Raw genomic sequence first — 288,358 nt, 5'->3', positions numbered from 1 at the left:
GGCCGACTTGTGTGAAGTGTTGGGACTTGTCGCCCTCTAGTGTTACCAACATCGGCTGCTGGCTTTCAAACCACTTTTTTTTTTTTTTTCCTCTTAAAGCCTTGCAGAGGTCATGGCTTTTAATCTAGTCAGGTCACTGAATGCCTCGGGCTTCTATGTTTTTTGCTAAGTGTGTTTGGGTTTCATTCTAAAGTTCAAAAACTTTTATTATGAGATTAGTCAACTTCAAGAAGTTGACCCAGAAGCACAAACCTTCTGGAGCATTAGTTTGCAAGCTTCACTTAGTCAGGAGTCAACACAGATCCAAACTTCAATGGTGCAATCTATACAGAAATTAGGGTTAATGCTACAAAGAAACTCCTGCAGCTTCTAAGTCTTTCATGGTCTTAAGATATAACTGGAGGAAACACTTTTATGATTGTATCAGCCTGTGGTTCCTCAAAATCCAAAATTTCCATTGCTTTGTTGTTCTTTTAGAGCGAGAATCGAGAGAGGAAGATCCAACAACTTCAGACACCGAAGACCATTTCCACCAGAAGCCGAGCTCCCGTAAGGTATTACCTGTGGTCTCCGAGCAGAAGGTCCGGGCTCTGAACATATTTCAGCAGAAGAAGAAAACTGTCTCCAAGATTGTACCAGTAGAGAACAAGGCCCAGACGCTCTCCTCTCCGGAGTACAGCATCGAGTCTGAGCTGGTGAGTGCTGGACGGTGGTTGAGACGTGTACCCGTCCACAGATCCCAAGTGTGGTGAACGCCGCCGTGTCACTGTGCCCACCACATGGATGACGAGCAACCGTAATAACCAAGTCCAATCCATTCACTCCACTCTCTAATTGGTCACTTTAATTTTTAGGGTCCCTGCCGCAGACAAATGGAAACTGTCATGCAAGACATGAAAATGTCACATCGTGTGCACCCTAGAGCATTTTATATTCCCAACTGCGATAGAAAAGGATTCTTCAAAAGAAAACAAGTAAGAAATAAAAACCAAAATAATAAAAGCAATCCTGTATTATAGTAGTTACATTCTTATACATAGGGGCAGTATTATAGTAGTTATATTGTGTATGGGGGCAGTATTATAGTAGTTATATTCTTGTACATAGGAGCAGTATTATTGTAGTTATATTCTTGTACATAGGAGCAGTATTATAGTAGCTATATTCCTGTACATAGGAGCAGTATTATAGTAGTTATATTCTTGTATATAGGAGCAGTATTATAGTAGTTATATTCTTGTACATAGGGAGCAGTATTATAGTAGTTATATTCCTGTATATAGGAGCAGTATTATAGTAGTTATATTCCTGTATATAGGAGCAGTATTATAGTAGTTATATTCTTGTATATAGGAGCAGTATTATAGTAGTTATATTCTTGTACATAGGAGCAGTATTATTGTAGTTATATTCTTGTACATAGGAGCAGTATTATAGTAGTTATATTCTTGTATATAGGAGCAGTATTATATGTAGTTATATTCTTGTATATAGGAGCAGTATTATAGTAGTTATATTCTTGTACATAGGAGCAGTATTATTGTAGTTATATTCTTGTACATAGGAGCAGTATTGTAGTTCTATTCTTGTACATAGGGGCAGTATTATAGTAGTTATATTGTGTATGGGGGCAGTATTATAGTAGTCATATTCTTGTGTATATAGGAGCAGTATTATAGTAGTTATATTGTATATAAGGGGCAGTATTATAGTAGTCATATTCTTGTACATAGGAGCAGTATTATAGTAGTTCTATTCTTGTACATAGGGACAGTATTATAGTAGTTATATTCTTGTACATAGGGGCAGTATTATTGCAGTTATATTCTTGTACATAGGGGCAGTATTATTGCAGTTATATTCTTGTACATAGGGGCAGTATTATAGTAGTTATATTTTTGTACATAGGGGCAGTATTATAGTAGTTATATTCTTGCACATAGGGGGCAGTATTTTAGTAGTTATATTCAGAAGTGTTGGGAGCCTATATTTACATGGACAGTATCTATTTTGCTCTGTGCATGGGCTTTTTATATCATAATTACAGGGAATCTATCATATCCACAAACTCTATTAATCTTAAGATATTGGGTTAATGTGCAGGTTAATAATCTTCTAAAGCCACCTGCCATCAAACTGACAGAGGCTTCAATCTCTGCTCCATACACTGTGAGTGGTGGCTATAACTCTCCCTGGCAATGATTGACAGCTGGCTCAGGAGGGAATCGGTACAGAGTGGCTGTCAGGGGCAGGATTACAGCTGCACAGCTGCTACTCACTATGTACTGAGCGGTGGCTGTAGCAGCTGTGACTCCTGCTTCCTCCCGGTAGTCAGCGCAGCGGCCGCAAAGCTTTAGAATTCTATTAACCGGTAGAATAACCCTATATTTGCAGGTAAGGCTACTTTCACACTTCCGTCTTTTAGAATCAGTCACAATCCGTCAAAGTGTTGAAAAGACGGATCCTGTGCAGAATGTAAAAAACTGATGCACTGGATCCTGTTTTTTGACGGATCCGTCGATGCAGCAGCTGCAGGAAAAATGGTTAAATTAGAGGAATAGAAATCCTTCCAGGCATGCTCAGTGTTAAAAAAAACAAACAAAAAACAAACAAAAAAAAAAACGAAATCTGTTGCTGGATTCCGTCATTTGACGGACAGCATCGGATCCTGCGCCCATAGGCTTCCATTCTAGCCAACGACGGATGCCGTAGGATCCGTCACTGTACATGTTTTCGACACAGACAAAAAAATGTTACATTGAACGTTTTTTCCAGACGACGGTCCGCCAAAACACAACGGATCCGTTGCACGACGGATGCGACGTGTGGCCATCCGTCGCGATCCATCGCTAATACAAGTCTGTGGGAAAAAAATGGATCCTGCGGGCACATTTGCAGGATCCGTGTTTTTTTTTTTTTTTTTTTTTTTCCCCCCAAAACGACGCATTGCAACGGATCTGAAAAGACGGAAGTGTGAAAGTAGCCATAAAGGCATTTGAGGACAGGTTCCCTTTAATGAAGGCAGGAGGAATGTGATAGAACGATGGTGGAAAGTGATGGGTCCTCTATAGACTTGCTGAGTAATCAGACTCCCGACTTTATAAACCCGTTTGTGTTCATACAATGGAATCTTCTGACAATGTTGTTACTTTCCTTCCGACAGTGTAAACCTTCCAGGGGCCGTAAACGTGGAATCTGCTGGTGTGTAGACAAGTACGGGCTGAAGCTTCCAGGCAGCGACTACGCTCCCGGGGACCTGCAGTGCCACAGCTTCGACAGCAGCATCATTGAGTGATTCCCCGCTCGCTGACCGCAATGGCTGGACGGACGTGATCACTTGTGTCCTTTTTTTTTGTTACTTTGTCTTGGGATGTCCACAAGGATCTCTAAACTTTTTTTTTTTTTTTTTAATTTTTTTTTTTTCTCCTCATCTCATCAGCAAAGAAAAAAAATCTTGAAAGCTTCAGAAGATATATTAAAAAGACAATGACGAAGAAGCCGAGGAAAGGAGAACTTCTGTATGAAAAAAACAATGTAAAGCTTGAGGAAACAAAGAAGTGAAAGTCTTTAGAGTAGAGGGAGGAGGTCTGGGCCGCCCACGGGACGCGCTCTGTTGCTTAGAATTTTTGTTATTTTTGCCTTATTTTTTTTTGACCATGGGGGAAGGTCCCGTAAGCTCATGTTGACTCCACGTTGTCCCTGGTCTCATGTTGTTGAAGTCCAAGCACATGTGGAATATTTTATGAAATCTGTAGGTTAACAAATGTATCTTTTTTTTTTTTTTTGTTTGTTTGTTTTATTTCCATACGGTTCTTGTACTTGGTTACCAATATTATTTACAAGAGATGACCAATTAGTCATCATCTCCAGACAGCCGGCGGCATCTCGCGCCTCGTCCACGGCTCCGGCCGCTCTCCATTATGATGGAGACCTTGGCGACAAATAATTGAGGACGTGATGTTCTCGCCGGCTTTTCACTGACCGAAGCTCTAGAAATCGCTGACCTGTCACTTTAGTTTTTTTTTTTTTTTTTTTGTGGGCACAGGACACTTGTTAAATTGCACTCCATATGTAGAGAATGATTTGCGATCTGTTCCTATAAATATTTACTCCTCACTGACTCCGTGTCACGAGTGGGCATGGTATAAATGACTGTGTCACTAGTGGGCATGGTAAAGGTGACTCCTGGTGCCAGTTTATTCAACGCCCTGTATAACTTGTGCCATTAAAATCTAAAAATAAAATGTACAGGGTCACTTACATCTTTCATCACAGCTGGGTCTGTTGAGAATCCTTTCAGGTTCCTTAACGCTTTTTTTTTTTTTTTTTTCCCTTCAGTCATGAATCCCATGCCCTATTTGCAGAAAAGCTGTGACTTTTTTTTTTTATTAACATAGAATTGTGTATATATATATTTTAGGATTTTGTTTTTGCTTCTATTGTTATAATAGAAGCTCCCGTCCTTTTCTGCCAAAGCATCTTGCCAACTACTTGCCCCTTTTTTTTTTTTTTTTTTTTTTTTTTTTTTTTTTTTTGGAATTGCCCATTTTATCAGCTTTGTGGTTTTGTTTTTTTTTGTTGAAGGCTTCACCCGCTGGTCCAGGTTCCTTTTAACTAATTGAAGGGCAGTCGGGCACTAAAAGTAGATATCGGTGCTGTTTTGTTTTTTTTTTTGTTTTTTATTCTTGACGTTTCAATAGATTGTTGAAAAGCATAAGCTATAAGCTGCAAGCTGCAACATTTGTGTTTTGTTGAGTCGATCTCTTTGAGTTGCTCCGTGAGTCAAGGACGGTTGGTCACCTGTTGACTCGTGAGTCCTGAGAAGGTCAAACGACTCGAGCTTTAAATAAATGAAGGCTTTAGATACCACTTTTCTAAGTCTTACAAAAGCCATAGGGAAGTTTTTTGAGAAGCGTTGTGCCGAATTATTGACACTTTTCCAAGGTGACACTGATGGAGAACTGTCCATAAAGCAGGGAGGGTTATGAAGATTATATATCCGGACTGACTTGGTGACGCGTCTCATGGAATCTGCCAATTTATTGGGACTAATGGGACAAAAACGTAAAAGGATGCAACCTGCTGGACGAGCCATTGGTGCGGGCTGAAGAGCAGAAAGTATTTAACCCTCGGAGATGGAAACGAATGCGTTCAGGGTTATCAAGTTGAGACAGAGTTGAACCCAAACATCTTCTTTGGGGAGGTCCCTGCAGGTGACTCCTCTGCGCACACAACTGAGTGACTGGCACATGTATCATTAAGAAGAATTGCTGATGGTTACGCTTGGCATTCCTTAATTTGCTGCCTTCCAATCTCTATATGGAAAATGCAAGACAATGAGTTGTTACGTGGACTTTGCAAAAAAAAAAAAGACTGACGCAGCTGAACGCCCCCCATCGGGTGTTCTGTAAGACTGTATAGACAATTGGTCATATTTCCTTGGGAGATACAATTTCTGAATGTTCTCTGATCTGTTACGTCCTTTCTTGAAAGCTTTGTATTACTCCTGGCAAAAAAAAAAAAGAGTTTGATCTGTGTTGTGTTAACACCGCATTTAGAAAATACCATTGCTTCTGCTCTTACCTTGTCGTGGATGGGAAGGGTGATGAGCGCTAACTCTTGGGTCTCATGCACACGGCCGTCCCAAAAAAAGTAGTTTGTCTACTGGAAAATGTCTCCGTATCCAGTGGAGCACGCCTTTATGGTTTATTGTAGGGATTTATAGATCCACTATGAGCCCACAAACAAATGTATATCTGTGCCATAATGCGGCTTCTACACCTAAACTCTGGTGCTAGGGCACTGCCTGGGGTGCACAATATTATCCTTGCACATAACCTGACAGGCTTCCTAATAATGAGACTAAAATAAGTTGTTTTTTTTTCTACGGTAGTTGTTGCGAAACGCTTTGAAGATTTTGATGCTTTTCTTCCTTTTTTGCCTTTTTAGATTTAAATTGTCATTTATCTGCACATCCCCCAGTTACGGTATATTGGAAAGTTGGCTCTTCAATTTTTATTATGTGTACTGGGGTTTGTTTTTATTTTTCCTGCACCGCTAATTTTACATCAGCGGTGGCCGATAAGTCCGGCTCAGGATGGCTCATGCATGTTTCCACAGTAGAAAGCGCAAAGTCTCTGTAGGAGAGTCACGATGGTTCTGAAGCGGAGAATTATTGGGGCTTCTTTTAATGTCACAAAAAAACGCCAAATTCTAGAAATTTTTATATCTAGGAAATGGCTGCTAAGTTTTAGACAAAAAGTCCGTATTGGTGGTCGTACTGCAGAAGTAAGTTAACAAAAAAATAAATAAATTGGGGCAGCAAAAGTTTGGGCATTAGTAAGTGAATACCAAAACAGCTTGGTCTGTGGGGATTTTTAGTTTCAATATTTTTTTTTTTTTCTTCTTAGTTTGCAATTAATCTTTTTCAGTTATCTCCTTAGTTTGAGAATATTAGAAAGGCAACTTAAAAAAAAGAAAATAATTATATATATATATATATATATATATATATATATATATATATATATATATATATATATATATAATTATTTTTATTTTTTTTTTTTTTTCCCCACTTGAGACTCTCAACTCATCCAAAATCTTAATGAAGTAAATCCTTTGAGTATTTACTTTCTAAAAAAAATTTTTTAAGGCGTAAATAAATATAATTCGGAATATATCATAATTTCACAATATATCTTGAACCTGTCCTGTAACTAACCTTGCTTGTCCGGTCTGCTTTCTACCATGTGCCCTTTGTACAAACTTGTACGTTTTTAAAATTACAAATTTTCAGCAGTTGCAAATCCATTGTCAGCGCAACATCACCCTTCCTTGATCGGAGTTGTGACAGGGAGGAAAGGGCATCAAACCACAAGACAGAATTCAAACTTAGATGAAAAAAAAAAAATAGATATATTGTAAATATTTTCAGATGTTCTGACGCCAGTTGTAGAATGTTTCCAGGTGGAGTAACAAAAAAAAATTGTGAAAGTGATATCATTTAATGCGGCACTATAGCCTTGTTTTCGTGTAATTTGTGACTTTTAATTTTTTTTTTTTTTTTTTTTAACCACTATTTCAGGAGTATTTTTGCACTATTTTTAAACAAACAAAAAAAATCATTCACATTTCTCCAGCCAGTGGACTTCACATCAAGACTTTTTTTTTTTTAATATATAAATATTCACTTTTGTGGAAACACAATTGCTTCATTGTTGGATGCTACAGTAACTCGTCCAATTTTTCTGCCTTTTCAATAACCAGACTCCTTTTGTTTGTTTTTTTTTTCTTGTACTGCAATATTCACTACGGATTGTTTTTTACAGGTTGTTGTATTAATTTTGTGTTTTCCTGTTCTTTTTTCCTTCCATCATTACAATGCAGTTATTCATAGATTTAACAGGTGTACAGACTGAGGGTTCTATACAGTTTAAAAAAAAAAGTTTGTCTAGAAATTCTGAACACAATGGAAACTGTACGTTCTGTTTAACATTTTGTACTTTAATAAAAAGAAAAATCTCACCTTTTTATTACAGAAGTGAAGATTGCTGTATACTATTTATTCATCGTATAATTTATGTTACTCATTCGAATTTTTTTTTTTCTTGTCATGAAAAAGCATTTATTTAATAAAGATATGGATACAATTTTTTTATAACTGTTTTTACTTAACCACTGCAAAAACCATTTTATGTTTACATTTTTCCTAACATTGAGGGGAAAATGACTCTTTCATTAAAAATTAAACATTTGACTAGTGATATGAGAGATACGGACGATACGGATTGTGGTCTGTCGGGCAATATTCACACATATAAACACTGCAATTCAAATGAATGGGGCTATGATGGCTGCCAACCCTCGGATTTCTGCAAGCCTGTTAAGTTGAATAAGAAATGTTATCAGCAAATCTGACGAGGATGAATACACTTGCATACTCTCCCTGCAGGAGGTGGCACTTGTGGGTGGTATAAGACCCCCCAGGGTCACTCCTGTAGCAGTGGTGTCTGGGTGCAGGTTTTGGAGCATCCGTGGTGTTGGTGCAATCTCAAGCAGCCAGATACACAGGTGAACTTGTAAACATAACAATTTTTACTGAAAGAGGTAACGGGGTACAGACTCTCTCTTAAAGGCAAAGTTCACAGTATATTGTGCTTATGGAAGTAATGATTCTCTCCTCATGAGACAAGCGAGGTTATGGCCTCTCAGGGCGGCTGGAGCAGAGTTCTCTTCACTTGTTGTTAGCTGAAGCGCTATGCGCAGTCCAAGAAATATTACACGGATGGAGGGACCTTCACAGATTGGCTCTCTGTGGAAACACACTAAAGTGTGGAAGTGCTCACAGTTTTGAGTCTACCGTTCCCCATCACAGGGGGTAGGTTAAACAAAGGCGGTGGCGTGGCAGCCACGTGGGTCTGGTCCTGGCTAGAAGCAAACATGATAACCAGCATGGAGAAGAGCACACGTGCAGCGTTATCTCTCCTGACTGGAGGAGGCTCACTCCTTTGTGGAGATTATGTGGAGAAAGATGTCCCCCCCCCCCCCCCCCCAGCATGGACTGGCATGGAAACTATGCTGAGAGCAGTAGTGTCTGCTTCCTCAGGCAGCTTGAACCGCCCGAGAACTGGAAGTTACCTCAGGAAGTGTGTGAGCCCTGAGCTGGGAATTACCTCAGGAAGTGTGAGAGCCCCGAGCTGGGAGTTACCTCAGGAGGTGTGAGAGCCCTGAGGAGGGAGTTACCTCAGGAAGTGTGAGAGCCCTGAGGAGGGAGTTACCTCAGGAAGTGTGAGAGCCCTGAGCTGGGAGTTACCTCAGGAAGTGTGAGAGCCCTGAGCTGGAAGTTACCTCAGGAAGTGTGAGAGCCCTGAGGAGGGAGTAACCTCAGGAAGTGTGAGAGCCCTGAGCTGGGAGTTACCTCAGGAGGTGTGAGAGCCCTGAGGAGGGAGTTACCTCAGGAAGTGTGAGAGCCCTGAGGAGGGAGTTACCTCAGGAAGTGTGAGAGCCCTGAGCTGGGAGTTACCTCAGGAAGTGTGTGAGCCCTGAGCTGGGAGTTACCTCAGGAAGTGTGAGAGCCCTGAGCTGGGAATTACCTCAGGAAGTGTGAGAGCCCTGAGCTGGGAATTACCTCAGGAAGTGTGAGAGCCCTGAGCTGGGAATTACCTCAGGAAGTGTGAGAACCCTGAGCTGGGAGTTACCTCAGGAAGTGTGAGAGCCCTGAGGAGGGAGTTACCTCAGGAAGTGTGTGAGCCCTGAGCTGGGAGTTACCTCAGGAAGTGTGAGAGCCCTGAGCTGGGAATTACCTCAGGAAGTGTGAGAGCCCTGAGGAGGGAGTTACCTCAGGAAGTGTGAGAATCCTGAGCTGGGAGTAACCTCAGGAGGTGTGAGGACCCTGAGCTGGGAATTACCTCAGGAAGTGTGAGAGCCCTGAGCTGGGAGTTACCTCAGGAAGTGTGAGAGCCCTGAGGAGGGAGTTACCTCAGGAAGTGTGAGAATCCTGAGCTGGGAGTAACCTCAGGAAGTGTGAGAGCCCTGAGCTGGGAGTTACCTCAGGAAGTGTGTGAGCCCTGTGCTGGGAGTTGCCTCAGGAAGTGTGTGAGCCCTCATCTAGGAGTTACCTCAGGAAGTGTGAGAGCCCTGAGCTGGGAGTTACCTCAGGAAGTGTGAGAATCCTGAGCTGGGAGTCACCTCAGGAAGTGTGAGAATCCTGAGCTGGAAGTCACCTCAGGAAGTGTGAGAACCCTGAGCTGGAAGTTACCTCAGGAAGTGTGTGAGCCCTGAGCTGGGAGTTACCTCAGGAAGTGTGAGAATCCTGAGCTGGAAGTCACCTCAGGAAGTGTGAGAACCCTGAGCTGGGAGTTACCTCAGGAAGTGTGAGAGCCCTGAGCTGGGAGTTACCTCAGGAAGTGTGAGAGCACTGAGCTGGAAGTTACCTCAGGAAGTGTGAGAGCCCTGAGCTGGGAGTTACCTCAGGAGGTGTGAGCGCCCTGAGCTGGGAATTACCTCAGGAAGTGTGAGAGCCCTGAGCTGGGAGTTACCTCAGGAGGTGTGAGAGCCCTGAGCTGGGAGTTACCTCAGGAAGTGTGTGAGCCCTGTGCTGGGAGTTACCTCAGGAAGTGTGTGAGCCCTCATCTAGGAGTTACCTCAGGAAGTGTGAGAGCCCTGAGCTGGGAGTTACCTCAGGAAGTGTGAGAATCCTGAGCTGGGAGTTACCTCAGGAAGTGTGAGAATCCTGAGCTGGAAGTCACCTCAGGAAGTGTGAGAACCCTGAGCTGGAAGTTACCTCAGGAAGTGTGAGAGCCCTGAGGAGGGAGTTACCTCAGGAAGTGTGAGAGCCCTGAGGAGGGAGTTACCTCAGGAAGTGTGAGAGCCCTGAGCTGGGAGTTACCTCAGGAAGTGTGTGAGCCCTGAGCTGGGAGTTACCTCAGGAAGTGTGAGAGCCCTGAGCTGGGAATTACCTCAGGAAGTGTGAGAGCCCTGAGCTGGGAATTACCTCAGGAAGTGTGAGAGCCCTGAGCTGGGAATTACCTCAGGAAGTGTGAGAACCCTGAGCTGGGAGTTACCTCAGGAAGTGTGAGAGCCCTGAGGAGGGAGTTACCTCAGGAAGTGTGTGAGCCCTGAGCTGGGAGTTACCTCAGGAAGTGTGAGAGCCCTGAGCTGGGAATTACCTCAGGAAGTGTGAGAGCCCTGAGGAGGGAGTTACCTCAGGAAGTGTGAGAATCCTGAGCTGGGAGTAACCTCAGGAGGTGTGAGGACCCTGAGCTGGGAATTACCTCAGGAAGTGTGAGAGCCCTGAGCTGGGAGTTACCTCAGGAAGTGTGAGAGCCCTGAGGAGGGAGTTACCTCAGGAAGTGTGAGAATCCTGAGCTGGGAGTAACCTCAGGAAGTGTGAGAGCCCTGAGCTGGGAGTTACCTCAGGAAGTGTGTGAGCCCTGTGCTGGGAGTTGCCTCAGGAAGTGTGTGAGCCCTCATCTAGGAGTTACCTCAGGAAGTGTGAGAGCCCTGAGCTGGGAGTTACCTCAGGAAGTGTGAGAATCCTGAGCTGGGAGTCACCTCAGGAAGTGTGAGAATCCTGAGCTGGAAGTCACCTCAGGAAGTGTGAGAACCCTGAGCTGGAAGTTACCTCAGGAAGTGTGTGAGCCCTGAGCTGGGAGTTACCTCAGGAAGTGTGAGAATCCTGAGCTGGAAGTCACCTCAGGAAGTGTGAGAACCCTGAGCTGGGAGTTACCTCAGGAAGTGTGAGAGCCCTGAGCTGGGAGTTACCTCAGGAAGTGTGAGAGCACTGAGCTGGAAGTTACCTCAGGAAGTGTGAGAGCCCTGAGCTGGGAGTTACCTCAGGAGGTGTGAGCGCCCTGAGCTGGGAATTACCTCAGGAAGTGTGAGAGCCCTGAGCTGGGAGTTACCTCAGGAGGTGTGAGAGCCCTGAGCTGGGAGTTACCTCAGGAAGTGTGTGAGCCCTGTGCTGGGAGTTACCTCAGGAAGTGTGTGAGCCCTCATCTAGGAGTTACCTCAGGAAGTGTGAGAGCCCTGAGCTGGGAGTTACCTCAGGAAGTGTGAGAATCCTGAGCTGGGAGTTACCTCAGGAAGTGTGAGAATCCTGAGCTGGAAGTCACCTCAGGAAGTGTGAGAACCCTGAGCTGGAAGTTACCTCAGGAAGTGTGTGAGCCCTGAGCTGGGAGTTACCTCAGGAAGTGTGAGAACCCTGAGCTGGAAGTTACCTCAGGAAGTGTGAGAATCCTGAGCTGAGAGTCACCTCAGGAAGTGTGAGAGCCCTGAGCTGGGAGTTACCTCAGGAAGTGTGAGAACCCTGAGCTGGGAGTTACCTCAGGAAGTGTGAGAATCCTGAGCTGGAAGTCACCTCAGGAAGTGTGAGAGCCCTGAGCTGGGAATTACCTCAGGAAGTGTGAGAGCCCCGAGCTGGAAGTTACCTCAGGAAGTGTGTGAGCCCTGAGCTGGGAGTTACCTCAGGAAGTGTGAGAACCATGAGCTGGAAGTTACCTCAGGAAGGGTGAGAATCCTGAGCTGAGAGTCACCTCAGGAAGTGTGAGAGCCCTGAGCTGGGAGTTACCTCAGGAAGTGTGAGAACCCTGAGCTGGGAGTTATCTCAGGAAGTGTGTGAGCCCTGAGCCGGGAGTTACCTCAGGAAGTGAGAGCCCTGAGCTGGGAGTTACCTCAGGAAGTGTGTGAGTCCTGAGCTGGAAGTTACCTCAGGAAGTGTGTGAGCCCTGTGCTGGGAGTTACCTCAGGAAGTGTGTGAGCCCTGAGATGGGAGTTACCTCAGGAAGTGTGAGAATCCTGAGCTGGGAGTTACCTCAGGAAGTGTGAGAGCCCTGAGCTGGGAGTTACCTCAGGAAGTGTGAGAATCCTGAGCTGGGAGTTACCTCAGGAAGTGTGAGAATCCTGAGCTGAGAGTCACCTCAGGAAGTGTGAGAACCCTGAGCTGGGAGTTACCTCAGGAAGTGTGTGAGCCCTGAGCTGGAAGTTACCTCAGGAAGTGTGAGAATCCTGAGCTGGGAGTTACCTCAGGAAGTTTGTGAGCCCTGAGCTGGAAGTTACCTCAGGAAGTGTGAGAACCCTGAGCTGGAAGTTACCTCAGGAAGTGTGAGAGTCCTGAGTCAGGAGTTACCTCAGGAAGTGTGTGAGCCCTGAGCTGGGAGTTACCTCAGGAAGTGTGAGAGTCCTGAGTCAGGAGTTACCTCAGGAAGTGTGTGAGCCCTGAGTCGGGAGTTACCTCAGGAAGTGTGTGTGAGCCCTGAGCCAGGAGTTACCTCAGGAAGTGTGTGACCCCTTCACTGGGAGTTATCTCAGGAAGTGTGCGAGCTCTGAGCTGGGAGTTACCTCAGGAAGTGTGAGAGCCCTGAGCCAGGAGTTACCTCAGGAAGTGTGTGAGTCCTGAGTTGGGAGTTACCTCAGGAAGTGTGTGAGTCCTGAGCTGGGAGTTACCTCAGGAAGTGTGTGAGCCCTGAGTTGGGAGTTACCTCAGGAAGTGTGTGAGTCCTGAGCTGGGAGTTACCTCAGGAAGTGTGTGAGTCCTGAGCTGGGAGTTACCTCAGGAAGTATATGACCCTGAGCTGGGAGTTACCTCAGGAAGTGTGAGCCCTGAGCTGGAGGCTCCTCCCAGCCATTACTATGGCAGCTTGTGAGAATATTCACTTAGCTTTCATACACACATTGGCCAGTAGATGGCAGTACAGCACATTTATGAGTTGTCAGTATATAATCCAGTGTATTCCATCTCGCCCAAACCAATCCTGGCATACTGCAACAAATCTACTGCCACACCACAACTGCCTCATTCAGCAGGAGAACGGGTACCGGGATACCATAGTTGCAGTCTAATTGCTAGATTAATCAGGAACATCTGGAATTGCTAAACTCAACCCCAAAGTGAAAAAAACCAAAACGGTGAGCACATATAAAATACATTAAAAAAAAGAAATATATAATTGAGTGCAAATAAAAAACATGCAAAACACAAAAAATAGACAAAATACAGGGGCAATGGGAACGATGAATCGGGGCTTATATCTGCTTTAGATTGTGTAAAGTTATTTAAATGTAGTGTAATAATGATAAATCTGTCTAGTTGGTCTTTGTTATCAGCCATCTACACTATTAAGATGCTGAGCACTATACATTTCTATTGGACAATCGGGGTCAAGAAGAGGGACATTACTCCTCATTCACTGGCCACCCACTCTGACAGATCTCGCACACATTCACTTAAATGTATGTATAACATATATAAATGTCTCAATCAAATTCCGAGAACAGTTTCTGGTTTTATATTTAACATCCCAAAGAATTGCAACACTAGAAACTTTGAGTCTGTGGGTAGTGCTGCATACTGCTATATGGCCACTAGATGGCAGTGTCACACTCCTGACTAACAATAACTTTTTTCCTGACATTTATGTGTTGATCTTGTAACAACAAAATCCCACAGCAGTGTCAGTGGGGATTAATATTATATCCAATAACCAAAGGCCCAAAAAATCATATTGTAACCAATGCAAAATAAAACAACTATAATTGTTAAATTTAAAATATTATTAAGGTTAGGTTCCCATTGCGTTAATGGGACCGCGCTAACGGACAGCGTTGCACGGCGAAATTAACGCCGTGCAACGCGTCCGTTAGCGTGCCCATTAACAGCAATGGGGACGCGCATCACTAGCGAGTGCCATTTTCGGCACGCGCTAGCGATGTGTCGGTGTTTTGTGGCGCGCCGCGGACGCTGCTTGCAGCGTCCGAGGCGCGCCCGCGGTCCGTTCCCCGCTCTCGCAGATCTCCAATCAGCGAGAGCGGGGACGTATAACGCGACCCCTTTACAACACATTGTGTTAGCGCAATCCGCTAGCGCTAGGCGCTAAACGGATTGCACTAACACAATCTGAACCTAGCCTTATTGATAATTTAACAAACATGTTTTATTTTGCATTGATTATTAGGATTTTTGGCTATTGGATTTAAAAGTTCTTGTAATATAGCAGCATAAGGTTATAAGGCTATGTGCTCCTTTTTTTCTGCAGCCAAAACTTGCTCTCTTGGTAGTAAAGAAGCTGCTTACAAAAAAAAACAGGTTTTCCGTTTTTTCTTCTTGCTGCATTGTTTATGATCCGAAAGTTCAGCTTTGATTCCACCACAGAAGCATGGACACAGGTAACCAATGCAAGACATATGTGAAGTCATTAAACCATTTTTTTTTTGTGGGAGGGGGGGGGGGGGGGGAGGGCAATTTGATCAAATTATTTAGAGGGAAAATAATTTTTATGTCTAAAAAAAGTGCCTGTTCTGAAAAGAAAAGTTCACGAGTTGATGAAAAAATACAGAATTAGGCTGCCGTCACACTATCAGTATTCGGTCAGTATTTTACATCAGTATTTGTAGCCAAAACCAGGAGTGGAACAAATAGAGGAAAAGTATAATAGAAACATCTGCACCATTTCTGGATTTATCACACACTCCTGGTTTTGGCTACAAATACTGATGTAAAATACTGACCAAATACTGAATGTGTGACGGCAGCCCAAGCAGATGTAACAGCGGGGAGAGGTGAATGGTCTGGAATAGTTTACCTAAGACCCTGGCAGAGCATTGAGCTTAGGCTACGTTCACATTAGCGTTTCCCGACGCAGCGTCGGGAAGCGCAGCGGCGACGTATGCGTCATGCGCCCCTATATTTAACATGGGGGACGCATGGACATGCGTTGTGCGACGCATGTGTTTTTTTTGCCGCAAGCGTCGGGCAAAGAAAACGCAACAAGTTGCATTTTTTTGCGTCGAAATTTCGGCAAAAAATGACGCATGCTTCGCAAAACGCAGCGTTTTTGCGTGCGTTTTGGTGCGTTTTTATTTGCGTTGTGCATTGCGTCGCCGACGCAGCGGCGCACAATGCAAATGTGAACGTAGCCTTATAGGACACTGTTTACTTTCACCCTTTGGTCGGCCAATGTTGAGTTGATCAGGCATTGTTCACTCTCACACCTTGGTCGGCCAATGTTTACTTTACACATCGGTGATTTAATTAAACTGTACTAATCCTAAACTGAAGACACAAAAGAGAATAGTAAAACCAAAAACACTCAGTTTGAAAAAATGTTGCAGTAATCCGCAAGTGCTAGTAAAAAATGTAAAAAACAGGGTATTTGGTTGATACGTTTTTTGCAAAAAATGTATACTAAGCTGCTCTACCAATCTTCACGGTATACCCTTATCAGAGCAGTCCTAACTAATGTATGCAATCCCTATCTGATGTATTTAAAAACCTGATCATCTGTATATAACCTGTGTGAACAGGGTTCAGAGAGGAAAAATCCATGTGTGCATACAGGGTAGAACAGCTTTTGTGCAGATAGCCCAAGAGGAGTGGTGGAACTCCCCAGTCTTGTAGACACAAGAGAACAATTATGGAAACAGGAACACATGGGCTACTTGCACAGTGAACAAGTCTGTATGATCATGTTCACACACCACCAAGAAACCTGAAGACAATCCTGAAGATAATCCTAAACTGTAGTTCTCAGGTGAGGAGACCGAGACATTATGGTGTAAACTTGGGAAAATCACAAAAACAAATGGGCTTCACATCCTGCTGTACCTGCTTTTTTTTCACTAAAAATGCAGCAAAACCAAATACCTGCATCTTTTACTTTATTTGTTCCACTCACCCATTGCTTTCTCTCAGTGTAAAAATGATGCAAAAATGCTGAAAGAAGTGACATGCTGCAGTTTTAAAAAATGCAGCAGTTTTTCAATTCATTCATAAAAAAAAAACAATGTGTGCGCATGAGATCTCAGCTTCTGATGCTACTGTAACACGTAGCATTTAATTTTCATTTAAAAAAATACAGCAAAAACGCAATGTGTGAACATAGCCTACGGCTGACATATAGATATAAATGTCTCTGGAGGTTATACCAGTTCAGAAGCGTAATAAGGGCTGATATCAGTCACATATTGTGTCTCTGGAGACTTGAAGTGACTCATTGATGAGCTTGATCTTAATGTAATTGATCATTTATTGGATGTATCTGATTCTCAGAGGCCACAGCTCACTGGACTCACAAAATCTGCCACTAATGTATCGGCTAAGAAACTTCAGGGCACTGACACAAGTCTTGATCATATATATTTTTATATGTACGTCATGGTCCTTCTCATCCGCACTGATATCGGCAACTCTCATAGTGCTCCTGAGGGCATCACAGCCCGATTATTGTGTACGTCTCTCCTTCCTACGTTTATATACACTGCTCAAAAAAATAAAGGGAATACTAAAATCCCACATCCTAGATATCACTGAATGAAATATTCCAGTTGTACATCTTTATTCATTACATAGTGGAATGTGTTGAGAACAATAAAACCTAAAAATTATTATCAACGTAAATCACAACTAATATCCCACGGAGGTCTGGAGTTGGAATGATGCTCAAAATCAAAGTGGAAAATGAAGTTACAGGCTGATCCAACTTCAGTGTAAATGCCTCAAGACAAGGAAATGATGCTCAGTAGTGTATGTGGCCTCCACGTGCCTGTATGATCTCCCTACAACACCTGGGAATGGTCCTGATGAGGCAGCGGATGGTCTCCTCAGGGATCTCCTCCCAGACCTGGACTAAAGCATCCACTAGCGAGACATGATGTCCCAGATGTGTTCAATCGGATTCAGGTCTGGGGAACGGGCGGCCAGTCCATAGCTTCAATGCCTTCATCTTGCAGGAACTGCTGACACACTCCAGCCACATGAGGTCTGGCATTGTCCTGCATTAGGAGGAGCCCAGGGCCAACCGCACCAGCATATGGTCTCACTAGGGATCTGAGGATCTCATCTCAGTACCTAATGGCAGTCAGGCTACCTCTGGCGAGCACATGGAGGGCTGTGCGGCCCTCCAAAGAAATGCCACCCCACACCATTACTGACCCACTGCCAAACCGGTCATGCTGAAGGATGTTGCAGGCAGCAGATCGCTCTCCACGGCGTCTCCAGACTCTGTCACATGTGCTCAGGGTAAACCTGCTTTCATCTGTGAAGAGCACAGGGCGCCAGTGGCGAATTTGCCAATCCTGGTGTTCTGTGGAAAATGCCAAGTGTCCTGCACGGTGTTGGGCTGTGAGCACAACCCCCATCTGTGGATGTTGGGCACTCAGACCTTCCTCATGGAGTTGGTTTGTAACCGTTTGTGCAGACACATGCACATTTGTGGCCTGCTGGAGGTCATTTTGCAGGGCTCTGGCAGTGCTCCTCCTGTTCCTCCTTGCAGAAAGGCTGAGGTAGCGGTCCTGCTGCTGGGTTGTTGCCCTCCTACGGCCTCCTCCATGTCTCCTGGTGTACTGGCCTGTCTCCTGGTAGCGCCTCCAGCCTCTGGACACTACGCTGACAGACACAGCAAACCTTCTTGCCACAGCTCACATTGATGTGCCATCCTGGATGAGCTGCATTACCTGAGCCACGTGTGTGGGTTGTAGAGCCCGTCTCATGCTACCACGAGTGTGAAACCACAACTAACATTCAAAAGTGACCAAATCATCAGCCAGAAAGCATTGGTACTGAGATGTGGTCTGTGGTCCCCACCTGCAGAACCACTCCTTTATTGAGCGTGTCTTGATAATTGCCAATAATTTCCATCTGTTATCTATTCCATTTGCACAACAGCATGTGAAATTGATTGTCAAACAGTGTTGCTTCCTAAGTGGACAGTGTGATTTCACAGAAGTTTGATTTACTTTGGAGATAGATTCTGTTGTTTAAGTGTTCCCTTTATTTTTTTGAGCAGTGTACATACAGTATATATGGATCACCCCGTCAGGGCAGCAGTGTACTCGGTACCGGGTCCTGCGGTTCACAGGGGGACGTCACGGTGGCTGACCCGGTCCGTGGCCCTGGGACGTCCGTGTAAATGGGAACGGTCTTTAAAGGGATAGTTTGTGACACCACCTGTGGTATTCGGTCAGGGTGACCGACGCTGCTTTAAGGGGTCCGCTGGGGTGATGTTATGGCAGCTGGATGGTATACCTTCCCACAGGTGAAGTGTGACCCCAGGGCTTCCCAGTATGTAGATGGTGGATGGTGAGAGGCGCAGTGAAGAACGAGGACACAAGTTGCAGTCTCTTTACCTTTACTGAAGGCTTCAGCATCCACAGTCCAGAGCACAGACCACAGGGCAGAGTCCGGCCGGTTTGGAGGCAAATCCAGAGTCCCCTTATCCAGGTGGAAATCAATAGCCTTCCTCTAGCGCCTGGGTGTTGTAGTACCTTATTGCTGAGCTTCTAATAAGGTCCTTACAACTGTTATAGATGTTATCGATGTTATGTCTCTCTCTCTATCCCCCTTATAGGATGGGACAAACCCATGACTGGTGGCCTGAGGCGGTTTATAGGGACTCTATCATGCCCCAGCCTCTAAGGGGTGCCACCGTGCCTCCTGGGTGTAGGGCAGACAGGTAGCGTGAAATTAGTTGTCCTGCCGGTCTCTGGAGCAAGGCATAAAGGTCGTTACTCCCTCGGTGTTCCGGCTACCGGGATTCTGTGCCTCAGAAGGAGGCAGCCTGTGTAGGGAAGAACTCCTTCTGGTATCCACTCCTTTGCTACGACTTCTTTGCACGCTCGCTACAGTTCTGCCTTCGATGTCTCTTTCTAGGAGCTGCAGCTCTGAGGGCATGCACAGCTCTGTATCCTCTCTCGATCTCTGACAGGATCCCACCCCTTCCTGGGACCAACTCACTGAGCGGAGCTCAGCCAGCAGCTGACTAACTTTCCCTACAGGCAACCAGTTTTACCTAAGTGTGGGGAGTGACCTAATAAATAGGAGCAGAGCTCCCCCTGGTGGCCTGTAGTGTGAAATGTGTTGCATGTTTGTGATGTGTTTCTGATCATAAATATATAGGATTTCTGCCGGGTTCTGTGTCCACTGTTTTTTTTGCCCCTTCCATAAATCAGTGCCTCCAGTCTTGTCTATTGGACACTGGGAAATTCTAAAACCATCTTCTGTGAAGCTGCTGCTCTGTCCCCCATGCTTTGCACTGCAGCTCTGCTAGCTCAGCAGGAGCTGACTGCACAGACAGGGGATTTCTATTACAGCAAGGACAGGATGATTATCAGGAAACCTCTGAAGGGAGAGGACCCGACGAGCTGCTTTATATCACCGATGACTTCTATCAAGAATGAAAAAGTGGTCCTCACATGCAGAGTGATGGTCCGAGGTCCTAGTCCTTGTGACCCATTATGGCATCAGAAGGCAGCAAGAAGGAGTCCAATGATCAGGTGACCCTCTGTCCTCTAGAATGGGGGCCTCTGTACCTGTGGAGGACCCAGCCCATCTGTGCGATTCCTCCGTCCTCCATAGACATCAGTCATCCTGAGCGCACATGATTACCTACAGATCGCCATGGCTGATAACAGAGAATTGTGCAGGGCTGCTGCAGCCAAAGAATCGTCTATGATCAAACGACTCATGACGGCTTGAAATGCCCCTTTAGAAACTAAATGGTGGTATAAAATGCACTATAGGGCATTGCTTTATGGGAACGATATAACAGTGTTACATAGGACAGTATTAAGCAGGGGATTTATGACAGATTTTTATGGGAACTACATGGAAGTATTATATGTGAGCTAAATGACTGTATTTTATGGGAACTATATGGCGGTTTTATATGTGAACTATATGACTGTATTTTAGGGAACAATATGGCGGTTTTATATGTGAGCTATATGGCTGTATTTTAGGGAACAATATGGCGGTTTTATATGTGAGCTATATGGCTGTATTTTAGGGAACAATATGGCGGTTTTATATGTGAGCTATATGACTGTATTATATGTGAACTATATGACTGCATTTTATGGGAACAATATGGCGTTTTTAAATGTGAGCTATATGACTGTATTTTATGGGAACTACATGGCAGAATTATATGTGAACTATATGATTGTATTTTATGGGAACTACATGGCAGAATTATATGTGAACTATATGACTATTTTAGGGAACAATATGGCGGTTTTATATGTGAACTATATGACTGTTTTATGGGAACAATATGGCGGTTTTATATGTGAGCTATATGACTGTATTTTAGGGAACAATATGGCGGTTTTATATGTGAGCTATATGACTGTATTTTATGGGAACTACATGGCAGTATTATATGTGAACTATATGACTGTAATTTATGGGAACAATATGGCGGTTTTATATGTGAACTATATGACTGTATTTTAGGGAACAATATGGCGGTTTTATTTGGACTCTTTAAATGGTCGCTGTTGTTACAACAAACTACATAAATGAATTTTACGAGTGAATAAATAACTTTGTAATAAATCTTATCAGGGAAATTGGCTTCTTTCTTCTCATTTTCCTGCCTCTTAAACTCTTCATGTATTCAAGGCAAACTTCCAGCTCACTGAGGGATCAGATTGCTGCTGCTTGTTAAGGTTTATGAAGATGAGAAGAGGAAGGAGCAGAATGAAAGAGAGGTGCACAGAGATCCCTGCTGCTTTCTAGTAGGTGTCTTGTCTCATCACAGGGCTGGATTCACATCTACAATGCTTAGTGCTGCTGTATAATGTCCTCCATTCTGCTGATTTCTAGTAAACGTGATTTCACCCCAGTGCTTGATTAACTGCTGTGCTGCTTAGTATTGCTGTATAATACCCCCATATTAATACTTTATATTAAGTGTTTTCTCTCAACCGAGAGCTGGATTCATAGCTACAATGCTCAGGACTGCTGTATAATGTCCTCCATGCTGCAGCTCTCTAGTCAGTGTTTTATCAATCCCCAGTGCTGGATTTTCACATAGTATTCGTGTATAATGTCCTCTATGCTGCAGCTTTCTAGTCGTATAATGGCCAGAAATAGAGTTATTCCTCTTGCACACCTAGTAGCTTATTCTGAAATTACAGGAGTGCTTATGTGGACATTTTACTTCAATATTACCTAATAAAAATTATCATGATGTTAAAAAACGTTCAATTAAATTGAATGACTACAACAGCCAACTTGTGAAAACGTTTATTCCGTGTCCTTTATAAGTGCAGGGAGCCACATGTTCTCCAGTAATAATAATCATTAAACTTTATCAACATGCAAAGATTTCATCAAATGTTTACAATTACAGATTGATACAGAGATCTCTCCAGAACTGCAAGTAAAAAAAAACAGGGATGTAAGCTCCCCCTGGGAATGTACATGGGGAATTAAGAGACGCCACCTTGTGGTCAATGTTAAGACTGCACCTAAAGTTATATTAGGTAATTCCAAACTTTATGGGGGGTTGATTGTTTTGAGAAAACCCTATTTACTAGGCTTATCATGGAGGAGGGAACACTACAGGAAGAAACCTAAACATTGAAAGGATACCAGAAAAATCAAGGAGTGTCCCTTCTGAACTTCCCAGTATGCATTAGCATGCAGTGCAGATTGCACTCTCTCTCTACTCTGAGAGGGGCTTTTCTTTGCTCAGTGTTGCCCCCTGCTGGTTAACTTGCAAGAGTCTTGGAAGTGAAGAGACAATTCGTCAGAGCACAGTTCTGCTGAAACATAGCTGAATGTCTTTCCTCCACCACCACAGCCTGCTATACCGCCCCCTACAGATAAGAATGTGGATCCAAACTGGTTGGACTATTGTTCGTTTCTGGATGAATTTGCACTTTAAGGTCCACTAGATACAAGAATACAGATAAAGCATAATATATAACATAAGACAAACCATTAACTGAAGCAGGAACAAGAAAAGATCTGCACAGACACGAGTTCCTGCAAATACGGTGATTGTCTGGAAGTAATGAGAATGGGCTGGGTCCATATCACATCATCTTTCCCCTAGGGGACTGTACAAATACATTTTATTAAAAAGATGCACATGGGACAGGCAAACATCGCACTCAAGAATACAGAATACGTTTTCATTGCAAAGTAGAAGATCTTTGGAACAATCGTCAAGAAGCAGCATTTATTAAATCAACACCACATTACAAATCGCAAACGTTTCAGGAGTTCTTAGGAATAGATCTGAGGATGCAAAAGCCAACAGTTATGGTGGAAGACTTTCCCTGTAACTATGGGTTATGTATGAGTTTGTGGGAAAACACAGAAGGGAGCACAGACTTATGAGAAAAGTGATACAAATCTGCTAGCAGCCAACACCAGAGGGAGCTCAGGAGCTTAATGCATACAGTGAACTGTCCAGAATAACCTAATGAGCTCCCCCTAGTGGTGACAGCAGACAGGATCTTATCGTGTATCTCTGTACACAGGGAGCTCCCCCTAGTGGTGGCTGCAGACAGGATCTTATCATGTATCTCTGTATACAGGGAGCTCCCCTAGTGGTGACAGCAGACAGGATCTTATCGTGTATCTCTGTATACAGGGAGCTCCCCCTAGTGGTGGCTGCAGACAGAATTTTATTATGTATTTCTGTTCATAGAGAGTCTATATAAGTCTATTGAGGGGATTTGATCATCTGCATCATAAAAACACAGATTTGGGCACTAAAAAGATGCACGGTTTGTTGAACATATGATAACTAATCGTGGAGATTCACTTTTGGCTATTGACTACAATAAACACCATCCAGCAATTTTTGCTTAAAGAATAAGAGGTATATAGGTTTGTATCTAATAACATACATGTATGCATTAAATATGTCTTATCATGAAGCCTAAACCATACGGTGTTACATAGTATCTTACTATGACAATATATTATGAGGTCACTTTGTGGACAGGTTGTTCCATCTCATCAGGATAAACTCCTCTGCATTTCTCTTTGTACCCATTATCTATACTTAGAGCCAAAAGCAGTTGCTATGAGAGCTGATAAAAGTGGGGGAAAGATGCATTTAGTTAACCTCTTCTCTGCCACACTGGGCTTCCCTGTTCATAGACCTCACAATTGTGGCAGTTACAAACAGTAGCAGAATGGTAGGGTGGACACACACCTGAAGGGGGTCTCATGTTTCTGTCCCCTGATACTAATAAATCATCAAGAAGTAACTACAAATGTAATGTATTAATGTATTTCAGCTGGATGTTACAGAGCGGTGAGGTTCTCGCTTCAGACTATGTATCAGTTTAAGGCTAATGCATCCTTTTCTACATCACTGATACATTAAGAGTTACAATCTTATGGCCAGGGATTCTTCTCCTGGTATCATTAGCAATAATGGAAATAATGAGCTTTTCTGCATGCGATATTGTTTGAGAGGACCAAACGCGGCAGTATCCGTTGTGTTGCCATAATAAATCATTAAATCGAATGGCCACCCCTCAGGGTTCACAATGAGACTGTTAATCTCTTGCATTCAGTTTTATCAGTCAGTGATACCTGAATGTGACAGTGTCTACAGCAGCGGACCCCAACTAGTGTAGTGCAGCCCTCTCGTTCACACCCCAGCAAGTTGTTAAGACTCCTGCCCTTTGCTTGAAGATGGTTCTGCTGGAAGTGTCTTTGAGGTCGCAGTTAACTAGAGTCTTAGGATTGACAGTTGGAAAAATAATTTCTGAACCCCTGACCCATAATTTCCCAAATACACCGACGGCAACTATAGAAAGTAACGTCCACAATCTGTAATGAATCTCACAGAATCCAACATTTCCAATGATATAAAATACAAGAAGCAAGAAGGATACATTGTTTCACAGCTATGATTGACAGAGCACATGTCATGGCCGCCTTCCACTACTGGTTATGGACCAGGCTCGGACACCGTCGGCCCTAGAGATGCTGAATCTGACTGAACGGTCTTTGGAAATGTAGACCCGATGATGGGAAACCTATTCTACCGTTCTCCCAGGTCACTGGTGTAAGGTGCTGATTTGGGTGTCAACCTGCGCGGTTTATCATTTAGGGTCATGTGGGTCGAGTTTTGAAACTGGGATGGTTGTAAGAAATATGGCACGAGATTTGGCAAAGAGCTCAGACATGAACCAGCCCACTTACAAAACTGTCAGTGACCCTATGGTATAAATAGGGACATTGAGAGTAGCTGGCAGAGTGCGGGGGAGAGCTAATTACTGGGTGCGCTGCTTGCGCTCCTCCTCGGAGTTTGTGTAATACAGGTGACATTCTGGGTCGCCTCGAATCGTAGGAGCTCCAGAAATGATCTTTCCAGTATTGGGGTTCACACACCAGCATTCTCCTCGCTGACCATTCAGGGACATCTTACACTATAACCGGAGACAAGGGAAGAGTTGTCAGTAAAGTATAAACCACATACCGTTTATATACATATTCCTACATACTTAAAGTGAACTATATGGCTTAAGAAAAAACTAAATTAAGACTTTGGAGTGGCCTAGTCAAAGTCCTGGCCTTAATCCGATTGTGATGCTGTGGCGTGACCTTAAAAGGGCAGTTCATGCTCGGAAACCTCCAATGTGGCTGAATTACAACAATTCTGCAAAGATGAGCGGCCAGAATTCCTCCACAGTGTTATAAGAGACTCATTGTCAGTTATCGCAAACGCTCGATTGCAGTTGTTGCTGCTAAGAGTGGTCCGACCAGTTATTAGGTTTAGGGGGCAATCACTTTTTCACACAGGACCCTGGAGGTTCCTTTTTCCCTTAATAATAAAGATCTTAATTTATAAACTGCATTTTGTCATTACTTGTGTTATCTTTGTCAAATTATTACATTTGTTTGGTGAATGAAACATTTAAGTGTGGAAAACATGCAAAAGAATAGGAAATCAGGAAGGGGGTGAACACTTCTTCACACAGTTGTATGTATTTGAATATTCACTTGAAGATTCCAAGTAATTATTTTACATCTTCCTTATATTTCCCAGCTCTGTGCAGCACAGTTGCTTGTATGCTGTAGATGGGTTCCCATTATTCTTCTGCACTCTTACGAGCATTGTCTCCATTTCCCGCTGTCTGCACCCGGCCTCCTCTATTACAAATTAGTCACTGTCTAATAGATCATTGCTCCGGTGCTCAGTGACGGCAACATTTGCTGCCCAGCACGCGAAACATGTCTATGTGAAAACTATACAGGGAGACAGAAAGCACCAATGTGATGTGGAGGCATCAGAAAGAAGAGAGGCAAGTGGAGTACGACATCTCGATCCTCATGGAGGACGGGAGGGAGATGTAGGAGACATGAATGTGAGAATGGCTGACAGTGGGCTCACAGCCACCGATGAGGAAATGATACAATCTTTATATATTGGAAAATCCTTTGATCAGAAAAGTTCTGCAATTTTCCCAATAGTTTATGTCAATATCTTTTCTTGCTCTCAGAGGCAGGGCCACCATCAGGGCATTACTGCCCTTACTGCAGTATGGGGCCCGGTCAGCAGCAGTACACAGAGGGGCCCGCAGCTCCTGCTCGGCTGTAGCTAGAATGAATGGGCTCCCTGCAGGTCCTGACTACAGCCATTACATTCTAGCAGTCTCAGTAGTGAATGTGCTAGAATGTATGAGCTCCCTGCAGGTCCTGACTACAGCCATTACATTCTAGCAGTCTCAGTAGTGAATGTGCTAGAATGTATGAGCTCCCTGCAGGTCCTGACTACAGCCATTACATTCTAGCAGTCTCAGTAGTGAATGTGCTAGAATGTATGAGCTCCCTGCAGGTCCTGACTACTGCCATTACATTCTAGCAGTCTCAGTAGTGAATGTGCTAGAATGAATGGGCTCCCTGCAGGTCCTGACTACAGCCCATACATTCTAGCAGTCTCAGTAGTGAATGTGCTAGAATGAATGGGCTCCCTGCAGGTCCTGACTACAGCCCATACATTCTAGCAGTCTCAGTAGTGAATGTGCTAGAATGAATGGGCTCCCTGCAGGTCCTGACTACAGCCATTACATTCTAGCAGTCTCAGTAGTGAATGTGCTAGAATGAATGGGCTCCCTGCAGGTCCTGACTACAGCCCATACATTCTAGCAGTCTCAGTAGTGAATGCGCTAGAATGTATGGGCTCCCTGCAGGTCCTGACTACAACCTATACATTCCAGCAGTCTCAGTAGTGAATGTGCTAGAATGTATGGGCTCCCTGCAGGTCCTGACTACAGCCATTACATTCTAGCAGTCTCAGTAGTGAATGTGCTAGAATGTATGAGCTCCCTGCAGGTCCTGACTACAGCCATTACATTCTAGCAGTCTCAGTAGTGAATGTGCTAGAATGTATGGGCTCCCTGCAGGTCCTGACTACAGCCCATACATTCCAGCAGTCTCAGTAGTGAATGTGCTAGAATGTATGGGCTCCCTGCAGGTCCTGACTACAGCCCATACATTACAGCAGTCTCAGTAGTGAATGTGCTAGAATGTATGGGCTCCCTGCAGGTCCTGACTACAGCCATTACATTCTAGCAATCACAGTAGTGAATGTGCTAGAATGTATGGGCTCCCTGCAGGTCCTGACTACAGCCATTACATTCTAGCAGTCTCAGTAGTGAATGTGCTAGAATGTATGAGCTACCTGCAGGTCCTGACTACAGCCCATACATTACAGCAGTCTCAGTAGTGAATGTGCTAGAATGTATGGGCTCCCTGCAGGTCCTGACTACAGCCCATACATTACAGCAATCTCAGTAGTGAATGTGCTAGAATGTATGGGCTCCCTGCAGGTCCTGACTACAGCCCATACATTACAGCAATCTCAGTAGTGAATGTGCTAGAATGAATGGGCTCCCTGCAGGTCCTGACTACAGCCATTACATTCTAGCAGTCTCAGTAGTGAATGTGCTAGAATGTATGAGCTCCCTGCAGGTCCTGACTACAGCCATTACATTCTAGCAGTCTCAGTAGTGAATGTGCTAGAATGTATGAGCTCCCTGCAGGTCCTGACTACTGCCATTACATTCTAGCAGTCTCAGTAGTGAATGTGCTAGAATGAATGGGCTCCCTGCAGGTCCTGACTACAGCCCATACATTCTAGCAGTCTCAGTAGTGAATGTGCTAGAATGAATGGGCTCCCTGCAGGTCCTGACTACAGCCCATACATTCTAGCAGTCTCAGTAGTGAATGTGCTAGAATGACTGGGCTCCCTGCAGGTCCTGACTACAGCCATTACATTCTAGCAGTCTCAGTAGTGAATGTGCTAGAATGAATGGGCTCCCTGCAGGTCCTGACTACAGCCCATACATTCCAGCAATCTCAGTAGTGAATGTGCTAGAATGTATGGGCTCCCTGCAGGTCCTGACTACAGCCATTACATTCTAGCAGTCTCAGTAGTGAATGCGCTAGAATGAATGGGCTCCCTGCAGGTCCTGACTACAGCCCATACATTCTAGCAGTCTCAGTAGTGAATGCGCTAGAATGTATGGGCTCCCTGCAGGTCCTGACTACAGCCTATACATTCCAGCAGTCTCAGTAGTGAATGTGCTAGAATGTATGGGCTCCCTGCAGGTCCTGACTACAGCCATTACATTCCAGCAGTCTCAGTAGTGAATGTGCTAGAATGTATGAGCTCCCTGCAGGTCCTGACTACAGCCAATACATTCCAGCAGTCTCAATAGTGAATGAGCTAGAATGTAGGGGCTCCCTGCAGGTCCTGACTACAGCCTATACATTCCAGCAGTCTCAGTAGTGAATGTGCTAGAATGTATGGGCTCCCTGCAGGTCCTGACTACAGCCATTACATTCTAGCAGTCTCAGTAGTGAATGTGCTAGAATGTATGAGCTCCCTGCAGGTCCTGACTACAGCCATTACATTCTAGCAGTCTCAGTAGTGAATGTGCTAGAATGTATGGGCTCCCTGCAGGTCCTGACTACAGCCCATACATTCCAGCAGTCTCAGTAGTGAATGTGCTAGAATGTATGGGCTCCCTGCAGGTCCTGACTACAGCCCATACATTACAGCAGTCTCAGTAGTGAATGTGCTAGAATGTATGGGCTCCCTGCAGGTCCTGACTACAGCCATTACATTCTAGCAATCACAGTAGTGAATGTGCTAGAATGTATGGGCTCCCTGCAGGTCCTGACTACAGCCCATACATTACAGCAATCTCAGTAGTGAATGTGCTAGAATGTATGGGCTCCCTGCAGGTCCTGACTACAGCCCATACATTACAGCAATCTCAGTAGTGAATGTGCTAGAATGAATGGGCTCCCTGCAGGTCCTGACTACAGCCATAACATTCCAGCAGTCTCAGTAGTGAATGTGCTAGAATGTATGGGCTCCCTGCAGGTCCTGACTACAGCCATTACATTCTAGCAATCACAGTAGTGAATGTGCTAGAATGTATGGGCTCCCTGCAGGTCCTGACTACAGCCCATACATTACAGCAATCTCAGTAGTGAATGTGCTAGAATGTATGGGCTCCCTGCAAGTCCTGACTACAGCCCATACATTACAGCAATCTCAGTAGTGAATGTGCTAGAATGAATGGGCTCCCTGCAGGTCCTGACTACAGCCATTACATTCTAGCAGTCTCAGTAGTGAATGTGCTAGAATGTATGAGCTCCCTGCAGGTCCTGACTACAGCCATTACATTCTAGCAGTTTCAGTAGTGAATGTGCTAGAATGTATGGGCTCCCTGCAGGTCCTGACTACAGCCATTACATTCTAGCAATCTCAGTAGTGAATGTACTAGAATGTATGGGCTCCCTGCAGGTCCTGACTACAGCCATAACATTCCAGCAGTCTAAGTAGTGAATGTGCTAGAATGTATGGGCTCCCTGCAGGTCCTGACTACAGCCATTACATTCTAGCAATCACAGTAGTGAATGTGCTAGAATGTATGGGCTCCCTGCAGGTCCTGACTACAGCCATTACATTCTAGCAGTCTCAGTAGTGAATGTGCTAGAATGTATGAGCTCCCTGCAGGTCCTGACTACAGCCATTACATTCTAGCAGTCTCAGTAGTGAATGTGCTAGAATGTATGGGCTCCCTGCAGGTCCTGACTACAGCCCATACATTCCAGCAGTCTCAGTAGTGAATGTGCTAGAATGTATGGGCTCCCTGCAGGTCCTGACTACAGCCCATACATTACAGCAGTCTCAGTAGTGAATGTGCTAGAATGTATGGGCTCCCTGCAGGTCCTGACTACAGCCATTACATTCTAGCAATCACAGTAGTGAATGTGCTAGAATGTATTGGCTCCCTGCAGGTCCTGACTACAGCCCATACATTACAGCAATCTCAGTAGTGAATGTGCTAGAATGTATGGGCTCCCTGCAGGTCCTGACTACAGCCCATACATTACAGCAATCTCAGTAGTGAATGTGCTAGAATGAATGGGCTCCCTGCAGGTCCTGACTACAGCCATTACATTCTAGCAATCTCAGTAGTGAATGTACTGGAATGTATGGGCTCCCTGCAGGTCCTGACTACAGCCATAACATTCCAGCAGTCTCAGTAGTGAATGTGCTAGAATGTATGGGCTCCCTGCAGGTCCTGACTACAGCCATTACATTCTAGCAATCTCAGTAGTGAATGTACTAGAATGTATGGGCTCCCTGCAGGTCCTGACTACAGCCATAACATTCCAGCAGTCTCAGTAGTGAATGTGCTAGAATGTATGAGCTCCCTGCAGGTCCTGACTACAGCCATTACATTCTAGCAATCTCAGTAGTGAATGTGCTAGAATGTATGAGCTCCCTGCAGGTCCTGACTACAGCCATAACATTCCAGCAGTCTCAGTAGTGAATGTGCTAGAATGTATGGGCTCCCTGCAGGTCCTGACTACAGCCATTACATTCTAGCAATCACAGTAGTGAATGTGCTAGAATGTATGGGCTCCCTGCAGGTCCTGACTACAGCCCATACATTACAGCAATCTCAGTAGTGAATGTGCTAGAATGAATGGGCTCCCTGCAGGTCCTGACTACAGCCCATACATTACAGCAATCTCAGTAGTGAATGTGCTAGAATGAATGGGCTCCCTGCAGGTCCTGACTACAGCCATTACATTCCAGCAGTCTCAGTAGTGAATGTGCTAGAATGTATGAGCTCCCTGCAGGTCCTGACTACAGCCATTACATTCTAGCAGTTTCAGTAGTGAATGTGCTAGAATGTATGAGCTCCCTGCAGGTCCTCACTACAGCCAATACATTCCAGCAGTCTCAGTAGTGAATGTGCTAGAATGTATGAGCTCCCTGCAGGTCCTGACTACAGCCATTACATTCCAGCAGTCTCAGTAGTGAATGTGCTAGAATGTATGGGCTCCCTGCAGGTCCTGACTACAGCCATTACATTCCAGCAGTCTCAGTAGTGAATGTGCTAGAATGTATGAGCTCCCTGCAGGTCCTGACTACAGCCAATACATTCCAGCAGTCTCAATAGTGAATGAGCTAGAATGTAGGGGCTCCCTGCAGGTCCTGACTACAGCCATAACATTCCAGCAGTCTCAGTAGTGAATGTGCTAGAATGTAGGGGCTCCAGTCAGGTCCTCTCAGCAGCCCATACATTCTAGCTGCTGCTTCACTGCTGGAAACACTAGACGACTGAGTATAAAAAACATTTTTGTTTTTTTAAATGGGTGAGGTGGGGGGGAGTGAGACTGCAGATGATGGAGTGTGTTTGTACTGCACATGATGAAATTATAGGGGGCTGCAAAGATGAAGTAAGGGGGGCTGCAGATGAAGTGAGGGGGGATGGGGACTGCAAATGATGATGTGGGGGTGAAGGGGACTGCAGATGATGATGTGGGGGTGAAGGGGACTGCAGATGATGATGTGGGGGTGAAGGGGACTGCAGATGATGATGTGGGGGTGAAGGGGACTGCAGATGATGATGTGGGGGTGATGGGGACTGCAAATGATGAAGTGGGGGTGATGGGGACTGCAAATGATGATGTGGGGGTGAAGGGGACTGCAGATGATGATGTGGGGGTGATGGGGACTGCAAATGATGATGTGGGGGTGATGGGGACTGCAAATGATGATGTGGGGGTGATGGGGACTGCAAATGATGATATGAGGGTGATGGGGACTGCAAATGATGAAGTGTGTTTGAGGGGGTATGAAATGATAGGGGGCTGCAAATGATGAAGTAAGGGGGACTGCAGATGAAGCGAAGGGGGATAGGGGACTAAATGATGAAGTGGGGGTGATGGGGACTGCACATCAAGTGAGTGAGAGGACGATGGACAGCAATTGAATTGAACGTGGGGGTGGGGAGAGCAAATGGTGTATTGAAGGTGGGGAGAGCAAATTATGAATTTTGAGGGTGGGGAAGAGCAGTTGATAATGAATAGAGGGTGGGAGAGAGAGAAGACATGGAAATGAATTGAGGCAGAAGGGGCATGTAACTATAATGAATCAGGGTAAGGGTATGTGCACACGTCAGGATTTCTTGCAGAAATTTTCCTGACAAAAACCGGAGATTTCTGCCAGAAATCCGCATGCGTTTTTACCGCAATTTTGACGCGTTTTTGGTGCGTTTTTTCCCAAATGCATAGAATTGCGGGAAAAACGCAGAAAATCCGCAAAAATAATGAACATGCTCATTTTTTTTACCGCAATGCGTTTTTTTCGCGGAAAAAAACGCATCCATGTGCACAAAAACATGCAGAATGCATTCTAAATGATAGAATGCATAATGTATGCGTTTTTAATGAGTTTTTATAGCGTTTTTAACACGAAAAAACGCGAAAAAAACGCGAAAAAAAACTGTACATGTGCACATAGCCTAAGGGTTAGAGTGGGAGGTACATAGTGGGGGTCGTTGAGGATAAAGTGACTGGTAATAAATTGGGGGAAAGTACAGGTGTTAATTAATTTATATATTAAATGGGGAAAGTGGCTATATACAGATATTGGGGGCACAGTGGCGGATTATGATTTCTATTTGGAATGGTGGGTTGCATAATAACCAATTATATATTAATGGTGGGTGAACGTCTGTATTCAGATGTGTAGTGTAGAAGAAAGGGCAAAAGTGGGGAATGTGCTCTGGAAGCGGTGCTCTAGATAACTGTGTTATTTTATGCAGAGACGAGTCCTGGCTGAAAGAAGTGATGGCGGTCTGGGCTGGATACAGAGCTCCTGTGTATAATGTAACTGGTGATCTCTGTATTACCTGTACACTGACACTATATATAGAGCTCCTGCGTATGTCACCGGTGATCACTGTATTACCTGTACACTATACACTATATACAGAGCTCCTGTGTATAATGTCACTAGTGATCGCTGTATTACATGTACACTGTACCCTATATACAGAGCTCCTGTGTATATTGTCACTGGTGATCACTGTATTACCTGTACACTGACACTATATATAGAGCTCCTGTGTATAAGGTCACCGGTGATCACTGTATTACCTGTACACAGACACTGCATATTAAGTACAGATCTCCTGTGTATAATGGCACCTATGGTGATGGTATTTTTTTTGTATTAATGATCAGTATTGTACTATTCAGCCACAATGTGGTGGTAATATGTTGTCCGGCCATGGTGTGGCGGTATTTGTTCCTTGTATGTGCTGTTATTTGGTCCCAATGTGGTGGTAATATGTGGTCTGGTCATGGTGTGGTGGTATTTGTTCCTTGTATGTGCTATTATTTGGTCCCAATGTGGTGGTAATATGTGGTCTGGTCATGTTGTGCTGGTATTTGTTCCTTGTATGTAGTTGGTCACCATGTGATGGTAGTATGTGGTCTGTACATGCTGCGATGGTATTTGTCCTTTGTATGTGATATTGTTCAGTCACTGTGGTGGTAATATGTGGTCTACACATGGTTTGGCGGTATTCGTTCCTTGTAGATAGTATTATAGGTCACTATGTGGTGATAATATGGTGTCTGGTCATGGTGTTGTGGTATTTGTCCCTTGTATGTGGTATTATAGGTCACTATGTGGTGGTAATATGGTGTCTGGTCATGATGCGGTGGTATTTGTCCCTTGTATGTGGTATTATTAGTAATTTGAAAAATTGAAAAATAAATAAAAATATACCTAAATTGCATTGCATATTTTAACAAATGTTTAATAGGTTAGAGTAAAGTAGGGCCTGGCCAAAAGAGTCTACCTTGTCGCCGTGGCAGATTAAAAAACCTTTCGGCCAAAACAAAAGCTGCCGGCTATATGTGTGATCTGGTGATGGGAACTGTTAATGTGTGATAGGTGAGAAGTGGAGTTCTTCCAAGAAAGAGCGGTGGGACTGTGGACAGTTTGAGGGGTGGAGGCGGGGCTGGGGTGGAGCCTGGGCAGAGTCTTAAAGGGGCCCCGAAAATGTTGCCAGTATGGGGCCCCGAAATTCCTAGTGGCAGCCCTGCTCAGAGGTAAAAAGCCCATCTAATGGCAAAAAGAAGTAACAGTGTACACAGCGCTATCTAGTCAAGCGTTGCGAACTCCATGCTGATACATTTTACCAGGAGCGATACATTGTAGCAAACGATCAGCAGAGAAAGCTGTGCAGTGTGGTTACCTCACAGAGCATTGTCTAATCTGGATGCAACTGTAGCAAACCTCCAGCTGTGAGAAGCAATTCTTCTGAGCGGTTTATCCTCTGAATGTAAGCAGGCATGTTCCCATTCACTGACAGCAAGCAGAGGTCATGTGGAAGATAATGAACTGAACACGTGTAGTCATGCTGCAGACACTCCCATTATATAATCATGAAGCTTTCTTACATAACAGGATGGGAGTCGGGCGATTCAGCAAGTTCGCACCTGTTTGAGGTTGAAGAGACCGTTCTTGTCACAGTTCGGGATGTGAATGGAGTAGAGATGTTCCAGCGGCGCTCGCTCATCAGGGAGATTCATGGAGGAAATCCGCTCCAAAACCTGATCCAACTGCTGCTGACACAGACTCTGAAAACGGGGAGAAGGCTGTAAGATCTGTGCAACATTGTACCAATCACTCCCGAAACATCATATGGCCTTATCTACACTGATACATTGTAACGAGCCCATCAACTGTGCTTCCTTTTATCTGTTCCCTCATTTATCTCACTCGGTCTCTTGTATTAACTATGTTCCCGGGATTTATCCCCGTCTTCCTCTGGTTACTATGTTGCAGGGGCGTTCACCTTTGGGGACGTTCTTTTTTTTTTTTTTTTTTTACTTAAATGCATGTAATGGGGGCTAAAAATCATTTTTGTGATTGGGTTTCATTAAAGTTTATACACGGGCTCCCTGTTTCACTGCACAATCTACTTTGATGAGGCATAAATCATTCCGCAGCCAGAAATAAACAGTGCAGTATAAAGGCCATAGAAGGCAAATGCTGCAAAACATTTCCGGAATCCATTTTCAAAAAAGATTTCTACCTGAAAAAATGCATTTAAGTTAAAAAAAAGTCCCCAAACGTGGGCAGAAAATCCCCTTCCAAATAAGCCACACGCTATGAAACTGAAGCCACACCCATTTGTTTTTTTATGACGCCAATAGCTTTTTAAACACATAATAAATAGGAATAACATTTGAAGACAATTGGCCCAAATCAATTTGTTCCGTCTATTTTTTTGGGTATTTTAATTTGCTCCATTTTAGAGTCTATCTTACGTGTTCACCTGTTTTTTTTTTTTTTTTTCAATATTCACCACTGGACAATAAAAGAAAATGTCAATAAATACAAGGCAGAAAAAAAGGAAGAGATTAAAAAAAACAAAAACATGCAAATGATGAATGAAGGCCTAAACATCGCATATGGATCATAGACTTGTTAGGAGCTGACAACCATCCTGACCATGCTGCATTCTTGTGGTATTGGTTGTCAGTCCACATCTGCTTTGCATTTTGTAGTCTACTGCTAATGACAGTGACGGGGCCCTTGGCCGCGGGCCCTCCATGTGCTGCTGCTGGGCATCTCACCCTTTGTGCTGACTGCCTCTGGTTCTTCTTCTCCTCATTGGGTTTGTTGACTTTTGATCGGTGTTGTTCGCTGGCTCTCCTGCGGTTTAAAGCATCTTCCTTTGGATTTTTTGCAGGAGGTTTTGGCAGATTATCGGTCACCATCGTTCCTGCTTCCAAGTTGTTATCCATGAGCATGCCGTCCGAGCGCTCCTCCAGAATATCTGGAGAAAGAATATGTAATAAGGCTCAACCAATGGGCAGAGTGATCAGCAACCAATCACAACACAGCTTTCATTTTATCAGAGCTACCAATCAGCTCAGTGTTCATTTCCCCTCAGCAGTGTGAGCAATGACTGAGACAATCGTCTCATTCCCGCAGTCCGTGTTTCTCTGCAAGGGGGCGATAACGATACATGAGTACAACATGGCTGTATAATTATGTCTGTAGTGAGCTCCCTCTAGTGGTGGCTGCATAAATTTGTACATAGTGAACTACCTCTAATGGTGACTGTATAAATCTGCATGTAGTGAGCTCCCCCTAGTGATGGATGTATAAATCTGTATGTAGTGTGCTCCTCCTAGTGGTGACTGTATAAATCTGCATGTAGTGTGCTCCTCCTAGTGGTGACTGTATAAATCTGCATGTAGTGAGCTCCCCCTAGTGGTGGCTGTATAAATCTGTATGTAGTGAGCTCCTCCTAGTGGAGGATGTATAAATCTGTATGTAGTGAGCTCCTCCTAGTGGTGACTGTATAAATCTGTATGTAGTGTGCTCCTCCTAGTGGTGACTGTATAAATCTGCATGTAGTGTGCTCCTCCTAGTGGTGACTGTATAAATCTGTATGTAGTGAGCTCCCCCTAGTGGTGGCTGTATAATTCTGTATGTAGTGTGCTCCTCCTAGTGGTGACTGTATAAATCTGCATGCAGTGAGCTCCCTCTAGTGGTGGCTGTATAAATCTGTATGTAGTGAGCTCCCCCTGGTGGTGACTGTATAACTCTGTATGCAGTGAGCTCCTCCTAGTGGTGGCTGTATATATCTGTATGTAGTGAGCTCCCCTTAGTGGTGACTGTATAAATCTGTATGAAGTGAGCTCCCCCTAGTGGAAGATGTATAAATCTGTACGTAGTGATCTTCTAGTGGTGGCTGTATAAATCTGTATGTAGTGAGCTCTCCCTAGTGGTGGCTGTATAAATCTGTATGTAGTGAGCTCCCCCTAGTGGTGGCTGTATATATCTGTATGAAGTGAGCTCTCCCTAGTGTTGGCTGTATAATCTATATGTAGTGAGCTCCTTCTAGTGGTGGGTGTATAAATCTGTATGTAGTGAGCTCCCTCTAGTGGTGGCTGTATAAATCTGTATGTAGTGAGCTCCCTCTAGTGGTGACTGTATAATCTGTATGTAGTGAGCTCCCTCTAGTGGTGACTGTATAATCTGTATGTAGTGAGCTCCCTCTAGTGGTGACTGTATAATCTGTATGTAGTGAGCTCCTTCTAGTGGTGGGTGTATAAATCTGTATGTAGTGAGCTCCCCCTAGTGGTGGCTGTCTAAATCTGTATGTATATTTTAATCAATTACTTTCTAAATGGAAGCATATCCTATTATAGGGAATATGTCAGTAGATTCATGGGCCGCACGAATAATCATTATTAGTGATGAGCAAATATACTTGTTACTCGAGACTTCTCGAGCACGCTCAGGGGTCCTCTGAGTATTTTTTAGTGCTCGGAGATTTAGTTTTCCTCACCTCAGCTGAATGATTTACATCTCTTAGCCAGCATATGTACATGTGGGGATTCCCTAGCAACCAGGCAACCCCCACATGTACTTATGCTGGCTAACAGATGTGAATCATTCAGCTGCGGCGATGAAAACTAAATCTCCGAGCACTAAAAAAATACTCGGAGGTCACCCGAGCATGCTCGAGAAATCTCGAGTAACGAGTATATTCGCTCATCACTAATCATTATTGCAGCCAGTTAAGTTTTATTCTGAAACAATGCAGCATTTCAGAGTAAATTTACTTTGAAAATCTGACCGGGGACTGAGTGTCTCAGCGGAGCAGTCAGATGGGTTCCAAGCTGAATTCTTCTCTCCTCAGTCCCTGTAACTGACAATCATGGGAGGAGACCTGTCAGTCAGGCAGAGCGGGGCAGGAAGGCGATCACACTGGACTAATCAGCTAAGACCTATAGTGCTCGGCCGGCATTTCATAGTGAAATATAACTGGCTGCATCATTGTATCCAGGGTCTGGTTCATGCTGCCATAGTAAGAATCTGATGATAGCTCCCTTTAACTCCATGTAGATGAAACTTTATTTTGTTTTGGACTTAAAAAGTAAAGCAAAGACATGTCGGTGACGGTTAAGGCTACTTTCACACTAGCGTTAACTGCAATCCATCACAATGCGTCGTTTTGCAGAAAAAACGCATCCTGCAAAAGTGCTTGCAGGATGCGTTTTTTCCCCATAGACTTGTATTGACGACGCATTGCGACGGATTGCCACATGTCGCATCCGTCGTGCGACGGATGCGTCGTGCTTTGGCGGACCGTCGGCACAAAAAAACGCTACATGTAACGCTTTTTCCGACCGCGCATGCGCGGCTGGAACTCCTCCCCCACTTCACAATGGGGCAGCGGATGTGATGAAAATCTGCATCCGCTGCACCCGTTGTGCGGCGGTTACAACGCTAGCGTTGGTAACCTCGGCCCGACGCACTTCGACGGGCCGAGCCCGACGCTAGTGTGAAAGAAGCCTAACGAGGTGCTCAGATGTCCTATTCGCATTATTACTGTTTCACATTGTGATACTTGAACTCTGTTGTGGTGCAAAGCATCAGGGTCTATGGATCAGACGCCTGGAGAGCGGAGCTCAGGAAATCCAGGTATTCTGCAAAGCTCCAGACTCCACACCCCCTATGATACACTGTCTCAGCTGAGCCAAGTGAGGAAGGAATCTTACTAATTGTTATGTAAAGCACATTCTACCTTTTTCAAAAGTTGGGTGGTTAGGAAGAACATACTATATAAAATAGTCAACAAGTAACGACAATATACAATGTATCACTAAGTCTATAAGAAGATATTTAGCAAGAGATCATGAGATCGACTCCTGAAAATGATCAAGTATCTGTCAGTTACTGTCCCCCGTTCTCACGAGGTTAAATACATTGTTTCACAGAGTCTCAGTGGCCACAATGTCTCCCGAGTCACGGCGGCTTGTTATCACCTTCTGACCCAGATTCCGCTAAGTGATGCTGAAATAGTCCGGACCATGAGTCCACCATGTTACCGGGGTCTGTACGCTTTTATAACCTGCGGCTGCCCGCAGAATCTTCGCTCCAGATCGTCACCCTTGTATTAAATACTAATATCGTGCATCTGGAAAGTGTCAGCATGCTGCTGCTGCTGGTAGTTAGTGATGGTGTCCTGCTGTCAGTCTCTTTGCATGATGCCAAAAGCCCCATTTATTACTGCATTTGCACCTATGAGAAGGACCGCCCACTTGACTATAAAGCCCAAATTGTGCAGAAGTTTAAATGAATAAAGCGCAGGTTATTCAGAATGTTTTCCAGCAATACAACTCTCCAGTCTGCTCGGCCTCTCGTGCTCCAGTACTTTCTGCACAGTAGATTGCACTTTCAGTCCGACAGGTTCCCTATGTTGTCCAAATAGAAACAGTCAGCAGCAGCCACAAACCTGCTTGCTGACATTTTCCAGCTTGATGGATTATGTCACTTGGATTGCACAGAAGAATGTGCTGATGAAGCCGGGGAATCCAGACAGCAGCCATGTTGGAATCCTGCGTCCAGCGCCTGTCAGCCTACGTGCACACAGAGCTTTTTTTTGCTGAGTTTTCGAAGCGGAAAGTGAGCGGAAACACAAAGAATTTAAAGAGTTTTGAGATTTGTAAAGTTTTCACTCAAGTTACTTTCAGTTTTAGCTTCAAAGACTCCTGGAAGAACTCAGTGAGCGCACCGCTCCTGGAAAGTAAAACTCATTTTTGAGATTTGGAGGAGGATTTTGTGAGTTTCGGCTCAAAGATTCCTAAAACCCCAGGGTGTGCTCATAGCCGGATGGATGTGTGTGGTGACAGGTCTTCAGGCTGTGATGAAGACCAGCCAGGATGCTACAGGAGATGAGGACCTCCACAGACTTTAGTGCGGAGGCCAGGGGCCTTCACCGGTGAGGGGGCCTTTCACGGGCACTAGAGACTGCGGGGTCTGTGCTGTGGAGGGGACGTTTCTATAGGGGACAAGCCTGCAGGAACCTGCTCACTGACATCTCTATACATCTCGTGAGGGTCTGAAAGAACAGTTAGTCAGCGCTCAGTGGCAGCACAATCCGCGGATTATCCAGTGTTTACCCAGCAATTACAGAATATGGCAAGAGTCCATCGCCACCGGCACATCGAGAACATTCCTGTGCAGCGCCGACACCTCCCCGCCCCCCAAGGTCCCAAAGAAGCGCCGAGAAAGACATCACACATGTGACTTCTTGTGTACAATACCAGTAAGACGCTGGGATGAAAAGTATGTGCACCCTCTGAAACTAGAGGCTATGGTCGAGAAATATATATTCCCAGCAGATTTCCCTGTATCCTAAATACTCACAGCAATTAGTGAGTGCAGCTCTGGAGTATATAATACAGGATGTAAAACAGGATCAGTAATGTAATGTATGTACACAGTGACTGCACCAGCAGAATAGTGACTGCAGCTCTGGAGTATAATACAGGATGTAACTCAGGATCAGTAATGTAACGTATGTACACAGTGACTGCACCAGCAGAATAGTGAGTGCAGCTCTGGGGTATAATACAGGATGTAACTCAGGATCAGTAATGTAATGTATGTACACAGTGACTGCACCAGCAGAATAGTGAGTGCAGCTCTGGAGTATACTACAGGATGTAACTCAGGATCAGTAATGTAATGTATGTACACAGTGACTGCACCAGCAGAATAGCGAGTGCAGCTCTGGAGTATAATACAGGATGTAACTCAGGATCAGTAATGTAATGTATGTACACAGTGACTGCACCAGCAGAATAGCGAGTGCAGCTCTGGAGTATAATACAGGATGTAACTCAGGATCAGTAATGTAATGTATGTACACAGTGACTGCACCAGCAGAATAGCGAGTGCAGCTCTGGAGTATAATACAGGATGTAACTCAGGATCAGTAATGTAATGTATGTACACAGTGACTGCACCAGCAGAATAGTGAGTGCAGCTCTGGGGTATAATACAGGATGTAACTCAGGATCAGTAATGTAATGTATGTACACAGTGACTGCACCAGCAGAATAGTGAATGCAGCTCTGGAGTATAATACAGGATGTAACTCAGGATCAGTAATGTAATGTATGTACACAGTGACTGCACCAGCAGAATAGTGACTGCAGCTCTGGAGTATAATACAGGATGTAACTCAGGATCAGTAATGTAATGTATGTACACAGTGACTGCACCAGCAGAATAGTGACTGCAGCTCTGGAGTATAATACAGGATGTAACTCAGGATCAGTAATGTAATGTATGTACACAGTGACTGCACCAGCAGAATAGTGACTGCAGCTCTGGAGTATAATACAGGATGTAACTCAGGATCAGTAATGTAATGTATGTACACAGTGACTGCACCAGCAGAATAGTGAGTGCAGCTCTGGGGTATAATACAGGATGTAACTCAGGATCAGTAATGTAATGTATGTACACAGTGACTGCACCAGCAGAATAGTGACTGCAGCTCTGGAGTATAATACAGGATGTAACTCAGGATCAGTAATGTAATGTATGTACACAGTGACTGCACCAGCAGAATAGTGACTGCAGCTCTGGAGTATAATACAGGATGTAACTCAGGATCAGTAATGTAATGTATGTACACAGTGACTGCACCAGCAGAATAGTGACTGCAGCTCTGGAGTATAATACAGGATGTAACTCAGGATCAGTAATGTAATGTATGTACACAGTGACTGCACCAGCAGAATAGTGACTGCAGCTCTGGAGTATAATACAGGATGTAAAACAGGATCAGTAATGTAATGTATGTACACAGTGACTGCACCAGCAGAATAGTGACTGCAGCTCTGGAGTATAATACAGGATGTAACTCAGGATCAGTAATGTAATGTATGTACACAGTGACTGCACCAGCAGAATAGTGACTGCAGCTCTGGAGTATAATACAGGATGTAACTCAGGATCAGTAATGTAATGTATGTACACAGTGACTGCACCAGCAGAATAGTGAGTGCAGCTCTGGAGTATAATACAGGATGTAACTCAGGATCAGTAATGTAATGTATGTACACAGTGAAGGCACCAGCAGAATAGTGAGTGCAGCTCTGGAGTATAATACAGGATGTAACTCAGGATCAGTAATGTGATGTATGTACACAGTGACTGCACCAGCAGAATAGTGAGTGCAGCTCTGGAGTATATAATACAGGATGTAACTCAGGATCAGTAATGTAATGTATGTACACAGTGACTGCACCAGCAGAACAGCGAGTGCAGCTCTGGAGTATATAATATAGGATGTAACTCAGGATCAGTAATGTAATGTATGTACACAGTGACTGCACCAGCAGAATAGTGACTGCAGCTCTGGAGTATAATACAGGATGTAACTCAGGATCAGTAATGTAATGTATGTACACAGTGACTGCACCAGCAGAATAGTGACTGCAGCTCTGGAGTATAATACAGGATGTAACTCAGGATCAGTAATGTAATGTATGTACACAGTGACTGCACCAGCAGAATAGTGACTGCAGCCCTGGAGTATAATACAGGATGTAACTCAGGATCAGTAATGTAATGTATGTACACAGTGACTGCACCAGCAGAATAGTGACTGCAGCTCTGGAGTATAATACAGGATGTAACTCAGGATCAGTAATGTATGTACACAGTGACTGCACCAGCAGAATAGTGAGTGCAGCTCTGGGGTATAATACAGGATGTAACTCAGGATCAGTAATGTAATGTATGTACACAGTGACTGCACCAGCAGAATAGTGACTGCAGCTCTGGAGTATAATACAGGATGTAACTCAGGATCAGTAATGTAATGTATGTACACAGTGACTGCACCAGCAGAATAGTGACTGCAGCTCTGGAGTATAATACAGGATGTAACTCAGGATCAGTAATGTAATGTATGTACACAGTGACTGCACCAGCAGAATAGTGACTGCAGCTCTGGAGTATAATACAGGATGTAACTCAGGATCAGTAATGTAATGTATGTACACAGTGACTGCACCAGCAGAATAGTGACTGCAGCTCTGGAGTATAATACAGGATGTAACTCAGGATCAGTAATGTAATGTATGTACACAGTGACTGCACCAGCAGAATAGTGAGTGCAGCTCTGGAGTATAATACAGGATGTAAAACAGGATCAGTAATGTAATGTATGTACACAGTGACTGCACCAGCAGAATAGTGACTGCAGCTCTGGAGTATAATACAGGATGTAACTCAGGATCAGTAATGTAATGTATGTACACAGTGACTGCACCAGCAGAATAGTGAGTGCAGCTCTGGAGTATAATACAGGATGTAACTCAGGATCAGTAATGTAATGTATGTACACAGTGAAGGCACCAGCAGAATAGTGAGTGCAGCTCTGGAGTATAATACAGGATGTAACTCAGGATCAGTAATGTAATGTATGTACACAGTGACTGCACCAGCAGAATAGTGACTGCAGCTCTGGAGTATAATACAGGATGTAACTCAGGATCAGTAATGTAATGTATGTACACAGTGACTGCACCAGCAGAATAGTGAGTGCAGCTCTGGAGTATAATACAGGATGTAACTCAGGATCAGTAATGTAATGTATGTACACAGTGACTGCACCAGCAGAATAGTGAGTGCAGCTCTGGAGTATAATACAGGATGTAACTCGGGATCAGTAATGTAATGTATGTACACAGTGACTGCACCAGCAGAATAGTGAGTGCAGCTCTGGAGTATATAATACAGGATGTAACTCAGGATCAGTAATGTAATGTATGTACACAGTGACTGCACCAGCAGAATAGTGAGTGCAGCTCTGGAGTATAATACAGGATGTAACTCGGGATCAGTAATGTAATGTATGTACACAGTGACTGCACCAGCAGAATAGTGAGTGCAGCTCTGGGGTATAATACAGGAGGTAACTCAGGATCAGTAATGTAATGTATGTACACAGTGACTGCACCAGCAGAATAGTGAGTGCAGCTCTGGGGTATAATACAGGATGTAACTCAGGATCAGTAATGTAATGTATGTACACAGTGACAGCACCAGCAGAATAGTGAGTGCAGCTCTGGGGTATAATACAGGATGTAACTCCGGATCAGTAATGTAATGTATGTACACAGTGACAGCACCAGCAGAATAGTGAGTGCAGCTCTGGGGTATAATACAGGATGTAACTCCGGATCAGTAATGTATGTACACAGTGACTGCACAAGCAGATTAGTGAGTGCAGCTCTGGGGTGTAGTACAGGATGTAACTCAGGATCAGTAATGTAATGTGTGTACACAGTGACTGCACCAGCAGAATAGTGAGTGCAGCATTGGAGCATAATACAGAATGTAACTCAGGATCAGTAATGTAGTGTATGTACACAGTGACTGCACCAGCAGAATAGTGAGTGCAGCTCTGGAGTATAATACAGGATGTAACTCGGGATCAGTAATGTAATGTATGTACACAGTGACTGCACCAGCAGAATAGTGAGTGCAGCTCTGGAGTATATAATACAGGATGTAACTCAGGATCAGTAATGTAATGTATGTACACAGTGACTGCACCAGCAGAATAGTGAGTGCAGCTCTGGAGTATAATACAGGATGTAACTCGGGATCAGTAATGTAATGTATGTACACAGTAACTGCACCAGCAGAATAGTGAGTGCAGCTCTGGGGTGTAGTACAGGATGTAACTCAGGATCAGTAATGTAATGTGTGTACACAGTGACTGCACCAGCAGAATAGTGAGTGCAGCATTGGAGCATAATACAGAATGTAACTCAGGATCAGTAATGTAGTGTATGTACACAGTGACTGCACCAGCAGAATAGTGAGTGCAGCTCTGGGGTATAATACAGGAGGTAACTCAGGATCAGTAATGTAATGTATGTACACAGTGACTGCACCAGCAGAATAGTGAGTGCAGCTCTGGGGTATAATACAGGATGTAACTCAGGATCAGTAATGTAATGTATGTACACAGTGACAGCACCAGCAGAATAGTGAGTGCAGCTCTGGGGTGTAGTACAGGATGTAACTCAGGATCAGTAATGTAATGTATGTACACAGTGACTGCACCAGCAGAATAGTGAGTACAGCTCTGGAGTATAATACAGGATGTAACTCAGGATCAGTAATGTAATGTATGTACACAGTGACAGCACCAGCAGAATAGTGAGTGCAGCTCTGGGGTGTAGTACAGGATGTAACTCAGGATCAGTAATGTAATGTATGTACACAGTGACTGCACCAGCAGAATAGTGTGTACAGTTCTGGAGTATAATACAGGATGTAACCCAGGATCAGTACACAGTTGGCACAGAGAGTAAGTTTTCTGTCCTTTGCTCATTTGCATATTTTCCCATGGAGCCAATAAGTCTCCTTACACAACTGATCCCTTTAATATGACCCAATACAGGTTACCATATAACAGAGCATTGTGGGGGCTCAGAGGAAAGATATGTCAGGCAACAAGTCTGATACAGGCAGAGTGGAGCTATGATGTGTATTTCTAAGAGCAATACACAGTATTTTAAATGCAGCTCTGGATGTGACTGGAGTATATAAAAGTAATTGAACTTTTTTGTGAAACCTTTAAGAACTAGAGTCACTCTTTTTAAAGGGATTGTCTCATTTTTATACAGGAGAATATGTTTCACTCATGCTTGAGTGACAGTTCAGACTATGAAGACTCACACAAAGCTAGCCCCAACTGCGCCAGCCCGAACTGCGCCAGTCCAAAGTGTGCCAGCCAAAAGTTTGCTGGTTAAAACTGTGCCGGTCCCAACTGCACCAGTGCAAACTGTGCTGGTCCTAAGTGCGCCGGTCCTAAGTGTGCCACCCTGAACTGTGCTGGTCAAAATTTTGCCGGTCCAAAGTGTACCAGTCCTAACAGCATCGGTCTAAATTGCGCCAGCCTGAATTGCGGCGCTAGAAACTGTGCAAGTCCAAATTGCGCCAGCTGAAACTGCGCCAGTCTAAACTGTGGCAGCCAAAACTGCCCTGGTCCAAATTGCGCCAGCCTGAACTGTGGCAGCCAGACCCGTACCGCAGAGGCAGCTTCATGTCTTCACCATTGGAGAAACGCAGGGGGAACCTGGCTGCACTGGGAGCTGACAGTGTGCTCCAGCGACCCTGCCAGCTTCAGTGCAGCGCTTACAAGCTCTATTGGAAACAGCCTGCAAGCGCTGCGCATGATCTGCCAGCACCATCAGAGACGTATTTGGTTGCAGGTCGCGGATGTGATGAACACAATCACAGAGAGGTAAATGCTCATTAATGCCATCTTCTAGGATGGCAGATTCTGATGTACAAGTTCCTTCAAGGCGCATCTGTCAATGTGGAGAAAGCTGAAAGCGGCGCACTAATTTCAGGCGTAACCACTTTTTCGGCTTTCGCTGTTAGGACACGTTGGACGTCTCCAGGGCTGGAATCCCTTTGGCAAGTGAAGCAAAATATTATTTTTGTGTTTCATTGAACCATCACCCTGATCAGTACGATAAGTAAGTACGCCCTGCAGGCGCACAACGGGCTGTCAGGGCAATGACTATTACTGGGGAGTTTCCCGACCTCATAACAAACCAAGTGAACCGAAACTGCTTCTTATTCCAATCCCAAATGGAGAAAGGCCCCAAACCTCCCAGATTCAACCTCTCCAGGGGGGGCAGTAAAAAAACTCCAAACAGAAGCCTCATCGCCCTGAAATATCCTCATCCGACAACGACTAAAGGCCGAACACTACAGTGTGTGTCTGGGTTGTCACCCTCCTGTGCACGGACCCTGCTTTTCCCCAAATCCCGCTCTCATTCTGCACCTCTAAAGTGTCAGTCTTTACTGAAATTCTGGAATTCCATTTCTGAAGGTTTATATAGAACAGGTCTAGGGGTCCTGTCTATTGTACGGCGCATAAGGGGAATGTTACTGATGTACTTACTGACATTTACTTTATATATTTAGGTCCCGTGTAATTTGGACTGCTCCAAAAGGATGGAGTGATAGGTTGGCAGGTAGACGGATAGAAACAGTGACATGTAAAAGTTTGGGCACCCCTGGTGAAAATTACTGTTATTGTAAACAGTTAAGCAAGTTGAAGATGAAATGATCTCTAAAAGGCCTAAAGTTACAGATGACACATTTCCTTTATATTTTAGGCAATATATATATGTTGTAATTTTTTACATTTTAAAAATTACAAAAGCTTATTAACGATTCTTTCAATGCTTTTTTGAGGGATTTTCCTCCATTCCACCTTGGAGAATTCCTCCCGTTCTGTTAGATTCCTGGGGCGTCTTGCTTTCTCTATTTTGAGGTTTAGCCACAGATTTTCAATGATGTTCAGATCAGGGGACTGTGAGGGCCATTGTAAACCCTTCATCTTGTGCTTTTGAGGATTGTGACGTGTGTTTAGGATCATTCTCCATTTCTAGCAGCCATCCTCTTCCTCTTCTCACTTCCAGCTTTTTTTTACAGATACCGTATATACTCGAGAATAAGCTGAGATTTTCACCCATTTTTTTTGGGCTGAAGTGCCCCTTTCTGCTTATACTCGAGTCATTGTCCCAGGAGGGGGAGGGGGAGTGGCGGCTGTCACATACTCACCTGCTCCTGGTGTGGTCCCTACATCTCCGATGGTCTCCGGGCAACTCTTCCTGTGTTCAGCGGTCACATGGTACCGCTCATTAAAGTAATGAATATAGATGCATATTCATTACTTTAATGAGAGGTACGTGACCGCTGAACATAGGAATATGCTGCCGGTTCCCGGAGACTATCTTACAGTGAGAAGCTGCCAGGGACCGTGCCGGGAGCAGGTGAGTATAACGGGGAGGGTGAGCATTCCGATATTCACCTGACCCCGTTCCACCACGGGGCGCCGCCCATCTTCCGCGTCCTCTGCCTGTGACTGCTCAGGTCAGAGGGCGCGATGTTGTAGTTAGTGTGCGCCCTCTGCCTGAACAGTCAGAGAGCCGGAAGACAAGAGTGGCGTGCAGAGGTGGAACGGGGACAGGTGAATATCTATGAAGCATGTTATGGGGCATAATCTATGGAGCATGTTATGGGGCCACTATTAACCTTTGTGCAGCATTATATGGGGCATATTTTGTATGGAGCATCTTATGGGGCCACTATTAACCTTTGTGCAGCATTATATGGGGAATATTTTGTATGGAGCATCTTATCGGGCCACTATTAACCTTTGTGGAGCATTATATGGGGCATACTTTAATATGGAGCATCTTATGGGGCCCATCATGAACTGTATGGAGCATTATATGGGGCTCCTGATTCAATATGGATATTCAAAAACACTTAACCTACTGATGTCTCAATTAATTTTACTTTTATTGGTATCTATTTTTATTTTTGAAATTTACCGGTAGCTGCTGCATTTTCCACCCTAGGCTTATACTCAAGTCATTAAGTTTTCCCAGTTTTTTGTGGCAAAATTAGGGGTCTCGGCTTATACTCGGGTCGGCTTATACTCGAGTATATACGGTATTTTTTGTTTGCATCAATAATTTGTTGCAATTTCCTTGAATCCATTCTTCCCTCTCCCTGTGAAATGTTCTCCGTGCCATTGGCTGCAACACAACCCCAAAGAGCGATTGATCTCCCCCATGCTTAATGGTTGGCGAGATGTTCTATTTTATCCTCATCGGTCCAAGGACTTGTTTCCAAAATGCATAAGGCTTATTTAGATGTTCTTTTCACACTTCTGCTGCTGAATTTTATGATGAGGACACAGGAGAGGTTTTCTTCTGATGACTCTTCCATGAAGGCCATATTAGTGCATGTGTTTCTGAACAGTAGAACAATGTACCACAGCTCCAGAGTCAGCTAAATTTTTCTGAAGACCTTCTGTAGTCAAGTGGGGATTCTGATTTGCCTCTCTAGCAATCCTACGAGCAGCTCTCACTAAAATTTTGCTTGGTCTTCCAGACCTTATCTTGACCTCCACTGTTCCTGGTAACTGCCATTTCATAATGACATTTAGAACTGAGAAAAGTGCAACTTTGAAACGCTGTGCTATCTTCTTATTTCTTATAACCTTCTCCTGCTTTATGGGTCTCCGCCATTTTCATTATCAGAGTGCTCGGCAGCTTCTTAGAAGAACCCATGGCTGCTGTTTTTTGGCACAAGATTAGAGTAGGCTGGGTTTTTGTAAAGCTGGGAAAATTGCATCACCTGACCTTTCCTAACGATGATAGTGAACGAGCCAGAACCCTAACAGGCTAATTAAGGGCTGAAAGCTTGGTCAAAGTTATCTGAGCACATAACTCTCCCCAAGGGTGCTCAAACTTTTGCATCAGCCCATCTTCCTTTTTGTCATTTTTAAAATGTAAAAAATTAGAATTTTTTTTGCCTAAAATACAAAGGAAATGTATCATCTGTAACATGACCAGAGGTGCACAAACTTTTTTTTTGCCACTGAAGATGTTTAGATGAATGAAGCAAGAGTCTTCACTACAAGCGGTCAATGTCCAGCAGTCAGTGCTCAGCCGAGTCGTGCAGGTCGCCAAGAGCTGAACATATAATGTCAAAAAAGGTAAAGCGCAGCTCCATAGAGCAGTGCAGTATCAGCAGTGTCGTGAAAGGTGAGCGGCTGTTCGTTTGTTTTACTCTTTTTTTCCCACTGTTAGAACTGCAAGTCCTGTGAACACAACAGGCAGAATGACCGAGTGGCCACAAAATCACAGATCCGTACGATATCAAATGTGAACTGTCATAAATAATTTACAGGGTTTTAAAGAGCCCTATGACAATACTGCCTGACTGGCGTTCTGCTACTTATAGATCCCAGGCTGAACAGTCACTTTCTGACTTTTTCACATGGCCCTACAGCATCAAACATTAAGTGTAGAGGGGTAAAATGAGAATATTGCCATACTACAGATATTTCTTATGAATGATACTGTTACAATATTACAATAACTAGTAGCTAATTTTCTAGATAAATTACTACTTTGAGTTTTTGATATTAAAAACTAAATACACTCAGCCTGTACTGGCATCCTCATGGGGTTAGAGGCTGGTGTGATGATTTTATTTATTGTTTGCTGTTACATTTATTGATTATTTATGTCATTTTACTTTGTATGTACTAGATAGGCTCGTGACGAACTAGAGTCAAGTAGAAGATATCGCCCCCTGATTGAACGTATCTGTAACTTGGACGTATTGAATAACGCAGGGAGTGAAACAGAACTCAAGCCGATGGGGCAAGGGGCTGCTCAAATTACTTATCAAAAATACAACAATACAATCACATACAGTAAGGACATGTTTTGCAACAACTGAGATGCCACAGATTGGAGACCACAGATTCAGAAAAATGAAAATGTAGGAGGTGGCAGAGGCTTAGATTTATCACATTCAGAGCAGATACGTAACAGAACTGGTGCAGGGATGATGAGGGCACGTTGTGCTCGGGTCAGTGTGACAGTAATGAAGCCGCCACTCGACAGCATCACTATTCTATGACAGAGCTGAAACCCTTTGCAGATTTTTTTGTGATTGTCTTAAATAATGGCATCCCACAAAAAAACAATTTGGAGACACAGGGGTCAGTGGGTGCTCTCGTCCGGTGGCCCAAGACCGCATGGACCAGGGATCATCCCACCAAAAGCCAGCTCTCATTTCCCATGGGTAATCAGTGTGGCAATACTTTATTGAACCACCAACAGACAATAACAAATAGAACAGTCCCAGCAAAATACCCAAGATGGTGCAAAATTACAGAGTCTCACCCTTCCGATGACTTGCCGGGATAAGAGCAGCTGCGACTTTGGGGCTTCCACAGCTGACTACCCCCACCAGTGGCTCACCGTTTTTGGTGGACACACACAGAGACCAGGTAACAACAAGCTTAGGAAGCTGATAGTCCATTGAGGCACGTGGCCAGGTAACCGGAGGGTCAAAACATGGCTTCTCCAAACATATCCATGGGGAACAGGTGACTGGAGGGTCCCAACCTGGTTTCCCCAAACGTTTCCAGGGTTTCAGTGATGGTCAATGAAGATAGAGCTCTATTTTTCCAGCCAAGGCCATGGTCCCTTAAGTTGACATCTTGTAGAATCGACAAACCCGTGTCACTCTTGATGGAGCCATGGTGTCCTAGCAGCTGTCGTGTGTTCCAGGCTGTGGTTTTGTAAAAAGTTCCCTTGATACAGAGGCACATCCCCCTTTTATATTTCATAGCTCTTATTCAGGCATTTTTCCACAGGATTGGGGGAAGGTGGCAGGGGCTCATCTCATTGTTTGAGTATTTAATCAATCTGCATAGATTATCTTCCTCTGTTTTGCAAGTCCACAAGCTACATGGACTCATACAATGTATAATCAACATTTTAGCAAACATCGATTGTTCATTCACCCTGAGCCCCTATATTGTAAAGATAGCAGAGAATAACCTGTAGGAGCTGATATAAGAGGCAAGCAGCTGTCATCCATCAATTCAGAAACAACAATTCAATAGTCAGACGTTCAAACAATAGCCTATGATTCCTGACCTACCAGAAGAAAAACACGCAAATTCTACAGTCAAAATTCAGACTCATGAATGTCTATGTCTCTTGGCCTACTGAAAACAGACTTCTGAATAATTAAGATTAAATGTGATGGCAGCCATACTAGTTGTCACAATGAGGTGGATGTCAAGAAAAGTCTGATTGATGATCCAAATGCCGAAGTAAAATCTGTGTTGCCTTAAACAGCCACTCATCATCAGCCGCTCCACAATCATAAACTCAGCGTATCTCCATTCCTTGGCAATGATCAGCCCTGGAGCCTCAGCGGAGAAACGCACAGTGACAGCTCTCATCCTGCTGAGAAATGCCCTACAATCATATGATGGGTGATACCAGACACAAGGGCGGCCATGCTTAACGGCACAGGGATAATCCAGGTACAGAAGCAGAAAGGGGCTTTTAATATTCACATCTTATTAGAAAGGTCCAAAAACAATCACAGAGTCTGCTGCTGGGAGGACACAGTGACTGCACCAGCAGAATAGTGACTGCAGCTCTGGAGTATAACACAGGATGTAACTCGGGATCAGTAATGTAATGTATGTACACAGTGACTGCACCAGCAGAATAGTGAGTGCAGCTCTGGAGTATAATACAGGATGTAACTCAGGATCAGTAATGTAATGTATGTACACAGTGACTGCACCAGCAGAATAGTGAGTGCAGCTCTGGGGTATAATACAGGATGTAACTCAGGATCAGTAATGTAATGTATGTACACACTGACTGCACCAGCAGAATAGTGAGTGCAGCTCTGGAGTATCATACAGGAGGTAACTCAGGATCAGTAATGTAATGTATGTACACAGTGAGTGCACCAGCAGAATAGTGAGCGCAGCTCTGGGGTATAATACAGGATGTAACTCAGGATCAGTAATGTATGTACACAGTGACTGCACCAGCAGAATAGTGAGTGCAGCTCTGGAGTATAATACAGGATGTAACTCGGGATCAGTAATGTAATGTATGTACACAGTGTCTGCACCAGCAGAATAGTGAGTGCAGCTCTGGAGTATAATACAGGATGTAACTCAGGATCAGTAATGTAATGTATGTACACAGTGACTGCACCAGCAGAATAGTGAGTGCAGCTCTGGAGTATAATACAGGATGTAACTCAGGATCAGTTATGTAATGTATGTACACAGTGTCTGCACCAGCAGAATAGTGAGTGCAGCTCTGGAGTATAATACAGGATGTAACTCAGGATCAGTAATGTAATGTATGTACACAGTGACTGCACCAGCAGAATAGTGAGTGCAGCTCTGGAGTATAATACAGGATGTAACTCAGGATCAGTAATGTAATGTATGTACACAGTGACTGCACCAGCAGAATAGTGAGTGCAGCTCTGGAGTATAATACAGGATGTAACTCAGGATCAGTAATGTAATGTATGTACACAGTGACTGCACCAGCAGAATAGTGAGTGCAGCTCTGGGGTATAATACAGGATGTAACTCAGGATCAGTAATGTATGTACACAGTGACTGCACCAGCAGAATAGTGAGTGCAGCTCTGGGGTATAATAAATACAGGATGTAACTCAGGATCGGTACTTAATCAATTATGTCATATATTTACAAAGTGCAGATATTTTTATGCAGATCTATTTTATATATAAACTGTAACTGTTTTTAGAGACATCTATGTCACACTTCACTATGTAAAGGTCTCTTTCCTGTGAAACCATAATTAAAAATATATGAACCTTCAAATATGAACATATTTATCCCAATCTTATTTATACTGGTTGTTGTATGTTTATAGATGAGCACAAATATATTTTCCTTCTTATGGCGGCAGTGCCCAAAAAACCTACTCATTGGATATAATGTCACAATATGTTGAAATCACCCAGAGCATCATGCTTTTACTAGTAGTCTTAGAAAATTACTTTCACAAAATTAAATGAAAACATTATATAAATGTGACCTAATGGAATGCGCAAAAGCCAAAAGGTAAAAAAAGAAATAATAAATGAGGTACAGATCCTGCATCAAGCCTCTCTACATCGCCACCTGGTGGTGACACCCAGCACAGCACTTTATGTGATTTATAAATGTTTCTAGTTGTGTTATTATTATTATTATACTTTTGCTTATATAGCGCTATCTTATTCCGTAGCGCTTTACATACATTATCATGTAAGTAAAGTTAAATATGCAACTTTCCTTTATTCTTTGGATTTGAATACCTCATCGTTTCCAAAATCTCTGTTTGGTGTCAGTGATTTAAAAAATTCTTTCATATCACAACAAACTGAAAACCATTAGAAATCTATGTAAATTTGAGCACAAATCACTCTCCTGAGCTGGTAGTTTATTACAGTGCAGCAGTATAAATTGTATCAGCTGGGAATTTAGGATGTTGGGCTCCTGGAGACTTGAATAGACAGGGTACAATTGTAGCAAAATCTCAGCTGTGAGGTCAGGATTTTAGGTCAGGATGATTTTTAGGTTCCAGATGTACCAATAAATAATCCCAATAGCTGCCAAAAAGTAGGATCATGAACTACAAAGTATATTATAAAGTGTCGCTGTAATAACATTTCAGTATTTCTTTCTGGCACCAGATGAGCAATTATACAAAATTGCTAATAGAACGTTTTACATCAGACCCCCCATGTAATCCCCGGATTATCTGCACTTGTAATTACAGGTACAGCTTCGGGATGATGGCAATGCTCATATGTACACACTGCGCAGGAAGCCACGGGCCATAAGTACTGAGATATAGGATCATGACAGTGTATAATGGTGTTCTGCAGCAGCTGAGATGTGTGTTATAAGGTTCTGTAGCAGCTGAGATCTGTGTCATGAGGTTCTGCAGCAGCGGAACTGTGTATCATGAGGTCCTGCAACAGTTGCAGTGTGTATAATGAGGTTCTGCATCAGTTGAAGTGTGTATCATGAGGTTCTGCAGCAGCTGAACTGTGTATCATGAGGTTCTACAGCAGCTGAACTGGGTATCATGAGGTTCTGCAGCAGCTGAAGTGTACCTGTGAGGCTCCACAACAGTTGACGTGTGTATAATGATGTTCTGCAGCAGGTGGGGCATATATAATGATGTTCTGCAGCAGTTGAGGTCTGTGTAATAAGGTTCTGCAGCAGTTAAATTGTATATAATGATCTTCTGCAGGAGCTGAGAAGTGTCTCGTGAGATTCTACAGCAGCGATGGTCTATATTATATGATTCTCTTGCAGTTGAGGTGTGTATGATGATGTTCTGCAGCAGCTGAGATGAATGATATATATATATATATATATATATTTAACCAGGTTCTGCTGCAGTTTAGATGAGTGCTTTGAGGTTCTGTAGCAGATATGAGGCGAATTATGTATCACTGAGCCACAGCTGCTGCAGAACCTCACATAGAAGCAATGGGGGGGCCTTTATGTCTCTTATAAATGGCTCTAAACAGAAGCAGTGCAGGAATACACGCCGTACATCATTATAATGTATCCCATACACAATAACAACATGTCACTGTATATAATCGTGGATCTCACACTCCTGATTACAATATATACCCGACCTGTGTCTGCAGACCCTCAGCGTCTGATCTGTCTGCTCATCGTCTATTATAAGCGATTACCTAATCCGGGGCCAGAGGGGACGAAGATTAATAAGATTCACCTTTCAGTTTATGAGCTACATAATGAGGCCATGACATGAGGGAGAAAAGAGAAATATGCAAACAACCAGGGATCACCGAAATTGATAAGTATTAATACATAATGTAACAAAAAGGAGATCCACAATAAAGAGTAAAATACTCACAGACCTACAAGCCATTACAAATGTATGATAACTTGCAGAAAAACCTTTAACTAGAAGGTATATGTCAATTTCAATCAGACTTACAATGAGCTCTCCAATACACTCGTGCTGTTATCACTTGTACACATAGTAAGTGGATCAATAAATCCATAAATCAATAACATGAAATTGCGCAAATGAAAACCAAAAAAATAAATAAACATGAGATAACAAGAGTTACCTCAGGAAAGACACAGTAATGTGTCGATACGCGTGGGTCCATGTACCTACATAGCCTGACTGCTTGCTTTTAGGGGGGTGACTATCCGATTGTGTAGGGTTAAGTATCTGCTTTACCTTTCACCTTGCCTCCCCTCTTTCATTTCAGACCTCAAACCTCATGTTTATTTATTTTAGACTGGAGATCTAAACCATCCACAGGTCACCAGAGACTGGAGATCTAAACCATCCACAGGTCACCAGAGACTGGAGATCTAAACCATCCACAGGTCACCAGAGACTGGAGATCTAAACCATCCACAGGTCACCAGAGACTGGAGATCTAAACCATCCACAGGTCACCAGAGAATGGAGATCTAAACCATCCACAGGTCACCAGAGACTGAATATCTAAGCCATTCACAGGTCACCAGAGACTGGAGATCTAAACTGTCCACAGTTCACTAGAGACTGGAGATCTAAACCGTCCACAGTTCACTAGAGACTGGAGATCTAAACCATCCCCAGGTCTCCAGAGAATGGAGATCTAAACAATCCACAGTTCACCAGAGAATGGAGATCTAAACCATCCACAGGTCACCAGAGAATGGAGATCTAAACCATCCACAGGTCACCAGAGAATGGAGATCTAAACCATCCACAGGTCACCAGAGAATGGAGATCTAAACCGATCACAGGTCTCCAGAGACTGGAGCTCCAATCTATCCACAGGTCACTAAAAACTGGAGATCTAAACCGTCCACAGGTCGCCAGAGACTGGAGATCTAAGCCATCCACAGGTCACCAGAGACTGGAGATCTAAACCATCCACAGGTCACCAGAGACTGGAGATCTAAACCATCCACAGGTCACCAGAGAATGGAGATCTAAACCATCCACAGGTCACCAGAGACTGGAGATCTAAACAATCCACAGGTCACCAGAGACTGGAGATCTAAACAATCCACAGGTCACCAGAGACTGGAGATCTAAACCATCCACAGTTCACCAGGGACTGAATATCTAAGCCATTCACAGGTCACCAGAGACTGGAGATTTAAACCATCCCCAGGTCTCCAGAGACTGGAGCTCTAATCTATCCACAGGTCACTAAAGACTGGAGATCTAAACAATCCACAGGTCACTAGAGACTGAATATCTAAGCCATCCACAAGTCACCAGAGACTGGAGCTCTAAACCATCCACAGGTCACTAGAGACTGGAGCTCTAAACTATCCACAGGTCACCAGAGACTGGAGATCTAAACTGTCCACAGGACACCAGAGACTGGAGATCTAAACTGTCCACAGGACACCAGAGACCGGAGATCTAAACCGTCCACAGGTCACTAGAGACTGGAGATCTAAACCATACACAGGCCACCAGAGACTGGCGCTATAAACCATCCACAGGTCACCAGAGACTGGAGCTCTAAACCGTCAACAGGTTACCAGAGACTGGAGCTCTAAACTATCCATAGGTCACTAGAGACTGGAGATCTAAACCATACACAGGTCACCAGAGACTGGCACTATAAACCATCCACAGCTCACCAGAGACTGGAGCTCTAAACCGTCAACAGGTTACCAGAGACTGGAGCTCTAAACTATCCACAGGTCACTAGAGACTGGAGATCTAAACCATACACAGGTCACCAGAGACTGGCGCTATAAACCATCCACAGCTCACCAGAGACTGGAGCTCTAAACCGTCAACAGGTTACCAGAGACTGGAGCTCTAAACTATCCACAGGTCACCAGAGACTGTAGATCTAAACCACCCACAGGTCACTAGAGACTGGAGCTCTAATCTATCCACAGGTCACCAGAGACTGGAGATCTAAACCGTCCACAGGTCACCAGAGTCTGGAGATCTAAACTATCCACAGGTCACTAGAGACCAGAGATCTAAACCATCCACAGGTAACTAGAGACTTGAGATCTAAACCGTCTACAGGTCACCAGAGTCTGGAGCTCTAAACAGTCCACAGGTCACCAGAGACTGGAGCTCTGATCTACCCACAGGTCACTAGAGACTGGAGCTCTAAACTATCCACAGGTTACCAGAGACTGGAGATCTAAACTGTCCACAGGTCACTAGAGACCAGAGATCTAAACCATCCACAGGCAGGGCCGTATTTGCCACTAGGCACTCGAGGGCACGTGCCTAGGGCGGGGCAATGCAGGGGGGGCGGCACCTGAGCAGGTTTTTTTTATTTATTATTATTATAAAGTCCGGTTTATCCCCCCCCCCGGCGCCACTGCTGATGCCTCCTTGCTGGCCCAGCCCCCCCCCCTTGAAGACATGCGGACAGTATTGTTGACTATGACATACTCACCTCACCTGCTGCAGCGGTGCCGGCTGGTCTGCTCTCAGCGACTGCAACTCGCCCTGAGTGAGCCGCGGTCACATGGTACCGCCTGATTAAGGTGATGAATATGCATGCATATTCATCACCTTAATCAGGCGGCACCATCTGACCGCGGCGCTCACAGGTCGAGTTGCAGTCGCTGAGAGCAGACCAGCCGGCACCGCTGGAGCAGGTGAGGTGAGTATGTCATAGTCAACAATACTGTCCGCATGTCTTCAAGGGGGGGGGCTGGGCCAGCAAGGAGGCATCAGCGGTGGCGCCGGGGGGGATTAGGGGGCGGGGCAAAATAGGGACATTGCTGTGCAGGGAGTGAGACAGAGCACAGAGGTGGTGGAGCCTGGATTCCGTTCTTCTGCGCGGCCGCGGTCCGCGGTGTACAGTGAGGTAACTTAATGATGACAGCGCCAGGGAGGACGGGGGGAGCCGGGGAGGATGAAGGAGGACCGTGGTGGACGGGGAGCCGACGAGCCATACAAGATGGGAGCGTCGCATCGGGGAGCCGATGATGGAGCCACCCCCACGCGGCCAGGGCAGGGGCCAGGGGGGGGTGATGACGAGCCAGCCAAGCATACGGCGGGGCCCGGGGCCGGCCCGGGGGGGATGGGGTGGGAGATGAGCCAGTGCATGCATAGGGGGGGTGGGGGTGGGATGAGCCAGTGCTGAGCCACCCATGCGCCCCCCATGCTGCATACATACAGCAGCGAGGGGGAGATGAGCCACACATAGGGGGGGGGAGATGAGCCAGTGCTGAGCCACCCATGCGCCACCCATGCTGCATACATACAGCAGGGAGGGGGAGATGAGCCACGCATAGGGGGGGGAGATAAGCCACGCATAGGGGGGGATGAGCCAGTGCTGAGCCACCCATGCATACAGGGAGGGGGAGATGGGCCACGCATACAAGGAAGGGGATGGGAGATGAGCCAGTGCCTGAGCCACCCATGCATACAGGGAGGGGGAGATAAGCCACGCATACAGGGGAGGGGAAGATGACCCACCTATGCATACAGGGAGGGGGAGATGAGCCATGCATACATGATGGGAGGGGGGGGTTGGCCATTATACAGTATGCATGGAGCATCATATGTGGTCATTATACAGTATTGAGCATCATATGTGGCCATCATACAGTATGGAGCATCATGTGTGGCCATTATACAGTATGCATGGAGCATCATATGTGGCCATTATACAGTATTGAGCATCATATGTGGCCATTATACAGTATGAAGCATCATGTGTGGGTGGCCTTTATACAGTATGGAGCACTGTGTGGCCATCATACAGTATGGAGCATCATGTGTGCCCATTATACAGTATGGAGCACTGTGTGGCCATTATACAGTATTGAGCATCATGTGTGGCCATTATACAGTATGGAGCATCATGTGCGGTTATTATACAGTATGGAGCATCATGTGTGGCCATTATACAGTATGGAGCATCATATGTGGCCATTATACAGTATTGAGCATCATGTGTGGCTGGCTATTATACAGTATGGAGCATCATGTGTGCCCATTATACAGTATGGAGCATCATGTGTGGCCATTATACAGTATGGAGCATCATCTGCGGCCATTATACAGTATGGAGCATCATGTGTGGCCATTATACAGTATGGAGCATCATGTGCGGTCATTGTACAGTATGGAGCATCATGTGTGGCCATTATACAGTATGGAGCATCATGTGTGGCCATTATACAGTATGGAGCATCATGTGAGGTCATTATACAGTATGGAGCATCATGTGCGGTCATTATACAGTATGGAGCATCATGTATGGCCATTATACAGTATGGAGCATCATGTGCGGCCATTATACAGTATGGAGCATCATGTGCGGTCATTATACAGTATGGATCATCATGTGCTACCATTATACAGTATTGAGCATCATGTGGGGCCATTATACAGTATTGAGCATCATGTGCGGTCATTATACAGTATGGAGCATCATGTGAGGTCATTATACAGTATGGAGCATCATGTGTGGCCATTATACAGTATTGAGCATCATGTGAGGTCATTATACAGTATGGAGCATCATGTGCGGTCATTATACAGTATTGAGCATCATGTGCGGTCATTATACAGTATGGAGCATCATGTAGGGCCATTATACAGTATTGAGCATCATGTGCGGCCATTATACAGTATTGAGCATCATGTGAGGTCATTATACAGTATGGAGCATCATGTAGGGCCATTATACAGTATGTGGAGCACTGCGTAGCCATTATACAGTATGGAGCACTGCGTGGCCATATTTTTTTGGTTTTAATTATTGTATATGAAACAGTGTGATCAGCAGTGCTGAATGGGTGTGGTTGGGACTTGGATATGGGTGTGATTAGTTGTGAAATGGGTGTGGTCAGAGGCGTGGCCCAAAATTTGACGCGGCGCACTAAGTGCGCCGCAACCTTTACACCATTTTCACCTCCTTCAAAAGTTGGGAGGTATGGTACCGCATTTCCCAGATCACAGCAAGTACCGCAAATCCCATAGGGAATGAATGAAACCAAACGCAGTGTTGCCGTAAGTGATCCATTACGCGGCAGATGCAGAAAAACTGCCCGATCTGCTGCAAAAGGCGACTTTCACATCAGCGATTCTTGCCAAAGTCACTGCGGATAGTGTCATAGTCACCAATGGGGGAGGCAGCACTAAAAGTGCCTAGAGCAGCAGAAACTCTAAATACGGCCCTGTCCACAGGTCACTAGGGACTGGAGATCTAAACCGTCTACAGGTCACCAGAGACTGGAGATCTAAACCATCCACAGGTCACCAGAGACTGGAGCTCTGATCTACCCACAGGTCATCAGAGACTGGAGCTCTAAACTATCCACAGGTTACCAGAGACTGGAGATCTAAACTGTCCACAGGTCACTAGAGACCAGAGATCTAAACCATCCACAGGTCACTAGGGACTGGAGATCTAAACCATCTACAGGTCACCAGAGACCTAAACCATCCACAGGTCACCAGAGACTGGAGATCTAAACTGTCTACAGGTCATCAGAGACTGGAGATCTAAACCATCCACAGGTCACCAGAGACTGGAGATCTAAACTGTCTACAGGTCATCAGAGACTGGAGATCTAAACCATCCACAGGTCACCAGAGACTGGAGCTTTAATCTACCCACAAGTCACCAGAGACTGGAGATCTAAACCGTCTACAGGTCATCAGAGAATGGCGCTATAAACCATCCACAGGTCACTAGAGACTTGGTCATTAAACTATCCGATACCAAGAGTTAAAGCCCGGAGGTCCCGAACAAGCTCATGGTCCGTCCCCAAAACTCCAACATTTACTATAAGTTTTTTTTATTACAGGTTTCCAGGATCTACAGCTTTCTCTGAAGTGATATTGATACTATTTGGAGACATGGATTGAGGATTGATTTTGTTACAATTTTCCCCAGAATTATTTTGTCCACGTCTCTGTATTTTGCTACAATTCGAACTATGTGAATCACATAACAAAACAGAGCAAAGAAACAGTAATAACTGCATTGCCCAGTCTGTATCCGTCGTGGGCTCCGTCCAGGTGCTGCATGGGGCGATCGCCTGGCCCCATTCTGTACAGTAATTTGCAGACACCTTATAAATCACCTCACATTGCTCCAGACACTATAAAGAAAGCCAGACAGTCTAAGGAGTGAAACAAAGGAAGCCTGGAGTAAGACTGTGCTGCAGCCCTCCACTGCTGCAATGCCAGATTATATGCTGAGCAGAGAGACAGATACATGTATGCCCCCCATATACCACTGTAAGGACACATTACAGCAATGGTGGCTGGACGACCATCCAATGTCCAGCTCTTGTCCCAATCATCTGTGCTCTGATCCAGGTCATGTCACTGATGATGAGGTCAGCCCCGGGTTTGGACTTTTGTGCTGTTTACTTTTGTTTAAAGGTAAATGTCCCGTGCAAGTCAATGGCACGAATAATTGCTGGCAGAACGTTGTTCTATAAGGCCATCAGGTCTCCGCACTGCTTATTAAGGTGCTAATGTCCACATGGGGCTCAAAGTTCTGCTACAGGCACCAACATTCAGGAGGAACTTCAGTCTCTGCACCTCCAGGTATCCGAGGTGCTGCTAAAGTTTTGTTTCTGGGAGGAAAAGGAAAATGATTCTCCCTCCTTCCCCAGCAAAGATAAGAAAGTGAAGTGATGGACTGTAGGTCTCCTAAACTGCTGCCCCTGTGAAGTGCATCTCCGGGAGATAGCCCAAGCGCTAAAGAAGGGATGACCATGTGCAAGGATGTATCTACCCTACAAAGAAGACCCTGACGGGAGCGCTGCGTGCACCTGACCTGCACAAGGGTCTTCATCCCTTACCCCCATTACTCAGCAGGTTCCCATTAGCCTTAGGTCCTGCTCACACTTTGCTCTTCGGGGCAGTTTATCTCACTCCGTTTCTTGCTCTTTTTTGGGGAAATGCCGTCAGTGCCGTCACCGCTCTGATGTTTTGTGGAGCTATTGCCTTATTGATTTTAATGCGACTGCAACCTATATAAAGATGAGATGGGACCCCATAAAGAAAAGGTGGTCTCCATTATGGTGGAGGGGCCGGTGCCGCTCACTGTAGACCCTCTGCAGAGGGGAATCCTGCATCCAGTATCCGAGGGGATCAGACGACGAGGACGCAAACCTACACAATGAAGCCACGTTCCCACCATCAGCTTTGGAAGTTGCAGATTTTCTGAACCCATTATGGAAAATCAGTCACTTGCATTTTTTCAAAAATCTGCAGCAAAAGAGCAAAAAAGGCACCAAAGTAGGAAAATGAGGGCACAGACATGAGTGTCAGCGCTGCCTCCCGGGCAGACGGTCACCGATAGAAAAATCTAGAATGAAAGCACATAGACAAGTGGGAATCCACCCCGAAACCCTCCGCCATCGTTACATGACCCCAATAATGTGCTATATGCAGGCAGTGCAGGGGGGACAACTGGATTAGTGTGATGCCCCCCTAATTCTATAGAATAGCACAATACCCCCTATTATTATTATTAATTCACCTCCATTCCATCCTGTTCATTAATAAACCTAACAGCATTATGCATGTTGGGAATACATCACCTGCAGTATTGGGGGAGGGGTACAGCTGCTCCCCAATATCTACAACTGCAATGTGACCCCTCAAAAACTCAGCGGACCCCAGAATAGCCAGCACCCTCAGTCAGGAGGTCACCAGTGCTGCCATATCTGCCCCAAAGTTCTCACAGCGACAGACAGACCCCAAAATGCTCTCATGCCCCTCCCAGGAGACCCCGTGTGACGATGCTGCCACATTGGGGGATTCCCCAGGAGCCCACCCCGGACCCCCGTACCTGAGAGCCGCTCCTGGCTGGCCCCGTGCTCCGCCGCGTCCCTCCTCTTGCCGCACGTCCCCTGCCCCTGCACCAGCGCCTGCAGGGGGAGCTCCGCGCCGGGGTTCGGGTAGCAGCGCAGTCCGGCGCCGCAGCGCGCAGTGTACACCCCGCACGGCTCCGCCTCCAGCCGGGCGCACACGGAGCAGCAGCCGCAGCCCGGAGCCCGCACCAGCTCCACACAGGCGGGGCGGGAGGAGGCCGCGGGGCAGGCGGCCAGGCGCTCCGGGGTGCACGGCGGGCAGCGGAACAGGAGCTCCGAGGAGGCCGGGGCGCCCACCGAGGCCAAGAAGAGCAGCAGGTGCCCGGGGAGATACATCCTGCACTACAGCCCCTCACCTGCCTGTCACCCCTCTGTTACCTCTGCTCTGTTACCCCTCTGCTCTGTCACCCCTCTGCTCTGTCACCCCTCTGTCCCCTCTGCTCTGTCACCCCTCTGTCCCCTCTGCTCTGTCACCCCTCTGCTCTGTCACCCCTCTGTTACCTCTGCTCTGTCACCCCTCTGTTACCTCTGCTCTGTCACCCCTCTGCTCTGTCACCCCTCTGTTACCTCTGCTCTGTCACCCCTCTGCTCTGCTCTCTACCTTCTGCTCCTTCTTGATTCTGCAATTTACCACTGTCTCTCCTCTGCCTGCAGTCTGCACTTCACTGCCCCTTTATATCTGCAGCTTGGTGCCCCCCTGCCCCTGTCTGTTGCTGCACTGTTGCCCCTGCCTGCTCTCTTGCCCCTGCCTCCTCTGTGTTTCCCCTGCCTGTTCTTTTCTGTCCCTGCCTGCTCTCTCTTGCCCCTTGCTGCTCTCTTGCCCCTTGCTGCTCTCTCTTGCCCCTGCCTGCTCTGTGTTGCCCCTTGCTGCTCTTTTGCCCCTGCCTGCTCTTTCTTGCCCCTGCCTGCTCTCTTGCCCCTTGCTGCTCTCTTGCCCCTTGCTGCTCTCTGTTGCCCCTGGCTGCTCTCTCTTGCCCCTGCCTGCTCTCTCTTGCCCCTGGCTGCTCTCTCTTGCCCCTGGCTGCTCTCTCTTGCCCCTGCCTGCTCTCTCTTGCCCCTGCCTGCTCTCTCTTGCCCCTGCCTGCTCTCTCTTGCCCCTGGCTGCTCTCTCTTGCCCCTGCCTGCTCTCTATTGCCCCTTGCTGCTTTCTCTTGCCCCTGCCTGCTCTCTCTCGGGCAGTCAGACACTAGTTTGCAGCTGGAGCTGGTTCAGCACTTTGCTCCTGTCTCTCCCACTTCTCCCTGCACCTTTCATCTGCTTTTATTCCTCCTCTGCTCCCTCCTGCCGTCTCCTCCTCCTCCCACCCTCTGTCTCTTTCCTCTCTCTAACTATAGGGAGACTCTGCGTTATTGCCCCCCGCAGACCCTCGGGGAACAGATGCTCTCTGCTGACACCCAGATCCACATTTATCACTGGAGATTTTATTACTCCATATTAATATGACAAGTCCTGGATTTCCGTCCCCCTCAGCCCCGGCGCGTTATCACCAGACACAATGAGAAATGTGCAATTACTAGAAAACTCACATTCATCACTGTTGTCCTGGCTACAATCAAATCCACTTTACTAGATGGACCCTGATATCCGAGATCTAATACCCCGATCATGGACGATCCCTCAACCCCAAAACAACTACTAGACATTAATAGAATCAGACTAATTACTGCATTAATAATTAATCAGACCCAATAAACTCCATTATAATCAATAGGACCCATGTAGTGCGCACAACTCCAAAACTGCTTTTATTGTTGATTTTCAGCTACTATGAGGCCATAGAGCGCAGCCATGAACTCCATAAAGTGGTGGAAAAGTTCTGTACAAAAGATGCAATCCACATAGCCGTCTGTGCGAACTCTACATAAGATGGTACAGGTCACTGAAAACTACTTAGAAGATCTGTAACGATGATTATAGGAAGCATTAATTCTGCACACATTATTCCTAGAGAGTTCAGAGTCATGACAATCCAGACTCTGATCACACAGACCGCACGGACTAAGCCAAAGTCACTGGCAGGGCTCCTTTCTGAGAACAAAATATGCAATAAAAAATATATTGACTGTTCATATTGCTATGAATTATAGTGCACACATTAAAAAATGACTATTACTAATGCACTACACTCAGAGTTGGACTGGCCCGGCGGGGTAACTGGGATATTCCCGGTGGGCCTGAGAGAGAAGGAAAAAAAGGTTTTTAGGTCCACGGGCCCTCTAAAAGCACAGGCAGGGATGCACACATGCAGACCTGACCTCCAGGACGACCAGGGCTGGCATCACCAACCAGCGCACCAGGGTGACGGGGCCCCTGGATAAACGGGGGGACCCACTCACTGTCAGAGACACTGGCACGCTATGGTGCCCATGAATCAAGGGAGCCCAATGCCAGCATCTGTGTCTTCAGCGTCTGACTTCTCGGGGCAGAGGGTGCGATGACGTCACTGCACATATGGCCAAGCAGGAACCTAATCCCTGCCTGACCCTGGCTATAAACCCTGCTTTAGGGTATTACGCGCACTAGTCAATCCCCACTACCACTAAAGACAACTGGGATAGACAAGGGGAACACTTAGCTTGAGCAGACTCAAAGATGTAACTCAGACATCCTCCAGCAACACCAAAAAGGAACATAGCCGACTGCTATTGCTCCAAGCCTCAAAGGGGGAAATGGTAATATCACCGGAAACTCCTAGCAGCTGGCTGGGAGTCTATAAACTCCCAGGTCCAGGTGTGTCAGTTAGAGCTGGAGAAAGGTTGCCACTGGGTCAAAGAGTCAGAAGGGTTAAGAAGGTGTCTGCAAGGCCAAATACAGAGACCTTCTGCCGCTAGATGCAGTGTGACTGTCTACAGCCTCTGACACACCAGTGCCAGAATCCCCCTTCTACGAGTGGCTTCCAGACACTCAGGACCAGGTTTCTCGGGATAAGAGGTGTGAAATGAATGAACCAGCCTTGGGGGCATTCACCTCTGATACTGACACCTACATCCTTTCCTCTGGGCCATTACCCCTCCAGTGCACCAAGTATTGTAGTGAATGACATCGTAGGTGAGAATCTACAATCCTTGAAATCTGAAACTCGAGATTTCTATCAATTATTATTAGGGGCGGCGGTAGGGGTGAGAGCTCAAAGAGGTTCCACATACGTCTTGAGCACAGACCTATGGAAGACCTTGTGGATCTTAGGAACTGGAGGTAGCTCAAGACGAAACACTGCTGGATTAATGATGGTGGTTATTTTATAGGGGCCGGTAAATCTAGGACCCAACTTCCAGGGAGGTACCCTCAACCTGCTATTCATGGTCGACACCTACACAAAGTCATTCACATTCAGGTCCAGACCTGGCACGCGCTTTCTGCCAGCCATACGCTCGTACATGTCTCCCATGATATTCAAATTACTTACTTCAAATTCTGTCAGGCCCAATCCTCCTGATTTTCTGAGACAAAACACCTGAGGTAGGTCTCCAAATTCTGTGCTCAGTCTGTCCATTCAGCTGGGGATGGAATGCAGAGGAAAATGACAGCTGCACCCCTGGTCGAGAACAGAAAGCCCTCCAGAACTTGGAAACAATCTGGGTCCCCCGATCTGACACCACATCAGAGGGAACCTTCACAATCTAATTTATAAACACCTGAGCAAGAGTCATGGCATTCCGAAGTGATGGTAACGTGACGAAATGGAGCATTTTACTGAACCTATCTACAACCACCAAAACCACAGTCTTGCCTGCAGATATCGGTAGGTCAGTAATAAAATCCATGGGCAATTGTGTCCATGGTCTACTAGAAATAGGAAGTGGAAGAAGGATACCAGACGGACGGGTATGCGATTCTTTAGAACATAAGCAGATACTACAAGCAGCTACTGTAGATGCAGTGCGACTGTCTGGAGCCTCTGACAAACCCGCCACCATAATACTGTAAGGAGGACTATGTGATGTCCATGATACTGTAAGGAGGACTACGTTTCCCATAATACTGCAAGGAGGACTATGTTTCCCATAATACTGCAAGGAGGACTATGTTTCCTATAATACTGTAAGGAGGACTATGTGGTGCCCATAATACTGTATGGAGGACTATGTGGTGCCCGTAATTCTGTATGGAGGACTATGTGGTGCCCATAATATTGTATGGAGGACTATGTGGTGCCCATAATACTGTATGAATGACTTTGTGGTGCCCGTAATTCTGTATGGAGGACTATGTGATGTCCATGATACTGTATGGAGGACTATGTGGTGCCCATAATACTGTATGGAGGACTATGTGGTGCCCGTAATTCTGTATGGAGGACTATGTGATGTCCATGATACTGTATGGAGGACTATGTGGTGCCCGTAATTCTGTATGGAGGACTATGTGATGTCCATGATACTGTATGGAGGACTATGTGGTGCCAGTAATACTGTATGGAGGACTATGTGGTGCCCGTAATTCTGTATGGAGGACTATGTGATGTCCATGATACTGTATGGAGGACTATACTGTCTGGTCCATATTGATATGTCTGCAGTCGCTTTATGCACTGCAAGGATTCGCCGATTTCTGACCTATTGTAGAATTTTCAATAAATATCACTCATGTAAGAAGTGAAGTCTTTCTTCGGGGCCCCCCGAAGAAGCCTACGCGAAACGCGCGTAGGGGCTGGCTTTCCACTTCCACACTACGACCATTATGGGTGAGGTTCAGTCCTATATACATGTTTATTACTAGGCGTTCTAGTGGGACATTGAGTGCTTGCTATTATACGGACAACATAATTATTGAACCTGAGACCTCGGGTCGGACAGTGTACTACTAGTGTGGAATTGTGGATGTGTTACCTGTATCCTTCGCTTGTGTAGTGACCTTTAAATGACTATGTGTTTTTTACAATATCCTATATGGTGACTTTAATAGATTTTGATATTGAATAAATGTTACAACTTTTATACTAAAAAAGACAGTTTTTCTGACTCCATTTTCTAATTATACATACTATATACAAAGTAGTAAATGTAGGAGTAGTAGTAAATGGAGTAGTAGTATAACTATTAGTTGTAAATGTAGTAGTAGATGTAGTAGTTATAAATGTAGTAGTTAATGTAATGTATTAATAAATATAGTATAGTAAATATAGTAGTTGTAAATGTAGTAGTATAAGTAGTAGTAGTAGTAAATCTAACTGTTATCCACTTATGAGCCTCTTCTTCTCTGCCATCTGAGTTCATCTTTTAGACCGGTGTCTCACTTGCAACTGCAATTCGAGAAACTCGCGCATCAATACCCAGCACTGCCGCCGGCGGTTCGGACCGGAGCGTTCAGCTACATAGAAATACAGCAGCACAGTCTGGTCCCGTGTGCCGGGTATTGATGCAACAGTGACCCCGTGACTCTGTCTCCGTGAAAATAAGACAGACTGCCTGTCACTGAGAGATCAAATTACAGCGGTCTACGGAGGGGCAGAGTGTCCTGAGTCGCAGATTGAAAGATAACAGCCTTTTTTTCTGCAAATTTACCTGATTCGAATGGCCTGAAACATAAGGAACCTAAAACAAGTGTGTGTAGTATAGAGAGGCAGTCTATTGTACGGTATCCCCATCCCCTGAGGAAGTGACAGAACCTATACTGCTGGGCATACGATAGATATTAATGGATGTGGTCCCTATTATGTATATGGCGTGCTGACTGCCTGCACCTTTCTGGGCCACTACTCTAAAATAAAGACTATATTGGGCCCCTTAGGGAAGCCATGTGTCTCCCCTTGCACATTCCGTGAGTGCATTTTGCTGACAGGAGCCTCCATGACAACTTACTGATGGTTTTGACACCTGCAAGATGGACCACGACCATGTGAATTCCACAGAGCGGTCCGTCACTCCTCATTACCGTCTTCTCTGTGGATGATGATGATTATTATTATTATTATGAAGATCTTGATCTCCAGTGTTGCACATTGGATTATTTTTATTTTTCAGGAGGAGGGAGCCCATGAAAATGTTCTTATTCCCAGGAAAATTCTCCTGAGATCGCTATTCCTGAGATGATTGGTGTCAGGACATGGTGAGTAAAGTATCATGCAATTTTGCAATTCAGGTTTTCGTCTGCCTGCAAACTGGTGCAGTGAAATTGACTCTTGCAGCTAAAGTTTTTTGGGAAACCCCCGATAATCCCACAATGAACCCCATTCAGGAAACCATCAATGTTACAAATAACCATCCGTTTGTCATGGGGCATGACTACAGTTGGCGCAGAAGCTGCATTTATCCTCAGGCTCTTGTGATTGAGGGGGACGCGGGACCCTCAGTCAGCAAATATAAAATCAGTTACATTGATCATAGATTTCATTAATCTTTTACTCCTGCTTCAGTTTATGGACATCAGCTGGCGCTTTTGTTGATACCCGGAACCCATCAGTAGCTGCTTTCATGCGCCTCTTAATACCTGAATATGTTTCCTTTTGTTCAATAAACCGTCCTGCTGTTAAAAGAAGCGTTGTCCCCAATAAGTCAGGAGCCATAAACAGAAGCCTGTAATTTCTCAGCAAAAATCATACGTTGTAACATTACACAGGGTAAAATAAAAGTAAGACGAAAGAAAAAGGAAGCTGTAAGAAGAGATGCTAAATTTTATTTACAAGGAAACTGCTGTGTCAAAAAACGCTGTTACCCTGCCGATATGGGGTTAACCTTAAAGATAATAGCTTTCTAAAGCCATGGGGCCACTGCACTGAAAACCCGGCTGCAGGGAGAAAATGAATTTTATTCCTCCCAGCAGCCGCCAGCTTTCAGTCATAGAGGCACAGAAGGTGCGGCTTCAGTCACCGCTGAGTGTGCAGCGGCTGTAACCACCCCCGGCACTGACTGACGCCCGCCCTGCCGTGCGTGGTCTTCTTTCAGGACCACACTTGTACCCAGCCTCCTGGACTCATGCTGGTTGCACTCCTGATTGACTGACAGGTCAGACCACAAGAATGGTTGTGCCACGTTCCCGAACTGTGCGTCCTCCGATGCTGCAAGCAGAGGCAGTTATGTCTGTGCACCACTGAAGGCACGCTACGCCACTGACGATGTCCGAATCCAGTGATCTCTTTAGCTTCAGTGGAGTGTTTACTGGCTCTATAGAAGAGAGCTTGCAAGCCCTGCGCTCCCTGCCAAGGAGGTCGGCCACCACTGACACACTGTAGTTGTGGTCCGTAACCTGAGCAACAAACTTTAAACAATAAAATTAAAGAATTAAAATAATTCTTGAGAATGAAGAGGATTTTTAATAACATGTAAATTGAGGAGTTGTATGCTTTCCCAAACACTTTTTTCAATTCTACTTAACATAATGAAAATAACCCTTTAATAGCTGGACCTTTAAAATGTGAGTCTTAGGCCACATTCACACGTTCAGTATTTGATCAGTATTTTACATCAGTATTTGTAAGGCTGGGGTCACACTAGAGAGTTTTACGGACGAGCGAGAGGCACAAAAACTGCGCATTGCACACGGACCAATGATTCTCTATGGGGCAGCTCCTTTCTGCCGTATATTTCTCGGCCGTATTTTACGGGCTGAGAAAATCACAGAATGCTGCGTTTGCCAGCGTATTGCGCAAAAAATCCACCAATGAAAGTCTATGGGGGCGAGAAAAAAACGGATTACACACGGACCAGCAGTGTGACTTGCGAGAAATACGCAGCGCTGTTCTATAGAAAAGCCGGCAATTCAGTGCGGTGTACAGTAAAATCACACTGACAGGTTAGAATAGATAAAATAAATGTCTACACATAGACTAGGTATATATATATATATGTCAGTGAGACACCTATATATATTTATATTTAATACAGCGCTAGATAGCAGAAAAGTTGGTAATTCAATTGCCGGCTTTTGCTAAATCATTACCGAACCTGACAGGATATGAGACATGGTTACATACAGTAAACTATTTCATTTCCATTATTTTATTTTTTTTGCATAATCCTCACTACTATTGTTAGAAGTGTATGTGTGTAAAATTTGGGAGCTCTAGGTGTTAAAATAAAGGGTTAAATCGCGGAAAAAACTGGCGTGGGCTCCCGCACAATTTTCTCCGCCAGAATGGTAAAGCCGGTGACTGAGGGCAGATATTAATAGCCTGGAGAGGGTCCACAGTTATGGCCCCCCCCCCCCCCCGGGCTAAAAACACCTGCCCCCAGCCACCCCAGAAAAGGCACATCTGGAAGATGCGCCTATTCTGGCACTTGGCCACTCTCTTCCCATTCCCCTGTAGCGGTGGGATATGGAGTAATGAAGGGTTAATGTCACCTTGATAATGTAAGGTGACATTAAAGGGAACCTGTCACCCCCAAAAATCGTATATGAGCTGCGGCCACCGGCATCAGGGGCTTATCTCCAGCATTCTGTAACGCATTCTGTAATGCTGTAGATAAGCCCCCGATGTATCTTGAAAGATGAGAAATAAAGGTTAGATTATACGGGGCGGTCCCGCTGCGGTCCGAGTCCGATGGGTGTCGCGGTCCGGTCCGGCGCCTCCCATCTTCATACGATGACGTCCTCTTCTTGTCTTCACTCTCCGGCGCAGGCGTACTGATTTGTCCTGTTGAGGCCAGAGCAAAGTACTGCAGTGCGCAGGCGCCAGGCCTCTCTGACCTCTCCCAGAATGCTGTAGATAAGCCCTTGATGCCGGTGGCCTTAGCTCATATACGATTTTTGGGGTGACAGATTCCCTTTAAGCCTGGTTAATAATGGAGAGGTGTCAATAAGACACCTATCCATTATTAATCCAATAGTAATATCGGGTTAAATAAACACACATTATGAATAAAGTATTTTAATGAAATAAATACACATGGGGTTTTATTATCATTATTGTACGCTCAATCCAACTGACCCTCGATCTTCTGAAAAAAAAATGGAAATATAAAAAAACACCAATATCCCATACCTGTCTGCCGTACAGTCATGTCCCATGATTTAAATCCATCTGAAGGGGTTAAATTTACAACCAGGAGCTCTGCTAATGCAGCCACCCCTGGCTGTAAAAACTGGGGAATGAATGGAATGCAGCTTCGTTGACTTGCGGTGCTGCGCCCCCTGGTGGCAAAAACTCATATGAACTCTAGTGTGAGAAAATATTCAGAAAAATTCCCACTTTTTTCGCCGTACGGATGCCATACGGAGGTTTACATGCGCAAAATACGCAGCCACACCTTGCCAACGGATGACATACGGATCACTGTTCAGGGAAAAATTCTGCGTATATGGTCTGTAAAAAACGGACTGAATTTTTATACGTTGTGTGTGACTACAGAATAGTCAAAACCAGGAGAGGATCAGAGGAAAAGTATTAGGGTATGTGCACACGTTGCGGATTCGTGTGCGGATTTTTTCTGTGCAGATTCTGAAAAATCCACGGGTAAAATGCCCTGCGTTTTACCTGCAGATTTACAGCGATTTTTACCTGGTTTTTGTGAGGTTTTCACCTGCGGATTCCAATTATAGAGGTGTAAAACGCTGTGGAATCCACACAAAAAATTGACATGCTGTGGAAAATAAACCGCAGCGTTTCCACATGGTATTTTCCGCAGCATGGGCACTGCGGATTTTGTTTTCCATACATTTACATGGTACTGTACAACGCATTGAAAACTGCTGCAGATCCGCAGCCAAATCCGCAACGTGTGCACATACCCTAATAGGGACACGTCGCCACTTCTGTATTTATCACACACTCCTGGTTTTGGCTTATAAATACTGATGTGAAACACTGACCAAATACTGAACGAGGCCTAAAAGTGATTTTCTGTGATATTAAAAAGATGTCTATAGCTAGAGAGGTTAAGAAAATAAAAAAAATGATGTGTACTTGTATTATTTTGTTAGTTTTTTTTTGACACTAGACACAATTATTTAATATGTCGGAAAACCACTTTAATGTTTTGCAAAGTTTTTCATGGAAATGACTCTTGCATACGTCTCCGTGCACCTAGAGAGGGTCAGGTTGTCGCGCTTCTTCCATGAATTTCCCTTGTGATAATTCGGCTTCTGGTCCTGCTTCCTAGGTCGCCGTGTGACGGTTCGGAGTCCAGTGACCGCTCCCAGTGTAGATCTATCGATGCAATAACCTCTAATCCTCCCACATTGTAAAATACAGCTCGGAGGGCTCCTTGGGGCTCGTTCACACGAGTGAAAAAATTGGACGTGTGCAATAAAAAATATCAGATTGATCTCAGTCCAGTGTTCCTCTATGGGGCGATCACTTCTGTGATGTTTTCTCACTCGAGTGCAATGTGATTCCCACGGACGCCGGCAATGGAGGAAATGGAGAAATGACTTTGTCCGACTCCTCCACACCTGATGCGAGATAATGGAGCACAGCGCACCGACACTCGGGTCACGATCGCAGCAGAGCCAGAGGTCCATGACTCGCTAACCTCATCTGATCACAGGATCCGCTGCAAAATGCAGAATATTGGCGAGGAGCAAGTGAGTGACACATGCCATGTCCGATCATACACCGGGACTGTAAGCATTAACCCGGTGCACGTAGTTCTGTACAAGAACTGAAGGCACAAGGCAATCAAAGACTTTTATTGAGGATTATATGTAAAATTGCAGCATTTTTTCTTTTAAGGCTATGTTCCCACATTGCAGAAATGCTGCGGAAATCTCCACAGCATTTCAGCAGCTCCCTGCCGCGGTTAAAACCCATGCGGAATTCGCATGCGTTTTCCAAGCGTTTTTAGCTTGCAGAATTCGCATGCGTTTTCCAAGCGTTTTGAAGCATCGCTTGGAAAAGTGATTGACAGGTTGGTCACACTTGTCAAGCATAGTGTTTGACAAGTGTGACCAACTTTTTACTATTGATGTAGCCTATGCAGCATCATTAGTAAAAGATATAATGTTAAAAATAATAAAAAAAAAATATGGTTATTCTCACCTTCCGACGGCCTCCAATCTCAGCGGCGAACCCGGTACGTTCTGTTCCACTCGATGCTTTGTGCGAAGGACCTTTGTGACGTTGCGTGACCGCGACATCATCGCAGGTGATTTTCGCAATGCATCCCTGGGAACGGAAGCTGCCGCGTGCACCGCTGAGAGCTGGGAGGACTCCGGGGGCCATCGGAAGGTAAGTATATCCCTATTTTTTATTTTAATTTTTTTTTTACAGGAAGGGCCTGGAGGGGAGTCTCGTCTCCTCCAGATCCTGGTACCATCCGCACATGACGCGCTCACATGCGTAAAATGAGCGTTTAAATGCAATCCTATGGTGTCGGAATCGCCACGATTCCGCAGAAATAGTGAACATGCTGCGGATTTTACCGCTTTGCGATTCTGCAGCGTGAAAAACCGCAGCATGGGCACAGCAACTGCGGAATCCCATAGGATTGCATGAGAATGCGTTTAAGCTGCGGCAAAAAATGAGGCGGAAAATCATAAAAACCGCAGCGTGGGCACACAGCCTTAATCTTGTTTGCAAGGCGCACCACCTTCCAGAAGGGAAGTTGTTCAAATTACAAAACCAAGTTGCAGTGTGCATGCTGCTATGTATCATTGGACGTTCACAAATGTGCCCACTTAGGCCACGTTCACACAATGAGTTTTTGGTGAGTTTTTCACGCTGCTTATTTTAAAAAAAAAAAATTCTACTTATTTAATGGTGCAGAAGTGATGGAGAAAATCTGCAACATGAAAAACTCACCAGAAGCTCATCGTAGGAACGGAGCCTTAAAAAACAATCCTGCGTTCTTGAACTTTTAGACAAGTTATTCTGCAATTTCCTGGTCCTGTGTGCCCAGACAAGGTGTGCGATAACAGGATCCTTGAGCGCACATACTTTATGATATCCGCTGTTACTCGGAGCCATCCAGGCTCCTTCTCTCTCACCTACGACTTTATTTTTAACATTCTCAGTCCCACCCATTACAATTTCCTCTGTTGGTTTTTCATCTTTCTCTTTTCATCACACCGTCGCCGTCCACTTTGCAGTCTGAGCAGTTTTCTCACCTTCTACTTTTCCCTCTTATTTTTCTGCCCTTATTTTCTCAGCTGCCTCCATCCACAGATTCATTATCGTCCCTCATTCGTTACATTCCGGCCTGATTGGTTTTCTTAGTATCCAGTCCAGAGGCCGGTGACTGATAGTGAGAGATCACACCTGGATCTGGCAAAAGCGAAAAGCCAGCAGCCGACATGTGAGGAGCCGGATATTCTGCCTCCATACCGGCGGTGCAAGGACGGACCATGACCCTGTCACTTGTCTTTACCAACGAATCAAATCCAATAGTCCCATCACCTGAAGAACTAAGTTTCCTTTGATTAAAAAATCTTTTTAACCCCCTCTGCTTTTAAGACATAGAATGCCATAACCCGTCATTCTGCCATATTATTAATATACTATAATGTCTGTAAGGCGCTAAGGAATTGATGGCGCTATCGAAGTGAGTAAAATGAGTAAATAATAAAAAAATAATACTAGTAATTCTCAACATCTTTCTGTCCCAAACACTGTACAAAACAACTTCTATTTCCCCCAAATTTACTCAGGCCCTATCTCACGAATTAGGCCTGAGAAATATCTTGCATTGTATTACAATCCAGAGCTGCACTCACTATTCTGCTGGTGCAGTCACTTTGTACATACATTACATTACTGATCCTGAGTTACATCCTGTATTATACCCCAGAGCTGCACTCACTATTCTGCTGGTGCAGTCACTGGGTACATACATTACATTACTGATCCTGAGTTACATCCTGTATTATACTCCAGAGCTGCACTCACTATTCTGCTGGTGCAGTCACTGTGTACATACATTACATTACTGTTCCTGAGTTACATCCTGTATTATACCCCAGAGCTGCACTAACTATTCTGCTGGTGCAGTCACTGTGTACATACATTACATTACTGATCCTGAGTTACATCCTGTACTATACTCCAGAGCTGCACTCACTATTCTGCTGGTGCAGTCACTGTGTACATACATTACATTACTGATCCTGAGTTACATCCTGTATTATACCCCAGAGCTGCACTCACTATTCTGCTGGTGCAGTCACTGTGTACATACATTACATTACTGATCCTGAGTTACATCCTGTATTATACTCCAGAGCTGCACTCACTATTCTGCTGGTGCAGTCACTGTGTACATACATTACATTACTGATCTTGAGTTACATCCTGTATTATATTCCAGAGCTGCACTCACTATTCTGCTGGTGCAGTCACTGTGTACATACATTACATTACTGATCCTGAGTTATATCCTGTATTATACCCCAGAGCTGCACTCACTATTCTGCTGGTGCAGTCACTGTGTACATACATTACATTACTGATCCTGAGTTATATCCTGTATTATACCCCAGAGCTGCACTCACTATTCTGATGGTGCAGTCACTGTGTACATACATTACATTACTGATCCTGAGTTACATCCTGTATTATACTCCAGAGCTGCACTCACTATTCTGCTGGTGCAGTCACTGTGTACATACATTACATTACTGTTCCTGAGTTACATCCTGTATTATACCCCAGAGCTGCACTCACTATTCTGCTGGTGCAGTCACTGTGTACATACATTACATTACTGATCCTGAGTGACATCCTGTATTATACCCCAGAGCTGCACTCACTATTCTGCTGGTGCAGTCACTGTGTACATACATTACTGATCCTGAGTTACATCCTGTATTATACCCCAGAGCTGCACTCACTATTCTGCTGGTGCAGTCACTGTGTACATACATTACATTACTGATCCTGAGTTACCTCCTGTATTATACCCCAGAGCTCCACTCACTATTCTGCTGGTGCAGTCACTGTGTACATACATTACATTACTGATCCTGAGTTACATCCTGTATTATACTCCAGAGCTGCACTCACTATTCTGGTGCAGTCACTGTGTACATACATTACATTACTATGTACATGAATATAATTACTACTAGCTATTGAACCCGTTCTACGCCCGGGTGGCGAGCATTTATATTGGTATATGGTCTCCATCCTGGTATGTGCTGCTCCATCCTGCGCCCCCATCCTGTCATGTGCTGCTCCCATCCTGCGCCCCCGTTCTGTCATGTGCTGCTCCCATCCTGCGCCTCCATTCTGTCATTTGCTGCTCCCATCCTGTCATTTGCTGCTCCCATCCTGCGCCCGTTCTGTCATTTGCTGCTCCCATCCTGCGTCCCCGTTCTGTCATTTGCTGCTGCCATCCTGCGCCCGTTCTGTCATGTGCTGCTCCCATCCTGCGCCCGTTCTGTCATGTGCTGCTGCCATCCTGCGCCCGTTCTGTCATGTGCTGCTCCCATCCTGCGCCCGTTCTGTCATTTGCTGCTCCCATCCTGCGTCCCCGTTCTGTCATTTGCTGCTGCCATCCTGCGCCCGTTCTGTCATGTGCTGCTGCCATCCTGCGCCCGTTCTGTCATGTGCTGCTGCCATCCTGCGCCCGTTCTGTCATGTGCTGCTGCCATCCTGCGCCCGTTCTGTCATGTGCTGCTGCCATCCTGCGCCCGTTCTGTCATGTGCTGCTGCCATCCTGCGCCCGTTCTGTCATGTGCTGCTGCCATCCTGCGCCCGTTCTGTCATGTGCTGCTGCCATCCTGCGCCCTTTCTGTCATGTGCTGCTGCCATCCTGCGCCCGTTCTGTCATGTGCTGCTGCCATCCTGCGCCCGTTCTGTCATGTGCTGCTGCCATCCTGCGCCCGTTCTGTCATGTGCTGCTGCCATCCTGCGCCCGTTCTGTCATGTGCTGCTCCCATCCTGCGCCCGTTCTGTCATGTGCTGCTGCCATCCTGCGCCCGTTCTGTCATGTGCTGCTGCCATCCTGCGCCCGTTCTGTCATGTGCTGCTGCCATCCTTCGCCCGTTCTGTCATGTGCTGCTGCCATCCTTCGCCCGTTCTGTCATGTGCTGCTGCCATCCTGCGCCCGTTCTGTCATGTGCTGCGGCCATCCTGCGCCCGTTCTGTCATGTGCTGCTGCCATCCTGCGCCCGTTCTGTCATGTGCTGCTGCCATCCTGCGCCACCATTGTATTATATGCCCTCCGCTCCAGTGTGTATGCCCCCGAATGCTGCTGCCATATAAAAAAAAAAAAAATACCATACTCACCTATCGTCCGGCTCCACTGCAGGTATGTCTTCAAGAAAATGGCGCCGGAAAGCGGGGACTGCGCAGGCGCCGATTCCGGCAGCAGGAATCGGCGCCTGCGCAGTCCGCGCTTTCCGGCGCCATTTTCTTGACACACCTGCAGTGGAGCCGGAGTGTGTCTTCAAGAAAATGGCGCCGGAAAGCGCGGACTGCGCAGGCGCCGATTCCGGCGCCTGCGCAGTCCGCGCCCTCCGGAGCCGGGAGCAGAGGAGCCGGGAGACGGAGCCGCAAGCAGCGCTGGAACCGGGAAAGGTGAGTATACTTACCCTCCCTCCTGGCGGTCCCTGACTCTCCGGTGGAGATCGCGGTATGCGTTCAGTGCTTACGCAAACCGCGATCTCCCGGGAGCGTCGCTCTGTGAGGCCCAGACTGCGCCGGCGCTTGCGCTGTCTATAGAGGCTTCGGACAGAGTGACGCTCCCAGCGTTATATTATAGATAATACTGCCCCTATGCACAGGAATATATCTACTATAATACTGCCTCAATGTACAAGAATATAACTACTATAATACTGCCCCTATGTACAGGAATATAACTACTATAATACTGCCCCTATGTACAAGAATATAACTACTATAATACTGCCCCTATGTACAAGAATATAACTACTATAATACTGCCCCTATGTACAAGAATATAACTACTATAATACTGCTCCTATATACAAGAGTATAACTACTATAATACTGCCCCTATGTACAAGAATATAACTACTATAATACTGCTCCTATGTACAGGAATATAACTACTATAATACTGCCCCTATGTACAAGAATATAACTACTATAATACTGCTCCTATGTACAGGAATATAACTACTATAATACTGCTCCTATGTACAGGAATATAACTACTATAATACTGCCCCTATGTACAAGAATATAACTACTATAATACTGCCCCTATGTACAAGAATATAATTACTATAATACTGCCCCTATGCACAGGAATATATCTACTATAATACTGCCTCAATGTACAAGAATATAACTACTGTAATACTGCCCCTATGTACTGGAATATAACTACTATAATACTGCCCCTATGTACAAGAGTATAACTACTAAAATACTGCCCCTATGTACAAGAATATAACTACTATAATACTGCTCCTATATACAAGAATATAACTACTATAATACTGCTCCTATATACAAGAATATAACTACTATAATACTGCTCCTATGTACAAGAATATAACTACTATAATACTGCTCCTATGTACAAGAATATAACTACTATAATACTGCTCCTATGTACAAGAATATAACTACTATAATACTGCCCCTATGTACAAGAATATAATAATAATAATCTTTATTTTTATATAGCGCTAACATATTACGCAGCGCTTTACAGTTTGCACACATTATCATCGCTGTCCCTGATGGGGCTCACAATCTAAGTTCCCTATCAGTATGTCTTTGGAATGTGGGAGGAAACCGGAGTGCCCGGAGGAAACCCACGCAAACACGGAGAGAACATACAAACTCTTTGCAGATGTTGTCCAAGGTGGGATTAGAACCCAGGACCCCAGCGCTGCAAGGCTGCAGTGCTAACCACTGCGCCATCGTGCTGCCCTATATATAACTACTATAATACTGTCCCTATGTACAAGAATATGACTACTGTAATACTGCACCTATGTATAGAAATATAACTACTATAATACTGCTTCTATGTACAGGAATATAACTAATATAATAGTGCACTTTGATATGTTACTAAACATTATATCCACTCCTTTATCACAGTTGTCAGCGGGTCGGACACTTTACAGCTGTTTGAGATCTGATGTGGAATTGTTATTATTTTTCCAGTGTCTTTAGTTCCTATAAAATATAATTTTCAGCTTCGGTATTTGTGTATAAAAAATGAAAAGTAAAATTGCGGAAACGGATTCCCCACCCTAAATAGCCTGCAGCTTGTGTGGATCCCTGGCCAGGATGTGTTGTAAAAAAATAAACTCTTTGACCGGGGGCCACAGAAGTCTTAAATAAACCACAATATCCCTAAGAGTCCAAAACCTCAGACATGATCCTCTTTGCATTGTGGATTCCAAGCAGTCGAATTAACCGGCAAATTCATTCTATGAAACTAAATCCCCCAAGTTGTGTCCGCAGCGTGCCCAGGAGACGTTGGCATGAAGAAGGGGATGTCTCCACCTAGAATAACACCCAGTGTCTGGCATGGTGGAATGTTTATATGTAGCAGGCACGAGGACTTGGGAAGGTATTTTCTAGCACAAGTGTGCTGCCTAGACTCACACGGAGCCAGCGTCAGGTTTCAGGTGGGCTGCCAGACTCATCGTACCGGGTCTACACCTTTCTATCTACGCTGAGGAGCGAGTCCATGATTTCCTGTCTTGCAATGGTTGGTGCCAGGGGCATTGCACAGGCCCTCACCCCCTTCCCTGTGCTCCGGAGCAGGTGTTTCGAATCATCGGAATTAACTTGGGCCTTCGTTGAATTCTTGTAAAATGTATCGGCCTAAAGAGGCTTTTATGAAGTGCAGCAATGTGCACTTCCCTTCATGGCCGGAATGTCGGCTCCGCGGTTGGCATCCTGAGATGATACAATGTAACAAGGTGCCCAGGATTCTGCCAGCAACTATAATTAGTCCCAGAGCAGATTGCAGGAGGTGCGGACCGCCGCTGACTGCTGATACTTTAGAACTTCCCCTCAGGGCTCTTCTGCTTGAAAATGTTCCTATTTTTCGGAATTAGACCTGGTCGTCAAGGAAGGGATTTTTGGGAGATTGTAAGCATCCTCCTGGGTAATAACAATCATTGTCAGAGCCAGTGTTTCCTGCTGAAGTTGTTGCCTTTGGCGCTTTTATTGCACTGAGAGCTCCTGCTATGCGGTAATAGAAGTTAATGAATGACAGGGGCAAGAAATAATAAGACGTTCCTTCATTTACTTGTAAAACACAAAATATTTAGGAGAAAAGCTAAAAGATGCATAAATATTATTAGGAACTGAAGACAAGGATAGATAGATGTGGTTGAAACCAGAAATTTCCATCTACTATATATAAAGACACATCTGCAGGTTATTCTCAATATCTGACATGGAATCAGAATAAACCTTTTTGGTTTTAGGACAATTAGGATTACCATGATAATTAATATTTGTCAAATGCCAGAATAATGAGAGAGAGAGAATGTTTTACGGCATTTTTATTACTTACTGCAAAGTCAAAAGTTTCCATCCATTTCGTTAGTATTTGGTGCCATTGCCCTTACACTGGATGACTTGGGTCAGATGTTTGGGATCTCCTTCCACAAGCTTCTCACAATAGTAGATCAGAATTTGGGCCCGTTCCTCCTGACAACACTGGTGTAAGTGATCCAGGTTTATAGGTCCCTTGCTCGCACCGGCCTTTTCTGCTTTGCCGATAGATTTTCAATAGTATTGAGATCAGAGCTTGGTCATGACCGCTCCAAAACATTGACTTTGTTATCCTGAAGCCACTTTGTTAACATTTTTGCAGTATGCTTCGGCTCATTGTCCATGTGGAAGACCCATTTCCACCCAAACTTTAACTTCCTGGCTGATGTCTTGAGATGTTGCTTCATTATTGCCACATAATCTTCTTTTCTCATGATGCTATCTATTTTGTGAAGTGCACCAGTCCCTCCTGCAGCAAAACAACCCCACAAAATGACGCTGCTACCACCGTGTTTCACAGGAGGGATGGTGTTCTTAGGTTTCCAAGTTTCTCCCTTTTTCTTCCAAATGTAATGGTCATTATACCCAAAAAGTTCAATTTTAGTTTAATCAGACCACAGGACATGTCTTCAGAAATGAAGGTCTTTGTTCCCATGTGAATTTGTAGATGCTAGATAGATAATAGATGATAGATCGATAATAGATAGATGATAGGTAGATAGATAATAAGATAAATAGATAGAAGATAAATCTATAGATAGATAATAGATTTCTAGATAGATAACAGGTAAATTTATAGATATAGATTTATAGATAGATAGATGATAGGTAGATAAATAAGATATAGATAGATAGAAGATAAATTTATAGATAGATAATAGATTTCTAGATAGATAACAGATACATTTATAGATATAGATAGATTTATAGATAGATAATAGATTTATAGATAGATAATAGATAGATTTATAGATAGATGATACATTTATAGATATGAATAGATTTATAGATAGATAATAGATACATTTATAGATAGATAATAGATAGATTTATAGATAGATGATACATTTATAGATAGATAATAGATACATTTATAGAAAGATAATAGATACATTTATAGATAGATAATAGATAGATTTATAGATAGATGATACATTTATAGATAGATAATAGATACATTTACAGAAAGATAATAGATACACTTATAGATAGATAATAGATACAATTTATAGATAGATAATAGATACATTTATAGATAGATAATAGATAGATTTATAGATAGATGATACATTTATAGATAGAGCAGGTGGACAGATAGATGTGAGATAAATCTTTCCAATTACTTTGCTCTCATAGAGGCCTCACGTCTTCAGGCTTCGGGTCACTGGTACATTTATGAAAAATATTTAGAATTGAGAGTCCTCAGTGGTTGATACCTTTTAATGGCTAACTGAAAAGATGGTAACAAATTGCAAGCTTTCGAGACTACACAGGTCTCTTCATCAGGCAAAGACCTGAAGAGACCTGTGTAGTCTCGAAAGCTTGCAATTTGTTACCATCTTTTCAGTTAGCCATTAAAAGGTATCAACCACTGAGGACTCTCAATTCTAAATATTTTTCTATCCACTGGCTAACACGGTACCAAGATATATTTCTTTCCTGGTACATTTATGGTCATCTTCATTCAGAATTGGTTCTTAGCATGCTTTCCCTGTGGAGTGGAGAAGCCCATTCGTTGTGAGGAAGGAGGTGTCAGCGTTCCTTCACCTTTGGTATGGAAGCGGTTAAATTAATAAAACATTGTAAGATCCATGAGACATAATTTTTCCCACATGGCCGCAGCGGTGAGTGCACTTTGCAGAAAGCTTCTCTCCTGGTATTTTAATGAGTGCGACTGGCCTCAGTCTTTTTATTGCTGAATTCTGGATTTTGTTGGAGATTTTACAGGTATTTCCATCGTATTGAACATTTCATTATCTGGGTCTAATACAGAACAGATAAAGGTGGAGAAACCTAGGAAAAAGTCAATAAGCCGAGATCCCCTCGATGACCATTCCGTGACATTGGCCAAATCCAGCTGGATCATGTCCGGAGTCTATGAGCTATAAATTATTTGGTTTTTTTTACACTTGATAAAGATGACGCATTGAATACAGAGCAGATAATAAAGAACCTTCAAAGAGTTCCGCAGTAAGAGGCTTCTGTCCAGCAGCGCAGACAAGTTTTAAACTTGTTTTTATCTTGTTTTGGTAAAAGCTTTAAATGGCACAGATGTCACGGAGGCAGACGATGAGGCTCTATGGGGCCCCTAGAGGGAGGGGCCAGTCTTGTCTGGTGATATCCCCTTTTGCTATTGGCTGATGCGATGCAGAACCGCCCTTTCTACCATTTTCCTAATTGCAAAAGCTCACCACCCTAATTGGGGCCCATTTTGATTTTTGCTGTGGGGCCCCCAATACTACTTTAGGTACTGCCCCACCTGTTCTATACCCACAAACCTGCTCTACAGTGTTTCTGGAGAAGTTATAATACAAGTGCTTCTCACAAAATTAGAATATCATCAAAAAGTGAATTTATTTCAGTTCTTCAAAACAAAAAGTGAATCTCCTATATTCTATAGAGTCATTACACACAGAGTGATCTATTCCATGTGTTTATTTCTGTTAATATTGATGATTATGGCTTACAGCCAAGGAAAACCCAAAAGTCATTATCTCAGTAAATTAGAATAATTAACAATAAACACCTGGAAAGGCTCCTAAGTGTTTATAAAGATCCCTTATTCTGTTTCAGTAGCTCCACAATCATGGGGAAGACTCTGACCTGACAGATGTCCAGAAGGCGTCACTGACACACTCCACAAGGAGGGGAAGCCACAAAAGGTCATCGGTAAAGAAGCCGACTGTTCACACAGTGCTGTATCCAAGGAGTGTGGTAGAAGTGTGGTATCCAAGTGTGGTAGAAAAAGGAGCACAAGCAACCGGGATAACCGCAGCCTGGAAAGGATTGTTAAGAAAAGGCCAATAATGGGGGGAGATTCACAAGGAGCGGACTGCTGCTGGAGTCATTGCTCCAAGAGCCGCCACACAGACGTGTCCAAGACCTTTTATTTCTCTATATTTAGTATTTTGGTTATATATCTCCATGATGTTGACCACAGATATTGATTTGAGGTTTTTATTCTCATCTTCCTTTTAATCTCTCTAAAAATCTGGAATTACGTAGAAATTATCAGCAGGCAGGTGCCTATTTTTATTACTTTTGTGGTACATTATATAACCTGCTGCTGAGTCAGTTATATATGTACAGACACACACATATATACTGTATATTAAATAACATGGGCTACTTGCACATTGAACAAGTCTGTAGGAACATGCTCACACCACCAAAAGACTTGAAGACACAAAAGAGCACAGTGAGGTCAAAAATACTCTGTTGTAAAAAAAAATCACAGTAATAAGCAAGTGCTAGTCAAAAGATGGAAAAAACAGGGTATTTAGTTGATACGTTTTTTTGCAAAAAATGTATACTAAGCTGCTCCACCAATCGTCAAGGTATACCCATATAGAGCAGTCCTATCTAATGTATATAATCCCTATCTGATGTATTTTTTTTCCATCTTTTGACAAGCACTTGCTTATTACTGTGATTTTTTTTTTTACAACAGAGTATTTTTGACCTCACTGTGCCCTTTTGTGTCTTCAAGTTTTTTGGTGGTGTGAACAGGTTCCTACAGACTTGTTCAATGTGCAAGTAGCCCTTGTGTTTCTTGTTCTATAATTGTTCTCTTGTTTCTACAAGACTGGGGAGTCATTCACTCCTCTGTGGGTCATTTGCATTTAAGCTGTTCCATCCTGCATGTCCACATGGACATTCCTTCTCTGAACCCTGCTTATACAGGTTATATACAGATGATCAGGTTTTTAAATACATCAGATAGGGATTATATACATTAGATAGGACTGCTCTATAAGGGTATACCTTGACAATTGGTGGAGCAGCTTAGTATACATTTTTTGCAAAAAAATGTATCAACTAAATACCCTGTTTTTTTCCATCTTTTGACAAGCACTTGCGTATTACTGTGATTTTTTTTTACAACAGAGTATTTTTGACCTCACTGTGCTCTTTTGTATATTAAATAACATGTCAGAATTTCAAACACCTCTTCTTGCTGGTGGAGAATGTGAACAATCAGCTTTATATAGTTAGTGTGGTCGTCCAGGCTTGGGATCACAGTGTGCAGTTAGTCTATGTGACTGCAGGCTCCTGAATCCTTATAGTGTGCACATCGCACGCTGCAGGATTCTCCGATGTTGCAAGTGAGAGTGACCGATCACGTATGTGATTTTCAGGCTTCCGGCCACATTACAACTAGACGTGCTCGGCCTCACACGGTTCACCCGTACTAGTCAGCAGGTGACGGCATGTGTGCAAATAGTTTACTTGGGGTCATGGGACCACCCGTTTAATTATTTTCTTATGGGCCTACGAACTTACACCCAGGTAGTTGCTAACCACCTGATTATTGTGCCGGATGCAGAACTGACCCAATAGGAAAAAAATAAAATAGTCCCTGAAAACCCCTCTAATGTGACTGCAGGCTTCCATCAGAAAAGTGAACAACCCCTTTCATAGCTCTACTGAGGAAAGAGATACAGTTCTTCTCTGCTGAGGTTGGTCCAGGTAATGTTCTGTGTGTTTGATGCAGGAGTAGCAACTGCACAAATCTGTTTATTCCTGCAATATATGTCTCAAAATGTTCTAAGACTGATACAAATGTCACAGATACTACAAAAATGCGCCCAATCGATACTCATGGGACAGTGAGGTTCCTCATATCAGCTCTGGATGTCACTGGAGTGTAAGATGTGATATAATGTGTGCAACCTGTAAAGCGGAATATGTTAGCGCTATATAAAAATAAATATTATTATATAATGCAAAATAAATATTTACAAATGTGTCGTACAATACAATACAGTACAATAATTAGGTTCACTGTAACGCATACATGCTATAACCCAATGTTAGAGTCTCCGTAAAGGGAGTTTCCAGTTTTATGCACAGAAAGCTTAACATATACCTGTTACTTCAGGCGACTGTTCAGAATAAGCTCTAATATCCTTAATTTTTCACAATGTCTCATCCTCTAAAGACTTTGCTTTAATTTTCAGCTGTCTGGGTAGAGACAACACACAAGACAAGAGAGGTTCCTGCTCTCCTGTCTATATGTCACGCAAGTTCAGGAGCAGCATGTAGGACATTATATAACGGTACTGAGCAGGGTAGCTGTGAATCCAACTTCCAAAGTGAGATAAACAGTTACTAGAAAGCTTCCGCACAAGTCTGTGTGTGCACTAAGCTCATCAGCAAAAGCTGTACAAATCTCTCTGGTAATTTGCTACAATGTATCAGTCCAGAGCCCATGCCGTGCAGCTCACCTAGTCTACATGAGATACATTTGTATCCATTTCTCAGCTGTGTGCCGGTTTGTAGCCTCCAGTTGTAAACAATGGTCTTCTCAATCACCAGCAGCATGCAGAGATCTCATAAATGCAGAGGAATTAAAAAACAAAGTACGGTATATTAGAAAGATACAGAACGTTTCATTTATAGATGATAGATTTATGTAAAGATGAAAAAAACCTTTAAGTTAAATCTATTGCATCGTGTTGTCAATGACAGAGAATCTGTCAGGATCAAATCTCTGGAAGCCTCAGAAGGAAAGTACAGAACAATCACCCTCATCATCAGAGTTCTGGGTTGGGGAAGTAGGTGGGGTAGTCATCCCCTTTCCCACCATCATCGCTTTTATGTCTCAATTCCTTTAAAGTGAAATGTCAGCTTTACTGGAAATGGAGAACACAATTAATTAACAGAAACCATTTACACAATTTCCCAGTTGTTAGCCACTACACATGGTTTATTTATATATTTTTTTAGTCTTCTTCCCAGAAGTTCGTTATCACAAATCCTGCATTTCGGGAAGAAAAGCCCAAATTGGTGAATAGATCGTTATTGTGGGGATCAAAGTCACCTGGAATCTGTCAGCGAGAATGTTGCGGGCGGAGCCGAATCCAGATGTGCCGAAATATCTATTGTTTGCTTCCGACGTCATGTTTGAGTCATTTTAGAAGGCAAGTACCGGAGGAAGAGGCAATAAAAGAAGATTAATAGAGGTTTGCTGACACAGCGGAGGGTGGGGGTTATTGTGGTGTGCAGCAGCTGCGGGGTTAAGGTGCTTTGTGCCCCTCACCGAGGCCGCACGGTTGTGATGTTCACACCATAGACAAGAGAAGTAACAACGCATTATGCAACATGAGCGAATTACCGAGATGTGAGGATGTGGATTGTGTCCACGTACACTTGTCACCGCGCCAGATCCCACTGGCACCATCATCACTTATGCCAGGGGTGTCAAACTGCATTCCTTGAGGGCTGCAAACAGGTCATGTTTTCAGGATTTCCTTGTACTGCACAGGTGATAATTTAATCACCTACACAAATAATGAGTTGGTGATTAAATTATCACCTGTGCAGTACAAGGAAATCCTGAAAACATGACCTGTTTGCAGCCCTCGAGGAATGCAGTTTGACACCCCTGACTTATGCAATCCACCTCCATACTCCGTGGTGTAGCGTGAGCCTTGTGGGCCCCAATGCACAATGTGTTACGGGTCCATTGGTCTTCTAATATGGGCCGTAGGGATCATGTGGCCCCCACTAGGCTCCAACCCCTGCCCCCACTACTAATATCACAAAATGGAGGGCACCACCACAAACATGTCCATAAAAATAGGTTCCGGATCTACCAAAACATGAAAAACCACAAACCCAAATACACAGAAAAAGACATGTTGTAGCGGAGATCAACAGGACAATAATTAGATCTAGAATATACATTTTATTGAAGTAAACGGAGCAAGCTTAAACATTAAAAGCAAATAAAAAGCAGAAATTGCCCACAATGACCAAGGGAAAACCAACCCCATGGACAGTAATATTTTTGGCACCTGATAAGGATAAAGAATCCCAGAAGCAAATGATCGCACACAATTCTTATCAAGCTGTACAGAGTTTGTAGCAGGGAGTCACATCTGTAGCTTGTATAGGATTATACTGTAATACCATATTGCTTCACTGACACAAGAAGACGACCTCCAACATATATAGAGGGAAGTTATATGGCCAAGGTATATATGAATGCTGGAAGACAGATGTTACCAATAATGGTGCAGTCCCTGCAAGAACCTAGAAAAAGGGGTCCGTCCCCCCACACAGAATCCCAGTAGCATCTAGTAAATACAAGGGGAAGGCAACAGGGACGCCCCGTATCAGGATAAGAAGACGATATAATCCTATCCGCCCTCAGTCACTTATTTCCTAACATGCTATATATATATATATATATATATACAGTTAGGGCCAGAAATATTTGGACAGTGACACAAGTTTTGTTATTTTAGCTGTTTACAAAAACATGTTCAGAAATACAATTATATATATAATATGGGCTGAAAGTGCACACTCCCAGCTGCAATATGATAGTTTCCACATCCAAATCGGAGAAAGGGTTTAGGAATCATAGCTCTGTAATGCATAGCGTCCTCTTTTTCAAGGGACCAAAAGTAATTGGACAATGGACTGTAAGGGCTGCAATTAACTCTGAAGGCGTCTCCCTCGTTAACCTGTAATCAATGAAGTAGTTAAAAGGTCAGGGGTGGATTCCAGGTGTGTGGTTTTGCATTTGGAAGCTGTTGCTGTGAGCAGACAACATGCGGTCAAAGGAACTCTCAATTGAGGTGAAGCAGAACATCCTGAGGCTGAAAAAAATAAAAAATCCATCAGAGAGATAGCAGACATGCTTGGAGTAGCAAAATCAACAGTTGGGTACATTCTGAGAAAAAAGGAATTGACTGGTGAGCTTGGGAACTCAAAAAGGCCTGGGCGTCCACGGATGACAACAGTGGTGGATGATCGCCGCATACTTAATTTGGTGAAGAAGAACCCGTTCACAACATCAACTGAAGTCCAGAACACTCTCAGTGAAGTAGGTGTATCTGTCTCTAAGTCAACAGTAAAGAGAAGACTCCATGACAGTAAATACAAAGGGTTCACATCTAGATGCAAACCATTCATCAATACCAAAAATAGACAGAAAAACACCTCAAGAAGCCAGCTCAGTTCTGGAAAAGTATTCTATGGACAGATGAGACAAAGATCAACCTGTACCAGAATGATGGGAAGAAAAAAGGGAACGGCACATGATCCAAGGCACACCACATCCTCTGTAAAACATGGTGGAGGCAACGTGATGGCATGGGCATGCATGGCTTTCAATGGCACTGGGTCACTTGTGTTTATTGATGACATAAGAGCAGACAAGAGTAGCCGGATGAATTCTGAAGTGTACCGGGATAGACTTTCAGCCCAGATTCAGCCAAATGCTGCAAAGTTGATTGGACGGCGCTTCATAGTACAGATGGACAATGACCCCAAGCATACAGCCAAAGCTACCCAGGAGTTCATGAGTGCCAAAAAGTGGAACATTCTGCAATGGCCAAGTCAATCTCCAGATCTAAACCCAATTGAGCATGCATTTCACTTGCTCAAATCCAGACTTAAGACGGAAAGACCCACAAACAAGCAAGACCTGAAGGCTGCGGCTGTAAAGGCCTGGCAAAGCATTAAGAAGGAGGAAACCCAGCGTTTGGTGATGTCCATGGGTTCCAGACTTAAGGCAGTGATTGCCTCCAAAGGATTTGCAACAAAATATTGAAAATAAAAATATTTTGTTTGGGTTATGTTTATTTGTCCAATTACTTTTGACCTCCTAAAATGTGGAGTGTTTGTAAAGAAATGTGTACAATTCCTACATTTTCTATCAGATATTTTTGTTCAACCCTTCAAATTAAACGTTACAATCTGCACTTGAATTCTGTTGTAGAGGTTTAATTTCAAATCCAATGTGGTGGCATGCAGAGCCCAACTCGCGAAAATTGTGTCACTGTCCAAATATTTCTGGCCCTAACTGTATATATATATATATATATATATATATATATGTATACACTTTTTATTTTTTGTTATTTATTTTTAGAAAAAGTGTTCAGGAGTTAAACCTGCCAGCCGGTACCAAGCATAGGCCCGCCATCTTCACAAGATTATGCCAGTACATACACAATGCCTGAGCTAATGCATTAGTTCAAACGATATTAATATATGAAAGGCACCAACCCTCATCTTATCAAATAGCGCAGGACACGTGAAAAAGTGTGAGCTGCATGTCCATCAAATATCCCAACGCTCCTTTTGCCATACATGCAAGGCCTGGGTGAAATAATACATAACAGACATGCCAGAACCAAACGCCGACCCCATAGAATAATAATTAGCGCTAAAAGGTATAATCACAACATTAGAAGAATCACAGCCGCAGATAGTGTCAACGAATTTCACAGGTATTATAGCGCAGACGCCCAAAATAATGCGGGAGAAATCTCCTTGGTTAACAAAAGAATGCGCATATCCAGTCTGAGGCAGTGAGGATACCCGGGCGAATAAATGGCCACAGGAGAAGCATATATTTGAATCATGCCGATGTAATTTCCGCTCAGATGGCCGGTATCTTGTGTCTGTGCCACTTGGTGCTCGAGCAACTATGGGGATTTTGTGTGGGGGGACGGACCCCTTTTTTCTAGGTTCTTGCAGGGACTGCACCATTATTGGTAACAACTGTCTTCCAGCATTCATATATACCTTGGCCATATAACATCCCTTTATATATGTTGGAGGTCAAATTTTTCCGCAGCGGATTTCATAAATCTGCAGTGCAAAAACGCGTTTTTGCTGCAGATTTATTGCGGTTTTTCTGTGGATTTCTCTGTGGTTTTACAACTGCGGTTTTCTATAGAAGCAGGTGTAAAACCACTGCGGAATCCGCAGAAAGTGACATGCTGCGGAATGTAAACCGCTGCGCTTCCGCGCGTTTTTTTCTGCAGCATGTGCACAGCGTTTTCTGTTTCCCATAGGTTTACATTGTACTGTAAACTCATAAGAAACTGCTGCGGATCCGCAGCGTTTTCCGCATCATGTGCACATACCTTTAGGATCCGGCCAGTTTTTTATTAAAATTATCCATTGTATATTCTAAGAACCTTGAGAGGGAAAAGAGAAAGATGGTAGCACGGAGTGGTGTCAGGTCCTGTTATTACATTACACTATTATGGGGTCTGCTCTAGGGCTGACGCTAATATGGGGTCTGGTCTGCGGTCTGATACTGTATAGGGGTCTTGTGCAGGGTTTAATGCCAATATGGGGTCTGATAGATTAGTATAGGTTCTGATACTTGTATGGAGGTCTAGTGAAGAGTCTGATGTTAATGTCAGATCTGGGCTTGGGTCTGATACTTGTATAGGGGGTCTATTGTAGGGTTTATTTTTAATATGGGGTCTGGTCTGGGCTCTGATATTTGAATAGGTCTTGTGCAGGATTTGATGTGAATATGTGGTCTGCTTTTCCTCTGATATTAATATGCAACCTCGTCTGGGGTCTGATATTTGTATGGGGGTCCGAAAATAAATAGTGGGTCTGAACTTATTTTATGGTCTGGTGGTCTGATATTAATATGATATTTTAGTCTGTGTCTGATATTAAAATAGGGGTCCTGAAAATATTTACGGGGTTCGGTCTGGGAAATGACAATGTTTATGGTCTATATATATTTTTAGCCATGCCACTGTATATTTTAAGGGCACTCATACTTTTGCCGCGCTGCCGATTATCACTCTGTGCAGGGGTTTCCCACACTTACCCCTCTGCTTTATTGTCTGCTGTGGATGTATACACGGTATATGTGACCATTTTGAGGCTATTTTTGTTACTTTGGGATCTGGGCCGTTCGGTTCTGACCCTGTTCCACGATTCTCCAGCACTTGGGGCTGTGTTGCCGGCATCTGCTGATTTCACACCACATTGACCCACTCCGATGATGACTGCCACCAATGACTCGCTCCGTCCTTTGTCCATACTGCCGTACACTCAAGTCCTGTTGTCAGGAGCGGCGGTGCTGTGGTTGTCAGGAGCGGCGGTGCTGTGGTTGTCAGCCGCATTCTGCAGGGATTACCAGAATATCTATTAGACCGGAGGCCATGATTAGCGCTGGTGCGAGCGCAGCCCCGGAACTGCTCCAGGTCGTCTCCATCTTTACAGGTGAAACTTTTTTTTTTTTTTTTTTTTTTAGACTTTTTGATTGCACAAAGAAAGTAATAAAAGTGACACTTGGCGCTCAGGTATGTGCTGCCGTGTGAGGATTTCTGGAGTGCAGGGAATCCCGTGTGACAGGTGATATCAGCCTCTTATAAAGTCTCTGCTCACCGAGGCGGATAGAAAACATTTCTGTCTAACTCAGCGAAAAAGCAGCGTTAGTTCCTGAGTCGGCCATTTGTAAGTTTCGTCTGAGCTTCTGAGCCTTTCATGGACAGTTGTTATCATGACTGACAACAACTGCAGCCTCGCTAGAGATTGCCTCTAACCATTTCTTAAAGGGGTTCTCCACGTCCACAATTTTGTTGTTTTTTTTTAAAAAAAAAGGCTCAAAATGCTTTGGAATTCTAAAAAAGAAAAGCAATACACCTCACCGCTTCCTTGTCGCTCCAGGACTGACAATGTTCGGTCCCCCGTCAGTCTCTACGTCCTGCTACAGTGATGACGACCAACACAAGGACGCGCTACAGCTGTAACAAGGTGGCATGGGGTGGTAGTCATGACTGAGTCCATTAAAGCAACAGTCCATAAGCACCCCGGCCCCTTGCACATGAAAAAGACAAGTGCGGAACCAGTCATACAGCACAGTCAGTTACCTTTTCACGCTCACTGCAGCCGCTGGGGATGAGGAGCCAAGAAAACACCACAGGCACAGTTCTGAAAACTTCCCCCTCTGTCCCTGCAACTTCTTAACCCTATCTAGCAGCATTAGCTCCCATCCGAGTCCGAAAGCCTCAAACGTCGTTATAGGGACGGTCCCATAACACCGGGACCCGTCAACGCTGCCCTGCAGTCCTTGGCAGCTTGTATTCGCAACCCCCCCCCTTCCGAATGGGGTACGCTCTAATCCGGGCTGAGCAGAGCATCTTGCCATGGGCAAACCTGCCCGGGCTTCTGGGCAGAAGCAGGAAATTTCTGCCTTCTGGACCAGCCCCTATTCTTCACCTCTTCTATTCCTAAACTGACTTAATATAATTGCAATGACACAGAATATACAATGACATGGGGTGTGCAAAGCATTACCCATTACATATGAAACATGACACATTAATACATGACAAGACCATATGCAACATTAACTCACAGCACAACAGTGTAAACCTGGGGGAACAGCTGGGTGCCGCAAGTGTGTAGGAGAGAGGAGGCAAATGAGGGTCCCCGCCACCTCCATGCACAGCCAATCACTGACCTCAGCAGTGCTCCACCTCAGCCGCCTGTGGTGGTCACGTGTCCCTCTGTCGTGGGGCGATATCTCTGCAGGAAAGACTGGAGGGAGACCGGGAAGTGGCGGAACGTGAGCGACGAGGGATCAGTGAGGGGAGTTTTGCTTTTTATCATTATTTTAATCCATTTTGGACATTTAAAAAAAAAAAACGTGGAGAGCGACTTAGGCTGGTTTCACACTTGCGTTTAAAAACGCAGCGTTTTAAACGCAAACGCATGTGGTGAAAAAAAAACGGATGTAAACGTGGTAAAACGCCGCGTTTTTTAGACGCATTCGTTTTTGCATGTTTTATTACAAACGCGGCGTTTTGATGCATTTACATGCGTTTTATCATGCGTTTGCGTTTTTTATATGCATGATGAGAAGTGTGTGACAGCTGCCAATCATCAAAATCAACAAGAAAACCCACTATAAACAGAAATAGCTAGGGTTAGGGTTTGGATCCTTAGTAACCCTAGGGATCCTAACCCTAACCCTTACCATAAGGGATCTTAACCCTAACCCTACCCCTAACCCTAAGAGATCCTAACCCTAACCCTACCCCTTGGGATCCTAACCCTAACGGTTAGGGGTAGGGTTAGGATCCCTTAGGGTTAGGAGTAGGGTTAGGGGTAGGATTAGGATCCCTTAGGGTTAGGAGTAGGGTTAGGGGTAGGGTTAGGGGTAGGATCCCTTTATCAATTTTATGGTGTGGGGTGGCTTATCAGTGTGTTTTCTTGTTTTTTTTTTTATATAAAAACGCATGCATTTTTAACGCAACCAAACGCATGTGCTTAAAAACGCATGCGTTTAAATAGACAGCAATACGTTTTTTTGCCGCAAAAAAAGGCCGCTAAAAATTACTACATGTTGCATTTCTGCAACACAACGCATGCATACAAAAGACGCATGCGGCGGCAAAACGCATGCAAAAAAACGCATGTGTTTTTAATGTTAAGTATAGGAAAAAAAATGCATGCTTTTTTTGCGCTAAAACGCAGTGGCAAAAAACGCAAATGTGAAACCAGCCTTAGGGAATTTTATTGCAAGGTATTATTTTTTTTTATTATTTAAAGGAGAATTGCTCTTAAGATTCCACATGACGACCTCAACATGATTCCCATAAGGTTTGGCCTTTTAGAGGGGCTTGTTAATTATAAGCTCGGATGCAGCAGACATTATGGCTCCAGAATCCCCGGAGTGCAGAGAAATTGCACTGAAACCTGCACAGTCTGAGTCAATTCTCGCCAACCAGTCCAAAGCTGAAGATCTAACGTCTAATTGTTTTTTTTTTTTTTACTAAGAAATAAATAAATAGGAAACTTAATAAATAATAATAATAAATAATTTCATGACATATCTACCGTTTACGTGCACAGCTCCTATGCAGACCTCCTGTGTGTCTCTATGGGTCGTCAATTAAACATTCATTTAAAATAACTTTTTTTTTGCAAGGTTTGTGCTGCTGTAAACCTACAGGTTAGCTGTGGTAAAGACGCCACCCCCAGTGATACCCCCATCATACACATATATATATATATTAACTGCCTATGAGCCCGGGTCACAGCACTGGGGGGTTAATAGTCATTAACTAGTATTCCTTATTTAAAGAGTTGCTCTATGTTTCATTAAATTCTTCCCATACTCCGTACATGTTCGAAATGCAGCATCTTTGTAACACATTTTAATTCCTTTTGATTCCTCTTCCTCTTAATTGGAAACCATCAGCAAGGAGTTAGTATATTTCTGACTATGTCAATGGAATATGTAAAAAAATCATGAATTGTAGGGGTCCGGTGTCTAGGGATCCATGAATCGGAGGGTTTATTTGCCCCCTCTCCTGGACTCTCATTTAGTGTTTTCCGTTTATTCCATTCATTTCTATGGGCATTAATCGCACATTCTATTGCAAAGGATGTGACCAAAACCCTTCTGGGGATTAGAGGGGGCACCACGGACTAAAACCGCCTCATGGTCTGGTGCCTCAGGGAGAGCAAATAAACTCTACAATGTCGAAAGTTTAATAAAAAAATAAAATCCCAGGTTATTTTGCAGTAGGAGGAGAAGTTAGCTACCACAGGCGGACATTCACCCATGAGATGGAGGAGAGGAGAAGAAGGAGTCTCTGAGTGACCGGGACACAGCAAAGCTGCGATCGGGGAAGGACTGAATGAGGATCGGAGGTGGAACAAACATCTCGTAGAAATCAGCAACTCGTTCTGTAACTAAACATATTCATTACATATTTCCCAAAAATGTTACATTCCGGCAACTCCAATATGTTTACCGTTACATTTGCACGAATCCAGCAAAGTGACGAGCAGCTGACCAATGTTTTCATGGTTACTTTAGAAAGCCAGGAAGGAGTTAATAAACTATTGACCATGTGAGTCTCAGCGCCTGATGGGCCGTGGAGGATCCAGATGCTGCAGCAATGGCGGAGGTAGAATATGGAGTCAAGTGTGGGCCTGGGAGGCGAGGATATATGTTGTTTTTTATTGTTGAGCCCTCATTTATTGGGTGTTGGGGTCTGGAAAGTCCGGTCGCTGCACTTTCAGATCAGACTCAATATCATTTGCACCAAATCGTATCTGTGGTCAAATGAATTTGATCCAAACAAAATTTTACAGATTCGCCCATCTCTAACCTCTAAGTGACCGGACGGCAGAAGAAACAGCCCCATAAAAACCAACATGGCGAAAAGTGACCAGTGTCAGACAGCTACTCCCTTCATCAAAAAATAAGTCTCAGTCGCTGATGTCAGAGACGATGTTCCCCTCTTTACTTCCTTTTTGGCTCTCAGGGCTCCTCAAGTGACATCTTCATGACTGAGAGTTTCGTCATCCATCTTGGTGCTGATCTTCCACTTCTCACATTTTTTTCCATTGAGACAGGTCTTGTCATAAGTTAACTATAAGATAAAGCTACAGTCTGGTCTTTAGACCTTCAAGCAGAAGATCCAGGTGCTTCCACCGTCCTGAGGATTCTCAGATGTCTTCACCAACCCCAAACTCTTTTGGAGAAGGACTTTCCCTGTCGGGCTCCCTCTCTCCTGCTCTCCATCCATAAGGAGGATTCTCAGATGTCTTCATCAACCCCAAACTCTTTTGGAGAAGGACTTTCCCTGTCGGGCTCCCTCTCTCCTGCTCTCCATCCATAAGGATGATTCTCAGAAGCCTTCACCAACCCCAAACTCTTGTGGAGGAGGACTTTCCCTGTCCGGCTTCCTCTCTCCTGCTCTCCATCCATAAGGATGATTCTCAGAAGCCTTCACCAACCCCAAACTCTTGTGGAGGAGGACTTTCCCTGTCCGGCTTCCTCTCTCCTGCTCTCCATCCATAAAGAGGATTCTCAGAAGTCTTCACCAACCCCAAACTCTTGTGGAGAAGGACTTTCCCTGTCCAGCTTCCTCTCTCCTGCTCTCCATCCATAAAGAGGATTCTCAGAAGTCTTCACCAACCGCAAACCCTTGTGGATGAGGACTTTCCCTGTCCAGCTTCCTCTCTCCTGTTCTCCGTCCATAAGGAGGATTCTCAGATGTCTTCACCAACCCCAAACTCTTGTGGATGAGGACTTTCCCTGTCTGACTCCCTCTCTCCTGTTCTCCATCCATAAGGAGCATTCTCAGATGTCCTCACCAACCCCAAAGTCTTATGATGAGGACTTTCCCTGTCCGACTCCCTCTCTCCATCCATAAAGAGGATTCTCAAATGTCTTCACCAACCCCAAAGCCTTATGGAGGAGGACTTTCCCTGTTTGGCTCCCTCTGTCATGTTGTCCATCCATAAGGAGGATTTTCATCTTTGATCTCGAGATCACAATCAATTATGAAATCTGATGGAATCACATTGAAATGACGGGACTTGGATCTGCAGCAGCATATGGCGGGTCTCTTCTGGGATATGATGGCTCCAACACTCAATGAATCATTCCCAACCCCCCATTATCCCGGACTTCTGTCCCAGCACCACAGACCCCGGCCCCTCAGCCCTGAATGGGTTACTATTACTAATAGTCTGCAGCATGAAACACAGAGGTGAATATTTAGTGTTGTGAACATTGTTGGGGCCTCTGCTCGGAGAGCGCAGCTCGGGGTCTGGAATTCTCTGCCACTTCCTAAATCTCTCCTTTGTCTACACGGGACGTGTAATGTGAGGCCGGGGCTTGGAAGGTGCCCGTAAGGTGCGAGGTGTGGGGAAGTGCGAGCTGCAGGAGGATCATAAAATCTGCAGATGTTTTGGCGAAACGAGGCGGCCTGGAAATCTGCTCAGTAAACTCCGGAATAAAATGCTAATAACAAAGACACAGGACCCCAACAATAAGCGATCATCCAGACCTCTGACGGGTGCAGGGGTCTACAACTGGGATAGATGGAAACCCCCAGATATTTGCTCTGGTGATGGCTCATACAGTCACTGAGCTTTAAGAAGTGGCTGAGGAATTCCACAACTTCTCTAATGAGACTGCACCAGCAGAATAGTGAGTGCAGCTCTGGAGTATAATACAGGATGTAAATCAGGATCAGTAATGTAATGTATGTACACAGTGACTGCACCAGCAGAATAGTGAGTGCAGCTCTGGGGTATAATACAGGATGTAGTTCAGGATCAGTAATGTAATGTATGTACACAGTGACTGCACCAGCAGAATAGTGAGTGCAGCTCTGGAGTATAATACAGGAGGTAACTCAGGATCAGTAATGTAATGTATGTACACAGTGACTGCACCAGCAGAATAGTGAGTGCAGCTCTGGAGTATAATACAGGGTGTAACTCAGGATCAGTAATGTAATGTATGTACACAGTGACTGCACCAGCAGAATAGTGAGTACAGCTCTGGAGTATAATAAAGGGTGTAACTCAGGATCAGTAATGTAATGTATGTACACAGTGACTGCACCAGCAGAATAGTGAGTGCAGCTCTGGAGTATAATAAAGGGTGTAACTCAGGATCAGTAATGTAATGTATGTATACAGTGACTGCACCAGCAGAATAGTGAGTACAGCTCTGGAGTATAATACAGGATGTAACTCAGGATCAGTAATGTAATGTATGTACACAGTGACTACACCAGCAGAATAGTGAGTGCAGATCTGGGATATAATACAGGATGTAACTCAGGATCAGTAATGTAATGTATGGACACAGTGACTGCACCAGCAGAATAGTGAGTGCAGCTCTGGAGTATAATACAGGATGTAACTCAGGATCAGTAATGTAATGTATGTACACAGTGACTACACCAGCAGAATAGTGAGTGCAGATCTGGGATATAATACAGGATGTAAATCAGGATCAGTAATGTAATGTATGTACACAGTGACTGCACCAGCAGAATAGTGAGTGCAGCTCTGGAGTATAATACAGGAGGTAACTCAGGATCAGTAATGTAATGTATGTACACAGTGACTGCACCAGCAGAATAGTGAGTGCAGCTCTGGAGTATAATACAGGGTGTAACTCAGGATCAGTAATGTAATGTATGTACACAGTGACTGCACCAGCAGAATAGTGAGTACAGCTCTGGAGTATAATAAAGGGTGTAACTCAGGATCAGTAATGTAATGTATGTACACAGTGACTGCACCAGCAGAATAGTGAGTGCAGCTCTGGAGTATAATACAGGATGTAACTCAGGATCAGTAATGTAATGTATGTACACAGTGACTGCACCAGCAGAATAGTGAGTGCAGCTCTGGAGTATAATACAGGATGTAGCTCAGGATCAGTAATGTAATGTATGTACACAGTGACTGCACCAGCAGAATAGTGAGTGCAGCTCTGGAGTATAATACAGGATGTAACTCAGGATCAGTAATGTAATGTATGTACACAGTGACTGCACCAGCAGATTAGTGAGTGCAGCTCTGGGGTATAATACAGGATGTAACTCAGGATCAGTAATGTAATGTATTTACACAGTGACTGCACCAGCAGAATAGTGAGTGCAGCTCTGGGGTATAATACAGGATGTAACTCAGGATCAGTAATGTAATGTATGTACACAGTGACTGCACCAGCAGATTAGTGAGTGCAGCTCTGGGGTATAATACAGGATGTAACTCAGGATCAGTAATGTAATGTATTTACACAGTGACTGCACCAGCAGAATAGTGAGTGCAGCTCTGGGGTATAATACAGGATGTAACTCAGGATCAGTAATGTAATGTATGTACACAGTGACTGCACCAGCAGAATAGTGAGTGCAGCTCTGGAGTATAATACAGGATGTAACTCAGGATCAGTAATGTAATCTATATACACAGTGACTGCACCAGCAGAATAGGGAGTGCAGCTCTGGAATATAATACAGGATGTAACTCAGGATCAGTAATGTAATGTATGTACACAGTGACTGCACCAGCAGAATAGTGAGTGCAGCTCTGGAGTATAATACAGGATGTAACTCAGGATCAGTAATGTAATCTATATACACAGTGACTGCACCAGCAGAATAGTGAGCGGAGCTCTGGGGTATAATACAGGATGTAACTCAGGATTAGTACAGGATCAGTAGTGTAATGATATGAGATTTTTCCCCTTTAATGCCCAGTTCTTGGTTCCCTTGCACACAGGTCTCTGCAGGTATTGCGCAGAGTCAGCACAGTGTGGCCCCTGGTAATGTATAAATTTGGTTCCCATTCAATAATTAAACCGAGTTTCATGTTGATTATTTACTTAATTATTGAACCGTTTTGCCCTGGAATCCTGGACTTGGGCGGCTCATTGCTCTGTAACCAGTCGTGCTGCCAGTGATGAGGCGACACTGCCCAATAATGACAATAACAAGTTTACTGTGGAGCGGCCCCCAATAATGCAGCAATACTGTGGGAGGATTACAGTGAATGTGCAGGGTTAAATAAATCCTAATAAAATGGGATTATCACCAAAGCTGCCTCCCAGTTGTGATCATTCATTTTTAATCTGGCATAAAACACAGCAGATTTCCTTCCGTCTGGCACTAAAGACCCTGATGGGCATTGGATGTATTGTAACATATATTCTGGATTACCGGATAGTCATTGACTGGTAAAAGGTAAATATCCTGTAGGACAACGTGTTCTTAGAAGCGGTTATCAAAGAGGTTTTCAGGAATTAGAAAAACATGGCTGATTCTTAAAAAAGCAGCGCCACACCTGCTCACAGGTCGGATGTGGTACAGCAGCTCCATTACGATGAAACTCCATACCAGGGACGGCCTGTGGACAGGTGTGGTGCGGATTCTGGAGGAGAGCAGCTACGTTTCTCTAATCCTGGAAGCCCCTTTAAGAAACAATTATCTTTTTAACATTGAATCAATATTTAGCAGAAATCGATTTGGGCTGATAAGGAACCTGTGCAGATTGGACGGGGGTTATGAGAACAAGACCCTTGAATTATGCATCTGATAATGGGCTGTCTGTAGTCTGGATAGATTCCAGATCACATGGTGACTTGCGGATTATCAGAATTTACATAGAACATAAAATATCCCAAACAACAACCTGTCACGTGTCATGAAGGCTGATACATTGTAGCAATCCTTCATCGGTGAGAAGTATCAGTTTTTCACAGGTTTGTATCGGGGTCTCCCCGTGTTGCGCTGCGTATGACGGTTGCGGCACAGGAGCCCCCGTGACTTCGGTCTGGATGATATATAATCCAGATTATTGTATAACAATTCTGTTTCGTGGTTCGGTTCCTGCCAAGAATCCACTTAATGAAGGAGGAACGACCAAGCCCGTCCTGCGAGACACCGGCATCTCCAAGGCTCTGTCTAAACCACTTTAAGACTATGTCGGCAGTTTCCAGCTCCGGCTGCCATGTGTTGGGTGGGCACTGGAATATCGCATGTTCTCCACCCTTCCCCTCATTTCTATCTATTTACAATGGAATGTTCTTTCCAGACAGATTTCCATATTATTAACCCTTTTCCCGTGGATTGCCAGGCTCCGGGATATCAATGCCGCCTCCTGTCCCTGTCACTAAGGCTGATACATTGTAGCAAAACCCATTCATCTCTTTATATACTCTGTGCGGCTGGGGTATCCTTCACCCACTATGTAGTTTTCAGCCTGTGTGCCTCCAAAGTTTAGGCTACTCTTCTCCTGAAACACTTTGTGCTGCTCAAGACGGTGCTAACTCTCTGTAAGTCACAGCCGATGGCTGATGATATCGGCACACTGCTCTGCTGACATACTCTGTGCTGCTTTGTAGATGAACCTATCAGTCACGATCATAAACAGCAGAATGATCGCAAGAAAATTCATCGTTTAAGATGACTGCGCCTCTCATCATCCATTTTCCTGTTTTTGATGATCCTTAGATTCTTCTGCAGAGTGGATGTGATTAGAAGTGACATTTAATTTCCTTCTCTCCCCCATGCAGGTGTGGCTGGCCTCCGGCGTCAGATGTCGCTGCCTGGTATATAGTCTATATCACGCATAGCAACAACCCTACATAAATATTACCCCGAGATACAAAGCATCCAACCCGCAGGACGAATCTGCCACCTGTGCAGGGGCTTAATCATGGATGGATGGATGGATAGATAGATAATAGAAAGATATAGATAGATAGATAATAGATATATAATAAATAAATGGATAAATAGGTAGAAAATAGACATATAATAGATAAATAGAGAATATATAGGTAATAGATAATAGATGAAGCCTGGAGGCCATGGCTGTCACCATCGCTGGTGTCCTCCGGTGGTATGGCTTTGTAGCACTGATGGCCTGAAGTCTGGAGGCCATGGCCATCGCTGGTTTCCTCCGGTATTAGGCTTTTTTATGCTGTGTCACTAGCGCCGCTACATTACTTTATATACTATCCACGGTTTTAGGCTTTGTAGCATTGACGACCTGAAGTCTGGAGGCCATCGCTGGTTTCCTCCGGTGTGAGGCTTTGTAGCATTGACGACCTGAAGTCTGGAGGCCATGGCCATCGCTGGTGTCCTCCGGTGAGAAGCTTTGTAGCACTGACGGCCTGAAGTCTGGAGGCCATGGCCATCGCTGGTTTCCTCCGGTTTTAGGCTTTTTTATGCTGTGTCACTAGCGCCGCTACATTACTTTATATACTATCCACGGTTTTAGGCTTTGTAGCATTGACGACCTGAAGTCTGGAGGCCATCGCTGGTTTCCTCCGGTGTGAGGCTTTGTAGCACTGATGGCCTGAAGTCTGGAGGACATGGCCATCGCTGGTGTCCTCCGGTGTTAGGCTTTGTAGCAATAGCGGTCTGAAGTCTGGAGGCCATGGCCATCGCTGGTTTCCTCCGGCATGAGGCTTTGTAGCACTGATGGCCTGAAGTCTGGAGGCCATGGCCATCGCTGGTGTCCTCCGGTGTTAGGCTTTGTAGCATTGTTGGCCTGAAGTCTGGAGGCCATGGCCATCGCTGGTTTCCTCCGGCGTGAGGCTTTGTAGCAATAACGGTCTGAAGTCTTAGGCCATGGACATCATCATTGCTCCTTTCCTCCGGTTTGAGGCTTTGTAACGATGACAACCTCAAGTCTGGATGCCATGGCCATCATCATCTCATGAAGTCTTCGTTGTGGTGGACTTAAATACTGAGACACTGACCTCCTATAGAGTGTTCGTCACTTGGGTGAATGTTGTTAAGGGGTTTTTCTTCACCACGGGAAGGATTCTGCAATCATCCCCCACTCTTGACTTCTGGCGATGTCCAGGGCTTTTTGAGCTCCGGAACTCAACAATGTGCTCGTTTTGTTTAGCAGAACGTGCCAAGCTGTTAATGTGGCCACTCTTAACATTTCAGTAATCTCTATGATGGATTTCCTATTTTTTTCAGCCTAATGATGGTCTGTTTCTCTTCCATGGAGAGCTCCTTTGTCCACGTGTTGTGGGTCCACAGCAACAGTTTCCAAATGCAAATGCCGCACCTGGAATCCGCTCCAGACCTTTAACCTGTTTAACTTATGGTGGACTAACGAGGTAATAGCCCATGCCGCCCATTAACGAGCTTTTGAGATAACTGTCCAATTACTTTTGGTCCCTTAAAAAACAGGCTGCTCCATATTAAAGAGCTGCAATTCCTAAACTCTTCCTCCAATTAAGATGTGCGACCCCTCAAATATTTCTGGACCTAACTGTACATTATATACTGCCATATAGGACACAGTTTGTGGGTAACCACCAGACACAACAAGGCGGCTTTTCTCTGATGGGACCCTGACCATTTCTTTTCAGACACGTCTCTCCTGGGCTGAAAAAGTAGAAATATAAAATGCAGGGAGGATCCAGTACTGATGACAAAGAGCTTTAGGCCTCATTCAGACCACCATGATTTTTCACTTACCTGTAAACATGGACATGGTTCATCGGAGTTTTGCATCCAAGTTTCATCAGTAATTTTCACATTTGGATAAATAAATCAATGACAAAGCTTCTCCTCTCCGTCACAATGTTACTCCTGGGCAGCGCACAGACTTGTACACTGATGACATCCGTGTGCTGCCTGTGATTTTCATGGACCCATAGACTTGTATGGGCAGGATCGGACTGGCCCACAAGGTGGCAGGTGAATCCCCCGGTGGGCTCCTGTGAATAAGTGATAATACATTTGATTCGGTATTTACAGCCAAAAGGCATCATCTAACCATTAGCTCTACAAACTATTCAGGTTACGATCATTTAAGAGCGTTATTAGAGGCGTCTGCTAGGGACTGGTTATTTTTTCATGTAGCTGAACATTGGGCCCCTAGATTCAATGTTACCGCTGGGCCCCAGTCCAACACTGCGGATCTGGTAAGGCAAGAAAGCCATCTCAGCATAAGTATAGGTGCAGGGGACGCCGTCCTGATCAGGACAACAGGAGGCTTCTCCAGTGTCAGGATCTTCTTAAAAACATCAATTTTATTAGAGAAGTATAAAAATATATCACAAGTCAGTCACAACCCCGCTGTGATGGTTAACGTAGCAAACGCGTTTGACTTTTTTTTTTTTCCTTGCTTCACTGGCCGTCCTGATCAGACGCATATCACAATGTAGAAAAAGGAGAGGGGTTCATTGCCGTTCTGTTCCCGACCTTATCAGAGAATGAACAAAATTCCCTTTCACTTATGGGAAAAAATGAAAGAAGGAAAAGCAGCGGCTTTCGATGGCAGCGGCTTTTGTTGGCAGTCCGGCGGTTTGAGCTCGGAGAAATATCGCCAGATTGTGATGGAATCGCGTTTGCTTTTTATTCTGATTTTTTTCTATCATTGTCTGATAAGGCCAGGGATTGTAGTGAAAGGAGCGGCAATGAACCCTTCTTTTTTTATAGCCATGATATTTTTATTTTGCGGACACAGTCTGCTCAATACAAAGACTTTTGGAAAACTAAAGAGATGATAATGGGAAGGTATTTTGCCCATGAAAACGCTGGAAAGATCACATCTGTGCCTCGCGGACGTCCGAATGAGGCCTCAGACTGATGGCAGGAGGTCAGCCAACTACGGAGGCCGTCACCACCTCCCATCGATCCATTACATCCCCATCCTGAGCTGCAGCTATGGAGCACAGCAGCACAAACCTCGCGTTACAATGTATCCGCTCCGACTGCTGAGCTCACAGAGTATTGGCCGGACTGGATACGACTGTAACAAATCCTCAGCTGTGAGACGTTGCTCGAGCCCGGGGTAAGCACAGAGGGGCCAGCTATAGTGCAGATGGGGGCCCAAGGTTCAGGAGCCGGTCACACTCCTTTCTCACCATTTTGAGTGTCTGGAGCCCTTATCCTAAACAGCAGGAGGTAGCAGCTTCCTATTCTGCACACTATGCATGCTGCAACCTCATCCCCTGGAAACCAGAAGACACTGAAGAGCAGAAGGGCTTTGGGGGGCTCAGACCCTCCTCGTCATGGTGCGGAGGGTGCAGCAACCATTACTAGAAGGCAGAGATGGGAGTCATCTCCACAAGGGCCAGGGAAATGCAAAAATATAGGGCACAGTGCAGAATCCACCCCCCGATGGGAAAAACGTCGGGGGCACCGGAGAGTTATCGAGGGCAGAGACTTGGCTCGGGTCTCCAGACATTCTTCACTTCTTTTCTCCAGCTCAAATGCATTTTGTGCAGCTCCTCTCCCTAAAGTCTCCTGGAAGGTTATAGAACATTGATTAAGCTGCATGTTCAGAGAAAAGGCAGAGCCACGAAAAAGGGACAGGTGGCGATGATCCGCCCAATGTATGTATGACTGGACGGCTCCTCGCTGCCCTGTGACCCCAGTAATGTCCAGTTCATCCAGTGGAACTGAGGTTACTGCGAAGGACGATGACCGGACATTTCCAAATATTAAGTTTAAAAACAAACTTTTCTGGTATGAGCCGGCAGCAGCAGGGACCGGACACAGTGCTAGGGGAGAGAGAAGCCGAGGCAGCAGCAAAGAGTCCAGAACTAATCTCTAGATCCAGATGTGTCATAATATATATATATATTATATAACCCGAGCAACGAGTAGACTCGCTCATCACTAATAATTAACAAAAAACACCTGCAAAGGCTCCTAAGAGTTTACAAAGGTCCCTTAGTCTGTTTCAGTAGCTCCACAATCATGGGGAAGACTCTGACCTGACAGATGTCCAGAAGGCGTCACTGACACACTCCACAAGGAGGGAAAGCCACAAAAGGTCATCGGTAAAGAAGCCGCTGTTCACAGAGTGCTGTATCCAAGAATATTAATGGAAAGTGGAGTGGAAGGAAAGTGTGGTAGAAAAAGGTGCACAAGCAACCCCTCAGCAGTGCCACAGGCTGATCGCCTCCATGCCACGCCGAATTGATGCAGTAATTGATGCAAAAGGAGCCGCGACCAAGTATTGAGTGCATTTACTGAACATATATCTCAGTAGGATGACATTTCAGATTCTAAAATCATTTTTCGAGCTGGTATTATAAAGTATTCTAATTTACTGAGATAATGACTTTTGGGTTCTCATTGGCTGTAAACCATAATCATCAACATTAACAGAAAATCACGTGAAATAGATCACTCTGTGTGTAATGACTCTATAGAATATAGGAGATTCACTTTCTGTATTGAAGAACTGAAATAAATTCACTTTTTGATGATTTTCTAATTTTGTGAGAAGCCCCTGTATATAACAGACACATAATATATATATTTATAATGTTACACACATAACATACATATACACACACACTACATGGAGGAAAGCATTGAATTTTGTTTTTTCCTTTAACCACATTCCCCTGGTGCACATCCGACCCCATTGCCCGTCTCCCCGTGGTGTAAAACACTGCAGCTCGGATTTTTGATATGCAGTATATCAAAACCTGTCTTGAACTGTTCTCCCATCTCTCTTCCTGCTCCCTCTTCGGCCACTTACAATCTGGCTTCCGGTCACACCACTCCACTGAAACTGCCCTAACTAAGGTCACCAATGACCTCTTAACCGCCAAGAGCAAGCGACACTACTCTGTCCTCCTCCTCCTCGACCTGTCCTCTGCCTTTGACACAGTGGACCATTCCCTATTACTACAGACCCTCTCATCTCTTGGCATCACAGACTTGGCCCTATTCTGGATCTTGTCATACCTAACTGACCGGACATTCAGCGTCTCCCATTCACACACCACCTCCTCACCTCGCCCCCTATCTGTCGGAGTCCCTCAAGGTTCAGTCCTTGGGCCCCTGCTCTTCTCCATTTACACCTTTGGCCTGGGACAGCTCATAGAATCTCATGGCTTTCAGTATCATCTCTATGCTGACGACACACAGATCTACATCTCTGGACCAGATATCACCTCCCTTCTAACCAGAATCCATTAATGTCTGTCCACTATTTCATCCTTCTTCTCCGCTAGATTTCTGAAACTTAACATGGATAAAACAGAATTCATCATCCTTCCCCCATCTCACGAGACCCCCCCAACGAACCTATCCATTACAGTAAACGGCTGCCCACTCTCCCCAGTCCCACAAGCTCGCTGCCTCGGGGTAATCCTTGACTGATCTCTCCTTCAAACCACATATCCAAGCCCTTTCCACTTCCTGCCGACTTCAACTCAAAAATATTTCACGGATCCGTACGTTCCTCAACCATGAATCTGCAAAAACCCTAGTCCATGCCCTCATCATCTCCCACCTCGACTACTGCAACCTCCTGCTCTGTGGCCTCCCCTCTAACACTCTCGCACCCCTCCAATCTATTCTAAACTCTGCTGCCCGACTAATCCACCTGTCCCCCCACTATTCCCCGGCCTCTCCCCTCTGTCAATCCCTTCACTGGCTCCCCATTACCCAGAGACTCCAGTACAAAACCCTAACCATGACGTACAAAGCCATCCACAACCTGTCTCCTCCATACATCTGTGACCTCGTCTCCCGGTACTTACCTGCACGCAACCTCCGATCCTCACAAGATCTCCTTCTCTACTCCCCTCTTATCTCCTCTTCCCACAATCACATACAAGATTTCTCTTGCGTATCACCCCTACTCTGGAACCCTCTACCCCAACATATCAGACTCTCGCCTACCATCGAAACCTTCAAAAAGAACCTGAAGACCCACCTCTTCAGACAAGCCTACAACCTGCAGTAACCACCGATCGACCAAACCGCTGCATGACCAGCTCTACCCTCACCTACTGTATCCTCACCCATCCCTTGTAGATTGTGAGCCCTCGCGGGCAGGGTCCTCTCTCCTCCTGTATCCTCACCCATCCCCTGTAGACTGTGAGCCCTCGCGGGCAGGGTCCTCTGTCCTCCTGTATCCTCACCCATCCCTTGTAGATTGTGAGCCTTCGTGGGCAGGATCCTCTCTCCTCCTGTATCCTCATCCATCCCTTGTAGACTGTGAGCCCTCGCGGGCAGGGTCCTCTCTCCTCCTGTATCCTCACCCATCCCTTGTAGATTGTGAGCCCTCGCGGGCAGGGTCCTCTCTCCTCCTGTATCCTCACCCATCCCTTGTAGATTGTGAGCCCTCGCGGGCAGGGTCCTCTCTCCTCCTGTATCCTCACCCATCCCTTGTAGACTGTGAGCCTTCGCGGGCAGGGTCCTCTCTCCTCCTGGACCAGTTATGACTTGTATTGTTCAAGATTATTGTACCTGTTTTTATTATGTATACCCCTCCTCTGGCGCCATAATAATATATGTAGCAATATAAAGGCAGGAGACATTTTCACCACAGAAGCTTATAGTTCATGTTCAGTTACATTTTATTATCACTTATACAAAGCAATTCTATACATCATTTTGTTGATTTGACCCAGAGCGGACATAAACGGCGCCTCGGATAATACGACAGCTCAGGACATATAAGAGTCACGGAGCGTCAACTTCATGCTACAGAACTCATTATCTTAGCACCATGCGCCCCCTGCTGGGCAGATCTGGGATGGCACGGTAGATACTTTCATCAGCCTTTGCCGACACATTGATCTGTAAAATCTCTATTGTATTAAATAATAATTAGAATAAATAAAAGAAAGGAATCTTGTATAAAATGTCATGAGGCCCGGGCAGTGACGAGCAACAGTGCTGGTCAGAGTCTGTGGATGCAGAGGAGCTGCGGACACGATGGGGCTAAAGCACTAAAAATGGAGAGAGAAAAAAAAATGTCAACAAGAAAAGTTATTAACTCTACAAGGAGGGAACAATACTACAAAGTCCTCACTAAATGTGTAGGGAGCTTTGACAATAATACAAAGCCCCCGGCAGCTGCTCCCCCTCTTACCTCGTAGTCAGTGATGAAGGCGAATCTCATTTTCGGCGCCGTTTTTCTTGCAGTTTGCCCATCTCCTCCATACACGCGCTGATCACCTGGGCAGCCTCACCCTGCGCCGGCCGCTGGGCAGAGAGTCTTTCCTGTACAGCAAGAAGCTCAGACTCCACTGAAACACGAGAAAAAAAAGCATCCAACAGTTCTTCACTCAGGATAGAATCTCAGCTGTATCCCCCAGTGTATCTAACCCGTCTGTAGCTAATCCTTCATCACTGTGTAGCTCACTGTCTGTAGCTCAGCCCTCGTCCCCGTGTATCTCAGCATCTGTAGCTCAGCACTCGTCCCTCCTTGTATCTGTCTGTAGCTCAGCACTCGTCCCTCTGTGTATATCAATGTCTGTAGCTCAGCACTCGTCCCTCTGTGTATATCAATGTCTGTAGCTCAGCCCTTGTCCCCCCATGTATCTCACTGTTGCTCAGCCCTCGTCCCCCCGTGTATTTCACTGTCTGTAGCTCAGCCCTTGTTCCCCCGTGTATCTTGCTGTCTGTAGCTCAGCCCTCATCCTCTGTGTATCTCGCTGTCTGTAGCTCAGCCCTCGTCCCACCGTGTATCTTGCTGTCTGTAGCTCAGCATTCGTCCCTCCGTGTATCTCACTTTCTGAAGCTCAGTCCCCGTCCCCCCCGTGTATCTCACTGTCTGTAGCTCAGCCCTCATCCTCCTTGTATCTCGCTGTTACTCAGCACTCATCCCTCCGTGTATCTCACTGTCTGTAGCTCAGCCCTCATCCCCCCGTGTATCTCAGCATCTGTAGCTCAGCACTCATCCTCCGTGTATCTCACTGTCTGTAGCTCAGCACTCATCCTCCGTGTATCTCACTGTCTGTAGCTCTGCCCTCATCCTCCGTGTATCTCACTGTCTGTAGCTCTGCCCTCATCCTCCGTGTATCTCACTGTCTGTAGCTCTGCCCTCATCCTCCGTGTATCGCACTGTCTGTAGCTCAGCACTCGTCCCTCTGTGTATATCAATGTCTGTAGCTCAGCCCTTGTCCCCCTGTGTATCTTGCTGTCTGTAGCTCAGCCCTTGTCCCCCCATGTATCTCACTGTAGCTCAGCCCTCTTCCCCCCCGTGTATCTCGCTGTCTGTAGCTCAGAATTCGTCCCTCCGTGTATCTCTTTCTGAAGCTCAGTCCTTGTCCCCCCCGTGTATCTCACTATCTGTAGCTCAGCCCTCATCCTTCGTGTATCTCGCTGTCTGCTGCTCAGCCCTCATCCCCCTGTGTATCTCAGCATCTGTAGCTCAGACCTCATCCCTCCGTGTATCTCAGCAGCTGTAGCTCAGCACTCATCCCTCCGTGTATCTCGCTGTCTGTAGCTCAGCCCTCATCCTCCGTGTATCTCGCTGTCTGTAGCTCTGCCCTCCCCCCGTGTATCTCAGCATCTGTAGCTCAGCCCTCATCCCTCCGTGTATCTCAGCAGCTGTAGCTCTGCCCTCATCCTCCGTGTATCTCGCTGTCTGTAGCTCAGTCCTCCCCCGTGTATCTCACTGTCTGTAGCTCTGCCCTCCCCCCGTGTATCTCAGCATCTGTAGCTCAGCCCTCATCCCGTGTATCTCAGCATCTGTAGCTCAGCACTCATCCCTCCGTGTATCTCACTGTCTGTAGCTCAGTCCTCGTCCCCCCCGTGTACCTCACTGTCTGTAGCTCTGCCCTCCCCCCGTGTATCTCACTGTCTGTAGCTCTGCCCTCCCCCGTGTATCTCACTGTCTGTAGCTCAGTCCTCGTCCCCCCCGTGTATCTCACTGTCTGTAGCTCAGTCCTCGTCCCCCCCGTGTACCTCACTGTCTGTAGCTCTGCCCTCATCCTCCGTGTATCTCACTGTCTGTAGCTCTGCCCTCCCCCGTGTATCTCACCCATGTGCAGTTCGGCCGTCGTTTCTCCCAGTTTGGCCTCTGATTTTCCCAGTGCCGCCCGCAGAGTTTCTGTGTTCTCCCGCAGAGTCTTCTCCTGCTGACGACACGTGGACCAGAGACCGTCTGCTGCCACCAGTCGTGTTTCTAAGTCTCCACTGCAGAAACAGAGGACAGACCCCTGTGATTATCCCACAGAACTGCACGCAGAGACCACTGAGATCGTCCCGCTATCCCCCCCAGAACTGCCCACAGAGAACCCTGTGATTACCCACGATCCCCCCCAGAACTGCTCACAGTGACCCCTGTGATTATCCCACTATCCCCCCCAGAACTGGCCGGCAGAGAGACCACTGTGATTGTACAGCGATCCCCCCAGAACAGCCCACAAAGACCACTGTGATCATCCCACGATCCCCCCAGAACTGGCCCGCTGAGAGACCACTGTGATTGTGCAGCGATCCCCTCCAGAACAGCCGGGCTGAGAGACCACTGCAATTGCCCTGTGATACCCCCAGAACTGCCCGGCCATCAGTACAGAACACTGGGTGGAAACCTCATGGCCCAGATGTGAGGAATAATCTGAAATCGACCTTTCATCTCAGAGGCTAAAGTGAAGTCTCTCTCTTGCTTTACACTGCAGCTTTGCTCTATTAGGGCAAAGCAACATGATCAGTAACTTCAGCACCGACGTCAGGAGGGGAATCTAGCTGCATCCACCACGCGTTTCATCAGAAGTGGGTGCTCTCCTCCATGCTTTACACTGCATCTGGATTTCTGTGAGTAACTAATCTGAACAACGTTCACGAGGATTTGCTGCAAATGTTAGACGACATAGCGGCACAGTAAGGCTATGTTCCCACGGTCAGTAATTGGCAGCGCTTTGGACGCAGGTGACTCCTCTGTGCTCATTGAACCGTGTGGAATCACCGCACCCCGATACATTGTATGGGCGACATTCATCTTGCGGAGACAGAGCGTCGCCACAAGATAGACATGCTGCGGTCTGGAAAGATGTGCCGCATGTCCGTCTCCGCAGGTGAACCGCAGGCATCGGTGCACACATAGTGGAAATGGGATTTCTTAAAATCCCATCCACTATTCTGTAATATCTGAACGCTGCAGATGAATGCAGCATCCAACCTGCAGCAATTACTGACCGAGGGAACATACCCCAAAACTCAGCTCACTATGGGGTGATGACAGTAATGATATTTACCCCAAAATCGAATCAATGCAAACAAAGAGGCGAATGGATTACCAGGACTCCGCACCCCGAGCTTCTCGTAATCTTTCCATTTCACGTATAGCCACCAGAAGCTGCTCCTGAGTTCTCACTTCTTCCTCCAGAGCTTCTAGCTGAGGCAGAGTCTGAGCCAGCAGAGACGTCAAAAACTCCCTCCTCACACTGCTGAAGAAACATTCACAACACAGGGCCCATTATACGTGACATCACTGATCCGAAGTATTATACCCCAGAGCTGCACTCACTATTCTGCTGGTGCAGTCACTGTGTACATACATTACATTACTGATCCTGAGTTACATCCTGTATTATACCCCAGAGCTGCACTCACTATTCTGCTGGTGCAGTCACTGTGTACATACATTACATTACTGATCCTGAGTTACCTCCTGTATTATACTCCAGAGCTGCACTCACTATTCTGCTGGTGCAGTCACTGTGTACATACATTACATTACTGATCCTGAGTTACATCCTGTATTATACCCGAGAGCTGCACTCACTATTCTGCTGGTGCAGTCACTGTGTACATACATTACTGATCCTGAGTTACCTCCTGTATTATACCCCAGAGCTGCACTCACTATTCTGCTGGTGCAGTCACCGTGTATATACATTACTGATCCTGAGTTACATCCTGTATTATACTCCAGAGCTGCACTCACTATTCTGCTGGTGCAGTCTCTGTGTACATACATTACATTACTGATCCTGAGTTACCTCCTGTATTATACCCCAGAGCTGCACTCACTATTCTGCTGGTGCAGTCACTGTGTACATACATTACATTACTGATCCTGAGTTACATCCTGTATTATACCCCAGAGCTGCACTCACTATTCTGCTGGTGCAGTCACTGTGTACATACATTACATTACTGATCCTGAGTTACCTCCTGTATTATACTCCAGAGCTGCACTCACTATTCTGCTGGCGCAGTCACTATGTACATACATTACATTACTGATCCTGAGTTACCTCCTGTATTATACACCAGAGCTGCACTCACTATTCTGCTGGTGCAGTCACTGTGTACATACATTACATTACTGATCCTGAGTTACATCCTGTATTATACTCCAGAGCTGCAGTCACTATTCTGCTGGTGCAGTCACTGTGTACATACATTACATTACTGATCCTGAGTTACATCCTGTATTATACCCGAGAGCTGCACTCACTATTCTGCTGGTGCAGTCACTGTGTACATACATTACTGATCCTGAGTTATCTCCTGTATTATACCCCAGAGCTGCACTCACTATTCTGCTGGTGCAGTCACCGTGTATATACATTACTGATCCTGAGTTACATCCTGTATTATACTCCAGAGCTGCACTCACTATTCTGCTGGTGCAGTCTCTGTGTACATACATTACATTACTGATCCTGAGTTACCTCCTGTATTATACCCCAGAGCTGCACTCATTATTCTGCTGGTGCAGTCACTGTGTACATACATTACATTACTGATCCTGAGTTACATCCTGTATTATACTCCAGAGCTGCACTCACTATTCTGCTGGTGCAGTCACTGTGTACATGCATTACATTACTGATCCTGAGTTACATCCTGTATTATACTCCAGAGCTGCACTCACTATTCTGCTGGTGCAGTCACTGTGTACATACATTACATTACTGATCCTGAGTTACCTCCTGTATTATACACCAGAGCTGCACTCACTATTCTGCTGGTGCAGTCACTGTGTACATACATTACATTACTGATCCTGAGTTACATCCTGTATTATACTCCGGAGCTGCACTCACTATTCTGCTGGTGCAGTCACTGTGTACATGCATTACATTACTGATCCTGAGTTACATCCTGTATTATACCCCAGAGCTGCACTCACTATTCTGCTGGTGCAGTCACTGTGTACATACATTACATTACTGATCCTGAGTTACATCCTGTATTATCCCCCAGAGCTGCACTCACTATTCTGCTGGTGTAGTCACTGTGTACATACAGTACATTACATTACTGATCCTGAGTTACCTCCTGTATTATACTCCAGAGCTGCACTCACTATTCTGCTGGTGCAGTCACTGTGTACATACATTACATATCTCGAGTTACATCCTGTATTATACTCCAGAGCTGCGCTCACTGTGTATATTACTTATCACTACATCACTGTGAAGACTCAGAAGTTTCCGTTCTGACAGATTATACTCGTTAATTTTACCTTTCAGTGACCTCAGCCTCCATGTTTTGTAAATCTGCCTTGGTTTCATCTACTTTTTCTTGTTGTGATCGGACTTCATCCATCAAGAGCTGAACACATTTCTGCAGAGAACACAGGAATTGAGTTAGGCTGATCAGCATCCTCCTCCTCTGCTAAAATACTCTGTGCTGCTATAGTGCTACATTTTACACTATGCAATTGTCAGGTTTAGGACCTTTCTGTACAGTAACAGACTCTGCAATATTCTGTGCTGCTGGGGTGATCCACAGGACTTTACTTCTGTCATATACAGAAATCAACATAATCGAATATGTCTAATTACCCAGATAGAATCACTTCTCTTTATGGTAATTAGACCTATTAGATTATGTTGATTTATGCTCACTATTTAGGACATAAGGGAATTTCTGTCATGTGCAGCCCTGCCCTCACCATCAGGAGTGGACGGATCACTACTGATCACAAGTCAGCATATTTGTCTCCAGAGATACTCTGCACATTTCATGATTTGGGAGCTACTATCACAGTCTACATGAAAGCTAAAAAATGCAACAAGAGGACAAAGATGCCCCAATAATGGGTCCATCAGGTGCGGATCACTACCAACTACAGAACATCCAGTGCACGAGTCTGACAGTGCGGGGATGGAAAACGGTCACCTGGCACCAAATGATCTAATATATATATATATATATATATATATATATATATATATATATATACACACGGCTGGGGACAAACCTCGAGGTCACTCATGGAGTAAGAGCAAAGATTATCTTCATCTTCAGCAAGAAGATCCTCTAAGAAATCCATCTGTAAGGATAAAATAGAAACATAAGAGATCACAGCGCGAAGACCCACAGTCCTGCTCACAGCAGAATTACACCCCAGAGCTGAAATCCTGCCGTACAAGTCACTTTCCTTCTGCTGTCTTAACCCCTTCCGGAGTTAAAAACTTTTTCATTTCTCCTCCTTTTCAAAGACTCACAAACGTCTCACTTTCCCGCCAGCATCGCTGTATGAGGGTGGTCTGTGGGACGAGCCATGTTGTTACACATCATCCACGTTACCCTACAACTTTCTAACTACAACCCACCGAATATCTTAAGCCACAATGGCGTGTCAGAGTTTGTCACTATAAAGATCTAGTCAGCCGCAGGAAAAAACACACGTCTATCTTAAGGCATAGTATCAACAAGTAACAAGGACTTACCAGAGCTCAGGAGATGGTGCCACTGCCCCTACGCGCGTCAGGGGGACGAAGGCACAGCGCCGAAACGCGCGTAGGGGCAGTGGCACCATCTCCTGAGCTCTGGTAAGTCCTTGTTACTTGTTGATACTATGCCTTAAGATAGACGTGTTTTTTCCTGCGGCTGACTAGATCTTTATAGTGACAAACTCTGACACGCCATTGTGGCTTAAGATATTCGGTGGGTTGTAGTGATTACTCCAGCAGGAGCTCCGTCCCGTATGGCAATATTATGTCCTATTATGATTCACTAGGCTTTGCCTGTTGCTCAGTAGTGGTGCCACTAACATTTTTGGCTCATTCACCTATGGGTACTACTTTTTATATATATGCTTGTTTTTATTCTAATAAAGATTGTTATACGTGGTTCATAATACGCTTAACTTTCTAACAGTGCAGAAGTTCTACGAGGGGTAAAACAATCCCACAATGTTGCTATAGTAAAAGTGACCTTAATGCAGATCAGTACAAGGATCAGAGTTTGTGCTACAAAGATTAAAAAATCCAGACGTTAAAGATCTCTGTACCGTGAGATGCAGCTGTTACGGCTTCTGCGTTTGGGGGTCGGAATCTTTTCTTTTCTGGTTATTTATTGACACTTCAGACGTTTCCCGGCCGACACCGAATAAGGTTATTTCTATTAATCTTAATAATAATCTTTATTTTTTATATAGCGCTAACATATTCCGCAGCGCTTTACAGTTTTGCACACATTATCATCACTGTCCCCGATGGGGCTCACAATCTAGAATCCCTATCAGTATGTCTTTGGAATTATGGACTATTAATTTTAGATCAAGAAGAACAAAAGGAAAGATTCAAAGTTTTGTGTTATTTTATTCTTTCCTACTTCCTTGCACTCGGCGATGCTCATGGGCTCCACCACCGCAGCGGCAGAATCTCCTACACAGCGGGCAGGTACAGGGGCATTTAGTAGCCACTCGATTTTTCACCTTGTCCATTGCTGAAACGCGCTGACCAATAAAAAAAAAAATCTCTTCTGTTCTCCGGATCTCGTCCTGTCCGTGAGCGAAGCCCGACATGGTGACAATCTGCACTCACAGGGCGACATGACACCCGAGGGCGCCCTGCGCTCACCCTACGGGGGCCGACACCCCCACCCTGGATCTAAGGGGGTCCGATCCCTGCAGCCGTCACCCCCAGACACCAGGACCCCGTCAGTGGCTCCTCACAACCCAAAACCCCTAATATCACGTCTGCAGCGTCCGCCGTCCATCACTGGCCACGGAACGACGGGTCTAAGCGGTATAATACACCCAGGAGGAACAGGACAGGGTTCATAGACACTTGCAGCTGCAGCAGCAACTTGCTGACGGTTTCCAAACATAAGCAGGTGGCTTTCCATTAATAATCAGAAATGAAAATAATAAAAATAGAAATAAATATTTAATTCAGACTCAAAACCGATCTCCATCATGTAAAATCCGTGACACTGTGCTGCCTTCGCCGATCACCGGCAGGTGCCAGGTTCCATCACCTCCGCACAGACCAGTGATACATTGTATCAATCAGGCGCAGAACCTACCACACGTGACGGAAACTGAGCAGCGCGCGCCGCAGGTCACATGACCGCACCTACCTCACAGCGCTACGGCAGAGGACCCGATAGAAAACGTCACTTCCGCTAGGTGGATCATAGAGTCGCAGGTCACCGGAAGTGAGGAGATAGCGCGGTTAAACAACTATACTATAGAAGTGGCGAATCTAGCGACCCCTAGCGATCTCTATGGTTACCGAGGAGCGACACATACTGATAGACCTATAGGGACAAGGAAATGGCAGTGACGTCACAGCTCAGGGGTATACAGCATTAATAATGTATGTACATAGTGACTGCACCAGCAGAATAGTGAGTGCAGCTCTGGAGTATAATACAGGAGGTAACTCAGGATCAGTAATGTAATGTATGTGCACAGTGACTGCACCAGCAGAATAGTGAGTGCAGCTCTGGGGTATAATACAGGATGTAACTCAGGATCAGTAATGTAATGTATGTACACAGTGACTGCACCAGCAGAATAGTGAGTGCAGCTCTGGGGTATAATACAGGATGTAACTCAGGATCAGTAATGTAATGTATGTACACAGTGACTGCACCAGCAGAATAGTGAGTGCAGCTCTGGAGTATAATACAGGATGTAACTCAGGATCAGTAATGTAATGTATGTACACAGTGACTGCACCAGCAGAATAGTGAGTGCAGCTCTGGGGTATAATACAGGATGTAACTCAGGATCAGTAATGTAATGTATGTACACAGTGACTGCACCAGCAGAATAGTGAGTGCAGCTCTGGAGTATAATACAGGAGGTAACTCAGGATCAGTAATGTAATGTATGTGCACAGTGACTGCACCAGCAGAATAGTGAGTGCAGCTCTGGGGTATAATACAGGATGTAACTCAGGATCAGTAATGTAATGTATGTACACAGTGACTGCACCAGCAGAATAGTGAGTGCAGCTCTGGAGTATAATACAGGATGTAACTCAGGATCAGTAATGTAATGTATGTACACAGTGACTGCACCAGCAGAATAGTGAGTGCAGCTCTGGAGTATAATACAGGATGTAACTCAGGATCAGTAATGTAATGTATGTACACAGTGACTGCACCAGCAGAATAGTGACTGCAGCTCTGGGGTATAATACAGGATGTAACTCAGGAACAGTAATGTAATGTATGTACACAGTGACTGCACCAGCAGAATAGTGAGTGCAGCTCTGGAGTATAATACAGGATGTAACTCAGGATCAGTAATGTAATGTATGTACACAGTGACTGCACCAGCAGAATAGTGAGTGCAGCTCTGGAGTATAATACAGGATGTAACTCAGGATCAGTAATGTAATGTATGTACACAGTGACTGCACCAGCAGAATAGTGAGTGCAGCTCTGGGGTATAATACAGGATGTAACTCAGGATCAGTAATGTAATGTATGTACACAGTGACTGCACCAGCAGAATAGTGAGTGCAGCTCTGGGGGTATAATACAGGATGTAACTCAGGATCAGTAATGTAATGTATGTACACAGTGACTGCACCAGCAGAATAGTGAGTGCAGCTCTGGAGTATAATACAGGATGTAACTCAGGATCAGTAATGTAATGTATGTACACAGTGACTGCACCAGCAGAATAGTGAGTGCAGCTCTGGGGTATAATACAGGATGTAACTCAGGATCAGTAATGTAATGTATGTACACAGTGACTGCACCAGCAGAATAGTGAGTGCAGCTCTGGGGGTATAATACAGGATGTAACTCAGGATCAGTAATGTATGTACACAGTGACTGCACCAGCAGAATAGTGAGTGCAGCTCTGGGGTATAATACAGGATGTAACTCAGGATCAGTAATGTAATGTATGTACACAGTGACTGCACCAGCATAATAGTGAGTGCAGCTCTGGGGGTATAATACAGGAGGTAACTCAGGATCAGTAATGTAATGTATGTACACAGTGACTGCACCAGCAGAATAGTGAGTGCAGCTCTGGGGTTTAATACAGGATGTAACTCAGGATCAGTAATGTAATCTGTATACACAGTGACTGCACCAGCAGAATAGTGAGTGCAGCTCTGGGGGTATAATACAGGAGGTAACTCAGGAACAGTAATGTAATGTATGTACACAGGGACTGCACCAGCAGAATAGTGAGCGCAGCTCTGGAGTATAATACAGGATATAACTCAGGATCAGTATTTTTATGTATTGGGTAAATGATACGTATGTTAGTTGAAAGTATAAGGCTACGTGCACACGCTGTGGATTTTGCTGCGGATCCGCAGCTGTTTCCCATGCGTTTACAGTATAATGTAAACCTATGGGAACCGAACTCCGCTGTGCACATTCTGCGGAAAAAAACGTGCGGAAACGGGTTTACATCTGCTCCAATAGAAAACTGCAGGTGTAAACCCGCAGCGGAATCCGCAATAGAAACCACGATAAATGCGCAGCCCTCACAGATACGTGTGCACATACCCTAAACGCTCTGGAATCAGCGGCGTATGTGACAAGGAGGGCATCGGGTACATTCTCAATGTACTTCTCAACTTTTATTAATGCATTAGTTTTTTTACATAAAGCTAGAGGCTGCTGTAGATTGCAGGTAATTAGTGAGCTGTGAATGAGGGAACAGAAGACACATTCTTCTTATTATTATTATTTTTTATCTTTAATTAAGAAATATTAACAAACTTGACCAACATACAATCATACACTGCGCTGTGAACATTTTGTAGGGTCAGAAGTAATCCTGAATTTTTCTTTTCTTGCACATGTTTCCATCAGGGGTTTCTAGGTCAAACTCCTCGCAGGCCTCCAGGAGCAGAGCTTCATCTGCGTCATCTGCAGCGACCTCCTGCGAGAACGACCTCTGGAACAGCTCATATATGCTCTTCTGTTTGGGGTCCTGTGGTAAAGATCACACAAGATGAAGCTTAGTCTGTAGCGAGTCACCAACCATATATAAATCAAGTACCAAAAAAAGAACCGGTCTAATAGTAAACGCTCTTCCAAACAAATAGTATACCCGAAAAAAAGAGAAAGTAGAAGCGTCTGAACAAAATATACCAAAACATTATTGAAAATCCATAATGATGATTAAAAGGAACCTGTGATCAGGATTGTGCTCAGTGACTACAGACAGTGTCAGGTCGGTGCCGTTATACTGATTACACTGATACCTGTGATCAGGATTGTGCTCAGTGACTACAGACAGTGTCAGGTCGGTGCAGTTATACTGATTACACTGATACCTGTGATCAGGATTGTGCTCAGTGACTACAGACAGTGTCAGGTCGGTGCAGTTATACTGATTACACTGATACCTGTGATCAGGATTGTGCTCAGTGACTACAGGCAGTGTCAGGTCAGTGCTGTTATACTGATTACACTGATACCTGTGATCAGGATTGTGCTCAGTGACTACAGACAGTGTCAGGTCGGTGCCGTTATACTGATTACACTGATACCTGTGATCAGGATTGTGCTCAGTAACTACAGACAGTGTCAGGTCGGTGCTGTTATACTGATTACACTGATACCTGTGATCAGGAATGTGCTCAGTGACTACAGACAGTGTCAGGTCAGTGCTGTTATACTGATTACACTGATGCTTGTGATCAGGATTGTGCTCAGTAACTACAGACAATGTCAGGTCGGCACCGTTATACTGATTACACTGATACCTGTGATCAGGATTGTGCTCAGTGACTACAGACAGTGTCAGGTCGGTGCCGTTATACTGATTACACTGATACCTGTGATCAGGATTGTGCTCAGTGACTACAGACAGTGTCAGGTCGGTGCCATTATACTGATTACAATGATACCTGTGATCAGGATTGTGCACAGTGGCTACAGACAGTGTCAGGTTGGCGCCGTTATACTGATTACACTGATACCTGTGATCAGGATTGTGCTCAGTGACTACAGACAGTGTCAGGTTGGCGCCGTTATACTGATTACACTGATACCTGTGATCAGGATTGTGCTCAGTGACTACAGACAGTGTCAGGCTGGTGCCGTTATACTGATTACACTGATACCTGTGATCAGGATTGTGCTCAGTGACTACAGTGTCAGGTCGGTGCCGTTATACTGATTACACTGATGCCTGTGATCAGGATTGTGCTCAGTGACTACAGACAGTGTCAGGTCGGTACTGTTATACTGATTACACGGATACCTGGTAATGAAATCCGTCTTGTGGTTGTTGTTTAATCTTTAATTTCAGTTTTAAGTTAATGATATGCTCGTGCTATATGGGGGTCTTCATGTGGTGATCTGCTTAGGTATTCAGAAGACTGCTGACAGGTCACTGTGTTTGTGTTTATTTTGGATGCACTTGTGTATTGTTTTTATTCTTACATTGGTTTCCACCTATATACTTTATGCATAGAGATTTAAGGCTGGGTAGGTTTCCTTTTTATTGTGCTTAGACCCCATGGCTTTATAGGTTTTTACCTATTTACTCTCTGTCGCCGCTTTAATTTAACTGTCACTTGGCCACCACCCATCTCCATATAATTGGTTATATGATCGTTATTGCACTGGCACTTTAAATATCATGAATACTCTGTTATATATGTTTGATTTGCACCTCATATTTTGTATATACTTACTGAGGGGTGTACAGTTTTCTATTCAGGTTGTGCAAACCTGACATTTTGTTATCATCTGTCTTTTTTGTTACCATCCATTTACGCTGGTGCAGTGCACTCCCTCGCTCGATGTGGCCCTTGTTTCCTATACATTATCCTCTTTCTTTTTTTAATATTTAATATGGAATTTCCATAAGGTTTTGGTATATTTTACTATGATGCTTCTACTGCCTCTTCTTTTTGGGTATCATAAGTCTCTAGCCGTAGATGAATTCTGATAGTCCGGCCCTTCGGCTGGTCTAGCACAGGAATGATTACAAGCACTGGGCTCCATGTCGCCCACTCCGAGGTTCTGTAATCACATGGCTTGTTAGATGTCGGACTGCGTCAATCTGAACAATCCTCCAGAAAACCTGATACTCCAGGTCACTGATGGTGGGCGGATATGTGCCAGACTGGCGCACTGGATTCATCAAACACTTAGAAAATCTGCAGAACGTTCGTGTAACTCTGAACTGCATGAAAATGTTGTGAAGTTTGGCGATGAATTGAGCCCCTGGATATTTTATGTGTTTGCATTTTTTATTCGTATGTTTGTCACTGTGATTCCGGGATGTTTGCAACAGATTCATCAACTTCAAGTTTTAGAAGCTCGGAACATAATTTTTTTGCACGGTTGAACTCCATTCCTCCCATGGGGTCAATTCGTGTAAGTCTGAAATGTTTTCTGCAAATTTTGAAACATGCGACATGTCTTGCTCTAAGAAGGCACAAAAAATGTAAATGAGAAAAATAAAGAGCAGTTTGGATTTTGTACAAAAATCATGAACCTGCGTGCAGCATTTTAAAGAATTTGGAGCAATAAAAACACCCAACAAATTCCAAAAGACCAAAAATGAAAAGGAACTTAAAAACCCCGCAAATGATGAAATCGGGCCCCTCATATTTTTCATTTGCAGACTTGGGAGAACCTCCCTCTATTTTTGACAATTCTGTTCTTTTTTTTTTTTAAATTCGTTTATTAATTCCAGAGTAAACAAACATTGCACATATTACATTTATCATTATTAAATATATCATCAGATACAAATGATTACAGAACATTATCATATCCAAAGTTCACAGAGGTAATAGACTGTGCATGTTGAGTCATTAGTGCCTATAAAATACCTACTATACAACTTAAACAACTTTAACCATTAGTAATAAGTCGCCAAAAGAAAAACGGATTTAAGTTTGCTCCGTAATGATGTCCCAAAACCACATGCCCTCCCTCTCGTGTATATATCTAATCAGTGCAGACTACAGAGTATGATGAGATGAGTTCCATCTACCCCAAATTTTTTCGAATTTACCTGGGCACCCTCTATTATGGTACAGTGTTCTCTCATATGGGATAACCGAGTTCACCAGGTCAATGCAAGCTCCGAGAGTTGGGGAAGAGCTACCCATCCACCTTAACGCCAGTACCTTTCGTGCTAAGAAGAGCGCTTCTCGAAGGAAGATCCCAGTATGGTGATCCCAGGTCTCTGTATCCCATACCCCAAATAGGCAAGTCAATGGTTCAAGTGGGACAGGGATTAACAATAAAGAAGTTAACAATGTCGTGACCTCTTTCCAATAGTGAAAAATTACCGGGCACCTCCATATCATGTGGATAAAATCCGCATCACGTGTGTGACATCGTAGGCAGTCTGACGTATGGAGGCGACCCATTTTAAAAAGTCGTGTCGGGGTCAAATAAGTCTGATATATAATACATAGCTGGGTCATCCTGTTATTAACTGAGGGAGAAACTTTAGTTGGAGATTCTAGAATATCTTCCCACTCCTCTCCCAGTGTATCGGGAAGGAGTCCCTCCCATTTCTTCTTTAAGGAGTTAATAGTGAGCCCATCTCCCACGGATAATAGATATGTGTATAAAGAGGAGATGAGCCCCTGAGGACCCTGTGATTTGAGAATGCCTATAAGGGGTAGAGATGAAATTGCTCGACTTGCACCCATATTTCGCATATGTGACTGGAAGGCTGACCTCAGCTGTAAATAACGGAAGAATTGAGATATTGCAGGTATCCCGTAATTGTTCAAAGGATACAAAAACTTCCTGGTTATATAAATTACCTACCGAGAGAACACCACATGAGATCCAGAACTCGGTAGACGGGTGATTTAGTAATTCTGGAAAATAACTATTGTACCACAGTGGCATTTCAGCTATTATATCTGTATATTTAATAACTTTTTAAATTTGTCTCCATATTAATCTCGCTTGTCGAAGCAATGGCAGCAAACGGGGAGCACTGACTTTCTCCATTTCCAAAAAACCCAGTGGACAGTCAATTCGGGCAGAATGGATTAAATGGCTTTCTGAATTGGGTAGGGGGTTGCTAGGCATCCACTTGCTTATCGCCCTAGCCTGCCCGGCAAGATAGTATAGATAAAAGTCTGGTAAGGCTGCCCCTCCCCCCCTTGTCGGTCTCTGTAGAGTAGATAGCTTGAGTTTGGGTCTAGTCTTCCCCCATATAAAGGACGTGGTCAGGGAGTTTAAGTTTGCAAAGAAAGATTTGGGTATTGGCACAGCACTATGTTGGAGACAATAATTAAGTTTGGGGAGCAATATCATCTTAACTAAATTAATGCGACCTGCAAAGGAGAGAGGGAGTTTGCTCCAGGTTATAAATTTAGATTTGGCCAGGTCCAATAGTGGATAAATATTAAGTCGTAGGTCCAGCTGACTATATTGAGACATATAAATTCCTAGATATTTGAAACTGGAGACTACAGGTAGTGACGAGAGATTTTTGAGACAAGGCACCGGCACATGAGACAGAGGCATCAGAGCAGACTTATCCCAATTTATATAGAGACCAGAGAATTTGCTAAAATTATCTATAGTCGTTATTACTCGTGGTAGTGTTTCTTCTGTTTTATCCATAAATATGATCATATCATCAGCATATAGACCGATGGTATCCACACAATCCGCAATACTTATTCCTTTGATATCTGTGGAAGACCTAATGCGTATTGCCAAGGCTTCTATCGCGAGGGCAAAGAGGGCCAGGGACAGAGGACATCCCTGACGGGTTCCCCTATGTAAAGTAAAGGAATCAGAGATAGAATTATTCACAATTACCCGCGCCCTAGGATTCCTATATAGTGTATCTATCCCTCTAATAAATTTATCTCCAAAACCGTATTTCTGCAGACATGCGGAAAGAAAAGGCCACTCGAGGGAGTCAAACGCTTTAGCTGTGTCTAGGGATGCCAGAGCCCAGTTATTATCCAATTCTAGGGAGCTATATTGAATCACTGATTGGACCCGCCGAATATTAATGGAGGTACTTTTCCCGGGCATAAAGCCTGTTTGATCTGGGTGTATAAGGTCTAATATGATCGTATTTAGTCTAGTAGCCAATATTTTAGTGAAGATTTTATAATCTACGTTCACCAATGATATGGGGCGGTATGATCCACATTCCAAGGGGTCCTTTCCCTCCTTAAGTACAATGATATTTGCATCATAAAATGTTTCAGGCATAATTTCTCCCTCCCATATATTCTGAAGCACCTTCAATAAAAGTGGTGCCAGGTGGTCCCGATATTTTTTATAGAACTCAACGGGAAACCCGTCAGGTCCAGGGGCCTTCCCGGTGGCCATGTCCATTATAGCCTGTTCCACCTCCTCCAGAGTAAACTCAGCTTCCATAAAAGCTTGCTGGGTTGGGCTCAGTAAGGGGAATGCTATGTCTGATAAATAGTCTGCACATTCAGGGACCCCAAGATCACTACCCGATTTGTACAGTGTCTTATAATAATTACAAAAACTTTGAAGAATTTCCTCGGTGGAGGATACCAACGAACCATCGAGTGTCCGAATCTGTAGTACCGTATTAGAGGTGTTATGCTGACGTACTAGAAAAGCTAGGAGTGTACTGGCCTGATTCCCCAATTCAAAATAAGATTGACGGGTAAAGAATAATTTACGTTTCGATTTAGTGTCTATATTTTGGGTGTATAGTCTTTGGGAAGTGAGCCACTCCACCCTGTTGCCGTTAGTCTGATTGGCCACATAGGCGGCTTCCGAATCCTTCAGTCGTCGCTCAATTTCGTCATCCTCCCCCGCCGTCACCCTCTTTATATAGGAGATTGTAGAGGACAGACATCCCCTCAAGTATGCCTTTAGAGTGTCCCAGGACAGATTGAGATTCGAGGGGTCTGGGTGAGTAGAGACAAAGCAGTTTAACTGATCAACCGTTCTATCACTAGAATCTATCAGTTTCAGCCAGAAGGGATTCAATTTCCAAGGTATATTATTATTTGACTGACCGTATTTAAGTTTGAGAATAACTGGACTGTGATCTGATATCCCCCTGTTACCATGTTCGATACTATTCACCCATAGCGCTAGGTCACTAGATCCAAATATGTAATCTATACGGGATAGAGACTGTCTAGTTGATGAATGACAAGTATATTCCTTTGTCTCAGGGTGACGTGTTCTCCATAGGTCTAACCATCCGCTACCGTTCATAAATGATGCCAATTGAGAGGGAGATTGAGAAAGGGGCCCCCTTGACATCTCGCCGTCTAGTCTCAGTCTGTCTTTAAGATTATCCATGACTAAATTAAAGTCTCCCATACAGATAACACTAGCATTAGGATAATTTAGGGAGAAACCCAGTGCCATGCGGAGAACCGATATGCCAGCTGGGGGTGGGTTATAAACACATAATATCACATATTCCCGCATATTAATAAAGGCATGAACAAAAACAAAGCGACCCTCGGGATCGCGTCGTGACTCTCTAGCCTCCCACCTGACATTCCTATGTACCAACAGGGAGACCCCTCTGGAGTAACTGGTGTGAAATGCGTGAAGGGACCATTGCACCCACGGCTTTTGCGTACACTTAGCTGTGTCTCTGGTCAAATGCGTCTCCACAAGTGCTACAATATGTGGATGATACCTTTTAATTTGTGAAAATATCTTAATTTTCTTTCGAGGAGTCTTAATACCCCGTATGTTCCACGTCATACATACAATCTCAGATCCCATATCTACGTTCGGGAAGAGGCATAATGTACACCTCAGCCTGGGCGGGAATCAGGAACATCATATAGAGCATAAGGTTATCACTGGCGACTAACAAACATAACAAACAATCAGAACTGGTGTAAAATACCAAACCAAACAACATTTGAACAGTGGAGGAGTGTAATCCTACACTCCTATAGTTGAGTAGAATAGGGGATACCCTCACTGGAATCAGCGTCCGGTATAGTTGATAAACTCAGCACCGACATAGTGTGTTGCCATCAGATAGAAAGAGCTACTCAAGAGTCCGGGGTACTAGGCCCCTTATATGACCGTAACCATTCGACCGCCTCCGCCGGGTCAGTAAAGAACAAGGAGGAGCCTTCATGAACAATACGGAGTCGAGCTGGATAAAGCATGGAGTAAATGATGTTTTTATCCCTGAGCTGCTTTTTGACTTCCATAAATCGAACTCGCTGCTTTTGAAGTTCCATAGAGAAATCCGGGAAGATTGATATGGTGGCGTTATTGAATTTAATAGGGGTCTTCTGCCTTGCCAAGCGAAGAATTGCATCCCTGTCTCTGCAGTTAAGGAGACGTGCCAGAAAGGGTCGAGGCGGAGCTCCGGGAGGAAGAGGTCTCGTTGGGACCCTATGGGCCCTCTCCACAGAAAATGTTGAGGAGAATCCATCTCCCAGGGAGGTTTTAAGCCAGTCCTCTAGAAATTGCTCAGGTTGCTGACCCTCCGAGCGTTCCGGCAGGCCAATAATTCGAATGTTATTACGACGCAGCCTGTTTTCCAGGTCATCTGCCTTTTGCTTCCAGGCATTCACAGAGCCAGTGGCCTTTGATAACTTAGCCTCCATTGGGGCAATGGTGTCCTCTATCTGGGACACCCTTGTTTCAACCTCTGAAATACGCCCTCTCATAGTTTGTATATCTTGTCGCAGACGGCCCACTTCAGTATGCACGTCTTCTATTTTCTCAGTGAGAGAGGACCTGGTGAGAGATATGGCCTGCATCAACTGCTCACATGCTTGTTTAAGAGTCAGTTCGTCTCGTTCTCCCTCCTCATTGCTGTCAGAAAGACGATTTTTGCGTTGACTCTGCGTGGGATTATTTCTGAGAGAACGTGTATTATCTGGGGCATCGTCTCTGGCATATTTCCTCAACTTGTCAGCAGCCCCCGCTCCTTTAGGATGATGCATGGTGATTGACAGAAGATCCCCACCAAAGGACCGGATTTATTATTATGGCAGTCTATTCTCCACTAGCAGACCGGACAGGGCCAAACACCGGCATGCACCCCAGAGAGGCAGCAAACCAAGCAAAGAGTCTCAGATATTTGCAAATGTATCAGTTTAGGAGTTTGCCCAGGCACTGGTCTCAGAGCAGCCACAGCTCCCCAGGCAGAACAGCAGGGAGGGGGGACGATCCCTCCAAAGTTATGGTGCCAGCAGGGGTTTTTGATAAGGGGGGTGCAGGGCCCAATTTTTCAGGGCGCACACCGCTCTGCCCCCTTTAGTATTTCAGGCCGGTAGCTCACCTCCTGAATGCACCGCAGTCTTGCTATATAGCGCCTCTCTCCTTGCTGCTGGAGAGTGCGCTGTGGTAATGGCCGCCGTCCCCCAGGGCCCGCCCGCCGCTCCAGACCCGGCACCTGTCTCTTGTTCCCCGATGTTCCACAGCGTCCCCGCTGTATGTAGATGTCTGCCGCGCTCCCAGGGGATCCACCCGGCTCCAGCCGCCGCCGGCACTGCGTCCCGCCCGCCGGAGCCGCGCTCAAAGATGGCCGCCGCAGCTCAGGGACTTTGCCGCTCTTCCAGGCCGCCACAGATACCGGCTCTCCAGCGCTCCACCGCCGCCGCCCGAGGGGTCGCCGGTCTCCCAAGCTCTCAGGGCACCGTCTCAGCCGGTATAAGCTGCAGTTCAGGGGGATTAATGGCCGGATTCAGATCAGGATTATGGGAGCCTCCAAAAGGTGCGTCTTCTCTCCTAGCTTACATAGCCACGCCCCCAATTCTGTTCTTTTGATGGAACTTATCAGCTACTTTCCTCGGACGATGGTTCGCACCCACATATTGGATTGTTTTTTTGTTTCCATCTATCACAGGGATAGGTAAGCGAGAGCTACATGAAATATACAGTAGATCTGAGAGTAAGTGACTAGATCTGGATGGATCACAGATAGGACTCAGTACTGTGAGGTGTAGATGTCGTCGCCCTTCTTATCTTACCTTATAGAAATAGTCGGTAGATTCTGTCGTTTCTGAAAAATTGGCCTCTGACAGACCCGCCTGGCCCAGCACCTTGATCTTCTCCTGGATCATTGGCCTGTAAACAAGCAGAGAAATATTGAAGATCCGTCAACAGCAGCACATCCTGAATACTGAGTTACAACACAAACAATTACGGCAAAAGTCAATGTAGCTGTGAAAAACAATGTACATGTGGTGAATTAGATTTCTTCTTACCACAAGTAGTCGTCCGCTGTTCCTTTGGCTACCAGGTAGTGGATATTGACGGAGCTCGTCTGACCTATTCTGTGCACCCGATCTTCTGCTTGAATCAAAACCTACAAAGAAACAATCATGAATGTGAAGCCAACGAGAGTTATGTAATTTACCGAAAGCTTAGTTCGGGGAGGGCGCGCGCGCGCAGAGAACATACGGGGAGGGGACTAGCGTGCAGAGGGAGCTTACAATTATACAATGAGGGAAAGTAGAAGCGTACAGGGAGTGAGATAGGGAGTGTGCGCGCAGAGAGGCAACGTACGTGGAGGGATGGAGCGTGCGCGCAGAGAGGCAGAGTACGAGGGATGAAGCGTGCGTGTGCGCAGAGAGGCAGAGTACGAGGGAGCGAACGTGCACACAGGCAGAGTACAAGAAGGGAGCGAGCGTGCGTGCAGAGAGGCAGAGTACGAGGGAGTGAGCGTACACAGAGAGGCAGAGTCCAAGGAGGGAGGGAGCGTGTGCGCAGAGAGGCAACGTACGAGGACTGATTGCGTGTACGCAGAGAGGCAGAGTACGAGGGAGCGAGCGTGCGTGCAGAGAGGCAGAGTACGAGGGAGTGAGCGTGCACACAGAGAGGCAGTGTATGAGGAGGGAGAGAGTGTGCGTGCAGAGAGGCAGCATATGAGGAGGGAGAGAGTGTGCGTGCAGAGAGGCAGCATATGAGGAGGGAGCGAGCGTACGCAGAGAGGCAGCGAATGAGGGAGCGACCATGCGGGCAGAGAGGCAGCGTATGAGGGAGCAAGCATGCGCAGAGAGGCAGCGTATGAGGAGGAAGCGAGCGTACGCAGAGAGGCAGCGAATGAGGGAGCGACCATGCGGGCAGAGAGGCAGCGTATGAGGAAGCAAGCATGCGCAGAGAGGCAGCGTATGAGGAGGAAGCGAGCGTACGCAGAGAGGCAGCGAATGAGGGAGCGACCATGCGGGCAGAGAGGCAGCGTATGAGGAGGGAGTGAGCGTGCGCAGGGAGGCAGCGTATGAGGAGGGAGCAACCATGCGGGCAGAGATGCAGCGTATGAGGGAGCAAGTATGCGCAGAGAGGCAGCGTATGAGGAGGGAGCGAGCGTACGAAGAGAGGCAGCGTATGAGGAGGGAGCGAGCGTACGCAGAGAGGCAGCGTATGAGGGAGCGACCATGCGGGCAGAGAGGCAGCGTATGAGGAGGGAGCGAGCGTGCGCTAAGAGGCAGCGTATGAGGAGGGAGCGACCATGGGGGCAGAGATGCAGTATACGAGGGAGCAAGCATGCGCAGAGAGGCAGCGTATGAGGAGGGAGCGACCATGCGGGCAGAGATGCAGCGTATGAGGGAGCAAGCATGCGCAGAGAGGCAGTGAGCGTGCACGCAGAGAAGGCAGCGTATGAGGAGGGAGCGAGCGTGCGCGCAGAGAGGCAGCGTATGAGGAGTGAATGTGCAGAGAGAAATAGTCATACGGCCAAGCCACTGCTCCATTCACCATCTATGGGACTGTTGGGGACTGCGTATTACAGAGCCCCGTTATCTACAGCTGCCCCATAACCAATGAATTTCATATCTATTCCAATGTGGCAATTCAGGGTCTTGTATTTGGGATTGTTTGGACCCAGTGATTAGACCCCACTAAACTGCAGGCCATCATGTATCTCCTTAAAGGGTTAACGATCCAGATATAGGAGAACATTGGATGACAACCAATAGAGCTGCCGTACCAGCCACTTCACTTTCCTACACTCTGAATGGTCAGTTATTTAGTATTTTGGGATGTGTCCCTGTATAACAAGCCATTCTGGAGTCAAAGAAAGCTTTGTAACAGCCCCAAAAAGAGCTGTAAGCGCAGCCACACTGCTCGTCACCCAACTTTCAGCCAAATATTTGTGTCCAAATCTGATTTTGGTATTTACTGTTTTTTCTCTCCCTATATCTAAGCTACGTGCCCTTCCCCATGAAATCTGTGGGGTTTAAGTGACTATTTTGGAAATGTAAAATACTTGGAACTCGGGTTCCTGGGAGAACATCCTGCCCCTCCACACTGCAGTCGGGTGAAGGGAGGTGAAGAGCAGACGAGGGGAGCAATTCGGAGCTACATGAGGCTGATTGCATCTGCGTCAACGTGAGTGCCACAATTCCTGGAAGTCGCTGGGCTTACAAAGCTTTGTGGATTCATTAGGTGCTGATTTACTTCTGTTTACAGCACGAGTTCGGCGGCGGCGGCAGCACCAGGTTTAGAGACATCCCGGGGACCCACAATAAAGGAGCTGAAATCATGTTCATGTGGCATTAAAAGGCATTCAGTGTAGACAAGCGAGATGGGAGGAGAGCACTCACCCCCGGGTTCCAGAACAGCTCAGCAAACACCACCAAGTCTGCTGAGGACAGGGTCAGCCCCATGTTGGCGGCCGTTATGGACAACACAGCGACACAGGACTTCTCCGAAAACTGGAATCTTTGGCAAAGTGACTGGCGATCAGCTGAGGAAGTGGATCCATCAATGCGGATAAATCCTACATTCTGTAAGAAATGTGCAGCCACGGTTAGGAAAAGAGCTACAAGTCAGATGCCAGGATCAGAGCGCAGAAAAGGGATAATCCACAGAATTCAGAATAATTGATTGATAATACGGTGGGAAACCCAGGTAACAAAACCCGATTACAAGCACCATCTGGCATCACCGTCTGCAGCTGCAGGCACCACGTGGCTTAACAGACTGTAGCTGCAGGCACCACGCGGCATAACCGACTAGCTGCAGGCACCACGCGGCATAACCGACTGTAGCTACAGGCACCATACAGCATAACCGACTGCAGCTACAGGCACCATACAGCATAACAGACTGCAGCTGCAGGCACCACGCGGCATAACTGACTGTAGCTACAGGCACCACGCAGCATAACAGACTGCAGCTACAGGCACCATACAGCATAACCGACTGCAGCTGCAGGCACCACGCGGCATAACCGACTGTAGCTACAGGCACCACGCGGCATAACAGACTGCAGCTACAGGCACCATACAGCATAACCGACTGCAGCTACTGGTACCATACAGCATAACAGACTGCAGCTACAGGCACCACGCGGCATAACAGACTGCAGCTGCAGGCACCACACGGCATAACAGACTGCAGCTACAGGCACCATACAGCATAACCGACTGCAGTTGCAGGCACCACGCGGCATAACAGACTGCAGCTACAGGCACCATACAGCATAACCGACTGCAGCTGCAGGCACCACGCGGCATAACCGACTGTAGCTGCAGGCACCACGTGGCATAACCGACTGCAGCTACAGGCACCACGCGGCATAACCGACTGCAGCTGCAGGCACCACGCGGCATAACCGACTGTAGCTGCAGGCACCACGTGGCATAACCGACTGCAGCTACAGGCACCATGCGGCATAACCGACTGCAGCTACAGGTACCATACAGCATAACAGACTGCAGCTACAGGCACCACGCGGCATAACAGACTGCAGCTGCAGGCACCACGCGGCATAACAGACTGTAGCTACAGGCACCATACAGCATAACCGACTGCAGTTGCAGGCACCACGCGGCATAACCGACTGTAGCTGCAGGCACCACGTGGCATAACCGACTGCAGCTACAGGCACCATGCGGCATAACCGACTGCAGCTGCAGGCACCACGCGGCATAACCGACTGCAGCTGCAGGCACCATACAGCATAACCGACTGCAGCTGCAGGCACCACGCGGCATAACCGACTGCAGCTACAGGCACCATACAGCATAACCAGCTGCAGGCACCACGCGGCATAACCGACTGCAGCTATAGGCACCATACAGCATAATCGACTGCAGCTACAGGCACCACGCGGCATAACCGACTGCAGCTACAAGCACCATATGGCTGCAGAGGGTTATACAATGACCCAACCACCAATTATTCACATTCATGTAAAAGCAGGTGAAGATGGAGAATCTCGCAGGTCACCTTCTTCCCCAGCTCTTCGCAAACATGGTCCAGAACCAGCTTGTGATGGGCGAACACCAAAAACTTCTCCCGCCCGCTCTCCAGCAGATCCAGGATGTATTCTCTGCAAATGTCCAACATGTACGAAGACGATTATCATCCATAAATACAGCAGCGCCGATCAGGCGTCTCCAGACTGCGCTACACACAATACATCTAATTAATAACTTCCTGAAATATTTATCGTAAATACATAATTATAATAGTTCTCTACATCACGTGTATATATACATAAAATTACTTATCCTGAGTTACCTCCTGTATTATACTCCAGAGCTGCACTCACTAGTCTGCTGGTGCAATCACTGTGTACATACATTACATTACTGATCCTGAGTTACATCCTGTATTATACCCCAGAGCTGCACTCACTATTCTGCTGGTGCAGTCACTGTGTACATACATTACATTACTGATCCTGAGTTACATCCTGCATTATACTCCAGAGCTGCACTCACTAGTCTGCTGGTGCAATCACTGTGTAAATACATTACATTACTGATCCTGAGTTACATCCTGTATTATACTCCAGAGCTGCACTCACTATTCTGCTGGTGCAGTCACTGTGTACATATATTACATTACTGATCCTGAGTTACATCCTGCATTATACTCCAGAGCTGCACTCACTATTCTGCTGGTGCAGTCACTGTGTAAATACATTACATTACTGATCCTGAGTTACATCCTGTATTATACCCCAGAGCTGCACTCACTATTCTGCTGGTACAGTCACTGTGTACATACATTACATTACTGATCCTGAGTTACATCCTGCATTATACTCCAGAGCTGCACTCACTATTCTGCTGGTGCAGTCACTGTGTACATACATTACATTACTGATCCTGAGTTACATCCTGTATTATACTCCAGAGCTGCACTGACTATTCTGCTGGTGCAGTCACTATGTACATACATTACATTACTGATCCTGAGTTACATCCTGTATTATACTCCAGAGCTGCACTCACTATTCTGCTGGTGCAGTCACTGTGTACATACATTACTGATCCTGAGTTACATCCTGTATTATACCCCAGAGCTGCACTCACTATTCTGCTGGTGCAGTCACTGTGTACATACATTACATTACTGATCCTGAGTTACATCCTGTATTATACTCCAGAGCTGCACTCACTATTCTGCTGGTGCAGTCACTGTGTACATACATTACATTACTGATCCTGAGTTACCTCCTGTATTATACCCCAGAGCTGCACTCACTATTCTGCTGGTGCAGTCACTGTGTACATACATTACATTACTGATCCTGAGTTACATCCTGTATTATACTCCAGAGCTGCACTGACTATTCTGCTGGTGCAGTCACTGTGTACATACATTACATTACTGATCCTGAGTTACATCCTGTATTATACCCCAGAGCTGCACTCACTATTCTGCTGGTGCAGTCACTGTGTACATACATTACATTACTGATCCTGAGTTACATCCTGTATTATACCCCAGAGCTGCACTCACTATTCTGCTGGTGCAGTCACTGTGTACATACATTACATTACTGATCCTGAGTTACATCCTGTATTATACCCCAGAGCTGCACTCACTATTCTGCTGGTGCAGTCACTGTGTACATACATTACATTACTGATCCTGAGTTACCTCCTGTATTATACTCCAGAGCTGCACTCACTATTCTGCTGGTGCAATCACTGTGTACATACATTACATTACTGATCCTGAGTTACATCCTGTATTATACTCCAGAGCTGCGCTCACTATTCTGCTGGTGCAGTCACTGTGTACATACATTACATTACTGATCCTGAGTTACATCCTGTATTATACCCCAGAGCTGCACTCACTATTCTGCTGGTGCAGTCACTGTGTACATACATTACATTACTGATCCTGAGTTACCTCATGTATTATACCCCAGAGCTGCACTCACTATTCTGCTGGTGTAGTCACTGTGTACATACATTACATTACTGATCCTGGGTTATATCCTGTATTATACCCCAGAGCTGCACTCACTATTCTGCTGGTGCAGTCACTGTGTACATACATTACATTACTGATCCTGAGTTACATCCTGTATTATACCCCAGAGCTGCACTCACTATTCTGCTGGTGCAGTCACTGTGTACATACATTACATTACTGATCCTGAGTTACATCCTGTATTATACTCCAGAGCTGCACTCACTATTCTGCTGGTGCAGTCACTGTGTACATACATTACACCAGACCCTGTAGATCGGATACAGTGGGCCTAGTTCTCTTCATTTCGGCATTAGACACATCATCCCCTGAAGCGTCACTCACATAACACATCGGACTTTGGCTTCTGCCGTCCTGTTGTAGAAGAGTAACAGCGCTTCTTTCTCTTGCACTTTCTGTAACAACAGGGAACATATTGGAGCGATGTTAGTTGTGCTCAGATGTACACACTGCGGCACATGTATCTCTAAAATATTTCTCCTGCGGTATATTTAACCCCTTTACCCCCGAGGGTGGTTTGAATGTTAATGACCGGGCCAATTTTTACAATTCTGACCACTGTCCCTTTATGAGGTTAGAACTCTGGAGCTTCCATGGATCCTGATGATTCTGACATTGTTTTCTCGTGACATATTGTACTTCATGTTAGTGGTAACATTTCTTTGAGGTTACCTGTGTTTGGCGAAGATGTTGAAAATGTTGCAATTTTTTTAACTTGATATGTCACACAAGATACTTAATAAATAACATTTCCCACATGTCTACTTTACATCAGCACAATTTTGGAACCAAAATGTTTTTTTGTTAGGGAGTTATAAGGGTTAAAAGTTGACCAGCAATTTCTCATTTTTACAACACCATTTATTTTTAGGGACCACATCACATTTGAAGTCATTTTGAGGGGTCTATATGATAGAAAATACCCAAGTGTGACACCATTCTAAAAACTGCACCCCTCAAGGTGCTCAAAACCACATTCAAGAAGTTTATTAACCCTTCAGGTGTTTCACAGGAATTTTTGGAATGTTTAACAAAAAATGAACATTTAACTTTTTTTTCACAAAAATGGGTATTATTACCTACCGATAATTCGGTTTCCAGGAGTCCATCCTGACAGCACATTGGAGGACGTCCTCCTCCTCCTTGCAGGGACAGGAAACACAACACGAGAGGTTAAAAGGTCCCACTCCACCCCCTTTTCCTCAGTGTTTTGACAAGTACCACACCATGGATAGATATACTTTTGAAAACTTTATTTGACCAAACATATTACAGCATATGAACTGACATGCATAGGGGGGGAAATAACGGTGCTGTCAGGATGGACTCCTGGAAACCGAATTATCGGTAGGTAATAATACCCATTTTCCAGGACGTCCCCCTGACAGCACACGTTTAGGGTGGGACAACTGCTTGGAGAACTTTCCTCCCATAAGACGTCTGCTGAGCTGCTACTACGTCTAGCTTATAGTGCTTACAGAACGTGTTTACTCTGGCCCAAGTTGCTGCCTTGCAAATCTGATCTAGTGACGCTCCTGCTCGCTCAGCCCATGATGCTGAAACAGCCCTAGTAGAGTGAGCTTTAATCCCTGTTGGGCACGCTATCCCTTCTGATGCGTAGGCTTTTGAAATTATAGTAGTAATCCATCTAGCTATAGACGCCTTGGAAGCTTTTTTACCTTTATTCTTACCTCCAAATAGGATAAAAAGATTAGAATCCTTCCTCCAGGAGCTAGTGGCCTCTAGATAGTTTAATACTGCCTGCCTAACATCCAGGGAGTGTAAAGCCTGTTCTTTTTCATTAGAAGGGTTCTCACAAAAGGAAGGTAAAATTATTTCCTGATCTCGATTTTTTGCTGAAGCTATTTTTGGGATAAAAGCTGGGTCTAATTTTAGGATTATATGATCCTCTCTGACTTGAAGATATGGATCCTTAATTGATAGAGCCTGAATTTCCCCTACGCGTTTAGCTGTTGTAATCGCTACTAGGAAGGCCGTCTTCCAGGTACGAACTGAAATAGGCATGTCCTCCTCTAGAGAATAGGGATCTTTGCATAGAGCCCTAAGGACTAAATTTAAGTCCCATGTGGGAGCTAGCTGTCTCAAGGTAGGCCGTAATCTTTGGATAGCCCTCACAAATCTGATTATCCAGGGGTGGGAAGCTAATGGATAATCCAGAAAAGTACTAAGGGCCGAGATCTGGACTTTAATTGTACCTGGCCTGAGCCCCAAGTCAAAGCCTGCCTGTAAGAATTTTAAGACTCTAGGAACATCTAAGACCCCCGGAATCACAGCTGACCCGCCACTTCCCATACAAAATTTTTTCTAGATTTTGTGGTAGATGGCTGAGGTGACAGGCTTCCTACTAGTCTGGATGGTTGTAATTACTTCATCTGAAAGACCTCTGGATTTCAAGATGTCCCTCTCAGGATCCATGCTGATAGATGCAGTCTCTCCGGGTTTTGGTGTAAAACAGGCCCTTGATGAATTATATCCTTCCATAACGGGAGTATGATAGGGTCTTCCGTTGCCATGGCCCCCAACAATGGGAACCAACTTCTCTTTGGCCAGAATGGTACAATCGTCAGCACTGTTGCCTGGTCTTCCTGAATCTTCCTGAGCACTACTGGAATAAGTGCTATTGGTGGAAATGCGTAAGACAGAGGTTCGCTCCATGCTTGACTTAAGGCGTCGACTGCTTCCGGCATGTCTAGAGGGTTGAGGGAATAAAATCTGGGAACCTTTGAATTTTTCCTTGTGGCGAATAAATCTATCCTGGGCGTTCCCCAACGGTGGCAAAGAATTTGGAACATTTCTTGACTTAGTTCCCATTCGGTTGGAGAAACTTTCTTTCTGCTTAGATAGTCGGCTAGTATGTTCTGTGACCCTTCTAGATGCACTGCTGTTATAGATAAGACAACGTCTTCTGCCCAGGCAAATATTCTCTGCGCTAGACCTTGAAGCGCTTTGTGTTTGGAACCTCCCTGATGCCTCAAAAAGGATACCGCTGTTACATTGTCGGATAGGATTTTTACATGTTTGTCCTTTAGGCGTGAACGGTTTCTTCTGAGAGCTTCCCAGACTGCGTATAATTCTCTGTAATTTGACGACATCTGACTGATCTCCTCGGGCCACTTGTCCTGAAAGAATTTTCCTTCCAGGTGCGCTCCCCATCCCCACTGACTTGCATCTGTGGTGATTATCACACAAGGGGTTGATATCCAAGGGATGCCCTTTTTTAGATTGTAGTCCTGGATCCACCATCGTAGTGATCTTCTTGTCTTCATTGATAGCTCTAGCCTCTTGTCTAATGTGGAACGACGTCGATCCCATACCATGAGTATCTGTTCTTGTAAAGGCCTTGAGTGAGCCTGAGCCCATCTGACACACGGAATGCATGCTGTCATCTTCCCCAAGACTTTCATAGCTGCTCTTATCGTCACTGGACTTCTTTGGAATTCTAAGATCATCTTTTTTAATGAGGTTCGTTTGTCCTTTGGTAAGAAGGACTGCCTGGTTGTAGAATCCAAGAGTACTCCTAGAAATATCTTCTGGGATTCTGGCTTTAAATGTGACTTTTTCCTGTTGACCACCCATCCTATTTCCTCTAATACTGCTATGACCCGATCTCTGTGTTGTAGCAGAATGGCCCTTGATCGTGCCACAACCAGAAAATCGTCCAAGTATGGAATTATTGTTATTCCTTGGTTTCTTAAGAAAGCCACCACCTCTGCTACCAATTTGGTGAAAATTCTTGGGGCGGATGCTAGACCGAAAGGGAGGCATTGAAATTGGAAGTGGCAGGTCATGTCCGGGAGACTTACCGAGAATCTCAGAAGCTCCTGAGAAGAGAGATGTATCGGGACCTGATAATACGCACTCTTCAGATCGAGAGTGCACATTACCGAATCTTTGTTTATAAGATGAATGATGGACCTGATCGACTCCATTCTGAACCGTTTGTATTTGACGAAAACGTTCAGAGGTTTTAAATTTATTATTGTACGGGATTCCCCTGACGGTTTTGGAATAGAAAAAAGAGAGGAATAGTGACCTGAACCTATTTCTGGAGTAGGAACCCGAACTATAACCCCGGAGTCGAACAGTTTTTGTAGGTCTAGAAACATAGGGGAATCTTTGGCTAACATTGTTGGTAAGATACACCTTTGAGGTACGCGGGATATTAACTCTATTCTGTAACCCTCTGAGATTATCTTGAGGACATAATCGTTGTCTGAGATCTGACTCCATTGTTTGAGGAAGAAACTTAATCTCCCGCCTATCCCTATGGCGTCATTGTTTCCTTGGTCTATAGCCAGAACCGAACAAGGAATTCCTACCCCTTCTATTCTGAGCGTAGGAACTCCTAAAGGATCCTCTACCTGATCTCCATTGTTCTCTATACTCTGGAAATCTGCGGGGGGGAGGGGGAGGGGGGAGAGGCCTCCTCCGAAAGGGCTGAAACTTCTTGGGTTTATCCTCGGGAAACCCTCTTTTACTATCAGCTGCTGACTCTAGGATGTCATCTAAAGCCTGACCAAATATTCTGGAACCTGAAAATGGAATGGCGCATAATTTATTTTTGGATGCATTATCCCCCGACCAAGATCTAAGCCAAATAGCCCTTCGTGTTGCATTGGACAAGGAGCTATTCCTAGCCGCAAATCTCACAGATTCAGCTGATGTATCTGCCATAAAGGCCGTGGCTGACTTAATGATAGGCAGAGAAGCAATTATATCCGCCCGTGAAGTCTTATTAATTAAATGTTCTTCCAGCTGTTCCATCCACAGGAACATGGATCTCGCTACAGAAGTAGCTGCGATGTTAGTTTTTATTAAAGCTGCTGAAGTCTCCCAGGCTCGACGTAAAAGGATATCCGCCTTGCGATCCATTGCATCCTTAAGACTAGATGAATCTTCGAAAGGTATGGATGTTTTCTTTGCCACCTTGGCTAAAGGGACATCTACCTTCGGAATCTCTTCCCATGTCTTGATCTCTTCTGAATAAAACGGAAGACGGTTTTTAAACTCTCTGGACATCACCAATCTTCGCTCCGCATCTTTCCATTCTTGTGAGATCATCTTACGTATGTGTTCACTCACCGGGAACACCGTCCGTTCCTGATATGTGAGCCCTCCGAACATCTGATCTTGTCTAGATCTCGGCTGTGGATCTTCTTTCACCTGCATAGTACGTCTGACCGCCTGGACTAGTTCTTCTGTTTCTTCGACTGGAAAGTAGTACCTTTTCCCTTCTTGTTCTTCTACTGGCAGTTCTCCTTCTTCTTGATCAGAACCTCTATATTCTGATTCCGCCTCCGACGAACCATCCTGAACCTCCTGTTCTGGATCTTTCCTTGGTCTTTTACGAGCCGGGCCCGGACTGTACACTTCCCGTTGTGACATTGAAGCTAAGGAATTCTGGACCTCCTCCCGGATTATATTCCTCATTTCGGACAACATTGATGGTTGTTCTTCTCTGACAATTTTCTTAATACAAGAGCTGCACAGATCCTTCTTGTATGTTTCTGACAGTTTTGTGTTACAAAGAGAGCACCTCTTAGATTTAGTCAATACCTTGCCAGACTTTTTAGACTGAGGGAGGGAAGCTTGACTGGCCTCTTTATCCTAAATGTAATAATAAGGACAAGAATGGCTCAGTGTGTGCAGGCGTATATTTGAGTACTCTGCGCATTGCGCACTTACCCCCATTTCCTCATTCCTGTTCTCCATATCTTCTGTGGAGAAATGCCACTATAAGTAAGTGATCCTTATGGTAACAGATGTAAAAAAGGGATATAGCAGCGACTGCTGCACTCACCCTTAGACTCCGGCATGTCTGCAGCAATCTGGTCGTACGGACCTTACTGTGTCCTGTAGCCAATTTCTCCAGGGATGCCCTCTAGCGCTTCTTACCACCAGAGGAAGCACTGGATAACATCTGCGAGAGCCCCTCTTTGCGCTCTTAAGCCTGCTCATTTCCGCGTTCCACCAGGTGGAACGCACGCCGAGATGGCCCCGACCCCGGATGTGACGTCACCTTACCTGCGCCTGACACCGGAAGTATCGCGCCTGTCTTATTAGTCCTACTTCCGCGTTCCACACAGTGGAACGCACGCTGCTGCTGGATCCTCTAGCGGCGCCTCTTCTCCTGGCGCCCGAACCGAGAGCCCCCCACCGGGAGGAAGCGGTTCGACCCAGGAGCTCATCCGCTCTACTGGTCTTTATGGCAGAGGGACTCCCCACCGGGAAGTTTCTGCCTGGGGCTTAGTGGAGCGGGGAAAGGATATTGGCGTTAGCCGCACGATCCCCCGAGCCTCCGGACTGGTGAGTCTTCACGCTAGTATAGCGCTCCTTCTCTCATGTGTCCCTCCATGCAGGGACAGGAAAAACACTGAGGAAAAGGGGGTGGAGTGGGACCTTTTAACCTCTCGTGTTGTGTTTCCTGTCCCTGCAAGGAGGAGGAGGACGTCCTCCAATGTGCTGTCAGGGGGACGTCCTGGAAAAATGTACTTCAGCTCCAATTTCTTTTATTTTACCAAGGGTAGCAGGAGAAATTGGACCCCAAAAGTTGTTGTACAATTTGTCCTGAGTACGCTGATACCCCATATGTGGGGGTAAACCACTGTTTGGGCGCATGAGAGAGCTCGGAAGGGAAGGAGCGCCATTTGACTTTTCAATGCAAAATTGGCTGGAATTGAGATCGGACGCCATGTCGCGTTTGGAGAGCCACTGATGTGCCTAAATATTGAAACCCCCCAATTCTAACTGAAACCCTAACCCAAACACATCCCTAATCCTAATCCCAACCATAACCCTAACCACACCCCCTAACCCGAACACGCCCCTAACCTTAATCTCAACCATTTCCCTAACCCCAACACACCCCTAACCCCAACCGTAAATGTAATCCTAACCCTAACTTTAGCCCCAACCCTAACCCTAATGGGAAAATGGAAATAAATACATTTTTTTAATTTCATTATTTTTCCCTAACTAAGGGGGTGATAATGGGGGGCTTGATTTACTATTTATAGCATTTTTTTTTAGCGGATTTTTATTATTGGAAGCTGTCACACACTAAAAGATGATTTTTAATGCAAAAAAATTGTCATTGCATCTCCACATTTTGAGAGCTAACATTTTTCCAAATTTTGGTCCACAGTCATGTGAGGTCTTGTTTTTTGCGGGACGAGTTGACGTTTTTATTGGTACCATTTTCAGGCACGTGACATTGATCGCTTTTTATTCCGATTTTTGTGGGGCAGAATGACCAAAAACCAGCAATTCATGAATTTGGGGGGGGGGGGGAGGGGGCGTTTCTACCGTTCCACGTTTGGTAAAATTGATAAAGCAGTTTTATTCTTCGGGTCAGTACGATTACAGCAATACCTCATTTATATCATTTTTTTTAGGTTTTGGGGCTTTTCTACGATAAAAACTATTTTATATAAAAAATAATTATTTTTGCATCGCTTTATTCTAAGGACTATAACTTTTTTATTTTTTTGCTGATGACGCTGTGTGGCAGCTCATTTTTTGTGGGACAAGATGACGTTTTCAGCGGTACCATTTTTTTTATATCCGTCTTTTTGATCGCGTGTTATTCCACATTTTGTTCGGCGGTACGATAATAAAGCGTTGTTTTTTTGCCTCTTTTTTTACAGTGTTCACTGAAGGGGTTAACTAGTGGGCCAGTTTTATAGGTCGGGTCCTTACGGACGCGGCGATACTAAATATGTGTACTTTTATTGTTTTTTTATTTAGATAAAGAAATGTATTTATTGGAGCAATATTTTTTATTTATTTAGGATTTTTTTTTACACATGTAAATTTATATATATTTTTAACTTTTTCCTACGGTGGGACATCACTGTATAGTGTCAGATCGCTGATCTGACACTTTGCACAGCACTGTGTCAGATCAGCGATCACAGAGGCACAGCAGGGAGGCTTCCCGGCGCTTGCTGAGCAGGCGCTTGCAAGCCACCTCCCTGCAGGACCCGGAAGGAGCGCCGCGGCCATTCTGGATCCGGGGCCTGCAGGGAGGAGGACAGAGGAGACCCTCGGAGCAACGCGATCACATCGCGTTGCTCTGAGGATCTCAGGGAAGCACGCAGAGAGTCCCCTCCCTGCGCGATGCTTCCCTATGCCGCCGGAACCCTGCGATCATGTTTGATCGCAGTGTTCCATGGGTTAATGTGACCGCTCCTGGCACATAGTGCCAGATGTCAGCTGTGATAGTCAGCTGACACCCGGTCCTGATTGGCCGCGCTCCCCCCGTGAGCGTAGCAGATCGGTGATGACGTACTATCCCGTCGGTCATACCGGCCGATACCACCTCGACGGGATAGTACGTCACATGTCAGAAAGGGGTTAAATTTAAAAAAAAATTACAAAAAGGAAAATGGGCTGATGCAAAAGTTTGTGCACCGTTGTAGATTTGTATGCTCAGACAACATTGACCAAGGTTTCAGACCTTAGTTATCCTGTTAGGGTCATAGGTCGTTCACCATCATCGTTAGGAAAGGCCAGGTGATGCAGATTTCACGAAAACCGAGCCTCCTCTTAACTTTGTGCCAAAAACCAGCAGCCATGGGTTCTTCTAAGCATCTGCCGAGCACTCCGAGAATGAAAATGGTGGAGGCCCACAAAGCAGAGGGCTGCAAGAAGATAGCAAACTGTTTTCAAGTTGTCCTTTCCTCTGTTTGAAATGTAATTAAGAAATGGCCGTTACCAGGAAGAGTGGAGGGCAAGATAAGGACTGGAAGATCAAGAAAAATTTCAGTGACAGCTGCTTGTAAAATTGCTAGAGAGGCAAATCAAAACCCCCATCTGACAGCAAAAGACCTTGAGAAAGATTTAGCAGACTCTGGAGTTGTGGTACATTGTTTTACTGTTCAGAGACACCTGCACAAATATGGAAGAGTCATCAGAAGAAAACCTCTCCTGCATCCTCACCATAAAATTCAGCGTCAGAAGTATGCAAAAGAACATCTGAACAAGCCTTATGCATTTTGGACCGATAAGGATAAAATAGATCTCTGTGGCCAGAATGATCAAAGGTATGTGTGAAGAAAAAAAAGAGCCCAGAATTTCAGCAAAAGAACATCTCACCAACCATTAAGCATGATGGAGTACAGCAATCAGGCTTTGGGGATGTGTTGCAGTCAATGGCATAGGGAACATTTCACCGTGAGAGGGAAGGCTGGAATCAAGTAAATTTTAACAAATTCTTGATGCAAACATAACACCATCTGTAAAAAGCTGAAGGTGAGAAGAGAAGAGGATGGCTGCTACAAATGGATAATGACCCTAAACACACGTCACAATCCACAATAGACGACCCCAAAAGGTGCAAGCTGAAGGTTTTACAATGGCCCTCACAGTCCCCTGATCTGAACATCATTGAAAATCTGAGGCTAGACCTCAAAATAGCAGAGGATGGAATCTCACAGAACTGGAGGAATTCTTCAAGGAAGAATGCAGGAAAATCCTTCAAACAAGAATTGAAAGTCTCTTGTCAGGCTACAAAAAGCGTTTGCAAGCTGTGATACTTTCAAAAAGGAGTGAGACTAGGTACTAACCAAGCAGGGTGCCCAAACTTTTGCATTGGTCCATTTTCCTTTTTGTAATTTTTAAAATGTAAAAATATGATATTGATTAAATATATAATGTAATGATAAAATATATATATTATTGCCTAAAATACAAAGGAAATGTGTCATCTGTAACTTTAGGCTTTTTAGAGATCATTTCATCTTCCACTTGCTTAACTGTTCACAATAACAGTAATTCTGACCAGGGGTGCACAAACTTTTACATGCCAGTGTGTACCTATAGCTCTCTTGTGGTGTGTGTATCTAGGGCGTGTGTTAGGACCTGACTACACAGGACCTGCCATAGTCTGTTACTATGGAGACCACTTGTTATAATGTTTCCCACATTATGTATCTGGCTGGATGTTTGGGGACTCACGCTTTTGAAGCCTTGCGCCATTTCCTTAGCCGCTGCGACTAACGCTGCTTTCGTCTTGGCGTTGATGCCTTCGGGAGCGACGACCACCATTTTGCGCTGTTTGGCGGGCAGCTGGGACAGGACATCGGACTTCAGCCGTCTAATCATTATGGATTCCTCTAGCAGCAGTTTCAGCTCGGTCATATTGGAGGATCCAGAGTAATCCCATCCCCAGGGCATCTAGGTAGGAGAAGTGGCTGACATTTTCCGATCACAGATAGCGGCTCTGTTATAGGGTCACATGACACTCACCTGTTTGGCGTCACAGTATCGGACTCCAAAGTCGTGGAAACGTGGGAAGAAGCTGGGTCTCACGGCGGCGATCTGGGTGTACAGCTCTGCAGGCCTGGACATGGCCGGGGTGCCGGACAGCAGGATGACTCTCTTGGCACTCTGCGACACACAAGAGGCTTGTCTCTGTTAGTGATCTAACACCGTGCCGTTCAGGATTGTAAGAAAGTGGAGTGAGGCATCCTAATTCTGGAAGATATTTTTCACCAGCCACACACAAACAACGATGCTCCTATTCACTGCCAGCAAGCAGAGCTCTTGAAAATGTAGAGAAATGTAATGAAAGCTGCAGAACATTTCAAACTGCATCGATTCTGTGTCAGAGCCTTATAGCACAGAACTTCAGGCAGTTTTCCTTTACATCACAGGTATAACCACATACATCCCACACCGTGGACGCCATAGTCAGGGCCTTGTGTACCTTTAACAAGGGCGTAGCAGACTTGCATCTGGCCGTCTTCACGTTCTTCAGAAAGTGAGATTCGTCCTTGAAACAATAAATTGGGAACCAGTGACCAACGGGCAGTTATTCTATGAGAGGTGTCCAGGACGAGTACGAGTACAGGCAGTTATTCTATGAGAAGGGTCCGGGGCAAGTAAGGGCAGTTACCTTATGAGGAGGGTGCGGGGCGAGTACAGGCAGTTAATCTATGAGAAGGGTCAGGGGCGAGTACAGGCAGTTATTCTATGAGAAGGGTCAGGGGCGAGTACGGGCAGTTATTCTATGAGAAGGGTCTGGGGCGAGTACGGGCAGTTATTCCATGAGAAGGGACCGGGGCGAGTACGGGCAGTTATTCCATGAGAAGGGACCGGGGCGAGTACGGGCAGTTATTCCATGAGAAGGGACCGGGGCGAGTACGGGCAGTTATTCCATGAGGAGGGTCCGGGGCGTGTACGGACAGTTATTCTATGAGAAGGGTCCAGGATGAGTACGGGCAGTTATTCCATGAGAAGGATTCGGGGCGAGTACGGACAGTTATTCTATGAGAAGGGTCTGGGGCGAGTACAGGCAGTTATTCTATGAGAAGGGTCCAAGGCGAGTACGGGCAGTTATTCAATGAGAAGGGTCCGGGGCGAGTACACGCAGTTATTCTATCAGAAGGGTCCGGGGCGAGTACAGGCAGTTATTCAATGAGAAGGGTCCGGGGCGAGTACACGCAGTTATTCTATCAGAAGGGTCCGGGGCGAGTATGGGCAGTTATTCCATGAGAAGGGTCCAGGGCGAGTACGGGCAGTTATTCCATGAGAAGGGTCCAGGGAGAGTATGGGCAGTTATTCTATGGGAAGGGTCCGGGGCGAGTACGGGCAGTTATTCTATGGGAAGGGTCTCGGGCGAGTACAGGCAGTTATTCTATGAGAAGGGTCTGGGGCGAGTACGGGCAGTTATTTAATGAGAAGGGTCCGGGGCGAGTACGGGCAGTTATTCTATGAGAAGGGTCAGGGGCGAGTACAGGCAGTTATCCTATGAGAAGGATCCAGGGCGAGTACGGGCAGTTATTCCATGAGAAGGGTCCAAGGCGAGTACGGGCAGTTATTCCATGAGAAGGGTCCAAGGCGAGTACGGGCAGTTATTCCATGAGAAGGGTCCAGGGCGAGTATGGGCAGTTATTCTATGAGAAGGGGCCGGGGCGAGTACGGGCAGTTATTCCATGAGAAGGGTCCGGGGCGAGTACGGCACTTACTATAATAATGACTCGGAAATTGGAGGTAATTGTCTTGTCCATCTTCCCGAGGAGGTCGAAGCTGACGATGTTGATGAGGCTGGCGGACTGGCTGTCGCGACCGGTGACTATGACATTGATGCTGTCTGACCTGACGGACGGCAGCCATCTATGGAAAGCCTAAATAAGGATGTATGATAGATCAGGGACACCTGCTAATTTAGGTTCATGACCATGATGGGAGTTGTAGCTGGGAGAAGCGTCCTCCTTCACAGACCGGACTACACGTGTAGTTACACGCATACATCTTAGTGCCAGGAGACTCCTCACCTCAGCCCAGGTAAACCTGACGGACGATGGCGCCACCACAAGCAGCGGCCACTCCTTCCTGTAATAGGCAGCGATGCAGATGGCCTGGATCGTCTTCCCCAGGCCCATATCATCAGCAAGGAGCAGACGACCTTCCCGTGAGATGGCAAAGCTGAAAAGAAGTGAGAGGAGTTAGGAAACCAGCAGCGGAGGTGCGCCCAGCGCCCATCGGACAGATACTGCAAATCACCAACAACACAACTGCACTAAGTGCAGATTTCATTGCAGAAACACTGCAGATATGCAACGCAAAGGTCAAAATCTGCAGCATTAATTGGCCCGCTGTACATTAAAAATCCAGTTTTCTCAGCATGTGAACGACATTTCCTAATTCTCATCCACTTTACCGATACTGTAAACAGCAGCGATGTTTTCCTAATATACTAAGCAACCGCCTCTTGGGATCCTGCCATCAGGATTAAGACAGAGGGTCCCGCTTTCCTCCTACTGTCCCAGATCCCCATTGTTAGATTGTCTTCTCAGCGGATTGTGACTGCAGCGTTGTGGAGAGGCGACACTGAAGTGGCTGCAGAGTTATGGAGAGGCGACACTGAAGTGGCTGCAGAGTTGGGGAGAGGCGACACTGAAGTGGCTGCAGAGTTGGGGAGAGGCGACACTGAAGTGGCTGCAGAGTTGTGGAGAGGCGACACTGAAGTGGCTGCAGAGTTGTGGAGAGGCGACACTGAAGTGGCTGCGGAGTTGTGGAGAGGCGACACTGAAGTGGCTGCAGAGTTGGGGAGAGGCGACAATGAAGTGGCTGCAGAGATGGGGAGAGGCGACACTGAAGTGGCTGCGGAGTTGTGGAGAGACGACACTGAAGTGGCTGCAGAGTTGGGGAGAGGCGACACTGAAGTGGCTGCAGAGTTGGGGAGAGGCGACAATGAAGTGGCTGCAGAGATGGGGAGAGGCGACACTGAAGTGGCTACAGAGTTGGGGAGAGGCGACACTGAAGTGGCTGCAGAGTTGGGGAGAGGCGACAGTGAAGTGGCTGCAGAGTTGGGGAGAGGCGACAATGAAGTGGCTGCAGAGTGGGGGAGAGGCGACAATGAAGTGGCTGCAGAGTTGGGGAGAGGCGACACTGAAGTGGCTGCAGAGTTGGGGAGAGGCGACAATGAAGTGGCTGCAGAGTTGGGGAGAGGCGACAATGAAGTGGCTGCAGAGTGGGGGAGAGGCGACAATGAAGTGGCTGCAGAGTTGGGGAGAGGCGACACTGAAGTGGCTGCAGAATGGGGGAGAGGCGACAATGAAGTGGCTGCAGAGTTGTGGAGAGGCGACACTGAAGTGGCTGCAGACTTGGTGAGAGGCGACACTGAAGTGGCTGCGGAGTTGTGGAGAGGCGACACTGAAGTGGCTGCAGAGTTGGGGAGAGGCGACACTGAAGTGGCTGCAGAGTTGGGGAGAGGCGACAATGAAGTGGCTGCAGAGTTGGGGAGAGGCGACACTGATGTGGCTGCAGAGTTGGTGAGAGGCGACAATGAAGTGGCTGCAGAGTTGGGGAGAGGCGACAATGAAGTGGCTGCAGAGTGGGGGAGAGGCGACAATGAAGTGGCTGCAGAGTTGGGGAGAGGCGACACTGAAGTGGCTGCAGAGTTGGGGAGAGGCGACACTGAAGTGGCTGCAGAGTTGGGGAGAGGCGACAATGAAGTGGCTGCAGAGTTGGGGAGAGGCGACAATGAAGTGGCTGCAGAGTGGGGGAGAGGCGACAATGAAGTGGCTGCAGAGTTGGGGAGAGGCGACACTGAAGTGGCTGCAGAGTTGTGGAGAGGCGACACTGAAGTGGCTGCAGAGTTGGGGAGAGGCGACAATGAAGTGGCTGCAGAGTTGGGGAGAGGCGACAATGAAGTGGCTGCAGAGTGGGGGAGAGGCGACAATGAAGTGGCTGCAGAGTTGGGGAGAGGCGACACTGAAGTGGCTGCAGAGTTGGGGAGAGGCGACACTGAAGTGGCTGCAGAGTGGGGGAGAGGCGACAATGAAGTGGCTGCAGAGCTGGGGAGAGGCGACACTGATGTGGCTGCAGAGTTGGGGAGAGGCAACACTGAAGTGACTGCAGAGTTGGGGAGAGGCGACAATGAAGTGGCTGCAGAGTTGTGGAGAGGCGACACTGAAGTGGCTGCAGACTTGGTGAGAGGCGACACTGAAGTGGCTGCAGAGTTGGGGAGAGGCGACACTGAAGTGGCTGCAGAGTTGGGGAGAGGCGACACTGAAGTGGCTGCAGAGTTGTGGAGAGACGACACTGAAGTGGCTGCAGAGTTGGGGAGAGGCGACACTGAAGTGGCTGCAGAGTTGTGGAGAGGCGACAATGAAGTGGCTGCAGACTTGGTGAGAGGCGACACTGAAGTGGCTGCAGAGTTGGGGAGAGGCGACACTGAAGTGGCTGCAGAGTTGGGGAGAGGCGACACTGAAGTGGCTGCAGAGTTGGGGAGAGGCGACACTGAAGTGGCTGCAGAGTTGGGGAGAGGCGACACTGAAGTGGCTGCAGACTGGTGGTCCTTACCGCGCTGCCCCTGCAGTAAGCAGCAGAGGTTTTGCTGCGGAGATTATCCGCTGGAGACCAGGGGTCTATCTGATGGGAGATCTCACAAATTAGGACTCTGCTAATCAACTACATTCCTCTTAATTTCACCCCTAGCCTCAGATGGTGGTCTCCAGGAGGTGCGGACTCTGTCCTTTGCATCATATGTAATAACGATCAGCACTCAGCGCCTCATCCACCACTACGCGGCGACCACCGCTGCAATCTGCGGGCCACAGCTCATGCACTGGTGCCACCGGCAGCACTGGGGTCACGTCTTTCACTTACTTCACCCCCTCCCTCTGGAACGGCATCAGGTTGCTCTCCAGCTTGGAGTCCACCGTAGACAGGTCCACATCCGGGGTCTCAGGGCGACTTACACACGTTTTATCGAATTGAGATGCAAATGCTTGTACCACGGGTCTGGGGAGAGGCTCTACCTCTGCTTGCTGTATTCTTAGTAAGGCCTCCACTGCAAGGAAACACAAAGCAGACATCAGCGCTTAGGATCAGGCAACAGGGATTGTAATCTGCTAAATGTAGACCTAGAAATCTCTGAGATAGTCGCCTGCATGGTGTAGGCTGCTAGTGAAGGCACAAGACAGAGCTGCACTGATGAGTGGTCCTCCAGGACTCAGACATTGCAGACCCCCGTCATGGGAGCGGAGCTGCAGCACTGGAGAACGGTCACGGTACCCTGTGTATATCTGACCGCTGCAAAAAGAGTGGGAGGGTGACCCCAGAACAGACCCCCAAGAGCTGACAGGACCGCAGCGTGGACATGTACCATCATACAAGCAGAGGACAGGGGATCGCAGGGCGACCCCAGAACAGACCCCCAGAGCTGACAGGACCGCAGCGTGGACATGTACCATCATACTAGCAGAGGACAGAATATTGCAGGGTGACCCTAGAACAGACCCCCAGAGCTGACAGGACCGCAGCGCGGACATGTACCATCATACAAGCAGAGGACAGAATATCGCAGGGTGACCCTAGAACAGACCCCCAGAGCTGACAGGACCGCAGCGCGGACATGTACCATCATACAAGCAGAGGACAGAATATTGCAGGGTGACCCTAGAACAGACCCCCAGAGGTGACAGGACCGCAGCGCGGACATGTACCATCATACTAGCAGAGGACAGAATATCGCAGGGTGACCCTAGAACAGACCCCCAGAGGTGACAGGACCGCAGCGTGGACATGTACCATCATACAAGCAGAGGACAGAATATCGCAGGGTGACCCTAGAACAGACCCCCAGAGCTGACAGGACCGCAGCGTGGACATGTACCATCATACTAGCAGAGGACAGAATATCGCAGGATGACCCTAGAACAGACCCCCAGAGGTGACAGGACCGCAGCGTGGACATGTACCATCAGACAAGCAAAGGACAGAATATCGCAGGGTGACCCCAGAACAGACCCCCAGAGCTGACAGGACCGCAGCGTGGACATGTACCATCATACTAGCAGAGGACAGAATATCGCAGGGTGACCCCAGAACAGACCCCCAGAGCTGACAGGACCGCAGCGCGGACATGTACCATCAGACAAGCAGAGGACAGAATATCGCAGGGTGACCCCAGAACAGACCCCCAGAGCTGACAGGACCGCAGCGCGGACATGTACCATCAGACAAGCAGAGGACAGAATATCGCAGGGTGACCCCAGAACAGACTCCCAGAGCGGACAGGACCGCAGAATGGACATGTACCATCAGACAAGCAGAGGACAGAATATCGCAGGGTGACCCCAGAACAGACCCCCAGAGCTGACAGGACCGCAGCGTGGACATGTACCATCAGACAAGCAAAGGACAGAATATCGCAGGGTGACCCCAGAACAGACCCCCAGAGCTGACAGGACCGCAGCGTGGACATGTACCATCATACTAGCAGAGGACAGAATATCGCAGGGTGACCCCAGAACAGACCCCCAGAGCGGACAGGACCGCAGCGTGGACATGTACCATCAGACAAGCAAAGGACAGAATATCGCAGGGTGACCCCAGAACAGACTCCCAGAGCGGACAGGACCGCAGCGCGGACATGTACCATCATACAAGCAGAGGACAGGGGATCGCAGGGCGACCCCAGAACAGACCCCCAGAGCTGACAGGACCGCAGCGTGGACATGTACCATCATACTAGCAGAGGACAGAATATCGCAGGGTGACCCTAGAACAGACCCCCAGAGCTGACAGGACCGCAGCGCGGACATGTACCATCATACTAGCAGAGGACAGAATATCGCAGGGTGACCCCAGAACAGACCCCCAGAGCTGACAGGACCGCAGCGTGGACATGTACCATCAGACAAGCAGAGGACAGAATATCGCAGGGTGACCCCAGAACAGACTCCCAGAGCGGACAGGACCGCAGAATGGACATGTACCATCAGACAAGCAGAGGACAGAATATCGCAGGGTGACCCCAGAACAGACCCCCAGAGCTGACAGGACCGCAGCGTGGACATGTACCATCAGACAAGCAAAGGACAGAATATCGCAGGGTGACCCCAGAACAGACCCCCAGAGCTGACAGGACCGCAGCGTGGACATGTACCATCATACTAGCAGAGGACAGAATATCGCAGGGTGACCCCAGAACAGACCCCCAGAGCGGACAGGACCGCAGCGTGGACATGTACCATCAGACAAGCAAAGGACAGAATATCGCAGGGTGACCCCAGAACAGACTCCCAGAGCGGACAGGACCGCAGCGCGGACATGTACCATCATACAAGCAGAGGACAGGGTATCGCAGGGCGACCCCAGAACAGACCCCCAGAGCTGACAGGACCGCAGCGTGGACATGTACCATCATACTAGCAGAGGACAGAATATCGCAGGGTGACCCTAGAACAGACCCCCAGAGCTGACAGGACCGCAGCGCGGACATGTACCATCATACAAGCAGAGGACAGAATATCGCAGGGTGACCCCAGAACAGACCCCCAGAGCTGACAGGACCGCAGCGTGGACATGTACCATCAGACAAGCAGAGGACAGAATATCGCAGGGTGACCCCAGAACAGACCCCCAGAGCGGACAGGACCGCAGCGCGGACATGTACCATCAGACAAGCAGAGGACAGAATATCGCAGGGTGACCCCAGAACAGACCCCCAGAGCGGACAGGACCGCAGCGCGGACATGTACCATCAGACAAGCAGAGGACAGAATATCGCAGGGTGACCCCAGAACAGACCCCCAGAGCTGACAGGACCGCAGCGTGGACATGTACCATCAGACAAGCAGAGGACAGAATATCGCAGGGTGACCCCAGAACAGACCCCCAGAGCTGACAGGACCGCAGCGTGGACATGTACCATCAGACAAGCAAAGGACAGAATATCGCAGGGTGACCCCAGAACAGACTCCCAGAGCAAACATGACCGCAGCGTGGACATGTACCATCAGACAAGCAGAGGACAGAATATCGCAGGGTGACCCCAGAACAGACTCCCAGAGCAAACATGACCGCAGAATGGACATGTACCATCAGACAAGCAGAGGACAGAATATCGCAGGGTGACCCCAGAACAGACCCCCAGAGCGGACAGGACCGCAGCGTGGACATGCACCATCAGACAAGCAAAGGACAGAATATCGCAGGGTGACCCCAGAACAGACCCCCAGAGCGGACAGGACCGCAGCGTGGACATGCACCATCAGACAAGCAGAGGACAGCGGATCGGAGGGTGACCCCAGAACAGGTCCCCACACTGGACAGCTCTTCATTCTGGGTATAGCCTCTCGTATGGAGGTCAGGATAAAGAGACCGACAGGACCCCAGCAAAAGTCATCACGGAAGTGACGGGGGATCAGTATGGCGAGTGCACAACTTACAAACCCAAGTAAAACCTGCACTAAATTTAGTATGCATTTACTGCGGAGGATTGCCCTGCAGACTGTTGGATTTGCTCTGCTGATTTCTGCAGATCTGATCTGTGCACTCGTAGCCCGATTGTGATCTGATGGAGAGAAGCTTACTCAGTTTCTGGTAATCCTCCAGGAGAAAGCTCCATTTTCTGGTTTTCATGTCTATAATGAAATAAGAATATAATAAACAAAAGCAATAAATGAAAAAAAAACAGAAAAAGTATCAAACCCAACGTTTATAACGAGATGAAAGCAGCAGAGAGGAGCGGACACTGAAATCGCCTGCACATAGGACACAGCTTGCCATAGAACCGCGGTCAGTCAGATCTGACTGCACTGAATATTGTTTTACTTCATTATTAACGAACTTTCTCTAAAGTCTTTCATGAAAATTACCAACTTGTTGGTGTAGAATTAATGTAACTCCTGTACATAGCCGGCTGTCTTGCTGCTTTTGGCTGCCGATAGCTCAGGGCTGATATTAGCAGGAGGACATGTTTCTCAGAGGAACGCTGGCTTGTTGGCAGCTGGGACGACTGTATTATTTGTATGGTGCCTCCTGACTACTCTGCTTTGACTGGTGATGTTGGGGAAAGAGAGGATTGGACTCTTGGATTTCAACATGGCTGATCCTCATGTCCTGAAGCGAGACAAGTGATTTACTCCTCTTGTCCTAGTGAGAGGACGTGCGCTCGTGGATGGAGCGAGGGGGCACTGGTGTGAGGGGTGGGTGAGCAGAATAGCTGCGGCGTTCATGTAACTTGTCAGAGATATCAATGTCCTCGGACTTTATACACGCTGTGCTTCAGCTCCTCACCGTTTTCAGTATCACTGCTTGCTATCAGCAAATATTCTTCCTTACACCTAGAGGATAAAAATCTGCCCTTGTCTGGTAGGGAAGGATTCAAACATTGCAGTTTTTATTTTTTTTCTGCACTGCTAATAGATAAAATCTTGGAATTTACCGCTGCCTGATAGGTCTCTCGTAGAAGCGGCCCCAGACGAGGACGCGGCTGAAATGTAAAGTGCGGCTTCACCTCTCGTCAGGTCTCGGCCACTTGCTGCTTTCTTAGTTTTCCTTTATTTACTGCACACATTGATGACTTTCACAGCCTCATCCATTATTCCTCAGACCTGACAACACTTATAAATGGATAAAACCAGATCCCCCCCGAAACTGCTTATTCCCATGAGGATGAAGGGGGCTGGCTGGTTCTGATCACTCTCTACACAGATCTGTATGAGGAGGAATCCAGTGCAGTCATTAAAGAGGTGTCCAATACTTATGTATTAATGGTTAATCCATATGACAGGTCATCAATATCAGATCGACACCCTGCACCCCCCCGATCAGCTGATCACAGCGTACAGAGCCAGATCAGCACAGCTCCTACACTGTGTAGTGGACGGTCTTGGTACTGCAGTGAGTATGCAATCAGCAGATTGGTGGTGGTGGGGGGGTGACTAGTGTTGAACCCCCTACAAATGAGATATTGATGATCAATCATAAGGAAGTATACCCAAGTCCTGGACAATTCCTTTAACTACATAGACTCTATTCTTTCCAAGCATTCAATTCTTTTCAATTAGAAAAGATAGTCAATAACCAATATGTCCCCCAATGTAGCTGATGCCAGAGTGATCACCCAACGTCCTGAGCAGCAGTACTGCAAAAAATGCAGGAAAAGTTGAGCAAGAACCAATGTGCCTGTCATAACCGTTCCCATATGGACGGACCCAAACTCTTACACAACACATCTGCTTTGTTTAGCAATATTGGAAGTCAGGAAGTTTCAGGAGTCTGGAAAAGTTTGGATGACAACCCGCAGGTTAGCGGTACCAGTAATCATAGTCATTGAGGGCCAGAGATGTACGATTCTGGCAACCATTACAGCTCCACTGGGGCACTAATCCAGATTTACCAGACTCCAGATACTCGTAAGTCTGGTAACTTTGCAGAACAAGGCAGGTTTATTAGTGAGGAGTCTAAAAAGCCGGATGCTATTGGGACCCAGCAATGGCCGATCACATAGCAGGACCTGTAGGGGTGATGGCAGCCCAGCTCCTCTTCTGATTGTGACGTCATGCCAGGCCAGCTAATCAAGAGAAGAGCCATCATGGAAGAGTCTGTTCCCAGAACTCCCGTCCAGCAGCCACAGAGTACTGACACGGATGATGGACCGGGACTTAAAAGAGTCGATTTGCACCATCTCCACTGATCAATAACCAGACACAATCTGCTTCTTACCATAATTCCGAGAGTTCATCTGCTTGAACAGACCGATGACCTCCATGTGATACCCTATGTCCACCTCAAAGCGAGAACGAGACACTAGCAGGCACCTGCCCTTTAAGACGGCATTAGGTCTCTGCCAGTTGCTGCACATGGCTAGAAGAGCGCTAGCACCCCCGCTGGCACTGGACAGTAGTGCGGGGATACTGATGTCCTCCATTCCTTCCAGGGGCTTCAGAGATACGTTCTGCAGCTTCTGGACCTCGCTCACTGCAGACAGACAGGAGGGTTGTTAGATATATATATACTTCAATCGTATTTTTCATAGCTGTTCCATGCAGACTACATTATTTCCCACGTTATTGCATTGTGGAAGATGGGGGAAGTGGAGTGTTTTCAGCCGATGCTGCGATGTAGTGCATCTCACAATGTACGGACCACAGGACCAGCAAGGAGATGAGCAGCCGGAGAGCGGAAAGCCTCCTAGGAGACAATTCAATACAGCTTTGGAGGTGACCAGAGTGTAAGACAATTCAATGCAGCTTTGGATGTGACCAGAGTGTAAGACAATTCAATGGAGCTTTGGATGTGACCAGAGTGTAAGACAATTCAATACAGCTTTGGATGTGACCAGAGTGTAAGACAATTCAATGCAGCTTTGGATGTGACCAGAGTGTAAGACAATTCAATGCAGCTTTGGATGTGACCAGAGTGTAAGACAATTCAATGGAGCTTTGGATGTGACCAGAGTGTTAGATAGGATAGAAATACTCAGGTTTTACATAAAGGATGAGGCGTCGCTCCTCTACTCACTCAGACTTGGGTAATCCTCCAGGCTGAAATTCCACATTTTAGTTGCAGGATCTAAAAAGGAAGAATAAATCAATAATAAAACACAAGTGGAATAATGTGATGATTGGAAAAGACTACAAATAGCCTGAAATGGCTGACAACAGAGAACAACAGATCCTATACATCAGCGTGGTACACAAAAATGAAGGATTAATAGCTCAGTAGACCTGCAGACGGAGCCAGGCGTTACACTACTGATGTGGGGAGAAATACTGTGAATCAGCAGAGAGACGATAAATGGTGGATTTTACCCCACATATCGGTATGAGGATTTCATTTTTGCAGGATGAGCCACATTTTAGGTACAAATACATAATAGGGGTCAGAGATTCCCTGTGACACAATCTAAGGGGGTCCCCACCTGCGGCGCTGTGCTTTAATGCACAGATCAGCACTGATTGCAGCACTCGATGGGTTAAACAGCGGAGCTCTTTAACCGATATCCTCCGTCAGAGCGGGACTGCAGCCTCGCTTCTTGCTGCAACACCAGAATGATCACACAGCACTGCGACCTGCACCATCTGGGGTCCCAATAAGACAAATCCTCCCCGTGTTAGTGCACTCGTCAGACGAGGGGCTCATTCTGGCGAGAACCGACATATGAACCAGGGTTTCAGAACGCCGACCTACTAAGGTCAAATTAATTCTAAAACTTTCTAATACACTTTGCTTTAAATTCACATTTTTCAAAATGCCTGCTTGCTGTCAGTGAATATGATCATGTTTGTTTAAATCCTGCATTATCAGACTTTCTGTATTCTCAGACATCAGTAGTAAAGTCTAATAAATTCACTCGTGCCAGTAACAAGCGCCAGATTATCGGATATTCTACGTTTCTGGACTACTTGACAACGTATTTGAGAAGTGAATGAATAGTGAACCGTGTGATGCGCTCACCGTAATTTTTGCTGGGAATCCCTTTGAAGAGGGCGATGAGCTGTACATTGTATCCGACCTCTACCCGGAACCTCTCGTCGGCGTGTTTCACGCACCGACCTTTTATGCTGATCGCACCTTTTTTGGCAGGTACGGCCTCGGAGCTGTTGGCACTGGCCGTAGTCTCCCTCCCTTCTGTCTGTGGCGCAGGCACCATGGTCTTAGCGGAGCTTGCTGATGCACCCGACCCATAGAATTTAGAAGCAGTACTGATGCTCTTCATCAGCTCAGTCCCAGAACGCACGTCGTGCGCCCTGTGCGAGTTATCGGGGGATTTGTGGGAGTCTTGGAGAAAGTTTTTGCCTACATCTGGTTGAGTTGTTCGTCCAGCACCAACAATAGAGTAGGTCGTCCTATAATCCACCTTTGCTGGAGCTGCCGCTGCGTTTTCCAGGGCGGTGGAGGTCGTTGGTGCACTTGGCGGATTCTTGATATTGCCTGATGCATTCGCACTGCAGTTTCCAGTATTTGGAAGGACGTTTTTAACACTATGACCTTTCCAGTCTTCATTTTTGGTCGCCGCTGTGCTGAAGGCCGGTTGTGCATTTTGCAGGTGGTTGCCTCCGGTTGGCTGAGATTTGGTACTGGAAATGGGGGGCGCATGTGGACTAATTTCGTTTTTCTGGGAGGTGAGCCTCTCCGCTCTCCTGGCCAAAGCCTTCTGCCTGTTCTCCTCAATTCGTCTCTTCTGCTCCTCGGTCAGACAGACGGACATCGTCTTGGATTTGCCCTCAGATCAGAATTAACTGCTGTAACCTGAGAAAACACAAAATGGTCACACAGTGTGTTTGGAAAATGGAACGCAGGCTGCTAATTTTAGACAATGAATACCCCCTCAAGAGTCAACTATTTGTTATTGTTTCAGGGCATCAAAAAAATAAAATAAGCAACTTGTCAAACAGTTTTGAGTTAAGAAATCTATAATTTTGCGTACACAGCTTCAATGCAGACTTATGCATCTCCACAGTTACAGACTACTAACCAACAGTGTGCACTCTGATCCTTCAGTCATATCAGACAGAGCTGTGTGCCTCCTCCTGGAATTCTACAGTCATGTGCCATTACTGATACCGGCCACGTCATGTGCACAAGCGACAGTAATCTTGCTCCTGTCCTGGTCAGAAGGAGCTCAAACGCCAATTGAGGACAGGAGCACAATACCTGACAATCACACTTGACCAGGCAGGTATAACTACTGTGAGGCAGTGTGTGCTCCCCAGGTTGTGCATGCAGACGGATGAAGTCCATAGGTGTTCATGGGAGTCACGGATTTCCGATCCCGGTTTTCCATGTGGCTGAAGGCCACAGGTTTGTGTGTGTTAAACGCCCTGCAGTAAGAGGTATGGGTGTGTCAGGTGTGAGGTGCAATCTCAGTGTCAGTCTGGTGTGCAGAGCAGAGTCCTGCAGAGCGCTGGCTGAGTGCATGGAGGCCCAGGCCAGCAGAGCCAGCACCCAGGGCAGCTGAATAGCCTGGCACCCGCAGCGTATACAGTGATGCAATCGTCCATGCTACTGGTCTCGGATGTGGACAGTCCTGTGCCCGGAGGTGGATGTTCTGTGCCTGAAGGAGACGGATGTGGACAGTCCTCTACCCAGAGGTGGATGTCTTGTGCCCGAAGGAGACGGATGTGGACAGTCCTGTACCCAGAGGTGGATGTCCTGTGCCCGAAGGAGTCGGATGTGGATAGTCCTGTGCCCGGAGGTGGATGTCCTGTGCCCGAAAGAGACTGATGTGGACAGTCCTGTGCCCGGAGGTGGATGTCCTGTGCCCGAAAGAGACGGATGTGGACAGTCCTGTGCCTGCAGGTGGATGTCCTGTGCCCGAAAAAGACGGATGTGGGCAGTCCTGTGCCCGGAGGTGGATGTCCTGTGCCTGAAAGAGGACCAGCATGTGTATCGAATGCAAACAGGTGGATATGGTGCCCGGCTGCTATCCGGAGGATATCCTGGGCTGTGTGAGTAAAGAGACTTTAAGAGACTGTGATACAGTGATGCAGGACACCCACGAGAACTAGTCAGAGGAAGGCTGGCGTGTGTAGTGTCTGCAACATATGAGGCTGTGTAAATGGAGACTGTAATATAGCGTGCGGTCGCCCAGGGAAACTGGACAAGGGAAGTCTGGCCTGTTTAGGGACTGCAAGTTTAAAGCCATATGATATGTATTGCTATGAACTGGTGTGAACTGAACACTGATAATATACACTGAAGTTATATGCATTTGTGTGAATTGGACTTTAACGCTGTGAGGAAACACATTAAAGAGACTTTTGTGTTAGAACTTTGTGGGTCACTGCCTCTTCACTACGTACGATGCTACTACAATCTTACACTACGTGTGATGTCATCGCTCAGCGCGGAGTTGAATGGAGCCTTAAAGTCATTGTCAGGCCTTAGGCTACAAGTCTGAAGTTACTTTATGTGACCGCAGACTTGTGAATCCTCACATCTTGTGCAGGATTCTCCAATGCTGGCAAGCGCGTTGTGGCAAGTAAGTAACTTGCATATATGCAGTCACGTGCTGACTAGAAGGGTGTACTGAGCAACACTGGACACAGTCTAGTCAGATTGTGGCCGGAGTATACTTGTGGTCACATGAACGCCATTCCCAGCGCTGGGACTGGAGAATCTTCACAGAGCGCAATGCATGCAATGTAAGGATTCACAAGTCTGCAGTCACAGAGTCACTGCAGACTTGCAGCGGTAGGTTGGACAGCCCCTTTTAACTCCTTTGAGAAGTGTAAGAAATGAAGATCCTGGGTGCCGTCACCTGCAACTAACAGCAGCAATCAGAGTCAACTAAAAAAAAAGTTGAAAAACAAATAAAAAAAATAAAATAAAAATCTTTTTCCAAGCTAAAAAAAAAATATATAAATACAAAAGAATATGATAATTGATATCGCTGTGTCCAGAAAAGTCTAGTCTATTGAAATCTGAAAATTATTGGAAACGCTGTAAAGAAAATAAAGTATAAATAAAAATGCAACATTGAAAGGCAATAATAAAAAGTGATCAAATTGTTTTATGCAGCCTAATGTGTTTCCAATAGGAACCCCAGCTCGGTACCAAGAAAACGAGCCGTCACGCAGCTCCATCCACAGAGAAATGAAAACGTCACGGGTCTGAGAAATGGCGACAGAAAATCGGCTTTATATTTAAGTTGTTATAACAAAAAACAAGAACAATCTACGATGGTTTGGTGTCGCTGTAATCGTGCAGTCAGCTCACTGATATCGCATCATGAACGCTGTGAAAACAAAACTCCAAAAACTTGTATTTTTTTTTTTTTTTTATTTGACCACACTTGGATTTTTTTTTCACTACATTATACAGTAAACTGAAAAGCGTCTTTCTTCGCTTCACCTCGTCTCACAGAAAACAATCACAGGGTCTGGGGAAGGAAAATAAGAAGACCTAGCTCTGGGAGGAAGGAAAAACTAAAAGCGGCGGCTGTGAGGAGCCGTGAAAGGGCCACAGGCTGCAGCGGTCGGATGGAGGCGCCTCCATATGTCGTAGGGAGGGAAGTGTGTCGTGTCACGTGACATCATCCATAAGGAAGAGACAGTCAGAGACAGAAGCCACAGAGATCAGACACATCCTGCCCCTCTGCCGGGAGCTCAGCCGCCATCACACAGGGCGTTATGTCTCTATGCTACACGAGGACTACTCCCAGCACTACAACTCCCAGCACTACTACTCACAACACTACTACAACAAGCAGCACTACTACAACTAGCAGCACTACTACAACTAGCAGCACTACTACAACTAGCAGCACTACTACAACAAGCAGCACTACTACAACAAGCAGCACTACTACAACTAGCAGCACTACTCCAAGCACTACAACTCCCAGCACTAGTACTCACAACACTACTACAACAAGCAGCACTACAACTCCAAGCACTACTACAACAAGCAGCACTACTACAACTAGCAGCACTACTACAACTAGCAGCACTACTACAACAAGCAGCACTACTACAACTAGCAGCACTACTCCAAGCACTACAACTCCCAGCACTAGTACTCACAACACTACTACAACAAGCAGCACTACAACTCCAAGCACTACTACAACAAGCAGCACTACTACTCCCAGCACTAGTACTCACAACACTACTACAACAAGCAGGACTACAACTCCAGCACTAGTACAACAAGCAGCACTATCACTTCAAGTACTAGTACAACAAGCAGCACTACTTCCAGGACTACAACTCCCAGCACTACAACTCCCAGCACTACAACAAGCACTACTACAACTCCCAGCACTACAACTTCCAGCACTACTACAACAAGCAGCACTATCACTTCCAGTACTAGCACAACAAGCAGCACTACTTCCAGCATTACAACTCCCAGCACTACTACAACAAGCAGCACTACAACTCCAAGCGCTACTACAACAAGCAGCACTATCACTTCAAGTACTAGTACAACAAGCAGCACTACTTCCAGCACTACAACTCCCAGCACTACTACAAGAAGCAGCACTACTACAACTCCCAGCACTACTACAACAAGCAGCACTACAACTCCCAGCACTAGTACAACAAGCAGCACTATCACTTCAAGTACTAGTACAACAAGCAGCACTACTTCCAGCACTACAACTCCCAGCACTACTACAACAAGCAGCACTACAACTCCCAGCACTACTACAAGAAGCAGCACTACTACAACTCCCAGCACTACTACAACAAGCAGCACTACAACTCCAAGCGGTACTACAACAAGCAGCACTGCTCCAACAAGCACCACTACAACTCCCAGCACTAGTACAACAAGCAGCACTATCACTTCAAGTACTAGTACAACAAGCAGCACTACTTCCAGCACTACAACTCCCAGCACTACTACAAGAAGCAGCACTACTACAACTCCCAGCACTACTACAACAAGCAGCACTACAACTCCAAGCGGTACTACAACAAGCAGCACTACTCCAACAAGCACCACTACAACTCCCAGCACTAGTACAACAAGCAGCACTATCACTTCAAGTACTAGTACAACAAGCAGCACTACTTCCAGCACTACAACTCCCAGCACTACTACAACTCCCAGCACTACTACAACAAGCAGCACTACAACTCCCAGCACTACTACAACAAGCAGCACTACAACTCCCAGCACTACTACAAGAAGCAGCACTACAACTCCCAGCACTAGTACAACAAGCAGCACTATCACTTCAAGTACTAGTACAACAAGCAGCACTACTTCCAGGACTACAACTCCCAGCACTACTACAACAAGCAGCACTACAACTCCAAGCGCTACTACAACTCCCAGCACTACTACAATAAGCAGCACTACTACAACTCCCAGCACTACTAATTCTCCCAGCACTACAACTCCCAGCACTACTACAACAAGCAGCACTATCACTCCCAGTACTAGTACTCCTACTCTCAGCACTACTGCCCCCAGCATGCCTACAGCCCGAGAAGTGGCCGCTGTCACTTACCCGCCTCATTCCCCATCACAGATCACCAGCGGCGCCGCCAGTTACAATCTGACGTCATCACTCTGCGACCGCAGCAAAGGAGAGGCGCAGGGCTGACGTCACTGACACACCGGGCGCCATGGTAACTGCTGGCGGCAACTCGAGAGGAAGGACGTAAAGCTGAGGCGTCCTGAGACATTCTCCCTCATACACCAGTGTCACCTACTGTACGGTATCACACAGCATTAGATACACTAGTACTGCAACCTGGCACACAGGATAGGATTAGATACATCATTACAGCAGACAGTATCACACAGGATAGGATTAGATACACAGCTCAGCAGTCAGTATCACACAGGAGAGGATTAGATACACGGCTCAGCAGTCAGTATCACACAGGAGAGGATTAGATGCACAGCTCAGCAGTCAGTATCACACAGATTATTAGATACACGGCTCAGCAGACAGTATCACACAGGAGAGGATTAGATACACGGCTCAGCAGACAGTATCACACAGGATAGGATTAGATACACGGCTCAGCAGTCAGTATCACACAGGAGAGGATTAGATACACGGCTCAGCAGACAGTATCACACAGGATAGGATTAGATACACGGCTCAGCAGACAGTATCACACAGGAGAGGATTAGATACACGGCTCAGCAGACAGTATCACACAGGATAGGATTAGATACACGGCTCAGCAGACAGTATCACACAGGATAGGATTAGATACACGGCTCAGCAGTCAGTATCACACAGGATAGGATTAGATACACAGCTCAGCAGTCAGTATCACACAGGATAGGATTAGATACACGGCTCAGCAGACAGTATCACACAGGAGAGGATTAGATACACGGCTCAGCAGTCAGTATCACACAGGATAGGATTAGATACACGGCTCAGCAGACAGTATCACACAGGAGAGGATTAGATACACGGCTCAGCAGTCAGTATCACACAGGATAGGATTAGATACACGGCTCAGCAGACAGTATCACACAGGATAGGATTAGATACACGGCTCAGCAGTCAGTATCACACAGGATAGGATTAGATACACGGCTCAGCAGACAGTATCACACAGGAGAGGATTAGATACACGGCTCAGCAGACAGTATCACACAGGAGAGGATTAGATACACAGCTCAGCAGACAGTATCACACAGGATAGGATTAGATACACAGCTCAGCAGACAGTATCACACAGGATAGGATTAGATACACGGCTCAGCAGTCAGTATCACACAGGATAGGATTAGATACACGGCTCAGCAGACAGTATCACACAGGAGAGGATTAGATACACGGCTCAGCAGACAGTATCACACAGGAGAGGATTAGATACACGGCTCAGCAGACAGTATCACACAGGATAGGATTAGATACACAGCTCAGCAGACAGTATCACACAGGATAGGATTAGATACACGGCTCAGCAGTCAGTATCACACAGGATAGGATTAGATACACGGCTCAGCAGACAGTATCACACAGGAGAGGATTAGATACACGGCTCAGCAGACAGTATCACACAGGATAGGATTAGATGCACAGCTCAGCAGTCAGTATCACACAGGATAGGATTAGATACACGGCTCAGCAGACAGTATCACACAGGATGGGATTAGATACACAGCTCAACAGTCAGTATCACACAGGATAGGATTAGATACACAGCTCAGCAGACAGTATCACAGGATAGGATTAGATACACGGCTCAGCAGTCAGTATCACACAGGATAGGATTAGATACACGGCTCAGCAGACAGTATCACAGGATAGGATTAGATACAGGGCTCAGCAGTCAGTATCACACAGGATAGGATTAGATACACGGCTCAGCAGACAGTATCACACAGAATAGGATTAGATACACGACTCAGCAGATGGTATCACACAGGGTAGGATTAGATACACGGCTCAGCAGACAGTATCACACAGAATAGGATTAGATATACAGCAAAGCAATCAATATCACACAGGATAGGATTAGATACACAGCTCAGCAGACAGTATCACACAGGATAGGATTAGATATACGGCTCAGCAGTCAGTATCACACAGGATAGGATTAGATATACGGCTCAGCAGTCAGTATCACACAGGAGAGGATTAGATACACAGCTCAGCAGTCAGTATCACACAGGATAGCATTAGATACACAGCTCAGCAGACAGTATCACACAGGATAGGATTAGATACACGGCTCAGCAGTCAGTATCACACAGGAGAGGATTAGATATACGGCTCAGCAGTCAGTATCACACAGGATAGGATTAGATATACGGCTCAGCAGTCAGTATCAAACAGGATAGGATTAGATACACGGCTCAGCAGTCAGTATCACACAGGAGAGGATTAGATACACAGGATAGGATTAGATACACAGCTCAGCAGTCAGTATCACACAGGATAGGATAAGATACACTGCTCAGCAGTCAGTATCACACAGGAGAGAATTAGATATACGGCTAAGCAATCAATATCACACAGGAGAGGATTAGATACACGGCTCAGCAGACAGTATCACACAGGAGAGGTTTAGATACACAGCTCAGCAGACAGTATCACACAGGATAGGATTAGATATACGGCTCAGCAGTCAGTATCACACAGGATAGGATTAGATATACGGCTCAGCAGTCAGTATCACACAGGATAGGATTAGATACACAGCTCAGCAGTCAGTATCACACAGGAGAGAATTAGATATACGGCTAAGCAATCAATATCACACAGGAGAGGATTAGATACACGGCTCAGCAGACAGTATCACACAGGAGAGGTTTAGATACACAGCTCAGCAGACAGTATCACACAGGATAGGATTAGATATACGGCTCAACAGTCAGTATCACACAGGATAGGATTAGATATACGGCTCAGCAGTCAGTATCACACAGGATAGGATTAGATATACGGCTCAGCAGACCGTATCACACAGGATAGGATTAGATATACGGCTGAGCAGTCAGTATCACACAGGAGAGGATTAGATACACAGCTCAGCAGTCAGTATCACACAGGATAGCATTAGATACACAGCTCAGCAGACAGCATCACACAGGATAGGATTAGATACACGGCTCAGCAGTCAGTATCACACAGGAGAGGATTAGATATACGGCTCAGCAGTCAGTATCACACAGGATAGGATTAGATATACGGCTCAGCAGTCAGTATCAAACAGGATAGGATTAGATACACGGCTCAGCAGTCAGTATCACACAGGAGAGGATTAGATACACGGCTCAGCAGTCAGTATCACACAGGATAGGATTAGATACACAGCTCAGCAGTCAGTATCACACAGGATAGGATTAGATACACGGCTCAGCAGTCAGTATCACACAGGAGAGAATTAGATACACAGCTGAGCAGACAGTATCACACAGGATAGGATTAGATACACGGCTCAGCAGTCAGTATCACACAGGATAGGATTAGATACACAGCTCAGCAGACAGTATCACACAGGAGAGGATTAGATATACGGCTCAGCAGACAGTATCACACAGGAGAGAATTAGATACACAGCTGAGCAGACAGTATCACACAGGATAGGATTAGATACACAGCTGAGCAGACAGTATCACACAGGATAGGATTAGATACACGGCTCAGCAGTCAGTATCACACAGGATAGGATTAGATACACAGCTCAGCAGACAGTATCACACAGGAGAGGATTAGATACACAGCTCAGCAGTCAGTATCACACAGGATAGGATTAGATACACGGCTCAGCAGACAGTATCACACAGCATAGGATTAGATACACAGCTCAGCAGACAGTATCACCCAGGAGAGGATTAGATACACAGCTCAGCAGACAGTATCACCCAGGATAGGATTAGATGCACGGCTCAGATGGTATCACACATGGTAGGATTAGATCCACTCCCATGCGGAGTTTTATTGCCGCCATAGGCCTGCCTGGGTCACACGCTAATGTTCTGTAATGTCACCTCTCTGCGGGTTTAGAGAAGATCCCTGAATTTCCTTCAATCTGACGGATCATCTGTGCAATGTGCTGGAGATCTAATCCATGGAGGCCGCAGAGAGCGACGCACAGGAGTTGAAGGATCGGCTGCTAATATCTCAGCGCCAGACACTACAGGTATCCGAGGTCGTGTGGAGTCCAGGATGGGTCAGACTGGTACAAGGAGACAAGGTAACTAGATCTTACATAGAACATACTCAGATTTTATCCCTGTAGTTGCAAGGCTCTTTGTGAATATCACTGCATAATTAGGGTTACTTTAAAGGGGATGTCCAGGACTGAGGTAAGGATAGGTCATCAATATTAAATGCCGAGAGAGCCTGTTTAGCCCTCTCTACCTTGTACCCCTGGGTGAAGCTAAGGGCGAAACACGCCAGTCTGAGATGGAGGCCGGTGTTCACACTTCCTTTATGTTGTAAGCATGTCATTTCATTCCCACATGCTTTGTATCATTGATTGTTTCCTGTGTGGAGTTTTTCCTCAATGTTTGCTAACAAGATACTATTTAATTGGATTTATCAAGCTGAATGCCCCAAAATGTTGCTACAATGTGAACCACTGTGAAAAATCTGGCACATCTGTAGCCTATCCAGTGTATATCGGCTCCGTCTAAGATTGAAACTTTTTGCTAAATTTTCCTCAATATTTTCTTACTATAAGCAGCAGCATTGTGCCGCCAACCGTGATGACGAGACGCCACTATATACACATAGCTCTCTGAGCGCCACCTAGTGGACAGGCAGCAGATTAGAACACCTTTAGGAAAATTGTACAGCTTAGAAAGCACAGTCGGGGACTTGTTTACACTAGAAATTAGTATTAAAATACCTGCCAAAATGTATAACTCGGTGTCCCTCCTCCCTGCTGCTGAATCTCTGCCCACTTAGCCTGATTATCAGCCCCTCAGTGTCCCTCCTCCCTTCTGCTGAATCTGTGCCCACCTAGTCTGATTATCAGCCCCTCAGTGTCCCTCCTCCCTTCTGCTGAATCTCTGCCCACCTAGTCTGATTATCAGCCCCTCAGAGTCTCTCCTCCCTGCTGCTAAATCTCTGCCCACCTAACCTGATTATCAGCCCCTCAGAGTCCCTTCTCCCTGCTGCTGAATCTCTGCCCACCTAGCCTGATTATCAGCCACTCAGTGTCCCTCCTCCCTGCTGCTGAATCTCTGCCCACCTAGTCTGATTATCAGCCCCTCAGAGTCCCTCCTCCCTGCTGCTGAATATCTGCCCACCTAGTCTGATTATCAGCCCCTCAGAGTCTCTCCTCCCTGCTGCTAAATCTCTGCCCACCTAGCCTGATTATCAGCCCCTCAGTGTCCCTCCTCCCTGCTGCTGAATCTCTGCCCACCTAGTCTGATTATCAGCCCCTCAGAGTCCCTCCTCCCTTCTGCTGAATCTCTGCCCACCTAGTCTGATTATCAGCCCCTCAGAGTCTCTCCTCCCTGCTGCTAAATCTCTGCCCACCTAACCTGATTATCAGCCCCTCAGAGTCCCTTCTCCCTGCTGCTGAATCTCTGCCCACCTAGCCTGATTATCAGCCACTCAGTGTCCCTCCTCCCTGCTGCTGAATCTCTGCCCACCTAGTCTGATTATCAGCCCCTCAGAGTCCCTCCTCCCTGCTGCTGAATATCTGCCCACCTAGTCTGATTATCAGCCCCTCAGTGTCCCTCCTCCCTGCTGCTGAATCTCTGCCCACCTAGCCTGATTATCAGCCCCTCAGTGTCCCTCCTCCCTGCTGCTAAATCTCTGCCCACCTAGCCTGATTATCAGCCCCTCAGAGTCTCTCCTCCCTGCTGCTAAATCTCTGCCCACCTAGCCTGATTATCAGCCCCTCAGAGTCTCTCCTCCCTGCTGCTGAATATCTGCCCACCTAGCCTGATTATCAGCCCCTCAGAGTCTCTCCTCCCTGCTGCTAAATCTCTGCCCACCTAGCCTGATTATCAGCCCCTCAGAGTCCCTCCTCCCTGCTGCTGAATCTCTGCCCACCTAGCCTGATTATCAGCCACTCAGTGTCCCTCCTCCCTGCTGCTGAATCTCTGCCCACCTAGTCTGATTATCAGCCCCTCAGAGTCCCTCCTCCCTGCTGCTGAATATCTGCCCACCTAGTCTGATTATCAGCCCCTCAGTGTCCCTCCTCCCTGCTGCTGAATCTCTGCCCACCTAGCCTGATTATCAGCCCCTCAGTGTCCCTCCTCCCTGCTGCTAAATCTCTGCCCACCTAGCCTGATTATCAGCCCCTCAGAGTCTCTCCTCCCTGCTGCTAAATCTCTGCCCACCTAGCCTGATTATCAGCCCCTCAGAGTCTCTCCTCCCTGCTGCTGAATATCTGCCCACCTAGCCTGATTATCAGCCCCTCAGAGTCTCTCCTCCCTGCTGCTAAATCTCTGCCCACCTAGCCTGATTATCAGCCCCTCAGAGTCCCTCCTCCCTGCTGCTAAATCTCTGCCCACCTAACCTGATTATCAGCCCCTCAGTGTCTCTTTTCACTGAGTAAATAAACTTGGACTCATGAGATTTCTCTGCTCCAGGCACCTACAATGCTAATTTTCATATCAGGATTATACAGCCATTCTGACATGGATTTTCATTGTGAGAGCCCCAGTCTTATAAGATCCAAGTGATCTACCTGGAAATCCACCAGGGGAGTGCCCCTTATATTGTGACCTCTGGTGACAGATCTGCTCATACACTTTGCATTCACGCTGGAAGGATTCTACCTTTTTACCTTCATTTGCAATGTTCTTGATGTGAAATATAATTTGCATTTTCACTGCTCATTTTCACAAGTAAAAAATGCGAAGACATAAAAGCTCAGTGAGCGTTCATTAGTGTAAAGGCCCCTTCACATTAAGCGACGCTGCAGCGATACCGACAACGATCCGGATCGCTGCAGCGTCGCTGTTTGGTCGCTGGAGAGCTGTCACACAGACCGCTCTCCAGCGACCAACGATGCCGGTAACCAGGGTAAACATCGGGTAACTAAGCGCAGGGCCGCGCTTAGTAACCCGATGTTTACCCTGGATACCATGCTAAAAGTTAAAAAAAACAAACACTACATACTTACCTACCGCTGTCTGTCCTCCAGCGCTGCGCTCTGCTTCTCTGCTCTCCTCCTGTACTGTCTGTGACGTCACCGCTCTGCTTTCCGGCTCACAGCCAGTACAGGAGGAGTGCAGAGCACAGCGCTGGAGGACAGACAGCGGTAGGTAAGTATGTAGTGTTTGTTTTTTTTAACTTTTAGCATGGTATCCAGGGTAAACATCGGGTTACTAAGCGCGGCCCTGCGCTTAGTTACCCGATGTTTACCCTGGTTACCAGTGAAGACATCGCTGGATCGGTGTCACACACGCCGATCCAGCGATGTCTCCAGGGAGTCCAGCGACGAAATAAAGTTCTGGACTTTGTTCAGCGACCAACGATCTCCCAGCAGGGGCCTGATCGTTGGTCGCTGTCACACATAACGATTTCATTAACGATATCGTTGCTACGTCACAAATAGCAACGATATCGTTAACAATATCGTTATGTGTGAAGGTACCTTAAGAGACTGAATAATATAGAGCGTTCTGTGTATGGAGCTATGACCCCCGCCGAGCCCCCACACTGACCTTTTACAAAGCCAGCCCGCGCCCCTGCACTAATAAGCATCGCAGCAAAAACGACAATAGAGACTGCGAGCTGCCGGCCAGCAACACAACGCAGCGCAGAATATGGGGTTCTTTGTTTTTTTCTTTCATCCTCTGAAAATACTTTGCACCCCTCAATGGTCTATTTCTGTTATTCCAAGAAAAACAAGTAGTTTTCCAACAGGTAAAGAGCGCGGCCACATGTATAATATGTGACGATGGGACCAGCATCAGGCCAATCTCCCATTGAAATGAATGTGACCTGAGCTGCAGTAACAGAGCGGCCACTACACAGTATACGGCGCCGTGCGTGCTTTCAGCGGCCTCTTCTCTAGGTATCAGGAGGCTAAAAAAAAAGTTCATGCTCCCCTATGAGACTGTCATTCTGCTGCCGTCCCCCACCAGGCTCTGGCTCAGAGGGAAAGTTAAGGCTGCAGCCGATCACCGAAAGAGCAGGAGCCCAGACAGGGCACCAACAGCAGAACAGATGAGGCGGCATGGTAGGGGAGAATGTTATTTTTTTTTACTATTTTACTTTTGAAGTACCCTGGGACCAGTTTTTAAAGTAGTGGACAGTGTCTGTAACATCACCGGGGTTTGTCAGCATTGTAAATGACCTTGGTGTACCTTCCACTTTATGTGGCCCTGACTACTTTAAGGCTACGTTCACACATTGTGTTTTTGCCACGTTTAATGCAGCTTTTTACTGTCCCAGGAAAGTGAATGGGATTTCTGAAATCTCATGCACATGTTGGATATAATTTACCTGCAGATTTGAAGCAGTTTCATCTGCAGCATGTCAATGTCAATTATTTTAGCATTTTTGTAGCGTTTTTTACTTACTCTAATAAATTGGAAAAATGCAAAAAATATGCATAAAAAACACGTAAAAATGCACATATTTTACATAGCGCTTTTCCATCCAACACGTCAGAATTTAACAGATTTGTCTTACCCTTACTTGTAAAATCTGAAGCTTTTGACTTGAGTTAGGATTTTATGTAAGGACACAATACACACCAATGATTATCTGACCACTTAAAATTGTACCGGTCTGGAGTATATGATGGGTGGTTGTCAGAGTCATTTACAGTCGTGTGAAAAAGTGTTCACCCCCTTCCTGATTTCCTATTCTGTTGTGTGTTTGTCACACTTAACTGCTTCCGATCACCAAACAAATGTAAATATTTGACAAATATAACACAAGTAATCACAAAATGCAGTTTATAAATGAAGGTCTTTATTATTAAGGATAAAAGAAATCCAAACCTACAGGAGCCTGTGTGAAAAAGTGATTGCCCTCCCACCCTTAAAACATAAATTAACTGCAGTTTATCACATCTTTGGGAAGCTGAGTTCACATTCCCTAACCACTCACATGCCTGATTACTGCCACACCTGTTTGTCAATCAAGAAATCTCTTAACTAGGACCTGCCTGACAAATTGAAGTAGACCGAAAGATTCTCAAGAGCTAGAAATCATGCCACGATCCAAAGAAAATTCTTCAACAAATAGCAAAGTAATTGAGGTATCTGTCTGGAAAAGGTTATAAAGCCATTTCTCAAGCTTTGGGACTCCGGCGAACCACAGTGAGAGCCATTATCCACAAATGATGAAAACATGGAACAATGGTGAACCTACCCAGGAGTGGTCAGCCGGTCAAAATTACCCCAAGAACGCAGCAACAACTCATTCAAGAGTTCATAAAAGGCCCCACAACAGCATCCAAAGAACTTCAGACCTCGCTTGCCTCAGTTAAGGTCAGTGTTTATGACATCACCATAAGACAGAGACAGGACAAAAATGGCCTCCATGGCAGAGTTCCAAGATGAAAACCGCTTCTGAGCAATAACAACATAAAGGCTCATCTCAGTTTTGCCAGAAAACATCTTGATGATCTACAAAACCTTTGGGAGAATACTCTGTGGACTAACAAGACAAATGTTGAAATTTTTGAAAGGTTTATGTCCCATTACATCTGACGTAAAACTAACACAGCATTTCAGAAAAGGAACATCATACCAACAGTAACATATGGTATTAGACTTGAACAAAGAAGATCCAGGAAAACATACTCAGAAGGGAGGTAAGAACATTTCTAAAACAATCCACAGCGAGGAGATTGGAACAAAACAAAATCCTCTAAACTGCATGCTCGCAAACGCCAGAAGCCTGACAAACAAGATGGAAGAACTAGAAGCAGAAATATCTACAGGTAACTTTGACATAGTGGGAATAACCGAGACATGGTTAGATGAAAGCTATGACTGGGCAGTTAACTTACAGGGTTACAGTCTGTTTAGAAAGGATCGTAAAAATCGGAGAGGAGGAGGGGTTTGTCTCTATGTAAAGTCTTGTCTAAAGTCCACTTTAAGGGAGGATATTAGCGAAGGGAATGAGGATGTCGAGTCCATATGGGTCGAAATTCATGGAGGGAAAAATGGTAACAAAATTCTCATTGGGGTCTGTTACAAACCCCCAAATATAACAGAAACCATGGAAAGTCTACTTCTAAAGCAGATAGATGAAGCTGCAACCCATAATGAGGTCCTGGTTATGGGGGACTTTAACTACCCGGATATTAACTGGGAAACAGAAACCTGTGAAACCCATAAAGGCAACAGGTTTCTGCTAATAACCAAGAAAAATTATCTTTCACAATTGGTGCAGAATCCAACCAGAGGAGCAGCACTTTTAGACCTAATACTATCTAATAGACCTGACAGAATAACAAATCTGCAGGTGGTCGGGCATCTAGGAAATAGCGACCACAATATTGTACAGTTTCACCTGTCTTTCACTAGGGGGACTTGTCAGGGAGTCACAAAAACACTGAACTTTAGGAAGGCAAAGTTTGACCAGCTTAGAGATGCCCTTAATCTGGTAGACTGGGACAATATCCTCAGAACTAATAATACAGATAATAAATGGGAAATGTTTAAGAACATCCTAAATAGGCAGTGTAAGCGGTTTATACCTTGTGGGAATAAAAGGACTAGAAATAGGAAAAACCCAATGTGGCTAAACAAAGAAGTAAGACAGGCAATTAACAGTAAAAAGAAAGCATTTGCACTACTAAAGCAGGATGGCACCATTGAAGCTCTAAAAAACTATAGGGAGAAAAATACTTTATCTAAAAAACTAATTAAAGCTGCCAAAAAGGAAACAGAGAAGCACATTGCTAAGGAGAGTAAAACTAATCCCAAACTGTTCTTCAACTATATCAATAGTAAAAGAATAAAAACTGAAAATGTAGGCCCCTTAAAAAATAGTGAGGAAAGAATGGTTGTAGATGACGAGGAAAAAGCTAACATATTAAACACCTTCTTCTCCACGGTATTCACGGTGGAAAATGAAATGCTAGGTGAAATCCCAAGAAACAATGAAAACCCTATATTAAGGGTCACCAATCTAACCCAAGAAGAGGTGCGAAACCGGCTAAATAAGATTAAAATAGATAAATCTCCGGGTCCGGATGGCATACACCCACGAGTACTAAGAGAACTAAGTAATGTAATAAACCATTATTTCTTATTTTTAGGGACTCTATAGCGACAGGGTCTGTTCCGCAGGACTGGCGCATAGCAAATGTGGTGCCAATATTCAAAAAGGGCTCTAAAAGTGAACCTGGAAATTATAGGCCAGTAAGTCTAACCTCTATTGTTGGTAAAATATTTGAAGGGTTTCTGAGGGATGTTATTCTGGATTATCTCAATGAGAATAACTGTTTAACTCCATATCAGCATGGGTTTATGAGAAATCGCTCCTGTCAAACCAATCTAATCAGTTTTTATGAAGAGGTAAGCTATAGGCTGGACCACGGTGAGTCATTGGACGTGGTATATCTCGATTTTTCCAAAGCGTTTGATACCGTGCCGCACAAGAGGTTGGTACACAAAATGAGAATGCTTGGTCTGGGGTAAAATGTGTGTAAATGGGTTAGTAACTGGCTTAGTGATAGAAAGCAGAGGGTGGTTATAAATGGTATAGTCTCTAACTGGGTCGCTGTGACCAGTGGGGTACCGCAGGGGTCAGTATTGGGACCTGTTCTCTTCAACATATTCATTAATGATCTGGTAGAAGGTTTACACAGTAAAATATCGATATTTGCAGATGATACAAAACTATGTAAAGCAGTTAATACAAGAGAAGATAGTATTCTGCTACAGATGGATCTGGATAAGTTGGAAACTTGGGCTGAAAGGTGGCAGATGAGGTTTAACAATGATAAATGTAAGGTTATACACATGGGAAGAGGGAATCAATATCACCATTACACACTGAACGGGAAACCACTGGGTAAATCTGACAGGGAGAAGGACTTGGGGATCCTAGTTAATGATGAACTTACCTGGAGCAGCTAGTGCCAGGCAGCAGCTGCCAAGGCAAACAGGATCATGGGGTGCATTAAAAGAGGTCTGGATACACATGATGAGAGCATTATACTGCCTCTGTACAAATCCCTAGTTAGACCGCACATGGAGTACTGTGTCCAGTTTTGGGCACCGGTGCTCAGGAAGGATATAATGGAACTAGAGAGAGTACAAAGGAGGGCAACAAAATTAATAAAGGGGATGGGAGAACTACAATACCCAGATAGATTAGCGAAATTAGGATTATTTAGTCTAGAAAAAAGACGACTGAGGGGCGATCTAATAACCATGTATAAGTATATAAGGGGACAATACAAATATCTCGCTGAGGATCTGTTTATACCAAGGAAGGTGACGGGCACAAGGGGGCATTCTTTGCGTCTGGAGGAGAGAAGGTTTTTCCACCAACATAGAAGAGGATTCTTTACTGTTAGGGCAGTGAGAATCTGGAATTGCTTGCCTGAGGAGGTGGTGATGGCGAACTCAGTCGAGGGGTTCAAGAGGGGCCTGGATGTCTTCCTGGAGCAGAACAATATTGTATCATACAATTATTAGGTTCTGTAGAAGGACGTAGATCTGTGACCGAATATAGGCTGAACTGGATGGACACATGGCTTTTTTCGGCCTTACTAACTATGTTACTATGTTACTATGTGGTGGTAGTGTGATGGTCTGGGGCAGTTTTGCTGCTTCAGGACCTGGAAGACTTGCTGTGGTAAATGGAGCTATGAATTCTGCTGGCTACCAAAAAATCCTGAAGCAGAATGTCCGTCCATCTGTTTGTGACCTGAAGCTAAAGTGCACTTGTGTTATGCAGCAGGACAATGATCCAAAACACACCAGCAAGTCCACCTGTGAATAGCTTAAGAAATGCAAAATTAAGACTTTAGAGTGGCCTAGTCAAAGCCTTGACCTTAAAGGGAACCTGTCACCTGAATTTGGCGGGACAGGTTTTGGGTCATATGGGCGGAGTTTTCGGGTGTTTGATTCACCCTTTCCTTACCCGCTGTCTGCATGCTGGCTGCAATATTGGATTGAAGTTCATTCTCTGTCCTCCGTAGTACATGCCTGCACAAGGCAAGATTGCTTTGCGCAGGCGTGTACTATGGAGGACAGAGAATGAACTTCAATCCAATATTGCAGCCAGCATGCAGCCAGCGGGTAAGGAAAGGGTGAATCAAACACCCGAAAACTCCGCCCATATGACCCAAAACCAGTCCCGCCAAATTCAGGTGACAGAGTCCCTTTAATCCGATTGAGATTATGTGGTATGACCATAAAAAGGCGGTTCATGCTCGGAAACCCTCCAATGTGGTTGAATTACAACAATTCTGCAAAGAGGAAAGGCCACAATTCCTCCAGAGCCTTGTATGAGACTCATTGTTAGTTTTCGCAAATGCTTGATTGCAGTTGTTCCTACTGATGGCGGCCCAACCAGTTATTAGGTTTAGGGGGCAATCACTGTTTCACACAGGACCCTGCAGGTTTGGATTTCTTTTTCACTTAATAATAAAGACCTTCGTTTATAAACTGCATATTGTGATTACTTGTGTTCTCTTTGTCTAATATTTACATTTGTTTAGTGATCTGAAACATGTAAGGCTATGTGCACACGTATAATGGGCCACTGCGGATTTTTCCGCAGCGGATTTGATAAATCTTCAGGGTAAAAACGCTGCGTTTTTGCTGCAGATTTACCGCGGTTTTTCTGCGGATTTCACTGCGGTTTTACAACTGCGGTTTTCTACAGGAGCAGCTGTAAAACCGCTGCGGAATCCGCAGAAAGAAGTGAAATGCTGCGAAATGTAAACTGCTGCGTTTCCGCGCGTTTTTCTCCGCAGCATGTGCACAGCGTTTTTTGTTTCCCGTAGGTTTACATTATAATGTAAACTCATGAGAAACTGCTGCGGATCCGCAGCATTTTCCGCATCGTGTGCACATAGCCTAAGTGTGGCAAACTTGCAAAGAATAGGAAATCAGGAAGGGGGTGAACAGTTTTTCACACGACTGTATATGGCATTACATTACGTCTGCTGCCGGGTGCCATTTACATTGCAAAGTTTGATTTGAGGCCCCGTCAGAAATCACAGATTTTTCTCATACGAAAAAATGGTCCAAGTGTCACCAGTGGTTTATATTAGATTTTCATCAGTCTTTGTTCTATTTTTCAGTTTTTACCATCAGAGTTTCATCGTTTTTTCTTGTATACAAAAAAAATAATCTGCTGGAGATTTTTCCAACTTCTCATATCAAACAATAAGTGATAACCAGACAGCACATGGCACACAAGTGCACTGCGATTTTGTATTCTTCCCGGACCCATAGACTTGCATTGGCGAGTTTGATCTGTGACTCAGTCCGGACCACTTGGTCAGCAGAAATGCACGGATTTGTGAACAGCCCCATAGAATATAATAGATACATGTTCTATCCATGAAAAACACCGACAGACGTCTGAACGAGACCTTACTTGACGCTAGTGAGTTGCTTTTGTGATTTCCGCCACAGCTTTCACATCCTGGCTTATATTTATAAATATAAGTCCCCCGATGATACATGGCGGCTACATTCCTCCTTTCACGTTGCTCTTCTTTCATTCCATTGCTGATAAATCATTTCATCCCATCTGTTAATACTGAAACACAAGGGAAATTTTTCCAGCAGCAAATAAACCAGATGATATCACAAATTGCTGCATTTTGTGAGATGTGCTAACAATTAAATCCCCGTCCCTGGTAGACATCTCGCTATTGTAAGTAACTTAGCGATGAACACTTGTCATGCAAGAAGTGATTCCATCCATTAAATTAAATTAGACTTCACACTGCGAGCGTGACGATCAGGATCAACACATCTGATCAGGATCAATGCAGACCTGGAAACGGCAAAATAAACCCATCTGTCCAAGAACGGCGAGCAATGCGCCATCACATACAAGGGCGAATCCACACACAGCAGATTCATTACTCAAATATCCATATATTAGAATAGAGATTCCAGAGATCCACGAACTGCAGGCAAAACACCGACATATGTAACGTCATCCTAAGAATTGGTGACATCGCTCATCTGACAATAGACTTCAGTTACCTAAACCCACCAATACTTGTACATAGGAGCAGTATTATAGTAGTTATATTCTTGTACATAGGGGCAGTATTATAGTAGTTATATTCTTGTACATAGGGGCAGTACTATAGTAGTTATATTCTTGTACATAGGGGCAGTACTATAGTAGTTATATTCTTGTACATAGGAGCAGTATTATAGTAGTTATATTCTTGTACATAGGAGCAGTATTATAGTAGTTATATTCTTGTATATAGGAGCAGTATTATAGTAGTTATATTCTTGTACATAGGGGCAGTATTATAGCAGTTATTCGTGTGCATAGGGGGCAGTATTATAGTAGTTATATTCTTGTACATAGGGGCAGTATTATAGTAGTTATATTCTTGTACATAGGAGCAGTATTATAGTAGTTATATTCTTGTATATAGGAGCAGTATTATAGTAGTTATATTCTTGTACATAGGAGGCAGTATTATAGTAGTTATAGTCTTGTATATAGGAGCAGTATTATAGTAGTGATATTCTTGTACATAGAGGCAGTATTATAGTAGTTATATTCTTGTACATAGGAGGCAGTATTATACTAGTTATATTCTTGTATATAGGAGCAGTATTATAGTAGTTATATTCTTGTACATAGGGGCAGTATTATAGTAGTTATATTCTTGTACATAGGAGCAGTATTATAGTAGTTATATTCTTGTACATAGGGGCAGTATTATAGTAGTTATATTCTTGTACATAGGAGCAGTATTATAGTAGTTATATTCTTGTACATAGGAGCAGTATTATAGTAGTTATACTCTTGTACATAGGAGCAGTATTATAGTAGTTATATTCTTGTACATAGGAGCAGTATTATAGTAGTTATATTCTTGTACATAGGGGCAGTATTATAGTAGTTATAATCTTGTACATAGGAGCAGTATTATAGCAGTTATATTCGTGTACATAGGAGCAGTATTATAGCAGTTATATTCTTGTACATAGGGGGCAGTATTATAGTAGCTATATTCTTGTACATAGGGGCAGTATTATAGCAGTTATATTCTTGTACATAGGGGCAGTATTATAGTAGTTATATTCTTGTACATAGGGGGCAGTATTATAGCAGTTATATTCTTGTACATGGGGCAGTATTATAGTAGTTATAATCTTGTACATAGGGGCAGTATTATAGCAGTTATATTTCTGTACATAGGAGCAGTATTATAGTACTTATATTCTTGTACATAGGGGCAGTATTATAGTAGTTATATTCTTGTACATAGGGGCAGTATTATAGTAGTTATATTCTTGCACATAGGGGCAGTATTATAGTAGTTATATTCTTGCACATATGGGGCAGTATTATAGTAGTTATATTCTTGTACATAGGAGCAGTATTATAGCAGTTATATTCTTGTACATGGGGACAGTATTATAGTAGTTATATTCTTGTACATAGCGGCAGTATTATAGCAGTTTTATTCGTGTACATAGGGGGCAGTATTATAGTAGTTATATTCGTGTACATAGGAGCAGTATTATAGTACTTATATTCTTGTACATAGGGGCAGTATTATAGTAGTTATATTCTTGTACATAGGGGGCAGTATTATAGCAGTTATATTCTTGTACATAGGGGGCAGTATTATAGCAGTTATATTCTTGTACATGGGGCAGTATTATAGTAGTTATAATCTTGTACATAGGGGCAGTATTATAGCAGTTATATTTCTGTACATAGGAGCAGTATTATAGTACTTATATTCTTGTACATAGGGGCAGTATTATAGTAGTTATATTCTTGTACATAGGGGCAGTATTATAGTAGTTATATTCTTGCACATAGGGGCAGTATTATAGTAGTTATATTCTTGCACATATGGGGCAGTATTATAGTAGTTATATTCTTGTACATAGGAGCAGTATTATAGCAGTTATATTCTTGTACATGGGGACAGTATTATAGTAGTTATATTCTTGTACATAGCGGCAGTATTATAGCAGTTTTATTCGTGTACATAGGGGGCAGTATTATAGTAGTTATATTCGTGTACATAGGAGCAGTATTATAGTACTTATATTCTTGTACATAGGGGCAGTATTATAGTAGTTATATTCTTGTACATAGGGGCAGTATTATAGTAGTTCTATTCTTGTACATAGGGGCAGTATTATAGTAGTTATATTCCTGTACATAGGGGCAGTATTATAGTAGTTCTATTCTTGTACATAGGGGGCAGTATTATAGTAGTTATATTCCTGTACATAGGGGCAGTATTATAGCAGTTATATTCTTGAACATAGGGGGCAGTATTATAGTAGTTATAATCTTGTACATAGGGGCAGTATTATAGTAGTTATATTCTTGCACATAGGGGCAGTATTATAGTAGTTATATTCTTGCACATAGGGGCAGTATTATAGTAGTTATATTCCTGTACATAGGGGCAGTATTATAGCAGTTATATTCTTGCACATAGGGGCAGTATTATAGTAGTTATATTCTTGCACATAGGGGCAGTATTATAGTAGTTATATTCTTGCACATAGGGGCAGTATTATAGTAGTTATATTCTTGTACATAGGGGCAGTATTATAGTAGTTATATTCTTGTATATAGGGGCAGTATTATAGTAGTTATATTCCTGTACATAGGGGCAGTATTATAGTAGTTATATTCTTGTACATAGGGGCAGTATTATAGTAGTTATATTCTTGTACATAGGAGCAGTATTGAAGTAGTTATATTCTTGTACATAGGGGCAGTATTATAGTAGTTATATTCTTGTACATAGGAGCAGTATTATGGTAGTTATATTCTTGCACATAGGGGCAGTATTATAGTAGTTATATTCTTGCACATAGGGGCAGTATTATAGTAGTTATATTCTTGCACATAGGGGCAGTATTATAGTAGTTATATTCTTGCACATAGGGGCAGTATTATATTAGTTATATTCTTGTACATAGGGGCAGTATTATGGTAGTTATATTCTTGTATATAGGGGCAGTATTATAGTAGTTATATTCTTGTACATAGGGGCAGTATTATAGTAGTTATATTCTTGCACATAGGGGCGGTATTATAGCAGTTATATTCGTGTACATAGGGGCAGTTGTAGTTTCCTGTGATTTCTGTTTTGTGCTGGTTATTTAGGTGTCACTGTAGGGTTTTCTGCTGTCTCTTCTTGGGTGTGTTGGGGATTTCTGTGTGTCCATATTCTGCACATATTATATAGCACAGTGGAGGAGGAAGGTGCTGGTTGCAGCCTGTGATCACAGCCATGTATCACACGTTGCAGCCTTTGTCCTGGAGCTGTAGTAAGGAGGGTCCTGGTGCCAGGATGACTTTGTGGCCACTACTCCAGTACTACAACCCCCTCCCTCCCAGGCCCTGCCCCCCACCCCCTCTTCCTGCGTCATTGCCCCCAGCGGGGTGACGTTGCAGACGGGGAGGGAGCTGTCCATAGAACATAGTGCTGAAACTGCAGCAACACTGACTGCCAGCACCGTGCCCAATGCAAACCCTGCACCCATCTCCTCCACCCTGCTCCCCACACACTGGTGCACTGCTGCCCCTGCCTCCTCAAGGAACACCAGCCATCCAGGAGCACACTGCCATCATCCTATTGTGCAGACACAGGACTGAGCCCTTGTACAAGAATCCTTCCTCTTCCATCCCAGGGAGGTAGCAACAGCAGCGGAGCCAACAGCAGACTCCACATCCTCAGCCTCGTGATCTGGAGCAGCACAAGTGGCAGCACCCTGGGCAGCGCTGGCATCATCGCATTCAGGGACTGCTCTGGACATGGTCGCCTGCCATGCCAACAACACACGGCAGCAGGGATGATCCTGAGCGGTGTGGGGGCTTCTTATTCCCTGGCAGCGAGGTGGGGTAGAGTGGTGGTCTATGCAGTATGACTGTTGCTCCCCTTTGGTTTTGGGGTGCTGGTGAGCTTGCTGCTGTGATGAATGGATGAACCAGATTTAGACATTAGGTTTTCTTCCGCTTCTTGGAATTCTGGGAAGTTTCGGGCTCTTTTTATGGGGGGCGTGCGGTCAGATCGCGTCTTTCAGTCTTAAAGATGTTAAGCAATTTACCCCTAATTCAGGACAATTAAGAAAACTTCTTGATTCCTGGTTTGAATTTAATGTGAAAGTTGATGAAGTTGGTTTTGATAATTGATGATTTTTTATTGTCACGGTGCACTTTTTACAGTCCTCCATAATATTCGCCATCCAATTAGGAAGTGAAGAGCCTTTGTTTGCATTCTCCCCCATTGTCTAAGGTGTTATTTTATACCAATGCCCCCTCTTTGTCGGTGTTGATTTACCCTTTCCAGGTGTTGGGAGTTTTACAATAGGTTTTTAGGAAGGGGACCTTCGTTTATACAGTGAGCACAACCCAAGATCAGAGCACACGTCTGACACTTTTCCCCCTTATATTTTGGAGTGTAAAGCCTGCACATGTTGAGAACCGTCCTGCTTTTGTGGTGCTGTGGATTATTGGGTCCAAGACAAATGTTGCGCCATCAGGGTCTCCTCAAGTGCCGATGCCGCATGCTTTTCAATGACTTGAAGGTCTTATTACTCCGGCGCCCTCCACAGACGCCTAGTTTGCCCATGAACAGCTCAGAATGTGAGGTGGGCGCCGGAGGGAGCTTGGCGGCCAACAATAATACATTGACAGCACTGGGGCGAGCCTGGAGGGTTCCAGCTGGGGGGACGACTACTCCAGAGGAGGACTGGTGTTACCCAGCTACAGCGCCTGGACTCCAGCACCAACCCATGTCCATGGTCAGTAGCAACTCTTCAGATGAGTTCTGCAAAGGAAAAGCCGAGGACAGGTTTTCTCTTGGCAGCTTGGACAGTGGGATGAGGACCCCTCTCTGCAGGATTTGCTTCCAAGGACCTGAACAGGTAAGCCTTGACTGTGTGGGCGACTCAGTACAATAGATGATTTTTAGCCCTAAAAACCCAACTGGTGGTTGTTATTATGGCTCCAAAATGTGGTATTGAGAGGTCGAGAGGAGAGGTGGGTAACGATCTACAGCAGTGTCAGCCCCATTGGCATTGTACTGGTGGCCATTAGCCTCTGTTCCTTGGAAGAACACCTTGAAAGCCATAATTTGTCAGCCCCATTGGCATTGTACTGGTGGCTATCAGCCTCTGTTCTTAGAAGAACTCCTTGAAAACCATAATTTGTCAGCCCTATTGGCATTGTACTGGTGGCCATCAGCCTCTGTTCTTAGAAGAACACCTTGAAAGCCATAATTTGTCAGCCCCATTGGCATTGTACTGGTGGCCATCTGCCTCTGTTCCTTAGAAGAACACCTTGAAAGCCATAATTTGTCAGCCCCATTGGCATTGTACTGGTGGCTATCAGCCTCTGTTCTTAGAAGAACTCCTTGAAAACCATAATTTGTCAGCCCCATTGGCATTGTACTGGTGGCCATCAGCCTCTGTTCTTAGAAGAACACCTTGAAAGCCATAATTTGTCAGCCCCATTGGCATTGTACTGGTGGCCATCAGCCTCTGTTCTTAGAAGAACACCTTGAAAACCATAATTTGTCAGCCCCATTGGCATTGTACTGGTGGCCATCGGCCTCTGTTCTTAGAAGAACACCTTGAAAACCATAATTTGTCAGCCCCATTGGCATTGTACTGGTGGCCATCAGCCTCTGCTCCTTAGAAGAACACCTTGAAAGCCATAATTTGTCAGCCCCATTGGCATTGTACTGGTGGCCATCAGCCTCTGTTCCTTAGCATTGAAAACCATCATTTGGGTTTATTGCGATGGAGATAACATTTTTATCACCTGCAGTGAATTAATAGTTTGCAATTTTTTTGGAGTTTGTCTCAACATGTTAAAAGTTTTGGGCCTGAGTCTATTGGACTCTGAAAGAACTGTCACTAAGGTGGTAGAGAACTTTTGGGTGTTCTGTTATTTTGCAGTGCTGCCTTGTGTTCCATGCTGCAGTAAGGCACGGGGTCCGGCTGCGGACCCTCCCTTTGGACTAAGCCTGTTTACCATCCATTGGTATGGACTTGATTGCTCCTGTAGTAGTTGTCCTGTATAATGGGCGCTGAGTTCCAGTGGTTTTCTCCACCTTCCCTTAGGGCAGCATACTCCTGCTTATGACTCCCAGTCTCCACCAGTATGGCAATGGAATAGGGTCATTCCACCATTTTTTTTTTCCTAGATGAAGATCTTTGCCTTCTGTTCCTATACTGGATGAGACCCTTTTATTTTTCGCCTTCCACGTTTTCTGTTGTATATAAGTGAATCTTCCTGTTTAACATTGTAATATACTTTCTATATGCCGTACTCTCTGCTTGCAGTCAGTGAATTACATTTTATTGTTTACATTCAAGGGCTGAAAACCTGATCTAGTTCGGCTCACACATGGTTCATTGCGTTTCAGCTGCTTTTCCAAGGAGTCCTGCAGTTTTGTGAGCAGGATGTGTCTGGGACAAGAATGATGTCCTTTGAATGTAAAAAAATGTGAGATATTGAAATACAAAGTATATGAGAACATTGCACAATGTCAAAATAAGATTAATATTGGGAAAAATGCTTTACATCTACAGTGTGTCTGATAACGTGCACCGATTATAATTTGTTTCACTTCTGTATATTTTTCAATATCTCGACATTTTGTTAGTAAACGTTCACATTCTTGTGTCTGACTATATGATGCCGTCCTGCTCACACAGCTGCTGGGTTTGTTATTAAGTATCAGTATCGGCAAAACTTTCACAAGAAAATTCTAACAACAATACAGAATAAGGCCTCATTCACACTTTTCACAATATTTTTGTGCCATTATTTGTATTTCCCAAAATCAGGAATGTCTCCAAAACACAGAACAAGTGTCAGTCTTTCAATTATAGTTTTTCTCTGGAAGTTGCACTTCTTACTTTGGCAAAGAAATACTGATGACAAAATACTGACGTGTGAATGAGGCCTAAAAATGGGCAGAAAGTTATATGTTCAGGTTTTACTATGACTGCTAGGAACAAAAGAAATGTATCTGTAGGATGTAAGAACGTATGGACCAGGTTTCCACATTGTGTAAATGCTGGGGGGTTTCTGCAGAAAATCTGCTGCGTTTAAGATCACGTTCCCTCGTTCAGTATTCGGTCAGTATTTCACATCAGTATTTGTAACCAGGAGGGTGATAAATACAGAAGTGCTGACGAGTTTCTATTATACCTCTCCTCTGATTGTTCCTCCTGGTTTTGGCTACAAATACTGATGTAAAATACTGACCAAATACTGATCGTGTGAACGTGGCCTAACTGTTCATGCGAAATGGATGTGGTTTTATGTAACCCCTCCTTTCAGGCTGTTTTCACATGTGGCGTGAATGCTGCATATTTTTTTTTATGTTCAGTACACCATAGCAATCTTCTCTGATTATTGCCCGCCTGCTGTGTTTTTCCTTCTATTTGAATCGTTTTTGGTACAGATTGGAAGCTCATTTTTAATGCATTTTTTTCTATGTACAGAAAAGGTTTATTTCCGCACTTAAAGACACTACTGCATTTTTTACATGCGGTGTTTCGGGATCCCCACGTGAACCTGTTCAGACTTGGTTTATTCTGTTCTGGTCACTTGTTTTTTGTAGTTTACTATTGGTGACTAGTCCGCCCATCACCATAAGAGCGTATGCAGACTCCAAAGCAAATCAGTCCGGGCATGGACCACAATGCAGGACTGGCCGCGACTCTCTCATATATATGAAGCTGGATTAGGAGACTTGCAGCAGTCTGTACGTTGCGGTCTGTGCTCATACCAAAATCAATGGACATCTGTAGAGCCCTCAGGCTGTTTTTAATTAATGCTGGATACTACCTGCCCCTTATATTTGTAGCTTTTATACTGGGAGAGACATTTCTGATAAATGCTGCTTTTGGGGTCCCATTAGAGAGGTCGTCTTGTCGTGACTGTTGGGCTCTCATGAATTAGCCAATTTGTGCTCTAAGTACCCCCATTATATACGGTACGTATATTTTATATAGCAGTAATTAGGTGTATATTTCATATATTCAATGATTGCAGACATCTTGCCGCTAACAGAGGCGGCTGTATTCTTTGGTTTGTGTATTCTGCAGCTATGTCTGCTTGCATTTGTTCACACCTGCTTTATTCTGTTAAAGGTGCTGGTTAGTTTTGTTTCGCCATAGAAGCCTATAGAGAAAAAAATGCACCAAATACGCACGGTTCTGCAGCCTCTTGAGACGCACGGTGGTCAGAAGTTTTCTTGAAATCGCATACTCTTTGCTTGGAGAGTTAAATGCATCAGATTTTCCGTTCACAAGAAAAACGCAGCATTTCCGCAACTTCGGAACATAACTATGGGCTTCTATGGGAAGCTCGAAAAAATGCACGCAAAAAACGCTGTTCCACTTTAATGCAGAAAAGATTTTAGGAGCGACGCTTTTTCTAGGTTGTGTGAGATGTAGTAACACGGCCCCAATCGTTGGACTCCAGTACAAGACGCACCCGTGGACTCCATGGTGCTATTATTAGAAGAGAACAGACGTGTGTTTCTAATCCTGGACAATCCCTTTAATGGGTTATTCGTAAATGCACAAGTTATACACTGTAAGATAGGGGATCACATATTGATCGGTGGAGGTCCTAGTGGTCGTGCCCCAGAGATCACTAAGTTATCATATCCTATGGAGTAACTTGTATTTTTGTAGCACACCATCTTTAATGGATCGGAGGAGCACATGCTCGGACTCCATTGTCTATTAAGGCGTATAATACAGACGACGATCACATCGCAGTGCACGGACTGGCTGGCGGCTCTCCTGAACAGTGTGTGACGGCATGTATTTCAGTAGTGTCGCTCGGGAGAGGAGAGCCGCCGGCTAATCCGTGCACTGCGATCGTCGTCCATGTTAGACAGTCGTCTGACTGCGTCCTTAGACTGTCAGAAATTGTCTAGCACTGATCTCTGCTTTCTCCAGCAGTCCCATAGACAATGAGTGGAGCCAAAGCCGCACATAGGCTCCTCAAGACAGGGTACTAGTCTCATTCTCGAGTTTACCGAGGGCCCGACAGCTGGAGTATAGGCCCTAATACCTCTATGGGGATGTTAGGACGGCGTCCCAAGGATTGGGTTAGAGAACTATGCCCACGAATAATTCAAACTGTGCGGTATTAGTGGGCACTGTATGGCGCTATTTGTATGTAAACCTTCAGTGTATATGTATCGGAGGGATAGGGGTCTTCTCAGCTTGTTTCCTAGGACCCCACTGTGACACCAGTAAGACTGTAGACTACGGGTTGTCACCGCCAGCCCTACGGCCCGATAGTCCAGCACGTTCCCCGCTCTCTAGACCATAGTCACATCATCTCTACTTATAAACTCGGCTCCGAAGTGTCAGCTATAAAGTGAACCAAATAAATAAGTGAGAACCTCTGCACACCACGGAGATGAATATTTCATCACATGTAGATCTCCAGCAGCGGGGACGCCCTCAATGCTGGAGAAGCTGGGAATGGCTCTGACTGCTGCATAACTACAAGTCCCAGCATGGCCCGCTGACTATTGCTGCAGTTTTGTCAATACCACAGAATCTAAGTTGCCCTGAAGTAATGAAACTAAAAATAAAACCGCAACTAAGCAAGTAATGCCGGGTCTGTGATCCCGCCAGCCAAGACAGCAATGGATAAAATGTACTCATAACACAACACTAAAAAACCAAGAATCCACAATCCACCTTGTCTGACTCTCAGGATATTGCTCTCTTCTTCCCCTTGCTTTACACTGCAGCTCTGCTTGTTCACATTGGCTCATTAGCTCAGCAGGAAATAATTGCATTGGAATTTGATATCAGGACAGACTGATTGTAAGGAGAAGGAAAAAGAGACCGCTGATCAGTAAATCAAGCAAAGCCCAAAGGTACAGATTTAGGAGAATTTCCAATTTCAAAGATAAATTATCCAATATAAGGGCTGACACTCATCAACGTAAATAAAATCAGTCTGATGTTCCTGAAAGATAGGACGAGTGTCATGTGAATACAATTTTTAGCAAGTAGCATCAGTCTGACAAGCGAATGCAATGCGTTTTTAACATCAGCTTTTGCATACATTAATTCTCAGTAATTTCAAGCTAGATTACTAAGTAACAAAACAATCTTATATAATAATAATAATCTTTATTTATATAGCGCCAACATATTCCGCAGCGCTTTACAGTTCAACAGTTTCAAACACAACAGTCATAAGTAACAACGTTAACAATACAATAATTAAAGCGAAATAAGCCGCCCCTGCTCGTGAGAGCTTACAATCTACAATGAGGAGGGGAGATACAAAGTACAGGTGTGTATTTACAATGATGTATTTACAATGATGGTCCAGCCATCTTCAGGGGGTGGGGGATAGATGGGGATAGTGAATGGGCCACACACAAACATAAAATGACTTTGATTAGTGAACGTGATAGGCCGCTCTGAACAAATGTGTTTTGAGCGAGCGCCTAAAACTATGCAAATTGTGGATGGTCCTAATATCTTGGGGTAGAGCATTCCAGAAGATTGGCGCAGCACGGGAGAAGTCTTGGAGTCGGGAGTGGGAGGTACGGATTAGTGCAGAGGTTAGTCGAAAGTAATTTGCAGAGCGCAGTGGTCTGTTAGGCCGATAGACAGAAATGAGTGAGGAGATGTATGGGGGGCCGCACTGTGAAGAGCTTTGTGGGTGAGAACAAGTACTTTGAATTGTATCCTGTAATGAATGGGCAGCCAGTGTAACGACTGGCGAAGAGCGGACGAGTCCGAGTAATGATTAGCCAGATGGACGACCCTGGCTGCCGCATTAAGGATGGACTGGAGAGGGGAAAGTCGAGTGAGGGGGAGGCCAATTAATAGAGCATTACAGTAGTCCAGGCGGGAGTGGATCAGGGCGACAGTGAGGGTTTTAGTTGTCTTCATGGTGAGAAAATATACAGATATAGCTAAATGAGTGGTAGATAGATACAGTAGATGGATAAATGTAATTGAGATATATGATCACTGCAGTGCATGTGCAACTAACTGTACATGTATTTAGCTAATAAAGAAATGGGGTGCCCAATATTTTTCTTTACCAGCTGAGGGAAAGATGACAGCTGAGGAGTGATGTTTATATTCTGGGAAGGGGGTAATAAACATGGAGCTTCCCAAACTATTAATATCAGTACACAGCTGTCAACTAATCCTTTACTGGTTATTACTGGTGCCCGCCCAAAAAATGTATTGGGATCCCCCTATATTTATAACCAGCAAAAGGTAGGGAGACAGCTGCAGCTGATGTTAATAGCCTAGGAAGGGGCCGTGGATATTGGCCTCCCCCCAGACTAAGAACATCAGCCCTCAGCAACCCCAGAAATGGCACTTCTGACATTTAACCTCTGCTCTTCCTTCTTCCTGGTGCGATGGCAAGTGGGATATTATTGGTGGGTTGATGTCAGCTATGTATTATCAGCTGACATCAAGCCCAGGGGTTAGTAATGGAGAGGTGTCTATAAGATGCCCCCATTACTAACCACATAATCAAATGTAATAAAGATGGGTGGTTTGGTGAGCAGTAGCATGATGCGACCTCTCAGTAAGCCAGCTGGAATACAGTGAGACAGGAGAGTGAGAACTCTCCTGCAGTGTCCAGTGCTGATGTGAGTAAGGTCACGAGAGTTCATAGCCAATGAACTCCGTTCACCTCACTGATGTCACCGCTCGCATCATGAGAATTTTCTCACGGTGCGAGCTGTGACGTGAGTAAGGTGACCACTGCTCGGCAAACCATCCGGATGTAGCAGAGCTGGAGTTCTTCGTGGGACAGCATCACACAGGGATTCTGTGTTCAGGTGAGGATGACTTTGTGTTTTTATTTTTATTTTGATATTAATAAATGGATAAAAGGAGGTCGGGGAGTGTTAATTTCTATTACAGAAAAATTAATCTGTGTTTGTCTTGATTACATTTGATTATGGGGTTAATAATGGTGGTGTCTTATAGACACCTCTCCATTACTAACCCCTAGGTGCGATGTCGGCTGACAATACAAAGCTGACAGCAAGCCCAGTACTATTACTCCACTTGACACAGCACCAGGGCAAGTGGGAAGAGCGAGGCTAAGCACCAGAATTGGCGCATATGATGGATGTGCCATTTCTGGGGCAGCTGAGGGCTAATGTTCTTATTCTGGGAGAGGGCCAATATCCATGGCTCCATCCTAGACTATTAATATCAGCCAGAGCTGTCTGCCTAGCCTTAGCTGGTCATTAATAATAGGGGGGCTCCATTTCATTTTGTGGGGGGATCGCCCCTTATTAATAACCAGTAAAGGCTAAGTAGACAGCTGTGAGCTGATAATAACAGCTTGGAATCACCATGTTTATTACCCCTTCCCTAGACTATAAACATTAGCCACCAGCTGTCAGCTTTCCCTCGGCTAGTCAAGAAAAATATGAGAGACCCCACTCCATTTCTTTATTTTATTCTGTCTATATATCTATACCATTCTGACAGTTCAGGTTGTGAATTTACTGTACTCAGCTGATGAAATATTGGGTTTCCTATGAGATGGGTGGATAAAAATCGCACGGCACATACATGGTTCGTGTGCCATTCGTTTTTTTTTTCTCTTGCTCATTCACTTGCATTGCCAAGTCTTGTCCGATATACAATGTCACTCGCAGCATGTTGCGATTTTTTTTTTCCTCAGTCGAATCCAATTTGAGAAAAAAAATCGCAGATGAACGCAGAATCATTGAAGAACACTAGTCAGAGTGCAATCTGATTTTTTTTTTTATCTGATTGCACTCGTCCGTTTTAAACGCAGATGAATATGAGCTCTAATCCTGATATTACACAAGTCAATGCAAACATTCCTCCTGTTACCCAATAATTTACTCTTGTGCTGATCTGGGGTCGCAGTGTTTTTTATTCTCTATTTACATCCAAAGCGGTTTGCCAACTCTTAACTGCGGTCTTTGGAGAAAAATTTGTGAAATGATGAGATTGTTGGAGTTTTGTGGCAGATCAGCTGCAGTAGTTTCCGTTATTGAGAATCAGTCCTATCCGGCGCCAGGAAGGGTTTAATTTGGCAAAAGTTTGGATTTTTTCAGGCCCCATTGAGATGAATTGGGAATGTCTGCAGTAAATCTGCGGTGTGTGAATATCATACATTGTGCCTCTTCTTCATTCCAGCCTCGTTGTACACTGCCCGTGCTACGCAGCGCCATGCCGATGATTCCCATTATACCTTACAGTCATCGTGTTATAGATCACGCACGTCTGACACCGCGCAGCTTGTAATAACAGTCGGAGAAGCGTTTTGATTATATCCAGACTTCCACAACCATCAAACGAGATGTATACAGGCTGTGTGTATACACAGATACAAGCACAGGTGTATCTACTGACTAATGGGACCCCCTGAGATCTGCAACTACAGCTCTCAGCATGCCCTCGTGGTCGGAGGCAGGATGATGTGTTCTGTCTCAGCTTGGCCAGAATTTTACATGATGAAACCTGAAACTTTTAGGATTACAATCCAAAACAAAACCCCCCTCCACAGCTCCTATGTGTCCTTTATTGCTGCTGTCCTCTTACATGGCAGATGGCGCCTTCAGGCACTAAGTCTGCCCCCATCATTGTTCCATTGCAGGAATGACTTTAGTCAATCACGTCTCATCTGGACTTGTGTACAACATGTACTGAATCTTTATAATCTAATTTTTTTCATCCTTCTTGATAATTTATATTTCAGTTCTTCACCATTTTCAAAATCTCTTCTTGCTGTCTGAGAAATAAACTAGTGTGAAACCCCAAATCCTGCAACAATGTATCTTTTCTTTTTATTTCTCAGCCTGAGACCGTTCTTTCCACCAAGTGCTCTGAAAAATGTGACTGTGTTTTTAAAAACTTGCAATTCATAAATCTGGCCTAAACCTAATTGGCATAGGCAACCATTACAAGGTTACACCCAACCTTTTAAAACTGGCAAGAGCTGTGTTAAATGGTTAAAACGTTAAAAAAAAACAAAAAAAAACTATTTTGCTCAAAAATAGAGTGTGACAAAGTTTGAAACATTTTGACAACAAAATACTTGCACAAACACTTGATAAACTCCTCCATGACACTTTGTAACAAACGTTTCACTGTGAGAGGCACAGAGGGTGCTGAGATACTAGCAGTAAGAGCAGATGGATCATTTGTGAATTTGCAGATCTATTGGGAAGTCCTACTGACAGGCATTCTGGTTTTGTGACAGTCGTGCATCCATGAGAGGTACAGAGGCGGCAGCGCTCCATGGTCGGTGGGGGCCGTCTTACAGATTTTGCCTTAGGGCCCCGGAGCTTTTACATTTTTCGGCTGTAACATTTTCCATGTTACATAATTAGAGCCGCCATAATACTGTTGCAGAAAGTCCATGGCAATCTGAGTGTAATTTGTGACTCGCCTCCCTCTGAGCTCTTCTGCCAAGACCCAAACTGCACCAGAGAGAGAAAAATCTTCTTATCTTGTGCCTAACGAATGGCTGTCAAGAAACAAACACTTAATATTTCAATATTTAATATTTCAAGAAAACGTGAAAGCTAAGCGCAGAGCTCGAGCCGAAGACGAAATCTCGTCCGGGCCCCAGACTCCTCCTGTGCAGCCAGTATACTCTACATAGTCTCTAGTGTCCGCCATATTTACTCCCCATGGTGCTGCTTTTCTGTCACCGGGACACTCGGCGACACCTCCTGTTCCTCTCATAGCTCCTCCTGGCAGCCGCTCGCCATGATAGAAGCCTTCTCACTGCACAGAAATAATTAAATGTCTCCTTGTAGAGAAGACGTCTCCAACGACAAAACTACAACCCTCAGTACTTTATCTGTGCATGCTGGGAGTTGTAGTTGTACAAAACCTAGAGAGCCACAGGTTAAGAGATCACAGTTGTAGAATGTGAGTAGAAATAGCCATCTTCTCCTCCAAGATCTAAGACATGGGGGTGGTTATATTCCTTACTGCCCTGGGAGTTGTTATACTTCTCCCACAATTAAAGGATTTTATCAACTTATTATCTACCCCAACAATAACCTTTAAATGAGTTGTCTGCCCCGAGGAAACTCTTATAGGAAACACTAGGGCGACCAGCAATTTATCACATTCCTTGGACTCACTTAAAATGGCGCAGACGCAGAGATGAGAGGTCGCCATAAACATTTGGCGCCACTTATCTCCATAGAAAACAATGATATTCAAGAAAATCAATCCAAAGGTGCATGTTTGGGTGGGATCTACAGCCGTTATTCAGATTAGATTGATATACCAAAAAGGTTTATGGGCCGCGTTAAACAACCTAATGACTTGATGAATTGACACTGATAGGACCTTCGGAGCCCCTTCATGATGTCCATGTGCCTTCATAAGTCATATGGCCAGTGGTTGCCCTCTTAATGAACCACTGTATTGCACTAGTCTCCATTGTGCCTGGCGGCCTCACCTCTGTCCCAATCCTGCATATAGATCGCGGTGGAGCAATGGAGCGTCATTGCAATGCACCTTGATGTTTTCAATGTTCCAGCGCAGCCTGTTATGCATTAGGATGACTCATGCCAAACACCAGCAATTAAATAACCGAAGCCGAGAAGCATTCAGAGGAGTTGTCCTGGAAAATATCACAATCCGCTCTCTGCTTTAGCAAATAAAAGGCACTTAATTATTAAAGGAAATGTTGAAACATAATTAAATTATTAATATTGTATCAAAATACAAAGAGACAAGGAGCACAGTCGTCACCTGTCAGCGTGGCACCTACTGGCGTCCCAAATGTATGTACTGGTCCGCCAATGATACATAGGTGATATATAAAGTGTGGTCCGCCACTGATACATACAGGACATATAAAGTGTAAGCCACCACTGATACATAATGCTTATACAAAGTATGATTCTGATTCATCACTGATACATATAGGATATATAAAGTGTAAGCCACCACTGATACATAATGCTTATACAAAGTATGATTCACCACTGATACATACAGGACATATAAAGTGTAAGCCACCACTGATACATAATGCTTATACAAAGTATGATTCACCACTGATACATACAGGACATATAAAGTGTAAGCCACCACTGATACATACAGGACATATAAAGTGTAAGCCACCACTGATACATACAGGACATATAAAGTGTAAGCCACCACTGATACATACAGGATACAGTGGGGGGAAAAAGTATTTAGTCAGCCACCAATTGTGCAAGTTCTCCCACTTAAAAAGATGAGAGCGGCCTGCAATTGACATCATAGGTCGACCACGACTATGTGAGTCAAAATGAGAAAACAAATCCAGAAAATCACATTGTCTGATTTGGTAAGATTTATTTTGCAAATTATGGTGGAAAATAAGTATTTGGTCATTAACAAAAGTTCATCTCAATATTTGTTATTTATCCTTTGTTGGCAATGACAGAGGTCAGACATTTTCTGTAAGTCTTCACAAGGTTGCCACACACTGTTGTTGGTATGTTGGCCCACTCCTCCATGCAGATCTCCTCTAGAGCAGTGATGTTTTGGGCCTGTCGCTGGGCAACACAGACTTTAATCTCCCTCCATAGGTTTTCTATGGGTTGAGATCTGGAGACTGGCTAGGCCGCTCCAGGACCTTCATATGCTTCTTACAAAGCCACTCCTTCGTTGCCCTGGTGGTGTGCTTGGGATCATTTTCGTGCTGAAAGAACCATCCATGTTTCATCTTCTGATGGAAGGAGGTTTGCACTCAAAATCTCACGATACATGGCCCCCATTCATTCTTTCATGTACATGGATCAGTCGTAACAGCCCCAAATCATGATGTTGCCACCCCCATGCTTCACAGTAGGTATGGTGTTCTTTGGATGCAACTCAGCATTCTGTTTCCTCCAAACACATCGAGTTTTGTTTCTACTAAACAGTTCTACTTTGGTTTCATCAGACCATATGACATTCTCCCAATACTCTTCTGGATAATCCAAATGCTCTCTAGCAAACTTCAGACGGGTCCGGACATGTACTGGCTTAAGCAGGGGGACACGTCTAGCACTGTAGGATCTGAGTCCCTGGCAGCGTAGTGTGTTACTGATGCGGTGGTCCCAGCTCTATGCAGGTCATTCACTAGGTCCCCCCGTGTGGTTTTGGGATTTTTGCTCACCGTTCTTGTGAGATCGAGGGAGATTATCAGTGGTCTTGTATGTCTTCCATTTTCTTATTATTGCTCCCACAGTTGATTTCATCACACCAAGCTGCTTGCCTATTGCAGATTCAGTCTTCCCAGCCTGGTGCAGGGCTACAATTTTGTTTCTGGTGTCCTTGAACAGGTCTTTGGTCTTCACCATAGTGGAGTTTGGAGTGTGACTGTTTGTGGTTGTGGACTGGTGTATTTATACTGTTAACAAGTTCAAACAGGCGCCATTACTACAGGTAATGAGTGGAGGACAGAGGAGCCTCTTAAAGAAGAAGTTACAGGTCTGTGAGAGCCAGAAATCCTGCATGTTTTTAGGTGACCAATAACTTATTTTCCACCATATTTTCAAAATAAATCTTGCCAAATCAGACAAGGTGATTTTCTGGATTTGTTTTCTCATTTTGACTCTCATAGTTGTGGTCTACCTATTATGTCAATTACAGACCTCTCTCATCTTTTTAAGTGGGAGAACTTGCACAATTCGGGGCTGACTGAATACTTTTTTTCCGACTGTATATAAAATGTTATTCACCACTAGCACATAGGGAATATATAAAATGTCATCCGCCACTGATACATACAGGATATATAAAGTGTAAACCACCGCTGCTACATATGGAATATATAAAGTGGGATTCACCACTGATACATCTCAAAGCAACATGTGTGGCATGCTGCTGCAGTGCAGTATAGCGCAGCCTCCACCAGGCGGAGCTTGAGTGGGAAGTGAGACTGCACCCGCAGAGCAGCAGCACAGACGCTACCAAGTGGCGAGAGAGTGGTCAGACAAGCCGAGCCAAAAAACAGTCAGAAGCAGAAGTACCAAAAGTAGCAGCAGTACACATGGTCAGGAACAAGCCAGGGGGTTCAGCAATGGTCAGAAGTGGATAAGACAAAGACAGAAGGCAGAAGCGATTCCGAATACAAGCCAAGTAAAAAACCAGAGAATCAAACCAACAAACAGGGAAAAGGGCAGACAGAGGGAGTCAACAGACACAGGGCAAGTCAGGGATCACAGCAGGTCTAATCAAGAGCTACCAGAGTCGGGTACACACGCCGAAGGCAGAAATATAGCTGACATCACCAGCAGGATGCATCGGAACTAAATAGCAAACCTGAACCCAGAATGAGGCAGAGCAAAGTTAACCCTTGACATGATCCGCCCGGAAAAAGGGCAGACAGGATTAAACTCTGGAACGGAACATGACACTGGGCTGCCATAACCCCTCATCAGTGCCACAGGCTGATCGCCTCCATGCCACGCCGCATTGATGCAGTAACTGATGCAAAAGGAGCCCGACCAAGTATTGAGTGCAGTTACTGAACATATATTTCAGTACGACAACATTTTGGATTTTAAAATCATTTTTCCAGCTGGTGTTATAAAGTATTCTAATTTACTGAGATAATAACTTTTGGATTTTCATTGGCTGTAAGCCATAATCATCAACATTAACAGAAATAACCACGTGAAATAGATCACTCTGTGTGTAATGACTCTATATAATATATGAGATTCACTTTTTGTATTGCAGAACTGAAATAAATTCACTTTTTGATGATATTCTCATTTTGTGAGAAGCACCTGTATAAAGTGTAAACCATCGCTGATACATAGGGGATGCATAAAATGTAAGCCACCGCTGATACATAGAGGATATATAAATTGTAAACCACCGCTGATACACTGTTAACTACAACTGATTCATTAGGAATTATATAAAATATGATCTGCTGCTGATACATATGGGATAAATAAAGTATCAGTGATGCTGTTGCATAAAGTGTGATTGATTGCTAATACATAAGTGAATATATAATGTCTGATCTGCCACTAATACTAATGGAATTGTCTGGACACAAATCCTTTATTTAATACCTTTCAGCTGACTGTTTCTCATTGCAAATATTTTATATTTAATTACGGTAATGCCTAAAAATAAAGGGGCAAATTGTATTAATGGCAGATGAAGTGGAGAATCTGGCGACCAATAGATTAGATGCTCGTCCTATAGCTCCATGTATAGAAAAATCTACTTAGATGAGGTGTTGTCCCCCTGGTGAGTCAATGATACTGCAGTAGAGATGTGTTTTAGTGGCTGTAGGTGTCAGCATGACTTCTCACCAGCAGCAGATTCACATTTCAAGCACCTACAGGCACAAAATCCTTCATGACTTTGGACTTTCCATCAAAGTCGCCAGACTTGCAGCATCCTGAAACAAGACAATCTGAGATTACCCCGCTCACATAGTGCAAAACCCAATTGAAGCCCTATTACCGTTCACAAAAACTACCAAATAATACCACCAGACTGTGCACACATCAATGGGTGGCTTTGTACGTTTATATGGTGCACAGCAGTGTGTTATGGAGATATGAAACCTAGATGAGATGACTTTCTATGAAATCCGAAGCACATGGAGATACACTGAGTTCTAGAGGCTTCATGTATTACGCTCCATGGATTGCACAGACTTATCAGTGGTCAGCACGGTGGCTCAGTGGTTAGCACCATACTGTGTGAGCGTGTAGATGTATATATACATATATATATATATAAACAAGACTTAATACTTGGTGATAAAACCCTTGTTGGCAAGCACAGCAGTCAGATATTTTTTGTAGTTGATGATGAGGTTTGCGCACATGTCAAGAGGAATTTTGCTCCACTCCTCTTTTGCAAATCATCTCTAAATCATTAAGATTTTGAGGCTCTTGCTTGGCAACTCGGAGCTTCATCTCCCCCCATAAGTTTTCTATGGGATTAAGGTCTGCAGACTGGCTAGGCCACTCCATGACCTTAATGTGCTTCTTTTTGAGCCACTCCTTTGTTGCCTTGGCTCTATGTTTTGGATCATTGTCTTGCTGGAAGATCCAGCCACAACCCATTTTTAATGTCCTGGCGAGGGAAAGAGGTTGTCACTCAGGATTTTTACGGTATATGGCTCCATCCATTCTCCCATTGATGAGGTGAAGTAGTCCTGTGCCCTTAGCAGAGAAACACCCCCAAAACAATGTTTCCACCTCCATGCTTGACAGTGGGGATGGTGTTCTTTGGGTCATAGGCAGCATTTCTCTTCCTCCAAACACGGCAAGTTGAGTTAATGCCAAAGATCTCAATTTTTGTCTCGTCTGATCACAGCACCTTCTCCCAATCACTCACAGAATCATCCAGGTGTTCAAACTTCAGACGGGCTGCACATGTGCCTTCTTGAGCAGGGGGACCTTGAGGGCACTGCAGGATTTTAACCCTTTATGGCATAATGTGTTACCAATGGTTTTCTTGGTGACTGTGGTCCAAGCTGCCTTGAGATCATTAACAAGTTCCCCCTATGCAGTATTAGGCTGATCTCTCACCTTCCTCATGATCAAGGATACCCCACGAGGTGAGATTTTGCACGGTGCCCCAGATCGATGTCGATTGACAGTCATTTTGTATTTCTTCCATTTTCTTACTATTGCACCAACAGTTTTCTTCTCTCCCAGCGCATAACTTATGGCTTTGTAACCCATTCCAGCTTTGTGCAGGTCTATGATCTTGTCCCTGACTTCCTTATAAAGCTCTTTGGTCTTGCCCATGTTGTAGAGGTTAGTGTCTGACTGACTGAGTCTGTGGACAGGAGTCTTTTATAAAGAAAGGTGACTATGTAATATTTGTTACAGAAACCTTTGTTTGCAATTACAGAGGTCAGACGTTTCCTGTAGTTCTGGACCAGGTTTGCACATAATGCTGCAGGGCATGATAATAATAATTGGTGACAAGGTTTCAAGTTGGTGCTTTGTTTGGCTAAAGGAATCGTGCAAAGGTGTAACGTGAAGTTCCTAGGTCCAAATAGAAAACCTACATCATCTGCCTTGTATAATACTGCAGCCTTCTCATATGGTAATGGCCCTCTTTCTGCCACCTGTGCACCCCCTATAGGTCCATCCCAGACTCTGAACACTGCACAGGAATATTCTGTATAGACTTTAATTGTAAACAAATAGTGTTATTACTTACCGTAAATATAGTATGTATATAGATTGTGAGCTCCACTGGTTACGTCTGCATGTTGGTGCTACATAAATAATGGATAATAATAACTGTGCTGTACTGAGCAGTGTGGTTAAGAATCCAGCACAAGGGTGAGATTCAACACTTAGTAGAACGGAGCAGAATGGAGGGACGTAGCAATGAATCCGTAACAGGAGTGAGATAAAACGCTTACTAGAAAGCTGCATAGACTGTATGTGTGCGTTTGTTTCTTTTTCATTCTGCTATGGCTACTCCCTGAATTGGACTCTAGTGACAGAACTTGCCCCATTACATGTTTTATAGATGTCCAGAAATTCCAGAATAGTATGACACTCCTCCTGTATAGTCCCAATATGAGGTTTAAAAATGATCTGTTTAGTGAGAAATGTATATTTTCCAAGTGATTGACTCTATTGGGCACACCATGAGGTGTATATACTTTTGCAATTCATGCATCTAAACCAATGAAAAATTCAGAATTTTTTTTTTTATGCAGCTCCTATTCCAGTTTATTTAGTTCCATGGTTGTAAACTACAATCAAACATTGTACAGTCAGATCCTGCACTCCAGGGGTGGGGATCCTCAGGCGATTGGGCCATTTACGACCCGCGAAGACCTTTTCTCCAGCCCCCAGGCAAATTCCCAAGGACCGCAGTGCCTGGATCGGCCGCTGCGATTTGACAGCTGTCTGCCTTTTAATTTCTTCTTGCTCTGCGAGAGTGAGCGCACAGCTTTCAGTACTGAACACTGCAGCACGTTTAATGATGTATATACTCCAGCCCCAGTGTGTCCCATTTGATGTATATACTCTATCCCAGGTGTCTCCAATGTGATGTATGTACATCAGTCTCAGTATCTCCTATGTGATGTACAGTGGGGCAAAAAAGTATTTAGTCAGTCAGCAATAGTGCAAGTTCCACCACTTAAAAAGATGAGAGGCGTCTGTAATTTACATCATAGGTAGACCTCAACTATGGGAGACAAACTGAGAAAAAAAAATCCAGAAAATCACATTGTCTGTTTTTTTAACATTTTATTTGCATATTATGGTGGAAAATAAGTATTTGGTCAGAAACAAAATTTCATCTCAATACTTTATAATATATCCTTTGTTGGCAATGACAGAGGTCAAACGTTTTCTGTAAGTCTTCACAAGGTTGCCACACACTGTTGTTGGTATGTTGGCCCATTCCTCCATGCAGATCTCCTCTAGAGCAGTGATGTGTTTGGCTTTTCGCTTGGCAACACGGACTTTCAACTCCCTCCAAAGGTTTTCTATAGGGTTGAGATCTGGAGACTGGCTAGGCCACTCCAGGACCTTGAAATGCTTCTTACGAAGCCACTCCTTCGTTGCCCTGGCGGTGTGCTTTGGATCATTGTCATGTTGAAAGACCCAGCCATGTTTCATCTTCAATGCCCTTGCTGATGGAAGGAGGTTTGCACTCAAAATCTCACGATACATGGCCCCATTCATTCTTTCATGTACCCGGATCAGTCGTCCTGGCCCCTTTGCAGAGAAACAGCCCCAAAGCATGATGTTTCCACCACCATGCTTTACAGTAGGTATGGTGTTTGATGGATGCAACTCAGTATTCTTTTTCCTCCAAACACGACAAGTTGTGTTTCTACCAAACAGTTCCAGTTTGGTTTCATCAGACCATAGGACATTCTCCCAAAACTCCTCTGGATCATCCAAATGATCTCTAGAAAACTTCAGACGGGCCCGGACATGTACTGGCTTAAGCAGTGGGACACGTCTGGCACTGCAGGATCTGAGTCCATGGTGGCGTAGTGTGTTACTTATGGTAGGCCTTGTTACATTGGTCCCAGCTCTCTGCAGTTCATTCACTAGGTCCCCCCGTGTGGTTCTGGGATTTTTGCTCACCGTTCTTGTGATCATTCTGACCCCACAGGGTGGGATTTTGCGTGGAGCCCCAGATCGAGGGAGATTATCAGTGGTCTTGTATGTCTTCCATTTTCTAATTATTGCTCCCACTGTTGATTTCTTCACTCCAAGCTGGTTGGCTATTGCAGATTCAGTCTTCCCAGCCTGGTGCAGGGCTACAATTTTGTTTCTGGTGTCCTTTGACAGCTCTTTGGTCTTCACTATAGTGGAGTTTGGAGTCAGACTGTTTGAGGGTGTGCACAGGTGTCTTTTTATACTGATAACAAGTTTAAACAGGTGCCATTACTACAGGTAATGAGTGGAGGAAAGAGGAGACTCTTAAAGAAGAAGTTACAGGTCTGTGAGAGCCAGAAATCTTGATTGTTTGTTTCTGACCAAATACTTATTTTCCACCATAATATGCAAAAAAAATGATAAAAAAACAGACAATGTGATTTTCTGGATTTTTTTTCTCAGTTTGTCTCCCATAGTTGAGGTCTACCTATGATGTAAATTACAGACTCCTCTCATCTTTTTAAGTGGTGGAACTTGCACTATTGCTGACTGACTAAATACTTTTTTGCACCACTGTATATACATTAGTCTCGATGTCCAATTTGTGATGTATACAGCAGTCGTTGTATCTCCTGTGTGATGTATATACAACAGTCTAGGTGCCTCCTACAGTCATGGCCAAAAGTATTGACACCACTGCAATTCTGTCAGATAATACTCATTTTCTTCCTGAAAATGATTGCAAACACAAATTATTTGGTATTATTATCTTCATTTAATTTGTCTTAAATGAAAAAACACAAAAAGAATTGTCCTAAAGCCAAATTGGATATAATTCCACACCAAACATGAAAAAGGGGGTGGACAAAAGTATTGGCACTGTTCGAAAAATCATGTGATGCTTCTCTAATTAGTGTAATTAACAGCACCTGTAACTTCCCTGTGGCACCTAACAGGTGTTGGCAATAACTAAATCACACTTGCAGCCAGTTGACATGGATTAAAGTTGACTCAACCTCTGTCCTGTGTCCTTGTACCACATTGAGCATGGAGAAAAGAAAGAAGACCAAAGAACTGTCTGAGGACTTGAGAAACCAAATTGTGAGGAAGCATGAGCAATCTCAAGGCTACAAGTCCATCTCCAAAGACCTGAATGTTCCTGTGTCTACCGTGCGCAGTGTCATCAAGAAGTGTAAAGCCCATGGCACTGTGGCTAACCTCCCTAGATGTGGACGGAAAAGAAAAATTGACAAGAGATTTCAACGCAAGATTGTGCGGATGTTGGATAAAGAACCTCGACTAATGTCCAAACAAGTTCAAGCTGCCCTGCAGTCCGAGGGTACAACAGTGTCAACCCGTACTATCCGTCGGCGTCTGAATGAAAAGGGACTGTATGGTAGGAGACCCAGGAAGACCCCACTTCTTACCCCGAGACATAAAAAAGCCAGGCTGGAGTTTGCCAAAACTTACCTAAAAAAGCCTAAAACGTTTTGGAAGAATGTTCTCTGGTCAGATGAGACAAAAGTAGAGCTTTTTGGGCAAAGGCATCAACATAGAATTTACAGGAGAAAAAAGAGACATTCAAAGAAAAGAACACGATCCCTACAGTCAAACATGGCGGAGGTGATGTTTTGGGGTTGCTGTGCTGCCTCTGACACTGGACTGCTTGACCGTGTGCATGGCATTATGAAGTCTGAAGACTACCAACAAATTTTGCAGCATAATGTAGGGCCCAGTGTGAGAAAGCTGGGTCTCCCTCAGAGGTCATGGGTCTTCCAGCAGGACAATGATCCAAAACACACTTCAAAAAGCACTAGAAAATGGTTTGAGAGAAAGCACTGGAGACTTCTAAGGTGGCCAGCAATGAGTCCAGACCTGAATCCATAGAACACCTGTGGAGAGATCTAAAAATGGCAGTTTGGAGAAGGCACCCTTCAAATATCAGGGACCTGGAGCAGTTTGCCAAAGAAGAATGGTCTAAAATTCCAGCAGAGCATTGTAAGAAACTCATTGATGGTTACCGGAAGCGGTTGGTCGCAGTTATTTTGGCTAAAGGTTGTGCAACCAAGTATTAGGCTGAGGGTGCCAATACTTTTGTCTGGCCCATTTTTGGAGTTTTGTGTGAAATGATCAATGCAGTCTCAGCATCTCCTTTGCGATGTAAATACACCTCTCGGTGTCTCCTATGTGAAGTATACAGCAGATCTCCCACTGCTTGCATTCTATAGAGCGACAAACGTCTAAACTGTTTAAAAGTTGCTTCATTTTTTATTTTAGATTCAATGAAAGAAATTGGTTGCAGAAGATTACACTCGTTGGGCTATAGTAAAGCATTGTAGTGGTCTCCTAATCTTTGCCAGCCCGATGCACCCCATATTATGCCAGGCAATGCCTTTCTGTTTATTCAGCAGCCATCAGGTCTTGCATTGCGCTGGCTCCGTGAGGACCCTGTAATCCATTTAATTCTCCCTACTTCTATCTATTCCAGCTCTGCGCCTGCCCTCTGCATTCACGAGATATCAGCCGCTTCAATGGACGCGCTCGCTCTGCTTTGTGTCGCTCTCTATCCTCTTTAGGATGCTAAACACTACTATGATAGCTTTTCTTAATCTCCTTTTCTTCTGGGCTGAACATGACCATGACATCTAATCCCTCCTCACAGCACCCGCGGCTCTCCAAGAGGTAATTCTCCTTTTATAAGCCCCCAGCTCCAGGGCTTTATGGCACAGGGTGCAGCAGATCAATGGAAGTCGATGGAAATACACATGTTCTGTACACATCTCCAAATCAACATTCGCGAGCCCCAAAATCTCACTCTCTGATTATGGGGGCAACTCCCTAGTCTGTAAGCTGTGGATGACTATAGCAGAACTATGTATATAGCAGACTTTCCTCCATATTTTAATGAGGGGACATCAATAATCTAACTACTTAATGCTAATGCGTTTTCTTAGTTATATATGTTTTTGAGAAAAACCCCTAGGCATAAGCAAGAATGTTCCCATTCACCGACAGAAAGCAGAGATCTAGACAATGATGTGGAATTATATCTAAAACATTAGAGAAAATATCATTCATTTAGGTGAAGGAGTCACGAGCCGCGGTGCCTGCTCCTGAGTCAGGTGTAAACTACTTGGCACACTTTGTTTAGTCGAGGTGAAGAGATTTAATGTGATCCAAAACAACAATACGTACAGTAATCACAAATGTTTCGGTCATCAAGACCTTCATCAATGTACTAGAGTGTATAAAGAATGATCATGAGGATCTCTCAGCAATAAGTGGCTCAGTCTGTATGTATAACCTGGCAGGGATTAATCCCAGGTATTAGTAGCTGAAGTCCCAAATCTCAATGTGGAGTCTCAGATGTGGACGATTAATCCCAGCCAGGTTACACATACAGACTGAGCCATTTATTGCCGAGAGATCCTCAGGATCTTTCTTTTTACACTCTAGTACATTGATGAAGGTCTTCATGACCGAAACGTTTGTGACTACTGTATGTATTTTTCTTTTGGATCACATTAAATCTCTTCACCTCGACTAAACAAAGCGTGCCAAGTAGAATACACAAGATTGCAAGGTTTGGGAACCGACTTGAGGACCTTTTTCACCGGTTGTGCTAACGGTCTATTACTATAGGGACATTTCTGCTCCCTGGTCACTTTATCTCCCAGTTTCTGGATCTGTACAGGTGCGAGCATCTGTATTCCAGCCAGATAATCTGCACTAATGAATCATCTGTCGTCTGGGGTCAGGCACAGTGCAATGGATTTCATGTCTGGAAAGTGCTTCTGGCTTATGGCGGCATAAGAACAGCCGCAATAGTAGCTCATCTAATGAGTGGAAGTGAAACCGCCGGTCCCCAGCACAAAATGTGGCACTGGGTCCTGCAAATCCCACGAGACTGGGAAACAACCAGACTGGGGCAGCACGGTGGCTCGGTGCTCAGCACCGTACACAGCCTGGAAATTACACTACAGAAGATTCCATGGAAGTTCCATTATTTTACTTCTCTTGTCTCTGTAGATTCCATCTGTGACCGGATCTCTACCAGAGATTACACAACAGCTGATTAAATCTACAGAGAATCTGCTGTGTACAAGGTTCATAATCTACATAGAAACAATCATATAATGTATCCCCACATGCAGCTCATCACTGAGAAAATCATCTCTGGATAATTTCTGATCGTGAAGTTTGAGCAGTTTCTCCAGACTTGGTGAATGTTTCCTGGTCCTGTGTACAGACCATGGCATAAATAGTTCATGTTCTTTGTATTGACCTTGTTTGTAGTCATACAGTTACGTCCATATATATTTGGAGAGAGACAACATTTTTCTAATTTTGGTTATAGACATTACCACAATGAATTTTAAACAAAACAATTCAGATGCAGTTGAAGTTCAGACTTTCAGCTTTCATTTGAGGGTATCCACATTAAATTTGGATGGAGGGTTTAGGAGTTTCAGCTCCTTAACATGTGCCACCCTGTTTTTAAAAGGGCCAAAAGTAATTGGACAGATTCAATAATTGTAAATAAAATGTTCATTTTTAGTACTTGGTTGAAAACCCTTTGTTGGCAATGACTGCCTGAAGTCTTGAACTCATGGACATCACCAGACGCTGTGTTTCCTCCTTTTTGAGGCTCGGCCGGCCTTCACTGCTGTGTTTTCAGTTGTTGTTTGTTTGTGGGCCTTTCTGTCTGAAGTTTAGTCTTTAACAAGTGAAATGCTGCTCAGTTGGGCTGAGATCAGGGGATTGACTTGGCCATTCAAGAATATTCCACTTCTTTGCTTTAATAAACTCCTGGGTTGCTTTGGCTTTATGTTTTGGGTCATTGTCCATCTGTAGTATGAAACGACGACCAATCAGTTTGGCTGCATTTGGCTGGATCTGAGCACACAGTATGGCGGCTCTGAAGACCTCAGAATTCATTCTTCTGTCCTGTGTCCCATCATGAATAAACACTAGTGACCCAGTGCCACTGGCCGCCATGTATACCCGCGCCATCACACTGCCTCCGCCGGGTTTATGCATGCCCGCGCCATCACACTGCCTCCGCCGGGTCTTACAGATGATGTGGGATGCTTTGGATCATGAGCTGGACCACGCCTTCACCATACTTTTCTCTTTCCATCATTCTGGTAGAGGTTGATCTTGGTTCCATCTGTCCATAGAATGTTCTTCCAGAACTGTGCGGCTTTTTTAGATGTTTTTAGCCTTTTTATTCTTGATGCTTATGAGTGGCTGCACCGTGCAGTGAACCCTCTGTATTTACTTTCATGCAGTCTTCTCTTTATGACAGATTTGGATATTGATCCGCCGACCTCCTGGAGAATGTTGGTCACTTGGTCGGCTGTTGTGAAGGGGTTTCTCTTCACCATGGAGATTATTCTGCGATCATCCACCACTGTTGTATTCTGTGGGCGCCCAGTTCTTTTTGCATTGATGAGATCACCAGTGCTTTCTTTCTTTCTCAGGATGAACCAAACTGTAGATTTTACCACTCCTAATGTTGTAGCAATTTCTCGGATGGTTTTTTTCTGTTTTCGCAGCTTAAGGATGGCTTGTTTCACCTGCATGGAGAGCTCCTTTACCGCATGTTTACTTCACAGCAAAACCTTCCAAATGCAGCACCACACCTCAAATCAACTCCAGGCCTTTTATCTGGTTAATTGAGAATGACATAACGAAGGGATTGCCCACACCTGTCCATGAAATAGCCTTGGAGTCAATTGTCCAATTACTTTTGGTCCCTTTAAAAACAGGGTGGCACATGTTAAGGAGCTGAAACTCCTAAACCCTTCATCCAATTTTAATGTGGATACCCTCAAATGAAAGCTGAAAGTCTGAACTTCAACTCCATCTGAATTGTTTTGTTTAAAATTCATTGTGGTAATGTCTATAACCAAAATTAGAAAAATGTTGTCTCTGTCCAAATATATATGGACTTAGCTGTAGAGACGAATTTTGACCAGCTTGTCCTCAAGGTGAACCCCCAAGCCCCGGATACCTCCTATACCATGTATAGGTGCCTTCAAACCATCGTAATGCACCTGCTGTTATCTATGAAGACTTGGGGGCTTGGTTGGGTTGTTCCTCTATGGATTATCAGCTTTTTCCATTGAAATGAATGGGATCCACTAACAAATATTGAAAGTAATGTCTATGGCCAAGTCCAGATCAAATGCAGCCCTGCCAGCGTGGCCACCAGTGCACTCGGACTGGATTACCTCTGGCCATGTGGACAGTTTTTAACCTTGGCAGTGGACCAGGCTGCAGAGATCATCACCAAGGAGCACTCTTTTTTTTTTCTCCTATAATGCGCCATCAGCATGAAGTTGACATTGATAGTGGGTAAATGAAAGCTAAAGAATCTCACAGCTCATCAAATGTCTCCAGGAAATATGAAATATTTGTCAGACAAAACTAATAAGATGTCCTTCCCCCAAGCAGAGATCTAACACTTAGCACAAGGGAATAAGTCCGACAAACATTCACAGAAACTGTACATCCCCAAAACAAAGTGGGAAGAAAGGGGCGCAGACAGGAGGAGTAAATATATAATCTCCCAGAGAAGCAGAAGCCTCGCTATCCCCTCCCCCACGAGACGTACGAATAGTCCCAAATACAAGTGTGTAGCGGAAAAAAAACAAAAGTGACAAAACTGTGAGATAATGATGAAAAACATAGGAGACCGTGACAAAGATATATGAAAAACTGAAGGAACCACACCCCGACCCTGACTCCATATAATTAGTTATCTACTTATTAATATTTATTCATAGCATATTTCTTCAGGGATTCATGATGATTATAGTATCTCCGCACAAAAGCACGACCAATAGGATATCCTGCACAATTAATGTAATAATACTCTTGTACAAAGGGGCAGTATTATAGTAGTTATATTCTTGTACATAGGAGCAGTATTATAGTAGTTATATTCTTGTACATAGGAGCAGTATTGTAGTAGTTACATTCTTGTACATAGGGGCAGTATTATAGTAGTTATATTCTTGTACATAGGAGCAGTATTATAGTAGTTATATTCTTGTACATAGGGAGCAGTATTATAGTAGTTATATTCTTGTACATAGGGGGCAGTATTATAGTAGTTATACTCTTGTACATAGGGACAGTATTATATTAGTTATATTCTTGTGCATAGGGGCAGTATTATAGTAGTTATATTCTTGTACATAGGGGGCAGTATTATAGTAGTTATATTCTTGTATATAGGGGCAGTATTATAGTAGTTATATTCTTGTATATAGGGGCAGTATTATAGTAGTTATATTCTTGTACATAGGAGCAGTATTATAGTAGTTATACTCTTGTACATAGGGACAGTATTATATTAGTTATATTCTTGTACATAGGGGCAGTATTATAGTAGTTATATTCTTGTACATAGGGACAGTATTATAGTAGTTATATTCTTGTACATAGGGGCAGTATTATAGTAGTTATATTCTTGTACATAGGAGGCAGTATTATAGTAGTTATATTCTTGTACACAGGGGCAGTATTATAGTAGTTATACTCTTGTACATAGGGACAGTATTATAGTAGTTATATTCTTGTACATAGGAGGCAGTATTATAGTAGTTATACTCTTGTACATAGGGACAGTATTATATTAGTTATATTCTTGTACATAGGGGCAGTATTATAGTAGTTATATTCTTGTACATAGGAGGCAGTATTATAGTAGTTATATTCTTGTACATAGGGGCAGTATTATAGTAGTTATACTCTTGTACATAGGGACAGTATTATAGTAGTTATATTCTTGTACATAGGGGCAGTATTATAGTAGTTATATTCTTGTACATAGGGGCAGTATTATAGTAGTTATATTCTTGTACATAGGGACAGTATTATAGTAGTTATATTCTTGTACATAGGGGCAGTATTATAGTAGTTATATTCTTGTACATAGGGGCAGTATTATAGTAGTTATATTCTTGTACATAGGGGCAGTATTATAGTAGTTATATTCTTGTACATAGGGGCAGTATTATAGTAGTTATATTCTTGTACATAGGAGCAGTATTGTAGTAGTTATATTCTTGTACATAGGGGCAGTATTATAGTAGTTATATTCTTGTACATAGGGGGCAGTATTATAGTAGTTATATTCTTGTACATAGGGGCAGTATTATAGTAGTTATATTCTTGTACATAGGAGCAGTATTATAGTAGTTATATTCTTGTACATAGGGACAGTATTATAGTAGTTATATTCTTGTACATAGGGGGCAGTATTATAGTAGTTATATTCTTGTACATAGGAGCAGTATTATAGTAGTTATATTCTTGTACATAGGGACAGTATTATATTAGTTATATTCTTGTACATAGGGGCAGTATTATAGTAGTTATATTCTTGTACATAGGAGGCAGTATTATAGTAGTTATATTCTTGTACATAGGAGCAGTATTATAGTAGTTATATTCTTGTACATAGGGACAGTATTATAGTAGTTATATTCTTGTACATAGGAGGCAGTATTATAGTAGTTATATTCTTGTACATAGGGACAGTATTATATTAGTTATATTCTTGTACATAGGGGCAGTATTATAGTAGTTATATTCTTGTACATAGGAGGCAGTATTATAGTAGTTATATTCTTGTACATAGGAGCAGTATTATAGTAGTTATATTCTTGTACATAGGGACAGTATTATAGTAGTTATATTCTTGTACATAGGGACAGTATTATAGTAGTTATATTCTTGTAGATAGGGGGCAGTATTATAGTAGTTATACTCTTGTACATAGGGACAGTATTATAGTAGTTGTATTCTTGTACATAGGGGCAGTACTATACTGTAGCTTTACTATGTATCTTTTTAATGGAGATTGTTGTATGATTGATGTTAGTAATAACAGTGATGTAATGTCCGTGAGTACAGTATTACGGCATACTACCGTCCTGATGGTCGTCATCTCTGTGGCTGCCTCCCCTGGTATCCAGTATAGAGGACAGCCATATTATTTGCTTCAGGAAATTCTTTGTATTTTACATTTACCGTAATTGCTTCTTATACAGAGAGCCGCGTCGTAGCTCGGAGAAGTCGCCCTTTTGTCTTAGATCATTTATATAGAAATGAGCAGTTTTCCCTGGGAATCCGAGCACATTGTCATAATTAAAGCGCTGGTGTGATGTTTTTTCTGCCTCAGCGTTTTGTCTCATTCCAGGATTTTAGCGATGTTTGGGAGAGTAATAAAACCAGAAGTGACGGCTTCTGTCGCGGCTCAGTCTCTCACAGCTGGGATTAAATAGCCAAGAAATATGACACATAAAACATTCATAGAAATTGCTTTGCTGCTTTAACACCAGCTACAATGTGCAAAACTCAGGAGATAAGCGCGACTATAAAGGGAAACAGAGCGGAGATGCGATGGCCCTGCCGACTGATGCTTCCTGGAAAGAGCATTTCAAAGGAATCTTAACACCAGGACACTGTCCCTTTAAATTCATGCAGTGTACAATTGCACCAAGTAGTATGTGCATTTAGCCTTGACTCAACCCTTAGGGTATGTGCACACGTAGGTGGGATGTCTGCGGATTTTTCCACACCTGTTTTTGTAAATTTTCAGGTAAACCGCACTTTCGATTACCTGCGGATTTACCGCGATTTTTTTTGCAGTTTTTGTGCAGATTCCACCTGCGGTTTTACACCTGCGGAATCTGCACAAAAAATGAACATGCTGCGGAATAAACAACCCAGCGTTTCCGCGCATTTTTTTCCACAGTATGGGCACTGCGGATTTTGTTTTCCATAGGTTTATATGGTACTGTACAACGCATGGAAAACTGCTGCGAATCCGCAGCGTCAAAACCTCTGCGAATCCGCAGCAAAATCCGCAACGTGTGCACATAGCCTTACCGTCCTGTCTTAGGCTGGTGAAAAAACGCATGTAAACGCGTGCAAACGCTGCGTTTTTTTGACACATGCGTTTTTGCATGTGGTGAAAAAAAACGCAGCGTTTTGACGCGTTTACATGCGTTTTTTCATGCGTTTGCGTTTTTTAAACGCATGCTGAGAAATGTGTGACAGCTGCCAATCATCAAAATAAAGTAAAAAACCCACTATAAACAGAAATAGTTAGGGGTAGGGGTAGGGATCATAACCCTAACCCTAAAGGGATCCTAACCCTACCCCTAACCCTAAGCCTAAAGGGATCCTAACCCTAACCCTAAAGGGATTAGGGTTAGGGTTAGGATCCCTTTAGGGTTAGGGGTAGGGTTAGGGGTAGGGTTAGGATCCCGTTAGGGTTAGGATCCCTTTAGGGTTAGGGGTAGGGTTAGGGGTAGGGTTAGGGATAGGGTTAGGATCCCTTTAGGGTTAGGGTTAGGATCCCTTTAGGGTTAGGGTTAGGATCCCTTTAGGGTTAGGGTTAGGATCCATTTATCACCTTTATGGTGGGGGGTGGCATATCAGTGTGTTTTCTGTTTTTTTTTAAATAAAAACGCATGCGTTTTTAAAGCAAACAAACGCATGTGCTTAAAAACGCATGCGTTTCCATTGACTTCAATGTATTTTTTGACACAAAAAAAAGCATGAAAACGCCTCTCAAAAATACTACAAGTTGCATTTCTGAAAAAGAACGCATGCAGCAAAAAAACGCATGCGTTTCAAAACGCGACCAAACGCGTACAACAAAAAACAACAAAAAACGCATGCGTTTTCAATGTTAAATATAGGAAAAAAAACGCAAAGTTCTGCCTGTTTTTTTTGGCCCCCAGACACCATTAGATCAAAGTTGTTCCAAATTGGCGATTTTGACCCAATCGATTGTTCGTCGTTCTGTTTAGATGGCGGGCTTTCAATTTTTGGGTGACAAATGTTTTAAAGGGAACCTGTCACCCCGAAATTCGCGGGTGAGGTAAGCCCACCGGCATCAGGGGCTTATCTGCAGCATTCTGTAATGCATTCTGTAATGCTGTAGATAAGCCCCCGATGTTACCTGAAAGAGGAGAAAAAGACGTTATATTATACTCACCCAGGGGCGGTCCCGCTGCTGGTCAGGTCGGATGGGCGTCTCTGGTCCGCTGCGGCGCCTCCCATCTTCATTACAAGACGTCCTCTTCTGATCTTCAGCCACGGCTCCGGCGCAGGCGTACTTTATCTCCCTGTTGTGGGCAGACAAAGTACTGCAGTGCGCAGGCGCCGGGCCTCTGACCTTTCCGGCGCCTGCGCACTGCAGTACTATCCTCTGCCCTCAACAGGGCAGAGCAAAGTACGCCTGCGCCGGAGCCGTGGCTGAAGATCAGAAGAGGACGTCTTGTAATGAAGATAGGAGGTGCCGCAGCGGACCAGAGACGCCCATCCGACCTGACCAGCAGCGGGACCGCCCCTGGGTGAGTATAATATAACGTCTTTTTCTCCTCTTTCAGGTAACATCGGGGGCTTATCTACAGCATTACAGAATGCATTACAGAATGCTTCAGATAAGCCCCTGATGCCGGTGGGCTTACCTCACCCGCGATTTTCGGGGTGACAGGTTCCCTTTAAGTCCTCTTTTAAAGTGATTAGACCATGTGTGATACCTTCATACAACTATCGACCGTGCCATAATGTGTATGCTTCGATCGTTCAGGAAAAGGAAGATCCGTCATCTCCCTTATTTCAGCCGACTTATTATCAAACAGTTTTGTACACTATGTGTGTCGTCATCTGAACGATGTTTGTACAATGCAGTCGGACACGTGTATGGTGCAGATGTGTAGATTTGAAGTAATGAACTTTCATTGTTTGATTGTCTTCTTGTGTGTATCAAGAGAGTGAGTGATTGAGACACTGAGTGGGTGCGTGCGTGAGTGGGCAGAAAGATGTTGAGTGATTGAGACACTGAGCGGGTGCGTGCGTGAGTGGGCAGAAAGATGGTGAGTGATTGAGACACTGAGCGGGTGCATGCGTGAGTGGGCAGAAAGATGGTGAGTGATTGAGACACTGAGCGGGTGCATGCGTGAGTGGGCAGAAAGATGTTGAGTGATTGAGACACTGAGCGCGTGCATGAGTGGGCATAAAGATGGTGAATGATTGATTGAAAGAGTGAGGGATTGAGCGAGCCAGGGGGCATATAGATTAACTGAGTGATTGATTAAGGTGATGAGTGAGTGGGTAACTGATTAAGCTGGTGGGCGGATTAGTGAATAAGTGACTGTGTGTGGATAATGAGTGAGTGATTGACCTGGTGAATGAGTGAGGAAGTTGTTGCGATACTGAGTGATTGAGTGGGGAGGAGTGTGAGTGATTGAGTGGGTGATTGAGTAGGTGTATGTATAGATGAGTGATTGAGTGGGTGATTGAGTGGGTGTATGTATAGATGAGTGAGTGATTGAGTGGGTGTATGTATGGACGAGTGAGTGGGTTGGTGAGTGATTGAGTGGGTGATTGAGTGGGTGTATGTATGGACGAGTTAGTGGGTTGGTGAGTGATTGAGTGGGTGATTGAGTGGGTGTATGTATAGATGAGTGAGTGGGTTGGTGAGTGATTGAGTGGGTTATTGAGTGGGTGCATGTATAGATGAGTGAGTGGGTTGGTGAGTGATTGAGTGGGTGATTGAGTAGGTGTATGTATAGATGAGTGATTGAGTGGGTGTATGTATAGATGAGTGATTGAGTGGGTGATTGAGTGGGTGTATGTATAGACGAGTTAGTGGGTTGGTGAGTGATTGAGTGGGTGTATGTATAGATGAGTGAGTGGGTTGGTGAGTGATTGAGTGGGTGATTGAGTAGGTGTATGTATAGATGAGTGATTGAGTGGGTGATTGAGTGGGTGTATGTATAGATGAGTGAGTGATTGAGTGGGTGTATGTATGGACGAGTGAGTGGGTTGGTGAGTGATTGAGTGGGTGATTGAGTGGGTGTATGTATGGACGAGTTAGTGGGTTGGTGAGTGATTGAGTGGGTGATTGAGTGGGTGTATGTATAGATGAGTGAGTGGGTTGGTGAGTGATTGAGTGGGTTATTGAGTGGGTGCATGTATAGATGAGTGAGTGGGTTGGTGAGTGATTGAGTGGGTGATTGAGTAGGTGTATGTATAGATGAGTGATTGAGTGGGTGTATGTATAGATGAGTGATTGAGTGGGTGATTGAGTGGGTGTATGTATGGACGAGTTAGTGGGTTGGTGAGTGATTGAGTGGGTGTATGTATAGATGAGTGAGTGGGTTGGTGAGTGATTGAGTGGGTGATTGAGTAGGTGTATGTATAGATGAGTGATTGAGTGGGTGATTGAGTGGGTGTATGTATAGATGAGTGAGTGATTGAGTGGGTGTATGTATGGACGAGTGAGTGGGTTGGTGAGTGATTGAGTGGGTGATTGAGTGGGTGTATGTATGGACGAGTTAGTGGGTTGGTGAGTGATTGAGTGGGTGATTGAGTGGGTGTATGTATAGATGAGTGAGTGGGTTGGTGAGTGATTGAGTGGGTTATTGAGTGGGTGCATGTATAGATGAGTGAGTGGGTTGGTGAGTGATTGAGTGGGTGATTGAGTAGGTGTATGTATAGATGAGTGATTGAGTGGGTGTATGTATAGATGAGTGATTGAGTGGGTGATTGAGTGGGTGTATGTATGGACGAGTTAGTGGGTTGGTGAGTGATTGAGTGGGTGTATGTATAGATGAGTGAGTGGGTTGGTGAGTGATTGAGTGGGTGATTGAGTAGGTGTATGTATAGATGAGTGATTGAGTGGGTGATTGAGTGGGTGTATGTATAGATGAGTGAGTGATTGAGTGGGTGTATGTATGGACGAGTTAGTGGGTTGGTGAGTGATTGAGTGGGTGATTGAGTGGGTGTATGTATAGATGAGTGAGTGGGTTGGTGAGTGATTGAGTGGGTGATTGAGTAGGTGTATGTATAGATGAGTGAGTGGGTTGGTGAGTGATTGAGTGAGTGTATGTATGGACGAGTTAGTGGGTTGGTGAGTGAATGAATGAGCAGACAGATGAGTCGGTGAATTATTCAGTGAGTGAGGGACTTATTGAGTGAGCTGCTGGTCTGTGACTGAGTCAGTGATTGAGCGACATAGTGGATAAGTTAAGTTTTTAGGTACGTAAGTGGAGACTGGAGTGGGTGAGGAAGTGCTGACTGATGATGAGTGACTGCCCCTTAATAGGAAAGTGAGTGGGTGACCGAATGAGTGGATGTGAGTTGGGGAGTCAGTAACTGAATAGGTTGGTAGGTGAGCGATGTAGCGTGTGGATGAATAATTCTTCATTGAATATAATATAATAGATGTAACAATATTTAGTATAGTTGATGGCATTTTCCTAGGGTACATGCTGTATGCCCGGATGCGTGTTTCTAGCTCGGCCCCCCACTCTCCAGACTTTGCCCACTGGGGCCTCTTTCCTCCTATCTACTCCATTTCAGTCACCTGCCGACAGGTCAATAAGAGATTTCCAGCGCTGACGGCGGACGAGTCTTTGGCCTCTGATCTCATTCACCGGACGTCAGGCTCATAATCCGCTCCTGTCAGTCAGGAGAACATCCCCGGGATGGGGCAGGAGTGATCCTGTAATCACACGTCACAGTGATCCGCCGGTCAGGAGCACGTTCACCTGTCAGCGCAGGAAAGAGCAGGGAGTATGAGCCGGGGGGTGAGAGCTTCGATACATCCCAGAATTCTCCCATAAATCTATTCTGCGGTCCCTGGTTGTGGTCACAATATGCCGCAGGGGCTGCTACCAAAACCCCGGAAATGATGTGCCCCCTCTGCAGGTATCATGTAGTGAGGGTCACATCCAGTTGTATCGCCCCTAAACTGAAGGGCTGAAAACTCACAAGTAACAGGTGTGAACTGTCGTCTATGTCGGAAATAGACTTCTTATTCTAACTAGCTGAAGAGCCCGGCGTTGCCTGGGCATAGTAAATATCTGTGGTTAGTTATAGCACCTCACTTCTCTTACTTTCCCAATCACATCTTTCATTTTCCCCCCTCACATCTCTCATTTTCTCCCTCACACCTCTCATTTTCTCCCTCACTCCTCTCATTCCCCCCTAACACTTGTCATTTCGACCTCACATCTGTCATTTTCCGATCACTCCACTATTTTCCCTCGCTCCTCTCATTTTGCACTCACACCTTTTCATTTTCACCTCACACCCCTCATTTTCACGTCAGTATATACATGTTTGCATCTCCCTTATATATAGTATACACCTGTATGTCATCTCCTGTATATAGTATATACCTGTATGTCATCTCCCCTGTATATAGTATATAACTGCTGTGTCATCTCCCCTGTATATAGTATATACCTGTATGTCATCTTCTATATATAGTATATACCTGTATGTCATCTCCTTCTATATATAGTATATACCTGTATGTCATCTCCTCCTGTATATAGTATATATCTGTGTCATCTCCTGTATATAGTATATACCTGTATGTCATCTTCTATATATAGCATATACCTGTATGTCATCTCCTCCTGTATATAGTACATACCTGCTGTCATCTTCTATATATAGCATATACCTGTATGTCATCTCCTCCTGTATATAGTATATACCTGTATGTCATCTCCTCCTGTATATATATGTACCTGTATGTCATCTCCTCTATATAGTATATACCTGTGTGTCATCTCTCCTGTATATAGTATATATCTGTGTGTCATCTCCCCTGTATATAGTATATACCTGTGTGTCATCTCCTCCTGTATTAGACCTCGTTCACTCGTTATTTGCTCAGTATTTTTACCTCAGTATTTGTAAGCTAAATTGGCAGCCTCATATATCCCCAGCCAACAGGAAGCCCTCCCCCTGGCAGTATATATTAGCTCACACATACACATAATAGACAGGTCATGTGACTGACAGCTGCCGTATTTCCTATATGGTACATTTGTTGTAGTTTGTCTGCTTATTAATCAGATTTTTATTTTTGAAGGATAATACCAGACTTTTGTGTGTTTTAGGGCGAGTTTCGTTTGTCAAGTTGTGTGTTGAGTTGCGTGTGGCGACATGCATGTAGCGACTTTTGTGAGATGAGTTTTGTATGGCAACATGCGTGTAGCAACTTTTTGTGTGTCGAGTTGCATGTGACAGGTTAGTGTAGCAAGTTGTGTGCAGCAAGTTTTGCACATGGCGAGTTTTGCGCATGGCGAGTTTTATGTGTGGTGAGTTTTGCACTTATGGCGAGTTTTGCATGAGCCTAAGTTTTGCATGTGGCGAGTTTTGCGCGTGGCGAGTTTTGAGTGGCGACTTTTGTGTTTCGACTTTTATGTGGCAAGGTTGGTGTATTTGTGGTGAAATGTGTGCTGAGGGTAATATGTGTTCAAGCATGTGGTAGTGTGTGGCGCATTTTGTGTGTGTTCATATCCCCGTGTGTGGTGAGTATCCCATGTCGGGGCCCCACCTTAGCAACTGTACGGTATATACTCTTTGGCGCCATCGCTCTCATTCTTTAAGTCCCCCTTGTTCACATCTGGCAGTTGTCAATTTGCGTCCTACACTTTTCCTTTCATTTTTTCTCATTATGTAGATAGGGGCAAAATTGTTTGGTGAATTGGAAAGCGCGGGGTTAAAATTTCACCTCACAACATAGCCTATGACGCTCTCAGGGTCCAGACGTGTGACTGTGCAAAATTTTGTGGCTGTAGCTGCGACGGTGCAGATGCCAATCCCGGACATACACACATACATACATACATTCAGCTTTATATATTAGACTAGCTGAAGAGCCCGGCGTTGCCTGGGCATAGTAAATATCTGTGGTTAGTTATAGCACCTCACTTCTCTTATTTTCCCATCATGCCTCTCATTTTCCCCATCACATCTTTCATTTTCCCCCTCACATCTCTCATTTTCTCCCTCACACCTCTCATTTTCTCCCTCACTCCTCTCATTCCCCCCTAACACTTGTCATTTCAACCTCACATCTGTCATTTTCTGATCACTCCACTATTTTTCCTCACTCCTCTCATTTTGCATTCACACCTTTTCATTTTCACCTCACACCTCTCATTTTCACCTCATCACCTCAGTATATACATGTTTGTCATCTCCCTTATATATAGTATACATCTGTATGTCATCTCCTGTATATAGTATATACCTGTATGTCATCTCCCCTGTATATAGTATATACCTGCTGTGTGTCATCTCCCCTGTATATAGTATATACCTGCTGTGTCATCTCCCCTATATATAGTATATACCTGAATGTCATCTCCTTCTATATATAGTATATACCTGTATGTCATCTCCTCCTGTATATAGTATATACCTGTGTGTCATCTCCCCTGTATATAGTATATATCTGTGTGTAATCTCCTCCTGTATATAGTATATACCTGCATGTCATCTTCTATATATAGCATATACCTGTCTGTCATCTCCTCCTGTATATAGAATATACCTGTGTGTCATCTCCCCTGTATATAGTATATATGTGAGTGTCATCTCCTCCTGCATATAGTATATACCTGCATGTCATCTTCTATATATAGCATATACCTGGCGACATGCATGTAGCGACTTTTGTGAGATGAGTTTTGTGTGGCAACATGCGTGTAGCAACTTTTTGTGTGTCGAGTTGCATGTGACAGGTTAGTGTAGCAAGTTGTGTGCAGCAAGTTTTGCGCATGGCGAGTTTTGCACGTGGCGAGTTTTGTGTGGTGCCTTTTGAGTATGTGCAAGTTTTGTGTGAGGCAACTTTTGCATGTGTTGCAACTTTTGTGCATGTGGCAATTTTTCCGCGTGTGCAAGTTTTGCGTGTGGCGAGTTTTTCATGAGGAGAATTTTGCACTTGTAGCGAGTTTTGCAAGAGCCTAGTTTTTGCATGTGGCGAATTCTGCGCGTGGCGAGTTTTGAGTGGCGACTTTTGTGTTTCGACTTTTATGTGGCGAGGTTGGTGTATGTGTGGTGAAATGTGTGCTGAGGGTAATATGTGTTCAAGCACGTGGTAGTGTGTGGCGCATTTTGTGTGTGTGTTCATATCCCCGTGTGTGGTGAGTATCCCATGTCGGGGCCCCACCTTAGCAACTGTACGGTATATTCTCTTTGGCGCCATCGCTCTCATTCTTTAAGTCCCCCTTGTTCACTTCTGGCAGCTGTCAATTTGCCTCCTACACTTTTCCTTTCATTTTTTCCCATTATGTAGATAGGGGCAAAATTGTTTGGTGAATTGGAACGCGCGGGGTTAAAATTTCGCCTCACAACATAGCCTATGACGCTCTCGGGGTCCAGACGTGTGACTGTGAAAAATTTTGTGGCTGTAGCTGCGACGGTGCAGATGCCAATCCCGGACATACATACATACACACACACACACATTCAGCTTTATATATTAGTCTAGCTGAAGAGCCCGGCGTTGCCTGGGCATAGTAAATATCTGTGGTTAGTTATAGCACCTCACGTCTCTTATTTTCCCATCATGCCTCTCATTTTCTCCCTTACACCTCTCATTTTCTCCCTCACTCCTCTTATTTTCCGCCTCACACCTCTCATTTTCCCCCTCACTCCTCTTATTTTCCCCCTCACTCCTCTCATTCCCGCCTAACACTTGTCATTTCGACCTCACATCTGTCATTTTCTGATCACTCCACTATTTTCCCTCACTCCTCTCATTTTACACTCACACCTTTTCCTTTTCACCTCACACCCCTCATTTTCACCTCAGTATATACATGTTTGTCATCTCCCTTATATATAGTATACACCTGTATGTCTTCTCTTGTATATAGTATATACCTGTATGTCATCTCCCCTGTAAATAGTATATACCTGCTGTATGTCATCTCCTCCTGTATATTGTATATACCCATGTGTCATCTCCTCCTGTATATATTATATACCTGTATGTCCTCTCTTCTGTATATACGATATACCTGTCTGTCATCTCCTCCTATATATAGTATATACCTGTATATCATCTCCTGTATATAGTATATACCTGTATGTCTTCTCCCCTGTATATAGTATATACCTGCTGTATGTCATCTCCTCCTCTATATACCTATGTGTCATCTCCTCTTTTATATAGTATATACCTGTATGTCATCTCCTCCTGTATATAGTATATACGTGTGTCATCTCCTCCTGTATATAGTATGTACCTGTAAGTCATCTCCTCCTGTATATAGTATATACCTGTGTATCATCTGCTCCTGTATATAGTATATACCTGTATGTCATCTCCTCCTGTATATAGTATATACCTGTGTGTCATCTCCACTGTATATATTATATACCTGTGTGTCATCACCCATGTATATAGTATGTACCTGTATGTCATCTCCCCTGTATATAGTATATACCAGGTTGTCATCTCCTCCTGTATATAGTATATACCTGTATGTCATCTCCTCCTGTATATAGTATATACCTGTGTGTCATGTCCTCCTGTATATAGTATATACCTGTATGTCATCTCCTCCTGTGTATAGTATATACCTGTGTCATCTCCCCTGTATTAGACCGCGTACACTTGTTATTTGGTCAGTATTTTTACCTCAGTATTTGTAAGCTAAATTTGCAGCCTGATAAATCCCCAGCCAACAGGAAGCCCTCCCCCCTGGCAGTATATATTAGCTCACACATACACATAATAGACAGGTCATGTGACTGACAGCTGCCGTATTTCCTATATGGTACATTTGTTGCTCTTGTAGTTTGTCTGCTTATTAATCAGATTTTTATTTTTGAAGGATAATACCAGACTTGTGTGTGTTTTAGGGCGAGTTTCATGTGTCAAGTTGTATGTGTTGAGTTGCATGTGGTGACATGCATGTAGCGACTTTTGTGAGATGAGTTTTGTGTGGCGACATGCATGTAGCAACTTTTTTGTGTCAAGCTGCATGTGACAGGTTAGTGTAGCAAGTTGTGTGCAGCAAGCTTTGCGCATGGCGAGTTTTGCGTGTGGCGAGTTTTATGTGTGGTGCGTTTTGAGTATGTGCAAGTTTTGTGTGAGGCAACTTTTGCATGTGTTGCAACTTTTGTGCATGTGGCAATTTTTCCGCGTGTGCAAGTTTTGAGTGTGGCGAGTTTTCCATGAGGTGAGTTTTGCACGTGTGGCGAGTTTTGCGTGAGCCTAGTTTTGCATGTGGCGACTTTTGCGTGTGGCGAGTTTTGAGCGGTGACTTTTGTGTTTCGACTTTTATGTGGCGAGGTTGGTGTATGTGTGGTGAAATGTGTGCTGAGGGTGGTATATGTGTTCAAGCACGTGGTAGTGTGTGGCCCATTTTGTGTGTGTTCATATCCCCATGTGTGGTGAGTATCCCATGTCGGGGCCCCACCTTAGCAACTGTACGGTATATACTCTTTGGCGCCATCGCTCTCACTCTTTAAGTCCCCCTTGTTCACATCTGGCAGCTGTCAATTTGCCTCCAACACTTGTCCTTTCTTTTTTCCCCCATTATGTAGATAGGGGCAAAATTGTTTGGTGCATTGGAAAGCGCGGGGTTAAAATTTCACCTCACAACATAGCCTATGACGCTCTCAGGGTCCGGACGTGTGACTGTGCAAAATGTTGTGGCTGTAGCTGCGACGCCTCCAACACTTTTCCTTTCACTTTTTCCCCATTATGTAGATAGGGGCAAAATTGTTTGGTGAATTGGGACGCGCGGGGTTAAAATTTCGCCTCATAACATAGCCTATGACGCTCTCGGGGTCAAGACGTGTGACTGTGCAAAATTTTGTGGCTGTAGCTGCGACGGGGCAGATGCCAATCCCGGACATACATACATACATACATACACACATTCAACTTTATATATTAGACTAGCTGAAGAGCCCGGCGTTGCCTGGGCATAGTAAATATCTGTGGTTAGTTATAGCACCTCACTTCTCTTATTTTCCCATCACGCCTCTCATTTTCCCAATCACATCTTTCATTTTCCCCCTCATATCTCTAATTTTCTCCCTTACACCTCTCATTTTCCTCCTCACTCCTCTCATTCCCCCCTAACACTTGTCATTTCGACCTCACATCTGTCATTTTCCGATCACTCCACTATTTTCCCTCACTCCTCTCATTTTGCACTCACACCTTTTCATTTTCACCTCAGTATATACATGTTTGTCATCTCCCTTATATATAGTATACACCTGTATGTCATCTCCAGTATATAGTATATACCTGTATGTCATCTCCCCTGTATATATAATATACCTGCTGTGTGTCATCTCCCCTGTATATAGTATATACCTGTATGTCATCTCCTCCTATATATAGTATATACCTGTATGTCATCTCCTCCTATATATAGTATATACCTGTATGTCATCTCCTTCTATATATAGTATATACCTGTATGTCATCTCCTCCTGTATATAGTATATACCTGTGTGTCATCTCCCCTGTATATAGTATATATCTGTGTGTCATCTCCTCCTGTATATAGTATATACCTGTATGTCATTTTCTATATATAGCATATACCTGTATGTCATCTCCTTCTGTATATAGTATATACCTGTAGGTCATCTGCTCCTGTATATAGTATATACCTGTGTGTCATCTCCTCCTGTGTATAGTATGTACCTGTATGTCATCTCCTCTATATAGTATATACCTGTGTGTCATCTCTCTTGTATATAGTATATATCTGTGTGTCATCTCCCCTGTATATAGTATATACCTGTGTGTCATCTCCTCCTGTATTAGACCTCGTTCACACATTATTTGCTCAGTATTTTTACCTCAGTATTTGTAAGCTAAATTGGCAGCCTGATAAATCCCCAGCCAACAGGAAGAAGCCCTCCCCCTGGCAGTATATATTAGCTCACACATACACATAATAGACAGGTCATGTGACTGACAGCTGCCGTATTTCCTATATGGTACATTTGTTGCTCTTGTAGTTTGTCTGCTTATTAATCTAATTTTTATTTTTGAAGGATAATACCAGACTTGTGTGTGTTTTAGGGCGAGTTTCGTTTGTCAAGTTGTGTGTGTTGAGTTGCGTGTAGCGACATGCATGTAGCGACTTTTGTGAGATGAGTTTTGTGTGGCAACATGCATGTAGCAACTTTTTGTGTGTCGAGTTGCATGTGACAGGTTAGTGTAGCAAGTTGTGTGCAGCAAGTTTTGCGCATGGCGAGTTTTGCGCATGGCGAGTTTTATGTGTGGTGCCTTTTGAGTATGTGCAAGCTGTGTGTGAGGCAACTTTTGCATGTGCTGCAACTTTTGTACATGTGGCAATTTTTCCGCGTGTGCAAGTTTTGCGTGTGGCGAGTTTTCCATGAGGTGAGTTTTGCACTTGTGGCGAGTTTTGCGTGAGCCTAGTTTTTGCATGTGGCGAGTTTTGCGCGTGGCGAGTTTTGAGCGGCTACTTTTGTGTTTCGACTTTTATGTGGCGAGGTTGGTGTATGTGTGGTGAAATGTGTGCTGAGGGTAATATGTGTTCAAGCACGTGGTAGTGTGTGGCGCATTTTGTGTGTGTTCATATCCCCATGTGTGGTGAGTATCCCATGTCGGGCCCCACCTTAGCAACTGTACGGTATATACTCTTTGGCGCCATCGCTCTCATTCTTTAAGTCCCCCTTGTTCACATCTGGCAGCTGTCAATTTGCCTCCAACACTTTTCCTTTCACTTTTTCCCCATTATGTAGATAGGGGCAAAATTGTTTGGTGAATTGGAAAGCGCGGGGTTAAAATTTCACCTCACAACATAGCCTATGACGCTCTCAGGGTCCAGACGTGTGACTGTGCAAAATTTTGTGGCTGTGGCTGCGACGCCTCAAACACTTTTCCTTTCACTTTTTTCCCCATTATGTAGATAGGGGCAAAATTATTTGGTGAATTGGAAAGCGTGGGGTTAAAATTTCACCTCACAACATAGCCTATGATGCTCTCAGGGTCCAGACGTGTGACTGCAATATTTTGTGGCTGTAGCTGCGACGCCTCCAACACTTTTCCTTTCACTTTTTTCCCCATTATGTAGATAGGGGCAAAATTATTTGGTGAATTGGAAAGCGTGGGGTTAAAATTTCACCTCACAACATAGCCTATGACGCTCTCAGGGTCCAGACGTGTGACTGCAATATTTTGTGGCTGTAGCTACGACGCCTCCAACACTTTTCCTTTCACTTTTTTCCCCATTATGTAGATAGGGGCAAAATTGTTTGGCGAATTGGAACGCGCGGGGTTAAAATTTCGCCTCACAATATAGCCTATGACGCTCTCGGGGTCCAGACGTGTGACTGTGCAAAATTTTGTGGCTGTAGCTGCGACGGTGCAGATGCCAATCCCGGACATACACACATACACACATACATACATACATACATACACACACACACATTCAGCTTTATATAGTAGATGACCGCAGCAGCAGCAGCAGCAGTATCTCAGGAAATGACTGCAATGATCATGGCATGAGGAAGGAATAAGATAAGTGGGCGATCACTAATGGAACCTGATCCAAGGGGCACAGAGGATTTCAGGAGTGGAATGGGTGGGCAGTGACCTCTTCCCAATGGTGGTGAGAATCGGCTGTGACTGTGTCAGCGCCACGATGGGAGGAGGGGATGGAGGCAAGTGGGAGATTGCACGCTGAATTACACAGTGGAAGGAGCACAGCACAGAGTATTTCAGGACAAGAGTGAAATGGGAGGTAAAGATAAACGTTCACATTAGCGTTTTGCGTGGTTGCGTCGGGCGCAGCAACGGCGATGCATGGGTCATGCGCCCCTATATTTAACATGGGGGGCGCATGGACATGCGTTGTGCTGCGTTTTGCGACGCATGCGTTTTTTTTGCCGCAAGCGTTGGGCGCAGAAAACGCAGCAAGTTGCATTTTTTTTGCGTCCAAATTTCGGCAAAAAAGGACGCATGCGTCGCAAAACGCGGCGTTTTAGCGTGCGTTTTGTTGCGTTTTTGTTTGCGTTGTGCGGTGCGTCGCCGACGCAGCCCCGCACAACGCAAATGTGAACGTAGCCTAAAGAGTGACACAGTGGAAATAGCAGCACAAAGTATTTCAGCAGAGGACCATGTGGGAGGTCATATAGAACAAGGGTGTCAAACTGCATTCCTCGAGGGCTGCAAACAGGTCATGTTTTCAGGATTTCCTTGTACTGCACAGGTGATAATTTAATCACCAACTCATTATTTGTGTAGGTGATTAAATTATCACCTGTGCAGTACAAGGAAATCCTGATAACATGACCTGTTTGCAGCCCTCGAGGAATGCAGTTTGACACCCCTGATATAGAAAGAGGTGCGTAAGGGAAGGATCTGAGCTTTCAGCGGTACAGAGTATTTCAGCAGAGGACCTTGTGGGAGGTCATATAGAAAGAGGTGAGTAAGGGAAGGATCTGAGCTTTCAGCGGTACAGAGTATTTCAGCAGAGGACCTTGTGGGAGGTCATATAGAAAGAGGTGAGTAAGGGAAGGGTCTGAGCTTCCAGCTGTGCAGAGTATTTCAGCAGAGGAATGTGCTGGTCCTATCAATGGTCACAGACTAAAAGTTACATAGAGGAGGAAGTAGGAACCCCAGCAGCACAGAGTATTTTAGAAGTCAGTATGCTGTGGGGTGCAGTGACCTCTACTCATATGATGATCACACTGAGGACCAGGCTGCATAGGACGGGGCCTTACTGTGAGGACGGGGTACAGACAGCCTGTTATACGGGGCCCTGCAGCAGCACAGAGCATTTCAGGAGAGGAGTGTGCTGATCCTGTGGCCGATCACAGACCTGGGGTGGACATAGAATTGGTGCAATCTGCAGCCACATAAGGGCCCAAGAGGTAAGGGGGCTATTATCCCCTCCAAATCAGCAAGCAGGTCCTATCACCGACACAGAGGGGCCCATATACTATACCGTTCTTGCACTAGGGCTGCTGGAGACCGTGAGATGCTGCAGGTGTCCTGTATACACTGTCCTGTATACAGTCAGTGCATATTCTCCCCTCCCCCAGTCTGACCACTTTCTGCATGAGTCACTGATCAGGGGACGGTGCTGGCCAATTTGATGATTGCAGTGAGGCAGAGATTGCCTGGAGTCATTCGGTGGAATAAGTGCGGGCGCCGTGCCCGTGATTTGCTTGTCAGTTTGATTTGCCTTTGTCTTCTGGTTCATCGGCTGGAGATGGCGCTGGGGATGAGGAATATTGCAATCCAATTATATCTCTGCCCAGCTTATTACAGCGCAGGGCGGACAGTCGTGGGGCTTTCCTAATGTATTGTAGGGAGCAGATTTTGGCTTGCCCCACTCATATCCCCGTCTGCCAGAATACCTAATTATATGGGGGGTGTTTTCCTCCCCTATTGATGGATGAATCGTCATCACTGTGTGTTTAGTGAACAATGTATCACATTTAATAGCGTCGTTACAGTTAATGAGGTGCAGTACCACAGGTGGCCTTTGTATAGTGGTGGTGCTGTTTTAACCCACTTAGTGACCGGGCCAATTTTTTTTAAATCTGACATGTCACTTTATGTAGTAATAACTCTACAATGCTTCACCATTTCCCATTGATTTTGAGATTGTTTATCAGTGACACATCATACGTTATGATAATGGTACATTTAGTTAGATATGTTTTGCGTTTTTTAATAAAAAAAATCAGAAATTTGACAAAAATTAAAAACAAATTGGAATTTTCAAACTTTGAATGATTATCCCCTTAATCCATATAGTCACACGCCACAAAAAACATTAATAAACGACATTTCCCTCATGTCTGCTTTACAAAGCCCAGGTATTTCCTGATGGCGGGCTCGGACGGTAGCGTTATGGCCTGCACATCATAGGTCTGGGGAGGCCAGGGACCCCGGCTGGCTGGGCTTCACTGGTAGGACTCTTCTTCCAGGCATTTACGGCATATCCTCATCTACTGTATAATTGTCTAAGGGTCACTTCCGTCTTTCTTTCTGTTACGGATATTCATTGGTCGCGGCCTCTGTCTGTCATGGAATCCAAGTCGCTGATTGGTCGTGGCAAAACGCCCACGACCATTGCCACGACCAATCAGCGATGGGCGCAGTCCGGCGGCAACATGGCCGCTCTTTCCTCCCCGCAGTCAGTGCCCGCTCCATACTCCCCTCCAGTCACCGCTCACACAGGGTTAATTCCAGCGTTTCCGGAGCGCGGTGTGACGCACTCCATTAACGCTGCTATTAACCCTGTGTGACCAACTTTTTACTATTGATGCTGCATGTGCAGCATCAATAGTAAAAAGATCTACTGTTACAAATAATAATTAAAAAAAACATTATTCTCACCCTCCGACTTGTCGTCCTGTCCTCGGCAGTGCAAGCGGCAGGTTCCGGTGGAAGGATGCTATGCGAGAAGGACCTGCCATGACGTCACGGTCATGTGACCACGACGTCATCACAGCTCATGCGCTCATACCAACCCTGGGACCGTAAGCTGCCGCGTGCACCGCACACAGGCGCCAGGACTACAAGGGGCCCTCGTAAGGTGAGTATATATATATATATATATTTTTTTTAACCTGTTACATACGTGGCTGGGCAATATTATACATGGCTGGGCAATATACTACGTGGCTGGGCAATATACTACGTGGCTGGGCAATATACTACGTGGCTGGTCAATATACTACATGGCTGGGCAATATACTACGTGGCTGGGCAATATACTACGTGGCTGGACAATATACTACGTGGCTGGGCAATATACTACGTGGCTGGGCAATATACTACGTGGCTGGGCAATATACTACGTAACTGGGCAATATACTACGTGGCTGGGGAATATACTACGTGACTGGGCAATATACTATGTGGCTGGTCAATATACTACGTGGCTGGTCAATATACTACGTGGCTGGGCAATATACTACGTAACTGGGCAATATACTACGTGGCTGGGCAATATACTACGTGACTGGGCAATATACAACGTGACTGGGCAATATACTACGTGACTGGGCAATATACTACGTGGCTGGGCAATATACTACGTGGCTGGACAATATACTACGTGGCTGGGCAATATACTACGTAGCTGGGCAATATACTACGTGGCTGGGCAATATACTATGTGACTGGGCAATATACTATGTGACTGGGCAATATACTATGTGACTGGGCAATATACTATGTGGCTGGGCAATATACTATGTGGCTGGGCAATATACTACGTGGCTGTGCAGTATACTACATGACTGGCCAATATACTACGTGGCTGTGCTGTATACTACGTGACTGGGCAATATACTACGTGACTGGGCAATATACTACGTGGCTGGGCAATATACTACGTGACTGGGCAATATACTATGTGGCTGGGCAGTATGCTACATGACTGTCAAATATACTACGTGGCTCTGCTGTATACTACGTGACTGGGCAATATACTATGTGGCTGGGCAATATGCTACGTAGCTGGGCAATATACTACGTGGCTGGGCAATATACTACGTGACTGGGCAGTATACTACATGACTGTCAAATATACTACGTGGCTGTGCTGTATACTACGTGACTGGGCAATTTACTACGTGGCTGGGAAATATACTACGTGACTGGGAAATATACTACGTGACTGGGCAATATACTACGTGACTGGGCAATATACTACGTGGCTGGGCAATATACTACGTGACTGGGCAATATACTACGTGACTGGGCAATATACTACGTGGCTGTGCTGTATACTACGTGACTGGGCAATATACTACGTGGCTGGGCAATATACTACGTGACTGGGCAATATACTACGTGACTGGGCAATATACTACGTGACTGGGCAGTATACTACGTGACTGGGCAGTATACTACATGACTGTCAAATATACTACGTGGCTGTGCTGTATACTACGTGACTGGGCAATATACTACGTGGCTCGGCAATATACTACGTGACTGGGCAATATACTACGTGACTGGGCAATATACGTGACTGGGCAATATACTACGTGACTGGGCAATATACTACGTGACTGGGCAATATACTACGTGACTGGGCAATATACTACGTGACTGGGCAATATACTACGTGACTGGGCAATATACTACGTAACTGGGCAATATACTACTTGGCTGGGCAATATACTACGTGGCTGGGCAATATACTACGTGGCTGGACAATATACTACGTGGCTGGGCAATATACTACGTGGCTGGGCAATATACTACGTGGCTGGGCAATATACTACGTGACTGGGCAATATACTACGTGACTGGACAATATACTACGTGACTGGGCAATATACTATGTGACTGGGCAATATACTACGTGACTGGGCAATATACTACGTGACTGGGCAATATACTACGTGACTGGGCAATATACTACGTGGCTGGGCAATATACTACGTGACTGGGCAATATACTACGTGGCTGGACAATATACTACGTGGCTGGGCAATATACTACGTGACTGGACAATATACTACGTGACTGGACAATATACTATGTGACTGGGCAATATACTACGTGGCTGGACAATATACTACGTGACTGGACAATATACTACGTGACTGGACAATATACTATGTGACTGGGCAATATACTACGTGGGCTGGGCAATATACTACGTGACTGGGCAATATACTACGTGGCTGGACAATATACTACGTGGCTGGGCAATATACTACGTGACTGGACAATATACTACGTGGCTGGGCAATATACTACGTGGCTGGACAATATACTACGTGGCTGGGCAATATACTACGTGACTGGACAATATACTTTGTGACTGGGCAATATACTACGTGGCTGGGCAATATACTACGTGACTGGACAATATACTATGTGACTGGGCAATATACTACGTGGCTGGGCAATATACTACATGACTGGGCAATATACTACGTGGCTGGGCAATATACTACGTGACTGGGCAATATACTACGTGACTGGACAATATACTACGTGACTGGGCAATATACTATGTGGCTGGGCAATATACTACGTGACTGGACAATATACTACGTGGCTGGGCAATATACTACGTGACTGGACAATATACTATGTGACTGGGCAATATACTACGTGGCTGGGCAATATACTACGTGACTGGGCAATATACTACGTGTCTGTGCTGTATACTACGTGGGCTGGGCAATATACTACGTGACTGGACAATATACTACGTGACTGGGCAGTATACTACGTGGCTGGACAATATACTACGTGACTGGGCAATATACTACGTGTCTGTGCTGTATACTACGTGGGCTGGGCAATATACTACGTGACTGGGCAATATACTACGTGGCTGGACAATATACTACGTGGCTGGGCAATATACTACGTGACTGGGCAATATACTACGTGACTGGGCAATATACTACGTGGCTGGGCAATATACTACGTGGCTGGGCAATATACTACGTGACTGGGCAATATACTACGTGGCTGGGCAATATACTACGTGGCTGGGCAATATACTACGTGACTGGGCAATATACTACGTGGCTGGGCAATATACTACGTGACTGGGCAATATACTACGTGACTGGGCAATATACTACTTGACTGGGCAATATACTACGTGGCTGGGCAATATACTACGTGACTGGGCAATATACTACGTGGCTGGACAATATACTACATGACTGGGCAATATACTACATGGCTGGGCAATATACTATGTGACTGGGCAATATACTACAGTGGGGCAAAAAAGTATTTAGTCAGTCAGCAATAGTGCAAGTTCCACCACTTAAAAAGATGAGAGGCGTCTGTAATTTACATCATAGGTAGACCTCAACTATGGGAGACAAACTGAGAAAAAAAAATCCAGAAAATCACATTGTCTGTTTTTTTAACATTTTATTTGCATATTATGGTGGAAAATAAGTATTTGGTCAGAAACAAACAATCAAGATTCCTGGCTCTCACAGACCTGTAACTTCTTCTTTAAGAGTCTCCTCTTTCCTCCACTCATTACCTGTAGTAATGGCACCTGTTTAAACTTGTTATCAGTATAAAAAGACACCTGTGCACACCCTCAAACAGTCTGACTCCAAACTCCACTATGGTGAAGACCAAAGAGCTGTCAAAGGACACCAGAAACAAAATTGTAGCCCTGTACCAGGCTGGGAAGACTGAATCTGCGATAGCCAACCAGCTTGGAGTGAAGAAATCAACAGTGGGAGCAATAATTAGAAAATGGAAGACATACAAGACCACTGATAATCTCACTCGATCTGGGACTCCACGCAAAATCCCACCCCGTGGGGTCAGAATGATCACAAGAACGGTGAGCAAAAATCCCAGAACCACGCGGGGGGACCTAGTGAATGAACTACAGAGAGCTGGGACCAATGTAACAAGGCCTACCATAAGTAACACACTACGCCACCATGGACTCAGATCCTGCAGTGCCAGACGTGTCCCACTGCTTAAGCCAGGACATGTCCGGGCCCGTCTGAAGTTTGCTAGAGAGCATTTGGATGATCCAGAGGAGTTTTGGGAGAATGTCCTATGGTCTGATGAAACCAAACTGGAACTGTTTGGTAGAAACACAACTTATCGTGTTTGGAGGAAAAAGAATACTGAGTTGCATCCATCAAACACCATACCTACTGTAAAGCATGGTGGTGGAAACATCATGCTTTGGGGCTGTTTCTCTGCAAAGGGGCCAGGACGACTGATCCGGGTACATGAAAGAATGAATGGGGCCATGTATCGTGAGATTTTGAGTGCAAACCTCCTTCCATCAGCAAGGGCATTGAAGATGAAACGTGGCTGGGTCTTTCAACATGACAATGATCCAAAGCACACTGCCAGGGCAACGAAGGAGTGGCTTCGTAAGAAGCATTTCAAGGTCCTGGAGTGGCCTAGCCAGTCTCCAGATCTCAACCCTATAGAAAACCTTTGGAGGGAGTTGAAAGTCCGTGTTGCCAAGAGAAAAGCCAAAAACATCACTGCTCTAGAGGAGATCTGCATGGAGGAATGGGCCAACATACCAACAACAGTGTGTGGCAACCTTGTGAAGACTTACAGAAAACGTTTGACCTCTGTCATTGCCAACAAAGGATATATTACAAAGTATTGAGATGAAATTTTGTTTCTGACCAAATACTTATTTTCCACCATAATATGCAAATAAAATGTTAAAAAAAACAGACAATGTGATTTTCTGGATTTTTTTTCTCAGTTTGTCTCCCATAGTTGAGGTCTACCTATGATGTAAATTACAGACGCCTCTCATCTTTTTAAGTGGTGGAACTTGCACTATTGCTGACTGACTAAATACTTTTTTGCCCCACTGTACGTGGCTGGGCAATATACTACGTGACTGGGCAATATACTACGTGTCTGTGCTGTATACTACGTGGGCTGGGCAATATACTACGTGACTGGACAATATACTACGTGGCTGGGCAATATACTACGTGACTGGACAATATACTACGTGACTGGACAATATACTATGTGACTGGGCAATATACTACGTGACTGGGCAATATACTACGTGACTGGACAATATACTACGTGGCTGGGCAATATACTACGTGACTGGACAATATACTACGTGACTGGACAATATACTATGTGACTGGGCAATATACTATGTGACTGGACAATATACTACGTGACTGGACAATATACTACATGACTGGACAATATACAGTGGGGCAAAAAAGTATTTAGTCAGTCAGCAATAGTGCAAGTTCCACCATTTAAAAAGATGAGAGGCGTCTGTAATTTACATCATAGGTAGACCTCAACTATGGGAGACAAACTGAGAAAAAAATCCAGAAAATCACATTGTCTGTTTTTTTTAATCATTTTTTTTGCATATTATGGTGGAAAATAAGTATTTGGTCAGAAACAAACAATCAAGATTTCTGGCTCTCACAGACCTGTAACTTCTTCTTTAAGAGTCTCCTCCTTCCTCCACTCATTACCTGTAGTAATGGCACCTGTTTAAACTTGTTATCAGTATAAAAAGACACCTGTGCACACCCTCAAACAGTCTGACTCCAAACTCCACTATGGTGAAGACCAAAGAGCTGTCAAAGGACACCAGAAACAAAATTGTAGCCCTGCACCAGGCTGGGAAGACTGAATGTGCAATAGCCAACCAGCTTGGAGTGAAGAAATCAACAGTGGGAGCAATAATTAGAAAATGGAAGACATACAAGACCACTGATAATCTCCCTCGATCTGGGGCTCCACGCAAAATCCCACCCCGTGGGGTCAGAATGATCACAAGAACGGTGAGCAAAAATCCCAGAACCACGCGGGGGGACCTAGTGAATGAACTGCAGAGAGCTGGGACTAATGTAACAAGGCCTACCATAAGTAACACACTACGCCACCATGGACTCAGATCCTGCAGTGCCAGATGTGTCCCAATGCTTAAGCCAGTACATGTGCGGGCCCGTCTGAAGTTTGCTAGAGAGCATTTGGATGATCCAGAGGAGTTTTGGGAGAATGTCCTATGGTTTGATGAAACCAAACTGGAACTGTTTGGTAGAAACACAACTTGTCGTGTTTGGAGGAAAAAGAATACTGAGTTGCATCCATCAAACACCATACCTACTGTAAAGCATGGTGGTGGAAACATCATGCTTTGGGGCTGTTTCTCTGCAAAGGGGCCAGGACGACTGATCCGGGTACATGAAAGAATGAATGGGGCCATGTATCGTGAGATTTTGAGTGCAAACCTCCTTCCATCAGCAAGGGCATTGAAGATGAAACGTGGCTGGGTCTTTCAATATGACAATGATCCAAAGCACACCGCCAGGGCAACGTAGGAGTGCCTTCGTAAGAAGCATTTCAAGGTCCTGGAGTGGCCTAGCCAGTCTCCAGATCTCAACCCTATAGAAAACCTTTGGAGGGAGTTGAAAGTCCGTGTTGCCAAGCGAAAAGCCAAAAACATCACTGCTCTAGGGGAGATCTGCATGGAGGAATGGGCCAACATACCAACAACAGTGTGTGGCAACCTTGTGAAGACTTACAGAAAACGTTTGACCTCTGTCATTGCCAACAAAGGATATATTACAAAGTATTGAGATGAAATTTTGTTTCTGACCAAATACTTATTTTCCACCATAATATGCAACTAAAATGTTAAAAAAACAGACAATGTGATTTTCTGGATTTTTTTTTCTCAGTTTGTCTCCCATAGTTGAGGTCTACCTATGATGTAAATTACAGACGCCTCTCATCTTTTTAAGTGGTGGAACTTGCACTATTGCTGACTGACTAAATACTTTTTTGCCCCCACTGTGCTACGTGACTGGGCAATATACTACGTGGCTGGGCAATATACTACGTGACTGGGCAATATACTATGTGACTGGACAATATACTACGTGACTGGACAATATACTACGTGACTGGGCAATATACTACGTGACTGGGCAATATACTACGTGGTTGGGCAATATACTACGTGACTGGACAATATACTTCGTGGCTGGGCAATATACTACGTGGCTGGGCAATATACTACGTGACTGGACAATATACTACGTGACTGGACAATATACTATGTGGCTGGGCAATATACTATGTGACTGGGCAATATACTACGTGACTGGACAATATACTACGTGACTGGACAATATACTATGTGACTGGGCAATATACTATGTGACTGGACAATATACTACGTGACTGGACAATATACTACGTGGCTGGGCAATATACTACGTGGCTGGGCAATATACTACGTGACTGGACAATATACTACGTGACTGGACAATATACTATGTGGCTGGGCAATATACTATGTGACTGGGCAATATACTATGTGACTGGGCAATATACTATGTGACTGGGCAATATACTACGTGACTGGGCAATATACTATGTGACTGGACAATATACTACGTGACTGGACAATATACTATGTGACTGGGCAATATACTATGTGACTGGGCAATATACTACGTGACTGGGCAATATACTATGTGACTGGACAATATACTACGTGACTGGGCAATATACTACGTGGCTGGGCAATATACTATGTGACTGGGCAATATACTACGTGACTGGGCAATATACTACGTGGCTGGGCAATATACTACGTGACTGGGCAATATACTACGTGACTGGACAATATACTACGTGGCTGGACAATATACTACGTGGCTGGGCAATATACTACATGACTGGGCAATACACTACGTGGCTGGGCAATATACTACGTGACTGGACAATATACTACGTGACTGGGCAATATACTACGTGGCTGGACAATATACTACGTGGCTGGACAATATACTACATGACTGGGCAATACACTACGTGGCTGGGCAATATACTATGTGGACATGCATATTCTAGAATACCCGATGCGTTAGAATCAGGCCAGCATCTAGTGATTTATAAAACACTTCTTTACCCCTTTACTACGCCCACCATGCAGGGTACTATATGGCGGTACTATTTTGGTTTTGAACAGCAGTATTAGTATCACGTAAGGATTCGTGTTAGTACAGTATGGTGGTATTATTTAACACTGGGTAATGTGATCTATACAATACATTGCGCTATATGGCAGTGCTACATATACAGTAGTGCCGTAGAAGCACTAGTGAGTGTGAAGCAGCCGTCACCGCACATGAGTTGCTGTTTTTCCACTTGCTGTAACCTGATGTAATAATAAATGAACCAAATATGTTGGCTGGCGCACCACAATGATATATAAATAAGTAATGGGGGTGCAAATACAGTGGCTGATATAGGGAATAATGAGAACGCAAGAAAAGAAGCCACTATACCATTTGCACACCACCAACAATAAAGTGAAAAAGTATAAGCTTTATTGGTAACACGAGGAACAAAACAATTAAAAACATACAAAAATGACTCCCTCCGTAACCATACTCCTGAAACTAACACATAGAACAAGAAACAACCATATGATAGTGGAGCATCCAAATACATTTGTAATATATGTACAATGTTTGGAAGTTATCGGCACATACGCCACATGGTGCTCAGAGAAGTACCCGCAGATAGCGAAGCTCTACCTGCATTATATCAGTTGCTTCAATCCATGAAAAACCGAATAAGGTCTTAATAATGCTGCTGTACACACATGTCCTATGGCCCCCCAATATCAGTGTATGAAAGAGCTCTGAGTAGGGCCAAATGATTGCCCCCAAAAAGTTGCAAAAATATAGTCACCAAATCATGAACGAGCATCACCTGTAATGTACGGTAATAAACAGGAGAAAAATTGGAGTAGCCAATTAAAGAGTAAAAAAGTACAAAATTTATTAAAGATAATCAAAAAACACACCATAAAATTGTCAATCAGGATGGACACATAGGAATGTATATAATAGTAGTGTGCACACGGTAGTAAATCATGAAGTAATGCATCTGCCCAGAGATTTAACTAGATGCAAGCATAGTACAAGGTAAGTCTAGCCAAATAAAGTATAATGGTCTAATTGCCCACAAAACAAGGGAGGTTAGATTATGAATTAAAGGCAAGACTTACCCAAAATTGTGCACAAAATCAACAAGATGGCAGTCAGCCCCAAAAGATGGCGGGTAGCCCCGACGCGCGTTTCGTGTCTACACTAGACACTTCCTCAGGGTTGTTCAGCTTAACATCTTCCTTCTGGGGTACTTGAGCCGCTTATTTCCTTTACATCATGCGGCTGCTCCAGCACGGTCCTTGATCACCACATTACAGGTGATGCCCATTCATGATTTGGTGACTATATTTTTGCTACTTTTTGGGGGCAATTAACCATATACACAAACGGAGTTCAAGTCCAATTTAGTATATAAAAATATATCAATTTTATTAATCTTCAATATTAATAACAATCATAATAAAATACCATATATCTAACATAACACGCTCAGCAAGGCAAAGCAACAACGGTACCAGACCTGTGTGATCAGCCACTCACTGCCATAACATAAATAAGGTGCTTAGTGCTACTATCATTTTTAATGGGACAAGAAAAAGACCCCCAGGACCAAATATTATTGTCTATCTGACATCAAATGTAACGTAATTCCTGGTAGTCTTCCTTACCCATATAGCAGGCAGCAGATGGTCACACAGCACAGCCCCAACGCGCGTTTCGCGTTGGCTTCGTCAGGGGGCGCGTTTTTGGGGGCAATCATTTGGCCCTACTCAGAGCTCTTTCATACACTGATATTGGGGGCCATAGGACACGTTTGTACAGCAGCATTATTAAGACCTTATTCGGTTTTTCATGGATTGAAGCAACTGATAAAATGCAGGTAGAGCTTCGCTATCTGCGGGTACTTCTCTGAGCACCATGTGGCGTATGTGCCGATAACTTCCAAACATTGTACATATACTACAAATGTATTTGGATGCTCCATTATCAGATGGTTGATTCTTGTTCTATGTGTTAGTTTCGGGAGTATGGTTACGGAGGGAGTCATTTCTGATGTAATAATAAAGAAGCGTTTCATCACATTTGGTGAGTGGGAAATCCTTCATCCTGCACGTGGTTGTTGGGCACTTCTCCGTAATGTGATTTGTACACTTTCTAGTTCTGCTGCACATGTCTATAGGTGTATTAATTAGGTACTTTTCAGAGTTCAGTGGTGACATTTGGGTTCTGTATAGCAGCATGATTTCTACTCTATGTGGCGGTATTATGGCAGATTATTGTGTGTGAAATGATAGACGATGGAGGCGCTCATGTGTCCGCACAAATCAGTTGGATTCAAGTACCGTAACTTTAAGGATTTCTCTAGATGGCCTAAGAGTTCACATAAAGAATTGTCTAAGTTCACACTGGGCGTTTTTTTTAATGCTAATTTTCAGCTGCGTTTTACAGTCCCGGCGAAGCCCTATGAGATTTCAGAAATCTGCACACAGCTTGGTATTTGTTGTCACCAGTATTTTGTGCTTAGCTTGGTTTTTAGGACAAGGTCACTTCTTTGAGCTTTTTTTTTCAGCACTTCTCACCCATTGACTTGAATAGGTAGTGAAAAAATGCATCAAAACGCAGGAATAATTTTTTGCAGCGTTTTTTGTGCCAAAACCTCATTCTTTACCAGCATGCACAAGAGACTAATCTAGCATGCCAAAACCGGCGCAAAAAAAATCGCAAGAGAAACCAAGAAAAACATGATTTTTATTTTCTGCAGCTTCTTTCTTGCCAAGAGATCGGGTTTTTCTGTTTAAAAAAAAAAAAGAAAACCGCTAAACGCCTAGTGTGAACTTAGCCTTAGCTATAAATTCTGATAGTAAACTTACCACGGACCCAATATCATATCAACACGCATTAGGCCAGGAATCAACATCTGGTGGATGGAAACAAGTGTTCCATACATATAAAGCAAGAAGAAAAATCATGAACTTATATCAAATGCCCAGCACCTTGGAATTAATGAGGCTTTAAAAATATAAATAATTCATATTTTACAGTTTTTAGAAAGTTTCAGAACTTAATTATTAAAATGAAACCATTTATGAAGTAGTTAAAAGAATCCGTAAGTCGGAGACCTGGATAGTGACCGCGTATAAATCCCTCTAACCTCCGGGCCTGCACTTCTGTATTCAGGTTGTATGTGCCCTTTAAGAATCCTGTTTGGGACTGTTAATGGATTGCTTTTTAAAGGGATAGTACACTCAGAGTCCGTTATCAGTTAGGCCTCTTTCACACTTCAGTTATTTGGCGTCAGTCTAAAACCGCCATTTTCCTCAAATAACGGATCCGTCATTTTTTTTTACGGATCCGTTATTTTCCCATAGACTTGCATTAGTGACGGATTGTGACGGATGGTCGTCCGTTCCATCCGCCATGCGACGGATCCGTCGACATTTGGCGGACGTTTTCTGAAAATAGACGGACATTGGAACGTTTTTTGTCAACGCCGAAATGGCGGATCGCGACGGATCCGTCGCGTCCGCCATTCCATAGAATGGGCGCCTATGGGCGACGGATCCGCCGCAACCGTTTTTTCGGCGGATCCGTCGCCCCAATCCGTTTTTTCAATTGCGCATGCTCCAAAAAGTAGATACTTCTCCCAGACAACCCCCAAGTAACGGATCCGTCAAAAAAACGGATCCGTTAGAACCGTTTTCGCAACAATTGTGACGGATCCGTCAATCCGTCACTATGTCGGTAGTGACTGACGCCAAAAGACTGAAGTGTGAAAGAGGCCTTACAGACAAGCTACTGTTTTTTGTTATCAGCCATTCCTGGCTGTGGAGGTGCTGGAGGAGGATGTGGCTGCATGTATCATCTGCTCAGGAATTGATACATATTTGTATTCTATTAAAGTTTACATGTTGTTGGAAAGTAATGTTATACTATTCGGCGTAGCTCAGCGGTCTGTATCTGGAGGGCTGCCCCGGTGAGATAAGCGTGTCATTTTTTATGAGAGTAATTCTGTTTCTCTCCTGCAGGGGGAGCTGCTGAGTCCATGTCGTTGTGATGGGTCGGTGCGTTGCACACACCAGCCCTGCCTGGTCAAGTGGATAAGTGAGCGGGGGTCCTGGAGTTGTGAGCTGTGTTATTACAAGTACCACGTCATTGCCATAAGTACAAAGAACCCTCTTCAGGTAAAGGTAGGTGATCCCCGGCCGGGCGCGCTGATGACCCCACTCCTTAGTTCAGGTCTTAGCCACTCCTGTTAGGAGTTTTACACATTATTATTATTTATTTACCTTTATTTAATTGTATTATTTTTTCTTGTTGGTGTTAGAACGTTTGTTTTTCTTCGTTTTATATGCTGTGATTTCCACAAAGTTCTAGCAAAGTTTAATAAAACTGCTTTTACACGTTTCAAAGGGAATCCTAATGTAGGTGCAGAGACCCTGATTCCAGCGATGTATCACTGGGCTGGCTTGCTGTAGTTTTGATAAGATCACTGTTTTACCAGCAGGAGATTATCAGTAGAGGACTAGTAACCCTGCTCCCATATTCATGAGCTCTGCACAATCCCGCCACCACCACTGCTTGGCAGCTTTCTGCCTATGCACAGTATACTCAGGTCCAGGGCTCATCGGTCAGAGAGCCGGTAGGTCTGCAGCAGAGAAAACAGGGATTTTATCAAACTGCAGAAATCCGTCTGTCAAAGGAAAACAAATCGCTGCATGCCCGAGTTTGATCCAATATTCAGATCGCACAGAGCATTAGTGCTGCATTTCCCTAATTTTTTTTCATGTAAATTCACCTTTTAAAATGTGTATCGTTTTTAGGTCCAAACTCCGTGGGGGATTAGTGTCCTAATATATTTTTATAGTAATTGGAGATCAGTCTTTACAGCTCCAAATTCCCTGAATAGACGCAGGGTAAACGACAACATGTTCACTCCCTACAGCCACCAGCAGGGGGAGCCTAGGAAAATAATAGTAACACAGTATGCAGTGAGCTCCTCAGCTCCCCCTTGTGGTGACCGCAGGCAGACACAATTTTATCATTAGATCTGTGCAGGGGGTTTGGAGCTCTATCTGGAAAACAAAACTAAATATATCAACATATTCTAAAAATATATATATATTGTAAAAAAAAATGCCAATCAACACTTAGATACTTAATTTAAAAATATGATTTAGACATATTTCACACATTGGACATCCCTGTGTGAACGTGAGCGTAGAGCTGGAAGCAGCAGTGCACGGTTCCTACAGATGGGAAGGATTTTGTCTTGTTTTCAGCCGTGTCTCTCTCTTATTTCCAGTGGCAAGCCATCTCGCTGACGGTCATTGAGAAGGTGCAGATTGCAGCTGCCATCTTGGGCTCCCTCTTCCTCATTGCCAGCATCTCGTGGCTCATCTGGTCAACATTCAGCCCCTCAGCCAAATGGCAGCGTCAGGACCTGCTCTTCCAGATCTGCTATGGGATGTACGGCTTCATGGACATCGTGTGTATAGGTGAGAAGACCCCGGCGCTATGCAGAGATACATTCATCACTTTGTGGGAGGGAGGGGGGGCAAGTTTACTTTTTTTTTGTCTTTTGGGATTTATTGTCCTTTGACACAATTTTTTTTTGCGCAAAATCAAAAAATTATATTTTATTTAAAAAATGTAATATTTTACTGACTTTTTTTTTTAGCTCAAAAGTGGCATGTTTCCATTAAAATGTTCCGAAATTTGTGCAAAAAATTCAGGAATATATAAAATCACCGTAGTCAGGATCAGAGAACATTTTGCCCCAAAATTTAGTGACTTTTTCAAAAGTCGCAATTGATGAATCTGACAAAAATATCTGAAAACCGTAAAACCTGCTCACAATGACAAACATAAAAAGCAAACAAAAAACATACACAAAAAAAGTCACAAATGTATGAATGGATTAAAGAAATTGCCCTGCCTGCAGTCTGCACCTAAAACAAGGGCTGATGGATTGAGCGAAATCTGCTGTACGCACACGGCGAGACATGGCTACTTTGCCACCGAAACAGCGCCACCCCTGACCACAGGTTGTGTCTGGTATTTCATCTCCATAGAAGTGAATGGGGATGAACTGCAATACCGCATACAACCTGTGTACTGGTGAGGCGCTGTTTCTGTAGAGACAGAGCCATGTTTTTTAATCCTGATTAACCCTTCCCGAGTCTCCCTGAAGGTCCGAGCGGCTCCTATTAAAAAGAGCAAATCTTTCAGGTCTGCGGAAACCTTCCAGAAATCAGCGACTTGTGGAGGCAGGGTCAGATGTATTGGGAGAAGGGAAGACTGGGTGTGGAGGAGGTGGAGATTGGACCCGGAGGGGCACCGCTCATATAAGGGGCACCAATGGGGCCAAACATTTCCAGCACTGCCCAACCACCTGACCACTTAGTATTAAAGGGAATGTCCTGGATTAAAAGAATGTGTCTGTTTTCTTCTAGAAATAGCGCCACCTTTGCTAATGGCTGGCTGTGGTACTGCAGCCTATGTATGCGCAGGGAGAAAATAGCCATGTTTCTCTAATCTCATACCGCCTCTTTAATAACATTGTATTGTGGCACCCGTCTTCTGAAGACCATGCTTCTCGTGTGAATCAGGCCAGTGGGGACACGGACTCCTTCTAATTGTTTGTCCCATTGTTTGGCACTAGAGATCCGTAGGTCTCAGGGCCTGGTCACATGGCTGGTGCGGAGCAGCTGGGATGAGCGGCCGCTTCGCTCCGTCAAGATGCTTTCGCTGTAATTATCTGTGGGTTGTTGTGTCGCTGCCATTAGTCGTTACAGTTGCCACGCTACGATGGTTCCTGGTATCTCGGTGTCTAGACAGAGCGCAGCGCCGCTGCCAGGACACAGGGGATCAGTGGTTTCTTAATAATCAGAGCAAGTGTGTCGGTAAACATGGTGGTCCTAGCGCTACCCTGAAAGGAGAACAGAGGGGACGCTGCGACCGAGACCCCACAAAACAGAATATGCAGCCTGGAAAGTGTCGAGCTGCTCGTCAGACATTGCGGCAGCTGGAAGTGTCGGGCACTGTTTTGTATGAAGCAGGTTGGCGCCACATATAAAGGCTGAACGCCAGCGGAGATTTGCCACCTCGTCACGAAGTCTGGGAGAATTCCGCTATTCTCCAGAAGTCTTCTGGACCTTCCGAGCGCACTGGCTCTTATCACCATAAAATACCGCCACATTGATGGCTAGTGACACCACTGACCTCGGGGGTTGGGGTAACTGGAGATCATCTCATACTGGGGGCTCGGTCACTTAGGGCAGCTTCGGTGGGCAATTGTGTGGGCACATTACAGCATTGCCATGCAGGTACTGGGGTCACTAATGCAGCCCCAGGTCTTTAATCTATCATATATAATGGGGGCGTAAAGGAAGCACTGCCAGGAGCAGCTCCAGCCCCTATACTGCTACAGACAAATCGAGGTCCCAATAAACTGAATCCAACATGAACCCCGTCTCCGATGTATTGTGGTGGGCATTCGCCTCCCTGTGCCCCCCCTAAGACTTGTTAGTTGGGGCAGCTAGTGCTGCTCTTTCAGCTCTGGACCTGCCTCCATAGTGTCCGCCGATGTTATGGCTCCGTTTTGCTCTTCCTTCAGCTCTGGCCCCATCCATGGCTTGAAACGCGTCATCCTTGTACCCTCCTGCACCGTTTGCGTCGTACATCTCCTTTTCCGCCAGACAAGCATTTGTACAGCGGAGAAGTCCTGATTCGTCATCGCACGCCCGGGGCCATAATAATAATCCTCTATCCAAAATGAGCAGCGACTACTGAGCAGCGTTGTTCTCGCCGCCGCTCAGAGGCTGCCGCAGCCAGTTAATGTCTTCACTAGTAAATGAGACAAAAGCGCCATAAAAATCCCCACAAATCTTGTGAATTTGATGTTTTTTTTCACGTCATCCCATCTGCGTGAGGAAGAGACAGCAGGAAGTGCAGCCATTACTCATCAGGATGATGCCCCCATTGGATTGTGCGGACGCCGCCTTTCAGGTTGTCATCTGAATCATATATTTGTTTTCTGCCAGGGGGGCTGCAATCGTTTTCTCTCATCCCAGTGACAAGCAAAGGAGCAAATCAACGAGCTCATCCGGCCAATCAGGCGCTGACGCGGTTTAGGATTTACTTTTTTAGGGTTTTACAGCAGCAGAATTAATGGGTGTAACCGCGCTCACATTATCCCAGCCGGTGTTACCATTGACTGACGGAGCCAAAGTTGTAACGTTTACTGCCGGCTGGTGTAGGAGCACGCTCACATTATCCCAGCCGGTGTTACCATTGACTGACGGAGCCAAGGTTGTATCGTTTACTGCCAGCTGGTGCAGGAGCGCACTCACATTACCCCAGCCGGTGTTACCAATGACTGACAGAGCCAAGGTTGTAACGTTTACTGCCGGCTGGTGCAGGAGCGCGCTCACATTACATCAGCCAGCGTTACCAATGACTGACAGAGCCAAGGATGTAATGTTTACTGCCGGCTGGTGCAGGAGCGCGCTCACATTACACCAGCCAGCGTTACCAATGACTGACGGAGCCAAGGTTGTAACGTTTACTGCTGGCTGGTGCAGGAGCGCGCTCACATTACACCAGCAAGCGTTACCAATGACTGACGGAGCCAAGGTTGTAACGTTTACTGCCGGCTGGTGCAGGAGCGCGCTCACATTACACCAGCCAGCGTTACCAATGACTGACGGAGCCAAGGTTGTAACGTTTACTGCCGGCTGGTGCAGGAGCGCGCTCACATTACACCAGCCAGCGTTACCAATGACTGACAGAGCCAAGGTTGTAACGTTTACTGCCGGCTGGTGTAGGAGCGCGCTCACATTACACTAGCCAGTGTTACCAATGACTGACGGAGCCAAGGATGTAACGTTTACTGCCGGCTGGTGCAGGAGCGCGCTCACATTACACCAGCCGGCGTTACCAATGACTGACGGAGCCAAGGTTGTAACGTTTACTGCCGGCTGGTGCAGGAGCGCGCTCACATTACACCAGCCGGCGTTACCAATGACTGACGGACCCAAGGTTGTAATGTTTACTGCCGGCTGGTGCAGGAGCGCGCTCACATTACACCATCCGGCGTTACCACCAACTGACGGAGCCAAGGATGTAATGTTTACTGCCGGCTGGTGAAGGAGCGCACTCACATTACACCAGCCAGCGTTACCAATGACTGACGGAGCCAAAGTTGTAACGTTTACTGCCGGCTGGTGCAGGAGCGCGCTCATATTACACTAGCCAGTGTTACCAATGACTGACGGAGCCAAGGATGTAACGTTTACTGCCGGCTGGTGCAAGAGCGCGCTCACATTACACCAGCCGGCGTTACCAATGACTGACGGACCCAAGGTTGTAATGTTTACTGCCGGCTGGTGCAGGAGCACGCTCACATTACACCAGCCGGCGTTACCACCAACTGACGGAGCCAAGGATGTAATGTTTACTGCCGGCTGGTGCAGGAGCGCACTCACATTACACCAGCCAGCGTTACCAATGACTGACGGAGCCAAGGTTGTAACGTTTACTGCCGGCTGGTGCAGGAGCGCGCTCACATTACACTAGCCAGTGTTACCAATGACTGACGGAGCCAAGGATGTAACGTTTACTGCCGGCTGGTGCAGGAGCGCGCTCACATTACACCAGCCGGCGTTACCACCAACTGACGGAGCCAAGGATGTAATGTTTACTGCCGGCTGGTGAAGGAGCGCACTCACATTACACCAGCCAGCGTTACCAATGACTGACGGAGCCAAGGTTGTAACGTTTACTGCCGGCTGGTGCAGGAGCGCGCTCACATTACACTAGCCAGTGTTACCAATGACTGACGGAGCCAAGGATGTAACGTTTACTGCCGGCTGGTGCAGGAGCGCGCTCGCATTGCACCAGCTGGCGTTACCAATGACTGACGGAGCCAAGGTTGTAACGTTTACTGCCGGCTGGTGCAGGAGCGCGCTCACATTACACTAGCCAGCGTTACCAATGACTGACGGAGCCAAGGTTGTAACGTTTACTGCCGGCTGGTGCAGGAGCGCGCTCACATTACCCCAGCCGGTGTTACCAATGACTGACAGAGCCAAGGTTGTAACGTTTATTGCCGGCTGATACAGTAGTGCGCTCATATTACACCAGCCGGCGTTACCAATGACTGACGGAGCCAAGGTTGTAACGTTTACTGTCGGCTGGTGCAGGAGCGCGCTCACATTACACCAGCCGGCGTTACCAATGACTGACGGACCCAAGGTTGTAAATTTTACTGCCGGCTGGTGCAGGAGCGCGCTGATGTAAAGTCGCCCGGCGCTGGCTCACGGTCATCTCTGCTATCTAGACTCGGCCGCATACCCACTGATCCAGTAAGATGGGTATGACAATATTATTTACTGGAATCTGTGCCCATCGAGCCAGGTATAGCAGCCCAGCAGACAGTATCACACAGGATAGGATTAGATACACAGCTCACCAGACAGTATCACACAGGAGAGGATTAGATACACGGCTCAGCAGACAGTATCACACGGTATAGGTGTGATGCTGTGATATGCTATGTGGATGTCATTTTTGTGTATATTTCTATTTTACTTATTTTCATGGTGTTCTCTTGTAGAAGGAGTTATTTGCTAATTGATAAATGGCTGTTGCTGCTATCTGATATCAGCCCCTACAGTATTGTTTGCTAATATGCTCATGACATGTTGACCTAGCTTGTTGAAACAATGAGCCCCTGAGACCTTCCCCCTCCTGACCTGTGAATGAGGAGGGGGGCTTGTAAATATCAGGGAGGTGACACACAGTCCAGTGTGGAATGATGATGTGTTCACAGCATCTCAGAGAGAAAGAAGAGTATATGGACTATGCTATCCTCTGTCTGCTGGATTGTTGGACTTTTATCCTGTTACTGAACTGCATTCGTGTTCTGGAATATTTTATCCTTTGTGTGGTGGATTGTATATGGACCTTTCTTATTTTTGCCTAAATAAAGGTCTTGGGCTTGTTCACTCTTCTCTGTTGATTGTGTGATACCGGAGAAGGACCCCGTGACAATAGGATTAGATACATAGCCCAGCAGACAGTATCACACAGGATAGCATTAGATACATAGCCCAACAGACAGTATCACACAAGAGAGGATTAGATATGCAGCTCAGCAGTCAACATCACACAGAAAAGCATTAGATACACAGCTCAGCAGATAGTATCACTCAGGAGAGGATTAAGGTACCTTCACACATAACGATATTGTTAACGATATCGTTGCTATTTGTGACGTAGCAACGATATCGTTAATGAAATCGTTCTGTGTGACAGCGACCAACGATCAGGCCCCTGCTGGGAGATCGTTGGTCGCTGAATAAAGTCCAGAACTTTATTTCGTCGCTGGACTCCTGCTGACATCGCTGGATCGGCGTGTGTGACACCGATCCAGCGATGTCTTCACTGGTAACCAGGGTAAACATCGGGTAACTAAGCGCAGGGCCGCGCTTAGTAACCCGATGTTTACCCTGGTTACCATGCTAAAAGTAAAAAAAAACAAACAGTACATACTTACCTACCGCTGTCTGTCCTCCAGCGCTGTGCTCTGCACTCCTCCTGTACTGGCTGTGAGCCGGAAAGCTGAGCGGTGACGTCACAGCTCTGCTTTCCGGCTCACAGACAGTACAGGAGGAGAGCAGAGAAGCAGAGCGCAGCGCTGGAGGACAGACGGCTGTAGGTAAGTATCTAGTGTTTGTTTTTTTTTACTTTTAGCATGGTAACCAGGGTAAACATCGGGTTACTAAGCGCAGCCCTGCGCTTAGTTACCCGATGTTTACCCTGGTTACCGGCATCGTTGGTCGCTGGAGAGCGGTCTGTGTGACAGCTCTCCAGCGACCAAACAGCGACGCTGCAGCGATTCGGATCGTTGTCGGTATCGCTGCATCGCTTAATGTGAAGGGGCCTTTAGCTACACAGCTCAGCAGTCAGTATCACACAGGATAGTATTAGATGAACGTCTCAGGCTCAGCAGACAGTATCACACAGGATAGGATTAGATACACAGCTCAGCAGTCAGTATCACACAGGAGAGGATTAGATACATAGCCCAGCAGACAGTATCACACATGGTACTATTAGATACACGGCTCAGCAGACAGTATCACACAGGATAGGATTAGATACACAGCTCAGCAGACAGTATCACACAGGATAGGATTAGATACACAGCTCAGCAGACAGTATCACACAAGATAGGATTAGATACACAGCTCAGCAGACAGTATCACACAGGATAGAATTAGATACACTGCTCAGCAGACAGTATCACACAGGATAGGATTAGATACACGGCTCAGCAGACAGTATCACACAGGAGAGGATTAGATACACGGCCCAGCAGACGGTATCACACATGAGGATTAGATACACAGCTCAGCAGACAGTATCACACAGGAGAGGATTAGATACACAGCCCAGCAGACAGGTTCACACATGAGAGGATTAGATACACAGCTCAGCAGACAGTATCACACAGGATAGGATTAGATACACAGCTCAGCAGACAGTATTACACAGGATAGGATTAGATACACAGCTCAGCAGACAGTATCAGACAGGACAGGATTACGGTAGATACACAGCCCAGCAGACAGTATGACACATGAGAGGATTAGATACACAGCTCAGCAGACAGTATTACACAGGATAGGATTAGATACACAGCTCATCAGGCAGTATCACACAGGAGACGATTAGATACACAGCTCAGCAGGCATTATCACACAGGAGAGGATTAGATACACAGCCCAGCAGACAGTATCACACAGATAGGATTAGATACACAGCCCAGCAGACATTATCACACATGAGAGGATTAGATACACAGCCCAGCAGATAGTATCACACATGAGAGGATTAGATACACAGCTCAGCAGACAGTATCACACATGAGAGGATTAGATACACAGCCAAGCAGACAGTATCACACAGATAGGATTAGATACACAGCCCAGCAGACAGTATCACACAGGATAGGATTAGATACACAGCCCAGCAGACAGTATCACACAGATAGGATTAGATACACAGCTCAGCCATCAGTATCACACAGGATAGGAATAGATGCACGGCCCAGCAGACAGTATCACACAGGATAGGATTAGATACACAGCCCAGCAGACAGTATCACACAGGATTAGATACACAGCTCAGCAGACAGTATCACACAGGATGGGATTAGATACACAGCTCAGCAGACAGTATCACACAGGATAGGATTAGATACACAGCCCAGCAGACAGTATCACACAGATAGGATTAGATACACAGCTCAGCCATCAGTATCACACAGGATAGGAATAGATGCACGGCCCAGCAGACAGTATCACACAGGATAGGATTAGATACACAGCCCAGCAGACAGTATCACACAGGATTAGATACACAGCCCAGCAGACAGTATCACACAGGACAGGATTAGATACATAGCCCAGCAGACAGTATCACACATGAGAGGATTAGATACCTTATCAGACATGAGTGGGTTGGACACTCTCCCCATAGAGATGATGTGTTGCATGTTGGGGGTTGTAGTGTCTAGTAAAGTTCTGATTTCTGGAGGTCTCCTTTGGCTGTAGATCGGATGCATCGCAGCGTCCGAGGTAACAATCTGAGATACCACACGCTGCAGCAGATTTGCAGAATTTCTTCTTTCTATGTTCTGGAACGTTTTCTGCCGTTTCCTATACATCGGCGCTGATGTCCTGATGTGTCCCCGTGAGTCACCCGCACAATCCGCCTGATTACAGCGCAGCAGAGAACATCTCACCCGGTGACAGCCGTGCGCCTGCTGACAGCTCCGTACAGACCTCCGAGAGCGCCAGGACCGATGACAGACGATGAATGAAGCCTAACCTGTGCAGACTGAGAATTCTCCAACCCATCTCAGTTTTCACTACCTCTGCTTGCTGTCAGTGAATGGGAGCATTCTCCTTTACATACGATGGCTACAAGCCCATCTCAGTCTAATATACTGAGCAAAGCTGAGGATTTGTCACAATTCCATTCAGTCTTGACTGCAGCTGACACAGTGTCGGTGCAGGTGAAATGTGTCAGTTACGATGTGATACAATTGTACCAAATTCTCAGCTGCTAGAAGTATTAAAGGTTTATTTACAGATATAGCACAGTAAATGAGAACTTACGGTTCCCTAAGCCCAACAGAACTTTATTTCTTGTACCCTTTTCATCTCTATTGTCCCCATGGTGGATCCAACTTCGCAGCACTAAGTGGGCGGTGCTATTCTTTTCTACTAAAACTACATTTCCCAGCAGCACTTGCTTCTCCTCAGTGCTGCAGGTCCCTCCCCCCTCCAGACTAGACCCACAGCTCTTAGTTATCATCCACCTAATCTAAGTATATAAGTCACCTTATGCCTCTTGTACTCTCTGCACTGGACTCTGACAGACCGATTTTATCTGCTGTATCTACATCAGTGTTATGGCAGAGTGATTAATAGCCACAACAGAGTTGGTCATAACTAGGCAGCGCAGAGCTAAGCTGTGTTTGATGCCTGCTGCTGACAGATCTATGAAGAGAAACTGCAAATCCTTCTCTGATGATGCATGTGGAGAAGATAATCATTTGTCATATGCATCAATAGAGTGTATATAATAGATAGATATAATAGAGTATATAATTATATACAGGAGATACCAACTGTACATGTATAATTATATACAGGAGATACCCAGGTTATAGCAGCTGTACATATATAATTATATACAGGAGATAACCAGGTTATAGCAGCTGTACATATATAATTATATACAGGAGATGCCCAGGTTATACCAACTGTACATATATAATTATATACAGGAGATACCAAGGTTATACCAACTGTACATATATAATTATATACAAGAGATACCCAGGTTATACCAGCTGTACATATATAATTATATACAGGAGATGCCCAGGTTATACCGGCTGTACATATATAATTATATACAGGAGATGCCCAGGTTATACCAGCTGTACATGTATAATTATATACAGGAGATACCCAGGTTATACCAGCTGTACATATATAATTATATACAGGAGATGCCCAGGTTATACCAGCTGTACATATATAATTATATACAGGAGATGCCCAGGTTATACCAGCTGTACATGTATAATTATATACAGGAGATACCCAGGTTATACCAGCTGTACATATATAATTATATACAGGAGATGCCCAGGTTATATCGGCTGTACATATATAATTATAGACAGGAGATGTCCAGGTTATACCAGCTGTACATACCGTATATAATTATACACAGGAGATACCCAGGTTATACCAGCTGTACATGTATAATTATATACAGGAGATACCCAGGTTATACCAGCTGTACATATATAATTATCTACAGGAGATGCCCAGGTTATATCGGCTGTACATATATAATTATCTACAGGAGATGCCCAGGTTATATCGGCTGTACATATATAATTATAGACAGGAGATGTCCAGGTTATACCAGCTGTACATGTATAATTATATACAGGAGATACCCAGGTTATACCAGCTGTACATATATAATTATCTACAGGAGATGCCCAGGTTATATCGGCTGTACATATATAATTATAGACAGGAGATGTCCAGGTTATACCAGCTGTACATGTATAATTATATACAGGAGATGCCCAGGTTATACCAGCTGTACATATATAATTATATACAGGAGATGCCCAGGTTATACCAGCTGTACATATATAATTATATACAGGAGATAACCAGGTTATACCAGCTGTACATATATAATTATATACTGGAGATGCCCAGGTTATACCAGCTGTACATATTTCTTGTTACATGTGATGGATCTTTATGTATCCCCTCTCCTTTGTATGGGGCTATAAAGCAGAGAATGACTGTGATTTGATCTTTCCATCCTCTGCTCTAATTACATTTGCCTCCTGCCAGCCATGAAACCATCACATCTCTGCCCAAAACATCTGAACGCTCCGCTCACTTGTATCCAAATCAATGCCATTCTCATGCAGAGCAGGCGCTCTCTGCGCAGAGAATAACCCAGCAAGCTCCAAGACATTCTGCGGGATCAAATCCTGACCTGCTGCTCTACTGCACAGAGCGAGGGCAGAATGCCAGAGAGCAACATACAAGTCACCGAAGTCTTACAATGGAGCCCCCTCCTGCCTGGACTTCAGAGCTGAAGATCATTCTCCAGCTGCTCAGCAGCCGAGTCCTGTGCCGAACTCAAGTGATGCGACTCGAGCTGCCGACACGACAGATGTTGATGGCTCAATAGTGGAAGGACGTATTAGGAGACAAGTCAGGTGCATCTGAATGAGGCTATGCAAGTGACTGTCAGGAAGTTGTTTCTAGATTCTTGCTGAGTTACATCCTATATTATACTCCAGAGCTGCACTCACTATTCTGCTGGTGCAGTCACTGTGTACATACATTACATTACTGACCCTGAGTTACATCCTGTATTATACTCCAGTGCTGCACTCACTATTCTGCTGGTGCAGTCACTGTGTACATACATTACATTACTGATCCTGAGTTACATCCTTTATTATACCCCAGAGCTGCACTCACTATTCTCCTGGTGCAGTCACTGTGTACATATATTACATTACTGATCCTGAGTTACATCCTGTATTATACCCCAGAGCTGCACTCACTATTCTGCTGGTGCAGTCACTGTGTACATACATTACATTACTATTCCTGAGTTATCTCCTGTATTATACCCCAGAGCAGCACTCACTATTCTGCTGGTGCAGTCACTGTGTACATACATTACATTACTGATCCTGAGTTACCTCCTGTATTATACCCCAAAGCTGCACTCACTATTCTGCTGGTGCGGTCACTGTGTACATACATTACATTACTGATCCTGAGATACATCCTGCATTAAACTCCAGAGCTGCACTCACTATTCTGCTGGTGCAGTCACTGTGTACATACATTACATTACTGACCCTGAGTTACATCCTGCATTAAACTCCAGAGCTGCACTCACTGTTCTGCTGGTGCAGTCACTGTGTACAAACATTACATTACTGATCCTGAGTTACCTCCTGTATTATACCCCAGAGCTGCACTCACTTTTCTGCTGGTGCAGTCACTGTGTACATACATTACATTACTGATCCTGAGTTACATCCTGTATTATACCCCAGAGCTGCACTCACTATTCTGCTGGTGCAGTCACTGTGTACATACATTACATTACTGATCCTGAGTTACATCCTGTATTATACTCCAGAGCTGCACTCACTATTCTGCTGGTGCAGTCACTTTGTACATACATTACGTTACATTACATTACTGATCCTGAGTTACATCCTGTATTATACTCCAGAGCTCCACTCACTTTTCTGCTGGTGCAGTCACTGTGTACATACATTACATTACTGATCCTGAGTTACATCCTGTATTATACCCCAGAGCTGCACTCACTATTCTGCTGGTGCAGTCACTGTGTACATACATTACATTACTGATCCTGAGTTACATCCTGTATTATACCCCAGAGCTGCACTCACTATTCTGCTGGTGCAGTCACTGTCTACATACATTACATTACTGTTCCCAAGTTACCTCCTGTATTATACCCCAGAGCTGCACTTACTATTCTGCTGGTGCAGTCACTGTGTACATACATTACATTACTAATCCTGAGTTACATCCTGTATTATACTCCAGAGCTGCACTCACTATTCTGCTGGTGCAGTCATTGTGTACATACATTACATTACTGATCCTGAGTTACCTCCTGTATTATACCCCAGAGCTGCACTCACTATTCTGCTGGTGCAGTCACTGTGTACATACATTACATTACTGATCCTGAGTTGCATCCTGTATTATACTCCAGAGCTGCACTCACTTTTCTGCTGGTGCAGTCACTGTGTACATACATTACATTACTGATCCTGAGTTACATCCTGTATTATACCCCAGAGCTGCACTCACTATTCTGCTGGTGCAGTCACTGTGTACATACATTACATTACTGATCCTGAGTTACATCCTGTATTATACTCCAGAGCTGCACTCACTATTCTGCTGGTGCAGTCACTGTGTACATACATTACATTACTGATCCTGAGTTACATCCTCTATTATACCCCAGAGCTGCACTCACTATTCTGCTGGTGCAGTCACTATGTACATACATTACATTACATTACTGATCCTGAGTTCCCTCCTATAACATTCTCCAGAGCTGCACTCACTATTCTGCTGGTGCAGTCACTGTGTACATACATTACATTACTGATCCTGAGTTACATCCTGTATTATACTCCAGAGCTGCACTCACTATTCTGCTGGTGCAGTCACTGTGTACATACATTACATTACTGATCCTGAGTTACATCCTGTATTATACCCCAGAGCTGCACTCACTATTCTGCCGGTGCAGTCACTGTGTACATACATTACATTACTGATCCTGAGTTACATCCTGTATTATACCCCAGAGCTGCACTCACTATTCTGCTGGTGTAGTCACTGTGTACATACAGTACATTACATTACTGATCCTGAGTTACATCCTGTATTATATTCCAGAGCTGCACTCACTATTCTGCTGGTGCAGTCACTGTGTACATACATTACATTACTGATCCTGAGTTACATCCTGTATTATACTCCAGAGCTGCACTCACTATTCTGCTGGTGCAGTCACTGTGTACATTCATTACATTACTGATCCCGAGTTACCTCCTGTATTATACTCCAGAGCTGCACTCACTATTCTGCTGGTGCAGTCACTGTGTACATACATTACATTACTGATCCCGAGTTACCTCCTGTATTATACTCCAGAGCTGCACTCACTATTCTGCTGGTGCAGTCACTGTATACATACATTACATTACTGATCCTGAGTTACATCCTGTATTATACCCCAGAGCTGCACTCACTATTCTGCTGGTGCAGTCACTGTGTACATACATTACATTACTGATCCTGAGTTACATCCTGTATTATACCCCAGAGCTGCACTCACTATTCTGCTGGTGCAGTCACTGTGTACATACATTACATTACTGATCCTGAGTTACATCCTGTATTATACCCCAGAGCTGCACTCACTATTCTGCTGGTGCAGTCACTGTCTACATACATTACATTACTGTTCCCGAGTTACCTCCTGTATTATACCCCAGAGCTGCACTTACTATTCTGCTGGTGCAGTCACTGTGTACATACATTACATTACTAATCCTGAGTTACATCCTGTATTATACTCCAGAGCTGCACTCACTATTCTGCTGGTGCAGTCATTGTGTACATACATTACATTACTGATCCTGAGTTACCTCCTGTATTATACCCCAGAGCTGCACTCACTATTCTGCTGGTGCAGTCACTGTGTACATACATTACATTACTGATCCTGAGTTGCATCCTGTATTATACTCCAGAGCTGCACTCACTTTTCTGCTGGTGCAGTCACTGTGTACATACATTACATTACTGATCCTGAGTTACATCCTGTATTATACCCCAGAGCTGCACTCACTATTCTGCTGGTGCAGTCACTGTGTACATACATTACATTACTGATCCTGAGTTACATCCTGTATTATACTCCAGAGCTGCACTCACTATTCTGCTGGTGCAGTCACTGTGTACATACATTACATTACTGATCCTGAGTTACATCCTCTATTATACCCCAGAGCTGCACTCACTATTCTGCTGGTGCAGTCACTGTGTACATACATTACATTACATTACTGATCCTGAGTTCCCTCCTATAACATTCTCCAGAGCTGCACTCACTATTCTGCTGGTGCAGTCACTGTGTACATACATTACATTACTGATCCTGAGTTACATCCTGTATTATACTCCAGAGCTGCACTCACTATTCTGCTGGTGCAGTCACTGTGTACATACATTACATTACTGATCCTGAGTTACATCCTGTATTATACCCCAGAGCTGCACTCACTATTCTGCCGGTGCAGTCACTGTGTACATACATTACATTACTGATCCTGAGTTACATCCTGTATTATACCCCAGAGCTGCACTCACTATTCTGCTGGTGTAGTCACTGTGTACATACAGTACATTACATTACTGATCCTGAGTTACATCCTGTATTATATTCCAGAGCTGCACTCACTATTCTGCTGGTGCAGTCACTGTGTACATACATTACATTACTGATCCTGAGTTACATCCTGTATTATACTCCAGAGCTGCACTCACTATTCTGCTGGTGCAGTCACTGTGTACATTCATTACATTACTGATCCCGAGTTACCTCCTGTATTATACTCCAGAGCTGCACTCACTATTCTGCTGGTGCAGTCACTGTGTACATACATTACATTACTGATCCCGAGTTACCTCCTGTATTATGCTCCAGAGCTGCACTCACTATTCTGCTGGTGCAGTCACTGTATACATACATTACATTACTGATCCTGAGTTACATCCTGTATTATACCCCAGAGCTGCACTCACTATTCTCCTGGTGCAGTCACTGTGTACATACATTACATTACTGATCCTGAGTTACATCCTGTATTATACTCCAGAGCTGCACTCACTATTCTGCTGGTGCAGTCACTGTGTACATACATTACATTACTGATCCTGAGTTACATCCTCTATTATACCCCAGAGCTGCACTCACTATTCTGTTGGTGCAGTCACTGTGTACATACATTACATTACTGATCCTGAGTTACATCCTCTATTATACTCCAGAGCTGCACTCACTATTCTGCTGGTGCAGTCACTGTGTACATACATTACATTACTGATCCTGAGTTACCTCCTGTATTATACCCCAGAGCTGCACTCACTATTCTGCTGGTGCAGTCACTGTGTACATACATTACATTACTGATCCTGAGTTACATCCTCTATTATACCCCAGAGCTGCACTCACTATTCTGCTGGTGCAGTCACTGTGTACATACATTACATTACTGATCCGGAGTTACATCCTGTATTATTCTCCAGAGCTGCGCTCACTATTCTGCTGGTGCAGTCACTGTGTACATACATTGCATTACTGATCCTGAGTTACATCCTGTATTATACTCCAGAGCTGCACTCACTATTCTGCTGGTGCAGTCACTGTGTACATACATTACATTAGTGATCCTGAGTTCCCTCATGTAACATTCTCCAGAGCTGCACTTACTATTCTGCTGGTGCAGTCACTGTGTACATACATTACATTAGTGATCCTGAGTTCCCTCATGTAACATTCTCCAGAGCTGCACTCACTATTCTGCTGGTGCAGTCACTGTGTACATACATTACATTACTGATCCTGAGTTACATCCTGTATTATACCCCAGAGCTGCACTCACTATTCTGCTGGTGCAGTCACTGTGTACATACATTACATTACTGATCCTGAGTTCCCTCCTGTAACATTCTCCAGAGCTGCACTCACATTCTTTTAGTTAATGCTTTGCTAATAAACCCCTTACAGATGCTGTTAGTCTTCACTGTAGAGAGCAGTTCAGTTTTCATATTTTGGACACTTTTTTATAAACTTCTGGTCCATTTATATATTTATGATGGATCCTGAAGGATTCCTAACAGTTGATTAGAATAGTAGTGAGTTTTCTTCTACCTCAGCTCCGCACCTTTCTATTCTTTATATAACGATGTTACATACTCTGCTCATCTTGTACTTATATTTTACTCTTGTCACAAACAGAGCTGTATTCTTAATTCTTTTGGATTTCTGTTCTCTTTCTGCATAGCATTGTGGCTGTCAGTGAGGCAGCGTGATCCTAGTTGACCTGTGAATACAGATGAACTGTAGAAACATTTTGTGCAGGAAGCAGCAGAATTTTGAGTGCAGCTCTGGAAATAGTTATTTCAAAAGGTGAAGTGTCTGCTCCATCTCATTTAATGAATGTTATTAAATTAGGAGGTTTCACACCACCGCGATGTGTAACGGTGACGGAACGCCACCGACAACACACAAATGACCCCAGATCGCTGTGTTTGCTGGTTGTTAGTGGGGTCAACGCTTATGAAACCTGTTTTAATTGCATTTCAGTATTTTGCCCAGAAAGCCAAAGTCTGGGATTTCTAGCAGGGGGGATACTGGTCAGAGGCCTCTGATGTATGTGGGTGGTATATAGTCTGCGTACATGGGAAGTGATTGGGTGGAGGTTACCGATTATTTGCCAATTGTCCTGATTCCTCCAAGATAATCTTGTGATCTGATCAACCAAAGGGGCTGGGCCTATTCTAGCTCCTCCCACATGGTTGTTTTTTGAGCATTGCTGATAGCTTTCTGGAAGGACATTAATCTATACCTTTGACATTCTCGGGCCGGACATATTGACGCTGGTTGTATGCGGCAGTGTAGAGTGTAAGCTCAGCAGAAGCTGGCGGATGTGTCCGTGCATCAGAGCTGCGACCTGATTCCTTCACTTTCTGTTATCTTCCCTCTCACCTGCTTCACTTCTCCAGCTCATATCTGTCACTCACATTCGTCGTTCCCAGCAACAGCGATTCTGAGGTTCTGATGACTTGTGGCTGGTGCTGACGGCCTAGAGCCACGTAGCCCTAATAGTTGGAGAGAGGTCATCAACGTCCGTCTCCATGAAAACCGCCGACATATAACTTCTCATATGGATCGGAACACACAGTACCGATACAATGTATCAGTGAAGGTTTGTAACAATTGTTAGTTAAAATAAGCCAACAATGTAAAAACATTCAATGAACCAGACTTACAAATATACAGTGCTTCTACTAAAGATGGATAAATGTACATGAGATGGATAAATATGGGATAAATGGATTGATTGGCTTTATACTCGGCGGTGCTGATTAGTATTTTGTAGTACACTATTGGAAGTAGTTTCTGCCTCAATATCTGGCTGATCTTTTCTCATCAGCGTAAGGCCTCACTCAGACATTTGTGTCGCACGCACGTGTTCTATCCATGTTTTATACGGATACAAAATGTACCTGCTACAGTCAATGGGGCTGCTTTGTCATTTATTTATTAATCCATTCATGAAAAATACTATTGGTAAAAACGGACTAAATACTGATGACGCCAGTACCATTTTGTTTTGTCCTAAAGCTGTTTTTTTTTTCTTTGTTTTTTAAATCAAATCATTTTTATTGCAAAACTCCAAATACACATTTTTCATCTGTTCAATAATATAAATGACATAATAATTCCATAGCATAAAACATAAACAAAGTAACTCAACTTCAATTCCCTAACTCACCCTAAACCCAAATCCAAACATCCCAGAGAGGACCATTTTCATTTTCAGAGCAGTTCTAAAATAACAGAGTATAAAATTCATAGAAGGGGGAGAAAAAGGAAAACAGGGGACTAACAATTAAAGGATCGCATCGTAAATATTCTATTTCTAATTAGTAGATTCGTGGGCAGCCTGGAGTATCCAATCAAGGACTCTTCATCTTTTCAAATTTGCGAATCGAGTTACGTTCATGATGACTCCTCTTTCCAATTGGATTATATTATTTATCTGTCATTGTAAATCTCCCTTAGATGGAGGTTCTGTGTCTAACCAATGACATGCAAGAAGTTTACGTGCTTTGAAATAAGATAAGAGCGATACCTATGAATAGGGGCAAGTCAGGATCCACTCATTCTTCAAATAATCCCAATATACATACGGTATATGGGTATCTGTTAACAATTTCACTCCATACACTCTTTCTATCAAGGAGATGACCTCATCCCAAAATGGGTCTATCTGTCTACATTTCCACATCATTGCATCAGATAAGCCTCATCAATCCCACACCTAGAGCATTTTGCATCATGGCGATATCCTATTTTGTGAAAAGATTGGAGGTTGTTTTACTCTGTGAATTAAATAAAGGTGAGAGCTTTTTGTGCAACACCGGGAGATAATTTGGGAACAGTTTCTAGAATCTCTCTCCATTGCTTGATCGATTAAAGGGCCTTCATCTGCCTCCCATATAGCTTTCACTGTCAGCGGGTGATCAACCAGTTGGGATGGCACTTCTGTATGGTAGAAATTAAAGCCATTGTATGACCTGTGGAAGCAATAGTATCTATTAGGGGATGATGTATGCTAAGATCCATCAGACGCGATTGAGCTGAGGGAGCAAGTCGGATTTATAGGTATTGGTAAAAAGTGTTACGCGATAAATTGAATTCCACTTAAAGCTGTCGTAAACTTTTAAGAACTGAATTTGCAAATAATTGGTCTATCGACAAGATCACGTTTTACTCCCAATCAGAAAAACCCTTTACCTTTGCTAGTTCACCCAAATTAGGAATATGCCATTGTGGTGTGTATTTGGTGAATCCCTTACTACCCATAAGTTTCTTTCCTCTATTCCACCCTTCATACACTAACGCCAATGTGAGAGTAAGAGGATTCCCTCCGGGAGAAATCCCAGACTCCAGAGACACAGAGGTGAGGCCCATTTCATATTCTGTAAAATAAGAGCTCCTGACTTGCCCATGACGTCTCTGCCTCCACATCCATGGAGGTGTTTGGATATGATAAAATACCGCCATGGATCAGGAATGGGCAGTCCACCCTCATCCTTATTATGTTGGAGAGTTTGTAGTTTTCTTTGAGCATGCTGTTTACACCATAGTAATTTCCTGAACATGGTTTGTACTTTACAAAATATACGGGGAGGAAGCCAACAAGGAGCGTTATGTAGCACATATAACAACTGTGGCATAAAGATCATCTTATAAGATTTCCTCTACCTATAATTGATAATGGGAGGTTGGACCATGCATTCACTTTAGTTACACATTTAGCTAACAAAGGGTCTGAGGAGGGATGTATTGGAAAAAACTTGTATGTGATTGTGGGGAGAGGAGATAAGAGGGGAGTAGAGAAGGAGATCTTGTGAGGATCGGAGGTTGCAGGTAGGTAAGCACCGGGAGACGAGGTCACAGATGTATGGAGGAGACAGGTTGTGGATGGCTTTGTACGTCATGGTTAGGGTTTTGTACTGGAGTCTCTGGGTAATGGGGAGCCAGTGAAGGGATTGACAGAGGGGAGAGGCCGGGGAATAGCGGGGGACAGGTGGATTAGTCGGGCAGCAGAGTTTAGAATAGATTGGAGGGGTGTGAGAGTGTTAGAGGGGAGGCCACAGAGCAGGAGGTTGCAGTAGTCAAGACTGGAGATGATGCACTAGTGGTTTTGCAGAGTTGTAGTTGAGGAATGTGCAGATTCGGCAAATATTTTTGTGTTGGAGGCGGCAGGAAGTGGAAAGGGCTTGGATGTGTGGTTTGAAGGAGAGGTTAGAGTCAAGTTTTACCCCGAGTCAGTGAGCTTGCAGGACTGGGGAGAATGAGCAACCATTGACTTTTTTGGACAGGTCTGTTTGGGGGGCTGAGTGAGGTAGGGGAAAGATGATGAATTCTGTTTTATCCATGTTAAGTTTTACAAATCTAGCAGAGAAGAAGGATGAAATAGTGGACAGACATTGAGGGATTCTAGTTAGTTGGGAAGTGATATCTGGTCCAGAGATGTAGATCTGTGTCTGGGACTCTATGCGCTGTCCGAGGCCGAAGGTGTAAATGGAGAAGAGCAGGGGCCCTAGGACTGAACCTTGGGGGACACCGATGGGGGGGCGAGATGAGGAGGTGGTGTGTGAGTGGGAGACGCTGAAGGTCCGGTCTGTTAGGTATGAGGAGATCTAAGATAGGGCCAAGTCTGTGATGCCAAGAGGTGAGAGGGTCTGTAGTAGTAGGGAATGGTCCAGTGTGTTGAAGTCAGGGGACAGGTCCAGGAGGAGGAGGAGGACAGAGTAGTGTCACTTGGCTTCGGCAGTTAATAGGTCATTGGTGACTTTAGTTAGAGCAGTATCAGTGGAGTGATGCTGTCGGAAGCCAGATTGTAAGAGGTCGAAGAAGGAGCAAGAAGAGAGATGGGAGGACAGTTTAAAATGGACTTGTTGTTCCAGTAGTTTTGAGGTATAGGGGAGAAGTGATATAGGGCGATAGCTACATACAGAGGATGGGTCAAGAGAGGGCATTTTGAGGATGGGTGTGATCGAGTCATGTTTGAAGCAAGAGGGGAAGACACCAGTTGTTAGTGATAGGTTGAAGAGATGGGTTAGGGTTGGGATGAAGACTGTGGTGAGGTTTGCAATGAGGTGGGATGGCATCGGGTCAAGTGCACAGGTGGTGAGATGCGATCTGGAGAGTAGAGAGGAAAGTTAATCTTTTGTAAGCTGGTTTTGGAGGAGGATGGCTGAGTAGTTATGAGAAGGGGCTGTGGGGACTTTAGGCAAAAACTTTATCAATTTTCTGCTTGAAGAATGATGCAAAGTCTTCATCTGAGAGAAGATGGGGAAGGTATTGGGGGGTGGAGGAGAGAACTGAAAAAGTTGAATAACTGATAAGGTTGAGAGTTGAGAAGTAAGTTTATTTTGCTGCAGTGAGTGTGGACTTTAACCCCTTAATCCCATATGACGTACTATCCCGTCGAGGTGACCTAGGACTTAATTCCCAGTGACGGGATATTACGTCATATGCGATCGGTCGCGCTCACGGGGGGAGCGCGGCCGATCCCGGCCGGGTGTCAGCTGACTATCGCAGCTGACATCCGGCACAATGTGCCAGGAGCGGTCACAGACCGCTCCTGGCATATTAGCCCCGGCACACTGCGATCAAAGATGATCGCAGTGTTCTGGTGGTATAGGCCAGCATCGAGCAGGGAGGGGGCTCCCTGCGTGCTTCCTTGAGACCCTTGGAGCAACGCGATGTGATCGCGTTGCTCCGAGGGTCTCCTACCTCCTCCTCCCTGCAGGCCCCGGATCCAATATGGCCGCGGAGCTGCTTCCGGGTCCTGCAGGGAGGTGGCTTGCAAGCGCCTGCTCCGAGCAAGCGCTTGCAAGTGTCCCTGCAGTGCCTGTCAGATCGCTGATCTGACACAGTGCTCTGCAAAGTGTAAGATCAGCGATCTGACCCTATAACATGATGCCCCCCCGGGCAATGTTATAAAGTAAAAAAAAAAATATTCACACGTAAAAAAAAAAAAACCTAAATAAAGAAAAAAAATATATTGTTCCCATAAATACATTTCTTTATCTTAAAAAAAATAATAAAAAAAATAAAAGTACACATTTTTAGTATCGCCGCATCCGTAACGACCCAACATATAAAAATGTCCCACTAGTTAACCCCGTCAGTGATCACCGTAAAAAAAAAAAAAAAAACAAGGCAAAAAACAAAGCTTTATTATCATACCGCCGAACAAAAAGTGGAATAACACGCGATCAAAAAGACGGATATAAATAACCATGGTACCACTGAAAACGTCATCTTGTCCCGCAAAAATCGACCCACCATACAGCATCATCAGCGAAAAAATTAAAAAGTTATAGTCCTCATAATAAAGCGATGCAAAAATAATAATTTTTTCTATAAAATCGTTTTTAGCGTATAAAAGCGCCAAAACATAAAAATAGATATAAATGAGGTATCGCTGTAATCGTACTGACCCGAAGAATAAAACTGCTGTATCAATTTTACCAAACATGGAACAGTAGAAACGCACCCCCCAAAAAGAAATTCACGAACAGCTGTTTTTTTTTTTGTCATTCTGCCTCACATAAATCGGAATAAAAAGCGAACAAGAAATGTCACGTGCCCGAAAATGTTACCAATAAAAACGACAACTCGTCCTGCAAAAAACAAGACCTCACATGGCTGTGTGGACCAAAAAATTGAAAAATAATAGCTCTCAAAATGTGGAGACGCAAAAACTATTTTTTGCAATGAAAAGCGTATTTTAGTGTGTGACAGCTGCCAATCACAAAAATCTGCTAAAAAACCCGCTATAAAAGTAAATCAAACCCCCCTTCATCACCCCCTTAGTTAGGGAAAAATTAAAAAAATGTATTTATGTCCATTTTCCCATTAGGGTTAGGGTTAGGGTTGGGGTTAGGATTGGGGCTAGGGGAGGGGCTAGGTTTGGGGCTAAAGTTAAAGGTTAGGGTTGGGGCTAAAGTTAGGGTTAGGGATTGGATTACATTTACCGTTGGAATTAGGGTTAGGGGTGTGTCAGGGTTAGGGGTGTGGTTATGGTTATGGTTGGGATTAGGGTTAGGGGTGTGTTGGAGTTAGGGGTGTGGTTAGGGTTGGGATTAGGGTTAGGGGTTTGTTGGGGTTAGGGGTGTGGTTAGGGTTAGGGGCATGTTCGGGTTAGGGGTGTGGTTAGGGTTATGGGTAGAGTTGGGATTAGGGTTAGGGGTATGTTTGGATTAGGGTTTCAGTTAGAATTGGGGGCTTCCACTGTTTAGGCACATCAGGGGCTCTCCAAACGCGACATGGTATCCGATCTCAATTCCAGCCAATTCTGCGTTGAAAAAGTAAAATAGTGCTCCATCCCTTCCGAGCTCTCCCGTGCGCCCAAACAGGGGTTTACCCTAACATGGGTATCAGCGTACTCAGGACAAATTGGACAACAACTTTTGGGGTCCAATTTCTCTTGTTACCCTTGGGAAAATAAAAATTTGGGAGGTTAAAAAAACATTTTTGTGGGAAAAAAATGATTTTTTTATTTTCACGGCTCTGCATTATAAACTTTAGTGAAACACTTGGGGGTTCAAAGTTCTCACAACACATCTAGATAATTCCTTAGGGGGTCTATTTTTCAAAATGATCGCACTTGTGGGGGGGTTCAGTGTTTAGGCACATCAGGGGCTCTCCAAAAGCAACATGGCGTCTGTTGTGAATTCTGTGGCAGAGCTCCCTCCTGTGGTCACGAGTGGTACTTCGGCTGATTCTCTCTGTGAGCTTCTGTTGGTGGAGGGAAGTGGTGCTGCGGCTTCTGAGTTTCCTCCCTCAGGTGATCTGCTGAGGTCGTTGGGTGCTTCTCTACTTAACTCCACCTAATGCTTTGATCCTGGCTTCCTGTCAATGTTCCAGTGTTGGACTTGCTTTTCCCTGGATCATTCCTGTGGCCTGCTGCTCTGCATAGCTAAGTTCTTCTTTGCTATTTGTTTGCTATTTTTTCTGTCCAGCTTGTCTAATTTGTTGCTGGAAGCTCTGGGACGCAAAGGGTGTACCTCCGTGCCGTTAGTTCGGTACGAAGGATCTTTTTGCCCCCTTTGCGTGGTTTTCTTTAGGGTTTTGTGTAGACCGCAAAGTTACCTTTTCTATCCTCGATCTGTTAAGAAAGTCGGGCCTCACTTTGCTGAATCTATTTCATCTCTACGTTAGTCTTTTCATCTTAACTCACAGTCATTATATGTGGGGGGCTGCCTTTTCCTTTGGGGTATTTCTCTGATGCAAGGTAGGCTTATTTTCTATCTTCAGGCTAGTTAGTTTCTCAGGCTGTGCCGAGTTGCATAGGCAGAGTTAGGCGCAATCCACGGCTGCCTCTAGTGTTGTTTGGAGAGGATTAGGGATTGCGGTCTGCAGAGTTCCCACGTCTCAGAGCTCGTTCTATGATTTCGGGTTATTGTCAGATCACTGTATGTGCTCTGACCGCTATGTCCATTGTAGTACTGAATTGCCTTTCATAACAGGCGTCCCATCTTAATCCCAGTCAATTTTGCATTGAAAAGTCAAATGGCGCTCCTTCCCTTCCGAGCTCTGCCATGCGCCCAAACAGTGGTTTACCCCCACATATGGGGTATCGGCGTACTCAGGACAAATTGTACAACAACTTTTAGGGTCCATTTTCTCCTGTTACCCTTGGTAAAATAAAACGAATTGGAGCTGAAGTAAATTTTTTGTAAAAATGAGAAATTGCTGGTCAACTTATAACTCCCTAACAGAAAAAAATTTTGGTTCCAAAATTGTGCTGATGTAAAGCATACATGTGGGAAATGTTACTTATTAAGTATTTTCTGTGACATATTTCTGTGATTTAAGGGCATAAAAATTCAAAGTTGGAAAATTGCGAAATTTTCAAAATTTTTGTCAAATTTCCGTTTTTTTTTCACAAATAAACGCAGGTAATATCAAATAAATTTTACCTGTATCATGAAGTACAATATGTCATGAGAAAACAATGTCAGAATCACCGGGATCCGTTGAAGCGTTCCAGAGTTATAACCTCATAAAGGAACAGTGGTCAGAATTGTAAAAATTGGCCCGATCATTAACGTGCAAACCACCCTTGGGGGTTAAGGGGTTAAAGTAGTGAGGGACTATTTGAATATGATGAAGTGCTCTTTGGAATGGGACTTTTTCCATCTTCACTCAGCAACCCCGGACACCCGCCTCAGTTCTATAGTCAGGCTCGTGTGCCAGGGTTGCCTGTTGATTGTGCGAGCTTTGGTATCTGTGACAAGGGGGCTGACTCAAGAGCTGCATCTGTTGTGGTGTTATATAAAGCATCAGCAGCATCTACATTGTATAAGGAACTTATGTCTGCAAGAGGGAGAAGGGATTCAGAGAGTGAGTGTAGATCAAGGTGTTTCAGATTTCTGCGATGGTGGGAAAGTTTGTGGAGTGAGGATTGTGCACCTGAGAGGAGAGGAGAGGGAAGAGAAATGTAAGTAGATTGAGGTCAGGAAGAGGGAGAGGTTAGATAGGGAACAGAGACAGGTGAAGATGAGGTCCAGTGTGTGTCCATCTTTGTGAGTGGCTGCGGAAGATCATTGGAGGAAGTGAGAGATAGAAGCTTAGAGACATCTGAGTGGGATGTGACAATGGGGATGTTGAAGATAGGGGGATGTCAGCGGAAAGGAAATGTGGTAGCTAGGTGGTGATTTGGTCAAAGAAGGTGGTGGCTGGCCCTGGCGGGAGGTAAATGACAGCCAGTTGGAGGGGGAGTAGATGCACAAAGAGTTCACCTCTAATGAAGGGAGAGTAATGGAAGGTGGCATTGGAATTTGGGTGAAGGAGCAGTTATCTAACAGGGGAGAACCAATTCTGCCATGCTTTCTGCCGGGGCAGGAGTTGTGGGAAAGGTGGAATCCACCATAAGAAAGTGCAGCAGGACAGGCTGTGTCAGAGGGGGTGAGCCAGGATTCAGTGATGGCGAGGAAAGAAAGTTTGTTAGTAATGAAAAGATCATGGCTGTAGGAAAGTTTGTTGCAGACAGAGCGAGCGTTCCATAGAGCTCTTGTTAGTGGGACTGGGGAAGCGGGGGCCGGGCGAATGGGTATAAGGTTAGGAAGGTTATGCAAATTTGTGATAGAGCGTGGATGGGAGGTAGAAACGACTGTGGAATGTGGTAAGGAGGACCAGGATTGGGGGAGATATCGCCGGAAGTGAGGAGGAGCAGAGAAAGTGTTAGGTGTGAGCGGGAGAGGACATTAGAGGGCTGTATGTGTTTGGAGACAGAGGGTTTTATACATATTTAACCTTGTCTACAATTTGTATCTGAGATTTTTCTACTATTGGAAAATGGGACAGAGAATCTCCTGGCATCAAGCAGATTTATTCCAAATAATTGATAAACCTGTCAACCTTCCGAAGTCTGTTGTGATTGACATTATTGGAATAATTGAGGATGTTATCTATAAAAAGCCGCATATCATCTGCATAGAGACTCACTTCTCTATTTCTCCACATTTAAACTCAGTAAAATCTCTTGACTCTCTTAGGCGACACGCAAAGGGTTCAATGGCCAGGGCAAAGAGAAAGGGCGACAACGGACATCCCTGTCTAGTGCCCCTCTGTCATTTAAATGTCTCAGAGATATGGCTTTTATCCTGGGATAGATCTGTCTGATATATATCAGGTTTGGGGTCCCATCAGAGAAGCTGCTCCTTGTCACGGCACTAAGTAGCTTCATTGTATAAGTTGCACAAGTCTAGTCTGTATAGCAGTAATGCACCTTCTATTTCATATATTCAATGTTTATACATCTTTGCACTTACAGAGGCTGCTGTATTCTTTGGTTTGTACATAGATTGGTCTTTCTTTCTGTGTCCTTTCGGTGTGTTTTTCTAGGCTGGATACTGCAGTATATTACATATAATATTGTGCTGACCTTACATGTGATCTCAGGATATTAGATTCTTGTGTAATATTTGCGGTGTGGACCTCGGGGAACGCAGCTTCAGATTCTCATTGTTTGCAGTGGAATTTGTTGAAAATTGCATATGATGTACAAAAATAAATCAGGTTCAGCATGCAAAACACTTAATAGGTATAGGGAATGGTATGTTATGTCTCATGTCTCGGCATTGTGGGTTTCTTTAGATTACAGTTTTGGGAAGTTACCTCCAAATTCATAAATATTTACCTCCATAACGCAAATAGCATTGGAGGCAAAGATATAAGGATCTGTAGTGCCCCCCTATTCATGTTTGTCAGTACAGACTCTTTATATAGTCCTTGCCCATGACTAGTTATAAACCCAAAGCAGAATCTTCATTTGTATTGGGTTATTTCAGGGTACTTGACTCTCACGGGTGAAAATTAGGAGACTGGTTGATTGTTTGAGATGCCTTCAACTGTCACAGTTGTCTAATTCCAATCCTATAGTGGAATACCTTCATTTTTATGGATATTTGCCTCCAATCTCATTGAACTTTACAGTTCTCTCTTGATCGTCTACAGCTAACGTCATTTATAAATACTTTGTCTCTTGTGTACCTAGCTCCTTTCTCCTACTGTAGTTGGGTAATCTATCTAATTTCTCATACCGTAGTTGGGTATCTAGCTCCTTTCTCCTATCATAGTTGGGTATCTAGCTCCTTTCTTCTACCTTAGTTGGGAATCTAGCTCATTTCTCGTACCTTAGTTGGGTATCTAGCTCCTTTCTCCAACTGTAGTTGGGTATCTAGCTCCTTTCTCCTACTGTAGTTGGGTATCTAGCTCCTGTCTCCTATCATAGTTGGGTATCTAGCTCCTTTCTCCTACTGTAGTTGGGTATCTAGCTCCTTTCTTCAACTGTCACAGTTGTCCAAATCCAATCCTATATTGGAGTACCTTCACTTTTATGGCTATTTGCCTCCAATCTCATTGAACTTTACAGTTCTCTCTTGATCGTATACCTCTAACCTCACTGATAAATACTTTGTCTCTTTTGTACCTAGCTTCTTTCTCCTACTGTAGTTGGGTACCTAGCTCCTTTCTCGTACCGTAGTTGGGTATCTAGCTCCTTTCTCCTACCGTAGTTGGGTATCTAGCTTCTTTCTCCTACCGTAGTTGGGTATCTAGCTTCTTTCTCCTATCACAGTTGTGTATCTAGCTCCTTTCTCCTACCATAGATGGTATCTAGCTCCTTTCTCCTACCGCAGTTGGATATCTAGCTTATTTCTCCTACCATAGATGGTATCTAGCTCCTTTCTCCTATACCATAGATGGTATCTAGCTCCTTTCTCCTATCATAGTTGGATATCTAGCTCCTTTCTTCTACCTTAGTTGGGTATCTAGCTTCTTTCTCCTATCATAGTTGGATATCTAGCTCCTTTCTTCTACCTTAGTTGGGTATCTAGCTTCTTTCTCCTATCATAGTTGGATATCTAGCTCCTTTCTCCTACCATAGATCGTATCTAGCTTCTTTCTCCTACCATAGATGGTATCTAGCTCCTTTCTCCTATCATAGTTGGATATCTAGCTCCTTTCTTCTACCTTAGTTGGGTATCTAGCTTCTTTCTCCTATCATAGTTGGATATCTAGCTCCTTTCTCCTACCATAGATGGTATCTAGCTCCTTTCTCCTACCGCAGTTGGATATCTAGCTTCTTTCTCCTACCGTAGATGGGTATCTAGCTCGTTTCTCTTATCATAGTTGGATATCTAGCTTCTCTCCTTTCTCCTACCATAGTTGGATATCTAGCTCCTTTCTCCTATCATAGTTTGGTATCTATCTTCTTTCTCCTATCATAGTTGGGTATCTATCTTCTTTCTCCTACCGTAGATGGGTATCTAGCTCCTTTCTCTTATCATAGTTGGGTGTCTAGCTCCTCTCCTTTCTTCTACCTTAGTTGGATATCTAGCTTCTTTCTCCTACCATAGTTGGATATCTAGCTTCTTTCTCCTACCATAGTTGGATATCTAGCTTCTTTCTCCTACTGTAGTTGGATATCTAGCTTCTTTCTCCTACTGTAGTTGGATATCTAGCTTCTTTCTCCTATCATAGTTGGATATCTAGCTCCTTTCTTCTACCTTAGTTGGATATCTAGCTTCTTTCTCCTACCATAGTTGGATATCTAGCTTCTTTCTCCTACCATAGTTGGGTGTCTAGCTCCTCTCCTTTCTTCTACCTTAGTTGGATATCTAGCTTCTTTCTCCTACCATAGTTGGATATCTAGCTTCTTTCTCCTACCATAGTTGGATATCTAGCTTCTTTCTCCTACTGTAGTTGGATATCTAGCTTCTTTCTCCTACTGTAGTTGGATATCTAGCTTCTTTCTCCTACTGTAGTTGGATATCTTGCTTCTTTCTCCTATCATAGTTGGATATCTAGCTCCTTTCTTCTACCTTAGTTGGATATCTAGCTTCTTTCTCCTACCATAGTTGGATATCTAGCTTATTTCTCCTACCATAGTTGGGTGTCTAGCTCCTCTCCTTTCTTCTACCTTAGTTGGATATCTAGCTTCTTTCTCCTACCATAGTTGGGTGTCTAGCTCCTTTCTTCTACCTTAGTTGGATATCTAGCTTCTTTCTCCTACCATAGTTGGATATCTAGCTTCTTTCTCCTACCATAGTTGGATATCTAGCTTCTTTCTCCTACCATAGTTGGATATCTAGCTTCTTTCTCCTACCATAGTTGGATATCTAGCTCCTTTCTCCTACCATAGTTGGATATCTAGCTTCTTTCTCCTACCATAGTTGGATATCTAGCTTATTTCTCCTACCATAGTTGGGTGTCTAGCTCCTCTCCTTTCTTCTGCCTTAGTTGGATATCTAGCTTCTTTCTCCTACCATAGTTGGGTGTCTAGCTCCTTTCTTCTACCTTAGTTGGATATCTAGCTTCTTTCTCCTACCATAGTTGGATATCTAGCTTCTTTCTCCTACCATAGTTGGATATCTAGCTTCTTTCTCCTACCATAGTTGGATATCTAGCTTCTTTCTCCTACCATAGTTGGATATCTAGCTCCTTTCTCCTACCATAGTTGGATATCTAGCTTCTTTCTCCTACTGTAGTTGGATATCTAGCTTCTTTCTCCTACCATAGTTGGATATCTAGCTTCTTTCTCCTACTGTAGTTGGATATCTAGCTTCTTTCTCCTACTGTAGTTGGATATCTAGCTTCTTTCTCCTACTGTAGTTGGATATCTAGCTCCTTTCTTCTACCTTAGTTGGATATCTAGCTTCTTTCTCCTACCATAGTTGGATATCTAGCTTCTTTCTCCTACCATAGTTGGGTGTCTAGCTCCTCTCCTTTCTTCTACCTTAGGAGAAAGAAGCTAGATATCCAACTAAGGTAGAAGAAAGGAGAGGAGCTAGACACCCAACTATGGTAGGAGAAAGAAGCTAGATATCCAACTATGGTAGGAGAAAGAAGCTAGATATCCAACTAAGGTAGAAGAAAGGAGCTAGATATCCAACTATGGTAGGAGAAAGAAGCTAGATATCCAACTACAGTAGGAGAAAGAAGCTAGATATCCAACTACAGTAGGAGAAAGAAGCTAGATATCCAACTACCATAGTTGGGTGTCTAGCTCCTTTCTTCTACCTTAGTTGGATATCTAGCTTCTTTCTCCTACCATAGTTGGATATCTAGCTTCTTTCTTCTACCTTAGTTGGATATCTAGCTTCTTTCTCCTACCATAGTTGGATATCTAGCTTCTTTCTCCTACCATAGTTGGGTGTCTAGCTCCTCTCCTTTCTTCTACCTTAGGAGAAAGAAGCTAGATATCCAACTAAGGTAGAAGAAAGGAGAGGAGCTAGACACCCAACTATGGTAGGAGAAAGAAGCTAGATATCCAACTATGGTAGGAGAAAGAAGCTAGATATCCAACTAAGGTAGAAGAAAGGAGCTAGATATCCAACTATGGTAGGAGAAAGAAGCTAGATATCCAACTACAGTAGGAGAAAGAAGCTAGATATCCAACTACAGTAGGAGAAAGAAGCTAGATATCCAACTACCATAGTTGGGTGTCTAGCTCCTTTCTTCTACCTTAGTTGGATATCTAGCTTCTTTCTCCTACCATAGTTGGATATCTAGCTTCTTTCTCCTACCATAGTTGGATATCTAGCTTCTTTCTCCTACCATAGTTGGATATCTAGCTTCTTTCTCCTACTGTAGTTGGATATCTAGCTTCTTTCTCCTACTGTAGTTGGATATCTAGCTTCTTTCTCCTACTGTAGTTGGATATCTAGCTTCTTTCTCCTACTGTAGTTGGATATCTAGCTTCTTTCTCCTACTGTAGTTGGATATCTAGCTTCTTTCTCCTACTGTAGTTGGATATCTAGCTTCTTTCTCCTACCATAGTTGGATATCTAGCTTCTTTCTCCTACCGTAGTTGGATATCTAGCTTCTTTCTCCTACTGTAGTTGGATATCTAGCTTCTTTCTCCTACTGTAGTTGGATATCTAGCTTCTTTCTCCTACTGTATTTGGATATCTAGCTTCTTTCTCCTATCATAGTTGGGTATCTAGCTCCTTTCTCCTACCATTGTTGGGTATCTAGCTTCTGTCTCCTACCCTAGTTGTCTGCTTTCTGTCTTGTAGGTTCCTACCCCCTAATCTCATGAAGACATCTTTCCTCTCTCATCATAGTCCATGAACATTTTTTTTTTAAGAGAGTTCTCTATGCCATATGGAGAGATGGTTTCCCACAATCGGAAGGAAAGTTTAATTTTATGGTGGAAGTCTTTTTCTCCACTTCCATAATCACCCATTCTATTCATTGGTGGGGCGCATATGTCGTGTTTTCCCACGGACCATGTGTCTGTGTGAAATACCAGCAGACATGTCAGTTTTCTTGTGCATCATATACTAAATGCATGCCGCACATGCGCACACTGATTACAATGATGATCATCAGTGTGACACGTACTGGAGCCTGGGAATAAGCAGTACAGTTCGCACTGTTCCCAGATGCCGACTGCTGAAGGCAGCTCTCATCATTGTCGCCTGGTCTCCCTATGATCAGAGTCACCAGGCGACAATGATGAGAGTTGCCTTCAGCAGTCGGCGCCTTGGAAAAGGGCGAACTGTGCTGCTTCTTCCCAGGCGCTGGTACGGGTCACACGGACGGCATATTGCTACGCGGATGTCACATACGTACATATAGATGGCACATGAACACAGATCTCACCAGTGCTGCTTTTTCCTACCTAGGAATCACCAGGACGAGTGAAGGAGGCCTAATAATAAGATATCTCCAGACTCTTCCTACATTTTGAGGGCATTTCTTTTGAATGGTACATTTTTGGCATTATATCTGGCAGTGACTCTTGTTGCTTACCGTCTGTTTGTAGCGGCTCCTTGTCTCCATTGCTCATTCAGCAGCTTCCTGATCTCAACACAGAAAATCAATACCCAATTTTAAGTACTGAAGGGGAGAGGAAATAAAAACGAGACGCCACTCATTCCTCCAGATGGATGAATTCAGGGATTTGGATGCGGCTCGTCCTCATGCCTTCACAATGGGTTGTATGATTGCAGTGTATCCTGTGCCGGAGCTTGAGAAAAGAGCCGGAACGGACCCAGTGCCGAGGACGGAGGGTTATTGGGACAGACATTGCTGGAGATTGAAACCTGTGTGTCATCTATTCACTTTTTGTTTCACCAGTAAGATTTACATATAGAGAAGACAAAAATTGGGCTGATTTATCCAAACGTATTGATTAGTAGACAGTGCGAGACAGCCTTACTACTCATCAGATTTATCATACAGCCTGATTCTCACTGATAAATCCACCATGTCATATTCATTACACTGTCTAGTCTAAGTTCAGACCAAAAGGGCAGTACTATAGTAGTTATATTCTTGTACATAGGAACAGTATTATAGTAGTTATATTCTTGTACATAGGAGCAGTACTATAGTAGTTATGTTCTTGTACATAGGAGCAGTATTATAGTAGTTATATTCTTGTACATAGGAGCAGTATTATAGTAGTTATATTCTTGTACATAGGAGCAGTACTATAGTAGTTATATTCTTGTACATAGGAGCGGTGTTATAGTAGTTATATTCTTGTACATACTGACAGTATTATAGTAGTTATATTCTTGTATATAGGGGCAGTATTATAGTAGTTATATTCTTGTACATAGGAGCAGTATTATAGTAGTTATATTCTTGTACATAGGAGCAGTATTATAGTAGTTATATTCTTGTACATAGGGGCAGTATTATAGTAGTTATATTCTTGTACATAGGAGCAGTACTATAGTAGTTATATTCTTGTACATAGGAGCAGTATTATAGTAGTTATATTCTTGTACATAGGAGCAGTATTATAGTAGTTATATTCTTGTACATAGGAGCAGTATTATAGTAGTTATATTCTTGTACATAGGGGCAGTATTATAGTAGTTATATTCTTGTACATAGAGGCAGTATTATAGTAGTTATATTCTTGTACATAGGAGCAGTATTATAGTAGTTATATTCTTGTACATAGGGGCAGTATTATAGTAGTTATATTCTTGTACATAGAGGCAGTATTATAGTAGTTATATTCTTGTACATAGGAGCAGTATTATAGTAGTTATATTCTTGTACATAGGGAGCAGTATTATAGTAGTTATATTTTTGTACATAGAAGCAGTATTATAGTAGTTATATTCTTGTGTATAGGGGCAGTACTATAGTAGTTATATTCTTGTATATAGGGTCAGTATTATAGTAATTATATTCTTGTGTATAGGGGCAGTACTATAGTAGTTATATTCTTGTATATAGGGTCAGTATTATAGTAATTATATTCTTGTGTATAGGAGCAGTATTATAGTAGTTATATTATTGTACATAGGAGCAGTATTATAGTAGTTAAATTCTTGTACATAAGAGCAGTATTATAGTAGTTATATTCTTGTACATAGGAGCAGTATTATAGTAGTTATATTATTGTACATAGGAGCAGTATTATAGTAGTTAAATTCTTGTACATAAGAGCAGTATTATAGTAGTTATATTCTTGTGCATAGGAGCAGCATTATAGTAGTTATATTCTTGTATATAGGGTCAGTATTATAGTAGTTATATTCTTGTACATAGGAGCAGTATTATAGTAGTTATATTCTTGTACATAGGAGCAGTATTATAGTAGTTATATTCTTGTACATAGGAGCAGTATTATAGTAGTTATATTCTTGTACATAGGGAGCAGTATTATAGTAGTTATATTCTTGTACATAGGAGCAGTATTATTGTAGTTATATTCTTGTACATAGGGGCAGTATTATAGTAGTTATATTCTTGTACATAGGGGCAGTATTATAGTAGTTATATTCTTGTACATAGGAGCAGTATTATAGTAGTTATATTCTTGTACATAGGAGCAGTATTATAGTAGTTATATTCTTGTACATAGGAGGCAGTATTATAGTAGTTATATTCTTGTACATAGGAGCAGTATTATAGTAGTTATATTCTTGTACATAGGGGCAGTATTATAGTAGTTATATTCTTGTACATAGGGGCAGTATTATAGTAGTTATATTCTTGTACATAGGAGCAGTATTATAGTAGTTATGTTCTTGTACATAGGGAGCAGTATTATAGTAGTTATATTCTTGTACATAGGAGCAGTATTATAGTAGTTATATTCTTGTACATAGGGGCAGTATTATAGTAGTTATATTCTTGTACATAGGGGCAGTATTATAGTAGTTATATTCTTGTACATAGGAGCAGTATTATAGTAGTTATATTCTTGTACATAGGGGCAGTATTATAGTAGTTATATTCTTGTACATAGGAGCAGTATTATAGTAGTTATATTCTTGTACATAGGAGGCAGTATTATGGTAGTTATATTCTTGTACATAGGGGCAGTATTATAGTAGTTATATTCTTGTATATAGGGGCAGTATATATAGTAGTTATATTCTTGTACATAGGAGCAGTATTATAGTAGTTATATTCTTGTACATAGGGGCAGTATTATAGTAGTTACCGTGTATACTTGTACATAGGGGCAGTATTATAGTAGTTATATTCTTGTACATAGGAGCAGTATTATAGCAGTTATATTCTTGTACATAGGGAGCAGTATTATAGTAGTTATATTCTTGTACATAGGGAGCAGTATTATAGTAGTTATATTCTTGTACATAGGTGCAGTATTATAGTAGTTATATACTTGTACATAGGGGCAGTATTATAGTAGATATGTTCTTGTACATAGGAGCAGTATTATAGTAGTTATATTCTTGTACATAGGGAGCAGTATTATAGTAGTTATATACTTGTACATAGGGGCAGTATTATAGTAGTTATATACTTGTACATAGGGGCAGTATTATAGTAGATATGTTCTTGTACATAGGGGCAGTATTATAGTAGTTATATTCTTGTACATAGGGGCAGTATTATAGTAGTTATATTCTTGTACATAGGGAGCAGTATTATAGTAGTTATATTCTTGTACATAGGGGCAGTATTATAGTAGTTATATTCTTGTACATAGGGAGCAGTATTATTGTAGTTATATACTTGTACATAGGGGCAGTATTATAGTAGTTATATTCTTGTACATAGGAGCAGTATTATAGTAATTATATTCTTGTATATAGGAGCAGTATTATAGTAGTTATATTCCTTTACATAGGAGCAGTATTATAGTAGCTACATTCTTGTACATAGGGGCAGTATTATAGTAGTTATATTCTTGTATATAGGAGCAGTATTATAGTAGATACATTCTTGTACATAGGAGCAGTATTATAGTAGTTATATTCTTGTACATAGGAGCAGTATTATAGTAGCTACATTCTTGTACATAGGGTACAGTATTATAGTAGTTATATTCTTGTACATAGGGGCAGTATTATAGTAGTTATATTCTTGTATATAGGAGCAGTATTATAGTAGCTACATTCTTGTACATAGGGTACAGTATTATAGTAGTTATATTCTTGTACATAGGGGCAGTATTATAGTAGCTACATTCTTGTACATAGGGGCAGTATTATAGTAGTTATATTCTTGTATATAGGAGCAGTATTATAGTAGCTACATTCTTGTACATAGGGTACAGTATTATAGTAGTTATATTCTTGTACATAGGAGCAGTATTATAGTAGCTACATTCTTGTACATAGGGTACAGTATTATAGTAGTTATATTCTTGTACATAGGGGCAGTATTATAGTAGTTATATTCTTGTACATAGGGGCAGTATTATAGTAGTTATATTCTTGTATATAGGAGCAGTATTATAGTAGTTATATTCTTGTACATAGGAGCAGTATTATAGTAGTTTTATTCTTGTACATAGGGGCAGTATTATAGTAGTTATATTCTTGTATATAGGAGCAGTATTATAGTAGCTACATTCTTGTACATAGGGTACAGTATTATAGTAGTTATATTCTTGTACATAGGGGCAGTATTATAGTAGTTATATTCTTGTACATAGGGGCAGTATTATAGTAGTTATATTCTTGTATATAGGAGCAGTATTATAGTAGTTATATTCTTGTACATAGGAGCAGTATTATAGTAGTTTTATTCTTGTACATAGGGGCAGCATTATAGTAGCTACATTCTTGTACATAAGGGCAGTATTATAGTAGTTATATTCTTGTATATGGGGGGCATACCAAATCATTGGTGCATTAACATGAGCCAATTTCAGACTTGTTAAATGAGGACAAATCAGCAATAATCACATAATGTGGCGTCTGATCATCGGCCTCTTTGCATCTGCTGCTGAAGAATTATAGGGACAGCATCATTGCTATTATTCTCTCTCCGTACACTATCATGTTATCAGCAGCAAGTCCTCTGTTTACACTGTCAATGTGGTGTCGAGAATAATGCTTTATGTTCCAACATAAATCATCCAATCACCTGGCTCATTTATATAATGTGTTATATACACATTAAAGGTTACACACACTGTACGTTATAGACACATTACCTGTTCCACACACTGTAAGTTATATACACATTGCATGTTGCACACACTGCACGTTATATACACATTCCATGTTGCACACCCTGTACGTTATAGACACATTACATGTTGCACACACTGTACGTTATATACACATTGCATGTTGCACACACTGTACGTTATAGACACATTACATGTTACACACACTGTACGTTATATACATATTACATGTTGCACACACTGTACGTTATATACACATTCCATGTTGCACACACTACGTTATAGACACATTACATGTTGCACACACTGTAAGTTATATACACATTCCATGTTGCACACACTGTTCGTTATAGACACATTACATGTTGCACACACTGTACGTTATATACACATTGCATGTTGCACACACTGTACGTTATAGACACATTACATGTTACACTGTACGTTATATACATATTACATGTTGCACACACTGTACGTTATATACACATTCCATGTTGCACACACTGTACGTTATAGACACATTACATGTTGCACACACTGTACGTTATATACACATTGCATGTTGCACACACTGTACGTTATAGACACATTACATGTTACACACACTGTACGTTATATACATATTCCATGTTGCACACACTGTACGTTATAGACACATTACATGTTACACACACTGTACGTTATATACATGTTGCACACACTGCACGTTATATACACATTGCATGTTGCACACACTGTATGTTATATACACATTGCATGTTGCACACACTGTACGTTATAGACACATTACATGTTACACACACTGTACGTTATATACATATTACATGTTGCACACACTGTACGTTATAGACACATTACCTGTTGCACACACTGTACGTTATATACACATTGCATGTTGCACACACTGTACGTTATAGACACATTACCTGTTGCACACACTGTACGTTATAGACACATTACATGTTACACACACTGTACGTTATATACATGTTGCACACACTGCACGTTATATACACATTGCATGTTGCACACACTGTACGTAATATACACATTGCATGTTGCACACACTGCACGTTATATACACATTGCATGTTGCACACACTGCACGTTATATACACATTGCATGTTGCACACACAAACATATCAAAGGCGGTACATAATGACCACAAAAAAAGAGTATAATCATTAAATAAACATTTTATTGAATAACAAAAGCATCATAAAAATCACAAACAATAAATAAAAAGGAACTACTGGATACCACTAGTCAAAGGGAGCACTGTGACCAGCACACAGACAATGCCTATGTAAACACTATTGCTCAATACCTCTCAAATGTTACTGTGCAAGGTACAGACATAATGGTCTGTACAAATGGCTTTGGATTAAATATCAGCATTTCATTATATCTAAAGTGCATAGTGCATCATGTCCATAATGGACCGTTTTAGAATGCATAAACCAAACATAAAAAGAGGTATAAAATACTTACAGACTATTAAGCAGGCACGATGCTGGTAACTGGTGGTCCCCGCCGCCCCAACGCACGTTTCCTTAAGACTTCTTCAGGAGGCGATAACGTACGTTGCACACACTGTACGTTATAGACACATTACACGTTGCACACACTGTACGTTATAGACTCATTACACGTTGCACACACTGTACGTTATAGACTCATTACACGTCGCACACACTGTACGTTATAGACTCATTACACGTTGCACACACTGTACGTTATAGACTCATTACACGTCGCACACACTGTACGTTATAGACACATTACACGTCGCACACACTGTACGTTATAGACACATTACACGTTGCACACACTACATTATAGACTCATTACACGTTGCACACACTGTACGTTATAGACACATTACATGTTGCACACACTGTACGTTATAGACACATTACACGTCGCACACACTGTACGTTATAGACATATTGCACGTTACAATTTCATTCTTGTCCATTTATTCACGGCTTTATTTCTGCTTCTTTTCAGGACTGATTATTCATGAGGGACCTTCAGTTTTTCGGATATTTAAGCGCTGGCAAGCAGTGAACCAACAATGGAAAGTTCTCAATTATGACAAGACTAAAGATTTAGAGGATCAGAAATTAGGAAGTAGCCAACGTACAAACCAACGCACTTCAACCCAGACTAATAACTCCGCCATTACCACTGCTGGCACAGCAAATAATTCTACGCCTGGGGACAGTGGTGGGCATGGGGGCTCCGTGTCTGACCATCACTGTGCTTACACTTTTTTTCACATCCTCAGCCATCTCAGACCACACGAACAGAGGAGCCAATCTAGTACTAACAGAGAGTTTGTCATGAGAGTGACCACTGTCTGAGGTTACCGCAGGCCTTACCTGGGAGATGCGTGCCTTGTCTTGAAATATCAATGCCTCAGCTCAACCTTCTCGAGCGCAGAAGGAGTGAAAGAGGCGATGGAAGCTGTTGTGCTGGTCCATGGTTCATCCCAAAGTGCAATATGGACCGTATCCTGATAAGACGTAGCATGACTATTGCACTCATTTGATCCGGAGGTTCTTGCAGTTACCAAATCCACACGGGGAGAGTTAAATCGACCCCGTGAGAAGTCCCCGTTTAGCAGTTTCTGTCTGTAGTCCAAGAATTTCCACTGCTCCAAGTCACTGCTCGGTTGTCAGCAGAAATCCAGCCTAAGCACAAAGGTGTTTTCTGTTAAATGTTTTTGATAAAATGGGCACCGAGCTCCAGCGTCTGTGGTGGAGATCCTTCTCAGTTAGGTAATGCCCCCGAGGTTTCCAGGGATTGTGCTCAGAATCAGTGTGCTGCAGGTAAAGCCTGTGCAATTCTCTTTTAGTATTTTTATTTATCAGGAAAGCAAATAAGAAACCTGTCGGTGCTCTTGCTCCCAAATCCTTGAAAAATGTTCAAAGATGTAAAGATTTCTAGCACAAGTGATTTCCTATTATATGTCTAATTCTTACAAATTATTGTCTAAGTTCAGCACAATATTACTGAAAATCCTTTACAGCTGCCAGAATTACATTCGGTCATTTTCCCTGGTCCTCAGGATCAGGTTGCAGCACGTAAAGCCCATACAATTCCGTATGTTGCCTTTTTACAGCAAAGCATTGAATCGTGACTGTGTTTCTCAGATTCAGGTGATAATTATTTATTCCGTTTTTACTACTGTTATACATTGATTTCTCCACAGGCAGAATAATCAAATTCCCCTTTACAAGACTTTGGGATTTTATCTGCTGCTGCTTTATGTAATATCCCAATAATCACTTTAGTTTTTACCATAACATTTTGATCAGAAGAGATAATTCTCCCCCTATTCTGCATTGTTAGAATACATTACTTCCTATCTAGTGCAGCCCGAATCTTCACTTTGTAACATTGTGTACGGCGTCCATAGTCAGTGATTTTATCCCTGTCCCCAAAACCTAGATGAGCTGAAGCTCAAGGTCAAGCTGCAGCAGGTAAAGCCCGAGGAATTCTGTGTTCTCTCCTCCTTTTTCTGAAGTGATACATTGTTTCAGATTATTCCATTGTTGTTGCAACAAGTTACTTCCGGTTTACGGCACAATTGATTTTTCTATAGTTTACTCAGATTACTCACAAGTTGTCTATTTAATGAGAGGGACTGGAGGTGTTATTCCTCCCCCTGATGCTGTGCGGGGCATTAATACCGCTATTCCTAGAGCACAAGGAGAGCACAATGATTAATAAGTGATAAAATCCCAGACCGAGGAAAAACATAAAGGGTTGTTCTTATGTTTCATCTTCCGCAGCTCACCGCTCCACGAATTCTTGGCTTCTCGCTGTTGCGGTGCACTTCTGATGATTGACAGTTCAGAGAGCGGCATGCAGAGGCAGTGCCACATCAGAAAAGTGCAGGTCCTGCAGAGGCCCGGCCGGATTCAGAGTGCAACTTGCAAGAACTAAAGCAAAATGGTTGCAAACGTGTAGACTGCAGAGGCGGCCGGTAACCTTAGCAACGAGCTGTACATTCTAGAATTAAAAATCCCTTCCTTCTTGAGAACAGGGAGAATATTTAATAAGAAGTAAACTGTAAAGTTGCTTTTTTTTTTTTTACAAACACTTTACAATATTAACCATTTCACAAGATAAGAAAACCCCTTTAAAGTTCCAAGCAAGGTGAATATAGAAGAGCACAATGTTTTGCAATGTCACATGGCACAATGCTAACACCCATGAAATGGAGACCAACCACTATGTAACACAATTTTTGTTCCTGGCTTCCAAGTGTAATATTTCAACTGCTTATGTTTAAAGACTATGGAAAAAGGACTTCATTCAGCACAAACTTTGATTTTATGACCACAAGGCAGAAAAATGGCGCATATATTGTGTCAAAAAAAGGAAATTACACTATAAGAAATTTTTACATATTTTTTTTGTTCCTGGGTCCAAAGTGTGTTTTCCTAACCTGTTAGGCTATGTGCACACGTACAGGTTTTTTCCGCGTTTTTTCGCGCTAAAAACGCTATAAAAACTCATTAGAAACGCATACATTATGCATTCTATCATTTAGAATGCATTCTGCATGTTTTGTGCACATGGATGCATTTTTTTCCGTGAAAAAAAACGCATCACGGTAAAAAAATGAGCATGTTCATTATTTTTGCGGATTTTCTGCGTTTTTCCCACAATTCTATGCATTTGGGAAAAAACGCACCACAAACGCGTCAAAATCGCGGTAAAAACGCATGCGGATTTCTGGCAGAAATCTCCGGTTTTTGTCAGGAAAATTTCTGCAAGAAATCCTGACGTGTGCACATACCCTGGTATGGACATGTGCACAAAACATGCAGAATGCATTCTAAATGATAGAATGCATAATGTATGCGTTTTTAATGAGTTTTTATAGCGTTTTTATAGCGAAAAAACGCAAAAAAAAAACGCAAAAAAACCTGAACGTGTGCACATAGCCTTATACCTAAAACAAATAGAAAATAGTTGTTGTTCCACAAAAATTTGCTTCTGTGATCAAGACAATGACATTTTGAAATTTGTCTGTTTTCGGGAAAATTCTCCATTCGTATTCAGTACTGAGGAGTCTTCATTCTCCTGATCACTGAAGCAAAGTTTTTGTGGAACAACAACTATTTCCTATTTGTTTTAGGCATAACGGGTTAGGAAAACACACTTTGGACCCAGGAACAAAAACTAAATACAAATTTGTTACATAGTGATTGGTGGATCCAGCCATACATTGCTCCATTGATTAGGCAGATGGGAGTAGTCATGTGGCGAATCCGTCTGATAACGTGGATAGTACTGTATTCATCCACTGTTAACAGCGAGTATACGGACACATTGTAACTTGGAGCGTCGCACCTTAAAACCTGATACAGTGTGAGCTTCTAGAGAAAGCGAAGGATGTAGCAGAGCTGAACTTATTTGTGCTACAGCTGGCCACACGTCCCACAGCTTGATATTACATTACAACTAACCATGCTAAAGAGCACACTCAGCTCTGCTGCATCTCTGCGTCTGTGGGATCCTATGCATTTTATGTCTGCGTGTAATCACCACTTATACATGGAAGGCCTAACCTGTGCAGTAGAATGATACATAAATATATGTTTTGTCTGTTGACTCTTTTTTTTTTTGTCACCCATTGCTACCATAAATAAAACAAAAACCATTTTGGATACCAAATCAATAAACATAGCCAAAATCTAACACTGTGCACGCTTCATTTACAATAATGGCATCATTTAAGGATAATGTGCGCCAAATAAAAATTAACTTTTAATCTATTTCTTTAAAATATACTTGAGACCAACATGAAATGAAACCCTTTTTGGGCTTAAAGTTCTAAAAACTGTGCAGAAACAATCTATGCAGCCACTGTAGCAGAGTATTTGGGGTATTTAACGTTACCGGGTATCATTACTGGCAACCCCCCTTGTAAACTGGGCACTCTGTTAGTGGCATGCTTGTAAATTTGGATTAAAAATTAGACAACACCCCCAAAAGTTATCGAGCTGACGCTTTATGAATTTGCCAACAGAGATGAGCTCCCTCCATTTCTATTCTAGATCAGTTTGATCTGATTACTGGGAGGCAATTTGCAGTCGTTTTGGCCAAATTGTGGAAAAATCCTAAAAGGTTTATGCAAGTTGTAAAGGTTTCGAATGGAAATTCTCATCCACGTTCTTAGGTTTTGTTCTCTTTGAACATTTTGTGCTTTTACCGTCACATTAAAATCTGCGACGACGATGTACTGGCTCAGTCTTGTGTTCTGGATGTGAGTGATGGTAACTTTAATTCATGAAAAGAGACGGATGGATGAGGAACCTGCAGAAGTCAACAACAACGAGTCTTATTGAGGTGTTTGCATTTCTTGGTTTATCGGCTCCTTCCAGTCACTTCATTCTACCGTATCTTCTGTCAGGAGTATGATCCAGAGTGGTGGCCGCCTGTCTGTGTCTCTTCAAATTGTAAAAACTACAACTCTGAACATGTTCTCACATGTGATTCTTTTATGATCAGAGGAGACATATTGGTTAGAGGCCACAAATCCTCAAGATTGTTCTGAAGTATCTTCCACTATTCTGCTTCTTCTGGATTAGTATGGGGTTTTCACTGAGTAGGTTTCTTACCAAGGCGTGTGCATGAGCTTTCCTGGTCACTGTCCTGCACACATAATCTAAATATCTCTTGAAACATCTTCTGAAAAAAATTAGTGACTTCTTTCTAGAGGAACATCTTATATGAAGAAAGACTTTTTAATTATTACATTCTAGATAGGTTAATTAGCGACTTTTTTCACGAGTGTCTACTTATGCATGGGCCAACTAATACCGTTGTTTTATAAAGTGAGTATCTTTTAGAGAAAGTAAGTATCTTCAAGTCATCTACAGGAGTGAAGAAGGGGGAGATACATTCTAGAATGATGTCTTCTGCATTGGGAACATAATTATTCAGCTGTCTTTTCTTGAGTAACAGCCTTATAGACAGTTGTGTTCTTGCTTTCCAGGATGTGCTGAAGCAGGTGGTGTCTTTCGGTTGACTGTGATAGTATTAGGGTATGTGTCCACGTTCAGGATGGCATCAGGATTTGGTCAGGATTTTATGCAGGTAAAATCCTGACCAAATCTGCACCTGAGGTCACTGGCAGGTCACCCGCGCTGTCCTTGCGTTTTTTCTGCAATGTAAGGACATGATGCGTTCTTAAAAGCCGCGCCACATGTCCGTCTTCGCGGGTCTGCCGCATGCGTCTTTTAATGCATAGTGGAGACAGGATTTCATGAAATAATCCCATCCACTATGCTGTAACATCTGGATGCTGCGTTTTTGACGCTGCGGCTCAACGCTTCATGAACGTGGAAACAAACCCTTAGAGGCTGATGAATGAGGGGGTTTGTAGAAAGTACTTAGAAGTTTCTTTAGGAAATAATTTCTAGAGTGTTCATTTGAGTTTCTATTGAATGGTTTTGGAGATAGTCCCTTATCTTCTGAGTGGAGTCCATGATATATGGGACTGAATGTCTTCTCGAGTGAACACATGAGTTCACCACCTCCATACTCTCTACAAGACACTTTTTTTTTTAGTGAGCACCTTGGCGATGAATGTTTTCTGGATTAGGTGTATACCAAGATCTTAGTTATTTCTTCAATAGGATTGGTGTTACACACTGTTCCAGGCATCTTAGGCTCTGCTTCCTTCATTTCGGTCTGCTGCCCTCAGTTGTGCTCCACATCAAAATTTACAGGTTGCCCAGTGCGGCTCTGAGAAATCATTTCCCTAATCCTATCTAAGGCTCATTAGTACACACACCTATCTTTTAGGATTAGACTCCAGAGTCCTATGTTGCTGGGCTCCACAATCGGCAGATATTGTGCTTTAGCTTCAATGCACCTCTGCTGGATTACACTTCACCCGTCCTACTGCTTCTGGGATTGCTGTCTGCCCAAGTTCCTCACGGTCCCACGTGTCTTCAGGAAGGAGACAATGGGTTGGGGGGTTGCAGCAGCTTCGGTAGTGGTGAGGAAGAAGCGGGGTCAGTGCAGTCTGTAAGCTTTCCCGGAGAGGTGGGTTTTCAGGTTCCGTCTAGGTTCCCTAGTTCTATATCTAAATACCCTGGCCAAGGCAAAGTGGCACGCTGGCCCTGGCCTCCCACTCAGGATCACATCCCCCATTTCCACCCATAGTTATGCCCCAGTGTCTTCTAGAGCAGTGAGTAAACGCTCCGCAGAGTCAATGTTTTCTAGAGAGACGAGTGTAATTTAGAGCTGTAGAGTTCTAGAATGATGAGTACGTGCCATCACCCGCCGTGCATGTATGTCTTCTGGAGCGAGTGACTACACCGAGGAGCTATTTTCTTCTACAGTGCTGATTTATTTAAGAGCTATGATTGAATATATTCTTGAGCTATGAGTGAATGTTTTCTTTAAATATCACCACAAATGATTGTTGTCTTTTAGATATAAATAATGGGTCTGAATTTCTTCTAATCTAGAGGATGAAGTGAACGACTTGCGATGTCCTGGAGAAATTCAGATCTATATTCGAGCATCTTCTAGAATCATGATGGACCTCCTGCCCGTGTCTACCAGAGGGCTTGTGTTGAGACTTTTCTGGAGTGGCTTTCTTCTGGTGACGTCATTTTCTTCTGGTGTTTTCTGAGGACAATATTTCCCTGAGAAGAATGTACTGGAGTATAAAACCACAATCCTACAAATTATATTTGTGACTTTCAGGGGACACAGAAATGATTTAGTGACTGCACAATTCTGGAAAGCTCCTGATGGAGGGAGACGGGCGTCAGCTGAACCTCAAGCTGATTGATTTCCAGTCCTGGCACCACCAAATACATGATGGAAATGATCGTCTTCGGAGTTTATTACCTGCTCCTGGTGTCGGCAGACGTCATGTAGAGGTGACAATCCGGACCTGAAGACTTCCCGTAATAAGATACAGACTTTGTAGCTAATTAGACGTGAGATGGCTCCATTCTGCTTTATTCACCTTTGGCTCAGAATTCTTGTCAGCGGCTCTCAAAAGTCAAGATAACAAGGTGCCCGCGGCTCGCTGCCAGGTTGGCATCCTGTCATGCTTTGCATTACATCCATATTCATTGGAGCTGATGAGACTTTTTTGCAGTAAGATGACACCGGCCAATGGTGTCTAGAACACAAAGCTTTGTCTTGTTAGAATGTATTCCATATCTGCAGACAGACATCTGTTGGTGGTAATAACCTGAAAATCACGTCTCGAACTGAGCACTATGTCTCAGCACCAAGGCGTCCAGTGTCGCAGTCTAGTGAGAATGAGCGGATATCCTCTGATCCCTACAGGCTAGAATAATACATAGTCTAGTGAGAATAATGAACGGATATCCTCCATCTTCTGATCCCTACCAGAATACTACATAGTCTAATAATAATGAGTGGATATCTTCCATCCTCTGATCCCTACAGACTAGAATACTACATAGTCTAGTGAGAATAATGGATGGATATCCTCCGTCCTCTGATCCCTACAGACTAGAATACTACATAGTCTAATAAGAATAATGAATGGATATCCTCCATCTTCTGATCTCTACAGGCTAGAATACTACATAGTCTAGTGAGAATAATGAACGGATATCCGCCATCTTCTGATCCCTACCAGAATACTACATAGTCTAATAATAATGAGTGGATATCTTCCGTCCTCTGATCCCTACAGACTAGAATACTACATAGTCTAGTGAGAATAATGAATGGATATCCTCCATCCTCTGATCCCCACAGACTAGAATACTACATAGTCTAGTGAGAATAATGAACGGATATTCTCCGTCCTCTGATCCCTACAGGCTAGAATACTACATAGTCTAGTGAGAATAATGAACGGATATCCGCCATCTTCTGATCCCTACCAGAATACTACATAGTCTAATAATAATGAACGGATATCTTCCGTCCTCTGATCCCTACAGACTAGAATACTACATAGTCTAGTGAGAATAATGGACAGATATCCTCCATCCTCTTATCCCAGCTAGAATGCTACATAGTATAATAAGAATAATGAACGGATATCTTCCGTCCTCTGATCCCTACAGACTAGAATACTACATAGTTTAGTGAGAATAATGAATGGATATCCTCCGTCCTCTGATCCTGACTGCCTGGAAGCACCACAGCGTGCAGCGAGGTCTAACAAGGCTTTTCCCTACTAATGATATCACCCATTGTCTCTATAGAGAATGTGCAATCGACTATTGGGAACAGTGAATCTATCCGGTGTATCACAACGGCACATCATTGTAGTTTTCATGAAGGCACCGTAGATAGAGCTGACCTTCCATAGTCTGAAACGCGTCGATTCTGCCATCAGACTGGGCTTCTACT

At 44.4% G+C, this 288,358-nt stretch overlaps 5 protein-coding genes and 1 long non-coding RNA gene across 6 annotated transcripts in view; 3 read left to right on the top strand and 3 right to left on the bottom strand.

Moving 5' to 3' along the window:
• IGFBP5 (insulin like growth factor binding protein 5) overlaps positions 1-6,506 on the top strand; it is a 27,178-nt gene extending 20,672 nt beyond the window's left edge. Inside the window, exons 2-4 of the mRNA XM_069732689.1 lie at positions 478-695; positions 855-974; positions 3,164-6,506. Of these exons, the coding sequence (XP_069588790.1) occupies positions 478-695; positions 855-974; positions 3,164-3,295 (470 nt within the window). The 3' untranslated portion in view covers positions 3,296-6,506. The remainder of the gene's footprint in view (positions 1-477; positions 696-854; positions 975-3,163) is intronic.
• Positions 6,507-21,507: 15,001 nt separating this feature from the next.
• Positions 21,508-63,302, bottom strand: IGFBP2 (insulin like growth factor binding protein 2). The gene is made up of 5 exons (XM_069732688.1): positions 63,211-63,302; positions 62,688-63,078; positions 35,222-35,424; positions 34,079-34,219; positions 21,508-24,678 (listed from the first exon to the last, which is right to left on the bottom strand). Exons 2-5 carry the CDS (start codon positions 63,043-63,045, stop codon positions 24,523-24,525), a joined length of 858 nt encoding a protein of 285 aa, XP_069588789.1. The 5' UTR covers positions 63,046-63,078; positions 63,211-63,302; the 3' UTR covers positions 21,508-24,522.
• LOC138644380 (uncharacterized) lies at positions 62,893-84,398 on the top strand. The gene is made up of 3 exons (XR_011314609.1): positions 62,893-63,027; positions 68,673-68,757; positions 83,813-84,398. It is a non-coding gene; the product is annotated as an uncharacterized lncRNA (long non-coding RNA).
• Positions 84,399-108,884: 24,486 nt separating this feature from the next.
• On the bottom strand, positions 108,885-117,328 carry LOC138644378 (uncharacterized). Its single transcript, XM_069732687.1, has 7 exons — positions 117,295-117,328; positions 115,241-115,312; positions 114,500-114,600; positions 112,320-112,469; positions 111,062-111,216; positions 109,166-109,322; positions 108,885-109,022 (listed from the first exon to the last, which is right to left on the bottom strand). Exons 2-6 carry the CDS (start codon positions 115,310-115,312, stop codon positions 109,192-109,194), a joined length of 609 nt encoding a protein of 202 aa, XP_069588788.1. The 5' UTR covers positions 117,295-117,328; the 3' UTR covers positions 108,885-109,022; positions 109,166-109,191.
• Positions 117,329-119,908: 2,580 nt separating this feature from the next.
• Positions 119,909-163,658, bottom strand: SMARCAL1 (SNF2 related chromatin remodeling annealing helicase 1). The gene is made up of 17 exons (XM_069732686.1): positions 163,592-163,658; positions 158,083-158,877; positions 157,147-157,197; positions 156,349-156,603; positions 154,212-154,262; positions 150,499-150,682; positions 147,660-147,810; positions 147,351-147,509; positions 146,090-146,155; positions 145,630-145,770; positions 145,339-145,557; positions 135,685-135,755; positions 133,354-133,456; positions 131,724-131,906; positions 129,387-129,487; positions 129,150-129,246; positions 119,909-120,181 (listed from the first exon to the last, which is right to left on the bottom strand). The coding sequence occupies exons 2-17, from the start codon at positions 158,834-158,836 to the stop codon at positions 120,014-120,016; spliced, it is 2,754 nt and encodes a 917-aa protein (XP_069588787.1). The 5' UTR covers positions 158,837-158,877; positions 163,592-163,658; the 3' UTR covers positions 119,909-120,013.
• An 18,431-nt stretch (positions 163,659-182,089) lies between these two features.
• MARCHF4 (membrane associated ring-CH-type finger 4) lies at positions 182,090-284,233 on the top strand. Its single transcript, XM_069732684.1, has 4 exons — positions 182,090-183,564; positions 240,059-240,220; positions 241,336-241,528; positions 279,986-284,233. The coding sequence occupies exons 1-4, from the start codon at positions 183,112-183,114 to the stop codon at positions 280,339-280,341; spliced, it is 1,164 nt and encodes a 387-aa protein (XP_069588785.1). The 5' UTR covers positions 182,090-183,111; the 3' UTR covers positions 280,342-284,233.
• Positions 284,234-288,358: the final 4,125 nt, after the last annotated feature.

Source organism: Ranitomeya imitator, chromosome 7 (genome assembly GCF_032444005.1).
Source record: "Ranitomeya imitator isolate aRanImi1 chromosome 7, aRanImi1.pri, whole genome shotgun sequence".
Classification (NCBI taxonomy): Eukaryota; Metazoa; Chordata; class Amphibia; order Anura; family Dendrobatidae; genus Ranitomeya; species Ranitomeya imitator.
The sequence above is the reverse complement of the archived record's forward strand: the minus strand, read 5'-3'. Positions and strand labels throughout refer to the sequence as shown.

Bases quoted from the DNA above. Each gene is read 5' to 3' on its own strand.
- LOC138644378 (XM_069732687.1), bottom strand. From the start codon at position 115,312: ATGGATTTCTTAGAGGATCTTCTTGCTGAAGATGAAGATAATCTTTGC. The intron at 114,601-115,240 runs GTTTGTCCCCAG...TGTTCTCTGCAG, and splicing joins ACTCCATGAGTGACCTCGAG to AAATGTGTTCAGCTCTTGAT. The intron at 112,470-114,499 runs GTAAAATTAACG...ATGTTTCTTCAG, and splicing joins GAGGCTGAGGTCACTGAAAG to CAGTGTGAGGAGGGAGTTTT.
- MARCHF4 (XM_069732684.1), top strand. From the start codon at position 183,112: ATGTTGAGAACCGTCCTGCTTTTGTGGTGCTGTGGATTATTGGGTCCA. The intron at 183,565-240,058 runs GTAAGCCTTGAC...TCTCTCCTGCAG, and splicing joins GCTTCCAAGGACCTGAACAG to GGGGAGCTGCTGAGTCCATG. The intron at 241,529-279,985 runs GTGAGAAGACCC...GCTTCTTTTCAG, and splicing joins CATGGACATCGTGTGTATAG to GACTGATTATTCATGAGGGA.
- SMARCAL1 (XM_069732686.1), bottom strand. From the start codon at position 158,836: ATGTCCGTCTGTCTGACCGAGGAGCAGAAGAGACGAATTGAGGAGAAC. The intron at 154,263-156,348 runs GTAAGAAGCAGA...ATTTCATTATAG, and splicing joins GATGAACTCTCGGAATTATG to ACATGAAAACCAGAAAATGG. The intron at 129,247-129,386 runs GTAAGAAGAAAT...GCTTGTTTACAG, and splicing joins ACAGCGGACGACTACTTGTG to GCCAATGATCCAGGAGAAGA.
- IGFBP2 (XM_069732688.1), bottom strand. From the start codon at position 63,045: ATGTATCTCCCCGGGCACCTGCTGCTCTTCTTGGCCTCGGTGGGCGCC. The intron at 35,425-62,687 runs GTACGGGGGTCC...TTCTTTCTCCAG, and splicing joins CAGCCAGGAGCGGCTCTCAG to ATATTCTGGAGGAGCGCTCG. The intron at 24,679-34,078 runs GTGCGAACTTGC...CTCCGGTTATAG, and splicing joins GTCTCTTCAACCTCAAACAG to TGTAAGATGTCCCTGAATGG.